At 35.3% G+C, this 288358-nt stretch overlaps 3 long non-coding RNA genes across 3 annotated transcripts; 1 reads left to right on the top strand and 2 right to left on the bottom strand.

The window, feature by feature from the left end:
- Positions 1–50738: 50738 nt before the first annotated feature.
- On the bottom strand, positions 50739–79654 carry LOC309636909. The gene is made up of 2 exons (XR_014250307.1): positions 72210–79654; positions 50739–71907 (listed from the first exon to the last, which is right to left on the bottom strand). It is a non-coding gene; the product is annotated as an uncharacterized lncRNA (long non-coding RNA).
- A 15311-nt stretch (positions 79655–94965) lies between these two features.
- On the top strand, positions 94966–273485 carry LOC309636907. Its single transcript, XR_014250305.1, has 3 exons — positions 94966–96373; positions 260270–265700; positions 265996–273485. It is a non-coding gene; the product is annotated as an uncharacterized lncRNA (long non-coding RNA).
- Positions 168935–199349, bottom strand: LOC309636912. Its single transcript, XR_014250310.1, has 2 exons — positions 171393–199349; positions 168935–171079 (listed from the first exon to the last, which is right to left on the bottom strand). It is a non-coding gene; the product is annotated as an uncharacterized lncRNA (long non-coding RNA).
- Positions 273486–288358: the final 14873 nt, after the last annotated feature.

Raw genomic sequence — 288358 nt, 5'->3', positions numbered from 1 at the left:
CAAACCTAGCTTCTCAGTGTATGAGGTAAAATTTATTCTGTATTGCCCTTAATCTAGGGCATAATCTTTACTTTGAAATTATGTTATTTCTGGATTGTCAGTTCAGTATCCATGGATCACAGTGAGATCTTTACATCCTTCCTAGGATAGCTCCCTAAACTTCCCAAGCTTTAGTGACCTCTGATACTTCTCTTGAGCTCTTAACCTCACAATACCTGCTCTCTACTTGGCCTTTCATGAGAGTCTTGCTCATGTGCAGCTCTCTTCTCAAACTCTACCTCTTTATGTTGCTATTTAGAAAGTGCCACCAAGCAGAAATCCAGAGTAAGTGTGGATTTCCTTTTGCTCAAGTGTCACATTTCAGTGTTAACTATGGTCCTATCCCTGAGAGCAATGGCATCATATCTGTTGGTAGTTTTATAGTTGGTTACAGTGGAATAATACCTTTTACTTCATCACTACAGGAAGCAAAAGTTCCATGAAAACTGCTTGCCTTGTAACTTTTGCCATTAAAAAAATTTTATTCTTACATAGCCCATTTTAATTCTTTTTTATTTAAGGCTTTCCATTTTGCATTATTTACAAAACAGATCTTTCTGCCCCCAAAGTGGGGATACAGTAAGCATAAAAATATGTATTCTTATGTAGCTCATTTTAATTCTTTTCATTTAAGGCTTTCCATTTTGTGTTATTTATAATGGAGATCTTTCTGCACCAGGGTGGGGATACAGTAAGTACTTGTTCTAGTGTTTAGTTCATACTAAGTTTTCCTTGGTATTTCTTTTTAGTTTTTAGTTATTTAAATGTGATACAAGGTATAATGTAGGTAAAATATTCCTATTATTACAGGATGTTTGGACGTGAGAGAAACTTATCTAAAAATCGAAATTCCCCAATTACACTTTTAAAATATACAATATGACAACTGTGACAAATGTGCCCCAAAAGCAGTCTTTCTGGTGTTGTTTCACTCCTCATTATGCCTCTTCTGCAATACAATAGATTCCCCAAAAGAACCTTTACTCCCTTCTCATCTCTTTATATTCTCCCACCTTTATGCTGTGTAGAATATCGCTCACAACTCCTCCTATAATATTTCCATAGAATTATATTATTTCTTTTAAATATGTGCCTCAGAATTAGGCCTCTCTCCAGTCTGCACATCCCAAACATTTCTTACTTGGAGTCTCTCTGCCCTTTCTGTGCACATTCAAAATTCTTGATTGCTGAAAATGCCATGAGAGCAGGGAAGCTTTGTCTTATTTACCATTGATAACCATTCCAGCAAGGAGAAATACTTCTAATATATCTTATGCTAATTAACAAACCCTATACTATATATATGTTCCTTTTTAAAAATACTGAAAACTATTTTATATACAGTAACTTTCATGTTTTTAAATTACACAGTTCTATACATTTTGAAAGTTATATACACCCAGGAAATCACTACCACAATGGTGACACAGAACATTTTCATCAACTCTAATATTCTTGTACTCCTTTGTAGCCCAGATATCCCTCTGCCTTTGATCTTTAAGCAACTGTGAATCTGCTTTATATCATAAAAATTTAGTTTGAATTTTATATAAAAGAAATTATACATCTATTTTCTAATTGTGTCTGTATGATTTCTTCCACCAACTTAATGATTTAAAAAATCAAATATCATAGTGCAAGTATCAGCAGGTTTTTTTTTTCTTTTCATTATCCAATAGTATTTCATGTTTGATATTATAGAGAAATCGATAATTAACACTTAGTGAGTACTTCCTATGTATTGAGAGACAATACTGCACAGGTCACTTACATTTCTGCATGTCTGGTGATCAGAGACACTGACAGCCTTTTGCTCTGGACTCTCTTTTCAGGAATGTTTATACAGCAAACAACCTTGGAAGATAAAATTAGTGTCTCTGTTTGGAAAGATATTTTCTCCATCTGTTAAAGTTTGGGCAGGTGGGTAGTTTTACCTGCAGGCAATTAGGAAAGATTGTGGATCCTAAGCTCAGGATTAGGAAGTTAACCCACTCTGGAATCATGTGTACAACACTGGAATTGTTTCTTGAATGTTTATTAGTGCTCATTTGTGTAAGATTTATTGCTTACGGATAATATACAAAATCAGAACAGTAATTTTTTCTGTAAATTGTATTGTTCCATTTCTTATGTGGATCAGTAAGTATAAATTATTTTATATTATTGCTATTTTTATAAGCATCACTTATTTAAACTATTTTTATAAGTACTTAATAATTAACAAAAATTATTGTAAAGAAAAGATTTCCATTTACTCCCTGAACTTAACTCACTTCTAAGGAGATGTTAACATATTGTAGTTTTGAGGCAATATGCAGTTTCTCCTTTAGTTTTATTTAGTAAAAAATGAATCTTTTTTTAAAAAATTGCTGTCTTGCAAATATCCTAATGCCTGAGCTATGTAATTCTTAGTTAAAAGGATAATGACTTAGAATCAATTTTTATTGCCTGCAATATAATTTAAGGAAGTCTAACAATCTCAATTACAAAAAAGTAGAAAAGCAGCAACTGATTCTGTAGGGCGTATGTGTTTAAGCAACTCACTCAGTGGGCAGCCAGTTCCCTGAAAACTATTTCTTCAGCATTCTATAGGTGGTTACAGTTTCATGAATGTACAAAATTGTCATTATTTCTTTAATGTCATCCATTGTCCTACCCATCTGGTATTTCATTCAGACATGTGTTAGATGGCTTAACACAGTGACCAGGTTGTTGAAGTTCTCAATATTTTCAATCTATAATTTGTGAATCAATTTGGACAATTTCTATTTCCCTGTCCGTGAGTTTATAGCGCTTTTATTCTGCATTGTCCAATCAATCTCAGGTTAAGCCCATTCACTGAAATGTTGATTCTGAGTATTGCATTTTTTGGGTTTAGAATTTCCATGTTATGTATTTTTTTAGAGTTTCCATTACTCTCCTGACATTTTACTCCATGTGGAAACTCTGACCTCTGAGTCCTCAGCTCATTAAGTCTGCCACTTTCTATTTGAGCTCTATTCCTCATTAGCCCTGTGAACGGTGGAGTTCCTTCAGGGGAAAAGTGAGATAAACGTAGATCCTGCCCCCTGTCCTTCCTTCATTTCAAGAGCTGTTCCACTTCTATTTTCTGCCAGCTTTTGTTTGCTTTCCAGTGCCTTCAAACAGCTGTTTATTTGATTCTTTCCCAAAGTTTATGCTTGTTGCAGGCAAGAGGGTGCTTGTTGGAAGCTAGAAGTTCAGACACATATATATAATTTTTCCCAATTTTTGAATATTAATTGCTTGCATTTGATGAATATAAATAAATCTTATAAGAAGATGTTTACCATTTATGTACATGCAACCTCTTTTTTTTCCCCCATAGAATATACAGTAGTCCTAGAAGGGGAACTGCTGGATTAAAGATATAGCTATGTAAAAGCTTGTTGATACACATTGATACTTATTGCTAAATTGTTTCTATAAAGAGTTCATGAATTTACATTCTCTAACAGCAGCTTAAGGACAGTGTCACCGATATCCTCATTACATTAGATATTATAATTGCATTACTCTTTCCAAATATTACAGGTAAATTATAATTGTTAATAAAAGTTGGCTTCATATTAAATTTCACTTACTTTATTATTAATAAGATGAGGCTGCACTTGCCTGTCTTGTTCTATGGACTGCCATTTGACTAGTAGGTTTTCTAAGGCAGTAAGAACTGATTGGCCATACAAGACATTTTATTCACCCTTTCTTTGGATATGTTGTTTTTATCTTGTCAAAATTGTAAAATTTTCATAATCAACCCAGCTGACAGCATTTCAACTAGGGTTTCTAAGAAGGTATTTCACGGTGGGGGGAACTGTTCAGAAATTCTAACCCAAGAGCTGCCACTAGGTCAGAGGATTAAAACAAAAAAAGTGACAGTATGATAAAGCAAGGCCAAGTTGCTAAAATAGTTACTATATTTCCAGATCTGGTTAAATACAGTAAAACAAAGCAAAATTTTTGATAGGAGGTGTGTAAAAAAAGAGGATACAATGTGACATTTTTTACTATCATATAAGGTTGAATCTACAGAGGACAATATTTTGTCTCATGAATTATATGTCCTGCTTAATAGGTTGCCAGTAGGTTGCAGGATGCCTTAAATTGTAGAGTACAGGGAAATGAGTGTTGTTCTAGGTGAAAGAAACTGAACTAATATTAAAGTAACACTTTATCTTCAGTACCATTAAGATTAAATTTATAGCCAGATAGTGAACACCAGCTATGTGTCAAGCCTTTTTGCCCCATAGTTTTCTTTGTATGATTTTAGTTAATTATCACAGTGAAGTAATTGTCAGTATTATTTGTACCTATATACAGAAAAGAAAGTGAGACCCTAAAGTGCACACTTACTGCAGTCACGCAGATAGCATAAATTCAAGATTCCACCTCAGATTATTAGCCTTTAAATTACAACCTAATAGCAACTTTATTATATGACACATGAAAAGTATAAGATATAGAAATAGAACTTTATTGATATAGACTTAAGCTGTTCCCCACATTAATATGAAACAGACCTTGACTTTTTCCCATATGTATATATGTATAGCAATTATATAAGTATATATATATTCATATATTTTTTATGTATATGTGTGTGTATGTGTAATATATACTTAGTATTAAATATTTATCTGAAATTTTTCTCGATCTACAAATCTATCAGCTCATGGATACAGATGAGATCACATTTGGGATCGTAATTCGATTTTGGGTGACTTGTAAACCCTCATCTGCATGACTCCAAACTACAGCCGTTTCTCCCAGAAACGTCTGAGGGCAGCAGCGGAAGCCTCACTTGTCCTCAGAAATGACTTTGTGCCGGCCACGTGCTGTTATTTCCCAGTCAACACCCCGAGCACCTTCAAGCTCCTGAGGGCACTCTGCCATATCTGCCCTCTATGATCCCTGCTTAGTATCATCATCTAGCTCTTAAAGCTGACAGTTCCTAAAGTAACACACAGTGCTATATTTTCCTTAATCCTCTCTACTTTACCAGAGTTATTTAATTTTGTGCTTAACATCATAAAATGTTCTCCTCTTCCTCTTTCTTTAGACAATTTACAATTTATATTTTCCCTACCGCGTATCCAAATATAATTACTTTTATGCTTTTTTCCCTCCTTTTCCACTTTATCCCCCATTTAATTAAAAAAAATTATTGTTTACCTTAGTTTTTACCTTTGTACTAATTCGATATTCAAAACCTTTCCTAGAGTTTTTTTTCTTTCTTTCAGCTTAGACTAGTCTTTTTTTAAAGTTAATTAATTAATTTATTTATTTTTGGCTGTGTTGGGTCTTTGTTTCTGTGCGAGGGCTTTCTCTAGTTGCGGCGAGCGGGGGCCACTCTTCATCGCGGTGCGCGGGCCTCTCACTATCGCGGCCTCTCGTTGCGGAGCACAGGCTCCAGACACGCAGGCTCAGCAATTGTGGCTCACGGGCCCAGTTGCTCCGCGGCATGTGGGATCTTCCCAGAGCAGGGCTCGAACCCGTGTCCCCTGTATTGGCAGGCAGACTCTCAACCACTGCGCCACCAGGGAAGCCCTAGACTAGTCTTTATTTTAGTTATTATAGAAGAGGCAATTTGTGAGCTATTTTACTTCCCACCATCTCTCTCTCTTCTCTTCTAATACTTTGTAAGTTATTTCTCCACTGTAGACCATATAACATTTGTATTCTATGCTGTCAACCTTATACTCATTTTTGTTGGTTTGTTTTTTGCCTTACATTTACATTTAAATATATCCGTTGTTTATTACTAGTACTTTTTAAAAAGTTTCCCTTGTCACATTTTATTTAGTTCAAATTTGTCCTCTAGTAGTTTCATTAACAATGACTCCTGAGAATGATATTCCCCAAGCTCTTCTATTTTAAAAATGGTTTGTCAGTAGTCTTTTTACTTGAAGGTTAATTTTGTTTGATATAAAATCCCTGGCTCACATGGTCTTTTTTTGTTCATCTTTCTGGTGTTTCAGTACTGTGGGGGGGAGTGTGAAGCTGATTTTCTTACCCTTAAAAATCAAGATGCCATACATTCTATTTTTTGCCTGGTATTCACTATGATTATTAATAACATGAAATTTTACTACCAAAGTTTCCCAATTAGATAATAAATAATATGGTCATACACTGTATAGGTAATTTACTTATTTTGTCAAAAAGATTTTTCTTTTTTGACCTGGATGATGTTTATCTTAATTTTAGGGTTAAATAATATTACATGGCTGTTTCTCACTGCTTACTATCCTGGATCTTTTTTAGTAAAGCTAGGCTAAGTTATGCTGCATTTTAAAGATTTATCCTATGGGTTTTGTACATCTTGTATTGAGTCTATTACTAAAATTTTTATAAATTTACTATTGAAAATATTTTTCCAATTCATTATATAACTGGTTATTGTTTGTAGAAACAAAAAAAAATTATTTTTGTTTATTAATTTCATGTTCTTCTGCCTTACTGAAGGTCTGTATTATTTGTGTTACTTTTATCATTTATTCTTTTGAGTTTTCCAAATATACGTACTTATGATAGGCAAATAGAGATAGTTTTATTCATTTATCAGTTATTACATCTCTGTTTTTTTCTCTTACACGATCACGTAGGATAATATGCAATATGGTATTAAGTAATAGTGGACATAGTGGAATCCTTGCTTTGTTCCTGATTTAGTGGGACTGTGAGGTTATTTTTATGTGTCAAATTGGCTAGGTCTTGGTACCCAGATATTTGATCAAACACTAGTCTAGACGTTGCTGTGAAGATATATTTTGGATGAGATTAAATGGGTAGACTTTGAGTAAAGTAGGTTAGTCTCCATAATGTAGGTGGGCCTTGTCCAATCAGTAGAAGGCCTTAAAAGAAAAAAAGTTTGAAGAAGAGGAAATTCAGCATGAAGTCGGCCTTTGGACTCAAACTGCAACATCAGCTTTTCCCTAGGTCTCTAGGCCACTGATCCACCCTGCAGATTTTCAACTTTGCAGCTTCTCTGCAATCACTTCAACTAATTTCTCAAAATAAATCTCTCTTTTCCTCTCTCAATCTTTCTGCGCCCCCCTCCACATTTCTCCCTGTATCTCTCTGTCTTTCTGCCTCTCTGCCTCTTTTATAATGGCACTATGGTCTGAATGTGTCCTCCCAAATTCATATGTGGAAATCCTAATCCCCAATGTGATGGTATTTGAGGTGGCCCATTGGGAGATTATTAGGCCATGAGGGCAGAGCCCTTATGAATGGTATTAGTTCCCCTATGAAAGAGGACTAAGAGAGCTCCCTCATCCTCCCACCATGTGAAAACACAGAGAGAGGGCACCTTCTATGAGGAAATGAACCATCACCATACACTGAATTTGGCAGTGCCATAATCCTGGACTTCCTAATCTCCAAAACTGTGAGCAATAAATGTTTTGTTGTTTACAAGCCATCCAGATTAAGGTATTTTTTTAATAACAGCCTGAATGGACTAAGGCAAATGTTTAATATACCTTTATTTTATACTTCCTTCTGATTTTTTGTGTTTCTTCTAATGTTTGTAATTGTGATTTAATTCATTTTGTTTATATTCACTTATTTTTATTTATGTGAATTAATGCTATGGATTTTTCTACTATCACTACTTCAATTGTATTTCATAGATTTTAATTTATTTTCATTTTTATTATATTTATATATTACATAATTTCTGTTTTTATTTACTTTTTTGAACAAGTATAGTAAATAAGGAGTTTTTGTTTATTCATTTATGTTTAGATTTCAAGTAAAAAGACCTATTTTTTGTAGGGAGGTGGACTTTTTTGTTCCTTTGTTCTGCTTTTAATTCATTGACTATTAGATCATGAGATGATATATTCAAACCTAATGAGAAGAATTCTGCATTCTCTGGAGAGTCTGAACTTTATCTGGGGTTCAGTGATTAAACAAGGCTTTGACTTTTCTCCCTTGGGGAGAGAGTGAATGTATCCTGATGTGAGAGAAAGAATTTAGCTCTTTGGTACCCAGGTGCTATAGACTAAATATTTGTGTTCTCCCAAAATTCGTATGTTGAAACATAATCCCCAATGTGATAATATTTCGAGGTGGAACTTTTGGGAGGCAATGAGATCATGAAGGTGGAGCTCTTATAAAAGAGACCCAGGAAACTTCCCTCATCTCTTCCACCAGGTGAGAACACAGAGAGAAGGCACCATCTACGAGGAAACAGGCCACCATTGTCTACCGAGTCTACTAGCACCTTGATCTTGGACATCCCAACCTCCAGAACTGTGAGAAATAAATGTCTGTTGCTTAAGCCCCCAGTCTATGGTATTTTTGTTACAATGGTCTGAATGGACTAAGACACCAAGACAGTGAATATTGCAGAGATTAAGTATTCACCAAAATACTTTCCTTTTCCTTCTGAGCACAGAGTCTCTCTACCATTCCCAGCTTTGCTTGCAATTAGATGTGGCCACGTGTCTGTTTACTAGAAGGTAGATATTAAGTGTTAGGTACCAGGCCTGACTCATGTAAAACTTTTGACACAATATTCTTTTCAATATCTGCTTCCCTAAGAGCTGAATGTATATAAACAAGATGAGTTTGGAAGCCATGTGTTTAAGACAGCAGAGGGTCCATGATCCTGGACCCTTAAGAGACTTGGTGGGGCTGATCTACTCCCCTCCTTTGTTTTTTTTTTTTAATTGGAGTATAATTGCTTTACAATGTTGTGTTAGTTTCTTCTGTACAATGAAGTGAGTCAGCTATATGTATACCTATATCCCCTCCCTCTTGGACCTCCCTCCCCACCCCCATCCCCCCCATCTAGGTCATCACAGAGCACCAAGCTGAACTTTCTATGCTTTATAGCATGTTCCCGCTAGCTCTCTATTTTACACGTGGTAGGTATATATGTCAATCCTAATCTCCCAATTCGTCCCACCCTCCCCTTCCCCCCTGTTGCCGCATGTCCGTTCTCTATGTCTACATCTCTAGTCCTGCCCTGCAAATAGTTTCATCTGTACCATTTTTCTAGATTCCACATATATGCATTAATATACAATATTTGTTTTTCTCTTTTTGGCTTACTTCACTCTGTATGACAGACTCTAGGTCCATCCACATCTCATTCAGACCTGATTGTAGTTTGATATGAATATAGATGCTGCTTAAATTAGACGGCTGCCATATTATATTTCTATTTACAGGTGGCCTTGCTGTTTAGTGTTAAAAAATATCCCCTGTGGGTAGAAATTTGAGCCTTATATCTGGTTATCATCTTTACCTGGAAGAAAAGATGGCAAGAGGTATGGATCTTCAACGATCAATGTGCTTTGGCGGACGGTTTATCTTTATACATAGCTGGGAAAGAAAATAAGACTGAAGAATCAGTGAAAAGTAAGTGTATCTAAGGTAGCTCTGGGAATTGACACAGAGTGTAAGTGGACCCACTGCAGGAGAGGCTCTCATTTGTCAGGGAGACATATATGACTCAATTAGTGGAATCCAGCCAGTGTCTTTCCTCAGCAACCCAATACTTTCAATATACTCATAAAATCTTGGAAGGAGGAAAAGAAGTGAAACCCGTAAATAGTATCTGGCTACAGCAGGCAGATGGATGGGTTTCAACATACATGACACCTTGCAGGACCAAATTTTTACAAATTACATGACTTGGTGATAGAATCTATTATGATCATCACCTGTGGTTCTTTAAAATGCACCAGTAAATCACAGGTATTTATTTCTACAGCCTTGAAATCAGATAAATCCCTCTAATAAACCCTTTCCTGTTTGGAACACATAGAGCAGATTCTGTTTTCTTAAATGATCCATGACTGATATAGCATATCTTGTCATCCACATAGCACTTTTCCTATGCAGAGGTATATATCTTCTTTTTTAGGTTTTATTATATTTTTCCCACTTTATTTTACCCTCCCTCTACACAAATACACACACACACATGCAGGTACACAAATAAGTAACCCCTTTGAGGACAGGGACATTGTGCATCTAATTCATAACTTGATTGGTGACATTTAGAACAATGCTGGATACATAGTAGATACTCAAAATTATTGTTTGGCCAACTCATCATACACACACGAAAATGCCCCAAACAATAAAACAAACAACACACTACGTATCTGTTAGATACCATTCAGTGGTAAGTCAAAATTTTTCAAACTCCATTTTAAAGCAAAGAAGTGGTTTACTTCTGAGACACATTTGATTTATTATAGTTTTCAAACTATATTTTAAATAAATGAGATGTTCGAAGTTGAAATCTGCAGGTCACTGTAATGATAAGCTCATTAAGGGGGTGGTATTTTCTTCTTTAATATTTATATTTTACTTATCTGTATTAAATAAATTGATTCTTGATATGGAATAATTCTTCCTTCAACTGAAAAATAATTCTGGAACCCTACTACAACTCTCAGTTTTTTTTAGTTAATGGTGTTATGAGAATTTTATTATTAAAGATTGCAAGCTCCTCTTCACACTGTTTACTGATACTAAAATATACTAGCTATTCCTTGGGGAAAAAAAGTCCTAAAAGATAAAGTGTGCATGTCCTGTGAGAAGAATAATAATATCCTATTACATGGCATTTAAATATCTACCAACATCTGGATAGTCTACAGTTTCTCAATTCTCTTTATCCTGGGGAGTTTTAATACAATGATACACCTGTAACTCAGGCCAAAATACTTTTGTTTCTTAACCTACATGTTTGGCAGGGTATAAGTGTAAAAGGAGTGAGATAGGAATCAAGCCACCCATGTTTCTATTAGGACTTCTGGTTTTGAAACCGTGAAACTCAGATTGCACGAACTCAGATTACTCCGGGACTCGAATCCAGCCAAAACCCAGATTGGGACTTGAACCCAAGTTCTTTTAACTGAGATCACACACCTGGTATTAGGACTTAATGAAGCTCAGGTTCTTGATGTCTCATCGCAGGAAGAATTCACTGAGAGACAAAAGTGATAGGTAAAAAGTGGATTTATTTAGAGAGAAACACACTCCAGAGACAGAGAGTGTGGGCCATCTCAGAAGGCGAGAGTGGCACCAGGGTATGGTGTTGTCAGTTTTTATAGGGGTGGGTAATTTCATAGGCTAATGAGTGGGAGAAGTATTCCAGCTATTTTGGGGAAGTGGTGCGTATTTCCAGGAATTGGGCCACCACCCACTTTTTGACCTCTATGATCAGCCTTGGAACTGTCATGGCACCTGCGGGTGTGTCATTTAGCTTGCTGATGTGTTACAATGAGCGTATACTGAGGCTCAAGTTCTAGTGGAAGTCAACAGTCCACTTTCTTGGACCTATTTTGTTCTAATCAGTTTATGTTGTGTCCTCGGATATGTCATTCTTTTAAAGGTTGTGCCCTGCCTCCTTCCCTTCTGTTTCAGTTTGACCTTGTAAATGTTGCCTGACCTCAGAAATACTTTTGTGTGTGAAAAGAAAGGTTAGATAAGATACTCATGGCCAGCTCTAGGCTTTAATATTTTCTGATAGTTTCTTTTTTTTCTGATTCATTTACTTTATCTGTGTAAGATTTAATAAAACAACAGCCCAAGACAATGATTTGGGATATCACTCTATATTTTCCAAAACCATGAGATTGAAATGTTTCCTGACAGTGCCCCTTTCACCAATGCATAATTTAGTCTCAATTCAGGTGGGTTTGGGTCAGTTAATGTTTTCACACACAAGGAACCAAATGATTAGTAGTCCCAGGAGGACAGTCAAATGGGCCATTTGACCAGTAATTTTAGACTGATAAGAAGAACTTCCATTGCAGACGTGTTTTTTTCTTAGCAGATGACTCATGAAGAATGGGTGCTATATACATTACCTTTTCTTTATAAAAAGATAGAGTTATTAAGTGAAAATAATACATTCTTTAGTGTGAAAAATCTGATACAGATTCATTTGGTGAGGTTGGAGAAGTCCTGTGACTTTTCTGAATCCTAATTTCCCGTTCAGCAAAACTGGATGCTCACAATATCAGTGATGGGGTGGGGTGACTGGTTCATTGCCTGGCATATAACAAAAAAGAAATTTTCTGGAAGTTGCTATTATTTGATGCAAAGGAAAAAATAGGAAGACATAAATAAAAGAAAATAAAGGAAGAAAAAGAAACATTTTTAAAGTGGAATGCTTATCTTGGATATCTTGTGACCCATTCTGGAATAGACAACAGTGGACCCACTAAAGCATGGAGTGAGAGAAGGATAACTGCTCACTCTTCTTTTTCTAAAATTTTCACTAGTTAGCTTATGCCTAGTTTAAGCTAAGAACCAGCCTCCACTACACTTTCTTTTTTTTTTTAATGTCAGACAAAGTACAGAAGGGATTGTTGGTAGTGGCAAGAGGTCAAAATAATGTAATCTAATATGAGCTAGAACTTAGACTTCCTCCTGCGGAAGTGTAGCTTTCCTTTGCTAATGTTCTTTGACTTGATGAAAAATGCGAAACATACAACTTCAGGAAAGGTGGAGAAGACAGTGATGTGACTTCAAAGGGAACTCAAAAAAGGCATTTGTGATTGCGGCAGGCAATCGAGGAAACTCCCAACAAGGCCAGAATAAAAAAGAATTTGGGAAATGTACATGGGTTTTGATGTTGCACTCACTTTCCAGAAAGCCATTAAATGTTGGCTTTGTCAAAGGCAGAAATGAGAACAAATAAATATTTTATGTCAGACACCTTCAATTCCCAAAGCCAAAGCCAGTATTTTTACATTGGCTTATAACATAAACCAAGGAAAAGATGAGTCGGAAAAACGTTTTGTTGTTGTTCTGACTTGGGTGTGCCTCTTTAATGAATTGCATCTGAAAGGAAGAACAATATAAATGTCCACCCACCAGGCTCAGAAGACAGAGAATGAAACTCATTTATCTCAATTGCTGGATAAGCCGGAGATATTTTAGGCAGAAGTTATAAACTGATGGGATTTTTGTTTATCTGATGTGAATAATAAAAGGGAAAATACTGGATGTCAGATTTGCATACAGAAAGAAAACTACATTTGGTCATTGAAAAGATAGACAGGCAGGTTGATGGCAGATTTTTAAACAAAGATTTAAGGAAACATGACTCTTTTTTGTGAAATGAAGTAAACACTACTATTGCAGGTAAACAGTTTTTGAAACTAGCGGGGTGCTTCTTTTTCATTGTATGACAAGGATAGATGAAATAATTAGTTTAATTCAGGACAAGCTGCAATGATATAGCTTTTGAGCATTTGTTAGAGTTCAGACAGAAAATATTATGTAAAACTTACTGGTCCTTCAAATGTCACGTCCAATCACACTTACTCCTGAAACAACAATCTCTGTTAAAGAGGATGTTTCTCTCAAGGTGAGAAAGGACCTTTTTTGTTCAATGGTAAACAAGTACTGTTTTCTTTTAGAAACACCATGCCATTGATATAGTCCTTCGTTTGTAAAAGAAGATCCAGGGAGTGACTTTCTGCAAGATTTTCTATAAATAATATGACACCATGGTCAAATTATTTCAGAAAATATTGCATGTTGTACATCCTATTTGGAGAATCTCTAAGAGGTTTCATAGTATGCCTATTTAAGAGGCCATGTGAGTTATTTACCCAAAGAAGCTAGTTTAAAATATGTTTTTCTTATGTTCTGTTCATAGAACAATTTTAGCATAAACCCCTTTTATTTCAAAAAGTGTGATTAGGTGGAATTCAAAAGAATGCCTAAATAAACCTTGAATGGATTTGAACACAGAATGGAAAATCTCTTTCTTTAAAGCTACAAGAGTGAGTCAAGAACTGACACATGTATGATATGATGATGAAAGATACTGGAGATCAAAATAAGGAACTGAGATGATGAAATAAATGTCTTACCAACATTTTTTATTTATCTTTCTTGTCAGAAAGTCATTAGTGATTTCTATTTCTTTAGGGAATCTTTTTATTATAGCTAGGAAATATGACTGTTTGGAATATAGTAATTTTTCTAGAAGGATCATCCCTCAAAAGAGAGATTGGGATTAAATGTATAGAAAAAGTCTTTTTAAAAAGAGAAGCAAAATGGTTTGTAGGGGTTACAAAATGTGCGGGAGGGTTAAGATGAATTAAATTTTATATCTTTTAAGGAAATAATTAAATTTGAATTTATTTTGCAATGTAAGGTTGCCAAATCTTTATAGCCAGAAAATAAAACATCAAAGAACAAAATGATCCTTTTAAAAACAGAATTTATAGTTTTTGAAGAGGCACAGAAATTTTCAATAAATAAGATAAAAAATAAAAAGTGTATAATGAATACTTAATCATTCAATGTATTTTATGGTTGAACACTGATAGGTATTTGGAGGAAATTTTTGAAAGAAAAAATTGCTTTAAAAATTTAAGGCACTTACTAAGTGGAAATTATAGTCCATTAAACTGCAAGGTCTTTTTAAACTTATATTCTCATAAGGTTAATGACATAGATTAAAACGCTAAAACTGAGGACTAAATATGAATATGGGTGAGGATGAGTTCTTCATATTTATGCAGTATCCATACTTAGCAATTGTTCTTGAACCTAAACATGAACTAAATTATCACAATAATACTTTACATAATATATCGTAGATAGCATTTAAAATTTACAATTGATGAATCTGAGATTAAAGAATTTATTACGTTGATTAAATTTGCATGATGTATCAGATAAGAGGCTAGATTATGTTGCAGTAACTAATGGTCACAAAATGTGAGTGCTTAAAATAACTAACGCTTATTTCTTCTTTGAGTTACATACACATCTTGAGTTAGCTGAGATTCCGTACCGTCTTTACCTGGGATCCTACTCTAACAGAGCAACTTCTACATGGAAAAGGAAAAACACAAGATAGATACGTGCTACTCTTAAAGCTCCTGTCCAGAAATAACACCTGGCATCCCTGCCCATATTCCCCTAACTGTATCAATCTCATGACCGCTTTTGAGTTCTCTAGAGTCAAACTTTTAATCTCCTCTCAGACAGGGGCACTTCAGAAAGGAACCAAAGTACCTGGTGTTGTGAACCATGAGTGTTGCCCACCATTCCAGTTCTAGCCACTGCAGTCCCTGACCTACAAGTTCACCCTGAGAGGAATTCAGGATGATGCATTCTGTGCTTTGGATATATGGACCACTAGATGGTTAACACGCATATCTAAGGAAGAATTTCAAGGACCCCAGATTCTTACATCTTCCCAGACATAGAAAAGCACTAAAATCATTAACGGAGCTGTCTGATCCTCTTGTGTAGCAGTAACCTTTCACCTAGATCTTTTATTTTTGCCCCACATGCTTATTGGAGTACAATTGCTTTAAAATATTGTGTTAGTTTCTGCTGTACAACAAAGTGAATCAGCTATATGTATACATATATCCCCATATCCCCTCCCTCTTGAGCCTCCCTCCCATCCTCCTTATCCCACCCCTCCAGGTCGTCACAAAGCATCGAGTTGATCTCCCTGTGCTATGTAGCAGCTTCCCACTAGCTATCTATTTTACATTTGGTAGTGTATATATGTCAATGCTACTCTCTCACTTTGTCCCAGCGTGCCCTTGCCCCAATGTGTCCTCAAGTCTGTTCTCTACGTCTGCATCTTTATTCCTGCCCTGCCACTAGGTTCATCGGTACTGTTTTTTTAGATTCCATATATGTGTGTTAGCATACAGTATTTGTTTTTCTCTTTCTGACATTCTTCACTATGTATGACAGACTCTAGGTCCATCCAGCTCACTACAAATAACTCAATTTTGTTCCTTTTTATGGCTGAGTAATATTCCATTGTATATATGTGCCACATCTTTATCCATTCATCTGTCAATGGACACTTAGGTTGATTCCATGTCTTGGCTATTTTAAATAGTGCTGCAATGAACATTGTGGTACATGTATCCTTTTGAATTATGGTTTTCTCAGGGTATATGCCCAGTAGTGGGATTGCTGGGTCATATGGTAGTTCTATTTTTAGTTTTTTAAGGAACCTCCGTACTGTTTCCATAGTGGCTGTATCAATTTACATTCCCACCAACAGTGCAAGAGGGTTCCCTTTTCTTCACACCCTCTCCAGCATTTGTTGTTTCTAGATTTTTTGATGATGGCCATTGTGACCAGTATTCACCTAGATCTTGTCTGCATGTATTCCCCAACCAAAATTCATATATATCCTGGCTCCTCCCCTCTCTCTTCAGAGCAGTTCCTCAGAGCTATCTGAGAGGCTGTCTCCTGGTCTACAGTCCTCAGTAATACACTGAATAAACTCAACTCAAAAATCTTACGTTGTGTGTGTTTTTTCCCCCCCTGGTGGACAGTTAAACAAAAATCTAGCCAATATTTAGTAGTAGAAATAAGGTTAGAACAAAGGATAGTTGACAATTCAGAGTGTTTTGCTTCATTATACATCTATCTTACTGTTTAAAGTATATTATTGTATATTATTTGGTTTTAATAAAATACATTGGATATGTGCTATATGAATTAGAAACATACTGGTAAAGTGCACATCAATTTCATCCTACCAATTTCTTGCATTTAAAATGAAATGAGGAGGTTTCCATTTCCATTCACAAAAAATTATCTATAATGATAAGTGCCCTCCTGCTTTAACAAATAGAAAATTGGCAAAATATATTAAATAACTGTTTTTGGACATTAGATAACAGCCACAGTGTAAAAATAATCCATAAAGGAAAAGAAACAAACAAGGTGAGACTTTTCTCTAGTTTACTTCCTGAAAGCATTTTCCAGCTTCAGTAACACATGGGAAAGCCAAGCAAAGACCAGCAGTCTCACTGAGATAAGGAGACATAGGTAGGTCAGGGAGAACAAGCCAGGTAAAATATTTCAGAGAGGAGACTTTAATTGAAAATCAATACACACATGTGTGTCAGAAAGCACACAACCTGGATTAAAAAAAAAAATCAAGAAATCACAAGCACAATCACAGAAGAGCTAAAAGATGAATAAATTCCAGAACTTAACACAACCCTGGGATCATTCAAGTTTCCTCTAGCAATACAGAACTAGAAAAATTGGACTTTAAAATTATACATACACAAATATATTCCAGTGTTTAAGGAAAATGTGAACACAAGAAGGAGCTAAATGGAATTTATTAAAACAGACCCAAACAGGATATCGAGAGATGAAAAATACCAAATTTAAAATAAAACATATGACAACTGAGATTAACAACTGATTAGAAACAACACAAGAAAAGATTAGTGAACTTGAATACATAGCAATAGAATTATTTAAAATGACGTACAAAGACTGTGAAAAATTAAACTAAGTATCAATGAACTGTGAACCAATATCAATGGGACTAAAATATATGTAATTGGAGTGCCAGAAGTAAGAGGAAAAAAAATATGAAATAATGGCAAAAAGACCTTTAAAAAATTTAATGCAGGAAAGAAGAAAGAAATAGAGCATATAGTATAATTAAATAAACAAATTAACTTTGATTTAAAGTGGTAAACTTCAACCAAAGCATATTGATAACAATGCACAATCTACCTATATGCTGTCTACAAGAAACTTTAAATAAAAATACACATGTAGGATAAGAGTAAAGTTGGAAGACATACCCTGCAAACATTACTTTAAAAAAAAACTGGAGAGTCTATATTAATATTGAAGTAGACTTCAGAATAAGAGCACTTGCGAGTGGTAAAGAGGGACATTTTATAATGATAAAAAGAGTCAATTAATCAAAGAACATTATAATTCTATAGGTGCATGCATGTAATAACAGAGCTTGAGTATATAAGAAATAAAAATAATGAAACCGAAAGAAGAAATGAGAAGCTAGGTAGAAAGGCAAAGAATTTAAAATAAAGATCATTAAAATACCCCCTGCAGGCACCAACTCTAGGATTATTTCTCTATTTTGATCCCCAGCCCTTCCATTGATAAAATCTTCTGGAAGCACCCCATCTAGTCCTCATATATATAATAGGGAATTAAATGATAAAGCATTGTCCTTATTGGGATAGTTCTTTAAAGTATTAAGAGAGGGAGTTATAATTTCAGAAGTGTTAGAATTAGTAGTTAACAGAAGAGTTCCAAAGGATGAGAAATGTACGGGGTGGAAAGGAATTTGGTATCTACAACCCAGCTATGCCACCCCTACTATATATATTCTTTTTTCTATGGACAGCACTGTGGACTTGTGCATGATTTATTAAAATAGTAGTTTTCTTGGACATTTTAATTTTCTATAGCCCTTAATTCACATCTTGTTTACTGCCTCTGTTTTTCACGCTTCTCTTTCCCATTGGCTGTCTGAATGCAGACAATCCAGCAGAGGACTCCAAGACTCAAGGAGATAATGATGAAGTCAGAAGAAAGGAAAATGCAGGATCCCCGAATCACCACTTAAAATAAGGTGCCCAGGAGGTCCAATGGAATGGGCACACCAAATCGTTTGAGTGTGTGAGTGAAAAAACAGGTTTCTATTGTGTTAAATTACAGAAATTTTGGCACATTTGTTGCAGCTCTCTAGATAACTGATTAATAAAAACGATTTGAAGTTAGGCAAGATATTTTACTGTGTTCTGGGTGCACAGTTCCTTAGTGCTACATATGAAACACTTCCGTATGAATTGGCTTTCTGTGATGGAAATCCTGATCCCTGGTGTTTTGTTTTGTTTTATTTTGCTTTTGTGACACTAGACTGTTAAACTGGATTCTTGCTCCTGTTTACATTGGTTTTATGACTTATTCGGGGGAATAGTACCATCAAACTTTTTCATGACTTTGCATAACTGCAAAGTGACAACTTAATGGAAAATTGAAACCACAACTACCATTGCTAAGATTCCTCCACAACTTGGTAAAGAACAATGGATTTTCTTTCCAACTAGTTTTACAAGTTTATATTCAAACATTTTCTAATACAGTGTTCACTTAGCTGGTTATACAGCCAATACTGCACATCTATTCACATTATGAAATGAAATAGAGATCAGGAAAATTATTTATTGATAAACTCATTAACCCTTTTTTGATGCAATTTAATATAGACTGGTATTCCACATAAGGTAACTATGGTTATTAAATCAAATACAGCATTACAAGTCTCCAGTGTAATTAAAAAATGAACCTGAGCTATTTTTTGTGTTTTCATCCTTCATATAGCTATCAAATATAATGCTAGCCTGTTGGATTCAATTTAACTATAGAACTGTCATCACAAAAATGGCTATACTTACATTAAAACGATACTGTACTTTTGAAATAAACTGAAAATAAATTTACAAATGTGACTGAGGTAAAATTTTTTTAACCAAGAAGATTTTGTTTTTTAATTTTTGAGAGACTGTGATACGCTGTTGTTAATCATGATTTGTTTCTTATACTGAAGCCAAATCTTCAGATACATGGTTGCAGATTTAATTGCATTTAAAAATTTAGTTGTCTTCAGTATTTCATTAGAACAAATGTTTATTGAGCATTTACTACCAGTAGATCAGACAAAATATATGGTTACAGTAAAGAGAAAAATGATAATACTAATATGCTAGATTATTAATAATTGATATCTCCCTGGTTCTCTTTCTATGACTCTTTTTTGTCTCTATTTGTTAGATATAAAATGGAATATGATGTGTGTGTTAGTATCTTGTACATAGTAATTTAAAGGATTGAGTAATTTCATTTTGAGGCATTCATATGTGTATGAATAGTAAATATCACATATAAGGAAAAAAGCCCTTTTTTCAGTATATTAGAAGAATGATTCAAAAGAGAATTTTTTCATACATGCTCTAGAATGTGTTCATGCTCATTAAAAATAATATTTACATTTAACGTTTAAAAATCATTTTAGTTTTCAAAGAATTCTAGCAAGCAATTATAATTTTTCTGAAACATGAAACTGCTCATCTTTCTCTAGATTTTTTCAATAGAAAATGATAAGATAAATGCCATTTTTTAAATTTTAAATAATTTTAAGGTATAAATTTGAACAGTTCTTTTAAGTGAAAACCAAACTTTTATTTTTCTCATACTAGAGTTCAGATAATCACTATTTAACACCTAAAGTTCTTGTTTTATTTGTTTTTTCTTTCTTCAGACAGTCTTGAGAACTTAATTCATTATTTGTTTGGTTTACTAGATAAAGTAAATTACATTTTATCCAGGTTGATAAAATTTTGTGTTTTCATGTCTATTTTATTTCTTCATCACTACTATGAGTCCGTAAGTATGCACCATCACTGCTTAATAGAAGCAAGAACAAGTCACAAGTCAAGGCAAGGAGACTGCCCAATGACAGACAGCTAGGGTGTCTGAAGGTCTAGAGCAGACTGGCAAAATCATATCCAACTTCTTAGATGAAGAGACTTTGGTGTCATATTATTTTTATAAAACCAAGGAAAATTCTTCTTTAGCATAAATACACACACACACACACACACACACACACACACACACACACAAATATTCAGACCAAGTCTAATCATGTGCTCTCCTAAACTTCCTGGTTCCAGCCATTAGCTTCTCTTAATAGGGTTTCAGCAGGAGCCTCTTCCCTGATCTCGCTGCTTCTCCTGTGTTCACCTTTGCATTCCTGCAATAATTATCTACAGAGCAGCCATGAAGATCACCTTAAAATATAAGTGAAAACATCTCATGCTTATGCTCAAAATCTTCCATATTGTCATTTCACAGAAGATGAAGTCAAATTCCTTATAATGATCTACAGAGGCCCACTCGTTCTGTGCACCACCCTTTACCACCCTTATTTTTCATCTTCTCACTTCATTCTACTTCTGTCACACTAGCTACCTTGCTATATGTGCAACATACCACATACTCACCTTGCCTCAGAGACATTTCACAGGATTTTGTTTCAGGTTGGAATCCATATCCCCTATGTATCTGAACTTTGATCACTTCCATAAAGTCTTTGATCAAATATCTCCTTCTTAATGACATCCAACCTGCATACCTTACTGAAAATTACACCTGCACACAGTCAACCCTCCAGATCACTCTTACTTTACTATAGTTCTTTTTCTTTCCTTTTTAATTAACAGGTTTATTGAAACATAATTAAAAACCATAAAATTCATCTGCTTTAAATTTACAATTCAATGATTTTTAACATATCTACAGATTTTTGCAACCATAACCACAATCTAATTTTTTAAAATCTCTATAACTCCCTGTCCATTTACAATCATTTCCTATTCCCCTAGGCAACTTTTATACTTACCTATTTCTGTCTGTAGAGATTTGTCTTTTTGGACATTTCTTATAAGTGGTATCATAAAATACATGTTATTTTGTGTCTGGCTTCTTTTATCTAGCATGATGCTCTTACGTTTCATCCATGTTGTAGCATGTATCAGTAATTATTTCCTTTCTATTGGTGAATAGTATTCCATTGTATGTATATATTTCCTTTTGTTTATCCATTCAGTAGTTGATGGACATTTGGGTCGTTTCTAATGTATTGGCTATTGTGAACAATGCTGCCATAAACATTCATGTGCAAGTTTTTGTGTGGACATATGTGTTCATTTTTCCCATACTCTAGTTTTACAGTATCCATGACCTTCTTACATGTCATAAATGTACTATTTATTCTGTTAATTACTTGCTGACATTCACCAACAACTAGAATATAAATTCAAGGATTTCTGTTGTTTTTGTTGAGAGTGCCTAAAACAGCTCTTGGTAGATGGTAAGAATTCAAAATGTTTGTTGCATGAATGAAGCAATGTTTACATGTAGAGTGTATATTTCTGTTTCTAGACATATATTTTTAAGCAGTGTATTTCTTCATGCTTCCACTTTTTCATCAAATATGTATTTAGCCTCTTCTATGCTGTAGGAATATGTTAGGATTAATATGTATAAAAATGGGTGGGAAGGGAATGAAATAACTTTCAAATGATAAAAAAGAACTGAAGTAGTAGAACAGACCCCCAAAGACATCAACACACTAATTCCCAGAACTTGTGAATACGTTAGGTTACATGGCAAGGGTGAATTAAGGTTACAGATGGAGTTAAGGTTGCTAATCAACTGACCTGAAAATAAGGAAGATATATTGGGTTATCCAGATGGGGTCAAAAACATAATCACAAAAGTACTGAGTGAGAGTAGGAAATGGAGGGTAGAAACAGAGTGTTGGAGTGATGTGATATGAGAAAAATTCAATCTACCATTGCTGGCTTTGAAGATGAAAGGATCCAGGGAATATGGGCAGCCTAGAAGCTGGTAAAGGCAAGAACATAGATTCTCCCCTAGAGCTACCAGAAAGGAGTGAAGCCCAGCTGATCCCTTCATTTTAGCCTGACCCATTTCAGACTTCTGATCTCTAGAACTGTAAGATAATATATTTGCATTGTATTAAGCTACTAAGTTTGTGGTAGAGCAGCAAAAGAAAGCTAATAGAGGAACCATATGTACTAACTACACAGGCAGGTAAGAGAAGGGGCCTAAATCCCCATTATGTTAATAAATGGTTGCTCTTGTGTGTACTATACTCAGCCCAAAGTAAATTTTCAAAGAAGTAGGAGTCGTGGTCTCTGCTCTTGAGGAAAAAAAGTTTACAAACTAGTCAGATTTTCCAATGGGAAAACACGACCATATGGCAAAGATGTTAGCAGCACAAAATTGTGCCAACAGGATAATCAACTATCATTTACATGGCCAGCCATCCGGAGACCTGGCAAGCAAGGAGCCTCACTGCAGCAGCTGTTTCCACGGCCCCAAATCCTACGATAGTGACTGAAAAAGAAACAAAACAAACAAGCAAATAGAAACCCTCTGACATGTTGAACTTGTGAAACTGAGAGGCAGCATGGTGTAATCAAAGGGAGTATGGAGCTACCTTAGACCATCTAGATACCGATCTCAATTCTACCCCACAATAGGCTTGTGACCTTGGGTGATTTACCTACGCATCATCTCCTTCCTTATCTCTAAAATGGAGTTGGACCCTTCCAGCTATTCTCTGGGAACTGGTGGGATCACTTCCAAAATAAGCCAGATATTCTTTCTTTATTCATTTTTTAAAATAAAACAGATATAATCAAGGACAATGTTAGTACCAGGAAAAAGTTTGTATAAAATTTACTTAGCAATATTCAAAAAATAATTATCATCTACCCATTTTTTGCCAGACTGTCTCACACCCTTATAAATACATTAACACCTTCTCATTTATACACAAAGCACATAATATAATTTATTTAGAAAATATGTAAATTTATATAGAGTACATATAGAGAAAGAACATATTTAATGAAGCATAAAAGTTTTATAACTAAGCCAGAGTATTTTGGAGGTTCTGAATACATAACTGAAAGAATAAAATAAATTTTGATGTTGCCACGTGATATATGTATATATATATATATATATCTCTTATAGGAAATTATATCAAATGATTATGGAGGCTGAGAAATCCCAAGGTCTACAGTAAGTAAGCTGGACACCCAGGAAAGCTGATGGTGTATTTCCAGTCTGAGTCCAAAAGAAGGAAAAGAATAGTGCTCCAGATCAAGGCAGTCAGGCAGGAAAATTCTCTCTTACTTGGGGATCCATTAGTGACCAAAAGCTGTTAATTTCATGGAATTCCCTAGAGGTCTCAGGAATACCTAGGAGAGAACTATCCATGCCACAATTATCCACTTGCAATATTAACCCGAACTCTGGGGGCAGTTATCCACAGTTATGAAAAACATTTTGCCTTATCAGGTAAACCAGAGAGTGGGATGGGGGGAAGGTTTGATAAGACATATAGTACCTAAACAGTCTATGTAAAAATCATATGTAGCTTGAAAAATATAAAAGTATATAAATGATGTACTTCTAAAGGAGAAGAAATGAGACTATGCCATAATAAGCAACTTCAGGTCATCAAAAACTATAACAACTTTTACAAGTAGCAATAAAATATTTTTAAGAAGAAATACTTTTTAAAATAAATAAGCATTTACTCTTATGTATCTCTATAAATATATGCACATATTTAAGCAAAAATATGAGTCTCTTATTCAGATATTATTTTGGTTACTTTTAATTATTATTCTCAAATATTTCTTAAGACTTTATGATCTTTCCTGGTAAAGTCAATCTTTTTCAAAATTATAAAAAGTAGTTTTGACAACATGAATGAATTAAAACTAACCATTGTTGCTTTCCTTTCAATAGAGTTTTAAAATACCAGTCAGTTACAGAACATGTTCTCTTATCTTCTGAATAGATTTTTAGAAATGTAAGTCTGCAGTAGTATGTATAATTTAGCTACAGCAACTAGGGAAAAAATGAAGATATATTTATGCAAATTAAATAAAATAATAGTAAGTACCCCAAATATCCATGTTTCAAAGGCTCCTCAGTAACAGTTTTTATTCTAATAAGTATGAAAGATTATTATCTTAAATAAATAACATTTATTAAAAACTGTCATGTACTCTACCTCATTATTTGTATATTATTTCATTTAATTATCGCAGAAACCCTATTGTTTAAATACATGATCATATTTGTAAAGTTATACACTTATAAGAGCTTAAGTATCTGGTGACAGAAACAGGAGTGCAAACTCAGAGCTGTCTTACTACTAATCTATAGTCTTAAAAATTCACTCTAAATTTTCAAGTGATGTAATTTAAAAGTCTCATTTTCTCATCAGTAAAACTGGAGTAATGATAATGGACTCAGGCATGTGTATGTGTAGGTATATGTGTGAGGTGAACAAGTATGTAATTAGATAAAATATTATATGAAACTCCTTAATTCAATTTCAGGCACAGACAAGGTACCACCATTGGCATCTCACTAGAAGATATTAGACAAACACTACCCATCTGGGTCTCAAGTTTATTATCTCCAGAATGAGAGAAATACACACTTCACTATGTTGAAATAAGGAGTCTTGTCATAATGTATATGAAAGCTCCTCATGATGTATAATGTGTATATGTATATATACATACAATATATGTATAATCAATGTGACAGCCCTTTATTGAAGTCTTTTATAGTTTTCAGTTTATACAGCACTCTAAATGTGTTTACTAGTAGTATAAATAATCCTTCATGTTCCATATTATATCTCCTAAATAGACATCAAACATTGAGTTCCTATACATTAAACTAGCTTTCCTGTTTTTTTTTTTTTTAATGGTACTTCTAGAATAATTTTTTTTTAAATGAAGGAGATGATAGTATCACTCCTTTCTAGCTGTGAACTGTAGCTCAATGACTCTAGTGTGTATTATTTCCAACTACTTTCCACGACTTCTTTTAAAAATATATTTTTTTAAGTAAGAAGTACTCTGCTGCTATAAGACTATAAAGTAAAGCTATCTATCCCAGCAATACTTAGGCATTTTTTGTTTTGGTTTTCAAATTGATGGTTTGAATTTTTTAATCTTTATTATCGAAGACTGTAACTTCAGGGTTACGAAAATATTATTGACCTGATTCCAATCCAATTAGGTACCACTCAACATTGAATCTTTAAAAACATGTAATATCTTTTGACTAATATTGGGTACTGGGTTCACACAGACAAATCAGGCTTCCCTCAAGACAAATAGGAGATCAAATATTATGGTCAGGGATTAGATAAGAGAGAATATGAAGTAGTAAGTGCTACAAATAAATATACAAGATGAATAGTCATTAAGGTAAAATAATCAATATGTTTAGATTAAGGATTTTGGATCTTCAGCAAAGACAAAAAAAGTTAGTACTTTTTGAGATACAGTTGGGATAAACATTAGAATAATTCCTATCTAAAGATTAAGTTTAAATTTTTTTAGCAAAAACTGCTGAGGAAAAACATTACAAAGCTGCTTTATGCTTTAAGTAGAATAACCCTCTTAGATATCAAGCAGGACTCTTGCTCTTAACTTATGAGTGAATTGTTAAAGCTCCAAACTAAAACAACTCCATGTCCATGAGAATCCAGGGAAATTGGCATTTAAAAATGTTTGCTATCATTCTCCAAGTAACGACGACACCTTAAATACCAAGCACTGTTTATTTGTACTTCTTGACATTTCATGTACATTGCACACTTATTAAATGCACTTTAAGCTAAGTCGCTTTTCCCAAGCATATTTTATTAAAGTATACCACGCATAAAAAGAACACTAAACTTAAATGTACGTACCCATAAATTATCGAAACATGGATGCTTATGAAAGAAGAGGACAATAAATAAAACACCTGATGCCCCTGGTTCTCCCTTAATCACACTCCCCTCCTTCTCCCCATAGGTACAAAATACCATATATTTTAACACTGTAGATTAATTGGTATTTAATAAACACTTATATAGAAGGATCCATATATAAATATATTTGTATATATTTAATTTTATTTATGTTTCTTTTTTCCTTATTTGTCTTTTTAGAAATAGTGTTTTGCTGTACAATTCTCTAATTCTCTTCTCTGTTAGGCTTTTCTCTCAGGTACACACAAAGAGTAAAACTGCTAAAATGTAAGATATGCATGTATTCAAATACAATGGATGATTCCAAAATGTTCTGCAAAGTGTTGGTAGTAATGCTTTGAGCATTTTTACTAGTCAACACTTTATATAGACAAATAATCAGCTATAGCATATTAAGATACGTTTTTAAACTTTTAAAAAATTATTGAAATATAATTGGAGTTAGTTTCAGGTATACTACATAATGATTTGACATTTGCATACAATATGAAATGATAACCACAATTAGTCTAGTAACCATCTGTCCCCATACAAAGTTATTATAATATTATTGACTACATTCCTTATGCTGTATATTACATCCCTATGGCTTATTTATTTTATAACTGCAGGTCTGTACCTTTTAATCCCCTTCGCCTCCTTTTCCCATTCCCCTATCCCCTCCCTTTTGGCAACCACCCACTTTGTTCCCTCTACCTATGAGTCTGTCTTCATTCTGTTTGTTCTGTTTTGTTTTTTGTATTCCACATGTAAGTGAGATCATGCAGTATTCGTCCCTGCCCCGCCAACTGCTTGGCCTGAGGCATCCCAGTACTTGTGGAGACAGGCTGGTGGGCGAGGCCATTTTCCAGCACTAATAAGCTAGAGGGAGGATTCCCAAATGGAGCTTGCCAACACCAGTGCCTTCATGATAGAATGAGCTCCCCTAAATGGTTGCTGCCAGTATCTATGTCCCCAGGGGGAGCCCCAGTCGCCGCCTCCTTCTCTAGGATACTCTCCAAGATCAGCAAGTGAGTCTGACCCAGGGTCCTTTCGCATTGCTGCCTCTGCCCTGGGACTTGGAGCCTGTGAGATTCTGAGCATGCCCTTTAAGAGAGGGGTCTATTTTTCCTGTAGCCCTCTGTCTCCCCTGTACTGAAACCCCACTGGCCTCCAAAGCCTGACATTCTTGTAGCTCATCTTTCCAGTGCAGGACACCTGGATTAAGGAGCCTAATGTGGGGCTCAGAACCCTCACTCCTTGGGGAGAACCTCTGCAGTTGTGATTATCCTCCAGTTTTGGGGTCACCTACCTGGGGGTATGGATCTTGACTATACTGCATCTTTGCCCTTCCTACCCTTCTCCTTGTGGTTCCTTCTTTATATCATTATTTTGGAAAATATTTTCTGCTAATCTTCAGGTTATTTTCATAAATATTTGCTCTCTAAGTACTTGTGATTTTGGTGTGCCTGTGGGAGGAGGTGAGCTCATGGTCTTCCTAATTTGCCATCGTTGCCACGCTCCCCAAGGGACACATCTTGATTTTAAACTAGTTTAAGTAGTACTATACAAAGTTAGGAGTTAAAACATTATATTAGTAATATTGATAAATAGCTCTGTTAACCCATAAATGTTATGCATATACTCTTTGCATTGAGTAAAACTGAGCCTCATGGGTCACAGTCAATGACCATGCAGCCTAATGTTTCACATCAATGGAGGCACCCATGGTTAACAACAAAGCGTTGATCTTCATTACTTGGTATAATTTTGGTTCAGATCCAACGCTTTTGGGAGTGTGTTTTTCCTCTTGAACTGCATTAGCTACATCAGGAAATACATGCATGTTAGAATCTACTACTAGTTTCTCAATTTGCTTGCTTCTTTCATTTGTTTGTTCTCTGCCTATGTCCAAGGTAGTTTTCAAAGACCTGGATGTTTTCTACTACCTGTAGTTACTTTTTCTATTTTGGGCATGCAGATTACTAAAGATTTCCTAGCAGAGTTGCTGTGAAGTTTGAGCACTTCAGGAGATATAAGCTGATGTGAGTTTCCCTTAAGCATTCCTCTCACATACACTGACTGGGCATCGACATCAATTACCTATACCTATAGACAGCAAGATCCAGGATGATCTGGTTCTGTCTTCCATCATCTTCCAAGAGAAATCAAGTTTGGGCTCATTTAATTTTAGGGCTTTTCCAACTTTAGTGATCAAAGTTCTCGGTGGTTTACCTTTCTTCTTTGTAATACTTATTTGTCTTGGTCTTTCCATCATTTTTCCATGTCTAAGAGTTTCCCATCTAAAATCAGGAGTAAACTGAATAAAGCTTATGCCAGAATGCTGCTATTCTTTGCTTTCATCTGATTTATTTTGGTTGGGACCCTTTTTTCATGCTTCTAGTGTCTGAAGTTCTTTGTTCACTAAAGAAAACAGGATAGTGGTGACGATATCTGTGTGCCAATGTCTGTCAAAGCCAGGGTTACTTTTCTTCTCGTCTATTTTTATGCTGTTCTTAAAGTTTCCTCTGAACCACTTTTCTGTATTTGCCCATTTGAAACAATAAGCTCTTCCTCCCCAATTACTGGATAAATTCTGCAATTCTTGAATTCATTCTGAACTCTCTTTATCATCCCACACTTTAATTGTTGAGGAGTTGCCACCACCAACTTCCAGTAACATTCAAAGTCAGCATGTGGGTTACCCATGCAAAAGAACTCCAGATGGAGACTGTGCTGCAGGGTTTTACTGTTGCTCAGGTCTCCAGCGAAATTTATCAAGTTAATTTTCTTTAGCCCTTCAGATCCTTCCAAATTTTCAATCTTTTCAGTGTTATTTAAAGCAAAATCAAAACATTTAAGTTTCTTGAGGTTGGTAACATTTTAAAATTTTTCCACTGGGATTATTTTAAAGGTAGAAAATTCTGGTACCATTTATCAATATGATCTCTTTCTGTTTATTGCTGATATAAGGAGAGTTCCTCCAGGGGAAAAATTACACAGTTACTGTGTTTGGCATTCTATCTAATGAAGTATTCTGTTATCCCCTCCATAGCACCTTTCTGGTTTGGGGGCCCGGGAAGCCTGCCTGGGATCCCAAGGACTGTCAGTAATAATTTATACTTCAATCATTAATATATGAATGTTCTGTTTGGGCCACATGCTTGTCAGCACTTTGTATGTCAATGTTTTTAAAAACTTTAGCCATTCTGGTGGCTGTGCCAGAATGTGTCTGTCACTGTAATTTTAATTTACATTTCCTTTATGACTATTGATGTTGATCTTCTTTCCTATGTCTATTGGAAATCTGAATGTCTTCTTTTGTGAAGTGTTTGCTCAAGTCTCTTAGTCATTTTTCTACGTGTTTTTCATCTTTTTGTCTTACTGATTTATAGGGCTTCTTTACCAATTTTGGATATGAGCCCATTGTCTATTATATGTGTGGTAAGTGATTTTTCCTACTCTGTTGATTTAAATATGTTATTGTGAAAACTTTCAAACATTCGAGGGATAATTTGTGGGAAAAGTATAATGAATCTATATCTATCATCATCCAGCTTCAAGAATTATTACTCCATGGACAATCTAGTTTCACTTTTACCCTATCCATTTTTACCCACAATTGGATTATTTTAAAGTCAAGGTTCCAAGATATCATATCTCTTTTTATTTGTAAAAATGTCACCATGAACCTCTAAAGGATAAGAACAAATTTCCACAATGTAACTAAAATGTCCTTATTAGATATAATGTGTCTAGTGAATGACAGGTTTTCTTATATTTAATACAGCTTGATTTATCAATCTTTTCCTTTATAAACAGTGCTTTCATTGTCTTGTTAAATTCTTTCCATACTTTAAGATGTTAAAAAATTTCCTATACAATTGTTTAGAAATTTTATTATTTTTCCTTTAGTATTTGGATTTAAAATCAATCTGGACTTGATTTTTATGTGTGGTTGGGGTCAGGTTGTTTTCTTTTTTTAAAATATAGGTATCTACACAACATCTTAATTGAGTATTTTTTGGTATGTTGCTCTGTGCTCTGTATTGCCACATTACTGTATATTAAATGCCTATGTATGCGTTAGTCTATTCACGAACTTTCTATTCTGTTCTATCGGTGTATTTGTCTAACCTAGCAGCAATATTACACTCTTTTAATTATGACAGCTTTTAAATAATTCCTGCTAACTAGTACAACAGATACTCCAATGATGTTCTTCTTGAAAGATTTCTTGGCTATTCTTGGCCCTCTATACATTTCAGTGTATATTTTAGAATCAACTCAACTTTTACAAATGAAAAACTAAAGTGTTGGAAATTATCAGATTTGCATTTACTCTATAAAGCAATTTGGAAAGAAGTAAAATGCTTATAATAATCTTCCAACCCATGGGCTTGGACTATCTGTTAGCTATCTACTACTATCTATCTATCATCTTTCTATTCATCTATCTATCATCTCTATATTCTTTATTCTCAATAATAGTTTTTATTTGCCTATCCAGAAGTCTTGTACTGTGTTTATTAGATTTATTCCTACTTATATGATATGTTTTGGTGCTTTTTTTAAAATGGTATTTTATATAATATTATTTTTATTTGTTGTTATTATATAGAAATTCTCTTGATTTTTTCACTGCTTTTGTATTCAGCTACCTTGTGTAACTACTTATAAATATATATATGCAAATCCTTTTGGGTTTTCTACATATTCTACGTGTTCAGTTACATAATCTGAGAATAACCTATTTTTTTTTCTGATTATTCTAGCTTACATTTCATTTTCCTGGATAAGGAATTATTAAAATGTAGGGTAATTTACCTTATTAGAAGCAGATATGAAAAATTATGAGTTTCTTTTTTTATAAAAACACCTCAAACATCTAATCCAACTTGATATCAAAGAGAAGCATCTAAAAAACTTTTTTTCTTTTACTTAATTTTAAAAAACTCATTTATATTATAGAATAGGTTCATTACCCTTTCCCCAATGATGTTCACTTAATATAGTGTTCTGTAATGAAGTACGAAGTATATACATTTTTATTTTCTCATTTTCTGACTTTCTCTCTTCTATCCAGCTATCGACCATCCATTCTGTAAATGGCTGAATCAAAAACAATCACAGGACATGGTCAGGAAATATTCAGGGAATACTTTTTATATACTAAGAAGTATGCCTATTCCCAAAATGTTTAATACATATACACATGCATATATCTAAACTCATGAAATATTTATTTTGAAAAATCAATATGGTAGCTCTCCTACTCTAATTTTAAAAATAAAACTGAATCTTAGAGAAATTAAGGAACATGTCCAAGGAAACTCATTAATAAGTAGTGTATCCCATATAGAAAACATGATATAGCTAGACCTCTAGTCTTTGTCAGTTTATATATTCATTACTTGTTTGTTGTTGTTTTTAAAAAGGTAGAAAAAATTTATCCAGTATTTATTTTTTCAAATTGTAGGAGAATATGGCTTTCCCCCAAGATATGAAGACTCAAATCCTACTCTTTAAAAGTCTTTAAGAGTAATAATTTTTTTAGAAACGCAGAAATTGTTAATTATGTTTACCTTTTGAAGATAGAAACATTGACACAATGACCTGTATATTCAAAAGGTCTTTTAAATCTATTTTTGTTAGGACTTTATCAATAATTTTATGGTGGTATAGTGTATTAAAGAGAACAACAATAAAAAAAGACAAATGATAAGATCTATTATCTTTTCAACAGATGATTTTCTTTAAAAATAAGATTTTAATTCATATAAAAAAAACCTTTTATTTCAACATTTTACCTTAGCATCTCTCTTCCTGATTGTATCCCATACATTAGTATGGATATAAAACTTTATAAATCCCCTATCATTTAATTCAGCTTGGCTGAAATGCAGAACTTGAAGCCAGAGAGTACGAGTCATAATTAGAAAATTAATTAGGAAAATAGTGGCTATGATAACACACTATTACTTTGAGAAGACAAAGCATTCAACTAGCTATTATCTCTTAAAATATAGATAAGTTTAAGAAAAGCAACTAATAGGTAAGCTACATTTTAAGTTAAATCTATACAAATTCAAAAGCTTCTCCATATAGAGTTTTTTCTCAGAATCTTTTTATAATGAAGAGCAAAATATAATTCTGAAATACTTATAAATTTTTGCTTTAGTGGTTCCAAGAACTTTGATGTATAAATGTGAGACTAAGAATAATTGTTAGAAGAAATTATTTTAGAACTTTTTCATATTGAGTTCATTTGTTCACATTTGAAAACAAAGGCACAAAAGCCAGAGGGAAAATATCTTATCCTTCTTTTTTTAACAAGCAGAAATAGAAAAAGCGACGGCTTTTACCTGTTGCCTGATTTTGTATTTTTATCCAAATGGCTAACCCACATGGATAAGGACTGATACATGTTCATTTCTTTTCTTTCAGGTGTATATAGCACAGTGCTATAAAGAGTATATTATAATGTCCAAAATACATTTTTTTAAAAAAATTTTTATTTATGTATTTATTTATTTATGGCTGTGTTGGGTCTTCGTTTCTGTGCGAGGGCTTTCTCTAGTTGCGGCAAGTGGGGGCCACTCTTCATCGCGGTGCGCGGGCCTCTCACTGTCGTGGCCTCTCTCGTTGCGGAGCACAGGCTCCAGACGCGCAGGCTCAGTAATTGTGGCTCACGGGCCTAGTCGCTCCGTGGCATGTGGGATCTTCCCAGACCAGGGCTTGAACCCGTGTCCCCTTCATTGACAGGCAGATTCTCAACCACTGCGCCACCAGGGAAGCCCTATATTTTTAAGTTATTACCTGAGAGAATATATAAAACCATCACTAAATATATTTAATGTAAAAAAATAAGCTCTATATTATTATAGCATTCTAACTGGAGGACTAGCCTGGGGAACTGAAGGTGCACATGTTTGGGATAACATAGACTCCTTAAAGTGACTTCTTCCTTATAAAGGTTGCCTAAACCAAATTCCAGTAGGAATGCACTCTTCCCATGTGTTTTTATAGCATACACATTTGTTTGATTCAACAAATCCAAACCCTTTCCTGTGGATGGTAAATCCACGTTGCACAACAGGTTGTACTACTGAGAATAACATGCTGCAGATGCCAGAACCTAAGATGAAGAAGCAGCATGACAGAGCTGATCTGGGTTTGGTTCACGAAGTGCTGTCCCAATAGTTTTGGTGACTTGAACAATCGATTTTTTTTTCTCTTTGTGCTTCAGAATTTTGTATCTAGAAACGAACGAATAATTTAAATCAAGAACTAGCAAACTATGGCCCAGGGGCCAAATCTGGCCCACAAACGAAGAATGTTTTTTACATTGTTAAATCGTTCATTTGAAATGGCTACACAAATACCTAAGTAATATTCTTAATTTTTTCTCTTGGCCCATAAAACTTAAAAGATTTACTATCTAACCCTTTGAGAAATGTTTGCCAACAGTCTTCTAGATAGTTTCTAGAGTGTTTTCTTGATTGAGTCCTTGATTCATAATAAAAATGTATTTGATTCTTTATCAGCCAAAGTTAAGCCAAAAACCAATCTAAGTGTTTCAAATAGAATCATGTTATGTTAATAGAAGGAAGAGAGGTTTACAAAAGTGTGAAAAGGCTTGGGTAAAGCCTCTGGTAGCATTTTGATGATCAGAAACCCAAAGTTACTGGCTGAGTTGTACCCACCCAAAATCATAGATTGAAGCTCTCACCTACAGTACCCAAGAATGTGATTGTATTTGGAGAGAGGGCCAATAAAGAGGTGATTAAGTTAAAATTAGACTGTTAGGGTGGACCCTAATATGACTTGACTGGTGTCCTTATAAGAGAAAATCTAGACAAGCAGAGAGACCCACCAGGGATATGCATGCACAGAGGAAAAATCATGTGAAGACACGACAAGAAGGTAGCCATCTGCAAGCCAAGGGGAGAAGCCTCAATAGAAACCAACCTTGCCAACACCTTGATTTTGGACTTCTAGCCTCCAGAACTGTGAGAAAATAAATAAAGTCATTCTGCTTGTGGTACTTTATAATGGAAGCCCTAGCAAACTAATACAAGGAATTCAAGGAACTGCCACCAATGATCTCTGGTCCTATGGGACCAAATGGTGTGATTTTCAAGAGGACACCCAAATGCCTACATCAAAACATATCAACCATCCCATGAAGTGCATACATATGCATAATAACCATTTTTGCCTCTCTTCTACTTATCTCATTCTGTGAGTATCTCTCTTTAGTATAACCTAAATTTGAATCTGCTGACTGCAGAGTCTGGGAAAAACAGTTTCTAAGTTTCAAGCACTTGCGATTCTTATAAGTGCAGAAAAGTAAGTTCAACAAGCACGAGCAAATTAATTGTTATGGAGGGTAAAATAAGCAGAGGTGTCCCTTCCTACAATCATCTGTACTGGTTCTTCTAACTGTGAGTAATTCTTCAACAAAATAAGAACCATATCATGCTTTAATCAAACATGATGTAACTGTCTCTTATACTTAGATGTGCTCACCTTCTCCTTCTCTTTATGCTAAAAGAAGCATAAAGTATGATTAAGATAAAGATGACTATATTCATCTTTTTGATGCTAATTTATTTTTAATTCACTTACAATTCCCTTTGGATATACTGAAATTAAATAAATGTCTTCAAATTCTGTTTTCAGTTAGAAAATGTTAGCCAGCAGACCAATGTTTCCTCATAGAGCAAGAAGAAAATTTATTTTTAAAAATACACAAGTTATCTACTTGAAGGCAGTGGAAAACTCTAGAGATAAGTAAATGGTTTAAGACACTGGCATTGGGAGAAGCTCAGAACCTCAGAGTCTCAGACGGGTGAGCAGACTGCAACACCTTCTACCCTGAGGAAACTTGCCAGTTTGGGGCTTGGATAAAATTCTGAGAACCAGTTGCAAAACCTGACGAAAACCCCACTAAAGGGAATGTATGAGGAGGGAAATTGGAGAATTTTTCAAGTCGAGTGGGAGCAGTTTCAAGTATATGATGTTTCCAGTTTAGAATATTTATCAAATGTAAATGAAATTGACTGATTTAGAGTTTAGGATCCGTTAGGGAGAAGAGCCCCACAGAATACATCGGGCGGCTAGTTGAAAACCCCAGACTTCTGGGGTGATGTAGAGACAGGCTGAGTAAACTGAGTCTTACCAGAGCTGTACCCTAACCTGACTCAGCGTAGCACCTGCTTGAATTTTCTACCACTCCATTTTGCTAGTGGCCAGTAAGGTGGATTCTTCTTGGAGGAAGTAAAATCATCTGGAGTCACTACAATTTTCATACCTAACATCTGGAATTCCTTAAAAATTATTAAGTATGATTTTTTTAAAAAAACCCTTAACTGAAAAAGGAAAAACAAATCAAAACAAATGGGAAAATAGAAATTGCTCTCTAGGTGGTCCAGATACTGAAATTGACTGACAAGGGCTTTAAACATTTATGATTATTATGTTCAAGAAATAGAGAAAAATATGGAGAAAATTGATGTTAACTGAAGAATTTCACAAGAGAATTGGAGTCTATAAAAATCAAATAAAACAGAAATTCAAGAAATGGAAAAGTACAATCTTTGAATACAGGAACTCATCAGATAGGTTTAATAGCAGATTAGAAACAGCAGATTTATTATAGACTGCCACTAAGTCCAGTTTATAGTCAACCAACAAGTAAATTACTAAAGCCATTGACAGCTCTCAAGCTAACCTATTGAATCCAGATCATCTGATAAGTGCACCCACATTGATTAATTTGGTCCAATCCAATGTGATGCCCCTTACTACTTGATTTAAATCCTTAAAATTAATTCAATCAATTCCTAAAAATATTCCCCAGATTTCTGTTGAGACATAGATAGACAGATAGATAGACTGATGATAGATTCTTTCAATTCTTCCAGTGTCCATGCTATATTCTCCTAATCCAGATTTTGTTCTCATCTGCATGGAGAATGCTGATTGCTGATGTCTGATTCTAGCTATGTGTCTGGATTTGACTGTGGATCTTGTGAAGAACAGTATCCTCTTGAAGGGTTTCTGCATCAGATTAAAACATTATAGTCTCTACAACCATACAGGCTCAAAGATATGTGAAAGGGCTGCCCAGCTAGTAAGGGAGTCTTAAAGAATTTGTGGATTTATGATTTTTTGTTCATCTTAATTCATTCAGATATTCCCATTACAATGTCCTGGATTCCACTCTTTCTTGTTGAATTTCTTAACTCACATATCATTCTTAATGAAATTATGAATTTACATCCTGCTTTAATTTAAGCAAAGGAGCTCTTTGTTTCAGGTAAAGATTATTGATACTTTTTCTATAAGATAAGCAGTTCTTTTAGAGTAGTTTTATAAGTTTGCTGGTTCTCTAATGGGGATGGAGCTAAGATTTTTAAGCTCTGAAATTATTTTATATCTGTAACATCTTTGGTGAAGTCAGAGGAAGCCATTTAGTCTACTATCATTTAGCCTTATTTCTAACCTAAAATTCTGCTGGATCAGCACCTTGGTCTCCTAAACCTTGTCTTCAATAGACATGCCATTCTAAACAACCATATATTACAAGTTACTGTCTATCCACTGCATACCAGTGACCACTGGTATCCCATGTTCCCACTGAACATAAAACTAATCTCGGATTTCCATTATTGAGAACCTATTTTCTGAAATCATTTCTAATAGGAAATATAATACTAGTCTTTGATCAGTCAGGAATACAGAAACAATTCTAGATATTATAGCAAGTGCTTAAATAGAGTGAATTAGAGATTAAAAAAAAAAAAAAACCTTTGGAAAGTCTGATTGAGCAAAGGTTATGAAAGCTTTTACCAGACCTTAAGAAATTAGGAAATGCAGGAAACACAGGATATTGCCTTTTAAAAATGTAATGTAATTACTATTTTTTGGTAATTACTATTAATGTTTAAAATAAATTAAGAAAGAAAAAATTAACAATGGATAAAATAGGAAAAAAAAATAGCTTTGTTTCAAAGTGAACTAGTGGTAATGCCTAAAATGCTTACCAAAATAATTATTCTAACAACCAACTAAAAATGAAAACCTTAAATATCACCATGTAGTTGTTGACAGAACATGTATCAGACACCAATAAAGGACATAAGTTCCTTTAAAAAAAGATACAATAATTTTAACTGTTTCTAGACAGTTGCATACATCAGGAAACAATGATACTTTCAAATCAGAGGTGCATGCTTTCTTGGCCATCAGACATCCGCAAAGGTGCTTAGCTGACAATAATACTACTTGATTTAATTAAAATCCCATTTAAACTTTCATGTAGCTATCTGTGACAACAAATAAAAAGAATAAAAGAGCATGTGAAGTAAAGAATATATATATATATGTATTATATATATATACCATAAAATAATGATAAAAAGAAATGATAATGATAAGGAGGGATCATAACGATAAAGAGAAACACTTTATAATGATAAAATAATCAATTTGCAAAGAATATTAGCAATTTTAAATGTGCATGCGCCTAAAAACAAAGCTTCACAATATATGAAGCAAAATTGACAAAATTAAAAGGAGAAATAACATAACTACAGTTGGCAGTTTTAACAGGTTGGGTTCAGCGATTGATAGAATGAATAGCAAGTACAAATAACATCTGTAAGACTATACAATACTTGAAAAGCTCTACCAACTAACTTGACTTAATTGATAGCTTTAAATGGCATAATAAATTACCTTTTCAAGTGCATATAGAACATTTAACAGAGTAGATCATATTGTGAGCCATAAAAATAGTTTCAAAAAATTCAAATGCTTGAAAGAACAAAGAATATTCTACAACTACAACCTTGATATCAAAACCCCTGAAAGAATACAAAAGAAACCCGAAGACCAATATTTTTCAAGAAACAGATACAAAATTCTGTTGTAAAATTAATCATCTGTTTCTAAAAATTAACACTTCATGACCAAGAAGGGGTGTATTCCTGATACGCAGAATTGACTTTAAATTCAAATATCAATCAATGTAGTTTACCATATCAAAAATATAAAGGAGAAACAGTACATGATCTCCTTAACAGATGTAGAAAATGTTTTCGACAAAATGATGACTCATTCTTAAGATGTTATTCTTCCTAAATTGATCTATAGACATAATGTAACCCACATTAATACTTATGACATAATAAGACGTATATATTGTCTCTGTTCCTGACGGTGCTCCTAAAACCCTTGTAATTTCATGAGTGATAGGGGTGCTAAGAGTATCTTTTGTTCTAACTTTGATCTTTTGCCTGGATTCCTGAAATAAAGCTCCTAAAACCCTTGTAATTTGCTGAGTGATGGGAATGTCTTACACAGAGCTCCCAAACCCTTTGGAATTTCCTGGGTAACAGAAGCATCTTTTGTTCTAATAAAGCAACTCTGGGTGGGCTCTTGGGTAGGAGCTGGTCATGAGAAAGACCAAGCCATGATTAGAAGCTTGGAACTTTCAACCCCACCTCTTATCCTCTGGGAGGGTGAAAGGGGCTGGAGATAGAGTTAATCATCAATCATGCCTGTGTGATAAAGCCTCCATTAAAATCCATAAATCACAAAGTTTGGAGAGTTTCTGGGTTGATGCTGGGAGAGTGGCACACCCCAAATGCACAGGGACCAAAGATTCTGTGCTTGAAATCCTTCCAGACGTCTCCCTGTGTACCTCTTCATTTGGCTGTTCATCGGTATCCTTCATTATCCTTTATAATAAAGTGGTAAACATAAGTGTTTCCCTGAATTCTGTGAGGCCTTATAGCAAATCATAGAAACTGAGGAAGGGCTTGTGGGAACCTCCAATTTATAGTCTGGTTACAACTCCAGGACTTACAACCAGCATCTGAAGTGGGGAGTAGTCTTGCAGGATTAAGTCTTTTACCAGTGGGATCTGTGGTCACTCCAGGTAGTTAGTATCATAACTGAATTGTAGGACACATGGTTGGTGTCCAGAGAGTTGGAGGATTGGTTGGTGTGGGAAAAATGCACAACCATTTGGTGTCAGAAGTATTGTGGGTAGAGTAAAAGAAATAGTGTTTTTCTCTTAATACTCCAGCATGCTTGTTTGTAGAAATGGGAAAACTGTTTCTCAGATATTACATATGGATGTGAAAAAACTCTGTAACAGTGGGGCAGGGAGTATACAGGAAATCTCTGTACCTTGCTCTCAGTTTTGTTGTAAGCCTATAACTGCTCCAAAAAATATAAACTCTTAAAACAAAAAACTCTGTAATAGCCAAAACATTTTTCAAAAAGAACAGAGATGAATAGGTTAAACTCCTGGATTTCAGGATTTTCTAGAAAGCTACACTAATAATGATAGTGGACAGAAATAGAAATAGTGCATAGAAATGGGCATATAGGCCAGTAGAACAGATTAAATTGTCCCGAAGTTAATCCACACAGGGAGTGGATTCCTCACAAAATTTCAAGGAATTCAATGGGGATAGAATGCTTTGTTTTTTTTATTTGTTTGTAAACAAGAGGTGTTGTAAAAATAATAGTGAAGAAAATGTTGCTTGAGGTAAAGGTACATGTATTGATTAATAGAAAATAATTCATTGTCCAGAAAGAGTCTACACATAGATTGTCAGTGAACAATGGTGCAAAGATAATTCAAACCAAAAATGATTTTACTTGCAACAAGGGTTCTGAAACAACATTTTTTTAAAAATTCACTTTTAAATTATATACCCAGAAATGAACACAAAATGGGCCATGGCCCTAAAAGTAAAAAGTAAAGTGATATGATTTTTGCAATAAAATATAAGAGAAAAGCTTTATAACTTTGGGATAGCAAAGGATTGCTTAAAGAACATAAAACAACAAGCATAAAAATAATCAAAATAATAATGATTTGGACTACATTAAAATAAAACTCTGGTCTTTACAAGATGCAATGAATAATATGTGATTAATAAAATTAAAAGGCAAACCACAAAAATACACACGCATATATACATGATAGAACTATAACAAAGACTTATATCCGTAATATATAAGTAAAGCACTCTTAAAGCATAAGAAGAAGAAGAAGAAGAAAAATGGTTACAGGATTTAAAAATATATGAATATCTAAGAGGTCATGAAAAGATGTTCAACATCATTAATCATCAGGAAATGTTGATTAAAACCCCAAAGAGATAAGACTACTTACCTAAAAGGAAAGATAAAAATAAAAAATTGTTAATATTAAATTTAGGCAAGAACATTGAGCAACTAGAATTTTTATTCATTGCTGGTGGGAGTGTGAAACTGTACAATCATTTTGATTCAAAGTTTACCAGTTACCTTTAAGTTATATACTTTTCATGAGACCTCGCAATTTCACTCCTAGGTACATGACCAAGGTGTATATATATATACACACACATACATATATATATGTGTAAAAGGACCTGTTCATGAATATTCACAGCAGCTTTATTCTTAGTAGATCCAAATTGGAAATACTCAATTTTCTACCAAAAAGTAAATGGATAAACAAATCACTGTACATTCATATAATGGTATGCTACTCAGCAACAAAAAGGATAAAAACTACTAATACACAAAAGAATTTTATGAACAAAAAAGTGAGGCAGAAAATAGTATATATTTGTTCCATGCTGGTCTCAGCCTATCAATAACCAATGCTGTGGTTGGATCAGCTCTTGTGATTTTTGTTATGGTTGCAAGATGCCCTTCAGCAAAAACCATCAGGAAACTTTGAAAGAAATAGGGGTTTCTTACTTACAAGACCTGGAGATTACACAGCACACCTGGAGCCACACAGCAAGTTCATGGGGAGAGAGAGAACCCATGGACCTAGAATTCTGCTTTTATTGGGGTTGAGGGTGGGGACCCACCCAGGGTTTTTCAAGTTCATTCTTTGTCAGGGAATTAAAAACCTAAGGGTGGGAATTTAAAGCGTGGGAAGAGAATAAAACAGGTTGCCCAAATGGCCTCTTATTGAAATCAATGAAGATTTCTAAAACAAAGAAGCCTCAGCGGGGGCAAGTGGCCTGGCTCTTCATCTAGTGGAGAGGCTGGCCCTGTGTCCATCTACCATAGCCATCTTTGAAGGAAATTCCTCTTTGTAATGGATTCCTCGGCAATTAAACCTGAAGCCATGCCCTTGTATTGCAAAAAATAAAAAATAACTGTCAGGGCTTACACTATAATATTGTATGACTCTATTTATGTAAAATTCAGTATAAGGCAAAACTAATCTATGATGTCAAAAGAAATCAGAATACTGGTTTTCTATGTGTTAGGGATTGAGAGTGGTTTATACGTAAAGGATTATTCTGAGATAATGGATATGTTCTATTTCAAGATTGGTGGGATGGTTGTATCTGGGAGTAATGATCAAAAACTTATCAAACAGATACGAAAAATGAATGGGTTTATTTTATGTAAATAATCTCTCAGTGAAGTTGACTTAAATAGCAAAGAATTAAATTTATATGTTATGGCATATTAATTACAAGAACCATTATGGAGGATTATTGAATTCTGTGAACTGTAACAAAACTAAAAGCTCAATACAAGTATTAGCATGATGAGTATTTGGTCAATTAATTTCAAAATTGGTCAAAATCTGGTGTCATTAAAAACAATGCATAACTACTTTGAATACCTTGTTTGTTAGTTAAAATACATAGGCTGATCAATAGCCAGTTTTTTTTATTGTAGGGAAAGATCTTTCCAGCGCACGTTTCTAGTAGTGTGGTTCTGCTGACTCCGGTTTCACTTCATATTCTTACATAACATAAATTGTTATGTATAAGAAGATTATTAATTTGAATTTTTTGAAGAGGTAGTAAGAATTTGAAGGCATTACAAACTGAGGACAGAATCCTTCCAGATTTTTACACTATTTCCCCTCAGTATTTTACACTTCCTTCAACCATATCTAATTTATAAGCTTTTCTTTAAAAAAATCTATTTACTTTGAACTTAGTTTTCATAGAAACAACAGAAATTAAAACGCTTGACACATAATTCAACATTGTGAATAACGTTTTATTAATTATCTAATTATAACAAGTACAACAGACATTAAGTGGTTTAGAAATTCATGTCCTCTCTTTTGGAGGGAACAAAAGTACATAATGTACTTGAATCACAGTTTTCATATATTTTGGTCTCAAGATCCATTACAGTCTTAAAATCTATTGAGGATCCCAAGGAGCATTTTTTTAAATGTGGTGATATCTACCAACACTATCTGTATTTGACATTACAACTGAGAATTTTTTAAATACTTTATTTATTTAAAATAAAAAACCTATTAATGGTTGACATAAATAACATAATTATGAAAGATAGTTGCATGTTTCAAAACAAAAATAACTAGTGAGAAGAGAAACATTCTTTTATTTCTTTTTCTTTTTTTGCAAATCTCAAGTCTTGAAGGACTTGTTTAATAGAAGACAGCTGGATGTTCAATCTGCTGTGATATGCTATTTAGGTTGAGGTATGTTTAAAAAAAAACCAGCCACACATACAGATATATATTTAGAAATGGAAGTAGTACTTGTAAAGTCTGTTAATATTATTTTGGATATCATTGTTCATGTTATGAGAAAAAACACCAAGGGATAGTTTCTTAAAGGTTAGTTTTAATGTAGAATCTGAGTCCCTATCAATGAACTTTTCTTGCTATATTACATTAAAATCCACTGAATAGATCTTTTACTCCTGCAAGGATCTGTACCAACATGAATTCGTCAATTAGAAAATATTGGTTCGCTGAGTTACATAGAACTTCCAAATGTTGATTCAATTCATTGTATCAAAAATTGCATTTGTTTAAAACCCCACAGATATTATCAGATACACCTTTAAGTACTGAGAAGTTGTCAATCTCATATGGCAGATATAGGTCTTCCATAATTCTAATTCTCACTTGAAATGTCAAATTGTATCTTTGGTTTAAAAAGTCTACTGTTTTCCTTATGGGAATAGGCTGACTTTTTGTTCCTTTTTGGAGAAAAGTCCACAAATACTTGTCAATATGCATAGTTCCCCTCTCAGACGCTTTTTCAGGTAAAAACGGTGTTGTGTGAAAAAAGCAGCTAATTCAGCACGACTCAAACAACTATACAAACGTTTTTCCTATAAACAACCATCTACTACAGTTTTCAACAAAGTGCTCCTCATTTTGTAACACAAAATACTAAATAAAATAGAATAAAAAATAAAATGTACTAAAGTGTTGAGATTTCATAAAGTTAATATTATTCACTTTCATCAAGGACATTCTTGTGTATTACTGGCATAGCATTCTGTTAGTTTGTGGTGACAGAGAACACGGTGATTACTTGGCAGAGTCTGGTGTGGCTGCAGTGATTCTTTCTATGGCATTGTTTTACCACTTTTGCTTCTGTAACATCAGGATAAGTGTCAACACAGTGAAAAAAGCCCACTAATGTCTTAGTGTTATTATGAAAATAACTATAATGTTTATGCTTATAAGCTCATTATCTCTTACTGATCAACACTGATGCCAGTAAAATATCCAGGAGACCTTAGTTCAAACAAAGAAGTAACTGTACTTAATTGAAGGAGGTCATTGTTAATCCTAGTCAATAAAATGGCTAATAGATAAATCCCTTTATAAAGATACCAGCTCAAATTCAGTCTTTAAAATGACATCTTCTCCTGAATATCTGTAAAGACAAAAGACAAAAACTTTAAAAAAAAATATTTCATTTTTTACTCTAAAACTTAAAGTGACCAATTCTGTCATTCGAAGTTTCTTTAATGCAGTTTCCTCCAATACAATGCATTACTTCATTAATCTCATTGGTATTCTAAACCAAAATTCTATTATTATATTTGTTTGTTCTGGTACCTGCTCTAGGTAGAAAATTAGTTTTTGAACAAATTCAATATATCTAGAAAAAAATTAAATGTCCTGAATTTCCATTATGTTATTCGAGCAGAATTTTATTTTTTTGCAGGTGAACTTTGCAAGTGTCAATGTCTTGAACTTCTGGGGCTGAATCACAGCCTCTTCTTCCACAAAGTGAGAGTTTATAGAGATGTAAGCACTTAGTTGGTTAGAATTTTGGCCTTTTGTTCTGTCCTGTGCTATATTCTGAGATATAAATATAGGATGGGAAAATAAAAGTTTGGTTCTAAAGAGAAGAAACTTTGCATTATGCTCATGATACCTAAACTATTGCCCCCCAGACATCAGTCAAATGCGCTGATACAGCATCCTGTGCAAAAAATAGCCAACCTGCTCATTGGAAATTCTCACTTCATAATTGCCGTGGCAGTGACTGTAACAGCCCTCATACTTTATATGTAGATCCACCCTTGATGTAAGTGTAATCAGAACCCAAGCATTCATGTGAACTTGAAGTTGGTCTAAAATTCAAAATTCCCCCACAACTTTAGTGACAATACACCATTCTTTAATGTATCTTCAGTTGTATAAACAACTGTAGATGACTTAAAGGTACTTTCTGTTGATAGTCTTGGTTATCTTGCACGGCCATTTCCAGCATCCTTCAACTCCCATTTAGGTTTACTCTTTCTTCCCATTGCTTTTTATCTAAGAGTCAGGGTTTTGGGTTTTGGTTTTTTTGTTTGTTTGTTTTGGAAGGAACTTTCCCTCATTTTTCTCTATATATCTCTCAATATGAACATTACAAATTTCTCCTTCACTGAAGCATTGAAAACCACACCCTCCAGGCAGCTGGGATAAAGTCTTCAGATCTCACCATGGACTCAATCTATAATTCTGACCTATGAACTGAGAGAGGCCAAGTGACAAAATGGCAGCCACCAATTACACCAGAGAAGTGGCAATTGGCTTGATCATGCACTGTGTGCTTTGCTAATGTGCGATAACCTTTGCAGATACATTAACCAGCCCCAAACTAAAAAGTTACAATTGACAGAAGCTTGACTGCTATCGATTTCAGTGCTTTTCATCTGCAATAACATCCTTATCAAAATTCAGCGGCAATTCTTAGCATTTTACTAGGAAACTAAACTGAAGACCATGTGAGTTGTTTCAATAAATTGGAAATTGTAACAGTGCATCAATTTCCTTCCATTTCTCTTGGATCTATACTGCTTTGTTATTTTGAAGTTAAAATCCTTTGTTCCTTTAACAATTGTTTCCTTCACTTATTCATTACTTCAAAAATGTCTCAGACACTAAAACCTATGGAAACTAGTAAGATGAGGCACATGCCTTCAAAGAGTTTTAAGCTAATTGGATAATCAGTAGATAGTGTAAGTGCTATATGAAAATAGCACCTGCAATTGTGCCAAATAGCATCTTTTGGATGACTTTTGACAGATGTGACCCTTGTAACATCATATCTATAAATTTACCTAATTAGCTTGTGTGGGATGAAAAAAAGAAACAATTTAAAAGCATCATTGTCAATATATTCACAATACTGGATTTAGCACCCCGAAAGTGCCCTGTTTTTAAAAACCTGAAATAAGTCACTTTTAGTGTCACTCAATCCTCCTAGCCCTGCCCGAAAAAATACAGGGAACAAATTATTGAACAATCTCCCTGACAGTTCCGTAGATTTCTGACAAATGGATGCTTCGGAGTCCCCATTGTTTACCATCTCCACAGACAGAACTCAGTTAATGAAATGGCTAATTAGATTTCTGTAATCCTATAGTCATTGTGTGTGAGGTGACATTTTGTAGGCATTTCTCTTGTGGCTCCTTCAATGTGATATGGAACATTTTCCCTTAGCCAACTTGGCTTTTGTTGTTTTGTTGGAAAGGCAGTTCCCTCTGTCGGTGTAATGAAATCATTGCCTTCCCAAATACAGCTCCGCCACTCAGCATTTAAATAGAAAAGAATAGGAAAATGGGGCTTCCCTGGTGGCGCAGTGGTTGAGAGTCTGCCTGCTAATGCAGGGGACACGGGTTCGAGCCCTCGTCTGGGAAGATCCCACATGCCGCGGAGCAACTAGGCCCCTGAGCCACAACTACTGAGCCTGCGCGTCTGGAGCCTGTGCTCCGCAACAAGAGAGGCCGTGATAGTGAGAGGCCCGCACACCGCGATGAAGAGTGGCCCCCGCTTGCCACAACTAGAGAAAGCCCTCGCACAGAAACGAAGACCCAACACAGCCAAAAATAAATAAATAAATTAATTAAAAAAAAAAAAAAGAATAGGAAAATGATCATCTGATTAGTCAAAGAGGCCATGTTCAAAATCCACTTCCAAAATCTAATATTAGAATTGGATTGAGTTCAGAGTGGAGGAGGGACTTAGGTATTATTACATACTGCAGTACCTATTCATTGACCAGCAGAATGTGGAAGATGAAGTCTTAAATTCTTATTCTTATAATCCATAAGTAAATTCTTTAAAAAAGCAGGGGCAGGGGGACTATTTTAGACAGATTTTTTTAGACTCTAACACCCATATTATAGCCAAGAAGTGAAAGATCAGGACCAAAGAGACATTCCAAGTACCAAATAAAAATTATTTAAAATACTGGGGTGATAAGTAGTACTACCATTTAGAATTTAATAATTATTAAGTATGAAAAATCATAGAGATTTTATGTTAGAATTTTAATTAATATAAGTTTATTTTCTAGAAATTCTACTAACTTTTACTTTGAGCTACCTTTCTATCAGGGTGGCAGAAATTTGGTATTAATCATGTTGAAGGTCCACACTTTTCCAGGAGATTGTGTCAAAGTTTATACTTTTTAACTTGACTTGGGGGGTGGATATTGGGTACAGTTCTCAAAGCCAGCAATCCACTCAAGCTTCCACTAAGATATCTTCAATCTATTCAGACTCCAGGTCTAAGCCCAACACAAATTACACTTGAGATATTCCTTCAGGTCCAAGAATGCCACCTGCTACTTCTGTACTGTTCAGATGCATGGGAGCCATCTACTTACCTTCAGACCAGGCATAGGAAATATCTTTGATTCTAAGAAACTATACCTACCTAGATACAAGATGGAGTGCGTACATAACGTCCGTTCCTGCCACCATAGCCACTTTGTTCATAAGCCCATTGAGCAATGACAGGGGTAGCTGAGGAAAGACAGGTAGCTACAGAACAGCTCAGCCTATCCACTTGATTATTAAAATCCTCCTCTGCTGAGGCCATCCTTTGGTGAGTTCTGACATAGGACATAAATATCTTCAAGTTTTTTGCCCATTCAGAGGGGTCTATTCACATATCTCTTCCCCAAATTTCTTCTATCACCAGTTTTCCAATCATGTTCCTTTTAAGTCCCTGACCTTCAGCTAAACCACTGGCCACAGCTCATGAATCAGTGTATAATTCCATGTCTGACCATTTCTCCTTCTAAGTGAACAACCGCTTCGTTCCTGAAGTTCTATCCACTGTGAGAATTTCCCTTTATCCCTATACTTCAGGGTTGTCCCAGAGAGGGACTTACAGTGTTGCAGCTATCTACTTTGGAGTGGTGCCTGACTAGTCTGCAGAACCAGCTATAAACTAGGCCCTCTCTTCCTCTACCAAGTGATTGTAGGGAATTTCCCACAAGACCAGAGGTGCAGGCTGAGGGAACTAGAGAGAGATAGCAATCTAGCAGGAGTGGGGACCATGGGCATTTGGACCGCTTCTTCATGTAACTAACATGTGCCTTCAGGTCCTCTCAGGCCATTCATTATGGAGGCGAAGAAGTCCCATGATGTGCTGTCTAGAAGCTGGAGAACCAGTGGAAAGACAGAGGTATAATTCATTCTGAGTCCAAAGGCCTGAAGACCAGGGGAGCCCAACAGTGTAAATCCAGGTCCAAGGTGAAGGCCTAAGAACCAGGAGTGCCGGTGTCCTAGACAAGAGAAGATGGACACCCCAGCTCACACAGAAAGCAAATATGTTCTTCCTCCACTTTTCTATTCTGTTCAGTCTACCAATTCAAATGTTAATCTCTTCCAGAAACATCCTCACAGACATACCCAGAAATAATGTTTTACCAGCTATCTGGGCATCGCTGATCACAACACAAAAAAATATATATTTCAAAATCCAGGCAGTTCTCATCATCTGCATTGGGTAGTCCAAGACACTCCACATTGCCTAGAATACATCCTACTTCAAGGTCATTATTTGCCCAGGAATGTTTTATGTGGTCTTTTTCAACATTACTGAATTTTTAATTTTATCCACCTGTTTCAAGACTTTAAAAGAATTGTATTTGGGAAAAAAATCTAGTGTACATTTAATTAAGTGGATTCTCAGAAAAATATTTAGACATTACTGTTCCTTATATAGCCACTGACATAAGTATATTCTTGGTAAGATGACTTAGAAAATTGTGGAACAAAGCAATGAAGGAAATAATCCATGTAAAGGGGCTTAGTAAAACGTCAAAAACAAAGTAATCACCCCTCCAAATTATTATTATTATTACTATTTTATTATCACTATTTTGTTTCATAAGAAACATTTTAATGAAGAAGACTACTGAACATTTTGACAGAGAAAACTCATTGAGAATTTTCCCCTTTACATTAACAAGGGGGAAGTAAGAAAGGATTTTTTTTTTAAATGAATGTTTATTTATTTTAAGTGGGCCATCATTATTGCTTTAAATTCCAAATGGAATTTTCAATATTGGCAATGAAGGAAAAGTATCCTTTTATTTTGGAGGGAATAAATATAACATGGGAGATACTTGAGAAAATCACCTCAAAATTCTAGTACACAATTTTACAATCAGTTTTCAAACTACAATCACACTTAAGGAGAATAAAATTTGAAGAAAGTAAAGAACTCCAATTAAGAGTCATTAATATTCAAGTTGAGTAGTCAACAATCACTTTTATTTTGATGTATTTAGTTCTTGGTTCACTTGTAATATTTCTGAATATGCTGAAATGGACCTGTGAATAGTACAGAAGAGAAGCTAATTTAGTATCTGTTGAAGGAAGAACATTTTTTTAAATGCCCAATTAAGTGATTATTAAATGTTTTAATTTCCCTGAATCATAATAGTCTCCAATTCACATACAAAAATGTGAATAATAAAGCCATCTTACCATTTGACATTCTTTCTAAGCCATTAACACCATTTTTTTTCCTGTTCAGATTACTCCCATAACATTGGGGAAAACACTATTTGCAAATAAATAGCATGTCCTTTAAAGCTCTACTGCTGTGCAATTTAGGATAAGGAAATAAAGAATTTATCTCAAAAAATATTAATGGGTCTCTACTAGATCTTATTTCAGATAAATTCCCATTACTTGCAAAGAGTTTTCTGATTTCTCTTAGGATAGTTTTAAAAAACATGATTATCTTTTTTCTTAGTGACAGAGTCATCTGTCAAGCAACATCTCCAGCGATGGCATGTACACTGAATACCTTAAAAATAGATCAGAAGTAAAAGCACATGCAATGTAATGCCTTTTTGCAAATTGGTTTCCTTTTAACTAACTTATCTTCCTACCTTGATGCTGTGGCTTTTAAAGAGCTTTATAAAAGCAAATAAGTGGTTTTATATTATTTGAGATGTCTTAAGAGCATTTGTATCTTCTTTATTTGGGCTCTTGCATAAGAACGGAGTTGGGAAAACGTGCTAATGTGCAAGTAAGTCAAGTTATCCATACAATTTTTTTGCGCTAAATAGAAAGTAATTTCAGGTGTGGCCACTTTTATGATTTAAATACTCACGATGTGCATTAAAATCCATAACCTTCTTTTGGATTGATCCAGACACAGATAAAATTTTAAAATAAGAGTGCATAAAAGAAAGAAGAAATGAACAACTGAACTTCATATTAAATAATGTTGAACTCATTCTAATCATCCTTTTTTGTGTACTCTATCCAAGCTCTGTTGTGCAACTGTTATATTTGGTTTAGTGGAATGAGCAGAAACTATGAAGCAACACAGAGCTGAATTGAACAGAATTTAGCCAGATGCTGGGCAAAATAATTATCCTTTAAAAACCTAAGTTAAAAAAAAAAAAAAAAAAAAAACCTAAGTTTTGTCACCTACAAAATAAGTGTAATAATGGCTGTCTTATATATTCACTATTTGCATTGCATGAGATAATCATAAAATTACTGGGAAAAGATTAATGTAACAAGATTAAGAGCCAGAAATCAACCCACATAATATAGTCAACTGTTCATAAGGATATGAAAAGATACTCCATGTCATATGTCATTAAGGAATTGAAAATTAAGACAACAATATGATACCACTACACACCTAGTAAAATGCTTTACATTAAACGGAGTGCTGATGTGGAGCAACAGGAACTCTCACTCATTGCTGGTTGTAATACAAGATAGTACGGCTATTTTGGAAGACAGTTTGACAGTTTCCTAAAAAACTAAACATTTTCTTCCCAAAAGATACAGCAATCACACTCCTTGGTATTTACCCAATGAGCTGAAAACATGTCCACAAAAAATCCCTGCACATGATTATTTATGATACCTTTATCCATAATTGCCAAACTCAGAATCCACAAAGATATTCTTCAGTAGGTAAATGGATAAATAAACAGTAGTACATCCAGACAGTGAAATATTATTATTCATGGAAAAAAGCAATGAGCTGTCAAGCCATAAAAAGACATGAGGAACCTTTAACGCACATCACTAAGTGAAAGAAGCCAATCTGAAGAAAACTCTATACTGAATGCTTCCAACTACGTAATATTCTAGAAAAGGCAAAACTATGGAGACAGCAGAAGATCAGTGGATGCCAGGGGTTAAGGGCGAGGGAGGGAGGAACAGAGGATTTTTAGGGCAGTGAAACTATTCTGTAGGACATTATAACGGCAGAACATTTGTCAAAACTCGTAGAATTGCAGCACCAAAGGTGAATGTTAATGTAAGCTATGGACTTGAGTGATGATGATGAGTTCATTGATTGCAGTGCATGTGGCACTCTGGTGCAGGAGGTTGACAGTAGAGGAGGCTGTGTGGAGGGGACAGGTGATAATGGAAACTGTCTGGACTTTCCACTCAACTTTACTCTGAACCTAAAACTGCTCAAAAAATAAAGTCTGTTTAAAAAGAATAGTTCTCTAAATCGGTAGTTATAACTAACTTCATAAGATAAGAATATTAAACTATCAGAAAAAATTTAATTTTTTTTTTCACTTGCTGTATTAGAAGGTGTCATTTGGCCCATTTATTGGTAGGAAGAAAGGGATTTTAGTCTTCTGTGAAAAAGACCACAGACATAAATCTTCTTTCTGAGTTTAGAAAGGCTTTGCAATCTCTAACCTGAAAACGGGGTTCTGAATTTTCTATTGCTTATTATTTGTACGCCGGTTTTAATGGGCAATTGGCCTTTTGTTGATATAGCTTGAAGTGTTACTCTGACAAAAAATTTTAAAGAGTTCAATAAATCTTAAGAAGCCAAGGGAGGACAGGGAAAAAGGTAGCAGAAGGAAATAAAAGCTATGATTTCTGAGCAAGGAGATTGCCCAAGCAAAAGATCTTTGCCTAAGTGGGGCTGAGCAGGAATGGTAAAACATCCGCACGCACAGCAATGTATAAAATCCAAAGAGGTAGTAAAATCAAAGGCCCACTTGCCAAGTGTCCAAGATGTAAACCAAAGGAATCCCATTGCACTCAGAGTTCTCACTCAATTATCAGTCTCCCTAGGAGTGGGACTTATGTCACAAAGCCTTACTTTGCAACTATCTGCCAACCCCCAAGAGAGTATGTCCCTTAGTATCTTCCTGGCAAGTGTAAGTTCAAGGACATCCATCAATAATAAGTGACAAGGCCCGTACCTGTTGGTGGGAGTTTACCTGAGGATGTTAGAACACTTCACACTATCAGTGTAAATACAGATACCAGGCAAAGAAGGAGCACGGGACATAAATGAAGTTCACATAACATAATCAACTTTGTATAGGGCAGAAACTAATTCTAAAAACTGGTAATGTAAAGAAGGGCAAGAAAATGTGCTCTTTAGAAAAGGAGCACTGCACTTGGATTGGAATTTCAGCTCCAAGACTTATTAATTGATGTCTCCATTCATACATTCATTCATTCAAAAAAGTATGTTCGATTTTCCAGACACTGGATTATATGACTTGAAGCTAACATTAGCCATTTTTCTAATCCTCATGTTTCATCATTTATAAGAAAGTGTTAATAATAATTGCCTGCCTAAATCAGTACAGTGATTTTTTTAATTGAGTGATATAATATGTTGTCAATACTTGAAGACTATACACTATGAATATGGTGGTTATTGTTGGATAATAAGTCATGTCTTCATCAATTTTGATACAAACACAATTCACATTTAATCTTTATTTTTCCTAACTTGTGTTATTGATATACAAGTCACATTTTTCCCTAGTCTTGGAAGCTCACACTTTTTTCTACGATTACCTGGAATTGAAGAATCTTACTACATTTGATAACTCAAAGTTCAGCAAAGGTTCTTTTAATTTTTTGTGAGAGTGAGGTAGGGTCAGGTGTTTATTTGTATTCAAGAGCACCAAATTCCACACAACAAATGACACAGTTGGAAACTGAAGGCCTAATTCTAGGCTACTGGGAAACACAAAAGAAGTGAAATTAAGGATTAAGGGCTGCCTGCTACTAAACTGCAGAACACTCCTTGTTCTAGAGATGAAATGATTTAATTCAATTCCACTGCAGAATGATGTGAAAATAAAACTGATGGGAGAGCAAATGGAAACAGCTGTGTTTTACTGCAACACAGGCAGTCTGCACATTTTGCTGCTTATTTATAATGAAAACGGAAATTGTAAGTGACAGGCTGAGGATAGTTCATAAAGCAAACATTTTGAAGCCTTGGAGGTACTATTGCTTTATGAAAGACAAGCAGCTTTTTTTCTTTTTTTTTTAAATTATGCATGGTCACTGAATTCTCTTAAAATGATGGAAAACCTTTCATATCGAAAGGAAAATGCTTGGGATTAGAGTAAAACAAAGTTTCATTGAGCCCAAAATGTATGTTATAATTTTCTAAATTCTAAGCTAGAATAATTTATTGATCAGAATTTACCTGGTTTAGAGAACTTGGGCACTAGACCCTTGGAGTGTAGGGTCTCTTCTGCCCACGTGATGAGAAGTTCAAAAGTAGGCAGAACAATGCTGATGCCATGGTTCAATGATCTGGATAGTGATCTAGGAGGGAATTTGGCTCAGAGGTTGGTCAACTACAACCTTGCACTATGATTGCCAACCATTTTCTCTAATGGTCAGGCTTGCAGCTGAGTCTGGATGCATTCTTACATACTTTTATTATTCTGCAAGATTTGTTTTCCAAAGGCCTATTTATTCCCTCCTGCTTTGTCAAGACAGGTAGGAGGTTCTTCTGAAGCCACCCCTGCCTGCCCTGCCACACACACTAGATCTAAGTGATGTCTACTTGGTGATAAAAAAGGACTACACTCAGAAGATTTTAAAACAATCTTAAAATCTTAATAATAATAATAATGTGAGATAATATCATCCAACTTGGATTTTTAAATGCCATCTCCTTCAAAGCAAAGTGGAGGATGGCTTAGAAAAGGCCTAGTATTTGAAGGTTGGAATATTTGTTAGGCGATTATTCACAATGAATCTTTTTTGAAGATTAATTGTTCTAGAAAGAAAGCATTTAAAACAAGTGGTATAAAACTTTCATTTTTATGTCATTTTTAACATAGTCCATGTTATTAGGAATATCATTCTCTAAGAGTGGTTACTAAAAGGGAAAATTTTTTAATTCTAGTTTTCAACCCACTGTGTCTAATGCCTTCTGTACACTCAAAAGGATATTGTGTGGATATTTGTGTTACTATCTTTTCTTATATTCAGTGTGTAATTATCTTATCAATATTTCTTTGCCAAATAAAGTGTCTACATCTTGTAAGTTTTATTGCCGGTCCATATAATTTTTTTCTTGTAAATTAAAATTCCTTTTTATTTTGATCTCCATATTTCTTTGGAACTAAATTATGAGGATTCAAATTGAAAGTGTGAAGCAGTCATCCAGAGGAGAAAGATTTCAAATGAATCCATTTTATTTCATTAATATAGGGAAAATAATGTTGTATAATAAAATAAATGATATTATTCAGGTAATTAGGGGAGCAGAATTTCACAGAAGGACTGTTTCCAACTGCTTATGAGACTAAGGATGACTCATTTAACCCTGATGGACCTCAGCATTTGAAACGTCAGCGCTCACAAATGTAGAAGTTCAGCCAGACTTCAGAAGGTTTTCCTCTGAGGCCAGAGATTGTCTTACAATGTTTCCAAATGCTCTGCTCCTAGTATTCACCACAAATCCATTAAATGTGTTAGACCTAAAAACTCTCATTTCTTTTCCTAGGCTGGATAGGATCTCAGGAATCTTCTAATTTAAAATATACATCTAATTCTAGTCATCTTGCTTCATTCTAGTAATCCTTGTTCATTTAGTCAACATTTATTTAAGCCTACCATTGATACAAAATATGCAGGGCACTAAGATGAAGAAGGAAGAAGAAGAGGAGGAGAAGAATTGGTCATGGTCCCTTGTTTCAAAGAACTTATAGACTAATGGTGGCAGAAGCAAGAGAGACAGGTAAAGAATGACCACATGGCTTCCAAAGAAATAGCTAAATATTTTTTTCAAATATCTGTATTTTTCCTTTCCTCAAAGATTTATCTTGTTTTGTTTTCTTTTGACTTCTAAATTAGAAACAATTGTGTGCACCAATTTGCCATACCATGGTGGTTTTCCTTCCAACATATGGTGCACTATTTAACAATAATCAAAACCATGAGACTGAAGAATGCTTACAAGATGGGTACTAGAATTCACAGCAGTTGCCATGATAGCGGGAATCTCTATGACTTGTTTACTGTTGATGAAACCTGTTTCAAGTGTTAAGCCATCTATCATATAGATAAATCATTTCCACCATGTCTATCAACACAAAACATGAAGGAGTGAAAAGAAAGGGTAGGGGAGCCTGAAGAGTATGGTGTTTGTGGCAGAGAAAGAAGCATATTTCTGAGCCAATTAAATCAGTGTTGGAGCCATAAGTAAGTTAATTCACTGCCTGAAACTAACTATATATTAAAATACAGAGCAATAACTGGTTGAGAAACTGGGGTTCAAACTTTAAAACACTAAGAATATAAACCAGAAGTTCTCAGTGGAGAGGTAATATAAAAATTACCTAGGTAATGTTTTAATATATTTAAAACCATGTCTTAATGTAATAGGGAAGAATAAATCTTACTCCATGCTGGATCTGTTTCTTTTACTTTAACCTTTGTATTCTATTGCTTTTGCTACAAGTTAAGAATGTTGCCTCTAGCCTGAAATGTACAGGATAGCCCATTCTCAAGGCTCTGACATTTAAAGGTATAACATTTTCCCATTAATATAAAGATAAAAAGTTGCAGAACAGAGAATAACATTTGTCTTGTTGGAGGTTTACAGGAACATTATGACCTGACCTATGTGGACAGATGTAAGAACAAAGGATTCTGACACCAAGAAGTTTGCAACAACCAACAACACCCCCTCCCCTTTTAGTATAAGAGAGCCTGAATTTTAACTCAGGTAAGATGGTTCTTTGGGATAATAGCCCACCATCTTCTCAGTCTGCTGGCTTTCAGAATAAAGTCACTATTCCTTGACCCAGCAACTCATCTCAATTTATTGGCCTGTTGTGTGGTGAGAAGTACAAGCTTGGACTTGGTAACATTAATAATGCTCAAAATTAATTGTGACAAATGGTGATGGATTGGGCTAGGGTAGAGATAGCCACATTTTTTATCTATGTCAGTTTTAGATCTCTGTGTCAAAACGTATTCCCACATTGAACTGACAAAGCAATAGGATTAAAATCATCATGATAACTGCGTTCTTCTTAAAGTATAGTTTATTTATTGAATTGTTGTTGTTGTTTGGGGTGATTGAACTTTCTATTTTATAATCACCTGGACATACCATGTCCTGTCTTTGCAATCTGGATACATTTTCCTTAAGGAAATGCTGGTGAAAATAAATGATATTGAGTAAGTTATCATGATCTGTTGAGCTAGTGACTATCTTAAATTGCTGCAAAAAGACAAGAGAAGAAAAGAAAAGGAATAATCATTGAGATACACAATAGTAGGGTATGTATTAAATAGAAGTCCAAGTTCTGAAGTTAGATATATGTAGGTTCTAACCTCCATTCTATCACTTATCACTAGTATGATTGACCTAGTTACTCAAGCACTCCAAACTTTAACTTTCTCATGTGGAAATGGAGAGAAGTATAAACCCCATTAATTTTTTGTGAAGTTTACATGTATACTATGTATAAAGTATTAATTCAGTGCACGTTCTCAAGAGTGGTGACTGTAATTTACTCTCCAATAATACACCTCCCAATAGTGAAAATTTGGAGACAACACAAATAGCCTTTGACTCATCCTCTACAGTTACTCAAAATAATCATTTCATCAACCTTAACAGTGCATGATATGTGACTGAATGTTTCAATAAGAATTACAACACTTTGGGAGGGTTTTACTCTATGCTATATCCATTAAATTTAGGAGAAGAGTCTGTGTTTTTGTCGTCAGGACAGTAAATTCCCTTATCTTGCACAATGTATTTTTGGACAAAATATCTCATAATCCCGATATAGTTTCCTTTTTTTAATAGATTTTTTAAAAATTTATTTATTTTATTTATTTATTTTGGCTGCATTGGGTCTTTGTTGCTGCGCGCGGGCTTTCTCTATTTGTGGCAGTTGCGGGCTACTCTTCGTTGCGGTGCGTGAGCTTCTCATTGCGGTGGCTTCTCTTGTTGCAGACCATGAGCTCTAGGCTTGCGGTCTTCAGTAGTTGTGGCTCGTGGGCTCTAGAGCGCAGGCTCAGTAGTTGTGGCACACGGGCTTAGTTGCTCCGCGGCATGTGTGATCTTCCGGGACCAGGGCTCGAACCTGTGTCCCCTGCATTGGCAGGTGGATTCTTTTTTTTTAAATATTTATTTATTTATTTATTTATGGCTGTGTTGGGTCTTCGTCTCTGTGCGAGGGCTTTCTCCAGTTGTGGCAAGCGGGGGCCACTCTTCATCACGGTGCGCGGGCCTCTCACCATTGCGGCCTCTCTTGTTGTGGAGCACAGGCTCCAGACGCGCAGGCTCAGCAATTGTGGCTCACGGGCCTAGTTGCTCCGTGGCACGCGGGATCCTCCCAGACCAGGGCTCAAACCCGTGTCCCCTGCATTGGCAGGCAGATTCTCAATCACTGCGCCACCAGGGAAGCCCCGGCAGGTGGATTCTTAATCACTGTGTCACCAGGGAAGCCCCCCGATATAGTTTCTTAATCTTCAAAATGGGAATAAGCACACCTAATAAACTTAGATGAGCTATACAACAACTGATATAATTCTTTTCCACCAACAACTCCACTTCAGAGCAAATGGACTGTAGCTTTCTGATATCATTTTTCACTGTGAAAGGATTTTTTGTGGATTTGTGGATTTACAACAACACTAATTATTCATTTTAGCACATAGGAAGTGTTAACAAGTTAAAGGACAGTATTAGCACTGTACTTTAGCAGCTGGTTCCTTGCTGCTCTACAAAAATATATATACAATTTATATATATTATATATAATACATATATATAATATATATATATATGCTTTAGCTTTGCTAGACTCTTCAGAGAATTTTGTCAGTACAGTCGATTTAACTTTTACTGAAGTTTCCTCTCCAAATGAATGAAAGATGAAATTCAAATTACCTATTGAGTATAGCTGCATGATTTATGAAGGAATCACATTAAAATAAACAAAATCAGTTAATGTAAGGCTGAAACAACTAACAAACATGGCAAAAAAAACCAACAAAGCACAGTTGATTAGGAAGTTATTCAGTCTTTTAACAATATATGTTTTTCTATTAATATAATTTAGGGCCAGACATGTATTTTGACAGATTTTTTTCAGTCTGTCTATATATTTTTTGCATATTCACTAAAGAATTAACATCCCCCATTATTTTTCTTATTGATCTAGTCCATTGATACCACATCCACAGTGGATATGTCAGGTTGATGAGAGCAGCTGTGGCAAACCACTATTTCTTCCTCATTTTAAATGTACTGATTCAGCCAACTGCACTGTATGATTTAGGAAAGAAAAATACCCTCTGATGGGCCTAAGACTGCTTAACAAACATCACTGCAATTCTGAAAATGTGTTTACTGTCTGTTTTATATCAGCCTCTGCCAAGAATACCTATAGAGTAGATTTAATACATTTATAGTATAATCTTAAACCTCAACACAATGGGAGAAACACTACAGCTTAATATCAAATGAAGCAATCTTGGATACTTTGTGTCTATTACGGTACACTTTTCTACTGATGCATGCCTCACAAGTTTTATTTCACTTTTTGGCCTTTAACAAAAAGAGATTTTGATTGTTTTCCCCTTCAGATACAGCTGCATTTTTACTTCTACTCTTCTTGCAAGCGATTCAAAATGCTCCTCAAAAGAACTGAAACTTTCAGAGGAAGAAATGGGAAATTCAAGAAAAGGGTAATAATAATTGAGGTGAAGCACACCCTCACACACACACAAAACATAAATATATACATATATATACACGCAATTATTTGCTTTATTAACAAGCTCTACTCTTCAACATCATTAGGTGTTGAATTTTCTACAGATATATTCATGGATTTAGAAGATTTACTCTTTATGCAAATTATGATATTAAGAAAGTAATATTACTATGATACCAATATGAAAGTTACTGGTGATTTATATTATTGTTGTATCTGTGTGAATTTCCCCATGAAATATCTCTTCACTTTTTCACTCATTTGTTCATTTAACAGTTATTTATTAAATGCCTAATGTGTTCTACTAGGCGCTACACAGATCCTGGATAGATAATAAGCAATATAGGATATATTCCTCTTATTCTCCTGGGGTCTTATTCTTTGGCAGGGTACGCAAATATTCATCCAATAATCACAGATATATGTAAGTACAGATGGCAGAAAATGCTATGAAGGAAGAGTAGTCATTTTCATAGGAGCTTTTGACAAAGGAGCCTGATCAGGACATGAGAAAGTTTATCCCAAAAATAAATAAATAAAGGACATCAAAGGATATAAGTGGTTACTAATCAGAAAGACAGGAGAAGTTCATTTTATGTGCAGAAATTCTATAGACTTATATTTTTAAATGCCCTGTAGAATGGTATTGGTGGATTTGAGAGAATAAAAGATAACTGGCATGGGGCTTGAAAGAGAGGAAAACTACCCATAATGCAATTTGAGAAGGTGGCAGGAGGCCAATCATGTAGGAACTCATAGGCCATGGTAAGGATATTGTGTTTTTCCTATAAGCAAGCAGAAGGCACTGAGAGGTTTGAATCAGAGAGTTCAGTTGAGGTGATTTATATGCATGTGTATTTGTGTGTGTTCATAATATTCGTTTTTTGTTTGTTTTTTTTTTTCAAAGGACATTTGTGTTTCAGTAGGGGGAATGTATTTCTTTCTTATAAATTCATAAATAATGACTTTTTGTTTCTCTTTACATTTTAAAATTCCATTATAATTGCTTTCCTATTGGAAAAGGTTTTGAAAGTATAATATCATATCTTTAAAAAATATGAATATATAACAATATGAGTCAATACATAATAACCTGCCAAAACACAAAGCACCAGTCCCATATGGTTTCAAGGTGAATTTTAGCAAACATTTAAGGAAGACTGTATAAAATTTTCCAGAAAATAGAAGCAAAGGGAACACTTCCAACTCGTTCTATGAAGCCAGTGTTACACTAATACCCAAACAAGGTAAAAACACTACACACCAATATTTCACATGGATATAGATGCAAAAATCCTCCAAAACTATTAGCAAATTGAATCCAACAATGTACGAAAAGAATTATACTAAAAGATCATGTGGGATTTATTGTAAGTATGCAAGTCTGGTTACATTTGAAAATCAATTAATGCAATCAATCACATCAGCAAACTCAAGGAGAAAAGTCATATAATCATATTAATGGATGCAGGAAAAGGATTTATAAAATCTAACACCCATTCATGTTAAAAACTCTCAGCAAATTAAGAACAGAGGCAAACTTTCTCAACTTCATCTAGAATATCTGCAAAAAAGCCTCATGCTAACAAGATAGTTAATGATGAGAAACTAGATGTTCTTCCCCAAGATTGAGAACAAAGTAGGGTTCTTCCGTCTCACCATTCCTGTGCAACATTGTACCTGGAAATCCTAACTCAATCAATAAGAGAAGAAAAACAAAAAAAAAAAAAAAAGAAAGAAAAGGTATACTGAATGAGGAAGGAAGAAATAACACTGTCTTGTTTGCAGATAATATGATTGTCTATGTAGAAAATCCTAAGGAATCAAAAACAAAAAGCAAAACTCCTGGAACTAACAAGCAATATGAGCAAGGCTAGAGGGTATAAGTTTAATATACAAAAGTCAGTTGTTTTCCTATATACCAGCAATGGATGATTGGAATTTCAAATAGACCCAGCACCATTGACATTAGCACCCTAAAAGTGAAATACTTAGATAAAAATCTAGCAAAATATGTACAATATCTAATATGAGGAAAAATACAAAACTCTGATGAAAGAAATCAAAGAAGAACCAAATAAATGAATGGTATTTCATGTTTATGGATTAAAAAATCTTGATATTGTCAACATGTCCGTTCTTGATTAAAAGCATTCCTAATAAAAAATTCAGTATGTTACTTTGTGGATATCAACAAACTGATTCTAAAATTTATATAGAAAAGCAAAAGACTCACAATAGCCAATACAATACTGAAGAAGAGCAAAGCCAGAAGACTGACATTACCCAGTTTCCAGACTTACTATAAAGCTACAGTAATCAAGACAGAATGGCATTGGTGAAAGAATAGACAAGTCAATGGGACAGAATAGAGAGCCCAGAAGCAGACCCACACGAGTATAATCAACTGATCTTTGACAAAGGAGCAAAAGCAATACAATTCAGCAAGGATAATCTTCTCAATAAATGGTGCTGGAATAACTGGACATTCCCACCAAAATAAAAAACAAAAAATGAATCTAGACACTGACCTCACACCCTTCACAAAATTAACTCCAAATGGATTGTAGACCAAAGGTAAAATGCAAAATTATAAAATTTCTAGAGGATAACATAGGAGAAAATCTAGGTGACCTTGAGCTTGGTAATGAATTTTTAGGTACAACAAGAAAAGCATGATCCATGAGAGAAAAAAATGATAAGTTTTAGACTTCATTATAATTAGAAACTCCTGCTCTGTAAAAGTTACTGTTAAGAGAATGAAAAGACAAGCCATAGACTGGGAGAAATCTTTGCAAAACCCATATCTGATAAAGGACAGGTATTCAAAATATATAAGGTACTCTTAGAATTCAAAAATAAGAAAACAAAATACCTAATTAAAAATGAAGCAAAATATCTGAACAAACACTTCACCAATGAAGATATACAGATGGCAAATAAGTATATGAAAATATGCTTGATATCATATGTCATTAGGGGATTGAAAATAAAAACAATAATGAGGTACCACTACACACCTATTTACCTATTTCAATGGCTAAAATCCAAAATACTGACAACAATTATTCAATTGCTGGTGGGAATGCCAAATGGTACAGTCACTTTGGAAGACACTTTGGCAGTTTCTTACAAGACTAAACCTACTCTTACCATATGATCCAGTAATTACAGTCTTTGATATTTACCCACATTAGTTGAAAACTTATGTCCACATGAAAACCTGTGCATGAATATTGATAGTAGGTTTATTTATAATTGCCCAACATTGGAAACAACCAATGTATCTTTTAATAGGTAATTAAAAAAGAAAAACTGTCATTTATTTTTTCCGTAAAGAGCAAAGTGAAAAAAATCACTTGGATTTTGAAAGAGGTGAGCAAATATCTTAAATCCTATCAGTCCAATGAAAGCAATTAATATGCAAGAGGTTTCCTAGGATATGAACATTCAGACTTGAATTGTTTATAGAGATTATTACTTTATTTCTGAAAGGTAAAAAAGGCAGCACCTTTTATAATTATTATAATTATCATTATTTCTTATTTTATATTGAAGTATAGTTGATTTACAATGTTGTGTTAGTTTCAGATGTACAGCAAAGTGATTCAGTCATACATATACATATTTTTTTTCAGATTCTGAGACTATTACTTTGTTTAAAACATATAAAGATTTTTTTATTATGTAAATGTACAATATACTTTATACCTCAGTTTCCTGAGAAGATAGTAATGCCCATTCTTAGAGTCACCTTCATGAGTAAAAGGGAAGCAGTATACCTAATTAGAACTTGTTGTCTTGGTTTCTTTCACTGCTCCTGTGTATATTCGAACACAATGCAGAAGCACACTTACGTACCCAAACACAATCTTATATTCCTTATAGTTTCAGAATTGTGGTTAGGGGAAGAAGCACAGCCCTCAGCTGAGGTAGGGGTCAGCTTAATATGAATGCAGTGGTAATTAGACTGAAAGCGCTCAGATCTCGGACAATCAGCTGTAGAGAGAGGTTGTAAGCCAGATGCTTGGAGAATGCAAAACACTTCACAGTTCCATACCACATGTAAACTCTATGAAACAGGCCCCTGACATTCTTCTATTCACAGAGGCTCCAGAGAATTGGAGGGGGTGAGCGCTGTGGATGACTGAAAAGGAGAGGCGAAAATCTCCAACAGGGGGTGGTGGTCAAGCACTTTCATTTCCTGGGAACAGTATAAAAGATTTTGCAATCTAGATGAGCCTCTTTTCATAGATTGAATCCTCTCCAAAGGGCATGTGAACTGTGGATAGCCATTAACTCCCCCGAGCCAGTTTATTTTCTAAATCCCAATGCCTTGTGTGTCAAATACCCACTTTCATTTTCTCCTCTTCGTGGGAATAATGTTCACATTGTTCTGCTGCCAGTAAAATGTGTAAATGGAAACTGAGGAGGAAATTTGTTCTGACACCATAAACAGTAAATAATGTCGGTCGGTTTATACTGATGAGGAAGCTGATGTGTCTTCTTTGTCATTTCCCTCTCGGCTGTTATCACTGCCATCTAACTTTGAAAGAATGGTCTGTGATAAATGATAGTGGTTGCTGGCATGCTTTAGAGGAGAGAGGAGTTTCTCATTTTAGGCATGGACACCAGATTTGCAGATAGCCTGAGGGTGTTGCAAAGTACCATCCAGCCCTCTGTCTTCTAGTATGTTAAATAGCAGCCCTGGCATTCATAATTCCAGTTGTTTATTTCACACTCTGCTGCAGAACCATTCCCTCACTGTCCCCTAACTCCACATATTAAGATAAAAACATCACAGGATGAATACTCCACAACCTTTGTGAGGTCCAGTAATTTATTCAACACTCAAAAAAAAAAAAAATGTTTTTTATGCACCTACTACCAAACAGGCAATGGGTTTAGCATAGGAGCTACAACAATAAAAGATAAGTACAGGACTTCCCTGGTGGCGCAGTGGTTGAGAATCTGCCTGCCAATGCAGGGGACACGGGTTCAAGTCCTAGTCTGGGAAGATCCCACACACCGCGGAGCAACTGGGCCCGTGAGCCACAGCTACTGAGCCTGCGCGTCTGGAGCCTGTGCTCGGCAACAAGAGAGGCCGCGATAGTGAGAGGCCCACACACCGCGATGAAGGGTGGGCCCCGCTCGCCGCAACTAGAGAAAGCCCTCGCACAGAAGCGAAGACCCAACACAGTTAAAAATAAATAAATAAATTTATTTAAAAAAAAAAAAAAGATAAGTACAATCTAACCATATGAAGTTTACATTCTAGAGACAACAATAGATGATAACTGAGTAGATTATGGATATAATGGTTATATATGTTATAAAGAAGAAAACAAAGAGCTAGAATAGACAATAATGACATAAATTGGGCAAGATTTAATGCAGGTGAGGGCTCACTAAAATTCAGTTAAAGGGAACGTTAAAGCTGAAAAAGAAGAAAGCAAAACAGACAAACAGGGAGTAAAAACCTTCCAAGCAGGGGTAACATCAGGTAAACCATTGCTGAGCCAGGAAAGAGCTTAGTATACCTCATATCTGAAAGGTCAGTAAGGATGTAGTCCATGAGTGAAGGTGGACATTATACAGCATGAGCTTGGAAACGCAGAGGATCATGTCAGGAAGGACCAGCCAAATTGAAGGTTTAGGGATGAAATTTCATGATTATTTTCCGGTAGACCATGGAAATATTTAAGCAGGAAGTGATTGACATACGTTTAGATTTTTTAAAATGAGTTCTTGCTACTAAGTGGTAAATAGATTAGGATGAGATCTGGATAAGAGTAGTTCATGAGAGTAGTTCATTATAAGAAATGAACATTCTAAGAAAATGCTGGTTTGGATTAAAATAGTAGATGATGGGAGATAACAGAGAGGAGGACCCATTCAAGACCTACTTTGGAAGTTGAATTCATAAGATTTGCTGATGGACTGTATGTAAACATGAGGAAAATAAAATAATTAAATAAATGAAATTGACAAACTTTCCCCCAAAATCCAGAAATAGCAAAATTAAAACCACCAACTCAATAAATAGTACTTTGTAAGAGTTTATTGTGCATATAAGAACAGTTCACAAACTGTTGCGCGCTTTCCAATTTAAAACCAATATGAAGCTCAGGGGTCTGATGTTACAGGATGGCTTATAAAGCAAAAATTAAAAAGTTGTTTAATCTTTAGAGTGATTGGCTATTGCAGTGGCAGTTGCCAGATGGCGGGGGATTGGTTAAAAGTGAGTACCTTATACCAGTTTTAGGAAGATGACTTAAGTTTCTTTTATGATTATCAGAGGCATGACAAGAAATAACCTAAGTTAAGTTTCACTTCTGTCCTAGCTTATTAAGCTAGATTTAGTTTTGCTTATGTGGCTTAAACAGTTTTGTCTCCTCAGAGAATTCTCAAGTCCAGTCTCAATTTGTATTTTTAATTTTAACAATTCCTAGATTTCTGGCATGAGTAGTTGGGATATGGTGGTGTCACTTCCTAAGGTAGGAAAGCTTAAAACAGAGGCAGTGGGAATCAAAGTCATTTTTTTTTAAATTTATTTATTTAATTTATTTATTTTTGCTTGTGTTGGGTCTTCGTTGCTGTGTGCATGGCCTTTCTCTAGTTGCGGAGAGCGGGAGCTACTCTTCGTTGCAGTGCGCGGGCTTCTCATTGCAGTGGCTTCTCTCGTTGTGGAGCAGGGGCTGTAGGTGCGTGGGCTTCCATAGTTGCATCACATGGGCTCAGTAGTTGTGGCTCACGGGCTCTAGAGCGCAGGCTCAGTAGTTGTGGCGCACAGGCTTAGTTGCTCCGTGGCATGTGGGATCTTCCCAGACCAGGGCTCGAACCCGTGTCCCCTGCATTGGCAGGCGGATTCTCAACCACTGTGCCACCAGGGAAGCCCCCAAAGTCATTTTATAGTCAATTTAATTTTGAGGTAGCCCAGAAACATCAACTAGTATAACCAGTACAGTTGCATATCTTTGTAACTCAGATGTAAAGTTGAATAATGTAAAAAAGATTATTTATTCAGAAATGAAGGGGATCACCTTGAGATGGAGTAGTAAAAGAAAAGCACATGATGACATTCTGAGCAACTCAATGTTAAGTGTTTGAAAATAGTTTAAATTCTATGCTTTCTTGATTCATGCAAGTACACATGACAAAGAATGTTTTTGTATCTGTGTTTATGATAAAGCACAGCTTATGTTTATGTTGTTGAAATGCTACAGATACTGTCTTAAGTTTAAACTCATATTTCTTTAAGTCTATAAAAAAGTTGTATTTTATGAAATCATGGCACTATCCAGGTTTTTCTATTCAACCCTTGTCTTTTCACTGAATAATTGTACCATGCTTAGTTTTCTTTGGCTAGTGGAGGCAAAAATTGAAATTTTAAAAGCTAGGACACAGGGGAAGAGAGGTGTTCTTTCTCCAGAAAATATATGCACAAACGGAATTTTGCTTCGCAGTTTCTATTCCCCTCTACCAAAGGCACACTTCTCAGGAATAACACTGTATATAAATCCCTTTATAATGCTGGTGCTTGAGGTAAGGATGTTCCAGCCAGATAAGTAGCAGCCGCCAACCGTGTTAGATCAATGTGTTATAATAGATCTTGACTGAATATGGTAGTTGCATTTGGAGAAGAAATAGCATCTGAGTGTTTTTTGAGATACTAGGAAATTTACAGTCCATCTAGTCTCAATTTTACAGAAGAAGAAACTGAAGTTCACGAAGGTTATGTCAGTTTCTCAAAGTTATACAGATAATTAGGGGCAGATGTGGAACTTGAACTCACGTCTCCAGACTGGAGGCCCCATAGTGAACACACTGATTGACCCAGCATGCATTTGTATCTGATGAAGCAGCCATCTCATCAGTGAGCTCCTACTGAGCCCGGCTGACTTTTGGTGATACAGTTGTTTAATTAGAGTTATAATCCTTGGTACAAGCAAAAAAAAAAAATCTCTGAGGTCCTAAGGGAGGTCTCGTCAGACTAAGAATATAGGATCTGTATATCTTCTTTGGAGAGATGTCTATTTAGGTCTTCTGCCCATTTTTGTATTGGGTTGTTTGTTTTTTTGATATTGAGCTGCTTGTAAATTTTGGAGATTAATCCTTTGTCAGTTGCTTCATTTGCAAATATTTTCTCCCATTCTGAGGGTTGTCTTTTCATCTTCTTTTACATTTTCCTTTGCTGTGCTAAAGCTTTTAAGTTTCATTAGGTCCCATTTGTTTATTTTTGTTTTTATTTCCATTTCTCTAGGAGGTGGGTCAAAAAGGATCTTGCTGTGATTTATGTCAGAGAGTGTTCTGCCTATGTTTTCCTCTAAGAGTTTGATGGTGTCTGGCCTTACATTTAGGTCTTTAATCCATTTTGAGTTTATTTTTGTGTATGGTGTTAGGGAGTGTTCTAATTTCATTCTTTGTGGCACATATATACAATAGAATATCACTCAGCCATAAAAAGAAATGAAATTGAGTTATTTGTAGTGAGGTGGATGGACATAGAGTCTGTCATACACAGTGAAGTAAGTCAGAAAGAGAAAAACAAATACCGTATGCTAACATATATATATGGAATCTAAAAAAAAGAAAAGAAAATGGTTCTGAAGAACCTAGGGGCAGGACAGGAGTAAAGACGCAGATGGAGAGAACAGACTTGAGGACACGGGGAGGGAGAAGGGTAAGCTGGGATGAAGTGAGAGAGTGGCATGGACTTATATACACTACCAAATGTAAAATAGATAGCTAGTGGGAAGCAGCTGCATAGCACAAGGAGATCAGCTCAGTGCTTTGTGACCACCTAGAGGGGTGGGATAGGGAGGGTGGGAGGGAGACGCAAGAGGGAGGGGATATGGGGATATATGTATATGTATAGCTGATTCACTTTGTTATAAAGCAGAAACTAGCACACCATTATAAAGCAATTATAGTCCAATAAAGATGTTAAAAAATAAAAGAAATAAAAAATAAAAAAAGAATATAGGATCATCTTTGGGGCTGAGGCAGATCCAAAAACATTTTTACTTCCTTCCACTTCACTAGTTGCCATTCCTTCCAGGTTTTGAACAACAGCTTCTTTGCCATTGTGACTCTGAGGTTAAGAATATCAGGGTTTAGAAAAGCACAAAAATCAATCATCTCCACCTCACACGTTGCTGAGGGTTTTTGAAAATTTCAGATGTTGGGAAGAGCTTTGGATACAAATCATAGTACATGAATTTAGACATGCAAGAACTATGATTTATTTATTATAATTGATGACAATTTTTGTTAAGAACCTCAATTCTGACACGTAGTGAAAATCCAATCTTGGTCACTTGAATACTTCTACCCATTCTCTGAATAAAGTACAGGGTACAGTAGCTGACTCATGGTACTGGGGAGGGGCAGGAGTGGAAGTTGCGGAGGAGTAGAAGTTGCGGAGGTGTGAGGTCGAAGGTGTGGTGAATTGGAAGAAGGGACATTCTTTTTCCATCTTGTCTTCACTAATTGGTCCATGAAGATTTCTCCTGAATCTTCCTGCTCCTCACCTGATGCTGAGTATCTCAATGTTATTTGAATTGCATTAATCAGACGACAAAGCTGGGTCTCTCAATGGTGAATGTGATCTGGTGGCAACACTCCCAATAACTCCTAAACTGTTCACCAGACAGCCATTTCTACTATGGGATCACGTGTTTTTTTCAGGTTATATGATGCAATCCTATGGTGGCCCAGTTCTGTTCTTAAGCTTCCAAACCTATTTGTGTGTGTGTGTGTGTGTGTTTGTGTGTGTGTGTGTTTCTCACCACCGTCCCTAGGGCTTTCTAGAAAGAAGAGCCTGGTGAACAACCAGCATCTAAGTTCTTTAATTCTCCTCCCACTTCACTGATATCAACTGAAATTGTCACCGAGCCTGAGGCCGGCATAACCTGGCACCTCATCTCTTCTTCCAAATCTGTTTTATAAGCTCAAAATTCATCAGGATATGAAGTTTGGCAACCCAAAAACCATTTCCTTATTTTTCAGCAAAAGCAAACCATTTGAAGAGCAAAAGACTACCTAAAAGCTGAGTTTTTGTTTCATTTTTGTTTGTTTTTCCACATGTTCTCAAACTTCTACTTGTTTAGAAATATTCAATGGAATATCTTCATTTGTGGTCTAAGTATGTTAATTTATGGGAAGATGATTCTTTCCCCAGAAGTGTCACTTTGGTGACCTGCTGTGCTACAAAGAACTTAAACTATTTTTTTAATTTTAGAAAATTTGTAAAGAGAGTACAGAGGTTTCCTATGTACTCTAGACCCAACTTCTCCTCTTGTTAACGTCTTATATCATTATGGTGTATCTGTCACAACCAGTGAACTGAAATTGGTACATGGTTATTAACTAAACTCCATACTTTGTACGTATTTCCTTAGTTTTTCCCTAATATCTTTTCATTTTAATTGTTCCTGGATCCCATAGTACTTTCAGCTGCTGTATCTCCTCTGGCTCCTCTTGGATGTAATAGTTGCTCAGACTTCCCTTGTCTTTCATGACCTTGACAGTCTTGAGAAAAACTTTTTGTCTTCCTGAAAAAGGAATTTTGTAGCTCAAAACCTAGATTTGTCTGGTACTTTTTTCATGGCTAAGCCTAGGATTATGACTTTTGGGGAGGTCAAATGTCATTCTCAGAACAATACAGCAAGGATTCCTTTATCAGCTCGACTTGTCACCGATGATGTTAGCCTTGATCACCTGGCAAAGACACTGTTTGTCAGGTTCCTTTACTGTAATGTTGCTCATTTCCCCACTCTTTCTGTACTGTATACTTCGAAAGAAAGTCACTACGTGTAGTTCACACTTAAAGAGTAGGAGATCATGCTCAACCTCACTGAGAACAGAGTAGCTACACAAATTATCTGAAAATTTTCTATGTGGAAGATTTGCTTCCCCTGTCTCCATTTATTAATTGAATATTTTTATAAAGTATGTACTTATGCATATTTATTTTATACTCTATAATTCAATATTACACTCATTATTTTTTTGCTCAAAAAGTTCTAAATTTGAGCATTGGGAGTCCTTTCAGTTGGCTCCTGTGTCCCTTTGTCATTTCCACATTGTTTTACTTTTGGAGCACTTTCATATCTTCTGAAACTACAAGATGCTTCAGGCTCTTCCTGCATAGTTCCCTTCATCCATTTCTGAAATTGGCCATTTCTTTAAGGAGCCTTTGTTCCCTTCATTGGTTCTAATATCATTGCAGAATGATATTAGAAACTAAGCTCTGGGTTCTGGGTATGCTCATTGCTAAAGGAATGTCATCTCATTGGCCCTCTTAGCATTCAGAGCTAGGAAATATATGCACGCATACTAACCTACGTATATACAAATATTTAAGGTTATATCTGTATATTTTCTATATATTTCTATCAGTGTCTCTATTAAGAGCTAAATATGAGTTTATACTGATGTCTCTAATTCTAATCCAATATCACATAGTTCATTCAATAATGGCTTAGTGTCAAGACGTAAAGGAACACTATGTAACAACAAGTAATGGGAAACACAGTACTTAATATTATGTGTGGAGGACACCACATTACCTGTATCTGAGCCAGCTTCACCTAGTAGCTAAGAGCAGAGATTTTGGAACTGCTATGTCTATATTTGGATACTAGCTCTGCCAATTACTGGCTGTGTGTCCTTGTGTTTAATTGTTGAATCTTTCTGTTTTTCAGTTGCCTTGCTTGATAAATGAGGATGATAATAATACTTGATTCACAAGGGTATGTGGGAGGATACATATCACTCTGTCATATGTAAAACTGCTTAAAATATGACTTTCTGATCTATTGTTCATAATTCATATCGTATTAAAATTTTATTATTGTGTCAGAATATGATAGTATTCTGTTATTATATCAAAACTTGTTTGAGATGCACAAACATGAAAGTGAGCTCCATGCATTGTGATATATAAGCCACTGTTCTATTTTTATGGTCTTGGCCTCATCTTAGCGATCAGTGAAGGTTAAGGAAAGAGAACTGATATGATGTATACAATTATACTGATACAGTTAAATATGCACAAGCCTTTAAGTGATACAGTTTTAGGGCTTTTCCAAATAAGGCTCAACTAGAGTCCTCAAACAGTCTTGGTACAAATGGAACTAGGAACATGTTAAGTATTCTAGCAATTAATTTAAAAAAAATACTTTGAGAAAAACATGGAACGTTCATTATTAAAGGGAATCATATTGTAGAATGACATGAAGAAATGCAGGTTTTATGATCTGGATAATTTTTAACATTATTTTATAAACACATGTCATCAAATTACAAACTTCCTGCACCCACATACACTTAACACATTGTTAGTCCTTCTCTTATAATGCACATTTGGCTGAAATATTAATGAGTTTCTGATTCCACAGCACAATTCTGTTCACTGTTGCAAATAGATATATTTTCACATAATTTCAATTGTCAAAATTTGGAGGATGTTTCTGGTTTTTCTTAATCTACATATATTCTGCTTCTTGAGTTATGAATAGGTGACTTTCCTAGATGCATGGGCTGTTGAATTAGAGAGAAACAAGTACAAACCCTACTTGAATTCTGATTACCTGTGTGATTTGGCAGGATATTTAACCTCTTTCAGCCTAAGTATCCTTACATTTATAACGGGAAATTTTGCATCCATTTTATAGGGCTGTTCAGAGGATGATATAATGCATAAAACAAGAGCATGGAAACCAGCACATCATAAGCACAAAATATGTAACTAATATCACATCACCTCTACTAAAGAACTTAACACATAGCATTGTAATTGTTCACTTATTTTTCTCCTCAACTGGTCTGTGCTCAACTGGTCTGTGAACTATTTGAGGACTAGAGCAACTTTTACAGCAGGCATTTATAAAATCAAGGATCACAAATTTAAAAGTCGTTAACCATTTTAAAGCTGCTAAGGGGTATTAAGCATTCTCCTGCTTTCTTATAGGCAGTACATTGAACTTAATGAATCCCCTTCGCAATTTCTCTAGTCTTTTGTGAAAGTCTATTTCTTAAAAAATATGTTGGCTACTTCCATGCTCAAGAGATCTTCGATTCTTTTGCCTGCTTTTTTTTTTTTTTTTTTTTTTTAAAGAATTATTTATTTATTTATTTATGGCGTGTTGGGTCTTCGTTTCTGTGCGAGGGCTTTCTCTAATTGTGGCAAGCGGGAGACACTCTTCATCGCGGTGCGCGGGCCTCTCTTGTTGCAGAGCACAGGCTCCAGACGCGCAGGCTCAGTAGTTGTGGCTCACGGGCCCAGTTGCTCCGCAGCATGTGGGATCTTCCCAGACCAGTGCTCGAACCCGTGTCCCCTGCATTGGCAGGCAGATTCTCAACCACTGCGCCACCAGGAAAGCCCTTGCCTGCTTTTTGTTTTGCTCTGGTCTTTTCTCTCACTATATGCTATTACAGCACTTCTCTTTGTCGTACTGATGTGCCTGCATATTTTAGTCTTTGCTCTTTGTGATCATTTGTTTCTTTTAATCTGTTCTACACATAGAGAGCAGATTATCAATCTTGAAAGTATTGCCTATAATATATGATATTGATTCTGGATTTAAATATTCACATATAAATATGCCACTTGTTGCCATCTAATTTTGCAACAAGTATGCCTTTGATGCTGTTTTCTTTATGGTTCTCAGTTGTTACAGAGGTACTATTTGGTTTGAAAGGTTGGCACAGTAAAGGTGAGATATTTATTACTTATGCCATAACTGTAGTAAAATGGACTTATTTTTACCCATTATGTCATGTGTTGACACTAGGAGATATATCAAGTATCATCTCATTCAACTTCATTATTTTAGACATGAAGAAGTAGATAAGTTAATTGACTCATGCAAATTTATACAACTAGTTATGAGAATATATGAAAATTGTGCTAATAGATTTTAACTAATTCCAGGTAATTTTGTACTATCTTATATCTAATAACATTTTCTAGTGCCAGAAACCCTATTTAATGACAATTTATAATGGTATATCATGGTGATTAAAACATATTTCTAAAATTCCAAGGAAATACATTTGCAGTAACATGTAGCATTGATCAAGATAGCTATCAAAATAAATATGAAAGATGCGTTCTTTAAGTTTCTTTTATGGTTTTGTGGTCTTGGAAGGTTTTTTCTTGAGATTCTAGCATCAGGTCAGCCATGCTTTTCTATAGTAAATTGGTCATTCTCATTTCAAAGTCTATAAACACTTTCCAGGTGTTGGTTGTTCCGATGCATAAAAACTATGGGAAATGGAAAAAGAAGAAAGGCCCTTAAAAAGTTCATATTATATTTTTGACCCATGGGCTTAGCTCTTCAAAGCTTGAGTCCCTAAGAATATTTAAAGTATATTCCCTCAACTTATTGAGATTTCCGGTGGCTTCACTGCACTTTATATTTTTCCCGGATGTGTGTAGATCATAACAAAGTCAGGAAATGGAGATTGATTTCCTGCTCACTTTTCTTCATAGTATCCAAGCTGTGCTATTCTATTCTGTGGCAATTGTATGATTTGTAGTTAGTAATGTGTAAACTTTGGATTTAATACTTATCGGAACACTACTTCCATGTAAGTTCTGATAGGTGAGGGATATGAGCTAGGCAAGCAAACTTGGATTTGCAAACCAAATCATGGATTAGCAAATCACATTTTCTACAAAGGCAGCTGATCGCTTCATTGGCAGAGGAGAGTTTTTTTTTTTGAAAGGTAAAGTGTAGTGTGCCATTTTGAACCTTTTATGGGATTTTGAAACAATGTTGGCTTTTAAACATTTAAGGAAAAAGATACTCTATATTTTGGTTCACTATCATGGAGAAATTTTCCAGAAATCAAAGATAGCAGGACTCATTTGTAAGTTACAAGAGACTGACCAAAATGTTTCAGCATATATATAATAATTACTATCTAAAGAAAACCAGAGGTAAGCATATATTTGAGCTATTACCATATTATTCTGAAAATTAAGTAGTATAGAATTTATGGTTTTATTCAAAGAAAGGACAATTCAGACATCAGTCATATAGGCAGCATGAATGAACTCAGCAAGAGAGAGGAATGTAATGACTTCCAGCAATGGCCGTCATCATAACTTAACATTTGCATAACTTTAAAAATTCTATAGAGTGTGGGCTAGAATGATAATTCATAGTAGCTCTTACACTTTCCAAAATAAAGACCTGCATTATCACATTTGATCCACACAAGGATGCTGTATTGTCAAGCGACAGCTTTGTAGCTTCTTTTTTTTTTTTTTTTTAATTAATTAATTAATTTATGGCTGTGTTGGGTCTTCGTTTCTGTGCGAGGGCTTTCTCTAGTTGCGGCAAGTGGGGGCCGCTCTTCATCGCGGTGCGCGGCCTCCCCCATTATCGCGGCCTCTCTTGCTGCGGAACACAGGCTCCAGACGCGCAGGCTCAGTAATTGTGGCTCAAGGGCCTAGTTGCTCCGCGGCATGTGGGATCTTCCCAGACCAGGGCTCGAACCCATGTCCCCTGCATTGGCAGGCAGATTCTCAACCACTGCGCCGCCAGGGAAGCCCCTGTAGCTTCTTATTATCACCATTTTCAGGTAAAGAATACTCATCTGGAGCTAGTTAATGATAGAATTTGAACTTGAACCTGGGTCCAATAGCTCATGCTATTGTATTCTATTTCTCTATCTCAAGGGAGAATGGTAATTCTCTTCCAATAGTTCACATTAAATAATCAAGTTTAGTTCCATATATTTTTAATATTAGATATACATGCAAACATAAATACAAATTGATTTTTTTCAATAAACTAAATTTTAAAATAGCAGATATTTTCAAGGTCAAGGTTAAAAAGTATCAAATAGCACCAATAAGTCTTAACATTGAAAATCACAGTCCCTTGAAGCCCCACATGCTAGTTTTGTTCCTCAGAGGCAAATATTTTTAGCCATTTTAGTTTACCTTTCTATTCTCTCCCATTCCTTGCAAGGTGCATTTTCATCCAGATCATCTTCACTTACATTTGATTTGGATTGCTGCTTTTTAAATTTTTCTCTTAGCTCCACCCATTTCAGCATATGGGCCAGTAACACCCTAAGTCCTTAATCTAACTCAGGTTTCCAGCAAGCCAAATTCTAGCCTGTAGTATCCTCAGTACTTCAGGTTTCTACTTTGGTTAAAGAAAACATTTAGTCTTGTAAATGTTTTCATCATTTGTTAATCTGACTGTATAAGTAAGATTTATAACTCATGCTAAGTTCTTATGTACAAATTCTTTAAAGTCAACTTGAATAAACTTGTACTTATCATTGGAAGCAAGTGGGTCTAGAAATTCTGGTACTGAGTTCAGAAGTAAGGACTATACTTATGGTTCTTAGATGAAGTAGAATTCAAGGTGCTAAGAAACTTTTAAAAGAATTACAGCGTCCATAGGACAAATAACCCTGTGCTGGTCCCTTGTCCCTCTACTCTTTTTTCACACTCTTGCAAATCCCCACTGCAGAGAGCCACAGATATATCAGTACAAAGGCAAAAGGCTGCAAATACAGTAACCCCAACACACATTAAATCACACATTTTATCATATACTCTTATCACAAAAATCACCTATTTCAGTTATTTCAAAATCATTAAATTGCTTTGCATCTTAAAGGCATTTCTTCCTTCATCCCCCTTTTGATCATGAAAGTTCTCAAGATCCAGTCAAGACAGTTTTTCATTTTTTTCTCATTTCAGTCTCTAGTAGCAGTTAGAAACGCTTGGTCATACTTTGGAAGGTGTAGGCTAATATTGGAATAGGTTTATCAGTAGACATTAAAAGTGAAAAATGCAGGTGTGTTCAAAGTGAAAGCCAATTTCATTAAGATCATTATTAGCTAACATAGCTGGATATCCAGATATAGAGATGGAGAGACTAGGACAAAAGATAGGTGGCTTGTTCTAGGACACATATATAGCAATGTGCCGTGGAACCCTCTGATGTGTCTGTGAATCACTTGAAGGTGATTCATTTCTAGTAGTGAGTCCAGTGGGATTCACACCCTAAAAATGCAGGCTGGTCTAAAAATAAAAACACCAGTGTTTTGAACTCACAGTAGGTAAAGTTAGGAATATATGGATTGTATATGTTGGGAAGGGGTAATTTCCTCCTCTTTCCCTCTTGAAATCTTGTGGCTGAACTAGTAATAACATTGACACAAGACAGATTAATAGGAGAAAAAAAAACAGATTTTGATTCATGTGCATTGGGGGTGTCTCATGGAAGCAGGACCTAAGAAGTGGTCAAAGCAGGAAGCTTTTATAGTTTTTTAGAGAAAGAAAAAAAAACTTTTGTGACAAATTGACAGGACAAACTCAGGTTTTGGGTGCCCAATTAATGAAGAATCTAAACAGAGTTTGGCCTTGGGGTAGTAAATGAAAAAAGTAACAAGGCTTGTTAATACAGGCTCCTTGACCTGAATTCCCTATCTGGTGATAAGGATGTCTCTTTATGTCCTGGTACAGCTCACATGGAAGATTTAGTTCCTGTTTTCAGGGAGACAGAAGGGAGAGTGGGTGTCCATCTTGGGCTGACCATTTCTTAAGTAACTTTAATTTAAAATAATCAATATTACATTGAGGCACATTTTCAGGCAGCCCATCCTGAACCCCAACAGCTATCTCCATGGGAAAAAAATACACACATATTTCTCATATTTTTCATCTCATTTTTAGAAACCTCATAAAAATAATGGATATACAAAATCACCATTAGAAAAACACTACAGTAATAATTGTTGCAGGCAAGATTGATCTGGCAAGATCAATGCAGGAAAGATCTGTGAAAGCTCAAATCTACGGGTGAACATTCCAATAGAAAAGCACACTTGCGTGCTCTCATAGTATCTCCTCCAAGATATGTATTAATCACAAAGAAAACAAAATGGCAGCTTTATAGTAGCGAAAGCCAGCAATCATCATTTTTACCAAGTGATCGAGGTTAATATCAACAGTAGTAAGACATAGAGACGTTATGTGTCCCGTGATATGAGGCACTGAAAAGGGCGTTAACAAACACTTCCATGATATTCAATCTAATCATGAGAGTACCAGACACACTCACATTCTGTACAATACCTGACCAGAACTATTCAAAATGTGACAGTCTTGAAAGATATAAAGAACTGAGAATCTGTCATACAGTAGAGGAGACAGAGGAGACATGACAATTAAAAGCAATGTAGGATTCTCGGAAACAAAAAAGGACATTAGTAGATAAAACATAAATGTGAGTCTGACATTTGTAGAAAAGAACATTAGTAGAAAAGCTAGTAAAATGTGAATTGGAGCTGTAGTTTAATTAATATGATTGTACAAATATTGCTTTTATGGTTTCAATAACCACATTATAGTTATATATATTAATGTCAGGGATACTGGGAAAATGGTATATGGGAACTCTCGGTATGACCTTGTAGTGATCTGTAAGATTCAACAAATATAAAATTATTTCAAAATAAAAAGTGAAAAAGTCATATCCTAAATATTCATAAATAACACATAATGTTATGTTTTAATATATTCTTATACACTTTTCTATGGAGGGATATTTAAGGAAATATGGGAATTATAAATATACATCTCAATAAGTCACCACAAAGTGAGCACATCCATTCAACTACCATACACATCAAAAAATAGAACAATATCAGCCACCTATAAGTATGCCTTACAGCTCCTTCAAAAACTACTCCATCCCTTCTCCCCAGAGTAACCCCTATACTGTCTTCTAATAGCATAAAATAGTTTTGGCTTTAAATTTTATATAAGATAATATAACAAATTACAACCTGTTCAGTAATGAATGAGAGTTTTATTTGTCCTATATTCTCATCAACACTTGGTTTTGTCTTTTTAATTTTACCCCCCCCCCCTTTTTTTTTTTAAATCTCAGTGTTCCACATGGATTTATGATGTCTGTATAAAAACTTCAATGAAAAAAGGGAATTCATGTAAACACTTTTAAATGATTCAGCACATGGAGTGACTTTTATGTTAATCACATTCTAAAATCTCATTTACAGATCCCAGAGGAAGCCAGATCTTTCCCCAGAAGATTGATGTTACAAGATAAAGTGAAGCAATAACATTAAACACAACATGACTTGGAATTATTTAGGTGTTGCATGCTTTTACTTGATGGTAAAATTCTCTCACCCATTTATGTTCTGAACATGATACAAAACGCACAGAGAAAAGCAGAATATTCTACCATGATAGAAAGCATTAATAAGTCTTTTAAAGATACAAATATTTTGCACCCATTTTATTTTGATACTTGATTACCTTGATTGTTCCATGTATTATATTTTTCCAAATAGAAATAGAGAGAAATAGCCCTATTTATCAATGCCATGTATTGATAGTTCTGAAAAACTTTTATAAAACATTTAAAAATATTTATACATGACTTTAACATTCCTTTAATAACCCAATAAAGACTTCATGGATATATTACAAAGATTTGCTGTAAAACAGAACTATTCTTTTTGTAAACAAATTTGTCTGAGTTAGAGCAAGAACGACTGATAAAGAACAAGAAAAATGATATGGCACATTTAAGTAAATCTTCTCATACAATTTATATGTGTATTTTTAATTATTTTGCAACAATCTTATGAGATTATTTATTACATTCTCAGCTGTATATTCAGCCCCAGAGAGAGTTATACATGTCAATGTGTAATTTGATTCAATTATGTTTTATGAGTTCTTATAGCTCTATAATCAGAGTATATGGTCTATCATAGTGTATTTTATTGCCCACAAAAATAAAAGAGAAGGAAAGAAATCAAGTTGTTGTTGGGTCACCGTATAATTATGCACATTTTATAGCTGAGAAAACTGAAATTACAGGCAAAAGGCTATATGGCTATCATACAGCAAAGTTTCAGCTTGAAGTAAGCTCTTTTAATGAAAACGCATTAACATAGTATTTCCAATTGCTCATCACTACATTCATTCTGCAGAATACATTCTTATAGTTATATTCCCCTGGAAGTAATGAGAAATCACAGAATTGTGAACTTCATCAGACTTCTAAAACTGTGTTTCTTACTGTCTACTGTCTTCTCCTCCTTTTTCCTTCCCCCCATACTCCTCACCTTCCTTCCACCTCCCAGTTTTTCCTCTTCTTCCTCCTCAAGTCACTAGAGATAAGCATTTGAGGTAAGGTTGGCAGTCAGCAATTGTTTCAAGTATTTTCAGGATATGACTCTATTAGGGCTACCAAACCAGAAAAAAACTGGTATTTCTCTGCTCAGTCCCACAAGAAGATGCACAGAAATTTTGGTCCTATTCTAATCCTATTGCTGGTACAAGAGCCAACTCTATAGTGGTCTATGAGACAGGCGAGAGTTAAAATTGAACATGGTAAATCTGGCAGGGTTGTACTTGACCCTTCTATACGTACCTAGCTATTGGAATAAGATTTGGCTATTATTTGCCAACCCAAAACCAATGGTGGTATACCATCTTCTTGTTACTGCTGCTCCTGCCAATATTTCAGGTTTTTATCTCTGAAAATTTGACACCAAGAATTCACTTCCCTTCTCACCTGAACCATTTTATTCCCATGTATATGTGTGTTTGGTTTAATTTAATTTTAGTTTGACTTGTTTTTGAGAAAGGGGTTTTATGTATTTATTCGTTTTGTCAGTGAATGCCAGTATGTAAATAAAGATTAGGTTTGCCTGCATGTATTAGAAAACTCCAAAATAAACAAAATGAAATTTTATTTCTCTCTCATAGGTGATTGGCAATCAGGGATTGGCCTAGCAGCTCAACAATATCAACATTGACATTCCTTTTTAATATCATGCACTGCTACCCTGGAAGCTACCATGTGGCTAAATATGGCTTTGGAACTGATAGATAGCAAAAAGAATAAAGATGAGGAATCATGTGCTCTCTCTCTTTAAGGACTCATGTTGGAAATCACAAACAAACAAAACAACCTTCTGCTTATTTCATCTGCCAGAACATAATCACTAAGCCAAACTGAGCTCCAAGAGAGTATAGTAAAATAATCTCATAATTGATTCTACAATAGTCTATCAATTCAAATAGTAGCTGTAGTGGACAAAGTTTGTAATTATTTGTCTGTGTGTGTATAATTATAAATATATGTATATATACACGTATGTGTGTGTGTGTATATATATATATATATTCCAAAATGGAAATAAGTTGGATTAAGTATATCTTACAATATGCAGATTTTGGGGTAAGGGTATCAAGCATTTCAGTATCTGTTAAAGGAATATTTCCTAAGTCAAAATATTATTGTCCATAGAGGAGATGCATTTGAAAATATCAAGCATTTTAAATTGGCTAACTAAAAAAAAGTGCAACTTTTTACAGCAAATTAAACTTTTAATAATAAAAGGAACAAAAAAATGCATTCTTGAGAAAAATACCAGTGATTCAGTATCAGATGACACAGCTTTAAAAAAATGTGGAAATAATAATTAAACCTATTTTCAATCATTAAAAAAACATAAGAATAATATTTCGCCTGTTTTAAACATTCAAGTTATCAATAAATCTTGGCATTTAATATATGTGGTTATATGTTTTATTTTAAGTGTGTATATTATTTGGAAAATAATTTTTGAAAATAACTATTCTAGGGAGCCATCACATAACAAAAATATTTTATTGGTCGATAAATAGTTTTTTTTTCTAAAATTATATTCTTTTATTTATTTTAAGAATAAGCTTTCATTCTAAATGTAATAGTTTGCATCTACCAACTCCAAGCTCCCAGCCCATTCCTCTCCCTCTCCCCTCCCCCTTGGCAACCACAAGTCGGTTCTCTATGTCTATGAGTCTGTTTCTGTTTTGTAGATAGGTTCATTTGTGCCATAGTTTAGATTCCACATAGGACAAGGAACTATGTTCAATAACCTGTGATAACCATAGTGGAAAAGAATATTAAAAAAAAGAATGTTAAAAAAAAAAAAGAATAAGCTTTCACTCTCAAAAATATACTGGAGAATAGATTGTGCAGTGTTAGATATTGTTCAGTGACAGTGTTTTGAGTCAAATTTTGTGTTATACCTATTTTGAATTATTTTTATATATTTAGATAAAATATCACTTGTTTAACCATATAAAATGAGGCCATTAGTCACAAAAATGGACTTTTATGAAAGGTCTGCTTGAACCCTCAATGTTGGCCATTTACCGAGGAGAACAAATAAGCCTCTTATAAACTAAGACAGAATACAAGTTCCTACATTCCACCAATATGTCCTATTCAAATTTATATATTTGTGCATCTGCTTTTAAAATATCAATAAATAAGTGATGTGTTATTTCCCAAAATGTGCTAAGTACTCTACTTTGTAAAATTTTTTTTTTTTTTAAAAAGGAAAAAACAAATGTCAGACACAGGAGCAAGTTTCTTCTAAAATAAAAGATCTGTGTACATGTACTGCCAATAATTAATGATTACTTATCAAATGAAAATGTGTTAGATTAAAAGGGGGGACAGATTTCGGAGGAAGTTAATCAGGTTAGATATGAAACAGGAGTGTGTGTGTGTGTGTGTGTATGTGTGTGTGTGTATGTGTGTGTGTGTGTGTGTGTGTGTGTGTGTGTGTAGGATAAGTAAAATAGAATTGAGGGCTAGTTGACTTTCTTATAACTTACATCTATTTAGTTTGTACTTCATCAGTTGCCTGACTTAAAGTCTATAGTATCGATGAAAAATTAATCAATCAATCTAAGAAAGAAATGGAAAATTTTATTGCAATTGCAAATTGAGGATTATAATCCAGGAACAGCCTCTCAGAAAGCTCTGAGAACTGTTATACCAGTTACAGCTCAAAGTTATATAAGTTTTTGAGACAGAGGGATGTACATTAAATAACGTGTTATTGCATATATGTGGAATCTAGAAAAATGGTACAGATGAACAGGTTTGCAAGGCAGAAATAGAGACACAGATGTAGAGAACAAATGTATGGACACCAAGGGGGGAAAGTGGTGTGGGGGGGGATGAATTAGGAGATTGGGATTGACATAGATACATTAATTTGTATAAAATAGATAACTAAGAAGAACCTGCTGTATAAAATAAAAATAAAATTTAATTTAACTTAATTTAATTTTTAAAAAGTGATGTGTTTTTGACAGTTTGCACAATCCATATCTATAAGTACAAAGTGGTGGGCCATTGTGACCCCGTACAAGATCAAGAAGAAATGTTATCTTTCAAGGAGTTGTCTTGTTGATACTAGGAGAATGTTGCTTTTTATGGCTGAGCAGTTATTTTTGCCAGCGGGAGAGGTTTGGTTGATGCATAAGGCAGATACACAATGCTCAGTAGAGGGGAAAGAGGAGGCCAAAGGTCAGAAAAGATTTTTTATGTTTAAATTTTTCTTGTCTTGCCATAAAATAGAAATTTTATTTCACAATATCATAGTGAAATAGTCCTTTGTATACAAAACTGAAAAGACCCACTAATGAAAAAAGAAAAATAACTAGAGAAATAGTAAGAGAGCCCATATTTTTGAAGTTTGCCAATTTCCTGTGGTAATAGCTACAGATTTTAACCACAGCTACTGATGTATCACACATAATGTTTGATATAATTTCTTTTTCTTCTCAGTGATGCCATAATCCTGAAATGCCCCAAATAAAAATTTTTAGGTTAAATCTAATTGTATTAAGATATTTAAAATTTTCTTTTCCTAAATGAAATTTAGGGCCTGGAATTTTCTTTCTCAATAGAACAAACAAAATGCAACTATATTTTCACTTGATACCACTATTTTATAATATTTGGCACAGCTGTTACTGAACTGAACTCAACGCGCAGCAAAGCCAATCTACTGACATCAGATTGTGGTGAAGGAAAGTACAACATTTATTGCAGGGAACCAAGCAAGGAGAATGGGCAGCTAGTGCTCAAAAGACCCAAACTCCCCTATGGCTTTCAGGCAAGGGTTTTTAAAGGCATCATTAAGGGTGAGAGTTGCCGGGTGCATGATCAGCTTCTGGACATTTTTCTGATTGGTTGGTGGTGAGGTAACAGGGTGATGTTTCCAGAATCTTAATCATCAATCTTCTGGTTCCAACCAGTCTGAGACCTATGTTCTTGCAGTCAGCATGTTGTCACCATCCTCCACTGGATAGGAGTGTCTTAGTTTCTGCAGAACAACTCAAAGATATACCTCAGATTGAGGTCCTGTGACTCTAATGATCTAATCATTAACTGCTTGAGTCTGCTCTTTGGGACTTGGGGAAGGCCAAACAAGAAGCAGAAGGCATGGAGGGGCTTGCACCTGCCAGGTCCTGCTGAGTTTCAGTCACCCCTTTTCTTTGATACACCTCCATCCAGAGGGAAACAGGGGTGGGACAAGAAAGGGAACAAAGTTTTGGCTAGAGAGGTTTATTATAACTCTGCAGGGGAATTCGGTTTTAGGGTGACTTGGTTTCACAACAACGTAACTGTATAAAATTAAAAGTAAATATGGCAAAGCAAAAAAGAACACTGACTTATTAGGTTCAGAAAATTGAAGCAAAAGGCTAGCTTTACCACCTAGTTTATAATCTAGGTCTACATACTTCACCTCTTCTAAGCCTGACATTTTCCCACAACTCAGAGAAAATAATCACCTTTTAATATTGTTTTGCAAACTCAGTCAAATTATTGTGTGTGCATTTGTGCAATTTGCGCAGCATAAACACTATAAAACTAAAACATTACAAATGTCCTAATAATTTAAAGAATATGGTGGAAATAGAAATTTCAAATTTTCAAAAAAGGAAATTCTATTAAAAATATATATCATTTTCCCCCAATTGAAGTAGTAGTATTTTTAGCAACTGTTAGTTTTAGGGAAAATATATATAAAACAACATCATTAGGAATTTTTTTTTTTTTTTGGTACATCTCAAAGATACTATCTAGGAATATCCCCCAAACTAATGTTCTCTTTAATTTGATATTTTAGATGTGGTACTAGATTAAAAGTAAGAGATATCCCAGAGTTATCTAACTACATGTGCAATTGTGAATTTTTCAGAAGTTTCAGGAGTAATGGTGATTTCTTAAAAAAAAAAGAGCAATAATTCCTCCAGACAGAATGCAGTTTAAAATGCAACTTCCCCTACTACCTTCCTGGTCACTCAGTCTTATAAGGAAAGGTTGTAATTGGATTTATGTGAAGATGTTGCTGATGATGAGAGAAGAGAAAAGGCCCCATCTGTACCATCTCTGCCATGCCAACTGCAAGGGGAAAAAAGCACAACAACTAGTTTTTGTTGGTAAAGTCAGCAGATGTGACCTGAAGACAAATAGGGAGCAGATGTGATGAGTTAGTTTGCTTTTCCGTTGACAAATGTGGCCATAGCCATCATAATTGGGAAAATGCTTCAGCTGCAAAATCCGCTCTGTCTCCTAAGTGCCAAGCTTATGTTATTTACTCTCTTCGCAGTTCTCAGCGAAGCATAGAGAGCATACCAAAACACTCTCTGAACTATTATCTGGGAATGTAAATTTAAACAAAATTCATTAAAAAAAAAAAAGATTGAAAAGGCATATGTTGCCTGTTACACGGATTATAATGAAATGCATTCTGTTGGAGTTTCTGTCATTAAAAAAAGAGAAGGAAAAAAGAAGAAAAACAAAGAAAAGATAAACATGTTTGGCAGAACTGGCATGGGAAAAATTAGGAAGGTAAGAGTTATTTTGATGGAGTTGGGAGATAAGGAGTGTCGAAAAGGAAAGCAAAAAAAACAAACCCTGTCATTAGACTTGGTGGGCCATTTCTGAAGGTGATATTTATTTCCTTGGAAAGTTCAATATGTTCAGTTTTTGAGCTTCTGACCCTTCCTTCTAAATATTGTAGGAAGCTACTGATTAACTATGCCTCTGCTGTTGTGGATGCCTGGTTGCAGCCTTTTAAGGTGGAGAAAAGGGAGCTATATCTCCCTTGCTTTTGGAGAAATCTCTCAACTCAAACCACAGAATTAAGGGAAAAAAATGGTAACAATTCTGAAAGCCAGGTCTGGCTAACTCTCACCCCAATTCCTTATTTTGTCTGAGTGATACACTAGACAGGCAGGTAATGCAGTTAATAGCATGACACTGAATTATTTCTCACCTGTTCTTTTTCTTTTTTTAAAGCATGCACCATGTACACCATATAAACCTAAACAATAAAACACCAAGTTTCACTTTTTCTACATTGAGCCCATTTTTTTTTTTTAATTCTGGATGCAATGAGTAAGATTCCTGCTGTTTGATAATCCAAATTATCCTGGCATCCATTTTACTTTTATATGCTCCATAATAAAGTAATCCCTTCCAGTCATTTATCTTACTATTACCTACCATGCATACTGTCAGCAGATGTGACAGCAGCCAAAACGCTGTCCAGAGACCTAACTAGAAGTGACAAGGGAATTTTCTAATGCAAATTGCATCTGCATGTAAGAAGGATGTGATAGAACAATCTCCTGATATAAGATTATGTTTAATTTCTGTAAATGAAGCTAAAATTTAAATGAATCATGACATCTATTATCCCTAAAAAGGGGCAACAATGACACTTGCTGTCAAGCTTAAATTATGACTTGTTATTAGTTTTGTGGACCTCTGTTTTTCTAAATATAAAAAGAACGTTGTAATACCTAACCTGTCGGGGGTTGAAGAAGATGAAATCATGTCATATTTGTGTAAAGCATCTAGTCCAGAGGAGTACTTGGTGTACAGTAGTGCCCACATGGAGTCTGATGGCCTGATTCTGACCTTTACTAACTGTGTGACTGGAAAAGCTCCTTAACTTTCCAAGCTTCGGTTTCTTCATCTGTGGGATATTAACTACATCTTATAATGGTTGAACATTAAATAAGATAATCGATAAAGTGGTTAGAGTGGTGCCTGACACATTGAAGAGGCTCAATAAATATTAGTTAATCTCATTCTCTTTTTCTTTAACTCAATCTCTATTAATATCCTGGAGAATTTAGAGTGAATGATAATACGTAATTGACCCACTACACCCTGAGAACTTTCTGACATTGATTTCTAGATCCCAAAGCCTGAGGCTGCCCCTGAGTGTTTGCATATGTGGATTTTGTGCTAATGCATTGCGACCATGTTTCATAAACTCTTTCTCTGCTCCTCTCTACTCCTCTACAAGGTAGGCACGTTTATTCAAAGTCCTTGTTTTATCCTCCTATCCTCCAGAGCCCTGCTATTTGTTCTGAACTACAGAGAAATTATATTGTAATATTAAGCAGCTCTTACTTAATACAATTAAAATTCATTGCTTTATAAAGTTAACTTCGAATTCATGATTATATATTATGGGGGAAGGGACTTAAAGAGCCAAAGAGAGGAGAATATGCTGTATTTGTTCTCCAAGTCCATCCAACACCCTGAATCACTCTATGTGAGCGATAGCCAATGATAATTTACATGTATAATTAACTTTTTAAATATATAAAGAACTTTTCACATAATAATAGGTCTTAGTATAAAGAAATACTGAAATTCTATGTTTCCTGGATATGTGAGACAGAAGAAATTAGAACCTGAGGGTTAGCGAGTTACCAGCTAAGTTACTCAGAATAAGTTACATGTCTCCAGGGTTAGCGAGTTACCAGATAAGTTACTCAAAATAAGTTACATGTCTCCTTGGAACCTCAACTTGTTTATCTACAAATTAGAGATGGTCTAATTTCTAACGTCTTCTCTAATGTCTTCTAAGTGCTCTTTCATTGAACATATCAGCGCCTGTTCAGTTTTCCCTCCACTCGAAGTCCTCCCATCATCCTTAGTGACTTCAACTTTGATATAGAAATCTCAAACTGCATTCTTGCCCCTCATTCCCAATGTCAGTAATTACCTTCTTTGTCACTACAGATCAGCTACATTTCATTCTGTCCTCATCTGGATCTTGTCATCACCTGAATTTTTTTTAACCTGCATAATAACTAAGTCATGCGAGTTTCTGACCACAAGCTATATTTCTTCTTCTAATTATCATTCCACAACTATTTTGACTGTTCATCCATATCTACAGGGTTCATAGTTTTGGGAAATCAATTTTTCCTTGTATTCTATGATTCCTCACATTTCTTAAATTCCTTATTTTTTCAGCCCAGATCACATGGCCTATACATTATTAAGACCTTTGCCAATACTATAAATTATCTTGATATATATTTTTTATTTTTATACCCATCTAGCAAAATGCCAAAATAATATTCAACTCTTCTATACTTTATGTATGCGTTTAAATAACAGGAGCTATTAGGAAAGCCACAAATTTAGTGTTACTATAAATTCACAATCATTAACCTCAAATATACCCACAGATTATGTGCAAATACTTCTTTATGCTACATAAAAACCCAGTCTTGAAAATGAACATAATTAATATTTGTTAGTAATCACCTCCCTATTGGTATAAAATAGATAAACAGAGAGATGATATATAGATGAATATATACATAAATTTATACCAGGGAAATAATTTTAGAAAAGTACAATCATACTACACATTACATTTTAGAAAATATTATTGAATTTAAATACACATGAGTTTAACCAAAGATGAAGAAAATTTAATGAATTTGAAAGACATCTGAGACTCTAAGAAGTTTTACTAAAGATATGGCTGTCGTCATGGATTTTAAACTGTTTTAAATTTTAGGTACTACAAATCTGCCTTCCCCTTCTTCACAAACCACTCATTTCCTGTCAGTTATATTAGTGTGTCCTGTTTGAACGTGCTTTTGTAACCATAATTCCCCAGTTGTTTAACTTCAGCTCTACACTTATATGAATAAAACACTCAACAGCTGTCTTCTTACCTTGATGACTTTATTACTGAGATCTTTGTTATTTATATCCTTTTGCCCAGATTGTTTTGTTAGAGCTGTTTTTGTTTAGTTCGGTTTGGATTTTTTTTTTTTCTGCATCTTAAAAAGTGTTAATGAGTGCTACAATATCAATATTCTTGCATTTTCAAAAGTTTCTTTCATTAATCCTCATACATTATCCATATCCTCACTTAGGATAAAAGTTACAAGACGGCAGGGAATTTTCTGGTTCACTGTTCAGTTTCTAAGACCCATAACAACACTTGGACATATTAGAAGCCCCATAAATATTTATCAAATGAATGAATGAATAAAATAAAACCACAGTCAGGACTTGGGACCATATCAGAGGCATTTTCCAAAATGTTCAGAATGACTAAAGTCACATAGGATAGGGAATTGGTTATTTCATTAAGATATTAAGTGACTTAAACCTTAGTAGTATTTGTTTAAAGTTTAAACGGTTCATAGTTAAGAAAAAAAAAGATGATATTTTAAACAACTGTGGCAGAACACTCTTTGACATAAATTCAAGCAAAATCGTTTTGGATCCGTCTCCTAGAGTAATGGAAATAAAAACAAAAATAAACAAATGGGACATAATTTAACTTAAAAGCTTCTGCACAGCAAAGAAAACCATAAACAAAACAAAAAAACAATGCACAGAATGGGAGAAAATATTTGCAAATGATGTGACTGACAAGGGATTAATCTCCAAAATATGCAAACAGCTCATATAGCTCAATACCAAACAAAAAAAAAACCAAATCAAAAAAATAGGCAGAAAACCTAAAAAAGACATTTCTCCAAAGAAGACATACAAATGGCCAAAAGGCACATGAAAAGATGCTCAACTTCACTAATTATTAGAGAAATGCAAATCAAAACTATAATGAGGTATCACCTCACACTGGTCAGAATGGCTATTATCAAAAAGTTTACAAATAATAAATGCTGGAGAGGATGTGGAGAAAAGGGAACCCTCCTACACTATTGGTGAGAATGTAAATTGGTACAGCCACTATGGAGAACAGTATGGAGGTTCCTTAAAAAACGAAAAATAGAGCTACCATATTATCCTGCAGTTCCGCTCCTGGGCATATATCTAGAGAAAACATAATTTGAATGGATATATGCCCGCCAGTGTTCAGAGAAGCACTATTTAAAATAGCCAAGACATGAAAACGACCTAAGTGTCAATGGACAGATAAACGGATAAAGAAGATATGAGATAGATAGATAGATGATAGATAGATAGATAGATCGGTCTCTATATATATAATGGAATGTTACTCAGCCATAAAAGAGAATGAAATAATGCCATTTTCAGCAACATGGATGGACCTAGGGATTATCATACTAAGTGAAATAAGCCATACAGAGATAGGTAAATATCATATGATATTGCTTACATGTGGAATCTTAAAAAATTATACAAATAAACTTATTTACAAAACAGAAATAGACTCACGGACATAGAAAACAAACTTATGTTTACCAAAGTGGAAGGGGGAAAGATAAATTAGGAGTTTGGGATTAAAATATACACACTGAGGAGGAGCTTCAAGATGGCGGAAGAGTAAGATGCGGAGATCACCTTCCTCCTCACAAATACATCAGAAATACATCTACATGTGGAACAACCTCACAGAACACCTACTGACACTGGCAGAAGACCTCAGACCTCCCAAAAGGCAAGAAACTCCCCACCTACCTCGGTAGGGCAAAAGAAAAAAGAAATAACAGAGACAAAAGAATAGGGACGGGACCTGCACCAGTAGGAGGGAGCTGGAAGGAGGAAAGGTTTCCACACACTAGGAAGCCCCTTCGCGGGGGGAGACTGTGGGTGGCGGAGGGGGGAAGCTTCGGAGCCACGGAGGAGAGTGCAGCCACAGGGGTGCGGAGGGCAAAGCGGAGAGATTCCCACACAGAGGATCGGTGCCGAGCAGCACTCACCAGCCCGAGAGGCTTGTCTGCTCCCCCGCCGGGGCGGGCGGGGCTGGGAGCTGAGGCTCGGGCTTCGGAGGTCGGATCCCAGGGAGAGGACTGGGGTTGGCGGCGTGAACACAGCCTGAAGGGGTTAGTGCGCCACAGCTGGCCGGGAGGGAGTCTGGGAAAGGCTGGAGCTGCCGAACAGGCAAGAGACTTTTTCTTACCTCTTTGTTTCCTGGTGCTCGAGGAGAGGGGATTCAGAGCGCCGCTTAAAGGAGCTCCAGAGACGGGCGCGAGCCGCGCTGTCAGCGCGGACCCCAGAGACGGGCAGGAGACGCTAAGGCTACTGCTGCCGCCACCAAGAAGCCTGTGTGCGAGCACAGGTCACTCTCCACACCTCCCCTCCTGGGAGCCTGTGCAGCCCGTCACTGCCAGGGTCCCGTGATCCGGGGACAACTTCCCTGGGAGAACACACGGCGCGCCTCAGGCTGCTGCAACGTCACGCCGGCCTCTGCCGCCGCAGGCTCGCCCCGCATCCGTATCCCTCCCTCCCCGCAGCCTGGGTGAGCCAGAGCCCCCGAAGCAGCTGCTCCTTTAACCCCGTTCTGTCTGGGCGGGGAACAGACGCCCTCAGGCGACCTACACGCAGAGGCGGGTCCAAATCCAAAGCTGAACCCCGGGAGCTGTGCAAACAAAGAAGAGAAAGGGAAATTTCTCCCTGTAACCTCAGGAGCAGCGGATTAAATCTCCACAATCAACTTGATGTACCTGCATCTGTGGAATACCTGAATAGACAACGAATCATCCCAAATTGAGGAGGTGGACTTTGGGACCAACAATATATTTTTTTTTCCCACTTTGTCTTTGTGTGAGTGTGTATCTGTATGCTTCTGTGTATGATTTTGTCTGTATAGCTTTGCTTTTACCATTTGTCCTAGGGTTCTCTCTGTCCGGGTTTTTGGTTTTTTTTTTAATTAAAAAATTTTTCTTCTCAATAATTGTTTTAATAAATTTATTTTATTTTATTTTATCTTCCTCTCTTTCTTTCTTTCTTTCTTTCTTTGTCTCTCTCTCTTTCTCTCTTTCTTTCTTTTCTCCCTTTTATTCTGAGCCATGTGGAGGATAGGCTCTTGGTGATCCAGCCAGGTGTCAGGGCTGTGCCACTGAGGTGGGAGAGTGAAGTTCAGGACACTGGTTCACAAGAGACCTCCCAGCTCCACGTAATATCAAACAGCAAAAATCTCCCAGAGATCTCCATCTCAACACCAAGAGGCAGCTCCACTCAACGACCAGCAAGCTCCAGTGCGGGACACCCTATGCCAAACAATGAGCAAGACAGGAAAACAACCCCATCCATTAGCAGAGAGGCTGCCTAAAATCATAATAAGGCCACAGACACCCCAAAACACACCACCAGACGTGGACCTGCCCACCAGAAAGACAAGATCCAGCCTCATCCACCAGAACTCAGGCACTAGTTCCCTCCACCAGGAAGCCTACACAACCCACTGAACCAACCTTAGCCACTGGGGACAGATACCAAAAACAACAGGAACTACGAATCTGCAGCCTGTGAAAAGGAGACCACAAACACAGTAAGTTAAGCAAAATGAGAAGACAGAGAAACACACAGCAGATGAAGGAGCAAGGCAAAAACCCACCAGACCGAACAAATGAAGAGGCAATAGGCAGTCTCCCTGAAAAAGAATTAAGAATAATGATAGTAAAGGTGATCCAAAATCTTGGAAATAGAATGGAGAAAATACAAGAAACGTTTAACAAGGACGTAGAAGAACAAAAGAGCAAACAAATAGTGATGAACAACACAATAAATGAAATTAAAAATTCTCTAGAACGGATCAATAGCAGAATAACTGAGGCGGAAGAACAGATAAGTGACCTGGAAGATACAATAGTGGAAATAACTACTGCAGAGCAGAATAAAGAATGAAAAGAATTGAGGAAGGTCTCAGAGACCTCTGGGACAACGTTAAGTGCACCAACATTCGAATTATAGGGGTCCCAGAAGAAGAGAAAAAGAAAGGGACTGAGAAAATACTTGAAGAGATTATAGTTGAAAACTTCCCTAATATGGGAAAGGAAATAGTTAATCAAGTCCATGAAGCACAGAGAGTCCCATACAGGATAAATCCAAGGAGAAACATGCCAAGACACATATTAATCAAACTATCAAAAATTAAATACAAAGAACAAATATTAAAAGCAGCAAGGGAAAAACAACAAATAGCACATAAGGGAATCCCCATAAGGTTAACAGGTGATCTTTTAGCAGAAACTCTGCAACCCAGAAGGGAGTGGCAGGACATATTTAAAGTGATGAAGGAGAAAAACCTACAACCAAGATTACTCTACCCAGCAGTGATCTCATTCAGATTCAACGGAGAAATTAAAACCTTTACAGACAAGCAAAAGCTAAGAGAATTCAGCACCACCGAACCATCTTTACAACAAATGCTAAAAGAACTTCTCTAGGTAGGGAACACAAGATAAGGAAAAGACCTACAATAATAAACCGGAAACAATTAAGAAAATGGTAATAGGAACATACATATCGATAATTACCTTAAATGTAAATGGATTAAATGCTCCAACCAAAAGACATAGATTGGCTGAATGGATACAAAAACAAGACCCGTATATATGCTGTCTACAAGAGACCCACTTCAGACCTAGGGACACATACAGACTGAAAGTGAGGGGATGGAATAAGATATTCCATGCAAATGGAAATCAAAAGAAAGCTGGAGTAGCAATTCTCATATCAGGCAAAATAGACTTTAAAACAAAGACTATTACAAGAGACAAAGAAGGACACTACATAATGATCAAGGGATCAGCCCACGAAGAAGATATAACAATTGTAAATATTTATGCACCCAACATAGGAGCACCTCAATACATAAGGCAAATACTAACAGCCATAAAAGGACAAATTGACAGTAACACAGTCATATTAGGGGACTTTAACACCCCACTTTCACTAATGGACAGATCATCCAAAATGAAAATAAATAAGGAAACACAAGCTGTAAATGATACATTAAACAAGATGGACTTAATTGATATTTATAGGACATTTCATCCAAAAACAACAGAATACACATTCTTCTCAAGTGCCATGGAACATTCTCCAGGATAGATCATATCATGGGTCACAAACCAACCCTTGGTAGATTTAAGAAAATTGAAATCGTATCAAGTATCTTTTCTGACCACAATGCTATGAGACTAGATGTCAATTACAGGAAAAAATCTGTAAGAAATACAAACACATGGAGGCTAAACAACACACTATGTAATAACCAAGACATCACTGAAGAAATCAAAGAGTAAGTCAAAAAATACCTAGAAACAAATGACAATGAAAACACGATGACCCAAAACCTATGTGATGCAGCAAAGGCAGTTCTAAGAGGGAAGTTTATAGCAATACAATCCAACCTTAAGAAACAAGAAACATCTCAAATAAACAACCTAAACTTACACCTAAAGCAATTAGAGAAAGAAGAACAAAAACACCCCATACTTAGCAGAAGGAAAGAAATCATAAAAATCAGATCAGAAATAAATGAAAAAGAAATGAAGGAAATGATAGCAAAGATCAATAAAACTAAAAGCTGGTTCTTTGAGAAGACAAACAAAATTGATAAACCATTACCCAAATTTATCAAGAAAAAAAGGGAGAAGACTCAAATCAATAGAATTAGAAATGAAAAAGGAGAACAACTGACACTACAGAAATACAAAGGATCATGAGAGATTACTACAAGCAACTCTATGCCAATAAAATGGACAACCTGGAAGAAATGGAAAAATTCTTAGAAATGCACAACCTTCTGAGGCTGAACCAAGAAGAAACAGAAAATATGAACAGACCAATCACAAGCACTGAAATTGAAACTGTGATTAAAAACCTTCCAACAAACAAAAGCCCAGGACCAGACGGCTTCACAGGTGAATTCTATCAAACATTTAGAGAAGAGCTAACACCTATCCTTCTCAAACTCTTCCAAAATATAGCAGAGGGAGGAACACTCCCAAACTCATTCTACGAGGCCACCATCACTCTAATACCAAAACCAGACAAAGACCTCACAAAAAAAGGAAACTACAGGCCAATATCACTGATGAACATAGATGCAAAAATCCTAAACAAAATACTAGCAAACAGAATCCAACAGCACAATAAAAGGATCATACACTATGATCAAGTGTGGTTTATCCCAAGAATGCAAGGATTCTTCAATATACACAAATAAATCAACATGATACACCATATTAACAAATCGAAGGAGAAAAACCATATGATCATCTCAATAGATGCAGAGAAAGCTTTCGACAAAATTCAACACCCATTTATGGTAAAAACCCTGCAGAAAGTAGGCATAGAGGGAACTTTCCTCAACATAATAAAGGCTATATATGACAAACCCACAGCCAACATTGTTCTCAATGGTGAAAAACTGAAACCATTTCCACTAAGATCAGGAACAAGACAAAGTTGCCCATTCTCACCACTATTATTCAACATAGTTTTGGAAGTTTTAGCCACAGCAGTCAGAGAAGAAAAAGAAATAAAAGAATCCAAATTGGAAAAGCAGAAGTAAAGCTGTCACTGTTTGCAGATGACATGATACTATACATAGAGAATCCTAAAGATGCTACCAGAAAACTCCTAGAGCTAATCAATGAATTTGGTAAAGTAGCAGGATACAAAATTAATGCACAGAAATCTCTTGCATTCCTATACACTTATGATGAAAAATCTGAAAGTGAAATTAAGAAAACACTCCCATTTACCATTGCAACAAAAAGAATAAAATATCTAGGAATAAACCTACCTAAGGAGACAAAAGACCTGTATGCAGAAAATTATAAGACACTGATGAAAGAAATTAAAGATGATACAAATAGATGGAGAGCTATACCATGTTCTTGGATTGGAAGAATCAACATTGTGAAAATGACTGTACTACCCAAAGCAATTTACAGATTCAATGCAATCCCTATCAAACTACCACTGGCATTTTTCACAGAACTAGAACAAAAAATTTCACAATTTGTATGGAAACACAAAAGACCCTGAAAAGCCAAACCAATCTGGAGAAAGAAAAACGGAGCTGGAGGAATCAGGCTCCCTGACTTCAGACTATACTACAAAGCTACAGTCATCAAGACAGTATGGTACTGGCACAAAAACAGAAATATAGATCAATGCAACAGAATAGAAAGCCCAGAGATAAACCCACGCACATATGGTCACCTTATCTTTGATAAAGGAGGCAAGCATATACAGTGGAGAAAAGACAGACTCTTCAATAAGTGGTGCAGGGAAAACTGGACAGGTACATGTAAAAGTATGAAATTAGAACACTTCCTAACACCATACACAAAAATAAACTCAAAATGGATTAAAGACCTAAATGTAAGGCCAGACACTATCAAACTCTTAGAGGAAAACAGAGGCAGAACACTCTATTACATAAATCACAGCAAAATCCTTTTTGACCCAGCTCCTAGAGAAATGGAAATAAAAACAAAAATAAACAAATGGGACCTAATGAAACTTAAAAGCTTTTGCACAGCAAAGGAAACCATAAATGAGACCAAAAGACAACCCTCAGAATGGGAGAAAATATTTGCAAATGAAGCAACTGACAAAGGATTAATCTCCAAAATTTACAAGCAGCTCATGCAGCTCCATAACAAAAAAACAAACAACCCAATCCAAAAATGGGCAGAAGACCTAAATAGACATTTCTCCAAAGAAGATATACAGATTGCCAACAGACACATGAAAGGATGCTCAACATCATTAATCATTAGAGAAATGCAAATCAAAAGTACAATGAGATATCATCTCACACCGGTCAGAATGGCCATCATCAAAAAATCTAGAAACAATAAATGCTGGAGAGGGTGTGGAGAAAAGGGAACACTGTTGCACTGTTGGTGGGAATGTAAATTGATACAGCCACTATGGAGAACATTATGGAGGTTCCTTAAAAAACTAAAAATAGAACTACCATACGACCCAGCAATCCCACTACTGGGCATATACCCTGAGAAAACCATAATTCAAAAAGAGTCATGTACCAAAATGTTCATTGCCGCTCTATTTACAATAGCCAGGACATGGAAGCAACCTAAGTGTCCATCATCGAAAGAATGGATAAAGAAGATGTGGCACATATATACAATGGAATATTACTCAGCCATAAAAAGAAACGAAATGGAGTTATTTGTAGTGAGGTGGATGGAGTTAGAGTCTGTCATACAGAGTGAAGTAACTCAGAAAGAGAAAAACAAATACAGTATGTGCTAACACATACATATGGAATCTAAGGGGAAAAAAAGGTCATGAAGAATCTAGTGGCAAGACGGGAATAAAGACACAGACCTACTAGAGAATGGACTTGAGGATATGGGGAGGGGGAAGGGTAAGATGTGACAAAGTGAGAGAGTGGCATGGACATATATACACTACCAAACATAAAATAGATAGCTAGTGGGAAGCAACGCATAGCACAGGGAGATCAGCTCTGTGCTTTGTGACCACCTAGAGGGGTGGGATAGGGAGGGTGGGAGGGAGGGAGATGCAAGAGGGAAGAGATATGGGAACATATGTATATGTATAACTGATTCACTTTGTTATAAAGCAGAAACTAACACACCATTGTAAAGCAATTATACTCCAATAAAGATGTTTAAAAAAAAAAAGATGTAAAATAAATTAAGTAAAATAAAATATACACACTACTATATATAAAATAGATAAGCAACATGTACTTACTGTATAGCACAGGGAAGTATACTCAATATCTTGCAATAACCTATAATGAAGAGAATGTAAAAATAAATACATATATGTATATAAAAAAACTGAATCACTTCGCTGTACACCTGAAGCTAATACAACATTGTAAATCAACTATATTTCAATAAAATGTTTTAAAAAACGGAAATAAAAAGAGAAATGGCTCCTGTTTAGAGACAATTGCTGATAGTAAATTTACCACAGAATTTATAGAAATATCAAGAGTATAAGAAAATAAGAAGCAGAGTCTAAGGAGATCTTAGAAACAGGAGGTGATTGAAGCGGTCCCACACTTAACGTCATATGTTTTCTCTGATTTTACAAAAGTTAATAGAGGTTACATCAAACACATCTCAGATGGTATTTTTCTGTACAATTAAAAGACACTATAGGGACACCTTGCAGTAGTGATCACTTGTTCTAAAAAGGAAAGCACTTAGAGATAGGTCTAGTATACTCTCCACCCATGAAATAAGGGAGAATATCCTCAGCATTTGTTCTATAAGAGCACTTACATTTTGTGGCATTTTTTATGAGTTAAATACATATTTATAGACATTGTCTTTATCACAAACATGTCAGGTAGAGTAGGTAATGACATTTCACAAGTAGGGTTATTGAAGCTAAAATAACTTTATATTTTTAGCCAAGAAAATGTACCAATTAAGTATGAGAGGTGGATTTTATATTCTAGTCTTCTAACTACATGTCAGTTCTTATACTTCTGTGAACTTTCTCTTCTAGTTTACAAGTAATTGATGCCAGTATCATGTTTTTATGATCACCCAGGTTATCAAGTCAAACCTGTCCTTGAATGTATATTTCAGATGTTCTTAATAAACATCAAGGACACTAAAACAAAAGAAATAGCAGTTAATATTAGACAAAGTTGGGAATGTAGAATCACTTGAAAATAACTAGGAAATACTCCATTGTAAATAGATGCTTGAAATGATTTATTTTATTGTGATTTTTCTACACAGCACATATTTATTGGATCGGACTTAATTACATATAGATATATACATATACACACATATATATGATGCATATTTGAAAACAACAAGCAAAGATCTATTTTTGAGTGTTTATCTTGGTCCTCTTATCCACCAGTGTCTACACCAAGAGATCTACCCACCTAGAGAATCTGGAAATCCATCTTCTGGCAGATACTCTAATTGCAGGCACGTGCAGCTAGACGAAAGTTCCAAATCCAAGAGTCGTTAAACCAAAGGGGACTTCTAGGAACATTTTGTCAAAGTAGTGTGTGTGTGTGTGTGTGTGTGTGTGTGTGTGTGTGTGTGTGTGTGTGTGTAAACATATTTGAAATTAAATGAATTACTTCTTACTTGGCCACATTTAATTAGAAATTGTGCAAAGCAACAGAGTTAATAGTATATTGAAATGGAACTCCCCAAGTACTGTTATTAGAGGATTATTTAATCTGTTGCAAAAGGAAAAGAGAAACAAAATTTACCTGGGTAAGGTACCATCTTATGAGAGTCAGGAAATTCTTTGAGATTATTAAAACAAGTAATAGAGTGATCATTTTAATTGATTGTTTTTCATCATATATCCACATTTTCAATCTTCTGTTAAAGACACAGACATAGAGAATGGACTTCAGGACACGGGGAGGAGGACAGGTAAGCTGGGATGAAGTGAGAAAGTGGCATGGACATATATACACTACTAAATGTAAAATAGATAGCTAGTGGGAAGCAGCCACATAGCGCAGGGAGATCAGCTCGGTGCTTTGTGACCACCTAGAGGGGTGGGATAGGGAGGGTGGGAGGGAGATGCAAGAGGGAAGAGATATGGGGTATATGTATATGTATAGCTGATTCACTTTGTTATAAAGCAGAAACTAACACACCATTGTAAAACAATTATACTCCAATAAAGATGTTAAAAAAAATCTTCTGTTAATAAGTGCAAAAGAGATTAGCGAATGGTTTAAGTAGCCCCCATCATACGATAAAACAGGCTGTAACAACATTGTCCCAGATTTTTGTTACTGTTTTCATTTTTCTTTTGCAGCACTTTTTTTGTTAAGAGTATCAGTAAAGCCTGGAACTGAAGGTTTCATTTTATTGCAGTCCACAGCAGGTGGAATGACCCGAGTAGAGTGGGAAAAGAGACATCCATGTCAACAACTTCATCAAGGTTTCTTTTTCATTCCTTCCACAATCATGCTGCTGAAATATGGTCTGACTGCTTTGCCATAACATGGGGGAAAGCGACAGCAGAACATGATTCAAAGCAAAGTTTCACAGTCTCATTGACATAAAGAGTAGAAAAATTTGTCTTTTGGATTGTTTACTGTTCTGAATAGCAATCAATCATTTGCACTTGTAGGTAAAAACTATCTGGTAAATATATCATAGATGTGTTCCTGTAACTATTTACTGGAAAAAAAAAATAGATCTTGGGGTCAGACTTTAGTCTCTAGCAAAGTTCTTAATTCAATCTACACTTTGCTTTCCTTAAATATAAAAAGTGGGAGCCCAATCCTTAAGATTTCCTCTAGTTCTAATAGGCTAAGGCTCTATATAGTTTTCATTTTACTCAAATACTAAATTCTAATGATTGAATCCATCAGAATTTGATGTTATTCTTATTTCTACACTATTATTTTCTCAGATTAAGTAATATCAAATCCCTCTTCTGAACTTATTATTTTTAAAATTGTGGTAAAATATACATAACATCAAATTTACCATTTTAACCATTTTTAAGTGTATAGTTCAGAAGTGTCAAGTATATTCACATTGATGTGCAACCAACCTCCAGAACCTTTTCATCTGGCAAAACTGAAACTCTATGTCCATTAAACAACAACTCCCCACTCCTCCCTCCCTTGAAGCCACCTTCTACTTCTATGATTATGATTATGGTAATAGCACTTAACATGAGATCCACTTTCTTAACAAATTTTTAAGTGCACAGTACAGTATTGTTAACTACAGGCACAATGTTGTACAGCAGATCATTAGAACTTATTCATCTTGTACAACTGAAAATTTATATCCCTTGAACAGCAACTCCGCATTTCTGTCTCCCTCCCAATCCCTGGCAACCAGTATTCTACTGTCTGTTTCTTTGAGTTTGACTACTTTAGATACCTCATATAAGTGTAGTCTTGCAGTATTTGTCCTTCTGTGACTGGCTTATTTCACTTAATATAATGTCTTTCATGGGCATCCATATTGTTGCCTATGGCGTGGTTTCCTTCTTTTTAAAAAAAAACTGAATAATATTCCATTGTATGTATATAACACATTTTCTCTATCCATTCACCTGTTGATGGATGTTTAAGTTGTTTCTATATCTTGACTATTGTGAATAATACTGCAATGAACATGGGAGTATGTATACCATTCTACTTTCTATTTCTATGAGTTTGACTACTCTACATATATCGTATAAGTGGATTCATACAGCATTTGTCTTTTTGTGACTGTTTTATTTCACTTAACATTTGATATTCACCCTGCATTTTATATCTCCTGAACAGTAGCCAGGTTTTAACAAGTTGAAAAGAAAACACTGCAACCCTTAACTTAGTGGCATACAACAACAGTGGCTTTTTATTATTATCTCTCAAGGTTTTGAGGGTGTACCGGACCCAGCTGGTCAGTTTCTGCTTGAGAGTCTTTCATGTGATTACAGTCAGACAGTAACTGGGGCTGGATAATCTCAAAGTCTTCCGTGCTTACACAAGGCTTCCGATGCCGGCTCTCAGCTGGGGCTTCTGACTTATCTGTTGGCTAAGAAATCTGTATTCAGACTTTACTGGTGAAATAAGTTTTGTCATAGCATAGCAGCTGGGTCCCCAAAACAAGTGTTCCAGTAGAGTGAGATGGAAGAGTTATGACCATGTATCGTTTTACCCTGGAAATCACAAAGCATCACTTCCGGCACACCTATTAGAAGTTAGGCAGTAGACGGTCAAGAGGAGAATAATTAGACTACCATATGCAAGAGGAGAGGAATTCGACTCTAACTCTCAAAGGGAAAAATGGCAAAGAATGTGAAAACACATTTTAAAATCACAGTAAACAATGTCAAGTGATAACATGTATTCATTTTACTGTCTTCTTATATATTTCTATTTCTCCTAATTATGTTGTGAGATGTATACAAATTATAAACATTTGCCTGACCTTTTGATAACGGTCATTAGAAAATACCAAAATAGAATAATGTCATATAGGATGTTTCTAGGCAGCAAAAGTTGAAAACAGGGTTAAAGTACAAGGATAATATTGAAATTCTCAAATACACATCTCTGACTTGAGACAAGAGGACCCTTCATAGGAAGATCCCTATGAAGGGTCAAGGCTGACCCTTCCCTGATCACCCCTGATCATCAAGGTAGCAGGACGGATCATGATATACTGCAATGGTAGAAAGTACATGAAAGCAAGGTGGCAGGTAGCTGCGCCTTCCTGCATGGTGTCCAGGTACTGGGACATCAAACAAATATCCTAAGAAAATGTCGCTTTGAACATATTTTGGTCCATTTGTACCTTTAAAGCTCATGGATGTTGAAAGAGCTTCCAGATATCTGTAAATTTTTTATCATTCATTAAATATTATCATTTATATTTTTCAGGAAAATAAAAATCTATGTTAATGAAATGTTCAAGTATAGAAGTGCAGATGTATTGCATTGCTTACGATATAAAGTAATTTCAAGCAAGATAAGGACCTGCCCAATAAGGGAATTTGCAAACTGTTAATCTGAATAAATAGATTATTTATTCTGCTTTAATAATTTATTTTTTCTAAAATACTAATAATTAAAGAAGCATATTTTCTTTGCAAATAGATAATTCCTTTCATTATTGGGTTTATACAATTTAATCAAGAATTGCTTTACTCATAAATAATACACACATAAAAATTAGTCCAAATTCTCTATTATTGGTCTCATTTATAGAGTGAAACATTTATTTACATAAATACTTGTGTGTGTATTAATATAGATATGTATACTCACCATATAACTTAGAAGAACAAGGGATTTTTATGTTAATAAATTACTTACATTTTTATAGCTAATTCATAAAAAGTTCTAAATTATAAAAGTAATTTAAGAAATCATTTCCATCTAAACAAGTTTTATAATGTTACATAAATATTTAGGGGACTTGAAATTGTTATTGCTGAGGTCCCGTATATATTTTGGATAGTATAAACTTGGTATTCTGAACTTAAAGGCAATTCTTTAATGAAATTTGAATCATAAAGTCATAATTATGGCATCTAATTGAAAGAAATCAAGGTATAAAAATAAAGAGATAAATAACATCTAGTAGCATGTACTGGGTGTTTACATGGTGCTGAGGACAAACATATATTACCTACATTTTTCAGTTGGAGAAACTAGGTTTGGCCTTTAGAAAGCTTAAGTCATTTCTTCAATGACTCACGATTTAAACACGATTGTCCAAAACTGATACTCCATTAAATTTATCTCTCCAGAAAAAACCTGTAAAGCCTATTTTTTAAAAGAAAGCTGTGTGTAAGCTCCTCATTTTGCTTTTTATTTTAGAGCTGGAGCCATATCCTGTGGTTATCCTAAAGCTTCTGTGATGACCATTGGTCTGATATGACATGATATTCACCTCCCTGCAGCAAAATTTATATTACCTTTCCACTGATATTAACGGGACCCACTACTCACAACTCCTCTTCCAATCCTGGCCAAATTTAAGGTTGCTTCTGGTGATATGAGTCACTTTGAGAAGCTCCTTGGAATTATTTGGCTTAGTTAACAGAGAGGAGGAGTGATAGAGGCAGTGATACAGGGAAAACAACATGGGCTGTGCCTGTCACATCACATCACTCAATCAGCAGTAATGCATCTTATCATCAATATTATACTTACACCTTATTTAGCAATAACTTCAAGAAATGGCAAGGTAGTTTTCCAAAGTAATCCTCTTCCTTTCTTGCAAGTCCGCCTTTTTTTTTTTTTTTTTTAACTGTGAGACTATTACCATGAGATTTCTAAGTGCTCTTTCAATCCAGAGAGTCTGAGATTAAAGGCAGATTCAAAATTGAAGAATAAATACATGATCAATATTCCATTACTCAATATGCAAACTTAACATCAGGTTATTTCTGGTAACTGACTGTACTGCTGAACTGAATGAATAAGCATTTTCAGAACTCTAATGAAAAACTGAAGAACTCATAAAAGTGCTAACAAAAGATCAAGATGAAAAAAAAATTAATTACATAGGACTGAGTGAACTGATGAGGATGAGTATAATTTTTGTGACTCTCTGTTTGAATTAAAAAAAAAAAAATCCCACAAGGACTCAGAGGCAAAGAATATACAAATCAATTTTCACTGCAAAGTAAAGGAGCTGTTACAGTGGAGGATTACTGGACTGAATGTCAATATTATGACATAGTATGAGTGTGTTTCATGTTTGGTAATTGCAATCATTGTTGCTTTTGATGTGGTCATCCATGTACAATGCTTGGTGTCAGTCTATTTATCTCTTGTAAAAATAAAATACAGTGTGTGTGTATGAAAAAACAAACAAACAAACAAAAAACATCAGGTTAGTTCATGAGTGCAAAACTTATAGAGGATTTGATATTTCTAAAAGTAAGCATTAAAAACGTCAAAAATTATTTCCTGTATAGACACACTCAGGAAAGAATTGGAGGATGTTCTCCAGAGAGAGAGAGAGAGATGGACAACTAAAAGATGAATTACTGTGGTCCAGAAAAAAGACATCCAATACAGAAGAAGAAAAGCAAAGGAGAGTCTCAATGTAGCCAGGTGAAAAGTCTAGAAATGGGTTGGAAGAATCCAAGAGAGATATCTTGGGGGAGGGGGGAGGGGGAGCATGTATATATATATATATATATATATATATATATATATATATATATATACATATATATATATAATATACATTATATATATATAATATACATTATATATATATAATATACATATATATATATAATATAATATTCTGACAGTTTTGACGGTTTGGAAACTGAATTGAGATACATTTAACAAAGCTCTTGGAAGGAAGATTCACACAGCTGAACTCCATGGATACATTTTACTTTAAGAAAAAAAAAAGTCTCTTCTCCCTTCCTTTCTTCCTTCCTTTTTTTACCCCTCTCTCTCTCCCTCTCATTTTCACACTCCTTCCCCCTTTCTCTTTATTTCTTTTTCTGTATTTTGGTTTACACTGGAAAGGGAATGTAGAAATACTGTGAATTCAAAGCTAATCTAGATCAACAAGCAAAAACACATGTATCTGCTTAGCTAACAGAACAGAATTTATACTAGCAGCTGTATAATATCACTATAGAATATTGAAACATTACTCTCTGTGATTTACCACAATTTTCCTTGTTTTACTAAATTGCTCATGTTGATATTTTAATCCAATAATTCATATTTTCCCAAGGTAATTTATTATATTCAATTCAAGTGAGGCTTTGTGTCAGCATAAATAATTTTAGGTTGAATGCTCTTCTTTCCTGTATTTGGTTAATCAGATTTTATACTTAGCAATATAATTGTGAGAATGGTTTATTTCAGTGTAAATAGTATTTTACTCTAGTTTTATTGCCATCAGACACACTTTTAGCATAACATTTTCATTATTTAGATATAATACTCTATCCATAGGTGTAATTTTCAAAATATATCATCCATTTCTGTTATTTCAATGTAGATTCATCTTTGTGCCTTCTGTTCAAACCCATTCACCCTTTCTTATGAAGCTTCCTGCATTACTTCATTCCTCAATTTACTTCATTTCTGTGTTTTGATCTCACTACAACATCATGTTACGTCATCTTTCACTTCATTTTGGTCATTATGGGTTACATTTCCATCATCTCAAATTCAATTCATATCATTCTGAAGCAGGCACCTGTCATTGTGCGTCCAATTATAATTGTTTTCTTTTATTTCCTGTTATCTTGAATTCAATTACCCTTGTTTATTTCTCATCTATTTATATTACTTTCAATTTGATTTTCTAAGGCTCTGATTCTGGTAATATTACTGTACAATATAGTGTTTTCCTGATTTCATATACCTGATTTTCATTTATGTTTGTTCAGTTCAGTGTATACACAAATGCACACACATACACACACACACACAAACTTTCTTCTAGAGAAAACTGCTTAACATCATTTTATGCCTTTTGACATTTACTTATCAATGCTTTGATTGAAACAATATTTTTAGAGTTTTACTCTTAAAGTCATCTTTTTAACAGTGATTTGAGTGAATTATCCTTGCTAAATTCGTCTCATGTTATTTTAGTCAGAAATTCTGTTATTACAGGATTTGTATAAATATACTTATTTTTCATTCAAATCTTTGAGTTGATATTACTCTATTCCATCTTCTGTTTGAACTAGTACATCTGGTTAAATTTCACAACAGTTAATCATTGGTGAAGATATTCTATTTTCAATTTAATTCTAAATTTTCCTTTCATATTATTAAATAAAAGTCTAATGGTGATTTTAGATTGCAGTCTCTCAGTTTGAATCAGGTGAGTAAAATTATAGTTTTTCACATTATTATTTACAGTAGAAAGTTTTAATCATACTTGATCTTTGAAGCCATTTACTCAATGTTATTATGTACCTCAAAAAATAAGGGCAAGGTGTTAGGTTTGTGCAATTATGCTTAATAATAAGCATGATCTCTTAAATTCTGATGCCAGAAAAATTAATTGAAAACTTAAGGCACTTGCATAGAACCTTACCTTTGCTCACGTTGATATTTTTGAGAGCTTCTTAAAATTTCCTAGAAAAAGTGGTAGATTCATACACTATGTAAAATAACTTTGTCTTATGGTTATAACACATTATGCTCCATTTATTGGAATTTGTCAAGTAGAAGAGACTTATTTTGTCCACGTTTTCTCCCTCTTTTCAAATGGAAATTCTAATGCTACATTTTCCAGAAAATGGGCCTGAGTTCCTCATGTAAATTATAAAACCCTAGCTTAGTTGACATTATGTCATCTCTATATCAACTGGTTCATCTAGAGCAGTGCTGTTCAATAGAACTTTCTGTGATGATGGAAATGTTCCCTAGACTGTCCAAGATGGTAGCCTCTAGTGACATAAGCACTTAGGATGTATTTAGTAAAAATGGGAATTCATTTATTATGTTATTTAATTTTAATTAATTTAAAATTTAAATATACATATATGGCTAGTGACTTCTATAATAGAACTGTAATAAAGGAACACACTTTATTTTACAGCATTTGGGATCTTAGATATTTTTCAATATGTGTTATTGTCAAGATATCCAACAGGGTCAAATTACATGAAACCAGATGAAATATCATAATATGAATTTTCAATAAAAATGGCAAATTAAAAAAAAAGCTTTACATATGTAATTCAGAGACTTGAAAAGAGTTGTTTACTTTTGTTTACTCTGAAAATTTGATAGCTGAGAATATTTGTTGATTAACTACAAGGTAGGGCATTTTCTCTGAAACAAGAAAATTGGAATGAGACAAGGACAAGAACAAATTGTAGTCCTGGAGGGACAAACAAATTAAACCAATGTTTTATTACTGGACTGAACTGAGAATCGACTAAAAACATAGGGAGAAGAATTAGGGGAAGGGATATTTCAGAAAACATTCAGAGTACCTTCAACTTGTCTTTACCAATAAGTTACTTTCATCAGTAAATGAATAGTAGAGAGTAAATGTATTAAGCCACAGCTGAGTCTTGGAAATTAACTAACTGAATGTTACTTTAAAAAAAATTATTATTATTTACTTTCATAGTTCCATAACATATATGTGGTACAAAAAGGTCTATTTCTGAACAGAAATATCAAAATATATATAAAGGCAAAATTGACTTCTAACAAAAACTACTACATTTCATGTTTCACAATTAATATGAAGCTAATTTTACTTCAAAAATTTGGTGTTCCAATATGATCCTTACAAATGCAAGACAAACTAACACAGGGCAGGTTTATTATAAATATGTATCCAATGACCTACTGAAAATTTGGTAAGAGTCTCAAACAGGAAAAAATAACAAACATTCTCATCCAATAATCAGGCAAAATATCACCTTGAAGAAAACTTTTTATTAGTTCCAAATGGCCATTTAAAACACCTGAGAAAAATTTAGAACTTCAAAAGTTTAGGGACAGGGCTTCCCTGGTGGCGCAGTGATTAAGAATCTGCCTGCCAATGCAGGGGACACAGGTTCGAGCCCTGGCCGGGAAGATCCCACAGGCCATGGAGAAACTAAGCCCACGAGCCACAACTACTGAGCCCACAAGCCACAACTACTGAAGCCCATGTGCCTGGAGCCCGTGCTCCGCAACAAGAGAAGCCACCACAATGAGAAGCCCACGCACTGCAGCAAAGAGTAGCCCCTGCTCGCCACAACTAGAAAAAGCCCGTGCATGGCAATGAAAACCCAATGCAGCCAAAAAAAAAAGTTTAGGGACAGACTTCTGGTTTAAGCTACACCGTGTAAAGAACTTAGAAGTCATCATTACATCCTTACAAGAAAAAAGATGAAGAAACTGGAAACCAATGACTTTTCTTGGACTCATCAAAGAACGAAGGCTACAAGGCAAACTGTCACCATAAAATCTGGGGATTTGGGAAAGTCTAGTGTCAGAGCCAGGATTTGCTTAACTGGACAGAAAGTGAGGGAGTCATAAACTAGTAGGAACACGTTTATGGTAATGATATAAACTGCTGGTGACTGAAGGCTGACTGCCCTGAGAGTGAGAAACTTCTGGGGCAACAGCATTAGGAGGACCCCACCTTTCCACGGTCTTTACCTCCAAGAAATCTTAAACCAGGGTCTCAAGATGAAGATCAAAGAATGATCCCCTGTAGCCCTAGCAGGAGGAAGGAAAGAGCCATCTTTGTGAAATATGCCTAAAGTCTTTTTCCTAACAAAGGCCTGTCTTCCAGGGTAAAAGTCTTTATAGAGCCTTATTCCTGCTGGAGAGATGGCATTGCTCTCATCTCAGCCCCCTGTAGCCTTTATGTCTCGCAGGAGTGGAGAAAGAAAAGCTCTACAACTGAAGAAACACTCATGCAGTCACAAGTCAGAGACAAGGCGCACTGAAAACAATGATATAGTCATAATATTATAGGATACTTCCTCTCTCCAATATCTGCACACCACACAAACAGTGATTCAGTCTAATGACATGAATTATAAATAAAAGAGCTGTAAGACCCAGACTCTCTCCCTGCAGGAGTCTGTAGGAAGACCCAAAGTCAAGAGTGGAAACAGAAACAAGGACACTGGAGGAATTTGAAGCCTCTGGGACCTACAGCTACCACAAACATTTGAACATAACTAGTATTCAGATTAACATAAATTCTCGCGCTAAAGGCCTATGTACCGCAGTTCCTATCATCTAATATTGTAACCAAAAGCGGGGTCTGGCTGCTCACCGCTCAAACGCCATTAAAGAGGCAAGGTTGGTGGAAAGGACAGTTTGCTTTATTTTGGATGCCGGCAACTGGGAGTGGCGATGGGGCAGACTCCTGCCCAGAGGCCGACTCCCCACCACTGACATATCAGGGGGCAAGAGCTTTTATAGACGTTGTGGGGGTGGGGGGAGACTACAGGCAGAAACATCACAGTCAGCTCTGACAGGCATCTTGAACTTGGTCATGAGGTGGTCTGACCAGTGTCACCTTGATTGTTTTAGGTACAGTTAATCTTCAGTTCCAGGGTCGGTTTGTTCCTATTTCCTTGAGGCCAATTCTCGGAACTGTGGCAGCTTAAGTCATAGCTACAATTTGGTCACTATGTAGTTAACTTCTTCCACCTGGTGAGGTTTCAGTATCTACAAAACAGCTCACATGATATGGCTCAGAATATCATCTATAGCCCATGAAAAGGAACTAAAGATCCTTAAATATGCTCAGTGACTAAACTATTATTATTTAGTCTTGTTGGACTGTTTTCCTTTGTTTCTGCATTTTCTCCCTTCTCTGATTAAACTTATTCTTTGCCTAAAGTTTTTTCACAGACAAAAAGCAGGCTGAGGACATGGGGGCAAGGACCATAGGGTCCTGCTCCATTTCAATACAATATGTCTGCTTCCAATAAAAAATAAAGAGGCATACCAAATGGTAAGAAAAAACATTCACAAGACAAGTATGATGTAGATCCAAACCCGGAGATATGACACAGATGTCAGAATGATCTGACAGGGAATTTAAAATGCCTATAATTAATATGTTAAGGGCCCAATGGAAAGCGTAGACAACTCACAGCAACAGATGGGTAATGTAAGCAGAAATGTGAAAACTCAAAAGGTTAGTGAAGTCTAATATCTCTGCTTGTATAACTCTTTATCTCTAAATTAGTTGTGAAAATTTGCATAATGATGCTTTGAGAATGAAATATGTGGAAAAAGATGTTGCCTAACTTTTTAATAATATTTTAGAGCTTACAATGTGTTGTTGCTTATCATATTTCAACAGGCCACAGACCTGGGAAGTAGAAAATCAGGCATTAGTATTGCCATTGCACAGAGTAGGGTTTAGAGGCTGTATCAGTCTGCTTAAAGCAAAGTTGTACTGTAATAACAAACAGCATACAAACCTTATTGGCAACATCAGTACAGGTTTATTTTTCTCTTAGGTTACAGATTAATCAAGTGTGTGACTTTAACTCTTTATTCTAAGAAACTAGTTGAAAGAATACCCAGGACATTGTTTTTACCATGGCAGAGGAAAAAAAAAAAGCACTGACCAAACGATGGCATGGTTCTTAATATGCCACTTCCTCTCACTTTGCCTTGGCAAAATCCAATTGTATGACCAAATCTATTGTCTATGTTGGAGGACTTTTAATCCACCCAAAGGGCAGGGTTCAATAGGGAAGAGCAATTATTTAGACAGTAATACAATCTACCACACATACTAGGGCTTATCCAAGATTGTTTGGTAGCACTGCTTAGTTATAAATTCTCTGCTTCCACCTCTAGTGCTGTTATAATTCACCATTTAAAAATTAGAACAAAGAACCTTAGAAAATAAAATCAAATAATTATAATTTTAGTATCATTAATTCAGTATGGAAAGGCCTTCATCTGTATATCAATTGGAAGTAGTAGCAGCTGCATATTTTTCTGCTGAATAAATGGGAGTTTTATTATCTTGCATAGTAAGAGTTTCTAGGTAGAGAGTGCCATGTCTGCCACAGTGGCTCTATGATGCCATCAAAGACACGGACTTTTAAGCTTTTCTTAAAATGTGACTTTTGTCTTTATGCCTATTTCCCCGTAATCATGTCAGTATTCAATTTAGCAAGAAGGCTAAACTCAGGGGAATCAAATTAAAACTTATTGTCCTTGACTCTATTTTAACAAACTTTATACTTCTCAATAAATGCAAAATTGTTTTATATTCTACTTAGGAATTTTATTTTGTAAAAATTATTGATTTTAAACTAGAAAATAAAACTGAAATAACAAACATATATAATCAATATTTTTAAGTGAAGGGCAGAAAGGAGATAAAAGAAACATAACAAGACAGTCAAATAGCACAAAATAAGTTGACAGATATAAAATTGAAATGCAATAACTTATTATTTTGAATATAAATGGACAAATGATCTTATGAAAGAAAAATATTATGTGGTAAATTTAAAAAGAAAGGAAAAGAGAGTGAATAAATTTTAATTCTACAGTGTTCCCAGGTGACTCATTAAAAGCATAAGGACATAGTAAGGGTAAAATAAAAAGAATAAAAACAAAAAAATACTAGGCAAATTCCAACTAAAAATAATAGATGTAACTATAATAAAACCAGACAAAATAGACTTTCATATAAAAGCAATTATAATGAGGGTCACTTCAACATGGTTAATTAAACCAGAATATATAATAATTTCAGATTTGTGTGCACCTGATAAATATTTCCAGGATTGGTACTGTAAAAATTAATTGAATTACTTAGAGAAATAGAGACAAACAAAATGATATTGGAAGGTTTTTATATAACTTTCTCAGTAATTGATAGAACAAGCCTATAAAATAAACAATAAACACAGAAAATTTGATCAATTGGTTAACAAAATTGACAAATGGAAGTTTACGGAATATTACAAACAAAAATTTCAGAATATATGATTTAGCTCACATGCACAGAAAATTTATATATGTTGACCCACAAAATTTTAAACCCATGATAACAAATTTCAAAGGATGAAATTTTACAGTTCATATTCTGACCAAAATGCAAAAAAACTAGAAACAAATATGAAGTATATGTAGAAAGTCCCCATGTTTAGTAAATAAAAAATAACTCATTTGTCAAAGAAGCAATTATAATGGAAACCAAAAAGCAATTTTTTCAAACCTAAGGATAAAAATGTTAAACATCAAAGTCCTGTGGAAAGGAAATAAAGCAATAGAAGTAAATCCATAGCTTTAAATTATTATAGAAATTACATAGAAAAAGAAAATGATAAAAACTACAGAGTTAAATATATCTGGAGGTTAGTAAAAGTATGCAGAGAAACTTAGGGAGAGTAGAAGACAGGGAAAATAAATACAAGAGCAGAAATTAACAAAAATAAGCATATATATAGCACAAGGGATTCTCAAGGCCAATTTTTTACTCTAAAATTTGAAAAGCTCTGATGGGACAGATTCAAGGGAAAAAGAAGGAAAGAAAAACAATATTGAACAATATGTAGAATATTTAAAAGATAAAACTATAGACTCTACATTATTAGAGAAATAAAAAGAAGGCTGTCTTAGTCAGCTTGGACTGCTATATAGCAAATTACCATAACATGGGCAGCTAAAACAAAAGACATTTATTTCTCACATTTTTATAGGCTGGGAAGTCCAACATCAAGGTGTTAGCTGCCTGGTGAGGGCCCTCTTCCTGGTTTGTGGATGACTGTCTTCTTGTTTTATCCTCATATGGTAGAGAGAAGGAGCCCGAGTCCCTTTTTCTTCATATAGGGACATTAATCCCACTATGGGGGCTCCACCCTCATTACCTAATTATCTCCCTAAGGTCCAACCTCCAAATATTATTACATTGGTGATCACGGTTTCAACATATGAATTCTAGGGGAACATAAATATTTAGTCCATAGCAAGGGGCTTTAGAAACCCCTCTGCCAACACATTTTAAAAATTAAAAGATAAGGACAGTATCCTAGAAAGTTAAAACTTATTAGAACTTACTCAAAAAGAAATAAAAATCTTCATGATTGTAAAACCTTTAAAAATATTGAATTGGTAGGCAAAATCTTTCATTAAAAACATCTGCATGCCCAGAGATCTTCACCACTGAGTACCATTAAGTAATTCAAGAATTAGTAATTCTAATAGTACACAGATTTTTCAGGACAATAGGGAAAAGAGAAAACACTCTTGAAATCAACTTATGAGACTAATATAACGCTGATAATAAACATGAAAAAGAGCATGAAAAAGAAGAATTTTATGTGGTCACACATAAAATTTTAAAAAAATTAAAACACAACTGACCATCTATTCAACATTCTAAATTAAATACTAGAAGAGGCTCCATCTATATATAAAATCATAATCTATCATGGCCAAGTTATGTTCATACCAGGAATATAAGATTAGTTTAACACTACAAAATCAAATGAGTAATTCACAGCAACATACACTGTATAACATCTCAACAGTTACAGATCAATTCTGAAAACATTTAATGTTGATTAATGGTAATAGATATACAGATTGATACTATCTTTAACCAGATAAAACTATCATCATGTTTAACATATTATTATGTATTTAGAAAACCAAACTAACATAAAGATAGATTATTAGAGTTATAAGGTAGTTTAATAAGGACTTTTGAAATATCAAAAAAGTAATAATTTACAGGAGCCAACAGTTTAAAAGTTAAACTTTATAAAGACACTGATGAAAAATATTCATAAACAAGAATGTTATAGTTGGGCTCATGATGATTCTGAGACTACGTTTCTCAGTCTGTTTTGCAGCCAGGCACAGCAATGTGACTTATGCAAGAAATATGAGAAGAAATAATGTGTGCCTGAAGACACTGGACAAACACCTTTGAGGTAATTGTTTTCCTTCTCATGAGTTAGAACCATGTTATGTTGGAAAATCTACTTCAACCAAGCAGATAAAATGCTCTAGGAAAAAAGAAGTGCAAAAAATATATAAAACATTAATCTTCAAGAGTTGTGTGGAACAGAACCACCTACACACGTGGTCCAATCAGCACAGGGCTGTCATAAGAGAGAAAAATAAACATCTATTATCTCAAATAATTGCACATGGCTGCGTTTTTGTAAAGAAGTTTACCTATTACTCAAGCTCATACAAACACCATTGAAAATAGCATAGATATAAGAAGGACCAGGGGGCTTCCCTGGTGGGGCAGTGGTTAAGAATCCGCCTGCCAATGCAGGGAACACGGGTTTGAGCCCTGGTCTGGGAAGATCCCACATGCTGCGGAGCAGCTGGGCCCGTGAGCCATGGTTACTGAGCCTGCGCGTCTGTAGCCTGTGCTCCGCAACAAGAGAGGCCGCCATAGTGAGAGGCCCGTGCACCGCGATGAAGAGTGGCCCCCGCTTGCCACAACTAGAGAAAGCCCTTGCACAGAAATGGAGACCCAACACAGCCAAAAATAAATGAATAAATAAATAATTTTTTTGTTTTTTAAAAAGAAGGACCAGGGACTGAATTGAAAAGGTGTGCAAGAATTATAGAGAAAATGATAAACTTTTGTTGGATGATATTAAAGAAGACTGAAGTAAACAGGGAGATATACTATGACCATGAACTCAAAGAATCCCATGTTGAGAATATTCCAGATCTTACCAAACTCTTACTTCATCAATTGCTTCTAATATATGGAAAGGCAAAAACAAAGAATAGTAAGATACTGTGAAAGAAGCACAAAGTGGAGAAACTTGCACTCCAGATGTAAGGTATATTATTATGATGCCTTAATAATTAAGATAATGATGGACAAAAGAGCCAAATATTCAAATGTACAGAATTAGAGAGGTCAGAAAGTGACCTCCAAATACAGAAATAAGATATGAAAGAGGGAGAATTGTAGATCAGCGTGAAAAGTTGTAGTTTTCAATAAATGCTGCTAGGAAATTGCTTATTCATGTGGAAAAAAATGACTGACTTTATGCAAAATTGGATTCCTTCTGCATACTATAACATTTCAGTTGGATTCAAGACCAAAATGTAAATGAAAATGTTAAAATCTTTGACAAAATAACAGAATATCTTCTTTTTCTCCAATAAGGAATTCTTAAATTAGATACTTTAAGAAAAACACTACTAAAAAGGAAGTGATTGATAAATTTAACCATATTGAAATTAAGAAATTCTGTCCAGTTGAATGTAACACAAAAATTTTCAAAAAGATAAGCCATGAAGTGGGAGACAATATTTGCAAAATGCATAACAAATTGGTATCTAAAATATCCAAACTACTATAAATCAGTAAGAAAAGACAAATAATAGAAAAGAGTAAAAAGTTCAAAAAAAGGAAAGAAATTAAACATATTAAAAGTTGTACCAAATACAAACAGATGGAGAGATATACCATGTTCTTGGATTGGAAGAATCAACATTGTGAAAATGACTAGACTACCCGAAGCAATCTACAGATTCAGTGCAATCCCTGTCAAACTACCAATGGTATTTTTCACAGAACTAGAACAAAAAATTTCACAATTGGTACAGAAACACAAAAGACCCCGAATAGCCAAAACAATCTTGAGAAAGAAAAATGGAACCAGAGGAATCAGGCTCCCTGACTTCAGACTATACTACAAAGCTACAGTCATCAAGACAGTATGGTACTGGCACAAAAACAGAAATATCAATCAATGGAACAGAATAGAAAGCCCAGAGATAAACCCACACACATAGGGTCACCTTATCTTTGATAAAGGAGGCAAGAATATACAATGGAGAAAAGACAGCCTCTTCAATAAGTGGTGCTGGGAAAAATGGACAGCTACATGTAAAACAATGAAATGAGAACACTCCCTAACACCATACACAAAAATAAACTCAAAATGGATTAAAGACCTACATGTAAGGCCAGACACTATAAAACTCTTAGAGGAAAACAGAGGCAGAACGCTCTATGGCATAAATCACAGCAAGATCCTTTTTGACCCACCCCTCAGAGAAACAGAAATAAAAACAAAAATAAACAAATGGAACCTAATGAAACTTAAAAGCTTTTGCACAGTAAAGGAAACCATAAACAAGATGAAAAGACAACCCTCAGAATGGGAGAAAATATCTGCAAACGAAGAAACTGACAAAGGATTAATCTCCAAAATTTACAAGCAGCTCATGCAGCTCAATATCAAAAAAACAAACAACCCAATCCAAAAATGGGCAGGAGATCTAAATAGACATTTCTCCAAAGAAGATATGCAGATCACCAACAAACACATGAAAGGATGCTCAACATCACTGATCATTAGAGAAATGCAAATCAAAACTACAATGAGGTATCACGTCACACCAGCCATCATCAAAAAATCTTCAAACAATAAATGCTGGAGAGGGTGTGGAGTAAAGGGAACCCTCTTGCACTGTTCGTGGGAATGTAAATTGATACAGCCGCTATGGAGAACAGTATGGTGGTTTCTAAAAAACTAAAAATAAAACTACCATACGACCCAGCAATCCCACTTTTGGGCATATACCCTGAGAAAACCATAATTCAAAAAGAGTCATGTACCACAATGTTCTTTGCAGCTCTTTTACAATAGCCAGGACATAGAAGCAACCTAAGTGTCCATTCACAGATGAATGGATAAAGAAGATGTGGCACATATATACAATGGAATATTACTCAGCCATAAAAGGAAATGAAATTGAGTTATTCGTAGTGAGGTGGATGGACCTAGAGTCTGTCATACAGAGTGAAGTAAGTCAGAAAGAGAAAAACAAATACTGTATGCTAACACATATATATGGAATAAAAAAAAAAAAAAAAATGTTCTGAAGACCCTAGGGGCAGGAACAGGAGTAAAGATGCAGACGTAGAGAATGGACTTGAGGACACAGGGAGGGGGAAGGGTAACCTGGGATGAAATGAGAGAGTGGTATGGACATATATACACTAGCAAATGTAAAATTGATAGCTAGTGGGAAGCAGCCACATAGCACAGGGAGATCAGCTCGGTGCCTTGTGACGACCTAGAGGGGTGGGATAGGGAGGGTGGGAGAAAGACGCAAGAAGGAGGGGATATGGGGATATATGTATACGTACAGCTGATTCACTTTGTTATACAGCAGAAACTAACACACCATTGTAGAGCAATTATTCTCCAATAAAGATGTAAAAAAAAAAAAAAGTTCCTTTATTAAAATAGAAGAAAAAAGAAAAGTTGTGCCAATATATTAATAATCAGGTATACAAAAAATAAAATCCAAATGAGATAGTATTGCACAATTTAGCCAAAATAAAATTTTAAAACATAAAATAAGAACTGCTGGTGATATTGTTTTGTTTTCATTTCTTGTCATCAAAAGCATACTAACTGAAATATTCTGTGACTTTAGGAAAGTTTCTTTACTTCTCTGTGCTTCATTTGCCTCTTTTGTAAAAGTTAAATAAGTTAATTAAACCTCATAGGATTCTTATGACAATTAAATAAAATGATATGCGTAAAACACTGAAAAAAAAAAGGAAGTGCTGGTGAGATTATAGATCCACAAGAACTTCCTTGACAGCTGTTAGGGTTGTAAATCTGTACACCACTGTGGAAAACACTAAGACAACATTTCATGAAGTTAAATATGCATATCATTCAGTATCCTATCATTCAGTAATTTCATTCTTAACTGTGCACACTTAGGGATATCTTGCATATTTGTGCCACAAGAAATGTACAAGGCATCCACAGCAATCCAAGTATAAATCAGTAGTAGAATGTTGGTTATATTCAAAACATAGGATTTCATAAAACAACATCATGAATCTTACAAGTATAAGAATAAATGAAATAATCAGGCATGATTTTATATGTATAAAGTTCAAAACAGGCAGTAATAAATAACGTAATTTTAGAAATACCATTATCACAAAATCATCAGGAAGATGATTATTTTACTTTGGATGGGGGCCAAGTAATTTGGAAGAGGTAGACAGAGGGCTTCTAAGGTACTGGCAATATTCTTTTACAAACCCGGCTAATTATTATCTGAGTGTTTACTATGTAATAGCTCCTTCCACTCTACCTACAGGTTTTATACACTATGTGATATTTATGATAAATTTTTGTAACAAACATACAGTTACAAATTATGGAGGAATTCTAAATTATAAAAAAGGGAATTATCTCTTCCACATACATTATAAGAGACACTAGGAAAAGAAAATGGATGTGGAGTTAGATCAAACAGGCTTCAAATCATTTATCTATTACTGTTTAAGTTTTGACCATGAGGGCATTAGACTCCTCATTTATAAAAGAAACATAGGTTATTTTAAATGAAATCATCTAAAATGTTTACGTTTTCCTATCTTCCCAAACATACCTGTTTTTATTCTTAATGTTTGTTAATAGCACCAGTATTTCTTCCTCAATTTCTCAAGTCAGAAATAGGTTAGTCATTTCCCCTCATTCTTCACTTCACTTCAATTTGATCTCCAATTCCAAAGCATGTTACCGTCTAAAGTTTCTGTAGATGTCTTCTCTGTTTCCTTCATGTCACTCTATGTTTAGGCTTCTGTAATCTCTAAACTGAAATTATTTTGATGGCTTTAATTTTGGTGTTCCTGGCTCAGGTCTCATCTTCTTCCTTTTTTTTTTTCATCACTGATAAACAGAATGACCATTTTCAAAATAGCATGTCTATTCATCTATTTGCCCTCCTTAAATACTTTCAGTGACTGATCATCACCTAATTTATAAAATCATATTTCTACTCCATTTATTTATGTATAAATATCTATGTATCCATCTAGTCATCCTTCCTTTCATCCACCCATGTATCCATCCATCTAAAACAAGAATGGCTCTTTACTCTGTCTAACCAAGCATATTAGATTTTTTTAATCCAACTATTGAGGTTGCCATAGTCTAATAAAGAATACCTTCGGGGCTTCCCTGGTGGCGCAGTGGTTGAGAATCTGCCTGCCAAGGCAGGAGACACGGGTTCGTGCCCTGGTCTGGGAAGATCCCACATGCCGCGGAGCAGCTGGGCCCGTGAGCCACAACTACTGAGCCTGCGCGTCTGGAGCCTGTGCTCCGCAACAAGAGAGGCCGCGATAATGAGAGGCCCGCGCACCGCGATGAAGAGTGGCCCCCGCTTGCCACAACTAGAGAAAGCCCTCGCACAGAAACGAAGACCCAACACAGCCATAAATAAATAAAAATAAATTAAAAAAAAAAAAGAATACCTTCATTAGTCTATAACATTATCTCTGAAATCTTATAAATATCCATTTTATCTCTGTAGTGCTTTTTCCTGCAGAATATTGAAATATTAATAACTCTGTCCATGCCTTTGTATATACCCTCTGTCTCTATAGTCTCTCATATTGGTAAACACCTTTTCAAAAATTAGTTCTCATCTGCTATAGGATGCCTACTTTGATTGCCTGGGATAACGTTAGCCATACTCAGTTCCATATTCCTGTAGAGATTTCTACCAATAAATCCATTTTATTATGTTTACCTATTTGTTTGACTAGAATATCACAAGCTTTTGAGAACAGAAACTGGGAAACTTATCTTCATATTTCCACAAACTATACAGCGAGCTAGAATATCGGAGGCATTCAATAGATGGTATGCAACCTAGCAGAATGGCTAAGAGCTCTGGATGGGTCAAATTACATGGATAATTCTACACATGACTAAGATAGAACTAGATGCCTAATAATTTGGATGATTATTTTAATTTCCTTTTTTTTCTCATTTACTAATCTATACTGTTGACTAGTGAATGCTTATTTTCAAGCCTTATACATTTTTCTATTCCTCTCTTTGGAAGATTGCATGGCCTACTCTCTTTCCTGTACAGTTTGGTACATCTGGGAAACTCAATAAATATTGGAAGAATCACCATATGTAATGAGCCATAATCCCTGTTATTTTTCTTTCTCTCCCCAAGACAAGTTTGTAAGCAGAATCTTCAAGGGACATAATTTCATTAGCAATGACAGTTAAGCTTACACTTTATAAAACTTTTCTATTTTCCCTGTCTGTGAAATTTATGAGATACCAAATGTGTTTAGGAAAGTAATTTGATGTAACACTCTGGCTTTAATATCAGAAGTGCTAAAACCTCTAATTGTATTTCAGGTAGTAGATCGACCTGACCTTCTATAATAGAAACCTGAAAGATAAGAGGTATTTGTGTACTGTTAATGTTCACATTTTTATACATTCCCAATATTATCTTTATTTAAAGTGCCTATGCAATGCTACACTGTGGTAAGATAGAGCCTTAATTCTGACTGTAACAAATTCATACTGTTATATCTTAACTACAGCAACCAATAAGGTTACATTACCTGATTTGGATACACTCTGAGCTATGGATTACTTTTACCAAAAGCAAAGATCTCTGAACATAGTCTATTTGTCACCCACGGATGAAATTTCAGAGTTGAACAGACTGGAGAATATCACCATTTTCTTCTGCCTATTGCATCTTCTTATGAGTACTTACAAAATTAACTAGGAGAAGAGCAAAATTTTAAAAATATCTATTTTCTATATTGGCATGGTTCTCTTTCATACAGGAAAATCATATCATTATCCACTCTGCAGCAAGTGGATTTTCCTCTGATTTTTACTGTGCCTTTCTAAAAAAGTTCTACTTAGAAAATTGAAATAGATTTCTATTAATACCCCACCCACAGGACAGCCATCAGCCATCGAGTGATGCTTTATTTCAACAGCGTATTTGGACAGAAAAGACAGCTTGTCTTTCCATCATATGCCTTAGAAGATTAAAACACTGGATGATTTAGATAACCTGTATTGAGATGTTGAAAAAAAATGAGTAATGCAACCTACTTTGCATTCACAATCCACCTGAAACATATTTATTTTCTCTATGAATGAAGTTAGGAATCATTTCCTCATTTCACTGTGATGATTATGAGCTTTTTACACAACCAAATTTTCTACTGATTATAATTTGATGAAGAAAATGTCAGAAAAATTAAATCAAATCAAATGGCATTCCTCAAGAAAGATATACATATACATAAAGCACCATTCCCCTGCCTTGGCTATGTTGCTAAGTCAAGTTCCTGGAATAGAAAATAATGTTACTGAGACCATGGCTTATGGGTATGGAGAAGATAACCTACTCTCTGTGTCTTTTCAAAGCCTTTGCAAAGGCATTTGTCACTGTCAAATCTATGAATATGCAAGTTTTGGTTGAGGATGAGCTACAGCACAGCTATTCACCATAGTTATAAATCAGCTGCTCCTTGGAACATCATTTCTTGTTGCTACATAGAAGGTTAGCAGAAAGGGAAGGTGTTCTCCCTGCCATTTCTTACTTCTTCCAGAAATCTGTTCCTTTAGGTGACAATTAGGAAAGAAACTGCTGTCCTGTTAATGCTTTGTGAAAAGTATTAACTGTCAGCATATCTGTACTCAGTTCCTCCATCTGTTTCTTTTAATTCAATTTGTCTTTAATGTCCCAGTCCTCTAATTATCACCTGTGCCATCTAAAATTTAATAAATGAAATCATGGGTTATGGTTTTGATCTTTAATTGGGGTCTTTATTAAGAGTAGAGGTAAAAGTCTAAATAATTTTCATGGTTTTTCCTTGATTTCCTCAGTGGATGAAATCCCAAAAAGGAATGTACAGACTCTTGTTTAGATGGTACAATTTCATGAATTCTGCTGCATTTCTGGATCCCAAAAATGTATGTGACAAATAAAAGGTGCATTATGTTTTTTAAAAAATATGTAGGGAAAAGCAGTCTAACTAATTGCATCCATCATTTGAAGAAAATTCATGTATTTGCCAAATTCAGTGTTTTGGTACTCACATTGCAAGAACGGAAGTTAAGAGCTCCTCATCTAAATTCTACATGATAATAATGCTTTAAAGCATTTATTATAAATGCACATGGCCTTTCTTTCTGTTATTTGGGGATGTATAGGAAATTAGAATATTGTACTTAGTCAGGTAAGATTTAGCACATGAAATACAAACTTCTACCTCAGCTGAGAGTATAGGCTGAGGAATGTATGTACATTACTGTATTTAAACTTCATATAAACCGGGATCTTCTGATCCAATTCTTTAAGGAATGCTGCTTACACTTTATGGACACTATTTTGGCAGACAGTGATATTAGGTTAGCTGAATTCACTTGCTTTAGGTCTCTTTTCTTATTAGGATTCAGTTATTCTGCTATTGATCCTTTCTAGAGTATTTGTAATTTCAGTTATTGTGTCGTTCATCACTGTTTGTTTGCTCTTTAGTTCTTCTAGGTCCTTGTTAAACGTTTCTTATATTTTCTCCATTCTGTTTCTGAGATTTTGGATCATCTTTACTGTCATTACTCTGAATTCTTTTTCAGGGAGGTTGTCTATTTCCTCTTCATTTATCTGGTCTTGCAGGTTTTTACCTTGTTCCTTCATCTGTAACATAATTTTTTGTCATCTCATTTTTTTTGATGGATGGGGCTGTATTGCTGTCTTACTTGTTGTTTGGCCTGAGGTGTCAAGCACTGGAGTTTGCAGGCAGTTGGACAGAGCCGGGTGCCGAGATGAGGACCTCTGGGAGGCCTCACTCTGATTAATATTCCCTGGGGTCTGAGGTTCTCTGTTAGTCCAGTGGTTTGGGCTCGGAGCTCCCACCACAGGAGCTCAGGCCCGACCCTCAGCCTGGGAACCAAGATCCCGCAAGCCACGTGGCGCAGCAAAAAAAAAAGGAAAAAAAAAATGGAGCAGTACAATAACAAAGAATAAAAAATAAAATAAAATTAGAAAGATAAAAAATATATTAGGAAAAATAAAAATATAATTGCAACAACTACAACAAGGTAAAACAGATCCACAACAGAAAAAAGAAAGAAAAAAAAGAGAAAGAAAAAAAAAAAGAAACAAAAGTGCTATTTTGTACTGTAATGCAATTACTTTTCTAATCATGGTCTAGTCTACAGGGTATTCACCTTTTCTACTATAATATTTTTAATTACATGACATCAAATGCTCACCAGTGCAGCAACTGTAATCATCAATGCACTTTTGTCATCAGATGCAGTCACGTGGAGTTATGTGATACAACGACTTAATGGACATGGAGTTAGGAAGTACGTTTTTTTTTGGAGTAAAATTGCTTTACAATATTGTGTTAGTTTCTGCTGTATAATGAAGTGAATCAGCTATATGTGTACCTATGTCCCCTCCCTCTTGGGTCTCCCTCCCCCCCATCTAGGTCATCACAGAGCACCTCCACAGTACTCCTCTATACCATATATACCAAATTTATTCCTGTGTTTGTTTTATAATCATTTCTTTTATGTAAACTATGAGTTTCCTTTGCTATGCAGAACAAATATTGGTACTTCTGTGAGGATTTTCCTGACTTCAATTTACAGAGAATTTTCATTTTGTACATACCTATAGGGTGCCTTTGCTTTCCCAGCTAGAAAATATACTTTTCAAAGATTATTTTATTTTCCTTTTATAACACTCACAGTATAATAAATAAATATTAGTTGATATGTCAGGAATAAAAGAAACTGTAAAAATGACCTTTTTTAATAGTAGCAATTATTTCTCATTCACATCATAGAAAAGTAGACATTGAATTTATAGAGACTAGAAAGATTTACTAACTCACATGGAAACACCAAACGAATTTTTGTTTCTTACCTCAACAGCCACTGTGTTTGCTGAATACTGATGACCTTGAAATATAGCTCTCTAGTTTTAATAAGACAGGTAATTAAGTCAACTTCAAATGTGGCTTTGCACAAAAAAGACAAAGTGTCAGATTAGGAGAAACATCCTTACTTGCACATTAAACGCATTTTTTAAAACCAATTAGCCAAAACATGTTTCATCTATTCGCTTAATATTTTTAATAAATCGTAAGCAATCAACTTTAAGTCAGAGCAGAGCATATACGGAAGTGAGTTATCTGCTTCTTTGCTAATGAGATACTTAATGTGGACTGGGCAAAGTGCAAAGACTTGGTCTCTGTAAAGCAAAGTACAGATGAAGGATAAAGAGAGTTCATTTCCTAATTAGCAAGAAAATTCTGCCTGACTGATACTTTAGTTTGATCTGAAGTTTCTCCTACAAATTCATAGCACCCCCTCCCTAATTTACATCCTAAATGTAAGAGCAAAGTGCATTTTTCTTTGGTCACCATCTTCTCCTACCTGTCACCCTTTATATTTCCTTTCAAAGAAGACCACCTAAAAGCCAATGAGTATTTGCATTTTTAAAGACCAATGAACTTCTTTATCTTTAGAAATGATACAAGTGCTTTTCTTTTTCTAGATACTGAAGCTTCTGAGACAAAGCTTTATTTCTAGGTCTCTTCATCACAGTGTTCCATTCTCTCTCTCTCTCCCCTCCCCTCCTTCTCTGCACTCCTCCCTCTCTCCCATCTCCCCCTCTCTCCCTCCTCCTCTGTTCTTCCCTTCTTATCTTTCTTTCCAAACGATAAAGAAAAAAATTATGAATAAACTTTCAGTGGAAATTTTGTTTCAAAATACATCAAAATCATATTTAATGGTGAGAAAACATGTCTTGTCACATGTAAAAGGGAAAAGCAATTCATTTAAAATAATAGTTATGTTGAAAATATGCTTCAATGTAAGAGACTAAAACAATTCTCTACCTTAAACAACTATTTTTATCCCAAAATTCAAATGAGAGATAAATGTACAATGGAAAGATTAATATTTTACTCTTTTAATATTTAATTTAATCTTGGTGAGCCAGAGTAATAACATCTTTTACTTAAATATGTTCTATTTATCTGTTAAAATATTTCCTTATCTTTATATATGTTAATTTTCATATAATTTAGTTTCCAAGTTGATTAAATGTTTGTTCAACAATGAATATATAGCTCTCCTTCCATCGAAGCTAAAGCTAATAATAAGCTGTCACAAAGGATCATTCATTTGGGAGTGACATCTGTACCTTGCACAGTTAAACTTTATAATTCACTTTGCCTTTCATTAGTTATTTCTGATTCCATATTTTATTAACTTTCCAAGATATATCTTTGCACTCCATAGAGAACATGACCTACACATGATCCACTAACAAAAGAAATCTGACTGTTAGAGGTTAATGGAACAGTAGAGATCCAGCTTCACTTCCAACTTTTACAGACAAGGATGATTCTTAGAGAGTTAATGGTTTTCCCCAAGGTCAAGACAAAAGAGCAGTCAAGCCAGGTTGAAATTCAGGGGAAAAAAATGGGAACATGGGGAAGAGGTGCTCCAAAATGTCAGCCATGTTTGAAAATCATTTTAATGCTAGTTATGATCTGAATACAAGATAATCTAGATGGCAAATAGGAAGTTTTAAAGAAACACTAAAGAATAAAGTGGATTGTGATGATCATTTCACAATGTATATGTATATCAAATCATCAAGTCCTACACCTTAAATATATATAATTGTTATTTGTCAATCTCAATAAAGGTGAAATAAAAGAGAATAAAATGGATATGATTAACATTATATCATATGAAAAGTTGGGAATAATAAAATATACAAATTAAAATATACAAATTAATAACAAAATATACAAAAGTAAATTTAATCATGCAAACATACCTCTTACTGAACATATTCAATGATGATTGTTCACTCTAGAAAAGAATAAGTTAAATAAGGATTTTTGTCCAGTGGTTTCCAATCTAATTTTTGGCTTCACTGTCTTTATGTAAATGTTAATTGAGTTATAATAAAAAAATAATAATGACAATAATAAAATACTGGTACAAAACTCTGGTCATGGCAGAGGTGAAGGCTTGCTAATAATAAACTACTATTTAAGCACATTGCATTCATTCCCTTGCTTAATTCTTACAACACTTACATGAGAGAAGTACTATTTCTGTCCCCATTTGATTGTTCAGAAAATGGAGGCTGCACAAGAAGTTAAGTGATTTCCTCATTCAGACCCCCTGTAAGCAGCAGAACCAGGATTGGAATTTAAGTAGCTTCACCTATGATCTCAACACAACAGCAGATGATGAGATGGATTTTAGTGTATCAGCAATTTTGAGAGCACACACAGTGTGCAATGCACAGGGGCTGAGAACTGCTGATTTCTACTAATTTTAATTGATATAAAAATTACATATACACAACACTGTATAAATATGTGCATATATATATATTTAATTATAACATTCAATTTGGGGAATGTCTTTACTCAGTGTTAGATGATAAAATAACATTTTTTTAAAAAAGCTTTAATATAAAGGAGTAAATATAAAGGAAAAGAATTTACTGTCAGTGAGACCTGTTCATGAGAACCAGTTATAAACTTACTCTAAGTTTAATATTGACCTTTAAAATAATCTCTAAAGGTTACAAGACAACCATTAAGAATAATATTTCTAAGACTAGATTATAATATTAACTGTGTTTAAGGCTTTGGTTTCAAACTTAATTATCCCTGAGAGTGGTAGCGTATTCATCCTGAAGCACACAATGCCCGATGCCAGATATTCGGTAGAAAGTAGCAGGCCAAGTACTTTTCAAAATTTCAACTAACACTGTCTATGCATATTAGATACCAAGCTATTTGAATTCAAAATTGAATAGGGAACTAACCATACTCTACAAAGTTAATTGCTTAAAAAAGACAGACCTGCAAGGAAATTATTGCATTGTATTGTGAAAGCATTATTAATAGACCAATGTAGAAACGGTAGTGGAAAAGCCGTGAGCGTAGGACTGAAACTCTAGGACAAATTCACAAACGAGTCAACATTTATGTCAGGACACTAAAAATGAGTAGAAACAATCTGGAACATGAGATTTGAAGAAGGATACTCTTGGCAGAGGAGAGAAGAGATCCAAACATTCTACATATGCTCTATTCGTCTTGGAACGAGATGATGAACAGTCAAACTGGAAAGTTCTGCTGGGTTCAGAGTTTATGACAAATCTAATGTGAATATAGGATCACTCAGCATCTAAAAGTAGACAACTTGTATTAAAGCAAGGGCAAGAGAGCCCAGGAGCAAAAGTATAGGGGACCAGTGAATTCTTTATTATGAAACTTAGGGATAGTCATGATACTTGAAAGTTTGCATTTAGACTACAGCATGTATGCTATATATTTACACATTTTGTTTTAGCAAAAATGTTTGAGAGGCATATGATGGGAGCTTAATTCTTAGGCAGAACAAGTAATCACAGGCAGGAGGCTATAGTTGTAAGAATAAAAGAAAACACAATTTTCTCAAATGTAGTTCACCATCTACCTTCCCCAGCAGAATCACAGCATGTGAAAAGATGAGTGCATAAAGATGTAATACAGCAAATTACTATGGATCAAGCTTCAATTCACATATATAAAGAAGTTTAGAACATTGATCTTTTATTCCAAACAACAAAAAAATGAATTTAAAGAGCAATGCTTTTGCATAAAAAAAATAATAATAATGAATAATAGCTTTCAATTGTAGGAATTAATCTCTACTGAATGCCATCAGTATCAAAATATGGTCTCTCAAGGACATCAGGGGAAAAAAAAAGAAACAGTAAAGCAATTAATTTGACTTTCTTCTCATTAAGTTCTCATAATTACATTTTCAGAATTAAGTGCATTTATGTGATGGTCGTGCAGTTTTATTTGGATAGTAAAAGTGACTTTGTTCTGTCTTAAAAAAAAAAAATTGGACTCTTCATATAGAACATTAAAGTCAAATAAAATTTCCCTGAAAATGATTAAGGAAAATATAGTCCCCAACACTGCATATTTTAATAATTTGTGAATATTTTATATTTTCTAATATACTAAATTTCATTTATTTACAAAACAAATAAAAATAAATAAGTCTGGCGACTTTTTTTTTTTTTCTATTGGGCATCCTGGGATTAGGGAGAGTGGTTGATATAAATAAAGTTTTTCAGTCATGTGATTAATTCAGAGACTGATATTTTTTGAGCGTTTGTGAATGAAGATAAAGTCAATTATTTGAAAACTTAACATCCAACAAAATTCTACCTTGGGTTTTATTGGAAAGTATTATTTGGAGGTGTTTAAAAGACACCATCTGAGTTTTGAAACAAGTATATATAAATGATCAGGGTTAAAAACCTAGAGAAATAATGCAAAAGGGAGATGAAAATGCCACCTTCATCTCTACTGAAACTGGTGGTTGAGAATTTGGATTAAATCTGAGGAAAATGTGCTCTCTAGCACAGAAGTCCAGAATTTGACCCCCTTTACATTCATAGTAGGGAGCATAGCACAACATGTGAGGCAGGAAATGGGCCAGAAGTCATATACGGTGGAGCGTCCCACGTATGGGAAGAAACAGCAGGTGTGGGGAAAAAGACCTCACACGTCTGCAAACACTATGCTGTTAAAATTAAGTCCTTTAAAAAGATAATCCACAACATGACTAAAATTGGTAGAAAATGAATTGTGTCAACCTTGGTCATTATGGTATGATTTGCAAAAATGGGAACTCCATGCAAGAAGATTTTTGGAATTGCTCTATAATGAGAAATATTAAAACAGTATTTTTAGTGGTTTTCCTGCCTTCAGTTTTATAAGCTCCACAATCCACTGTCAAAAAAAAAAAAAAAAAAAGAGCTATAATTCTAAAATGCCCTTTCCCCATTTCAGTTAAATGGTTCACTGGCCTCCCCAAGATAAAATCCAAATTCTCCTACATAAAATATAAAGTGCCCATAATTTGGTGGTTTACCGTTTCCATGCCCTTCTTAAATTTTCTTCAATACATTTTAAGCTCTAGTCTCACTGAACTTCTTTCATTTTTGAAAATGTGTCATGCCCTTTATAATTTTCAAGACTTTAGGTATGCTATCCCTTGGGGCTAGAATGATGTTCTGTGGTTTCTTTATTTGGCTACACTCTATTTATCCTTCTTTCCAAGTTTAGACGTCAGTTTTCTTTTGAAACAAGTAAGATATAAAAAAAAAACGGGGCAGGGAGAAAAAGAAGTATTCTTCTCTCCCCAGGTTTTGTTTATTCTGTCCTCACCCGTCTTTCTCTGACACTTTACATCCCCACTACTAGCTTACATGTCATCCTGTACTGTAATGCATATTTACTTGTATCTTCCGCTAAATACTTCACAGTATTCAGCAAAGTGTCTGAAATATATTCGGATCTCAATAATAAGTTTGAAATGAGTGAGAGACTGATGGAATGTGTATGTAAATAAATGAGGGAGGGAAGACTTAGACATTATTGCAGCAGAGAGTTGATTTCATAATTTAACTAGAATAGCATTTTCCAAAACACTTAACTTTCATATGTTATGTTTTAGAACACAGGCATCCATGAGTAAAGTAAGTACATGGAGATGTGATGGATTGCTGAAAGCTGAAATCTGGCATCAGACTTGTCCAGAGAAATGGGACAATCTTGTGTGAGGCATATTCTCCACGGGTTTTACAAAGAACATTCATATAGTCAATGTTAGGGCTCAGGGCAGGCCAACCAACACGCCACAATGGAGACATACTGATTATTTTGAATTCAAATTACCTAGGAAATAACCAAGGCAAAGAAGGAAACTCTGACCCTCCTCTGTCCACCTGAAAACAGGATATAAATCTCCCATGAAAAAGGTACCCTCCTTGTACCAGGAGGTAAAAAGGCATCCTTATGGCCAGAGGAAAGGAATCCAGGGCCAAGAAAACTATATAAACAAACCCTTATTACTTTACTAATTTACTACCTCAAGCCCAAACTGCTCGGTTTCTTCATTAATTAAGCACCCAAGCCTAAGTTTCATTGTCCTGGCAATTGCTCACAAATTTATTACTTCTCTGTCTAAAAAGTATAAAAGCTGCCTGCTTTGGCTATTTCTTAGGTCCTATTTCTCTGAGCCCTCCATATGTACAAATCAAAAATTTTTTTTTCTCTTGTTAATCTGTCCTGTGTCAATGTAATTATTAAACCTGCCAAAAGAATTCAAGAAGGGTAGGGGGGAAATTTCCCTCTCCCTGACTCAGGGACAAGTTTCATTAGGTAATGAATTCTTGGTTTGAGTGTATCAATTGCTTGCAACAAAGAGTGCTGTGGCCCTTGAAAAGTTTTTATATAAAACTTCATATAAGATTGGAAAAACATCAGCTGGTTAGCAAATACAACTGGCATTTTTAAGAGGCATTCAGGGAAATTCTGGTGGCAGTTTCTAGGAATTCAGTGACTTGAGGCACACAGTGGCAGATTCTTCAGCTATAGATGGACTGAAGTGGGAAGCATATTATAAAAACAGAGTCATTCAGAGAAGATAAAGGAGAAATTGAATTAGCCCCACCAAGACACATGGTGGAGACTGGCACTCCTGAGCTAGGCAGAAGCTATTTAAATGAATGAATATGGGCACAAGAAGTGTGGAATAAAACAGATAGGAGAAAAAGAAGCTGGTCCTCAAAAGGAATATTGAATGCATATACAAACATTTACCTTTAAGTCTCATGGACAGAATAACTGTAACCATAACAGAGAAGAACAAACCTGAAATATACCTGATAGCCCGTTCTCAAGGCTCTGCCTTCCAGGCTTGACCTTTAAAGGTATAACACTTTTCATTCACATGGAGATTAAACGTTGGGAAACAGAGAATAACACGTCTTGTTGGAGGTTTATAGGAACATTGTGACCAGACCTACCAGGACAGCTGCAAGAACAAAGGATTCCAACACCAAGAAGTTTGCAACAACCAGCCACACCCCCTCCCCGTTTAGTACAAAAGAAGCCCGAATTCTAACTTGGGGAAGATGGTTCTTTGGGCACAAGTCCACCATCTTCTCTTTCTGCTGGCTTTCCAAAGAAAGTCGCTATTCCTTATCCCAACACCTTGTCTCTCGATTTATTGACCTGTTGTGTGGTAAGCAGTGTGAGCTTGGACTCAGTAACATTACTAGTTATCTGCAGCAATAATTCTCAGTGTATTTTCATTTTTACACTCATGTATACCCATACAACCTCTCTGTCTTCCTTCGATGTTCCTCTACTTCTTTCCCATTTAATATTACCTTTGACAATCATTTAAACCAGCTCTCAACCCTTTCTATCACCTCACACCAGGGTGATTTTGTCCCTCTGACAAAAGGTAATTGGCAATATCTCAGACATTTTTGTTTATCACACTGGGTTGTTGGTGTCTCTGGCATGCAGTGGATAGAAGTCAAGCATGATTCTAAAACATTCTACTATGCATAGGACAAATGTCACTGTGACAAAAATTTTCCAGCTCCAAATTTCAATATTTCCAAGGTTGAGAAACTCTGCTATAGATGATGAAGAGTGAATGGCCTAGCAATAATTTTTTTTTTTTGGTTCCAACCCTTTCCCCATGGAATAAATGGCTATATATTGAAAATAATTAGAGAAGAAAAGAGAATAGTTGACATTTGAGAACAGCGTTTATTAGTAATGCTTATAAAGCTCTGAATCAATTGAATTATTGAGTTTATCATGAAAATAGCAAGATTCAAAGCTATTGGAAAAGAGAGTTTAAGTCAGAGACTTTTTTTTCCCCACACCTTTATTAGTCCATCAAAATAGTGAGTTTCTATCTAGGGGAATAGCTAATAATTTCACAAGATAAAAGGTTTTGTCCTATTATGGCATTATCAAAAAGAGAGAGAACGGAGTACAATGGTAATAAAGCAATAAAATATAGAGGAAAAGCATAAATAAGTATAATAAAAAGAGGATTACATTCATCTATGTGGATCAAAAATCATCTGCCTTGTACTGATGTGTGCATTATGCCAGCAGGAATTTCCAGACAAATTGCTGCATCTTTCACAGATTAAACTAATGCTCCTGACTGACTGAATGCAGTTTATTGCCAGGGCATATGATGTAGAAATACTTAGACTATGGAAATCAGACAGATGGCTTGGCAAATTAATCCATAAGCAGCATGCCATAAGGTTAGTCAATGACAGTGACAGAAAAGTGTGGTCATTGATAGAGATAATCATAGGAAATGTGAAGGTGAAAAAGATCATGAAGAAGGGATGGGGAAGCCAGTTTTTAATTTTTATTATAAAACAACTTGATATGTCTGTTCTAAATGTACTTTATTTTTTTAAGTGGCTGAAAGAGAAGAATTTTACTATCCAATAACAAACAGGTAAAAACTAAGATATTTGAAACTTTGTGACAATAGAGACTTGTCATTGCTCCAAGCACTGAACCAGGGTTTAGAACAAAGGGCCATTGTAGGGATCAAAATAAATTATCATTTCCATTGTAAGTATTAGAGTAACTTTATTTGGGACTTTGTATAATTTTAAATTGTCACTTGTAATCCATGGCTTTTTTCCCCCAAATTCAAAGAGTTTATTATTTGTGTGATTAAAAATTTTACTTAAAAATTAAAACAACAGACACATAAATATTAATACATGAACACAATCATTATTATTAACTTTTTCTAAAAATCTTATCTATGCTCATAAACATGATCATGCAATATATGCTATGTAACCTAAGGTTCTCACCTAATGATACGTGGAAAAGATGAAAAGTACAAAGGCATTTTTAATTAAGTATACTGAAACAAGTTCAAGTGAGATATTTTCTATTTTATCAGTGAAATATGAAGCGAGTTCATGTCCTGGGTATAAGAAGAAAAGTAATAGCTTTGGAGATTAACAAGAATCTTATTTGTAGAGTAAAATGACTCTTTTTTCCAAAGGAAAGATGTCTCCAATAAGACAAAAACCCAACATATATGAATATTTTCTGATGCTATGTGCACATTGCATACGTCTGAAGCTGGCAACTGCCTGTTAAGAACATTGTGTCAGTTTTTGATACAGAGGGACTAGAACTGAGTGATAGAACCCCAGAACTGAGTGACTATAAACAAAACAAACAAATAAAAAAACATTTATAATTGCCCACTAGGCTGGAAATTCTTTTCATCTAGGCCAGCTTGGCTGGGCCTGCGTCTTTCATATTAGCACATGCAATGTCTCATGACTTGCTCCATGGCAGCTAAGTGAAGAGATGACTTGACCATGTATGTCCCATTATTCTTTAGGCTAGTTCTGGCTTGTTCATGTGGAGTTCTCTAAAGCTGCAAGAGAGCAAGCCCCAGTGCGCAAGTACTTTTAATGGCTCTGCTTGAATCATGTTTGCTAACTGTCTATGGCCAATTCAGATTCAAGATTCAAGGCATGTCTCTCTAAAGAAAATCATGTAAAAGTAGATATTTTATCCTGAATTAGGTCTAAGCTGCTTTAACTATGAAGAGGCTGCCTTAATATACACTGATGTTGCCTTAAATAAACACTTACATTTCTGAGTGAGTTTAAAAAAAAAAGTCAAAATACAAAATCTAGATCTAAAATATTGCCTCAGTGTAGAGATGCACTTCCTTGAAATTTATCTCTGATTGACATTATTTTCAATGTACCCCCCTGTCGATTATTTATAGGGAAACTGATGATCAGAAACTGCCAGATTCCATTCCCAAGTAGTAAATGGGTAAGGAATATTTCAGAAAGATCAGAATTGGTGGATGCTTTTTCTTGATTAACCTTATTTCATGGGAGCATCAAGTGTTAAACTGATATAGGGAAATGTGACTTCTATGACATCTTTGGACCATATTCTTCTTTGCAATGATGTACATGGATTTCACTTGATCCCATTAAATAGAAATGGAAAATTTCATGCATAGATTCAAATCTCTAAACCAAAAATAAATAAATAAAAATAACAAAAACATTTCGTCTCAATTAATATTGCTTTTGTGCTAGATCCATGTAATATCCATGAAATATTGATCACATCTACACATAATTCTCTACTTTAGAAGTCATTGTGTAGTAGGTGAAAATATGTAATGCAGCTCACAGTAACAAAATATTACTGATGAATTAAGGGACATAAACACTTCAAGCTATAACTGGGAAAAATTGGCAGATTTTAAAACACAGAAATTAAATTTTCTGAATAAAGGGACACCACTAACAAATTCAAAATCCAAAGAGAGAGCAGGAAGCTACCTGAAATAAAAATAAATGAACAATATAGAAAACTGTTAACATATGTAATATATAAAGAAAACTCCTATACATTGATATTAAAAAGCAAAAATTACATACCTAATTAAAACAAACCCAAAACAAAAGAAACAAACCAACAAACAAAATGGAGAAGACTTTTTGGCAAACAGCATAATCTTTCAAAGGAAAGGCATGGAAAGAAGGAAAGGAGGAAAGAAAAGAAAGAAAGAAAGAAAGAAAAGAAAAGAAAAGAAAGAAAGAAAGAAAGAGAGAGAGAGAAAGGGAAGGTAAAAAGGAGGGATTTATAAAAGAAGGGAGGGAAAGAAAAAAGGGAGGAAGAAAAAAATTAAAAGATAAATATTAAAAGATGTTCAACTTCACTTGGAGGCATAAATAGACAAATGAAAACTATTGTAAGACAATATTCCATTTTTTTGTTTGGCAAATAGTAGAAAATAGTATTTTAATAATATATAGTTCTGACTATTTTGGGGGAAAATGGGTACTTTCATGTAATGCTAGGGTGATATAAATATAGACCCTACTTGGGAAAAATGTGCTGAAAGTATTGATCAAAAGTCAAAGATGAATATAAGGCTTGGCTATTTGCTGGTGCAGTTTGTAGTAGGTAAATACTCCTCACAAAAAAGTAAATTTGAAAAGCTATACTGAAACAAGTTAACAATAAAAATTTATACAAAGCCATCAGAGAGCTGCTAAAGCAATGGGTTAGACAGACCAAGATTTCAGAAAGGGATAACCATCTGGAAATGACATATATTTCTGGAGCTTCATTTTCCCTGGAGACTTTGATTCTGGGCATCACACAAGATGGGAGATTCTGGCTCTGGCCCCAGAAGAAAACTACTTCAGGTGCACAGGAAAAACCACCTGAAATTTGGATGCTATAATCAGGATAAAAAGAGAAAAAAAAAAATGCGAATGTCAGTGGTCAACATCCAAGAGAAAAGGGAAGATTAGATAACTGAGCCTGACATGTGGCCAATTATCCCCTTGAGGCATTGACATAACTCTGCAGTTGTCTAGGAAAGGAGATGAGATGCTAATGTGAAAGCATACTAAAAAGCAGAGTAGAGATTTTGATAGTCTCGCCATGCTAGGAAGGTAAGAGATAAAAGTTCAGGACGTGCCAGAAGGAGAGGGTGATGAATAAACTTGATGCTTGGTAACCATGGAGGTTTATGCTCTAAGAACAGGTAAAAAACAGAATTAGACTAAGCCTTACCAAATCCACTACTCATACTCAACTGTTGTTCTGTCCCTTTTTAATTTAAAATGATTAGTCACCTTTCCATCTCTATAGCAAAGGATGAGCTCTCTCTGGAGGATTGTCACGCTGTTTGGAACCTCTACAAGTTATTCTTCAAAAAATAAGTGTTAGGCATGCCAAGAGACAGAGCATATGACAAACACTAAGAGAAAAAATAGACTACAGACAATCCAGATACAGGCAGGAAAAACAAACAACTAATTACTATCCACTACCATTTTATTAATTGCTATATTACTTATACATTTTATGCTTTGCTTTGACATCATTGGTATATACTGACCAATTATTTTTCTCTTCCCCTGACTCTAATGTCTGTTATTCGATGTTTAATCAGTATTTAAATTATAGGGTATCAAAGGAGGAGCATGACTTAGCTGGAAAAAGAATGAATATCATCTGGAGATTCTATGGGTCTTTATATCTCCATTTTTGGGAAGAGTATTGGCATGTCTTTAGTCTTATGTGAGATAGTTCCATTTAGTTAACCAAAGAATTATTTTATTAGTGTTTTTATTCAGAAATGAAATATGTTTACAAGGGGCAGGTAGGAATGCTTCATTGACAAAGGGATGGACTGTGAGAAATTATTTGCTTCAACTTTTATGATTCTAAGCTGTTTGTAGCTGTCAGATGTTTTTGGGTAAGAAGTGGTGATTGACAGGGCAACTTCCAAAGACACAGGAATGTCTACAAACATTGCCAGCTATTCAGAACTAGCCATCACCTCCCTTTGTGCTTGTAGTAGTAGATTCTCATTTCCTCATGACTGTTTCTTTGTATTCTTCAGTGCTTAAGATCTTCATCATAGTAAATTGTTTCTGATCTTTTGGCCACAGCCATCCAGACATTCTCTAACTCAACTCCAAACATATTTGTGTAACCTCCAGTTCCTACACGCAATCCTTATTTCCATCATACTTGCAGTGGCTCTTAATTTCTTACTGAATCCAAACAGACATAATAATCAACTAGTTGGATAAATGAACAAAAGTAGGTCCTATGTGAACCAAAGAAGGGAGTATGTTATGAATCAATGATTATGATTGACTCATGTAGGACCTGACTGAGGTTCAGAGAGGAAAAATTACATCAGCCAGATATGATTATAAGTCACCTTCAAATGATTTCCTTAATTGAATTAACAGTGTTTACACAAAGATTATAGGAAATAAACATCTCAAAAGAGACACATCAGATGCAGTCATTTTAAATTAGGAGCAAGACAAGGGTAACCGCTGTCATCATTTCTCTGTTCACCATTGTGCCTGAATCCCTTGTCAGTACAAAACAACAAGAAAAAATGTGATATAGAAAAATTATGTGTGTAGAAAATCTGGTGAGTAATTAGATTTAGGTAATGGGAAGATGAGAAGACAGTCTTTGAATTGTTCATCAAGTAAGTAAGAAACAAATACACAAACTGGCTTAGAATGGATTATGGGGTGTTGTATTTTTGAGTGGAGAGAAGGTTTGGGAAAGTTCTTTGGGAGAATGGGAAAGTGAGTAAACTAGCAAATTGTAGTTGGATTTCAGACAGTACTGAGAGACCACTTGAGGTCTGTGGTTAAATAAAGAGATATCAATCACTGGGTTTTCTTTTTTCTCTTTTTTTCTTCTCCAGTTATATTCAACTGCTTGGATACACATGTGGATATATGCATGGATTTGACAGGTATCTAGTTAGGTACTGCAACAATAGGGTAGGGCCAGGACATTGAAGAAGTGAGCGGAGTAATGGATATTGGATTCTAAATTAGGTAAGGAGAGAAGTGAGGATGAGAGGGAAGATATATTACAGAGGGGAAAAGGAAAGGAGAGGAGTCAAAATATAAGATTGATGTATTTGAGGAAGTAAGCTTGAAGGACAGGTAGCCATCAAAGAATAAGTTAAAAAATTGAAAATAAGCAATTGGTGCAGCTGTTAGTAATGGCAATATTTGGAGTAATGGCAATACTATTGTGGAGGTACTTGCTAGAGCAAAAACGAAAGTCAGATTATTGGAGGTAAAATATTAATGAAAACTGATAAAAAGTGGAGATTATATGGATCATGAATTCAACAAGAATGATGACAAAAGTAGTGATTGAGGTAAAGACAGTGAAATGTATTAAATTCTTCAATGAATAAAGGAGAGTGACTGGGAGGTCAGTTGATGATAATTTTATGTTGTAGGGTTGAAAGAAATCATTATTTATTTATTTGAGGAATGGAAGAGATGGCAATAAATTGGAAATGAAAATGAGGATCAAGGACATACCCCCTACCCCATGCCCTTATAGTACACGGGGTATGGAAGGAAACAAGCTTATCAGGAATAAAATATCTTACAACATATTACATAAACTGTAACTATAATTAAATCTGTAATAAATACAGTGTTTTACATTCCATATGAAAAACTTTTCAGTGTCAGATTTATCTGGAAAGTAAAAAGTATATATTCATAATTCCTTTATCAAAACCACTAAAATAATTTTTATACTGTACTCTTTTAATGTGTTAAAGGCCAGTAATATCCAAAAGTTTTATTGCTCAAATTTTAATCTTTCTGTGATTTAATTCAAAATTTTATAAATTTTAAAAATGCAAATCTCTTTATCTAGATATATATATAACAAATAAAAATTAATTTAATCATTAAGAATCTTTGATCACATGTAATTCTTTTGTATTAGAGAATTATTTTCAAGCATTTTTTTCCTTGAAAAGTTGTTTCATACCACTTTATTTTACCTTGCGTCTTACTTCCACAAGTATAACATGAAACAAATACAATGTGTCTAAAGATAGGTATTCTAGAAGAGAATTATAGGCCTTGAATAATATTTCAGCTGTGTCTTAAAAACAAAATTTGAAGCTGATAATTTACACAATGCAGGTGTGAAATAAAATTCATATTTTATGGCAAGACAAGGAAAATATAAACATAAAAACTCTTCTCTGCCCTTTGGCCTCCTCTCCCCCCACTACCGTTCATTGTGTATCTGCATTATGCACCGACCAAACCTCCCTGTTGGCAGGAATACCAGCTCAACTGTAAACAACAGCATTCTCCTAGCACCAAAAAAAGATAACATTCCTTCTTGATCTTGTAAGGGTCCATGATGACCCACCACTTTGTACTTATAGATCTGGATGGTGTAAACTGTCAATAATATGTCATTTGATGTATACCCCTCTGTCTCAAAAAACTCTTATAACTGTCCTTTGACTTCCAACTGGTGGACCTCTTCTCCGAGCTTTCTGAGATGCTGTTCCGGGGTTATAATCCTCAATTTGGCTCCAATAAAATTTTCCATTTCATTCTTAGCTTAACTAATTAATTTTTCATTGACACAGGAAAGAAGATTTAGCAAATACTTGATACTTTTCTTATTTTCAGCTCATTTCCTTTAACATGATAGAAGTATGAACAGTATGTATTTATTTTAAAAACTGGATGGATATCATAGGGCTATTGTTATCCAAAATAAACCTCTTTTCTTTCAGAATTATTCTGAAATTTACTTGGGAGCATTCTGTGGAGAGGGTGAGGATGGAATCAAGGGATGTGAACAATACAATCTGTGTTCCCCACTGTTATATACTGGTCTCAGCCTAACCATAACCGGTGTTATGGCTGGACCAGACCTTGTGGTTCTTGTGACTGCAAGATGCTCTTCAGCAGTTACCATCATGAAATTCTGAAAAACAAAGGTTTATTACTCTCAGGTTCTGAAAAGCACAGGGCACACCTGGGGCCACACAGTGAGGTCCCCAGGAGAGAAAGAGAGGGAGAGGAAAGAGGGAGAAGGGGAGAGGGCGAGAGCGCACTCAGGCCTGGGGGTCCTGCTTTTGCTGAGGTTGAGGGTGGGGCTCTAGAGTTTTGTGGTCTCACTCTTTATTGGTGAATTTAAAGCACAAGAGCAGGGAATTTAAAGAGCTGGAAGAGAAAAAACAAGTGGCCCAAATGGACAGCTATTGAAATCAACCAAGATCTCTAAAACCAAGGAGCTTCAGTGTAGGGAGATGGCATGGCTCTTTATCTAATCTTGTGGCTGGCAAGGTATTGCTGGAGATTGATGGGATGCCTCTCTGAAATGAATGCTTCTGCAAACAGAGCCGAAGTCAGACTTTGCTTTACAAAACAGAAAACCAGTCGCCAGGGCTGACACTACATCTACTGGAGTTGAAACTTTGTAGTTAATGGCAGTTAAGCAAATTGGTTTTGTGGTCTAACCAGAATAATTACCATTGTTTTTAGCAGTAAATATATGAAAGCTTTGTTTAGCTTTGTGACTGCAGAAATGCCCTGAATGCCTTTATTTTGGATATACTTTCTTTGTTAGAGTTGCCTAAATGCTGTTGGAAAGCTGTACCAAATAAACTATTAAAACAACAAAAACAACTAATGAGAGTAGTGCTGATAAATCAGACCCATGGGTTGAAAGAAATTGGACATCGTTTACATCATTGCTGAAAAAAGGAGACACATAAATCTGTGCAACTTTATGACAAGGCTATACCTTCAGATAAAAAGGTGCCATTCCCTATCTGTCTTCCATCATACTTCAAAAAACTTAAAATCTTAAAGATGGACTTGAGGGTCTTATATAAATGGAAGAAGAAATACACAAGTACATCTATAATTACTTTCCTATCTCATAAATTGTCTTCCAAAATCTAATCTAACATGGATACTCATACACGCAAATCTAATTTATCAGCCCTTAATGTTTTGGAAAATATGCTGAGTACATGTTCCAAGAGTCAAAAGATTTTGGATTTGATTATTGTTTTACTAACCTTTTTCTTTTTTAATTAAAAAAATTTTTTTTATATAGCAGGTTCTTATTAGTTACCAATTTTATACATATTAGTGTATATATGTCAATCCCAATCTCCCAATTCATCACTTTCTAGCTTTTAATGAAAATATGTATGTAACCCCAGGAAATCAATCATATAGTATAAAAATGATAATATGAGGAGAAGATGAAAAGAAAGAAGGCTGGGGATTCAAAATCAAGTCAGAACATCACCTTCAAAGTCTGCATGCAGCAGTCCATATTGGTATTCTAGGAAGAAATTTCAAACTATTAGATGTTTTACAAATAATTGTGTCCGGTATTACTAAGAATTTGTATCTAGTTGGTTAGCTTCTTTTGGTGGTTGGAGATGAACTGAGACAATGCCAATTCAAAATCTTGCCACTTCAAATTCTTAACCATATTAACACTAGCCCCAGGGCCCTAGATTTTGTAATATGTGCTTCTGTGTTCAAAGATGCAACAGCTGAGGTGACCCTTAGTGAAAAAGCAGGGGTGAGTAGTGAAGCGTATGGATAATGTAACCAGACAAAGTAGATCGAGTAGGCGTGGAGTGGGGTGGTGGTGGTTGTACCCCCATTTAGCTGTCTAATTGGTGGCATAAACAGCTTTAAGGAAGCTCCTTCAGGATGGCACAATGCCATAGACAAGTTCTACTCCAGAGTTCTTCATACCCTCGTCAACAATTTTCTACCTTACCTGTTTTCTTGACTATTCTGACACATTAGCTTATGTGTCTGCCTAGCATCAGGGGAAGACTACATGCTACTTTGCAGAAATCATTTAGTCATATATCAAAAAGTGAAGTCCGATAAGATTCAGAATAATGGTCAGTAAAACTAAACTTTCTAAATTATAGAAAACTATTGTGGTTGTCCACTTCTTAGCATTTATATACATGATTGTTAAACCATCTACGTTTTATGGTGAACAAACAGAAAAATGTATTTTATTGAAACCAAGAATATTATGCTAGGGACTTCCCTGGTGGCGCGGCAGTTAAGAATCCACCTGCCAATGCAGGGGACACAGGTTTGAGCCCTGGTCAAGGAAGATCCCACATGCTGCGGAGGAACTAAGCCTGTGCGTCACAACTAATGAGCCTGCGCTCTAGAGCCCATGAGCCACAACTACTGAGCCCAAGAGCCACAACTACTGAAGCCCACGTGCCTAGAGCCCATGCTCTGCAACAAGAGAAGCCACTGCAATGAGGAGGAGAGTAGCCCCCACTCTCTGCAACTAAAAGAAAGTCTGAGTGCAGCAACGAAGCCCCAAAGCAGCCAACAATAAAATATAAATAAATAAATTTTTTAAAAAAGAGTGTTATGCTAGGTTATAGTAATTCCTCATAGTAGCAATTGATTCTGCTCTACATCATCTTTAATAAGAAATTAAATTATTTTGTTAAGAATCACTCTGTAATCATTACACACAATCACAATCACTCAATCACAAGGTGCAGAAATTAGGTTAAGCAATATCTCCTGATATTCACTGATTTTGCCACCACCAGAACAATTCATGACTAAGCAGTTGGAATGATTCATGGATTAATGTGGTGTTATGAGTGATACAGTCAGAAACACAAACATTAATGGGTTTGGCTCTTCAGTTTTTCACTGTCTACACTAAGTCTTACAGGACTGCAGGTCTCCACTGTTGAGAAGACTGGGAAACCTTGGGTTAGGAGAGTATGTAGATTCGCCTGATGTGATGGAATACTGTTTAGAAAATATTTAATGTTATCCCTCTTTCTTAACCACCAGCAATTTACACACCTGTGCTTACAAACACACACACACAGGCATGGATACTCATACACACAAACATGCACACACATACACAAACACATACCTACACAGCCTTTCACTTTTGTTGGTACTCTTGAATTTCCTCCCATTGGAAAAGCTTTTAGTTCCTATGCATTGACTCGTGGAAGAACTGTTTTAACAGAAGTGCAGCAGAAGGGCTTTTGAATTTGAGGCCATGAGTAGAATAAAATTCAGAGAAAAACATAAAAAGAGTCTATAAAATATTACCCAGACTAATAAAAAATAAATAAATGAAGTCCTAGACAAGGTGGGAGACAAGTAAAAAGAAACATGGAGTGAATAAATGCTGACAGGTTCCTGAAAAGGGACTCTGTTTCCCAAGCTACATCTACTCTCCCCACACTTCTCTTCATCCTGACTCAAGCTTGGAGGAAAGTAGTGGTAGAAAGTACTTGCTTTTGAAATCCAAGGAGAGGAGATCTTTGCTCTCTCTCTCTCCAATAAAGCCCGGGAAGGAGGGAAGACCTCACAGTGGAAATGGCTGCATGGCTAGTTCAATCTCACTGATGTTTCCCTATGGCTCTAGCAAGGTGTGGAGAAAGTAGGATTACTTCTATGTATTCAAAAGCAGCATGAAAATGGTGAAGGATTATCATAATACCAGGTGACAAGATAGTAGAATAGATTCCAGCTACCTAGGAGAACACAAGAAATCCTGAAAACTAGGCTGCTTCCTAGAGTCACTCAACCACATGCAAGGCTTGACTTTTTCATAACAAGAATATAACATCTCAGCAGATATCAGTGGAAAATGCATTGTGTCATTTAATTGTTACAGAACCACTAGCACAATTCATAGATGGCAGAGCTAGAATTCAAACTTAGAACTCTCTAATCATCATCATATGATGATGTCTTAATAATCCTGCTATTTGAACTCTGTTCTGTTTGTTGATTGAATACATGAATGAATGAATGAGTATAATTTAATAAATTTCTCTATAGAGCAAAGATACTAAATTAATTAAAGATTAAAGATACTAAGTAATTAAAGATTACAAAGTAACTTCAACTCAGTTTGCAAGTGATTTGATAGAAATTTGATTCTGGATGTAATGCAATAGTCTAGTCCTTATTGGAATTTGTGTCAGGTAAATGTTGCTTTTTGGCTGTGTTAGGAGGTATGTACTTTCTCTGACCCAGTGTAAGGTTATGTGTCAAGAAATTATGGCCACATTCTGGCACCCATGACTCTATCGAAATTTTCATTTTATGTTCAAGTTAGTAATGCATATACCCAATTAGGTTCCATTATCCAAATTGAACTGTTCTTAAAAGCTTTCTATAATATAACCAAGTTCAACTCATATCTGCAAGTCAGTTTCATCAAGGTTATATGTTTGTTGCTTTGTTAAAGGAAAAATTTCTTACGTTTTTGAATTATAAGAGACTGGTAACACAGGATTATTTATAACAAAGCCAGAAGCAATTGTCTCCATGGAATGAAGAGAGCACATATTTTTATCTGAGGGAGGCAAGCTGTTTTTCCTTTGATGAAACATACATAATCATGTAATAAACACTGCCGCTGACTGATGATTTAAGTGTATTTGAAAATGTTACTCTTGGATACCTTTTATATTTTTAATATTATTATTTTTAAGATGTTACTATGACAGGTTTAGATTTAAGTGAAAATACTCATCTTTCCAAAATTTCATTATAAGTCTATTTCTAATATGCTCTTCCTCTTTCCTCCCAGGCATCCACTCCTTTTTATAGCAACATTTAATAAACATTATTCCTATTATACAGAAAGTGAAAATAAGGCTTTAGAGACTTTTCTTTTTAAAGACAATAAATTTTTTAAAAAATATTTATTTATTTATGATTTATTTATTTATTTTGGCTGCACCAGGTCTTAGTTTCGGCACGCAGGATCTTCCTTGCGGCACGTGGGTTTCTTAGCTGCGGCGTGCGAACGGCATGCGTGCAGGATCTAGTTCTCCGACCATGGATCGAACCCGGGCCCACTACAATGGGAGTGTGCAGTCTTACCCACTGGACCACCAGGGAAGTCCCAAAAATAATAAATTTTATTCATTGACATAAATTTTAAAAAGCGTCCTCATTCTAGTTCAAACGATGAATATAAATTTATATTAATTATAGTTTTTAAAAAAAACCATATGCCAATTAAGTTAATTTCACATACATAAGAAAGTTCTACTCAAACACAATGGAAATCTCATCCATACAATGAATAGTTATAACCTTAGAAAGTATATTTGTTCTTCAAGTGCCTTTTCTTATATTCTGCACAATGTGTAACCAGTTTGAGACAATCACAAGTTTTTGTTTCACTTTCAGGCACTATACTTTTAAGCATGTATGCTTATAGCCAAGAGGAAGATACAGGAACAAGTTGGTTCCTGTTAAAGAGAAAAGCACAACAGCCATGCAAGAAGCATGACAAGAAAACTTGGGACATGAACTGACAAAGTGTGAAATGTAACAGTGACAAAGATGAAGAGTTTTGACATAAATGACAGCTCATTTCTCACTTATATCTGATGTCTCAGGCTTCAAATCAGAGGAAAGTTATTTTATCATGGAAAATTTGTAGGAGCTAACATCCAGAATGGCTATCATCCAACAGAAGTGATGGAACAGAATAAAGTAAATCAAAGATTAAAGGATTAGTACTTAAAACCAGCTAATTAAGGACAGAGGCGTACTACAGGCACTACGCTTCCTATTTTATTAAATAAAACAAAAGTGATTTGTTATTTAATACTTATATTTTAATTCTTGCTAAATGCATGTAATGATATTCTTGTATTTGAACTTCCAAGAATATTCATACAACAGAAATAGTGACCAATTCTGTGTACATGGGGAGAAGAAGTAGTTTTACCTTGTTATTAATTTCTATTAAATTAAGAAGATTCATGTGACAAAGAGGACCTTAACATTCTCCTCAGCTGGACTAAACTCTAGATAATCTTCTTCCTGTCTACAGGTCCCCAACTTCCCTTTTCTTAGAGCATTTACTTTAGAAAACTTACGATTGTAAATTCTTTCTCTGCCTCTTTGATATGTTCATTTTTGTTTCTTTGATATATATGCAAATCTTTTAAAAAATCTTCTTGCCAGTTTTATGACCAGGAATGTCTTTCTTAAGGACCTAGGACCAATTTCTTTGAAACGTAATCATCAAGAAAGATTAGTGCCTGTATCTCCCAGTCTCTGTTAAACAATCTGATTTCAATGGGTGCAAATTAGCAAACACAGAAGGCCCTAATCATAGCAAAAAGCATTTGCAAATTCAGGAATAACTCAATGTGCTCCACACATCCCATTGCTCAACCTCACCCTAAGCATTCTACTAGCTCACCCACCCACCTTAAAAAAAACAAAAAATGGGAAAGGGAGAGAGAGGGAAAAAAAAAAGAAAAGAAAAGAAAAGAAAAACAAAGGAAGTGTAAATCTCTCACTTTTCCTCTCAGTGGAGTTGAGCTCAGAGTTCTGGCCTCTCTCCCCTATTGCAATATTCTTGAATAAAGTCTTCCTTGCCTAAAACTTTGTCCAGTGCAATGTTTGTTTTGACACATGTGTAAGCAGCTCCTTTGCCCTTTTTCTCTTTGTTCATCTTTGTTTTCCTTAGACCTTAATCATAAAGATGAGATCATTAGGCAACGTGTAACTTAGCTCCTGATTTCTGCTCTTCTAAGTATACTCAACACCTTACCTAACCTGTTGAATCCTTTGCTGTATTAGAAGGAATAAGAATGAAGAATTAAGTAGTTAAAGAATGACTGACTCTCTACCCCTAGTGGCCCCTTAGTAAATTTTTTTTTTTTTTGGCTGCACCACTGAGTTCCCCAACCGGGGATTGAACCTGTGCCCCCTGCATTGGAAGCCCAGATTCTTAACCACTGGACTGCCAGGGAAGTCCCCCCTTAGTAAATTTGCAGGCAGACCACGTGGGCAAGAGAATATCCAATTACAGGTGGACGATGACAGCAAGACAGCGTCCCAGGGAGAGATGGGGAGAAGTCAGCAGGCCTACATGCAACTGAAAAATGACGAAGAATCTGACCTCCTGCCTTAATAATTAACTGAGATTGTTTCCCCTTTTTCTCTTTAAAAATTGTCATGGCTGAGCAGAATCTTTGGAGTTGGTCTCTGGACATAAGTCCACCATCTCCTCAGATTGCCTGCTTTTCTGAATAAACTACCTGTCTTCTCTACTAAAGCTTGCCCCTCGATTTATTGGCTGTTGAGTGGCAAGTTACAGAACCTGCATTTGGTTACATACGCATGCATCCACATTCTGCATCTTCATAAAAAAATGCAGCCATCATTCACTCATCATTCTTGATTCAGAACACGAATTTATTCATTAATCCTGTAAATATGTTTTTAATATTAAGTGCTGGTCTTTGGGATAGAAACAAGAAATATTTTTGCTCTTTGTAGTTTAATGATCAAAAATCTTTTGATTCTATTAGCAAAGTACAAGTGAGAAGTAAAGATTTCTTTGGAAGAGAAAGATTTTTACCCAATCTACAGACTCAAGATCTACCCAGGAGTTTTCTGTTTATTTTTGTTTATTTCTCTTGTTTGCTCATTTGTTTTGCTTGGTTGTCTTCTCTAATTTGGAATCCTGAAAAGAACCAAAACCCTCTTAACAAAGCTGCAAACAGAAATTTGAGAACACTGTTTTTTTGCTTGTTTTAAAAATGATTTTGGCACCAGTAGAAGAGCTTTTATTCATTTCTTTTTGTGGTTATTTAATCATTTGCTTCATTTATATTCCTTCAGGTTATTAGCATGCAAACACACAAAGCTGAATAGGTGCTTTGTCCTTCTGCTCATCACTTCTTAGAGAGGGAGATCTAATTTAAGTTTTATGTGTAAATGATCTCGGAGAGGGAGCAGTGAGCGGTGGCTTGAAGCGAGATCTTAGTTCCCTGCCCAGGAATTGAACCTGGGTAGCTGGATGGAAACCAGGAATACTAGCCACTAGACCAGCAAGGGCTAGAGGCTAGAAGCAAATTTTCCCTGGCTCTTGCCTCCGTTTGAAAGCAAGAATGTTTCAAGGAGGCAAAAACTGTAAAAACAGGTGCGAGGTTTATTATTAGAAACACAGCATAACAAGTGAGGGAGCACACAGAGAAACAGTTTATTTAAGGCAGAAGGCAGGCAGAGATACACACTGGGAGAGAAAGGGTGTGGGCGTCCCCCCAATAAGTAGGAGTGCAGTAAAGAGGCGGTTAAGTCATCTATATAGGACAGTTCTTCCAGGTCTTTGTTTACCTTTGGCCAATTACCTGGTTTCTTTTTCCACACCTGACCCGCCCTAGGGCCCTCCTCAGCATGTGTGTACAACTCTTTTCCAAGATGGATTCCAGCCCAGAGGCCTATGGGGGCCTTGGCATCACCTATTATGGGGTGGCACCTCCTCCTTTTTGACCCCCAAGGAACCTTTCTGCGCATGTGCAGTGTCTCCCTTGCCCCAAGGATGGGAAATATGTGACCTCTTGATCTTTTACTCAGACAGGGTCTAGCCCCTCTCTGTCCCTGCCATAACTGTTATATTAAAGTGTCCACAGGAGGCAAAGTCCAGCTATTTACTCTGTTCTTTTTGTTATTTCCATCTCGAAGTGCAAACAGGAGGCTGGTTGTAAATATCTAGCCAGGAGACCGCCTGCCTCCTTCCTCAGGAAATTTAAACAGGAGGCTATTGCAAATGCCTAGCCTGGAAGCCCTCTACTCCTGCCTCATAGGTTGTTAATGGACCAGCAGTCTGCTACCCCAAAACATCGGCCACCTGACCCTGTGGCCATTCATACTGACTTGGGAAGAAGCAAAGTGACTGATATGTTGAGTTTGATACAACCATAACATTAGATATTTTAGATATGTATATTAGAACCTAGACCTTATCTCTGGGGTATATAACCTGAGTTATCACAATATCCCATCAGTTATCAGAATGCCAGGTAAACTTTCTTAGAGAAGTAATGGACATTACTGTAGAGGATGTGGCAGACATCAAAGAGGTGTACAAAATGAGAGCACTCCCCAGGTAAGCTTTTGGTGGAGAGTAAATAAATATTTAATTTGGTAAAGCACATTCACCATGACATTAATTCTGGGATAATAAACAAATCCATTGCAAAACCACTGACAAATAAAATATTTCCTTCCGTATCAGTAGACAAAGGATGTCACAGTCATCAGCCATTGCAGCCTCCATCTCCCGACCCCGATGGTGCGTCCTGAGGGGACTCAGGAAGGAAACAAAGGATCCCTGCCATCTAGCAGCCATCAGACTGCAGCCACCACACAGGGGCAGCTTGAGGAAACTCTGGATGTGAAAACATAGGATACTGGCCCCAGATAGCTGAGATGCATGTCAAAGGAATGATTTCAGTGAGCCCAGACTCTTGCATCTTCCCATACATAGAAAAGTGCTCAATTCCTTAACTCGAGATATTTGGTTTTCTTTTATTAACAGTAATCCTTTGTTCTGACTCCCAGGTGTTGTTGCAAAATCTCCTAGACATCCTGGCTTCCCCCCTTCCTCTCTGGAGCATTTTTCTCAGGATTACTTGAGATGCTGCCTCCTGAGCTTGAAGTCTTAAGAATGTCTGCCGAATAAAATATAACTCTCAACTTTTAGTTGGTACTTTTCTTTTTTTTTTTACACTCGACACCATAATGAGACAAACTGCTACAGTCAACCTATTAATGACAGCTATTTAAAAATGTTAACAAAGACTCAAGGAATTAAAGAGTAGATTTTGATAGGGCCCTAAAGTAAATCTACTACCCCATGTACATTTGATGGTGATTCCCTAAATGAAGGGTGAAAAGAACAACTTCAGTGGAATCTGTGAAACAGGTCAACACCTCTGGACCAACCAATCAGGAAGAATTAAAACACAAAGGCCATTCATGCAGATAAAGAGTCTAAAGAAATTAAGGATTACAGAAATTGTCTCCTGTGCAGATTCTGATTATGTGGAACATCTGGCTCAACAGTGAGAGAACCGAAGCACACATAGAAAAAAAGAAAAGTTGTTGAGACCTAGCAGTTCCATCTTGTGGATTTTTTTTCTTTTACATGTAAATAAGAGAAGCACAATAAGAGTATGAAAACATGATCATTGTAGGATAATTTTTAATAGTTAAAAGCTCTAAATTACCTAAATGTTCAACAATAGAAGAATAATTATGTAAATAAAGGTTTAGTTATAATAAAAGAGAATACTAAGCAGATAGTCAAGATCATGTTTAAAAAATTAATGACACAAAAATATTCATCATATAATTTTAGGGGACAAAAGCAGTAGGCAAAATGCAATTTATGCCATTAGCATGAGTATATAATATCATGTATATATACATGTAGAGCAGTATTGAAATTTGTGCTACAATCAAAATATTACCCTTCTCTGTGTGCAGGGATTATAGATTTTTTTTTCCTCATGTCTCCTCTACTTTTCAAACTCCCTCCACTAAGAAAATAATTTTTATTCTTAGAAAAAAAAAGACCTAAAAAAATAAATAACTACAAAATGTCAAAATTAAGATTTTGTTCTACTTGTAAAATTAGCCTGTTATCCTGTCACAGCTTCATAGATGCTATAGGAAGACAGGATTCTGGGTCAGAAGCAAAGGACTTTATTACTCATGACACAGCAGGCAATGAGTTTCACATTCACATTGGTTCCCTTGCCCCCAATGTTCCACAGTGGTGAGGCAGAAAATGATGTTTTTAGACGGGAGCTTAGGGATCCAGTTTAAGAATATGGAAGCTTTGGAGCATCTAGAAAACCTTCCCAACCTTTGCCCTGAAGGGAGACATTATCATAACCTTCAGGAACACATCTGCTCTCTGCTGCAGAGGGAGATACTATCTCTTATCTTCCAAAGCTCTTTGCTATAAAAGCATCGTTGAAAAGATAGTTTGGAGCAAAGCTAGCAATGTCTTTTGCTAAGATTATGTGCAGAAATGTTGCAGGAAGGGGGGACCCTTTCCAGGGCCCAAGAGTGGGCTCTTGTCTAACACTCAGAAATGAATTGTCCTAGGAGACACATGTGCTGACAAAGCAAGAGATTTTATTCGAAAGGGGTGCCCAGGCAGAGAGCAGCAGGATAAGGGAACCCAGGAGAACTTCTCTGCCATGTGGCTTGCATTCTCAGTATTTATGGTAATGGTGTTAGTTTCCAGGTTGTCTCTGGCCAGTCATCTTGCTTGTCCCATAGTCTGACTCAGGATCTTTCCAGATGGCGTGTGCATCTCTCAGCCAAGATGGATTCCGGAGAGAAGGACTCTGGGAGGTTGGTTGTCTTCTCCCTCTTTTGGCCCCTCCAAGTTCTCCCGGTTAGTTTTCAGTGGCAGCACCATGGTCCTTATTGGGATCTCCTGTTGTGAGACAACTCAGGCAAGCAGACCTAGCCAGGGTGGGTGGTTTCAGCCCATAATTCCCTAAGAGAAACATAAGAGACCCATGGGAAGTACTGACTCTCATCACAAGAGAAATTTCCAAACTCAGCCTGTGCTATTTCCTTTCATTCTAAACTTGTTGGCAAAGGCAACAGTGCCTCTTAGACATTATTTTTTTTTAATTGGAGTGTAATTGCTTTACAATGTTGTGTTAGTTTCTGCCACACAGCGAAGTGAATCAGCCATACAGATACACACATGGCCTCCCTCTTGGACCTCCCTCCCCCCGCCATCCCACCCCACTAGGCCATCACAGAGCATGGAGCTGAGGTCCATGTGCTACACAGCATGTTCCCACTAGCTATCTATTTTACACATGGTAGTGTATTTCTGTCAAACCTAACCTCCCAATTCATCCCACCCTCCCCTTCCCCACCATGTCCACATGTCTCTTCTCTACATCTTCCTTTCTATTCCTGCCCTGCGAATAGGATCATCTGTACCATTTTTCTAGATTCCACATATAAGCGTTAATATATGATATTTGTTTTTCTCTTTCTGAGTTACTTCACTCTGTATGATAGACTCTAGGTCCACCCACAACTCTACAAATGACCCAATTTCATTTCTTTTTATATAGGAGTAATATTCCATTATATATATGTACCTCATCTTCTTTATCCATTCATCTGTCGATGGACATTTAGGTTGTTTCCATGTCCTGGCTATTGTAAAAAGTGCTGCAATGAACATTGGGGTACCTGACTCTTTTTGAATTATGGTTTTCTCAGGGTATATGCCCAGTAGTGGGATTGCTGTGTCATATGGTAGTTCTATTTTTAGTTTTTTAAGGAACCTCCATACTGTTCTCCACAGTGGGTGTATCAATTTACATTCCCACCAACAGTGGAAGAGGGTTCCCTTTTCTCCTCACCCTCTCCAGCATTTATTATTTGTAGATTTTCTGATGATGGCCATTCTGACTGCTGTGAGGTGATACCTCATTGTCATTTTGATTTGCATTTCTCTAATAATTAGTGATGTTGAGCATCTTTTCTTGTGCCTCTTGGCCATCTGTATGTCTTCTTTGCTGAAATGTCTATTTAGGTCTTCTGCCCATTTTTTGACTGAGTTGTTTGTTTTTTTTATATTGAGCTGCATGAGCTGTTTGTATATTTTGGAGATTAATCCTTTGTTTGTTGCTTCGTTTGAAAATATTTTCTCCCATTCTGTGGGTTGTCTTTTTATCTTATTTATGGTTTCCTTTGCTGTGCAAAAGCTTTTACGTTTAATTAAATCCCATTAGCTTATTTTTGTTTTTATTTTCATTACTCTAGGAGGTGGGTCATAAAAGACCTTGTTGTGATCTATGTCAAAGAGTGTTTTTCCTATGTTTTTCTCTAAGAATTTTATAGTGTCTGGTCTGACATTTAGGTCTTTAATCCATTTTGAGTATATTTTTGTGTATGGTGTTAGGTAGTGTTCTAATTTCATTCTTTACATGTAGTTGTCCAGTTTTCAAGCACCATCTATTGAAGAGGCTGTCTTGTCTCCATTGTATATTCTTGTCTCCTTTGTCATAGATTAGGTGGCCATAGGTGTGTGGGTTTATCTCTGGGCTTTCTATCCTGTTCCATTGATCTAGATTTCTGTTTCTGTGCCAGTACCATACTGTCTTGATTACTGTAGCTTTGTAGTATAGTGTAAAGTCAGGGAGCCTGATTCCTCCAGCTCCGTTTTTCTTTCTCACGATTGCTTTGGAAATTCGGGGTCTTTTGTGTTTCCATACAAATTGTATAATTTTTTGTTCTAATTCTGTGAAAAAATGCCATTGGTAATTTGATAGGAATTACATTGAACCTGTAGATTGCTTTGGGTAATATAGTCATTTTCACAGTATTGAGTCTTCACATCCAGGAGCATGGTATATCTCTCCATCTGCTTGTGTCATCTTTGATTTCTTTCATCAGTATTTTATAGTATTCTGAGTACATGTCTTTTGCATCCTTAGGTAGGTTTATTCCTAGGTATTTTATTCTTTTTGTTGCAATGGTAAATGGGATTGTTTCCTTAATTTCTCTTTCTGATCTTTCATTGTTAGTGTATAGGAATGCCAGAGATTTCTGTGCATTAATTTTGTATCCTGCAACCTTACCAAATTCATTGATTAGCTCTCGTAATTTTCTGGTGGTATCTTTAGGATTTTCTATATATAGTATCACGTCATCTGCAAACAGTGACAGTTTTACTTCTTCTTTTCCAATTTGTATTCCTTTTATTTCTTTTTTTTCTCTGATTGCCGTGGCTACAACTTCCAAAAGTATGTTGAATAATAGTGGCGAGAGTGGACATCCTTGTCTTGTTCCTGATCTTAGAGGAAATGCTTTCAGGTTTTCACCATTGAGAATGATGTTTGTTGTGGGTTTGTCATATATTGGCTTTATTATGTTGAGGTAGATTCCCTCTATGCCCACTTTCTGGAGAGTTTTTATCTTAAATGGGTGTTGAATTTTGTCAGAAGCTTTTCCTGCATCTATTGAGATGATCATATGGTTTTTATTCTTCAGTTTGTTAATATGGTGTATCACATTGATTGATTTGCGTATATTGAAGAATCCTTGCATACCTGGGATAAATCCCACTTGATCATGGTGTTTGATCTTTTTAATGTGTCTTCTTTCTGTTTGCGAGTATTTTGTTGAGGATTTTTGGGTCTATGTTCATCAGTGATATTGGTCTGTAGTTTTCTTTTTTTGTGATATCTTTGTGTGGTTTTGGTATCAGGGTGATGGTGGCCTCATAGAACGAGTTCGGGTGTGTTCTTCTCCCTGCAATTTTTTGGAAGACTTTGAGAAGGATAGGTATTAACTCTTCTCTAAATGTTTGATAGAATTCGCCTGTGAAGCCATCTGGTCCTGGACTTTTGTTTGTTGGAAAATTTTTAATTTCAGTTTCAATTTTATTACTTGGTAATTGGTTTGTTTATATTTTCTAATTCTTCCTGGTTCAGTCTTGGAAAGTTGAACTTTTCCAAGAATTTGACCATTTCTTCCAGGTGGTCCATTTTATTGGCATATAGTTGCTTGTAATAGTCTCTTATGATCTTTTGTCTTTTTGTGGTGTCAGTTGTAATCTCTCCTTTTTCATTTCATTTTTTTTGATTTAAGTCCTCTCCCTTTTTTTCTTGATGATTCTGGCTAAAGGTTTTTCAATTTTGTTTATCTTCTCAAAGAACCAACTTTTAGTTTTATTGATCTTTGCTATTGTTTTCCTCATTTCTATTTCATTTATTTCTGCTCTGATCTTTATGATTTCTTTCCTTCCACTAACTTTGGGTTTTCTTTATTATTTTTTTTCTAGTTGCTTTTGGTGTAAGGTTAGATTGTTTATTTGAGATTTTTCTTGTTTCTTGAGGTGAGCTTGAATTGCTATAAACTTCCTTCTTAGAACTGCTTTTGCTGCATCCCATAGGTTTTGGATCATTGTGTTTTCATTGTCATTTGTTTCTAGGTATTTTTTTAATTTCTTCTTTGATTTTTTCAGTGATCTCTTGGTTATTTAGCAGCACACTGTTTAGCCTCCATGTGTTTGTGTTTTTTACAGTTTATTTCCTGTAATTGATTTCTAATCTCATAGTGTTGTGGTCGGAAAAAATGCTCTATATGATATCAATTTTCTTACATTTTCCAAGGCTTGATTTGTGATCCAAGTTGTGATCTATTCTGGAGAACGTTCCATGTGTACTTGATAAGAAAGTGTATTCTTCCACTTTCAGGTGGAATTTCCTATAAATATCAATTAAGTCTCTCTGGTCCATTGTGTCATTTAAAGCTTGTGTTTCCTTATTTATTTTCTGTCTGGATGATCTGTCTATTGGTGTAAGTGAGGTGTTAAAGTCTCCCACTATTTTTGTGTTAATGTCGATATCCCCTTTTATGGCTGTTAGCATTTGGCTTATGTATTGAGGTGCTCCTATGTTGGGTGCATAAATATTTATAAATATTATGTTTTCTTCTTGGATTGATCCCTTGATCATTACGTAGTGTCCTTCCTTATTTCTTGTAACAGTCTTTATTGTAACGTCTATTTTATCTGATATGAGTATTGCTACCTCAGCTTTCTTGTGATTTCCATTTACATGGAATATCTTTTTCCTCCCCCTCACTTTAAGTCTGTATGTGTCCCTAGGTCTGAAGTGGGTTTCTTGTTAACAGCGTATATACTGGTCTTGTTTTTGTATCCATTCAGCCAGTCTGTGTTTTTTAGTTGGAGCATTTAATCCATTTACATTCAAGGTGTTTATCAATATGTATGTTCCTTGTCCTTTGCTTTTCATGGGTAGTTTCCTGCATCTCTTACTCTTCAGAGGAATCCCTATAGCAGAGGGTCGATTTGATGCATCACAGAACACAGACTGGAAGTCTCTACCTACCATGAGATGTGATGAAGTTGCCCTGGGTAAACAGCCCATTTCAGTGAGTCAGAATACAAAGATGCAACATTTCCATTTCCAACATCACTAAGATATATTCTGAGAGGACTGTCCATGTCCATAAAATAAATAACAATACGCAATTAGACAAAGTGAAATTCTCTGCTCTGATGCTGGCTCACAAAGGTATACCATCTCCTTCACCTACAAATGAGAATCTCATGTTGCTCAAAAGGAATCCATCTGATAACTGAGTTTATTACTAAATCTCATTTCTCTCTGATATTCAAGTTGAATTTTTGCATTTCTTGAATCTGTGCTTCTTTATTTCTTCTTTATTCTAGCTAAAGATCAAAGTTAAGGTACCAGGAGTAACACAGATAAAAGTCACACCATTTACTTACCTTAATGAAGTCTAGTCTTTCTGAAACTGAGCTCCTCTGCTGAGTTTATGATTAATGTCTCTTTCCAAAACTTTATTCCCTTTCTTGTCCCACATCTGTTTCCTTCAAGATTAAGTAGTATCAAAGAAAAGGGGCATTGAAACCTGGCAGGACCCTGCAGGTCCCTCCCAGATACAAAAGCCTTTCCATGTCCCCCATTTCTTATTTGTAGGAAAAAGGATTCGGTCTCCTATACCTTCCCTGAGTTTAAAAGGGCAGATTCAAACAGTTATAATTAGGGAAGGAAGGGAATGCAGAAACAAAGGAAAAGCAGTCAGAAACAATAGTGCAAGGAAAAAGCAGAGTCCTAGTTCCTCCTTAAGGGTTATACAAAACAATTTGACACATATCTTTAAGTTTTTCTATGGAACTAAGGCCCCCACCCAGTGGGAGGATGGTAACTTTAGACTGAGCATGAGATTCCTGGAGCACCACCCTATTACCTCACCACCAACCAATCAGAAGAACGTTACACACCCTGCAGCCCTTACCCAAATTTTGCCTTTAAAAATTCTTGCCTGGAAACCATCATCAGTTTGGGGTCATTTGAGCATGAGCTGCCCATTCTCCTTGCTTGGTCCTTGCAATAAACATTTCTCTGCTACAAATTATTGACACAATGTTTCATTTGTCTGTCCTCACTGTGTATCATACACATAAACTTCGGTTTGACAACATAACTGTAACCAAAATGCTACTTGGCCCAGTGATTTTTCTTCCCCTATTACTATCTCTAACTTCACCAGCATTCTCTTTGAAAAGAAATCATATCTACAAAAGTAGTTAGGCTAAGACAAAAGAGGATGTTGCAGGTAGTGGTTTGGGACTTCAAAGAGTAAGAAGGCAATTGACATGGAGATGGAAAAGCAAATGTTTGGTGAATAAATGTTTGCTGGACCTTGCAGAGACAATGGGACACAGAGTGGAATTTTAAGAATGGATTTTGCTAGGTACGTTTCTGTCTATACACCTGGCTCATACTATAGTTATCTATGGTGATAGCTCCCTTCCTGGAACAGGTGCTCTATCTACATTCTTTAGGCAGTTAGAGGAAACGTCAAAGTTTCTTCTCAGTCTTTTGAGCCTTGCAGTTTTTGGCCCTAAATAATCCACATGGCAAAGAGACATTTGGGAGTGGCAAATTTTGTCCCCCTCCAATATCAAATCATCACATTATACACTTTAAATACCTTACCATTCTATTTGTCAATTATACTTCAATAAAGCTGACAAAAAAGAGAAAATTATCTCTAAGTTTCCTAGAAAAGCCCATAAACAGAATTAAAATACTAAAATCACATAGCTTTTCTAAAGTAGTCATTGAACTTAGTGATTTAATGGAAAAAAAGTAACAACTTACTATCATGGTAACTTTCAGGATTTGCAAACATTAATTCATGAGAAAAGTAAAAGAGAATTAACGCAGTCTATGGTGATTATGTACTAGCTCTTTTTCACATCTCTGTTTAAATCTCCTATTAAATAAATTGTTTGCTTTAAATCCAGTTAACAATTTCATTTGTACACAAAGCTTTCCTTTCCCCTAATCTATTCGCCTCTCAATGTTTAAATAAATGAAATAAAATACACCTCCATGCTAAGAATACACCACCATGATGGTGGTGTTGACTTAAAGAAAAAGGCACAATGTAAGAGTTGTGGGTTTAAGTTTTATCCAGGGTTGTACTGAGGATTATCACCCAGGACACAGCCACTCAGTAGCTCTGAGTAAACTGCTCCACAGAGGCAGGGAAGGAGCCAGTATATATATGAATGTTTTTTTTGGCCGGGAAATACATGTAGCCAAGCATACATCTTACTGCTAATCATAAAGGACAGATATCTCAAGTCAATGATTTTAGTGCTTTTCTATGTATGGGAAGATGCAAGAATCTGGAGTCGCTGAACTCTTCCTGAGATATGCATCTTAACTATCTATGAATCCTTTTATCCAAAGCACAGAATGACTCATCCTGTTTTTTCATCCTAAATTCTTCTCAGGCCACACTATAAGTGGGCAGTTGTAGTGGGTTATGACTTAACCTTTGTTTCAATGGATGATGAGTGACACTGTTCTTTTTTGGTCTACAGGGGGCACATAGGCAGGATTTTCAAAAAAGTTATTCTTTTTGATTTTGACATTATAAAAAAGTCAACAAAAGTATTATAGAACAAAAGTAGACAATAATATTCTTTCAGACTGAAGTAAGAAAGTGTTTCTCCCTTTGCAAGGGAGAGCTTATCCCTACATTTTAAAGAATAGTGTGATCTAAATATTTTTTATTAATAAAGCATGGTTTAATATAATATAATAGCAATTTAGTGGCAACAAGAGGAAAATATGTAGCTTATGTTACTCCAATTTTTAGTCCCTTTATTCAATCAATTCACAAATATTGAGCAAATGCCTATAACTTAACAGACACTCAAATTTACATACTTATTATAAGCTATTTAACTTTAGGCAAAGCAGTGTAAGTTTTATGCTTTAGATTCCTCCTCTGTAAAAATGTGGTTAAAATAGTATCTACCTCATATGGTTGATGTTAGAATAAACAAAGTCAATATACGTATAAATATTAGAGCAGCAACTAGATAATATAAAAAACTCAATAGTATTTGGCTACTGTTATTTTTATTATTACTGCTTCTCTCTGGAGTGCTGTTATAGACTACGCACTAAATAAGCCATGCTATTTCCTCTTCCTCTCCACTTTTTTCTCTATAGCTTGTTTTACCCAAGTAATCCTTCTAAAGTACAACTCAGAATTTTTTAGCTCAAAACCCTTCAATGACTCTCAGCCAAATTCCAATGTCTACCACTTAATCTCTATTCTTTCCATAGTTATTTCACACAACTACCCTTGCCTACTATTTTATGAGCCATAAACAAAACAAAACAAAACAACAACAAACAATAAAGTCAGAGTCCTCAGCTTTTCTGAGGCCAGGCAGTTCCCAGAGCTCTCTGGGCATGTCACTGGAATGTTCACCTCTACTCAAGGGTTGGTGGAAATCTTCCATCCTTCAAGTCTCATTCTAATCAACACTTTCCCCTGGAACTATTACTGATCTCCACCGCTAAATACAATCTAACCCTCTTTTGAGCCTTCTAAATGCTCGGCTGATACCTCTCCTGAATTACTTACTTTATATTATCTCAATCATTGGTTTATTTATTTAATTTCATCCACCTGACTGTAAATTTGAAATAGGAGACATGATTTTTTTTATCCCTAAAAATGCCTAACGTCAGTTCTGACATAACAGATTTCTCAATACATATTTGTTAAATTTCTTGGAATGGTCTTAAAATACCTTAAGGAATAAAAGTACATACTATACTATTTCTATATACCACCTCTTTTGACTGAACAATAAAGAAATGTGTCATATATATAAAATATACTATATATAATAGTGTAATACTATTTTATATATATATACACACACACACATATATATATGTAGAGAGAGAGAGAGAGAGAAAGAGAAAGAGGAAATGTAAAATATGCCAGAACTACTGATGTTAGGTATTTTTAGGAACTAATAATATTGTGTTTCTTCTTTTAAATGTGCAGTTAAGTAGATGCTTTTAGATAAATACACCAATGATTTTATATAGATATACACACACACATATTATATCTAACATATATTATACATATATACATATATATTACACATTTTATATATACAAATGTGTAAATATATACCTCCAAATACATACACATGCCTCTAATATTTGCCTACTAGCCTCTGACTGCATTCTACAGAATGCCAAAGGAGCAATTCTCAAAATACTGAAAATCAGTCCTGTGAAGCAATGGGATCATTTAACTCTGTTAAATTAAGCTTTCAGAGTGATTTATCTCTAGCATCAAGTCACTTTCAGATACTTTTACTTGATTGTCATTTGATTTGTCTTTTAATGTTCTTGTCCATTACTAAATATGCAGCATTTATAAATTTCCTAAAAAAATTTTTCCTATAACATTATTTTAGTTTTCCAGCCCTTTGCAGAACCCATAGTGGTCTTCAGAAGGATTCAGAAGCAGTCATATGTATGACTTAGAAGCACTTCTAAAGGAGGCAGGTGGATGACCACAGGAGTCAAGTTCACCTTGGAATGGACTCTCAAGAGTTATAACTCTCCATCACAAAGAAAATAACCCCAGGGCATCATTGCAGCTGCCCCCAAACTGTGTGGTACGCTTATAAGATGCAGTGCCACAAGGTGAGAATGGAAGCTTTCAGAAGTGTGAGATTGCTGATAAAAGAGAGTTGATGGCACTGGGGAAAGGATGTACTTTCAAAGTATAAGTAAAAGTGAACAGTGCAAATTATACCTTAGAGGATCTAGAGTTCAAAAAGAGTCCTAACCTAACTGTAAGTGAGGACAGAGAGTAGCTCTAGGAGCTATTTTTTTAAACATATTCATTTAATACCTTTAAATTAATGTAAAAATCAGAAAATAACTATTTATAATAAATAGCATTTCTATTATTTCTGGAGCCCAGACAATAAAACTTCAACATTCTTTCATTTAGAAGACATCTTTTCAGCCTTCAAGTATGGTTGAGAATACATTAGGATACAATTATGTGATTCTTCTTCTAAATCATTCTTTGTATTTGGTACTGCAAAAGTAAGACTTGCAGAGGGATATATGATACTATTGTAGTGCATTGAATATGCTCTAACTTTAGCATACTTCATAGCTATTTTGACACCTATAGAAAGCCCATCATTAATATTTGCACAGAAATCTAGAACAGTGTTCAGCAACCTTTTTTCTGTAAAGGGCCAGATAGTAAATATTTTAAGCTTTGCAGGCCATATTGTCTCCATTGCAACCACTGGATTCTGCTATTATAGTGTCCAACCCGCCATGAACAATGTGTAAATTAATAGGCTGAGCTGTGTTTCAATAAAACTTTATTTACAAAAACAGGTAGTGGGCTAGATTTGGCAGGGCCATACTTTATCAACCCCTAGTGTAAAACAGTCTTTTAAAATTCTAGTTACAAACTGAAGAGTGTTCTTAGGATGAAATTACATCTGTTTATCTGCATTATTTTTCCTTCTTTAAAAAATTTTTTTTTGATGTGGACCATTTTTAAAGTCTTCTATTGAATTTGTTACAATATTGCTACTGTTTTATGTTCTAGTTTTTGACCCAGAGGCATGTGGGATCTTAGCTTCCCAACCAGGGATCGAACCTGCACCCCCTGCATTGGAAGGCAAAGTCTTAACCACTGGACGGCCAGGGAAGTCCCTATTTTTCTTTCTTGTTCTCCTTCCTATGACCTTATACTCTAGTCACAGGATGTACTTGATGTCATCCTTGTATTGACTGCATTTTCTTGTATTTGAACATTGAGCCTTCCAAGAATTCCTGTCTTAACATGCTCCTGCCTGGAAACCTCTTTCATACTCAAAGACTAATTCTAACATGCCTTTATCTCCCCTCAGCTGCACAGTCTTCTGGCCTCTTAAAACCAGGCATCTGCAGATTCCTTAGAACAATCTCAGTTTAGTCTCTGCATTATAAATGTTTATGAATATGCATTCAGATAAGTGGATTCAGTTCAGATTTATTTTCCTCTGAAATTGACCAGCACAGTGCTTTGTATGAAATGTTCAGTAAACAGATATTCAGTCGATAAATGACTAAACAAGCACTTATAGTTGGAATGGAAAGGAAAAAGATTTAAGGTAAATGTCATGGGATCAATTTGGCTAGAAAACTCCAAATAAGTCACAGGTCATTTAGTCTTTACTTCCATATTAATTTAACATGTCCTACTTGTATTGGAAACTTCCAAACTTGGCTGAGAATCTTGGGCAACTGAAACCATATGTTTGAATAAGAAATCTTGTCATTTATTCAAATTGACCCATCAGTTTTATTTAATCATTTAATTTCTCTTATAAAGTCAAACAAAATATATAAACAGTTTTTAAAACAAACACGGGTGATTGCTTTCTAATGATATCTAAGTTACTAAATTGATATTTTATTAGCATTTCAATATTATCATAGATGTATTCTTCTTTGGGAATATGAAACCAGACCATAGAAAATTTCAAATTATCAAATAAATATTAGTTTACTCTTTCCAGTGCCATATGTTTATTCACCAACAATCTAATCAGTCCTTTCTCAATTTTTAACTCAATGACAGAGACTCAATTTTCAAAAAATTAAATTAAAAAATCACGAAAGTCAAAGATGTATAATCCGTTGGTGGGAAAGGCTAATTCCCAACTCTTTCTTTCAGGAATTCTGTCATTTAACTTTTTTTCTCCATGATTTTCTATCTTTTCCTAAGAATAATCCTAATGCAGCAATTTTTTATTATGAAAACTCAACTGTATTTACATAAATACAGTTTATGTAAATAAACTTTGTTTTTGCCAGTCACGTGAAAATGAAATCTTTTTCTGTCTAGTGTGTTTTAGATACAGATGTTTGTTATGAAAAGGAGCCACTGAGTGCAACGAAGAACAAGGCAGGGTCAGTTGGAGGCTGCAACTATAGAGAATCAGACAAAGCTCTTCATCCTGGATTAAAAATCAGGTCTTAAAATACCAGATGAGTACAGAGTAGTATTCAGAAGGCAGAATTTTGAACACAAGCTAATATGTCTCGGGTTATTTATAAGGGTCTAGAATCTACAAATTTATCATAGGTAAAGGGGAAATAGTTGTCTGCATTAAATGGGATTCTCTGGATGCAAGTAACTGAACCAACTTGATGAAGTGGAAGCAGAAAAGAGGAATGTATTTTAAGGGTACAGGGGCTGACTCCTAGTGGTCAACAATAGGATGGCAACAGAATCCCAGCAAAGGCCTAAAAATGAGAGCTGGAATTGGAGGAATCTTTAGCTCTGACTTTGCCTCTCTTTGCAATGCTTCCAAAGTTTCTTCCAGAATATGTATTTTCCTTGTTTTTCTTCTTATACAGAGTTGGTAAAAGAAGCCTACCCATCTTTCCTCAAGAAACTATACCAAACTGAATTAGAATTTCCTCATCTTAATTCCAGCTATCCAAAGTGATAATTCACTTGTCCAGTTTAAGTCAGGTGGCAATACCAGGCTTACTCAATCACGCCTGACAGGAGACCATCAAGGTGAGGAAAAGGGAAGGTGGGGCATTGCAAGCTGGAATGAAACCCCTCAAATGTGTTTACTCTGAAGTCTTAGAGTTCAGAGGAGTGCATAATTCAGTGTGGAGGACATTATCAAGCAATGTGACAGGAATAAAAGCTTGTGGTTGAAAATTTGGAAATGGTGACCATAAGCATAAATAAACTTATGACCAAGATATTACATTTTCAGAAATTCTGAAATGAATTTTGTATAAAATTCATTTGCATAAAATGTAAGTCCAATGATGTTAATCACATCTTGTTTATAAGAGGAAAAAACAAGGTGAGCCAAACAACTGGGCTTTTAAAAATTATTGTTTATCCTGAGAGTGCTGTTGGTTAAAATGATACTGAAAATTCAATATGATGTGAGGATTATTATTTATTTCAGAAAGAAAAGTAAAGTAAGTTTAGAGAATATTTATATTCTATGACCCCAGACTGGAAAAGGTCTCGTTTAAGGCTCTATAAACGTTCTATTTCCTGGATATAAACAATTGTTAATTACAATGTTTCTATTATTATCCTAGGAATGCCTATATACACACCAGAGCATTTTAAAACCACAAATTATACCCCTCATTTAGTCGTTGATATGCAATTGTTTTAGGAACATTTGTATTTGCTTAAGTTATATGTGAATTCCTTAGCCTTTTATGAATTTATTCATTGCCATATAAATCAGTTAGTCAGAAAGGTCCGAACTTTTTCAGGGCTACATACCTTACTGCAAGAGTATGAGAATAAAACTTTTGATTCTAAAATTTTGAAATGCAAATTCATTTTAAAGCTTAGGCTCTTTAGCAATCCTGTGATCCAGAAAATGCCTCCCTGAGGAGATGAAAACTAAGGTCAGAGAGTTCAACATTGTATGTTTATTAAGCAGGATACTGAGGCAAAAGCAAGAGCCTATGCAAAGTTCCAGGGACAGGAAGAAAAAAAAAAAAATATATATATATATATATATAAATATATTATATTATATATATATTTAGTAAATATATATAAATATGTTTATTTATTTATTAAATTGACATTTAAATGCAAATTATAACAAATCCATTAGTCCTTTCCAATACAAATAAAGGATTGAATGAATGAATAAATGAAAGAATGAAGGAAAGACAAAGAAAGGAGGAAGGAAAGAAAGAAAGAAAGAAAGAAAGAAAGAAAGAAAGAAAGAAAGAAAGAAAGAAAGAAAGAAAGAAAGAGAGAAAGAAAGAAAGAGAGAAAGAAAGAAAGACTAATCTCCCATGCATAGAAATGTAATCTCCCTACATTGTCGGTGAAAATGCAAATTGGTGCAGCCACTATGGAAAACAGTATGGAGGTTCCTCAAAAAACTAAAAATAGAGTTGCTATATAATCCAGTAATCCCACTCCAGGGCATATACCTGGACAAAACTATAATTCAAAAAGATTCATGCACCCCAATGTTCATGCCAGCACTATTCACAATAGTCAAGATATGGAAACAACCTAAATATCCATCAACAGATGAATGGTACATCATGTATTGGATGTGTACATATATACAATGGAATACTACTCAGCCATAAAAAAAGAATGGAATAATGCCATTTGCAGCAACATGGATGGACCTAGAGACTATCATACTAAATGAAGTAAGTCAGAAAGAAAAAGACAAATACCATATGATATCACTTATATGTGGAATCTAAAATATGACACAAATGAACTTATCTAGGAAAGAGAAACAGGCTCATAGACATAGAGAACAGACTTGTGGTTGCCCAGGGGGAGGAGAGGTGAGGGAGGGATGGATTGGGAGTTTGGGATTAGCAGATGCAAGCTAGTATATATATAAGATGGATAAACAACAAGGTCCTACTGTATAGCACAGGGAACTATTTTCAATATCCTGTGATAAACCATAATGGAAAAGAATATGAAAAAGAACATATATGTATAACTGAATCACTTTGCTGTACAGCAGAAATTAACACAACATTACAAATCAACTACACTTCAATAAAATAAATTTAAAAAAAGAGAGACTAATCTCCCATGCAGAAGAATTCCAAATAATTTATGGAGATACTTTGCTTTTAAGGAGGTGAAGCATAACTCTCCATTCCCTGAGTGCAGGTGACCTCCTTCTGTTACCAGGTTGGCGTGCCTTGTATCAAAATAGCTTCAACCAAGGAGGACAACAGAAGCCAGGAGCCAGCAATCTCAGTCTTCGTGATAGCAAGCAAAGAATTGCAGACGACTGCTTTTGGTTTAAATGCAAAGCAAAATTTATTTAAAGCATAGTTACACTCTCAGAGACAGACAGTGGGCTGTTTCTGCGAAGTGAAAGCTTAAGGGCATTTTTAAGGCGCATTCTGCGGGGGGGCGGGGTGAGTCACAGGGGATCATTATTTGATTGACAGTGCCGAGCTGTATAACAAGTTCACTATTGTACGTGCTCTCACCCTTGATTCGCTAAGAAACGCCCACCCGGGGGGGCAAAACCACATGTAGATTTTATTATAATGATGGTATGATGAGTTTGGGTTTACTAGCCTGTCTGGTCTGGGCATGTGCAGCCCGGGGAAGTTCCCTCATGTTATTGTGCCCCCTCTTTATCAGGATAAGTTTGCCCACCACACAACCCTAGTTTCTCCCATTCTGGGTGGGGTCAGGGGAGGGTCCCCAGATGGTTGGAGTGTAACTGGACTACTCCCCCCTTGTCTTTTCACCACTGTCACCTTCTTGCTGCTATTGTCAGGGGAGGGTCCTCAGTTGGTTGGGGTGTGACTTGATTATTCTCCTTTCGTGTTTTTTGCCTCTATCACCTCCTTGCTGCTAATGTCTGACTAACTACCTAACACTTCCAAAGACTACAGCATGGAAAGGGAAGAAAATAAAATTAGAGACTAACTTTCTTCAGTAAAGAAACAAGGCACACACTATCTCAAGCCAGGTGAACAAGTTTAACATCAGCAAGGATACGTTAAATTGACAGTATGTACTCGGTATGATGTCAAGAAAATGGTACTTACCTCCGTGGTTTTGCTCCCAAACACCCAGAGCCTCAGACTAACCATGAGAAAAACATCAAACAAATGCAGACTGACATTCTACACAATACCTGACTAGTACTCCTCAGAACTTTCAAGGAAAGTCTGACAAATTGTCTCAGCCAAGAGGAACCTAGAGAGACGTGACTATTAATGAAATATAAAATCCTGGGTTGGATCGTGACAACAGAAAAGGGGCATTAGAGGAAAACAGGGGAAATCTTAATAAAATACAGACCTTAGTTGATAATAATGTACCAGTAGTGGTTCATTAATTGTAACACATGCACCATAGTAATGTTAAGATGTTAATAATAGAAGAAACTGGGTGCGGGGTACATGAGAATTCTCTATACTTTCTTCATAAAAATTCTGTAAATCTAAAACTGTTCTAAAATCTTTTAAAATGTTGTGTTTAAAATGGCATTTAAGACAAACTAAAAGAAGGAAACTGTGGGAGTGCAACATATAAGAGAGAGACATTTATTCCCAAACTATTTATTGAATGCCTACCTTTGTGGCCAGTGAGGATTACAATTCTTACTCTCCTGGAGCTTAAACATTTTTAGTGTGAAATGGGACAATAAGTAACTAAGCCAACAAACAAAGTAATCATACACTGTGGTCATTCCTGTTGAAGGAAATAGGAAAAACCCCTACACTTAAACATTATAGTGACCCAAATGTTATTCCTGTTTTAGTACTACACCCCACCGGCAGTCCATCCCTCCTCAGTAATTTCTGGTCAATGCTGACAGCTCAAGAGGTTTTCAACCAGCCAGTGTTTACAGATGCTGTTCCCTGGTGGTGTAAAGAAATTTCTAATTGTCTGTAGGTATGTTTCCATGTATTTTAAAGGGGGTGTGGAGGGGGTGGTATTCTATTTGGGAAAACAAGCACAGAAAAGAAATGGTGAGAAACCTTGAAACAATACAAACATGAATGCTAATTTTTTCCTCTATAGAGAAAAAAACTGTGAAATGTGTTTTTATTTTTTTCATTCTTATAGCTTCTCTAACAAATGTTTAGGATGTATTTTGCTCTTCCATGTTTCCTTATATATTTTAACAATATATATTTTGGAAGCATAGCCACATATATCCTAAAACATGTTCACGGTTTTTTTTAGAAGGAGGATTTTTCTTGTCACTTAAGAGCACCATTTGAGGACCATGGATCAAGAATGTAGGAATAATGAGAAGCTATCTAAACTGGCTAAATTGGGAAAATCAACCCTAGCTTTCAGTTCAGTATTAGATATCACAACTGCAAGACCCTCATCTCTATCTGTTTTTAAGATCCTTGAGTTTATTTATTGAGATAAAAATATGATTTCATTTTCATTTGTCTTAAACTTAGCTTTCGTTTGAAACTGACTTTACCAACTCAACTTTTGTGCTTACCTGAAATATCTGTGATTTGCAACTTAGTTTCACATAATCAACAATATAAAGCAAAATTAGTCGACTGGCTGTATTTTTTCCATGATTGTTCTCCCATTTGGTACTGTATTACACTTCTCTTTAAAATTCTCATGTCAAAATTCTCATGCTTAAAATAAAGTAATAGGTAAAAATAACCATAAATAAAATGATCATCCAGTTTCAGAGATATACCAATCCAATCAATTCTTGTGTCAACTTATGTCTGGATTTTAACTGATCTAAGGTTTAAAGTTTTGTTGTTGTCATTTCATTTCTTTTGCATTTTTTCTTAAGCTTATGAGGTCAAAGGTAATACCAAAGAGACTGTTCGAAGCTTTTGGGTCCCATAACGTTCTGGTCTTCATCGAGACCAGGGAGCTTCTAGAGCCTTTGGATGGAGGAAAACTAGCTAGAAGGCACTGCAGCATCTTAGAAAGCTCTTGATTGACTAATTTCAGAGTTATAATGGGAGTTGGGCACGTTTTTCAAGGTGACTGAGAATAAGCAAACATCTTGGTGAGGAAATTTTTATGACTGCTAAATCCCAAGTGAGAGAGTAACATTGGTTCAATGATTGAGAGCAATGAAAACAGAGAACAAATAAGATCATGATTTAAACTATTTTGGAAAATATGTTTTTAATAGATATTCAATCAATTTGAAAGAATAAATGAATGAGTTAGAATGGGAATGAGAGAGGCTTGTGGATAGTGCTATTTCAAGATGGTTTTATACAAAGAATAATCCTTAGTATTCTTATTCATCCAATTTAATTTCTGTAGTAGAAAATGAAAAGCCCCAAGTGGACATCTGAGGACTATCTTACCAGCATTCACCCCTACTTCTCTTCTTCTGAGAACTTCTCTCTTATTTTTTATGTCTGATTAACTTAGAGGCCACCCTGTACATAAAACCTGGGCCACAGTCATCAGGAGTAATTATTAGAACCTTACCAGTGCAATCAGACTTAATTTTTCAAACTAGAAAATAGAAAGAGGGAGTTATTTTCTTTGTGGTGTGTGACTCATGGATGGGAAAAAAATCAGGAATACAAGTTCCCTGAAAAGTACAAAATAGTCTATCATTTATTTATTTATTTATTTATTTATTTATTTATTTATTTTTGGCCATGCCGTGTATCTTGTGGGATCTTAGTTCCCTGACCAAGGTTTGAACCTGGGCCCTCGGCAGCGAAAGCACAGATTCCTAACCACTGGAGCACCAGAGAATTCCCCCAAATAGTCTGTCTTTTACAAAAATAATTTAATATAATATGAGAAGGGTTAAAAATAAGAAAATGAAGATAAAATATACTGGTGACAGTTGAATCCCTGTTCCTGGATATTCTCAAAGATCTTACCGCATCAATGGCCTTCCAGTGGCTTTGTGGTTCCTTGTTCAGTGACTCAATAAATCATCTTTATTTTACATTATTTGAGTGTTCTTCCTACTCAACCACCTCTTTCTTCTTCTCCTTTCTCTCTTCTTCATTTCTGGTGTCTAATGTATTTGAAGTATTTATTATACAGATTTGTTTAACTTTATTAATCTTCTCGATTTTTCAGGGGTGGGAGGTTCTTTATTTCATTGATAATATAAATATTACAGATAATACCAATGCTGTTCCTTCTCATTTCTTTGTTTTTGTTCTATTGCTTTTTTCCTAGCTTCTTTATTTCAGTGCATAGGTTATGAAAAAATAAACAACTAAAAAAAGACTATTCGTGTTTCTGATGAATATCATAAACCATTAATTTCTGTCTAACTCTGCTTTAGCTGTATCCCACAATATTGTGACATCAATGTTTTCATTATCATTTAGTTCTATGTATTTTTAATTTTTAAAAATATTTTTCTGTATAATTAAGCTACATCACTGTATAACGTTGGTTTCTAATACAGGCAACTTTTAGATCTCTTTTGATTTACAATTTATAACTGTTATTTTATCAGAGACTAATTAAGATCTTCTTTTAACATGCCCCACGGGTATTCAAAAGTATGCCTATTATCAGGTATAGAATTCTAAAAAAACCCCTAAATTCTCAATGTTGTATTACTATTCAGATCTTTAACCTCTCTACTTTTTTTTTCCTTCTCCATCCATCCACTAGTTTCTTACAATGGGGTGTTAAAAATTTCAAACTACAGTTGACCCTTGAACAAAATGGGTTGGAACTGTGCTGGTCCACCTATACTTGGATTTGTTTTAAATAGTAAATATTACAGTACTAAACAACCTTCAGTTGGTTAAATCCACGGATTCAGGACCATGGATACGGAGGAACTGCATGTATGGAGGGCCAACTATAGGCAGATTTTCAACTGCTTGGAAGATCGGCATCCCAACCCACACATTGTTCAACTATATTTCAGAACTCTTGATTTATCTGTATTTTCATGGAGCTCTGCCAGTTGACACTTTAGGTAAGTAATGAAATTTTGTAATGTGCATTTACTTTTATAATGGCTTTATATGCTCGTTCAGTTGTTGCTTTCTTTAGTTTCATTTCCTTTTGCTGATTTCCCCCCTTTTTTATCTAAATGGAATATTATCACATGATACAATTAGAAACCTCGTTTTGTTTTGTTTCATATTTTCCATCTTTATCCTATGTCCAAATTTTCAGTTTTTTCTAATTTTATTCTGTGAATTTATTTTTTCATCTTTTGACAACATATTGTTGAATCTTTGAAAATTAATCTGAGAGCATTTTAATTTTGATTTCATGAACTTGCCTATTCTATCTTTCTGTAAGTAATGGTATATCGAGACTTATGTTTGAACATTATTTTTGTTTCCATTCCTTACTTTGCTTTTCTCCCCTTGTCTATTGATTAATGCTAGTTTTTTCCTGTCTTAAGATTCATATTATTTTTTTCTCTGTTATTTTCTGAAATGAATTCTTATAGTCATTTTACCCACTGATTTGTTTATACTTAATATCTGTATTGTGCAACCATGTACTTACTAGAATACATTCTCATTTCACTTGTAACTATCATACTGAAAAATCATTCATTTTATTTTCTGAGTTGTTATGGATGTAATTTCTTGTTTTGAAATAAGAGCCTTTTGGACAATAATCAACTTTTATAAGCTCTTTGATCAACGTTTAATCCCATACCTCTTTTCACATTTCCTGAATTTAATCATCTATTTAAAAAACTTCATTGAAGAGTATTTTCAAAATGGATTTCTGTTTGCTAAACATTCAGAAGTTTAGGATGCCTGAGAATATTTTTATTACACTCTCACATTTAAACGAAAATTTTGTTGGTTATAAAATTACAGGTTAAAAATTATTTTTCATCTATTAACTAGAGTAGGTTACAGTAAATTTTTATAATAAACTACCCTGAAATATCACAGTAAAGTTTATTTCCTGGTCATGTCACAGTCTGAGGCAGATTAGGCTGCACCCCCAAGCATCCCTCTCCATGCAGGATCTAGGACAGAGAGGGGAGAAATCTTCACTTTGTACTAAAGTACTGCAGGAGCCTAGAAGAGTGCCAAGCACTTAGTGAATGTTTAATAAATACTCATTATATTAATTAACTAGTGAATAAAAAGTAAAGGAAACTATAGATAGATTAAGTTTGTACAGTTGTGGCTACTACTGAGGGAGTTAATATTTATAAAATAATATGTGGTTTGTTTAATGTGTCAACATATGCTAAGAGGAATCGCTGTAGGACTTTCTTCTAATTTAGAGCACAATTAGTTTGCATCTTTAAATGAGAGTGAAAAGATGCCTAGACACATAAATATGGTGGTGTTTTTCTTAAGAATGTGAAAACACTTCTTAAAATACTAGTTAATTGTTAGATGAGAAAAGTTGGGGAATATAGAGCATAGACAAGTCTTATGAGTTCTCAATTTCTCCATCTCCTTTTAATTTCATCTAATTAAAAGCACATCTCTCTGTGCTCCATAGTTTACTATCCAATACATTTTCTATAGAATTATTGTGTAATATTTATTTTGGGTTTGTTAAAAATCCAAAATAAGGTGTAGTTAGTCATTTTTATTGTTGAATCAGGTTTATACACTTTTATTTCTAATTGTTTTAAACTTAAGTATAACTCATAAAGAAATATGCCAGTTTATAAAATATATATTCACATAAATAAATTTGTTTAGCTATAGAAATTTACTACCTAACAAAAAAATCACAATCTTAACCATCAGACCTTTTATTTTCTACACATAGTTGTACATTAGAAAGCTCAAAATGTGGAGTTAAGAGAAAAAAATACAGTTATATTTTCAAAGAACTTTATAAGAATTATTTTCTCTCCACATCCTATTAATACCTGAACACTTTATCAATAAGTCATTGCCCAAGGAAGCACTGGAATGCCCTACAGAGGCAACTTTCCTCTTTTATGCTTCTGACCCTAATCCACAAACTGGTGCTCCTTTAGCAAGGTGAATTTTCTGACATTTCATATATCATTAATTCTTTTTCCATCTTGCTTAATCTTACCACCCTTGGTAATTTGTCAGATCTTTTAAATTCAGACACATGCGGTTGCATGCTAAACGGACTAAAACACATCAGGAATCTAATTTTTCCTGACAATTACATTATGTCACCTCTAGCATTGGAATATTTTACATTTCCATGCTTTGTCCTGATTTGATTGACACACAACGTACTAAATTGCCTTAGCTCTTGAATATATTTTCTTGATTATAGCCCCAAGAACTCCACCACCTGATAAGTGCATATGCTCTGATTTTTTAGAAGCAAATATTCTGGTAATTAAAGAAAACCTCTCTGTTATCCTTACTTAGCAGTGGCAAGGAATAGTTTTTAATTTAGGATTGGAGCCTTAAAACTTATTGGCTTATAAATACTATAATTCAGTTTAATGTTTGGAGTAACAAAATGTCCTTATTCTACAGCATTTAGCTTTTAGTTTAGCTAAAATCCTATAGTATTTCGTGTCTATAAGAATTACTGACTAGAAGTTTTCTATTTAAATGTACGTTCCCATAGTTTTATGTTTCTGATATATGCTATTGATGATTATTACATTTTTTCCCGCCAACCTGGATATCATTGCTGAGGGCTCCAGACTCAGACATCCAATTATTTACCTATCATCTATTTTTGGAAGTCTAACACACGTCCCAAATTGAACATAGCCAGGAAATCTTTTGTAGGCGCCTTCAAAGTTTTTTTGTTCTTCACCAATCTTCTATTAATCAATAAATATCACCATCATTCACCTGGTTACTCAGTCTAAATGTTTAGGAATCATTCACATTTTTTCTTTCCTTCTTATGTCACATCCGATTTATTAAAACAAGCTTACCTTAGAGATATTGTGGGTTTGGTTCCAGACCACGACAATAAAGCAAAAATCACAATAAAGTGAGTCACGCAAATTTTTTTGTTTCCCAATGCATATACAATTTATATTTACACTATTCTGTAGTTTATTAAGTATGCAACATCATGTCTAAAATACAATGTACATACCTTAATCAAAAAATTCTTTCGCTGAAAAATTCTAACCATCGGGCTTCCCTGGTGGCGCAGTGGTTGAGAATCTGCCTGCTAATGCAGGGGACATGGGTTCAAGCCCTGGTCTGGGAGGATCCCACATGCCACGGAGCAACTGGGCCCATGAGCCACGGCTGCTGAGCCTGCGCGTCTGGAGCCTGTGCTCCGCAACAAGAGAGGCCGCGATAGCGTGAGGCCCGCGCACCGTGATGAGGAGTGGACCCCGCTTGCCGCAACTGGGGAAGGCCCTCGCACAGAAACAAAGACCCAACACAGCCTTAAAAATAAATAAATAAATTAATTAAAAAAAAAAAAAAATTCTAACCATCAACTTAGCATTCAGTGAGTCGTAGCAGTAACATCAAAGATCACTGATCACAGATCATCATACCAAATATAATAATAAGGAAAAATTAGAACTATTGGGAGAATCACCAAAATGGGACACAAAGTGAGCAAATGCTGTTAGAAAATGGCACTGTAGACTTGCTCAATGCAGGGTTGCCACCAACCTTCAATTTGTAAAAAAAAAAGTGCAATATCTGCAAAGCATAATAAAGTGAAGCCCAATACAACAAGGTATGCTTGTATTGTTGCCTCTTATTCCAAAATACACTACCCATCAGACCACCTCTTTCCATTTGTTACCGCCCTAGTCTAAGACACAATCACCATGCTTGTGAAATACAAACATAGTCTCCTTAGGGGTCTTCTTCTTCCACTATTCTTCTTTGAAAACTATTTTCAGCACAGCATTCTCAGTGACTGTTTTCAAAGGCAAGTAACATCTAATCCCTCCCTTGCTCTATCCTCTCTATCGCACTTAGAAAATGTCAATTCTTCCTCTTGGCATACTGCGGCTGACTCCGTCTACCTGCTACTTACCTCTCTAAACCCACCTCCTACCACTTTTTTTTATGTCTTACACCTCTTCAGACTGACTCTCTTGATGTCTCCTCAAATGCACCTAACTTTTTCTGTTTTAAAGTCTTTCCTCATTTTCCCCTCTTCCTTGAATGTTCTTTCCCTAGAAATTCGCAGTCACACCCATGTCTTTCAAATCCTTGCTCAGCTATATCTTCAGTGCATCCCTTCCTCCCTCCAGTACCCTTTTTTTCAAAGGTAAAATCAAGACTCTTACAGAAATAGAACATATAAAAGAATAACATGTCAAAGGTTATATTTAGTTCATTAATTAAGGGGGAGACTAGTAAAATGTTACAAGTAGTTCAAAGGAGAATTCAAAGACTCATACATATATTTAGGCAATAGGGAATTCTGAAGTGAATTTATAAATGGATTCCAAACTAGTCTATCCACAGGGCAAGAATCAATAACATTCCACCAGACACATTCTCTTTGAATTTTTATGAATGCAATTTTTGTTATTATCAGTTTTCTCCATTTTAGAGTTGTAAATTAGCTTAAAGGCAATGAAAGGAAGAGATTCCTTGGAAGAGTGCACTGGACAGGAAACTCAGTAATCCTTTTTCCACTTCAAAGTCTTCAATGATGTTTACTGACACTTGCCATACTCCTATTCCTTTACTTTTTCTCACTGAATTTATTACTCCATGAAAATGTGGTATACATTCACATTTTTATTGTCTGTCTCTCCTTTAGAAAATAAGCTCCATGAGAGCATAAAATTGTAAAAGTTTCTGGCACAGAGTGGTTGTTCATAATTTGTTGAAGGTTGAGGGAATGCAGGTATTTCAAAACAGATCGTAGAAACTATCTGTTAATGGATATATTTTTTAAAAAGGTAAATCATGACTCTCATCAATATCAATTGAATATATGTCAAAGATTTTATTTAAATCTTTAGTTAGCCAATAAGATGCTAAAACTAGTCAAAGGAAAATTCAGAGCAACCACCATACATGGGAAATCAGGAATGCTGAAATAAATTGGTCATGGATATAAAACTGGCTGGAGGGGGACCAATCATACCTCAATTGGACACATCATTTGCATTTCTATGAAAAATAATCACTGGCATTACTATCAATTTTCTACAAGTCTAGAGGGTTTTAAAATAGCTCAAATATAATGAAATACACAGATAACCTGGAATACTAGATGGGACACCTGGTAATCTTTTACCCCATTTCAAAACCTTTCACAATTTTTTCTAATGTAATATGGACCATAAACATGTAAGGATAACATTAGTATAAGTATTATCCCTAATTAGGAAACATACCTAAACTCTGAATGCTAGCCCTTAACCTAATTTTTTGTATTTCCATTATTGTATATCAATTATCAGTCAAAATCTAACCACGTGATAAGCAAAAGAAATGTGCTTTTTTACCATTAATCTTGCATTTTTAACATACGTTTTGCTAATTATCTTAGCTGTCTTAGTTTATAGAGCAGGTAAATCAAGTGTTGTAGTTTAGATCTCCATAGAGACTAATCAGCTTTTCTCTCTTCCTTAGTCATATTAAACCTTAAGTCAGTTTTCTCCCTTATTTATAGTAGATTTCTTAGCCACAAGGGAAAAGATTCCCATCTTTAGCATGAATCCATGTTCTTTGCTTTAATTGCAACTAATGGTATAATGTGAAGTACTGAGCCAGAATTCTGGAAGTGGTTCCCCTTACCTGTCTACATGAGCACCAGAATCTCAATTCTAATAAGAAAGTGGGAACCATCTACTGCAAAAATTTATATGTGAGATAATAAATAAGAGGTTTGGTTAAACCTTCATGCATTTGATACAAAATAAATTTATTATACATTTGACTGTCCATAGGTATAGATAATTACCAATAGAGAATTTCTTGTCAATTCTGCTATTTCTCTCTGGTGTATATTTCCACTGTCTGGTGATAACTGTGGTCCACCCTGGATATTAATCTGTTTCTCATGCTGTTTTTGCTTCATGTGGCCTGACTAAAATGTCAGCATATTCGTTCAGGCCCTTCTTGCTGTGTCTTAGATTTCATTTTTACATTGACTCAAAGTAGAGCCTTAGATCACTGAATATTTAAGATGCCTGTAATGGCTGCTTGATGGTATAAATCTGCCTCTTAATGTGGTCACTGTACAGCTCTCTCTTTAAAGAATTCCATTCTTCAGCAAGGCCGCCTCTGTTCTCTTAGCAAGTATCACAGTGCTAAGGGGCTAAAACACTTTGTGAGAAGAAAGTTATCCTGACAGGAGCCCAAAGTGAAAATAGAGATATGTGAGCTGTGTCAAACCATTTCCTTTATAATGCCATTAAGCGTGTCCCAACTGACATCAGTGGCTCAGAACACTACAATTAAAAATTTTACACTCCATATAGTATAGTTTACACTAGCACATCTTACAAAGTATTGGTCATTAACACAATTTACAAATATAGCACAAGGTATCTTACAGAACACACTCAATAAATCCTGAAAATCTTTTTCCATAACCACATAAATTTGTATAATATTTCAGTAATCTTTCGATATTATTTTAGCTTGCTTTTCACTTCTCTTAGATATTGGAGAGAACATCAATAAGAGATTTTCCTTGCCCTTGGACCTGTTTAATATTGACTTTAATCAATAAGATGATACAAAGTTAAACTGTACCAATAACATGTTATGATTAAATTATTATTGGATAATAACAGACGAAGGCCAAGGGCAATCAGAGCATTTTAGCATTGGAATATGATCTCTATCAATCAGTAACAAAATTGATGCATGGTAATAATTATAGAAATGCAAAGCAAAATCACAGTAAGTTTCCACTTCACACCCATTAGGATGGTCATTATGAAAAATCCAGAAAATAACAAACATCAATGGGGCTGTGGGGAAATTGGAAGCCTTGCGTATTGCTGTTGGGAACATAAAATGTTGCAGCCACTGTGGAAAACAATATGGCAGCTTCTCAAAAAATTAAAAATAGAATTACCACATGATCCAGCAACTTCACTTCTTGGTATTTACCCCAAAGACTTGCAGCAGGGACTTGAACAGATATGTGTACATCCTTGTTCATAGCAGCAATATAGCCAAAAGGTGGAAGCAATCCAAGTGTCCATTGACAGATGAATAGATTTTTTAAAATGTGGCTTATACATACAAAGGAATGCTGTTATCCTTACAAAGGGAGCAAATTCTGACATATGCTATAATATGAATGAACCTTGAGGACATCTTGCTAAGTGAGATAAGCCCATCACAAAAGGGCAAATATTGTATGATTCCACTGATATGAAGTACCTCAAGTAGTCAGATTTATAGGGACAGAAAATAAAATGTTGGTTACCAGAGAGAGGGAGGATAGGAGAATGGGGAGTTATTGTTTAATAGGTATGAAGTTTCCGTTGGGAACATAAAATATTCTGGAGATGGATAGTGTGATGGTAACACAACAATGTGAATGTACTTAATGTTACTGAACTGTACACTTAAAATGGTTAAAATGATAAATTTTATGTTATATATATTTTACCACAATAAACAAAGAAAAATAGGCAAAAAAAAAAAAAAAATTGATGCATGGCCAGGGCTAGAAATAAAACGTACCCAGGTATTGACTGTATGTATGTGTATGTATGTATACGTGTGTATGTGTACGTGTGTGTGTGTGTGTGCTATTCTTTGACTCCTCTTCTACCCTTTGGTCTTCATTAGAAAAAATGCGTAACAATGCCAACACATTTACCTAAGTACATGTTGATTTAGTTTTCTATTTTATAATCAATAACACTTTGCATAATTATGTATCTGTGCATAAGTTTATATGTATATACATGTGTATAGATATTGTTTTCTATTATATAGATACAATGGGTTAATCAGAGTTTCTAAAGGTGGTTTTTCAATAACAATTTATCTAGAACTCTTGGAAGTTACCTGGAGGATCTTTATGTAAAAAAGCCATATACTAAATGCATCAAAGAGCATCTGATTTTAATGGTATAGTTCTCAGCATTTTAGCTTTTTTTCATTGTTCCACTGACTTTTTTTGTCCTTCATGATGTATGTATGAGTGTAACAGTAAGTATGGGAAAGAATATCATGTAATAAATACAAGATGCTCTGTAAGTAAAAACACTATTATGATGAAATATTAATTCCTCTAGGAAGTCTTGACTGACATTCTCTCTGAAGTGGCATAATACTTTTTACATACAACCATTTACCAGTGGGCCTGTGACCCTCAGAAGAGAAAGCTCTTCGGAGTGTAGGAACTGGGCTAGTACATCTATTTCCTTATTTCCTAGCATGCTGCCTATACCGGACTAGGTACTCAATCTATATCCTCTGATAAAGAGGAAAAGACCACATAAGCAAGTAGCTGAGAACAATTTTCCTAAAGAATCAACCTTACAATCAAGATGAGAACAACTATTAGAAATGATAAATTTATATCCCCATTGAAATAATTCTGCCTCACCATCATTTGAACAAAGGTAGATAAAACATCAATTATTAAAATTAATATAAATGGACTAGGTACTACACAGGAGTAAGGGTCAGAGGTATTTTTCCTAATTCAGAATGAAATATGACACATTCCAGGTTAATTTTACAGTATGTATTCTGTGTAAGGTGTACACCTGATGGGATAGATGAAGAGTCCTGATAGATACTAAAAGCAAAGGAAATAGGATAAAGGCATCTCAAGGGAGCAGAGCATACAACCAAATGTAAAATAATCAGTGAGCTATAGAATAAGTGGAATTTGGAAAGAAATCATGGATCAGTAGTAATTGAGTTGGCTCTTTCTTTGTCATACTCTCTACTGATTTCATTACTAAGGAGATTGTTAGACACGTGTTTTTATGGCAGAGAAGTTAATGAAAAGATGGTGGTAACAAACTGTAGTACCAGCACTTGAGGAAATATATGTTTGGGGTAGAAAACCAAGTGTTTAGTTCCTTGATTTGATGTAAAAAAATTTAATTTTCTAAGAAATAGAATACCAACCTGATGCTGCAAAATTTCTGAACTATATAGCATTCTGCTCTGAGTTGTGATAGATGTTTACAAGGTAGAGTTAAGCAATTATTATGTACCTAAAATTATTCATATGTGTTTCTTTTGTCCTTATCTCTCTAGATATAAAGACACTTTTGTATTTTAATATCTCTATCTCAGCATCTTCCTTTTATGGGTGCATGTAAGTGTGTGTGCGTATACATATAAAAGGTCACGTGACATGTCTGAATATTCATATCTATAAGTATATATCTTTCAGATGTATAATATGTGCTAAACATCCTATGAAGGAATAAAGGAAAATATGATATAGTCTGGTCTCATGGAACTTGGTGTCAGTGTGGGGAGTTGAATACATTCGAAAGTATTACAGTGTGCAGTAAATGAGTTTGATAGAGATTAATGTAACAATCTATGGAAGTCCAGGAAAAGGAGTGCTGCAGGATATTTATTGAAGGGAGGCAAGGAAGGCTTCACAGATGTTAAAATACATGAATGCAGTCTCCAAGAAAAAGAAAGTACACACAGGGCACACAATGAAAAGAGGCAATGTCAAAAAAAAAAAAAAAAAAAGAGGCAATGTCAAGTAAGAGAGTAGCACCTGCAAAGACACGGAGGGGCCTGAGAGTGAGACATGCTTGGAAAACCACATGCAGGTTGATATGACGACCTAGTCACAGATATGTAAGATTTAAGTAAATGCATGCATATTGTTTTTTTCTCCATGTTTGGATACACACTCTTCTCTATTTCCCCCCCACCTTTCAGTAATTGTAAAGGAAAAAAACACTTATTTTCAAGGACATGCATAAGAAACATGACTTCTGTTTCCTCAAAGCAGTAAAGCAACAGAGCAATGTAATTCAATCCAACAGCTACAGGAGACTCTACTCCCCTTCATTACTCCATAAAACATTTTGCCTATTTGTGAGGAAGACATTTCACTTTCAAATTGAGATTCCAAACTGCTCTCACAAAATAAAGGTGCTTCATGCTTGAATTTTATTTATTTATTTATTAATGATAGTCACAGTTGTCACTTCTCACTTGTCCTAGGAGTGGGCTATTTCCTCCCTCCTTCCCCAAGTTAGAAAAAATCACAACAGGAAAATGAAAAAAATAAAATAAAATCATGATTTACCGGTTTCAGCTCTAGTCACAGAAGCATTTTATCATTCTTTTCTAAACACCCTAAAAAGCATTTACAACTTCAATGATACCCAAGGTCATGTGAATCTCTGCAAGCTATTTTTGACAGAAGTTTTTTTGTTTTGTTTTTTTGTTTTTTAACCAGGTCTGACAACAGAGAACATAGCACTGAAGCTCACACCTCACAAATGTAATTTGGAGTGTTAATTGGAAAGAACCTAGCTGACCCTGTGATTTCTGCTCTCTAAGAATTGGTGACAAGATGTCTCATCCTTCCTTCTGAAGTCTGGTGGACAGAAACGATGAGGATAATAGGGGATTTAGCTGGGAAGGAAAGAGATACAGAATATGGGAGATAGGAGAAAAGAAATGTAATGAATAAGTCTCGATTGTTTGGTTGAAAAGAAATGAAAACAAATTATATCACCATTGAAATGGTCTAAGAATGGTTGGGACTAATCCAGTTTCTGCTCGAGATGTCTTGAAGATAGTTAAGAAGGAAACCCAGAAGTTTTGTGGCAGACAAGTGAAGCAAAACAAAAAGAAATGGACTTGTAACTTCTCAGTAGGAGTAAAGTAGGGAATAAAGGAGGCATCTAATTTCTGATTGCAAAATGCTTGGTCTGTAGTCTAAAAATAATAGTTAACACTTATTAACGACAAATGTCAGTCACCAGTCTAAGCACTTTGCAAGTATTAAAAATTTAAATCTCTCAAAACCCTACGGAGTAGATTACAGATATCACCCCCACTTTCCAGAAAAAGAAACAAAAGCACAGATGGGGAAAGTATTGGGTTGTCCAAAAAGTTCACTTGGTTTTAAGGAAAAGACACATTTTTCATTTTCACTAGGAATTTTATTGCACAATGTGTTCACTAACCGAACAAACTTTTTGGCCAGCCCAATACATTTAATTTCGGGTGGCGCCACAAGCTGGTAGGTGGTGAAACCTGAAACCAATCACAGACAGCTTGGCTTGAGCAGCTGCCCGAGGTTGATCTCAATGAAGAATCACTACTACTTCTTAATATTCTAAAACAAGGACAGAAAAACTCTTTATGAAACAAATATATTTTAATGACCTCTTTTATATTTTCATGACCTCTTCCTCTAGTAAGACTGGCAAGGAATTGGAACTGAGTGGTATGAAAATAGCTATTTGAATACTGACTAAGCTTTTGACACTGTTAGACACAGTTGGGGGTCAGAGGTTGATCAGTTAGAGCTGTTGAGGATTTGAGTTCAGAAGACTGAAAATTACCTTTGATGCCTCCGTGGTAGAGTTTAGAACCTTAGCATAAATGAAAAGCATCTTCATAAACCAGCTAGTTGGATGATTAGTCAAGTTGTTAATATTGTCATAAACTCCTAGCATCAATATAGTTGATGGTTTGAATCCTCATGACAAAAGTCCCTTCCAAATAGATACCTAGTCTAGCCCGAATATCTTCAGTGATTGAGATTTGCTATCTTCCAGAGCAATACTTTCCATCTTTGGAAAGATCTGTTTCAAATTCTTTATTAATTTGAACTGAAACCAGTTCTCCTGTAGCATTTAAAACTGGCCCCAGTTCTAATTGCTGTGAATGATTCTTCCAGGAGGATCAACATATTCACCTTATCATTGTAATAAAATATTGGAAATTTTTGTCTTATAAAATTCTCGTTAATTAGTAGTTGATACTGTTGAGAAAAATCACCATTTGTAGAGCAGAAAATGGTGAATTATTTAAAGCGTTGAATAGTATTTTTCAATTAAAGTAGCCACATTCTCTTCTCTTTCCTTGGTTGCAGATTTTGAAATGCACTTATTTTACATTTCAGCCTATAAATGAGGGAAAGAATGTTTTTAAGGAAACAACAGAAAATATTTCTAAACAGGGTTGTTTTATTTTCTGGGGCCATGTCCTCCAAATGACACTCTGTTAGGGAGGCTGTCTTTCTTTCTTATCCCACAAAGTTAGATATGCTGTACCATCCAGACCAGGCAAGCATGAAGAGCTTAATTTCCAAAATTCTATAAAATATGATACAAGGCAGAGCTAAACAGAAATTTCCAGGGCCCAGAAAAGGACCTTCTAAGCAAACTAAAAGTGCATGAGTGCATTGGGGTGCTGAGCAAGGGGGTGGGGGTAGAGTGGAAGACGTCATGAATAAGGAGAAGAAAAGTAACCCAAAGACAGAGACAGAAACACGCCATTTTTCTCCCCAGGTGAACACTTTTCTCACTCATAAAAGTAACCTGTTGAACGAAAGAAAATTTACTCTGTGTAAAAGTCATGGCCTATGCAAAGGGAAGTATACTTGTTTAGATCATATGCTCTGCAAAAGGAAATAAGAAATTGACAAAATTTCTCCCAAAAGACTTCTATCAGTACTGACTACTAAATAGATTGAGAAAATCATTCCTGTTCTTGGTCTTAAATTTTTATAGATGTTTCTAAAATGTTCATTTAGCTCACCTCTGGTAACAGATTGAGCAGAATGATTTATGAGCAGGGTTGATTTCCATACCACTGATGGATGATTTTTTCACTTAATGATCACTGGCAAGCAGCAGCTGCTGTAAAACTTCACATGTCACTAATAGGACTCTTTAGCTATTATACTGTAAAACACAATTTGTGAGTTTTTAAAGACATAAAGCCTTAAAAAAAAAAAGAACTTTACTTTTTCCATGTACTAAGCATTTTAACCTCAGATCATGTACCTAAATACTTCACTGCTGTGTTTTCAGATAGTATGAATACAGGTCAGGATGCGTAATATATTAAGGATGGCTAAAATACTAAGCTATATATAATTAAGAAAGAAAATCTGTGATGAAAACAAATAGAAACATCTCCTTTAAAAAAAAATCACCTACATAAATGAATGTTATACCCAAGGAACTGATGTTTAATAATAATAATAAATGCAAGTTTCTTTCACCAAACACCACATACTATATGTTATTTTCAGGTGTTGTTTCATTTATTTTAAATATGTAATTTTTGGAATTTGGATTTAGAAATATTTTTAAAATATTCTCTTAATATATTTGGCTGTTTTTTTATACAGAGGATTTAAATCTGCGTGACTTTAAAAATCCAGGGAGGGCTTCCCTGGTGGCGCAGTGGTTGAGAATCTGCCTGCCAATGCAGGGGACAAAGGTTCGAGCCCTGGTCTGGGAAGATCCCACATGCCGCGGAGTAACTGGGCCTGTGCGCCACAACTACTGAGCCTGCGCGTCTGGAGCCTGTGCTCCGCAACAAGAGAGGCCGCGATAGTGAGAGGCCCGCGCACCACGATGAAGAGTGGCCCCCGCTTGCCGCAACTAGAGGAAGCCCTCGCACAGAAACGAAGATACAACACAGCCAAAATAAATAAATAAATAAATAATAATTAAAAATCCAGGGAGCCTGCTAGATATCATTCTCTAAATCAGTAATTCAGAGGCCTTTGCCAGATTTACTCCTAAGTCAGTGATTTATGGTGGGTATGGTGAGGAGGGTTTGTGCTTGACATTGTTTTCCATTTGATAGAGGGCATCATGACACCACCATTGGTTATATGGCTGTGATGTCTCAATATTCTCATCTGGGTATGGAGGAGGTTGGACTAGCTGATCTCAAAGGACTCTGACATCTCATACATTATACAATTCTATAAAATCAGAACATAAAATGAAACACGACACAAATTTAAAACAGAAAAGTGTGCGATGACTGGCATTCCCTCAAAAACCTATTACATCCATTTTAAAACTGCACCTTTTAGTGAGTGTATAGGGATTTGGAATGAAATTTGTGAGTATTAGGACCCAAAATACAAGGCCAAGGGGAGGCCACTTCCTGCTTTCAGTGTACATCTACTTAACTACGGCAGAGCATGGTTATATATCAAAGCAAGATGGTCATTTAAAATTTTACTAATAGAAAAAAGATCAATTTCTTTATGCTGTGTCCATTTCCAAGGTGAGGGGAAATGATTGGGAGATGCTGATTTTGCACATAGTAAAGACTGACATACCCCTCAAGAAATGGGAAGATTAAGGTTTCCACTCATGCATGGTACCATTCATCTTACAATCATTTTAAACTTCCAGATATCAGAGGATGTCTTTCGGGGGAGAAATAACTTTGAGCTGAATAATTTGCTGTTAAGACTCCATCTATTTCTTTGTGGTTGTCCATTTTATTGGCATATAGTTGCTTGTAGTAGTCTTTTATAATCCTTTGTATTTCTATGGTATCAGTTGTGATTTCTCCTTTTTCATTTCTAATTTTATTGATTTGCATCCTCTCCTTTTTTTTCTTGATGAGTCTGTCTGTTTATCAATTTTGTTTATCTTCTCATAGCACCAGCTTTTAGTTTTATTGATCTTTGCTATTGTTTGCTTAGTTTCTATTTTATTTATTTCTGCTCTGATTTTTATTTCTTTCCTACTACTGACTTTGGGTTTTCTTTGTTCTTTATTCTCTAGTTGTTTTAAGTGTAGGGTTAGATTGTTTATTTGAGATTTTCTTGTTTCTTGAGGTGAGATTAAATTTCTATAAACTTCCCTCTTAGAACTGCTTTTGCTGCATCTCATAGGTTTTGAGTCGTCATGTTTTCATTGTCATATGTTTCTATGTAATTTTTTATTTCTTCTTTGACTTCTTCAGTGATCTCTTGGTTATTTAGCAGCACACTGTTTAGCCTCCAGGTATTTGTTTTTTACAGTTTTTTTTCCCGGTAATTGATTTCCAATCTCATAGCATTGTGGTCAGAAAAGATGCTTAATACGATTTCAATTTTCTTAATTTTTCCGAGGCCTGATTTGTAACCCAAGGTGTGATCTATCCTGGAGAATGCTCCCTGTGCACTTGAGAAGAAAGTGTATTCTGCCACTTTTGGGTGGAATGTTTTATAAATATCAATTAAATCTATCTGGTCTATTGTGTCGTTTAAAGCTTGTGTATTTTCTGTTTGGATGATCTGCCCACTGGTGAAAGTGGGGCGTTAAAGCCCCCTACTATTACTGTGTTACTATCAATTTCTCCTTTCATGGTTGTTAGCATTTGACTTATGTATTGAGATGCTCCTATGTTGGGTGCATAAACATTTATAATTGCTATATCTTCTTCTTGGATTGATCCTTTGATCATTATATAGTGTCCCTCCTTATCTCTCATAACAGTCTTTATTTTAAAGTCTATTTTATCAGATACAAGGATTGCTACTCCAGCTTTCTTTTGATTTCCATTTGTATGTAATATTTTTTCCAGCCCTTCACCTTCAGTCTGTATGTGTCCCTAGGTCTGAACTGGGTCTCTTGTAGACAGCATATATATGGTCTTGTTTTTGTATCCATTCAGCCAGTCTGTGTCTTTTGGTTGGGGCATTTGATCCATTTACATTCAAGGTTATTATGGATAGGTATGTTCCTATTACCATTTGCTTAATTGTTTTGGGTTTGTTTTTGTGGGTTTTTTCTTCTCTGTGTTTCCCGCCTAGAGAATTTTCTTTAGCATTTATTGTAAAGCTGGTTTGGTGGTACTGAATTCTCTTAGCTTTTACTTGTCTGAAACTTTTGATTTCTCCATCGAATCTGAATGAGATCCTTGCTGGGTAGAGTAATCTTGCTTGTAGGTTTTTCTCTTTCATCACCTTAAGTATATCCTGCCACTCCCTTCTGGCCTGCAGTTTCTGCTGAAAGATCAGCTGATAACCTTACGGGGATTCCTTTGTATGTTATTTTTTGTTTTTCCCTTGCTGCTTTTAATATTTTTTTCTTTGAATTTTATTTTTGTTAGTTTGATTAATATGTGTCTTGGTGTGTTTTTCCTAGAGTTTATCCTGTATGGGACTCTCTGTGCTTCCTGGACTTGAGTGACTATTTCCTTTCCCATGTTAGGGAAGTTTTTGACTCTAATCTCTTCAAATATTTTCTCAGACCCTTTCTTTTTTTCTTCTTCTGGGACTCCTATAATTCGAATGTTGGTGTGTTTAATGTTATCCCAGAGGTCTCTGAGATTGTCTTCAATTCTTTTCATTCTTTTTTCTTTATTCTACTCCTTAGCAGTTATTTCCACCATTTTGTCTTCCAGCTCACTTATTCTTTCTTTTGCCTCAGTTATTCTGTTATTGATTCCTTCTAGTGTATTTTTCATTTCAGTTATTGTGTTGTTCATCTCTGTTTGTTTGTTCTTTAGTTCTTCTAGATCTTTGTTAAACATTTCTTGTAGTTTCTCAATCTGTGCCTCCATTCTATTTCTGTGATTCTGAATCATCTTTATTATCATTACTCTGGATTCTTTTTCAGGTAGATTGGCCATCTCCTCTTCATTTATTTGGTCTTGCAGGTTTTTACCTTGCTCCTTCATCTGTGACATATTTTTTTGCCATCTCACTTTTTTTTTTTTTTTTAATGAGTGAGATTGTATTCCTGTCTTACTGGTTGTTTGGCCTGAGGCTTCCAACACTGGAGTTTGTAGGCTCTTGGGTAGAGCTGGGTCTTGGTGCTGAGATGAGGACCTCCATGAGACCTCACTCTGATGAATATTCCCTGGGGTCTGAGGTTCTCTGTTAGTCCAGTGGTTCTGACATGGAGCTCCCACCGCAGGAGCTTTGGCCCAACCCCCAGCTCATGACCAAGATCCCACAAGCTGCGTGGGGTGGCAAAAAAAAAAAAAAAAGAGAGAGAGAACAATAACAAAGTAAAAAATAAAATTAGACTAGGAAACTAACAGATATGTTAGAAGGAATATAAAAATAAAAATATAGATGAATCAACAACCAGAAGGTACAACTGTATCACAGTAGTAAAAAAGAGGAGGAGGGAAAAGAGAAAAAAAAGAGGGGGGGTAAGGCCTTGGCCGTGGAGGGCGGGGCCTAAGCAAGGGCGGGTTTGGGCAGTGGGTGGTGCCTATGCTTAGGACCCACAGGGCTGGAAAAGGCCCTGGGGGCTGTGGGAGGTGAGGCTTAGGTTCCAAGAACAGAAGTGGACCAGGGGTGCCCCCACCCCTGGTCTCAGAGGGTCAGGGACCTCACCTGGGAGCCCAGCAGGCTTCCTGGGCTCGAGTGGGTGGGGCAAATGCCCTCCTCTCCTCTCCTGCTCCTCCTGTCTGGGGATTGGGAGGGCCCCTACTGGAGGGCCCCTCCTGCCTGCCTCTCCTGATCTCCCCGGCCTCACTCCTGTGCCCCCAGGACCCACAAAGCCTGAATGGGGTTTTGGGGGGGGTACCGGCCTGTGAGCTCAACAGGCTCTCCAGGCCGAGTGGGCCAGGCAATCGCCCTCCACTCCTCTCCCACTCCTCCCAGAGGGCCCCTCCCTGATCTCCCCGGGCTCAGGGGCACCAATCCTGTCTGGCCTCCACTTCTCCTCCCCCCTCTGTCCTCCCACGTCCTACCAGTTCACTTGGGGTTTCCTCCCATCTCCTTGGGCATCAGGGTCCCCCACCAGTGGCTGGCAGGTGCCCTAGTTGTGGGGAGAAAGGTACAATTTTCCAACACTGAACCAGGAAGAATTAGAAAATATAAACAGACCAATCACAAGTAATGAAATGGAAACCGTAATTAAAAATCTTCCAACACTAAACATCCAAGACCAGATGGCTTCACAGGCGAATTCTATCAAACATTTAGAGAAGAGGTAACACCGATCCTTCTCAAATTCTTCCAGAAAACTGCAGAGGGAAAAACACTCCCAATTTCATTCTACGAAGCCGCCATCACCCTGATACCAAAACCAGAAAAAGTTATCACAAAAAAAGAAAATTATAGACCAATATCACTGATGAACATAGATGCAAAAATCCTGAACAAAATACTAGCAAAAAGAAACCAACAACACATTAAAAGTATCATGCACCATGATCAAGTGGGATTTATCCCAGGTATGCAAGGATCCTTCAATATACGCAAATCAATCAGTGTGATACACCACATTAACAAATTAAGGAATAGAAACCATATGATCATCTCAATAGATGCAGAAAAAGCTATTGACAAAATTCAACACCCATTTATGATAAAAACTCTCCAGAAAATGGGCATAGAGGGAACCTACCTCAGCATAACAAAGGCCATATATGACAAACCCACAGCAAGCATCATACTCAGTGATGAAAAACTGAAAATATTTCCACTACGATTAGGAACAAGACAAGGATGTCCACTCTCGTCACTCCTATTCAACATAGTTTTGAAAGTCCTAGCAATTGCAATCGGAGAACAAAAAGAAATAAAATGAATACAAATTGGAAAAGAAGTAAAACTGTCATTGTTTGTGGATGACATGATACTATACATAAAAAATCCTAAAGATGCCACCAGAAAACTATTAAAACTAATCAATGAATTTGGTAAGGTCGCAGGATACAAAATTAGTGCACAGAAATATCTGGCATTCCTATACACAACAACAAAAAATCAGAAAGAGAAATTAAGGAAACACTCCCATTTACCATTGCAACAAAAAGAATAAAATACCTAGGAATAAACCTGCCTAGGGAGGCGAAAGACTTGTACTCAGAAAACTATAAAACACTGATGAAAGAAATCAAAGATGACATAAACAGGTGGAGAAATATACCATGTTTTTGGATTGGAAGAATCAATATTGTGAAAATGACTATACTACCCAAAGCAATCTACAGATTCAATGCAATGCCTATCAAACTACAAATAGCATTCTTCACAGAATTAGAACAAAAAATTGTACAATTCGTATGGAGACACAAAATACCCTGAATAGCCAAAGCAATCTTGAGAAAGAAAAATGGAGTTGGAGGAATCAGCTTCCCAGACTTCAAACTATACCACAAAGCTATAGTAATCAAGGTAGTATGGTACTGGCACAAAAAGAGAAATATAGATCAGTGGAACAGGATAGAATGCCCAGAGATAAACCCAAGCACATATGGTCACCTAATTTATGGCAAAGGAGGCAAGAGCATACAATGGAGAAAAGACAGCCTCTTCAGTAAGTGGTTCTAGGAAAACTGAACAGCTACATGTAAAAGAATGAATTTAGAACACTACCTAACACCATACACAAAAATAAACTCCAAATGGATTAAAGACCTAAATGTAAGACCAGACACTGTAAAACCCTTAGAGAAAAACATAGGAAAAACACTATTTGACATAAACCACAGCAAGATCTTTTTTGACCCACCTCCTAGAGTAATGGAAATAAAAACAAAAATACACAAATAGGACTTAATTAAACTTAAAAGCTTTTGCATAGCAAAGGAAACCATAAACAAAACGAAAAGACAACCCTCAGAATGGAGAAAATATTTGCAAATGAACCAACAAAGGATTAATCTCCAAAATATACAAACAGCTCATGGAGCTCAATAGCAAAAAAACAAACAATCCAATTTAAAAATGGGCAGAAGACCTAAAAAGACATTCCACCACGGAAGACATACAGATGGCCAAGAGGCACATGAAAAGCTGCTCAACATCACTAATTATTAGAGAAATGCATATCAAAACTACAATGAGATATCACCTCACGCCGGTCAGAATGGCTATTATCAAAAAATCTAGAAACAATAAATGCTGGAAAGGGTGTGGTGAAAAGGGAACCCTCCTGCACTGTTGGTGGGAATGTAAATTGATAAAACCACTATGGAAAACAGTATGGAGGTTCCTTTAAGAACTAAAAATAGAACTACTATATGACCCAGAAATTCCACTACTGGGCATATATCCTGAGAAAACCATAATTCAAAAAGACACATGCACCACAATGTTCATTGCAGCACTATTTACAATAGTCAGGACATGGAACCAATCTAAATGTTCATCGACAGATGAATGGATAAAACAATGTGGCACATATGGCGACATATGTATGCATATGGCTGATTCACTTTGGTGTACAACAGAAACTAACACAGTATTATGAAGCAATTATACTCCAATAAAGAGCTATAAAAAAAAAAAAACTCCATCTATAAACTAGCATTTTATATTTTACCTGAATGAAATTGTTCTTTGACACCCAAAATAAAATATGATGATGGAAAAAACAGAATCCAACATCAACTGGACAGAAAGATTAGAAATCATTTTCATTTATACATTTCTTCATTTTCTCTCCACTTCCCCAAACTGCAAGAGTTACACATAAGGACTGTATTTATTCAGAGAGAGGAGCTAAGACAGAAGTCCATCTCAGGAGCCTGAAGGGCATGGACAAAGCCATTTATTACATAGGTTCAAGGGTAGGTAGGGCCTTCTTGAAACAAAAGAATATCGCCATAGTGGGCTTGATGAGACAGAAGAAACTGAAAATGGGGAACTGAAAGAGGTCATGGTCCTGAAAGGATTGCATTACGGATACCTTCAATCACATCCCACTCCATGGACACTGTAACTCCTGCCTTGCCATGTAATAGTCTCCCTACAGGAACCACTGTTCTAAAGCAAGCTATACCAAGTCACTGCTTGCAGTGATTTTTTCCCCCAAAGGCATGGCTAAGGACAAAGTTCCACATCTCTGTGTTCTTCCCAACTCCAAACAAGGCACTCTATCCTAAGGTCCAAGATACTTGTGTTTATCAAAGGACTATATAGAGCAAGTGGGAATTACTGAGGTATTATTTGAATGTTTTCTAGCACTTATTCCTCAGCATTTCCAAATTAAGAAATACAAGGAAAAGCTAACCCTTTTGACTAAACATGGAAATATAGGGTCCTGAAATTTCCTTCTCATCTTACTAAAAAGAATAAAAGTGAGACTTTTTTTTTAAGGTTATCATTCTTTGGAAGATACAGTCCTTGCATTCTTTGGAAAGTGAAAAACCGTCCATTATTCTAGAGTAGGAAGATAAAGAAGTATCAAAAACTATAAAAAGAAACTTGCAAGATTGCTATACCAGAGTTCAAAGCCAACTTGAAGAATCACATTAAATACAAGGCAGTCTTTTAAGCCAGAGATAGCATTCTACAGCAGCACATGAGAAGGAAACAAATCTCAACCTGGGAGACTGTAGAAAGATTTTGTTTTGTTAAAGACACTAAGAACTCCACGAAAATGCAAAAATATTTACTAGCGACACTCTAAATTAATGTGAATAAAACCTAACAAAGAAGGGAATACAATTTTTTAAAAAAGAAACAAAACAAATGTGGAAAACTATGATTAGGCAAAAAAAAATCTATGAAGAGGAATCTAGCAAAATTGCCTTAATTAAATTACATATAATGGCTTTACATTACCAAATAAGTGGTATGAAGAATTCTGGTCTCACTAAATTTGTTTCAGCACAAGACATTTAAATTATAAAATCCAAATCTCTTTATAGTAGATGCTCTTTAAATTGTTCCCAGTTTGTTTTATATAATAATTTAGGTATAACCTTGTGTTTTAATATCTCTATATAATGATCACAATGTTGAGAATAACAGGATCATCTTAAGTCGAGAACAAACCCTCAACTTACTGTTCAAAACAAGATAGGCACAATTAGGTAAAATACTTGTTTTATTTCTTCATCAACTTTAATGAGCAACCACAGCATGTCAACACAACGTTAGGTAGGAGAGATACAAAGATAAATATGTTATGGCTTATTGCCCTTATGGAGCTATGAAATAACCAAATAAACCAAAAGTTATGTCTGGTGTTTTATTGTTTTTAAATAAATTTAAATCCTCTAATTTACATGTAATAGATAATTTCACAGGTTCCCATACAAACAAGAAATTGAAATAGCCAGAAAAGCAAGCAGAGAACACTGGTGCTCTGAAACTTGATTTTATTGTTCTTTGCCAGATCTCTTTTTATTTTTTTATTATCTTTTAAAATTTATTTTATTGAAGTGTAGTTGATTTACAATGCTATGTTAATTTCTGCTGTATAGCAAAGTGATTTAGTTATACATATATATATATATATATACCTTCTTTTTCATATTCTTTTCCATTATGGTTTATCACAGGATATTGAATATAGTTCCCTGTGCTATACAGTGGGACCTTGTTGTTTATCACTTTTACATATAATAATTTGCATCTGCTAATCCCAAACTCCCAATCCATCCCTTCCCCACCCCTCCTCCCCCTTGGCAACCACAAGTCTGTTCTCTATGTCTGTGAGTCTGTTTCTGTTTCGTGGATAAGTTCTTTTGTGTCATATTTTAGATTCCACACATAAGTGATATCGTATGGTATTTGTCTTTCTCTTCAGATCTCTTTTTAAATACTTGAAACAGGAAAGAAGGAAGAGAAGGGAAAAGTGGGAAAGGAGTGGGAGGAAGAGAGAAGAGGATGACACTGAGGGATGGTAAGAAGGAGAAGCAAAGAGGGTAAAATAAAGGGAAAAAAAGCTGAAAGAGATTGAGGAGAGGAGAGAGAAGGGGAGAATAAAGGAGAGAGAGTCACTGCATTCGGACATGATTCATTGCAGAACTCATTCAAAAAGCTCTGGGCTTGGGCTGCCAAGGAGCCAACAACATGGACACATGACTAGATATGCTGGCGCAGCTATCCTAACTGGTAATGGCCCCTAACATGTCTGTCTCCCTTCTCCCACATTTACAGCCCTGCAGTCTGTCCTCAGCAAAGCAGCCAGAGTGAACCTTACAGACTGTAAGTCACATCATGTTTCTCTGCTCAATAACTTCCAATGGCATCCCACTTTGAGGGTAAAAGCCAGTAGTATCTTTTTAATGACCAACAAGACCATATATATATTTTTTTCCATTTTTTAATTCTCTGATCTCATCTCCTACTATTCTGCTCCAGCTCACTGGCCTCTTCCTCTCCCTCAAACATTCCAGGAGGGCTCCTGGCCCAGAGCTCTGCACTGGTTATTTTCTCTTCTAAAAATGGCTCCTCCCAGCTACTTTCTGGTTCCTTCAAGTCTTTGCTCACATGTCAACTTCTCGAAGATGCCTGTTCTTACCACAGATATAGTAAATGATTAAATGATTTGCAGTTCCTTTCTGACAACAGTCCCAATCCTCCCTACTTTGCTCTGTTGTTTCTCCTTATCAGAGCCCTTGTTATGTCAATAGAATGTATTTATCACAATTATTTTTTAATATCTATCTCCTACAGTAGGATATAAATTCTTTGAAAAATACAGGATTTTGTTTTTTCTCTTTTTGTTCACTTATATACCCTTAATTTACACTGCGAACAGTGGATAGCTCATAGTAGTTAATATAAATACATATACTTTAATAAATAAATGACATTAGTACTATACCTAATTTTCTTGGGAATATAGCAGAGCACCAATTTGCACCAATTTATTCTTAAACTTCAAAATTTAAATATTTTCTCTCTATAGATAGTTAACAAACATTAACGTGATTCCTAAAAATACATTATTAATGCATTTTGATTGATAAAAATATTTTTAGCTTATTCTTGTTCATAATAATCCATGTAAATAATCATCACTTGCTTTGGAAGCCACTATCAAATTTGTGTGTGTGTGTTTGTCAAACTTTCTACTCTAATCATCACATGTATGTGGAAAAAGCCTTGTAAATTTACTAGAGGGGTTTCCAAAGAAGCTGTATTAAACGAACTAATGTTACAAGGGGCATTCTGGATGATTTCATGAGTAGATAATGCTTGGTTAGAAATTTATAGTCATTCTGAAATTATTTAGGCTATCTAGACAGAGAAAACAGCATGCTGTGAGATTAAAAAGTAAGAAGTTATAGGAAAGCATATCTTGTATGGATTTCCTACATGTATTTTCATGGAGCTGTCTTTAAAAAGGCAACATGTGAAAAGTAGTGGGAAGTATATTTAGAAAATGACCAAAATACCCATCGACTTCATTCAAAATCCAGCTCAAATGATGCTTTCACCTTTCTGCCTTGTCCACTAGCCCCTCCTGCAATCCCTCTCCTGACCATTCAAATGTGCTACCTCCCTTCTGTACTCTTCCATCCTTTAAAAAAGTTTTCACTTTTCTTAAATTTTAATCAATTCCTGTCTTTTCTATTAGTTTGCTATTCACTTGCTTGATCCCTCTATTAGAAATTATGTTTTTCCAGGTTACATGTAGCCTATTATTTACCTTTGCAAGTTCCATAGTTACTTAGATACAATAGGGCACTCAGTAAATACTTCTGACGAATTACTGAATTGCATAGGGTGGCCTTGGCAGGACAGTCCTAGTTTATGCTATTGCAACAGTGTAGTTAACATTACACTGTTAACATTAACATTACATTAACATAACCACCTTTCCTTCTTAAAAATACTCCCACTTGGATGAACACTTTTATGAACTTCCTCCTTCTAACCCTTACCAGATAGCACAAACCCTGTAAGGCAATACCACTGTTACACTGCAAATTGTATTCTCTGCATCACCATTCACATGTGCAATGAAACACTCTAAACTGTTCCAGTATCTGGTAGCACTTGCTTGGAGTCAAAATCAACTTCTTTTATTCCATTCTTACTTCAACTCCATCATGGGTCTTTTTCTGACACCTAAGAACTTACAGCTATAATCAGAGCTCCTAGTTGATTTCTTCTTTTTTCCTCCTTCCTTGCCCTGTATGGGGCTTAGTTAAATTCTGACTTCATTTCTTTGTATTTCCAATGTGCAAAAAAAGTAGGATTGGGATTCTTGCCAAGGATTCACTATCCAATGCATAATGTTGTCTGTACAGGTTAGATTTTATGGTTGCAAATTACTAAGACTAATTTTTAAGTAGTTTAGCATAAAAATGCATTAGAATGACATCCAGTATATTATTGAAAGGCCATAAACACCGTAGAACCAGGAGGAGGCAGGGATAAGTGATCAGAGATATTGGCCAATTGGGATAATGTTACTGGTGCTCCTGAACATTTGCCACTATGTGACTTTGCCCCCCAGGCATTCTCAACTGTGCCTCCTCTCTCTCAGAGACCTGCTGTACCGAATCTGTAAGTGACCCTTGGCTTTTACCTCACTCCCTTATGATTCAAATTCTGGGGGAGGGAGGCACTATTTGACATGCTTGGAACACGTGTCACCCCTTTAGCTGCACAGAGATAACATCTGTCTTCCAAATCCTCCACAACCACACATTTGGCTTTAGTGGTTAGAAGGATTCCTCTGCTTTCCACCGAAATAGGAAAGATCTGATGACCTAAAAAAACCCATACATTAGAGTCTATACAATGACTTCCCCAACAAATCTGTCCTTCCTCCCATATTTCCATTAAAATATCCCCTCTAAACATAATTTGACTATTCTTTGTACAACCAAAACCTCACTCAAATCACTTCCTAAGGGATATAATCTAATGTTCAAAAATAACTGAATTCAATTTCAAGCTCAGATTTCTGAATAACTGTCATTCTGTTATAATCCTGCCTCAATGTTATCTAATGTATACTAGAAATTATAAGTATAATACAATGAAATACATGTGTAAAGGAATACAGATGAAAAAATTGAAAGAAAAGTTAAACACTTCTGAGATTTGATAAAAGGAAAAAGAAGTGGATGGTATGCTCTTCATTTCTGCAATGGTTCATGGATTTTCAATAGTATTTGTTACTTAGGATTTTCTTCCTAAGTAGGTTTTTTTTTTTTTTTTTTTCATGAACTTTGTTAGGTGAATAACCCAATTGTAATTCCTAGGGAAATGAGCTCTTGGTGATCCTGTCTGGAATGGTAAGGTATTTTTCATTAGCTTCTTCCTCAGGTGATTTTTTGTTTTCTTCCATTTTCTTCCATGTCTCCATAGTGTAGCAAAAACCTTTTTCCCTTTAGTTATCAGGATAATTGTCCAAACCAATATTGGAATCCTACTTTTGGTCTCTTCAGTGGAATGGGGAAACAGGAAAGCCTGTTGCAGTTTCAGTTACCAATTCAGGGTAGGCTGATTGTCATCTCTTTTAGAAATATTTTTCAAAGTTTTTTAAGCATGGGGCTCAGTGTTGCAGAGGCATAAAATAAATATATTTCAAGTGGGCCAGTAGGTCTAATATCAGAAGATGCCACCCAACTTCCCCAAATTTGTTTTAGAAACCATGACCACATTCCAAACCTAGAAATCTGTGAATGTGTTATTTTACAGGACAAAAAAGACTTTGCAGATGTAAGATTAAGGATGTTGCAATGGGAAGAGTATACGGTATTATCCAGGTGGGCCCAATCTAGTCATATGAGTCCTTAAATATGAAGAACATCTTCAGGCACAGAGAACCAGGGAGATGGCAATCTGAGAAGGAACCACCTTGACTCTCCTCCCTGTTGCTGGCTTGAAAGATGGAGGAAGGGCCCACATGGGAATGAGTATGGGTGTTCTCTAGAAGCAGGGAAAATAAGGAAACAGATTCTCTCTCCCCTTGAGCCTCTAGAAAGACATGAAGACCAACTGATAGCTTGATTTTAGCCCAGAGAGATGTGTGTTAAACTTCTGATAAACAGAAGTGTAAGATAACATGTTTGTGTTGTTTTAATTCACTAATTTTGTGGTAATCTGTTATAGAGGTAATAAAAAAACCTAATACATTGGCTATAGGGAAAACTGCACATTTACAATTGCTAGTGAAGAGCATGAAAAGAATGGTCTTCAGACTTGACTGCACATTAAAATCACCTGGAAAGCTTTTAATATTTGCAGTGCCCAGAAACCAATGTCCAGCCCAATTAAATCAGAATTGCCAGGGCTGGGATCCAGGCAACAGTACTTTCAGAGCTCCCCTGATGATTCCAATGTGTAACCAGGTTTGGAAAAACACTCATACCTGGCATTTTGCAGAAGAGTATTTTAGCTGTTGATGCTATAACTGAAATATTAACAGATTGTTCCACAATTCTCTAAGTGTTGGCTACTTCTGGATGAGGCGGTATATCGTAAAACAAGTGAATCCCTCCTGTCAACAACTCGTGGTCTTATTTCAAAGATGCAGGCACCGTTTTTTAGAATCAGTGTTTGTTTGCAGAGCATTTGATAATATAGTATTTTCTCAGAAACTTTCATTCTAAGCTAGAGTTCTTGAGTACGTGTTACGTGTTTCACATTTTTGACATGGGATTAAAATAATTTGATGGAGGGATCATTTTAACAAAAAGGGAAAGGACAAGTATTTGAAAAGTGAATGACCTCAAAATGGTAATGTATTTCGTGTATTTTAAAGGTTAAAATTCAGCCATCAAAATGGGCTACTCTTTGGAAAGAAAATATACTAGGTTTATAGGTTTATTCTTGATGAAAATAAATTTATATAGATGAAAATAAATATATTTTTAAAATATCTGTATTTTTTTCAAAAAGTACATTTATATTGTGCTTTATGCCTTTCAATTAACACAACAAAGAATTTAAATAGTGAAAACTGTGCCTTTTCTATTTGTATATTTATTTAATGTGAATTGAAAGTCCAATTGCCATAAATGTGATTTCATTGTATTACCACAAGATATCAGAGCTAGTACTATGGGAAAAAGGTAAATAACTCTTTAATAAACTGGTAGTATGGCAAGAATTATTCTGATGAACACTGGGCTGGAGGTTAAGTCACCTGGGTACTTATCCTGGTTCTATACTTGATTCACTCACTCGTAACTCTGAGAAAAAGAATCTGCCAGGTAAATGAGATATATTAGAACATATTCATAGGCTAAGTTTAAAATTCTATTATTTGAGGACTCAACATAACGTTAAAAGTAAAATACAGTGTTGTAAGAAAAAGCCACTAACGTAGAATTCCATATCCATCGAAATTATCCTTCAAAAGTGAGAGAGAAATGGAGACTTTCTCAGACAAATGAGAGACTAAGGGAACTTATTGCTAGTAGACCTGCTCTGAAGGAAATGTTAAAAGTTCTTTAGGGAGCAGGAAATTATATAGTTCAGAAATTCAGATCTATATAAAGAAAGAATGTCAGAGAAGAAATAAATGGAGATAAATGAAAATCATTTTTCTTATTAATTGATCTAATTGATAACTAATTCATCAATCTAATTCATCAAAGTAATAATAGAAACAATGTATTGGGTGATTATACTATATCGGTAAGTAATAAAATGAATGACAGCAATGTTATAAGTGATGGGAGAGAAGAATTGGGGCTACTCTGTTATAAGGGACTTGCACAAACTGTGAAGCACAATAATACTATTGATAGTGGATTTAGATTAGTTGTGAATTCATATAGCAAAGTCTAGAGCAACTACTAATTTTTTTAAAAAAGAATAATTGATATACTGAAAGAGAACAGAGAATGGAATCATGCAAAATGCTCAATTAAAGCCAGAGAAGGCAAAAAATGAGAGAAAAAAAAAGTGCAACTAAGAGAAAACAGGTGCTAATATGGTGATTATTAAACAAAATATATCAGTAATCACTTTAGATGTGAATGGTCTAAATACACCAATGTAAAGACAGAGGTTGTCAGAATGAATAGTAAAAATTTTAAAACCCACAAGCTAGAGCTATATACTGTCTCCTAGGAACTCACTTTAAATATAAAGGTGTAGATAGGTTAAAAGTAAAGAAATGGAGAAGATAAAACATGATAACAATAATAAAAAGACAGCTGAGTAGCTATATTAATTTAAGATAAAGCAGACTTCAGAGCAAGGAACATTATCAGGGACAAGGAGAGACATCTCATAATGTTAAAGAGATCAATTATCCAACAAGACATAACATCTTTAACATTTATGCATCTAAAGACAGGGTCTCAAAATCTGTGAGACAAAAACTGATAGAACTGCAAACAGAAGAGACAAATCCATAATATAGTTGGAGGCTTCAATACCCCTAATAAATAACTGATAAATCAAGCAGGCAGAAAATCAGTAAGAATATAGACCTGCATAGAACCATCAATAGGTTTTATCTAATTGACATGACAGAATATTTCATTCAACAAGTGCAAAATACACATTTTTCTCAAGCTTACATAGAACATTAACCAAGAAAAACCACATTCTGTGCCAAAAAAACACACCTGAACGATTTTTAAAAGAATATAAATCATAAAAACTATTTCCTCAGATCAAAATGGAGATAGACTAGAAATCAATAACAGAAAGATAACTCAAAAATCCCCCAAATATTTGGAAATTAACCAATACACATCTAATAACACATTGATCAAATAGGATTCAAGGTAAATTTTTAAAATATTTTGAACTAAATGAAAATACTAATGCAACTTATCAAAACTTGTGAAATATGGTGAAAGCAGGACTTAGAGGAAAATTTACAACATTAAATGTATAAATTAGAAAAATAGAAAAATCTAAACTCAAAATCTAAACCTCTACTTTAGGAAAGTAGAGAAAGAACAGTAATTTAAGCCTAAAGCAGGGAGAAGATAAGAAAAAGTAAAAATTACAGCAGATATCAAAGAAATTGAAAACAAGAAAACAATAAAAGAAGCCAATTATATCAAAAAAGTTTAAAATAAAATGGCTAAATCTCTAGTCAGGCTAACAAAGACAAAAAGAAAAAAATACACATTATTAATATTGAAAAGGAAAACTGGATCATCACTTTTGATCCAATGGAAATCTAAAGGAATATTAAGAGAAACTCTATGACCACAATCTGATAACAAATAAAATGGAACAATTCTTTGAAAGACACAAATTACCAATACTCACATAAGGAGATACATATGATCTGAATAGGCCTATATCTATTAAAGAAATTGAATCATTAATTTTTATAACTTTGCAAGAAGGAAAACATCAGGCCCAGATGGTTTCAATAATGAATTCTACCAAAAATTTGAAGAAGAAACAATGTAATTGCTATACAATCTTTTGCAGAAGATAGATAGAAGCAGAGGAAATACTTCCTAACTCATTCTGTGAAGCCAGCATTACTCTAATATTAGAATCAGATAAAGACATTACAGCAAAGGAAAACTACAAATCAATAACTGTCATACACAGAGTCACAAAATCCCTGAACAAAATATTAGCAAATCAAATCCAACAATGTATAAAATAATTAAATACCATGACCAAGTGAGATTTATTCCAGGAATGTAATCTACCATATGAATAAGCTAAAAAAGACAAATCGTGATCATATAAATTGATGGAGAAAAATATTTTATTCTTGATGAAACTCTCAGCAAAATAGAAATACAGGGAAACATCTTCAACTCGATAAAGAACATCTACAAAAAACCTTAAGAACATTTTGCTTAATGGTGAGAAACTGGCTACTTTTTTGCTAAAATCAAGAATAAAGCAAGGATATCTCCTCTCACCACTCTTATTCTGGAAGTACTACCTAGTGCAGTAACCAATAAAATGAAATAATGTCTCAAGAAAATAAAACAATTAATAAATTTAATGATTCCAAAAATGGTTAATAACCGAGCATAACAAGGTCCTGTTTTATTAATACATAAGTCAATTGTTTTCCTATATATCAGCAATTAAAATTGGAATTTGAAATTAAAAACACCACACCGTTTATCATGGCCCTCAAAAATGAAATACTTAGGTATAAATCTAACAAAATGTGTAAAGGGTCTACATGTAGAAAACTATAAAACTCTAATGAAAGAAATTTTTAAAAATAAATAAATGGAGAGATGTTCTGTTTATGGATTGGAAAACTCAATATTTGTTAAGATGTCAATTATTCCCAATATGATCTACATATTCAGTTTAATCCTAATCTGATTCCTAGCAAGCTATATTTTGGATGTCAACAAACTGGTAACATCAAAGGAGAAAAGACTGAAAATAGCCAAAACAATGCTGAAGAAGAAAGTTGAAGTACAGACACTACCTGACATCAAGACTCACTATTGGAGGAGCTTCAATATGGTGGAAGAGTAAGACGTGGAGACCACCTTCCTCCCCACAAATACATCAGAAATACATCTACATGTGGAACAACTCCTACAGAACACCTACTGAACGCTGGCAGAAGACCTCAGACTTCCCAAAAGGCAAGAAACTCCCCACGTACCTGGGTAGGGCAAAAGAAAAAAGAAAAAACAGAGACAAAAGAATAGGGACGGGACCTGCACCAGTGGGAGGGAGCTGTGAAGGAGGAAAGGTTTCAACACACTAGGAGCCCCTTCGCGGGCGGAGACTGCGGGTGGCGGAAGGGGGAAGCTTCGGAGCCACGGAGGAGAGCGCAGCCACAGGGGTGCGGAGGGCAAAGCGGAGAGGTTCCCGCATGGAGGCTCGGCGCCGAGCAGCACTCACCAGCCTGAGAGGCTTGTCTGCTCACCCGCTGGGGCGGGCGGGGCTGGGAGCTGAGGCTCGGGCTTCGGAGGTCAGATCCCAGGGAGAGGGGAATCTCTCTCATCCTTCTTCCTAAGATGGAAGAAGAAGTCTATACTTCAGAAGAAAAACTAAAGAAGGAAGTCTTACCAAAAGACTGCCAAGAAGCCAGTGAAAGTACAGTTACTAATTAATATTATCATAATTAGAATTTTATAAATCCATTTTGACTGATTTCCTGGCAGTTTGACCATTTCACACATGACATTATAAAAAGAACAAATTAATTAAGACTTTAGGCAAGAAGAGGGTAGTGTTTTTTTCAAAAAGTTAATTGGAAAAACTTAATTAATAAGCATCAAGAGCACTGTACATGGATAACTGATGCTTAAATTGTGATATTTTAAATACTTTTCTCAAAAAAGCCTAGTGATCTTTTTTCTGGGAAATGCGGAGATCCAGCTGTAAGCATTAATGAAGCCATTCTAGGTTAAGACAGTTTAGTTAATGTTAATAGCTAAACAGGTGTTCATATTTCATCTACATAAGGTGGACGGTGGACTTCATGTATTTCAGAATTTCAGCAAAAATTCCATGAGATAATTTAAAGGAATGTCACATTTTTTGAAGGCAAACTCATAAAACTCTACATGGGGATCGCTTTTTTTGCTTCACGTGTATCTGACTTGAAAATATAGACAATTTCTCTTTCCTAATTCCTTGGGAAAAAATTTCTGCAATAAGTCACGTGTCTTCTTTCCTACGAGTGTGTTGTTTTTAAGAAATAACAACCATGTGGTTACTTTCCCAAAGTTGATAAATGTCTATCAAAAACATCATAATTTGCAAGGAAAAAGTTGTTTTTCAAAGGCTGCCAAAACAGGAGAGAAATCCCTTAAAAAAACAATTCATCAATATATGTGACATTTCCCAAAGAATAGAAAATTAAAACTCACAATTTAATTTTTAATATAAATATGACTCAGTCTGCACTGAAGTCATCATGGAAGTTTTATTAATATTTTTAAACAACAGCAGCAGCAGCAAACAAAAACCTAGAAGGCACTGTAACCTAATAAATTCTGTGAGGATCCAAATAGAATTCTAGCCATAAAAAAGAACTGATTCACATACTAACATGTATTAGATGTCCATGAAAATATATGGGTAAATAAATAAAGTGGCTGAAGAAGTTTAAGCAGTTGCTCTTGATAAAAAGACTTATAAGCTGCAGACCTAAATTAGAATCTGATGTTTTCCAGCTAATCCCCTCTATACTCCCCTATATTTAGAGGCAGTACAGCTTTATATCTATAGAAAAAAAAAAATCTACCCTTAAATTAACCCTGAATTTAAAAAAAAATTTTTTTTTTCATTTAAGGAGGTTAACTATCATGTCAATGCTTTACTCTGAAAGTAATAATTAAAAGAGAAGATCTGACCTTTTTTTTTTCTGTCTTTTTAACAAAAGTCTGTAATTCATTACTGGTTGTTGAGAGAAAACTCTTTTTCACAAATTAATGATGCATAATAAATATGCAAAATAAATATAAAATAAATGATACAATTAGAAGTGTCATCTTTTTGGAAAACCCAATGATATAATTGATAGCAGCATAGACAATCAATGGACAATAAAACTGTTAGTCAGAGGAGACCTTCAAGAAGGCAGAGGAATAAGACCTGGAGATCACCTTCCTCCCCACAAATATATCAGAAATACATCTACATGTGGAACAACTCCTACAGAACACCTACTGAACGCTGGCAGAAAACCTCAGGCTTCCCAAAAGGCAAGAAACTCCCCACGTACCTGGGTAGGGCAAAACAACAAAGAAAAAACAGAGACAAAAGAATAGGGACAGGACCTGCGCCTCTGGGAGGGAGCTGTGAAGGAGGAAAAGTTCCCACACAATAGGAAGTCCCTTCACTGGCAGAGACAGGGGTGGCGGGGGGGAAGCTTCGGAGCCACGGAGGAGAGCACAGCCACAGGGGTGCGGAGGGCAAAGTGGAGAGATTCCTGCACAGAGGATCGGTGCCGACCAGCACTCACCAGACCGAGAAGCTTGTCTGTTCACCAGCTGAGATGGGTGGGGGCTGGGAGCTGAGGCTCAGGCTTCAGATGTCAGATCCCTGGGAGAGAACTGGGGTTGGCTGCGTGAACACAGCCTGAAGGGGCTAGTGCACCACAGTTAGCTGGGAGGGAGTCCGGGAAAAAGTCTGGACCTACCTAAAAGGCAAGAGACCATTGTTTTGGGGTGTGCGAGGAGAGGGGATTCAGAGCACCGCTTAAACGAGCTCCAGAGACTGGCGTGAGCCACGGCTATCAGCATGGACTCCAGAGACGGCATGAAACACTAAGGCTGCTGCTGCAGCCACCAAGAAGCCTGTGTGCAAGCACAGGTCACTATCGACAACACCGCTCCCAGGAGCCTGTGCAGCCCGCCACTTGCCAGGGTCCCGTGATCCAGGGACAACTTCCCAGAGAGAACACACGGTGCACCTCAGGCTGTTGCAACGTCACGCTGGCCTCTGGCACTGCAGTCTCGCCCCACATCCTGTACCCCTCCCTCCGCCTGGCCTGAGTGAGCCAGAGCCCCCTAATAAGCTGCTACTTTAACCCTGTCCTGTCTGAGCTAAGAACAGACGCCCTCAGGTGACCTATATGCAGAGGCAGGGCCAAATCCAAAGCTGAACCGCAGGAGCTGTGTGAACAAAGAAGAGAAAGGGAAATTTATCCCAGCAGCCTCAAGAGCAGCAGATTAAAGCTCCACAATCAACTTGATGTACCCTGCATCTCTGGAATACTTGAATAGACAACAAATCATCCCAAAATTGAGGTGGTGGACATTGGGAGCAAGTGTAGACTTGGGGTTTGCTTTCTGCATCTAATTTGTTTCTGGTTTTATCTTTATCTTAATTTAGTATTTAGAGTTTACTATCATTCGTAGATTTGTTTATTGATTTGGTTGCTCTCTTCCTTTTTTAAATATATACATATATTTTTTTTTTCCTTTTTCTCTTTTTGTGAGTGTGCATGTGTATGCTTCTTTGTGGGATTTTGCCTGTATAGCTTTGCTTTTACCATTTGTCATAGGGTTCTGTCTGTCCTTTTTTTTTTTCTTTTTTTCTTTATTAATTTTTAAGTTTTAAATTTTTAATAATTGTTCTTTATTTTTTATTCTAATAACTTTATTTTATTTTATTTGTTTCTTTCTTTTTTTCTCCCTTTTCTTCTGAGCCTCGTGGATAACAGGGTCTTGATGCTCTGGCCGGGTGTCAGGCCTGTGCTTCTGAGGTGGTAGAGCCAAGTTCAGGACATTGGTCCACAGAGACCCCCCAGGCTCCACGTAATATCAAATGGTGAAAGCTCTCCGAGAGATCTCCATCTCAACGCTAAGACCCAGCTCCACTCAATGACCAGCAAGCTCCAGTGATGGACACTCTATGCCAAACAACTAGTAAGACAGGAATGCAACTCCACCCATTAGCAGAGAGGCTGCTTAAAATCATGACAAGGTCACAGACACCCCAAAACACACCACTGGATGTGGTCATGCCCACCAGAAAGACAAGAGCCAGCCTCATACACCAGAATACAGGCATCAGTCCCCTCCACCAGGAAGCCCACACAACCCACTGAACCAACCTTAGCCACTGGGGGCAGAAACCAAAAACAATGGGAACTACAAACCTGCAGCCAGTGAAAAGGAGTCCCAAAACACAGTAAGTTAAGCAAAATGAGAAGACAGAGAAAAACACAGCAGATAGGAGCAAGAAGGAGCAAGGCAAAAACCCACCAGACCTAACAAATGAAGAGGAAATAGGCAGTCTACCTGAAAAAGAATTCAGAATAATGATAGTAAAGATGATCCAAAATCTTGGAAATAGAATGGAGAAAATGCAAGAAACATTTAACAAGGACCTAGAAGAACTAAAGAGCAAACAAACAATGATGAACAACACAATAAATGAAATTAAAAATACTCTAGAAGGAATCAATAGCAAAATAACTGAGGCAGAAGAATGGATAAGTGACCTGGAGGATAAAATAGTGTAAATAACTACCACAGAGCAGAATAATGAAAAAAGAATGAAAAGAATTGAGAACAGTCTCAGAGACCTCTAGGACAACATTAAATGCACCAACATTCAAATTATAGGGGTCCCAGAAGAAAAAGAGAAAAAAAAAAGAGACTGAGAAAATATTTGAAGAGATTATAGTTGAAACCTTCCCTAATATGGGAAAGGAAATAGTCAATAAAGCCCAGGAAGTGCAGAGAGACCCATACAGGATAAATCCAAGGAGAAAGACACCAAGACACATATTAATCAAACTTTCAAAAATTAAATACGAAGAAAAAATATTAAAAGCAGCAAGGGAAAAACAACAAATAACACACAGGGGAATCCCCATAAGGTTAACAGCTGATCTTTCAGCAGAAACTCTGCAAGCCAGAAGGGAGTGGCAGGACATATTTAAAGTGATGAAGGGGAAAAACCTACAACCAAGATTACTCTACCCAGCAAGGATCTCATTCAGATTTGACAGAGAAATTAAAAGATTTACAGACAAGCAAAAGCTAAAAGAATACAGCACCACAAAACCAGCTTTACAACAAATGCAAAAGGAACTTCTCTAGGCAGGGAAAACAAAAGAAGGAAAAGACCTACAATAACAAACCAAAAACAATTAGGAAAATGGTAATAGGAACATACATATTGATAACTACCTTAAATGTAAATGGGTTGAATGCTACAACCAAAAGATATAGACGGGCTGAATGGATACTAAACCAAGACTCATATATATGCTGTCTACAAGAGACCCACTTCAGCCCTGGGACACATACAGACTGAAAGTGAGGGGGTGGAAAAAGATATTCCATGCAAATGGAAATCAAAAGAAAGCTGGAGCAGCAATTCTCACATCAGACAAAATAGACTTTAAAATAAAGACTATTACAAGAGACAAAGAAGGACACTACATAATAATCAAGGGATCATTCCAAGAAGAAGATATAACAATTGTAAATATTTATGCACCCAACATAGGAGCACCTCAATACATAAGGCAAATGCTAACAGCCATAAAACGGGAAATCGACAGTAACACAATCATATTAGAAGATTTTAACACCCCACTTTCACCAATGGACAGGTTATACAAAATGAAAATAAATAAGGAAACACAAGCTTTAAATGATACATTAAACAAGATGGACTTAATTGATATTTATAGGACAGTCCATCCAAAAACAACAGAATATACTTTCTTCCCACGTGCTCATGGAACATTCTCCACGATGGTTCACAAATTTAAAAATATTGAAATTGTATCAAGTATTGTTTCCGACCACAACACTATGAGACGAGATATCAATTACAGGAAAAAAATCTGTAAAAAATACAAACAAATGGAGGCTAAACAATACACTACTAAATAACCAAGAGATCACTGAAGAAATCAAAGACAAAATCGAAAAATAGCTAGAAACAAATGACAATGAAAATATGATGACCAAAACCTACGGGATTCAGCAAAAGCAGTTCTAAGAGGAAAGTTTATAGCAATAAAATCCTACCTCAAGAAACAAGAAACAACTCAAATAAACAGCCTAACCTTACACCTAAAGCAATTAGAGAAAGAAGAATAAAAACACCCCCAAAGTTAGCAGAAGGAAAGAAATCATAAAGATCAGATCAGAAATAAATGAAAAAGAAATGAAGCAAACAATAGCAAAGATCAATAAAACTAAAAGTATGTTCTTTGAGAAGATAAACAAAATGATAAACCATTAGCCAGACTCATAAAGAAAAAAAGGGAAAAGACTCAAATTAATAGAATTAGAAATGAAAAAGGAGAAGTAACAACTGACACCGCAGAAATTCAAAGGATCATGAGATATTACTGCAAGCAACTGTATGCCAGTAAAATGGACAACCTGGAAGAAATGGACAAATTCTTAGAAATGCACAACCTTTTGAGACTAAACCAGGAAGAAATACAAACTATAAACAAACCAATCACAAACACTGAAATTGAGACTGTGATTAAAAATCTCCCAATAAACAAAAGCCCAGGACCAGATGGCTTCACAGGTGAATTCTTTCAAACATTTAGAGAAGAGCTAACACCTATCCTTCTCAAACTCTTCCAAAATACAGCAGAGGGAGGAACACTCCCAAACTCATTCTGAGGCCACCAACACCCTGATACCCAAACCAGACAAAGATGTTGCAAAGAAAGAAAACTACAGGCCACTATCACTAATGAACATAGATGCAAAAATCCTCAACAAAATACTAGCAAACAGAATCCAACAGCACATTAAAAGGATCATACAACCTGATCAAGTGGGGTTTATCCCAGGAATGCAGGTATTCTTCAATATATGCAAATCAATTAATGTGATAAAATATATGAACAAATTAAGGAATAAAAACCATATGATCATCAATAGATGCAGAAAAAGTTTTCAGCAAAATTCAACACTCATTTATGATAAAAAACATACAGAAAGCAGGCATAGAGGGAACTTACCTCAACATAATAGAGGCCATATATGACAAACCCACAGCCAACATTGTTCTCAATGGTGAAAAATTAAAACCATTTCCTCTAAGATCAGGAACAAGACAAGGTTGTCCACACTCACCACTATTATTCAACATAGTTTTGGAAGTTTTAACCATAGCAATCAGAGAAGAAAAAGAAATAAAAGGAATCTAATTCAAAAAAGAAGAATTAAAGCTGTCACTGTTTGCAGATGACATGATACTATACATAGAGAACCCTAAAGATGCTACCAGAAAACTACTAGAGCTAATCAATGAATTTGGTAGAGTAGCAGGACACAAAATTAATTCACAGAAATCTCTTGCATTCCTATACACTAATGATGAAAAATCTGAAAGAGAAATTAAGGAAACACTCCCATTTACCATGTGACAAAAGAATAAAATACCTAGGAATAAACTTACCTAAGGAGACAAAAGATCTGTATGCAGAAAACTATAGACACTGATGAAAGAAATTCAAGATGATTCAAATGGATGGAGAGATACACAATGTCCTTGGATTGGAAGAATCAAAATTGTGAAAATGACTATACTACCCAAAGCAATCTACAGATTCATGCAATCCCTATCAAACTACCAATGGCATTCTTCACAGAACTAGAACATAAAATTTCACAATTTGTATGGAAACACAAAAGACCCCGAATAGCCAAAGCAATCTTGAGAAAGAAAAACGGAGCTGGAGGAATTAGGTTCCTGGACTTCAGACTCTACTACAAAGTTACAGTAATCAAGACAGTATGGTACTGGCACAAAAGCAGAAATATAGATCAATGGAACAGGATAGAAAGCCAAGAGATAAACCCACGAACACAGGGTCACCTTATTTTTGATAAAGGAGGTAAGAATATACAATGTAGAAAAGACAGACTCTTCAATAAGTGGTGATGGGTAAACTGGACAGCTACATGTAAAAGAATGAAATTAGGACACTCCTTAACACCATACACAAAAATAAACTCAAAATGGATTAAAGACCTATATGTAAGGCCAGACACTATAAAACTCTTCAAGGAAAACACAGGCAGAACACTCTTTGATGTAAATCACAGAAAGATCCTTTTGACCCACCTCCTAGAGGAATGGAAATAAAAACAAAAATAAACAAATGGTACCTAATAAAACTTAAAAGCTTTTGCACAGCAAAGGAAAACATAAAAGAAGAAGAAAAGACAACCCTCAGAATGGGAGAAAATATTTGCAGATGAAGCAACTGACAAAGGATTAATCTCCAAAATTTACAAGCAGCTCATGCAGCTCAATATCAAAAAGACAAAGAACCCAATCCAAAAATGGGCGGAAGACCTAAATAGACTTTTCTCCAAAGAAGATATACAGGTTGCCAACAAACACATGAAAGGATGCTCAACATCACTAATCATTAGAGAAATGCAAATCAAAACTACAATGAGGTATCACCTCACACTTGTCAGAATGGCCAGCATCAAAAAATCTACAAACAATAAATGCTGGAGAGGGTGTGGAGAAAAGGGAACACTCTTGCACTGTTGGTGGGAATGTAAATTGATACAGCCACTATGGAGAACAGTATGGAGGTTCCTTAAAAAACTACAAATAGAACTACCATACGACCCAGCAATCCCAATACTGGGCATATACCCTGAGAAAACCATAATTCAAAAAGAGTCATGTACCACAATGTTCATTGTAGCTCTCTTTACAATAGCCAGGACATGGAAGCAACCTAAGTGTCCATCGACAGATGAATGGATAAAGAAGATGTGGCACATATATACAATGGAATATTACTCAGCCATAAAAAGAAACGAAATTGAGTTATTTGTAGTGAGGTGGATGGACCTAGAGACTGTCATAGAGAGCGAAGTAAAAGTCAGAAAGAGAAAAACAAATACTGTATGCTAACACATATATATTAAATCTAAAAAAAAAAAAAAGTTTCTTAAGAACCCAGGGGCAGGACCAGAATAAAGACGTAGACGTGGAGAATGGACTTGAGGACATGGGGAGGGTGAAGTGTAAGCTGGGATGAAATGAGAGAGAGGTATGGACATATATACACTACCAAATGTAAAATAGATAGCTAGTGGGAAGCAGCTGTATAGCACAGGGAGGTTACCTCCTTGCTTGTGACCACTTAGAGGGGTGGGATAGGGAGGGTGGGATGGAGACACAAGAGGGAGGGGATATGGGGATATATGTATACGTATAGCTGATTCACTTTGTTATGCAGCAGAAACCCAATATTGTAAAGCAATTATACTCCAATAAAGGTGTTAAAAAATAATAATTAAGAATATAATAAATAAATAAATAAATAAAACAAAACTGTTGGGCAAAAAGCATTAGGTAAATTCAAATTTGGAGGATTATGTTCATATGCTAAATTATGACACACACACACACACCCCCAACTACTGTTTGCTAAATTCAAAGAGGAAACTAATCTTTATACTGAAGATACCTATTGGTCAAAATCTTAACCAAGTAGCCAAACCCAGTCTCTGCTAAGGAGACCAATTGATATTATGTGCTTCTTTGTGTGCTGCAATGTGAAGTACATTGTCTCACCTGTGATGTGTTCTGTCAAAAACATTTAACCTGCATCTAATTCAGGCATTACTTCCAAATCCTTGTTTATGAAAAAACATGGGGATTGAGGAACAATTAAATGACACTACAAGAAAACAATGACATGGCAAATATTGGGAATATTCTATAAAATAACTGACCCAGATTCTTAAAAATTTCAATGTTATGAAAAATAAAGAAATAAAGTAGAACTGTTAGAGATGAAAATAGGCTAAAGAGAGATGAGAATCAGATATAATTAATAAACTTTAAGAGAATCCAAGTCTGAAAAAGCAATTGCAACGTGCTTATTGTAGGCAACTCAGGAAACTGGAACATAAACTGTATATCTTAGATGAAGTTAGGGTGTTATGGTTAGTTTTCTTAGGTGGGATAAAAACACTGGAGTTACATAAAGACAATGCTTTTGTTTTTAGGAGACAATGCTGGAATATTTAGGAGTGAAGTATCATGAGACACACATGGAAAATGTTAACAAGCACCACATTTATGTGAAATCTAAGTGGTAAATTCTTTTAACTTTTCTGTATGTTTGAAATTTTAATAATGAAGAGCTGGAAAAATATTTGGTGATAAGTGTAAGCCAATGAGATATTGCCTAAGCTCTTATTAGTTAAGGGCCTTTAATATGTCCTAGACAAAACTGAAGTAAAATTGCTTTTAAAAGGAGAAGAAAACAGCTCAAATAAAATTTATTTCAAATGTGGAAAGTCACATGGATGGCAAATGACCCTATCCAAAGTCACCTGTGACTTAAGCTGCTTTATTTCTTTTAAAGATTAAAAAAAAGAAGAACTTTAAAGGACTCTGTGAAAAAGATACAGTAGACAAACTTATTTTCTAATCTGCAAAGTGTCCAGGACCAATCTCATGTTTTTGGAAGCAGCAACAACAACAAAATGATGGAATTTGATCAAAATATGTACTGCCACTCTTATTCCTTTGAGGAAATGACTTGTCATTTCATTTATTAAAAATTCATTTTTAGGGGCATCCCACTTCCCAAACCCCTTCACTTGCATTTCTCCTGAGAACAAGCTATGTGTTGGTAGACCATCATGAACCATAAAATTCACCTCTCTTTCCCCTGTTGGTGCTTCTGTAGTCCTGATATTTCTCCCCATCATTGATCTTGTTCAGCATGATAAAAAGGCATTCCAGTGGAAAACAGCATGAAATTTAGTCAGAAAAGTGAATTTGCTTTACCTTCTGATTCTTGGTTTGGGATAAGATCTTTAATGTTTCTTCAACTATAAGTTGGAGAGAGTAATACGATCACCTACCTCTTAGGGTTATTTATTTAATAATTTAATCTTACATGAAAATTTACTTGAGCATGTACTGGCCAGACACTGGACAGGTTGATTGAAAGAATTTTATGGTCTAGAATGGTAAATAGATGGTAACATTCTACAGTAGATAAAAGAACTATTTCCTATATGGATACAATAATGGACCACCAATCCTAGACATTAGAATGGGTCCTAAAAAAGCTGGATAGCTCAGTTGGTACTTGAAGACCTAGTAGGTTCTAACAAAGTGAAGAAAGTCAGTAAAGCCACTTTGGCAAGATGGAATAATATGTAAGGACAATGAAATTTAAGAGTATGGTCCATCTACTGAAGTCAAACTTGGAGTGGGATGCAGAGATTTCAGTAGAATCCAGGTATAAGAGTAGGTAAAGACACAGGTGGGACAAAAAAAAGTAAGCAGTAACCATATAGTGAAGGGCCTTCTATGTCTGGATTCTATTCTCAGCAATGAGAGCTGATGAAGAAAGTTCAGTGCAGAGTGATTTATGTTTTAGAAAACCCGTGACTCAGACAGCAATGTTGGAGACAGAGATGTGACACAGGATCCAGGACTGTATCTTTCATATTTGTATCCTCGTTACCAAATACAGTTCATAACTTGTAGTAGGTGTTCAACCCTACAATTGGAGGCAATAATTAACTGAGAAATCAAGATCAGTGAAGCACTCTGGAGATGTTAAATGTGATTCTTCAAATTTAATGTAAGTGGGACAGATTTGTTTATAGCTCCCCTTGGAATTCTTATTTGCCTCCTATTCATTTCCTTCCTCCCCATTGGGCTGAAACTGGCATTGCCTCACTGCTCTCTTCCCCTTCAGTAAAATTCTAAATTCAGAGCAAGCTTTGAGGAAAATAAAACCTCCCTATAACATTCATAACCTCTTGCTCAGTTAGATGCCTTGGGATTGGGAATGTCAATTCCAAAAATCAATTGTACTCTCAGAAACAGAGTCTATGAGTGAGAACTAGCTGGGGGCCTAATAAAGCACTGAACAGTCTGCTGCTGTGAAGAGGCAAGGATGATTAATTTATGGAAGTATTGCATTTGAGCATTAGTTACTGTGCCCCTGCAAATGTTTATTGGTACAGATCAAACTTTCTCAGCAAATGGGATAGACATTTTAACTGTTATTATTTTTTCATGATTGTATACTGTGTAAAACAAGGTTATTTTTTCTGATTTAGTATCATAAGCAAGAGGATTTAAATTAGATTTATCAGCAGCTTTATGAAAATGAGGCTGATATGATGTCATGGAATCATGAATGTGAAGGTTCCAGAGACTGTCTATGTCAGCACTGACATTTCTGAGAAGAACAATCTGAGCTCAGAGACACTGATCACTTGCTTAGGGTCATATGTCCAGTGATTGCAAGGTTGGCATTAGGACATGTGTTCCTTAATCATTTCTAGTCCAAAGATCATTCAATATACCAAACTACAAAAAATACATGAAAATTATCGTACATTAAAACATAGAAAGAGTATAGCACAGAGCACTATATACAGTATCCTATCATCAACCATAATGGAAAAGAATAGAAAAAAAGAATCTATATACATATATAGGTATAACTGAATCACTTTGCTGTACAGCAGAAATTAACACAACATTGTAAATCAACTATACTTCAATAAAAAAGAGAGAAAACATAAATCCACATTTAAAAAAACACAGAAAGGGAAAACATGAAAGGAATTCATAATTAATTGTGTTTTGATATACCGATTTTAAGAATATCTGGTCAACTGATTATGTTTCTTTGCTGCAGCACAACTTTTACATTAAGGGTCTGAATGAAGAATGAAGGCAACCAGAATTTTAAAAAGAAACAAAGAAAAAAGAAAAAGAAGTCTGAGAGTTATGGCTCTCTAAATATTTGATTTTGTCCTACTTTTGTTTTACCCTCCTTTAGAACCAAGAATATGGAGGACATTGTTGTATCAATAGAAGAAACAAGGCAATAAATAGAGAAAAACACTTGGGCTTCAAGAAAAATTCTCCATGACTCTAGACAGAATGCAGGTGGCCTTTTGCTTGGCCATCAGATGAGCAGACAGGAGAAGTACATTTCAAATTCCCTGGAAAGGTTATGAAGCTCCACATCATAGAAATCATGGCTACCAAGATTGTTAGCAGGATGGTGCCTTTCTCCACTGGCCTACACAGATGATTTGTATTTGTCACAACAGGTTCACTTTCTAGAAGCTCTGTTAGCTCATGCATAAACAAATGTTTTAATGTTAAAGTATATTTCTTGGGAGTATGAACTAGGCAGAAAACACTCTGAGGGGACACGTAAATCCCCACCCCAGCCAATTTTTTGAAACACAAAATCAAGCAAAGAAGAAGTTAGAATACAGGGTATGTTAGTGTTTGTCAAATTTAAGTGAAGATTCTGGTTTAGTATGCCTACAGTGGGCTCTGAGTTTCTGCAGTTATAACAAACACTCAGCTGATACCACTGATGTTGATGTGCAGAGCACAATTTGAGTAGCAAGGCTATTGGTCAAGAAATGATTTTGCAGGTATTTCAAGGGGATCTCTCTAAAAATGGATATTTTACTCTCCTATTCCTTTTCAAATTACTTAAAATATATTCCTGAATTTTGGAGATACCTTTCAAACCATTTATTTTTATGGGAAAAGAAGAGGAGAGAAATAAGAATGAAAAAAAATTTTTAACTTCTATATTTTCTTGAAAGAGAATAAATTTGATTTCATATTATAGTTTACCAATTATGTTTCATTGAATAATGAAGCCAGTAAAATATCAAATAATAATTTAGATTGCATTTAGAAGGAAAACTGTATATATTTATTAGACAACTTATGATGTACCCAGATCTACGTTAGTAGTAGTAGTAGATACAAAAAGATAAAAGGATATTCTCTGTTCTCCAGGAATTTATAATTTTATTAAGGATAGGCATATAGACATACATGTGCACATAGTCATAGATTCACTCAGTAAATACTTATTCAATGATTTCTTTTTCCAAGCATGGCATGAAGACATGACCACACCCCTTTATGGTGCTTAAAGACACCTAATCTGCAACCCATATATTTCAAGTCTATTATGTAGTATGTGAAGATACAGATATAATGGGTACAATAAAAGATCAGATTAACCTTTATCCTTTACATTTGAGTCGATTTAAACATCTATTTCAATCGAAACTTTGTAGCTTATCAAACTCTTCTGTTGATACTTCTAATATATAGTTTCTCAAAATTGACTGTATATAAACTTAATTCCAATAATTAACAAAAGAAATCAAACAAATCAATTAAACATGTGGCTTTCTTCCTTTTCCTAATGAGCACATCGAATGAGCTAACGTATGATTTGTGAGAGCCTTTGTATATTGCAATGACTGTACAAGTAAAGGAATTAAAGGATTAACACTGCTGTGACCCACAATAAGAAATCAATTGTATAGTCATAGGAAAGTTTTCTTATTTTGCTAGGAAAGCTTCTTTTCAGCATAGAGACCCACAAGGAGAGACATATCATCTTTTGAGTCCCCTTCCATCACTAAGGAATATATTAGTGATATGTTTCATGCTGGTTAAGTGGAATATATTATAATTTCTATCATAGAAATTAAGGGCATGTTAAAACATGCATTTTCTGAAAGTCTCAATAGACTTGTCAGATCTCAAGTCTCTCTTAAAGAATAGGTTTTAGTACATTAGACTCTCCTAGAGAGATTAAATTACTACCCCACCCTCAGAGATTCTGACTTAATTGGTTTGGTGAGGTACCTAACTATTATTACTCTTTTTCAAAGTGATTTTAATGGGCTGCCTGGATTGATAACCACTGTTTTAATCTATTCAAAGAAGAACAGTCCCTATGATATTACACGTAGCGTGATGTAGCCCCACAAGTCACAAGCTGTATAACCTTGCAAACCTTATTTAAACTCTCTGAGTCTTAGTTTCCTCATCTGTAAAATGTAGTAATAGGTAACTTGCAGGGAGTTTTGCAGGTTATTGTTAATTTATGTAAAGTGCCTGGTGCATAGTTGATTTAAATTTCTTGAAGCTATTAATCATAACCGTGGTACTGGTGGTTGTGAATGATGTAGTTCTGGAAGTACTGGTAAAAGCAGTGGTAAGACTCTAGGGACCGTTGGCTAACAACACCTGGAGAGCTTTGCAGATGTCATGGTACAAAGCCCAAACACCAACACAGCCAAAGAGGAATTGGTGCAAGAATCAGGTAAAATTATTTTTATTGCTTCTGGAAATGAACCATAGGTACCAATGGATCAATGGAACTGATTTCTTGCATTTACATCCAGAGAGTAAACTCATCATGTTCAAAACAGAAATCTTAATTTCTTTATAAAAATTAAGATATAAATAATATACCATAAAATTTATCCTTTCAAAGTATATGATTTAATTTGTTAGCATATTCACAAGATTGTGCATCCATAACCATTCTCTAATTCTAGAATGTTTTCATCAAACCAAAAAGAAAAAACATAACCATCAATATTCATTTCACTTTCCTTCCTCCTCCGCTTTCCCCCCAGCTCCAGGCAAACACTAATCTGCTTTCTGTCTCTATGGGTTTGCCTGAGACATTTCATATAAATGGAATCATACAGTATGTCTTTAGATTTAGGCTTCTTTCACTTAGCATGTCTTCAAGACTCATGCATGTTGTAGGGTGTATTAGTACTTCATTCCTTTTTATGACCAAATAGTATTCCATTGTATAAATATATGCCACTTTATCCATTCATTAACTGTTGAGCACTTACTGGCTACTATAAATAATGCTGCTGTGAACATCTGTGTGCAAGTTTTTGTGTGGGTATCTTTTCAGTTCCCTTGGAAATCTGTATGTGCATTTATGTATGTTCAACTTTTTACATTTCCATGAATGTTTATTGAAAAAATTTATCAGAAATGGGCTATATACCTAGGAGTGTAAGTGCTAAGCCATATGATAACTCTGTGTTTAACTGTTTTCTAAAGCATGATTTTACATTCCTGTCAGCAAAGTACAAATGTTTCAATTTTTTCATATCTTCAGTTCTTACTGTCTGTCTTTTCGATATAGCTATCCTAGTGGGTGTAAAGTGGTGTCTCATTATCGTTTAGATTTGTATTTACCTAATGGTTAACGATGTTGAATATCTTTTTATTGCAGCACTGTTAATAATATCAAATATAATTCATGAGTCATTTTTCGAAGTAGAGATAATGGAAACAAATCTCCAGGATATAATGTTAAGTGAAAAATAGCAAGTTGCAGAAAAATGTATGTAGTATACTCTCTATTGAAAATAAAGGGGAATAAAAAACACACACACACGTATGCACTTAGTACCATCCTATGAAATAATCACTTGATAGGGCAACAAGGACTAAAATACACTGAGCATCTCATAGTCCAATATATGGTAGGCTCCTCTGTAATTCTGTCTTAGTCTTTACAATAATCTTAAAGGAAGGGCATTAATATCCCATTTTACTTGGAACATATCGTGTGAATCTGTGAACTCATTTGCCCACAACCTCACCCTTTTCTGTCTCCAACTTCTCTACCTTTATCCACTTGGCTACAGCAGAAGCTGATTTGTTGAATAACATCCTAACTCTCACATGCAGTTCTAGGTTTAGAGGTAAAGACCTGACTCAATTGGGCCATGGCATCACAAATCTGGGGTTTGGGGATGCAGAGCTGAAAAAAGCCTCACTCTAGGTAGCCAGATATATGTTAGAAATACTAGAACCCAGTGACAATTTAATGGCATCAAGTCTGGATTCTATACACTTCTTTGACTTTAAAGGCTTTCTTTCCAGAACATCACGCTTATTCTATGTGTGGCACTATTTTAGGCACTTTGTGAAATGTAAAAATAATGAGATGATAAAAATTAATAAATATGTGGTGAGGTGAATAATGATTAAACATTGAGGGAGTAAAGAAAAATTGTATAAAAAAGTTCTTAGCTTATGAGTATTTATATGAATTATCAAAAGTTGCAATTTGAGTTGATTTGCAAAATAGTTGATTTTGTTGTTAATTGTATAATACAAAATCTATTTCTATAGAAAAAACTCAGCATGTCCTCCAAGAGTCATGTAGAAGGATATGGATTTAAACATTTTAAATAAGAGAGAAGAAGTAGAAAAAACCTAAAGGTCTATTAGCAAGGGAAAGAAAACAAACATACTGAATAGCCATGACATACAATACCACGTGCAAATGTACAAGAATAGGGTATATCTATATGTAGTGACAAGAATGATTTCTAAGACATACTGTTAAGTCAAAATAATCATGTTAAAGAAACAAGCATAACTGATAGCATCTAAGTTAGAAAACAAAAGGAAAAATAGAGATTAAATACTACAAAAGTGGGGGAAAGAGAGGGAGAAAAGGAGAGACAGAGATAGAGAAGACAAAATCTGTAAAAATACATACCAAACATATAAGTAATAAACATGCAGAGCACATTCTTTCGGGGGTGGGTTAAAATAAGATTTTTATTCTTTAAACTACATATTTATATATTATATTACTTCTGCATCAACAAATATGTGGGTTTTTTTAAAGGTAAATAGTAGGTCTGTCAATGTCAAATTGGATTACTGATCATATACCCTCTTTGTATATGCATCAACTATACTATCTTAGGTATTTAGAGCCACAAGAACATTTCTATATATATTACAATAATCAATATACTATATTTCTTTACATCTACTTTTAAACAGCCCAAAGATAATATTCATCCCTAAGTCCACTAAGCATTGTTGTATATATTTTTGGTTGGTCTTTGTTGCAGCATTTGGCTTTCTGAGCAGCCCCCTGAATTAAATCATGTTCCTATGTTTTGTGTGGCCACTGCAGCAGCTATATTCATGGAAGTCAATTTCTTAGGAAAGAGAAAGCATGATTTAATGATGATTGTGACATACATGGAATCTAAAGAGATACTGACCTTTACATATGCCCAGTTTGGCTTTACATTTACTTCTGTTTGGTGTCTAAAAAGATTAAGCAAAATAGTTTGGAGAAGATAACATAATAAAAAATGTGATATTATTTATTTCCAAGTTTCATGACTCAAATAGCTTTAAGATCCTCTGGTGGTCAAAATCTGGGCTGTCTGAGGTTTTAAGTCTGAAAGCTGGATAGATTAATTTAATTTATATATAATGGTTTTCTGGATTTTCAGGGATAAACATACAAATCTTTAATAGATTTACCGAAATCTATATCCTACATAATTGGCTTTCATTGTTATCAAATGGATCATTTTACCATTTGCAGGAAGAAGGAGAGAAGCTTCAAATGATAATTCAATTATGTTATATATTTCTTTAGAATAATCATTTTAAACTAAGGGAAAAGGAGTTGGTATGAGTCAACTTTTTTTTTTTCAATCCATAGATATAATGCATCTTGGAGGGCAGAGGAAAATGTAAGGACAGTTTTTAAAGTTTGCTTCAAGTAATTTCATTACACAGTCATCTGCTGATGGATTAAATAGTGTTCAAAGGCATATCATCCCATAATGGACTGTAAGTAATTTATTAGAAATGCATACCACATTGCATCTGTTTCTGAAAGATGTTCTCTTGTAATTATTTTTGGCTTTCTATTACAGGCGTGACATTAATATTCTAGGAGTCTATGTGGTTTTATTTATAAATTCATCCAATGTTAATGTATTCATCAGAAGCTTTCACTATACTAAAAAGCTCACTATAAACTGTAACAGTGAGAGAGCAAATTAATCATATTTTTGCTTAAATCTCAATGCTTAATCATAGTTTGATTAAATAATATGTTGATGACGTAATAAAAGAATTCTGATGAGTTGAATTGCTCCCAATGCTAAAAGCAAGAATTGTTTAATATGATTGTGTTTGTATACAATTTAAACCTTTTTCCCATATTCTAAGGTCTTGGACCTTCAACCCATTTTACTTTTACTGTAACAATATCCTATCTTTGATGATGAGCAGACGAATAACTGTTCATAATAATTTTCTCTTACTTTGCAGATGGGATCGACTCCTGGTGAGATGGTGCCTGGGTCCAAACAACACATCTCTCTTGCCTCAGTGACCTGATTTGGGGACTACCATACCCATTCACAGGAGACTTCTCAAGGGCAGGAGCAACTTCTAAAGTATAAACAATGTCTCTCAAATGTCCCATTCATTACACTAGGCACTCCACAAGCATAGGCATCATGCTTATCTTTGTATCCCCTTTGCTTAAAAATTGTTCTGTCTCCGAGAAGAGATTTGAGAGAAAAAAATGTTGAAACAAATATTATATCCAAGCAACTTCTTAGAAGCGTGTATATATTTTCACTCCAATTAGAGGAAAGCACTTAAAATATGTGCTTTTTTACAGAGTTCTTTACCTTAATACACTGTATTAGTTTGGGTCCTCTGGGAAACACATAGCAAAACAGAGTTAGAAGACCAAGAGCTTTATTGGGGTTAATGGCTATGACAGGTAAAGGAGAGCAGGAATAGGAAGGGAAATTCTTCACGCTATGATGCCATGAAAGAAGAGGAAATGGCAGGATTTTGGAAGAATGCCCCAGACTATTGTACAACTTGGGGAAAGGGAGAAAGTCTCATCTAGTTCACAACTTGCCTGAAGAAGAGACCTATGTTGAGCAAAATTGACTAGCTCCTAGTACCTTGCCCATATGCAATCCTTGGCTGCAGCTGTCTTGGAAGAGCATGTCCTCAGCTCAGACACTACAGCAGAGATCATGTGAAATGCATGTGGAAGCTCTACTAACAGCTTCACTTGTTACAGGTTCTCTAGGGAAGAGAATTCTGAGTGGCACACCTCTATGGCTACCATGTATATCTACTCCAGTCCTTAACTGCAATATCAGAAATTCCCTTTCCTGAATTCTCTGCCTGGCAAACATCTACTCTGCCTTCAAACTTATTTTCAATGTCCCTTGCATCTATGTTTCTTTCCCTAACTTCACTAGCATAATACGTCTTCTACGCTTATCTTTTTCCATATCAATTTGTACTCACCATTAATAGACCTTAGTTTATATTGCACAGTACTTGTATTTTAGAACAGGAAGCCAATGCCAAATATCATCATATTGCAGAGAATGAGTTTAAGACAAGGAAACTATTTAGAAACTAATTTTTGCTACCCAAGTAAGGGTTGAATGACCTGAATGATAAGAACGGTAATCATAGAAACGCTTGAGAAAAATATTAAAATGTCAAATCAGTAGACTGCAAATTCCACTAACAGCAAAGAATGTTTCCTCTTGATCATTGTATTCCTAGGAGCATCTGCACAGTAATTTTCACAAATGTATACTCATTAAGTATTGGTTAGATAGAAAGTATCATTTAAATAACGTATTATGTTTCTATGTACTTGATCTCAAAGCAACAGGCTTTGTGGAATGACTGCATACAGCACCTTGAGTTCTTCGGAGTCAGGGGTTAGGCTGTTCCATCTTTCATTTTCCCTATGGCTAAGAACACTTCAAAGAAATGGTATTTTTGTTTGTTTTTGTTTTGTTTTGTTTTGCTAACATAATGTATGAAAGAAAACAACTTCATGAAGAAAAAGATATTATAATTAAAATGTGCTGAATTATGCTATATGGAAAGCACTAAAATGTGCTGAAATATGATGTCATATGGAAAGTATATAGGAAATTATAGAAAGTTTCTAGAAGTTCATAGAAAAACCTTCAGTTTGTATCCTCTCTCAAACATATGGATCTGAAACTATTTCATTGCTCTGAATATTAGTTTCCTTATCTACAAATCAAAAATAAGTATAACACAGGCATTGAATTCTTAACCCAGTGAGTATGGATCTAAAAGGAAATACATATGCAGGCATTATATTGTTACACTAGGTGAGAAAAATGATCTGAACCTTTAATATAAAACAGAGTGGTGGGCAGCATATCCTTTCAATATCATATTGAGGGAAAATCCAACCAAGGATCATCCTGACTAATGTTCTTACTTCAACTGTTTACTACTAATTAAAGATCACAGATTTAGTGAAGTCATGTGTTAACTTGATTTTGTCTGAAAATATGCAAATAATTTCAGTTCATTTGAATTGGACTTTATCCAAACATTATATACAAATATATTATATAAAATGTTATATATACATACATAATATATATGTGTGTATACACACACACGCTCACAGATACATACACAAAATAATCTTTGAACAAGTCATAACATCTTATTGGTCCTCTCACTAATTAATGAGTTGAATTTAAACTTTGACCTGTGTTCAGTTTACAGATGCATGAGAATCATGTTTGTTTGTTTTTTTTTTAATTAATTAATTTATTTATTTATTGGCTGTGTTGGGTCTTCGTTTCTGTGCGAGGGCTTTCTCCAGTTGCGGCAAGCGGGGGCCACTCTTCATCGCGGTGCGCGGGCCTCTCACCATCGCGGCCTCTCTTGTTGCCGAGCACAGGCTCCAGACGCGCAGGCTCAGTAGTTGTGGCTCACGGGCCCAGTTGCTCCGCGGCATGTGGGATCTTCCCAGACTGGGACTCGAACCCGTGTCCCCTGCATTGGCAGGCAGACTCTCAATCACTGCGCCACCAGGGAAGCCCGAGAATCATGTTTTTTAACCTTTTGGAAATTTATATTTTTACAATAGACTGGGGTCAGCCTGTTTGAATTCAAATCCCTGTTCTACCATTTAATAACTGTCTGACTTTGAGCAGATTACTTAAACTCTTTGGATCACTTTTCTTATATGTAAAGTCAGAACGATAATACTTTGTTCATATGACTTTTTATAGGATTATTAAAATGCACATAATATTCTTAGAACATAACCTGGCAAATGAGCAGCCTTTAGTGTTTCTTCTTCTTTGATTCTTTCTTCTCCTTCATCTTCCTATACAGTTTATCTAAAACAATTTGAAAATTGTTCATTTAACTATATTGTATATTTTCAGAATACCTTTCCACAGATTTTAATAACAATCCATTCATGTTTTTATTTAGTAATTATTTTTTGTGTCCTACCAAGAGTATTTATTAAGTACCTCCTGCTCAGCTATTAAGACAAGATTGTTCATTCGAAATTCTTTTTTTCTTGTCTGTTTACTCTGATGCCTCAGGCACCATAATTGCTTTCTCTCTAGAGTATGACATTTTGACCAATCCACAATCCCTTTGACCTCCTGGAATCAGCCGCAAATCCACACATATCTCAAATCATAGGCAATCAAGAGATATCATTCATATCTTTAATTATTTCTATGACCAGCATGCTGCTTCTAGATCTTTCTCACTGACGTCCAGTCATAGGAGATATGATAGTATCTAATCAGGGTTGTTTAGGATTTTTTTGGTCTTTTTTGTGTGTGTCAACTGAAGAAAAATGCACAACCTAAAAGCTGCGAGTTATGTTTTATTCAGGAACCTTATTGAGGACTATAGCCCAGGAGACTGCCTCTGAGACAGCTCTGAGGAACTTGTCTAAAGATGTAAGGAAGGAGCCAGGACATGTAGGAGTTTTGTTAGGAAAAAAAAACAGGTTGTGGAACATCAAAAGATTACTGCTAATCACAAAAACCAGACATCTCAAGTTAATGATTTTCTATATGTGGGAAGATGCAAGATTCTGGGTTCACTGAAATTATTCCTTAGATGTGCATCTTAACTACCTAAGGGCCAATATCCAGGTTTCCTCCATCCTGAATTCCTTTGAGGCACTCCTTGGGGGGGCGGGGGGAGAGTGGGGACAAAGTGGCTGAGTGGCTGCTGGTTTGATGGAGGACAACATTCCTTGTTTACTGGAATGCAGGCAATATATATATATTTTTTGGTCTGCATTTGTAAAGAAACAAATGGAAATAATGAAATTAAGGTGCTCAGTCATATAGTCATGTGTCAGACACTGTATTTTTTAAAATTAAGATTTGGGGGATCTTACAGATTTACTTTGGTAAAAGTAGTGGTAGGATATTAATAATGATAAAAATTTAACAATATATGACACACCTCACAGTTTTCACATGTCCTCTTCCCTGTAGTCTCACTAAATCATCTACAATTTCTGTGATTTATATTATCTTCATTTTACAGATGCAGGAATTGAAGACCAGAGACTAACTGCATAGCCCCAGCTCACAGAGGAGCAAGAAACAGAGCTAGGACTCAAATTAGCCACAGGCTGTTTGATTTCAGTCCCTTTGCTCTTCCCATTATTCCATTCTTTCCCCTCTCTTATCAGTAAAATTAACAATAACCATCCCTCAGGAAAAAAATGTCAGCACAAGTGAACTATTACATTTAATGACTACTCCATGATAGTTATAGCAATACTAATGTCAGAAAATAAATTCTAAAAGACATATCTAAAATAAATCACCTGTTTCTTTCTCAGAAGATCACTTTTATGAATGTGGGACACATTTATAATGTTTTTATTTTTTTGTAATGATCCAGCATCTAGTTTAAATGTCAGTATGATTTGAAACTATGATTTATTTCACTTTGGTGTTGTTAAAATATGATCCCTAGTTGAAGAAACTTCTGTGTAAATCTTATTACCATTTGATCTAACACCCAGGTTTTCCTAACATGATCTCATTCAAATTTGATTTGCCTGATTGGCAAATGCTTAGAGATTAGTGGGTAGAATTATATGGTTGAACAGCAAGTGATGCTAGAGAAAAATCTATGACTCCACTGGCTCTGGAACAGGGCTTGTGAGTTATAAACAACTCCAAATAATAGTCTTGCAAGCTGTCAGTGCTCTAAATCTTTGTTTTCTATCACAGCACCAATGTTATCTCTAAGAAAAGCATGGTTTTACTTACCATTTGTGAGCTTCATAGCCAAAGGGATAAACAGACTAGACAAAAAAGTATGAGACATAAGCTTGGCTGGATTTTAATGGGGTATATGCATTATAATAAGTAAATTACAGGAATAACCAGGGGTCATAAAAATGAATGCCAAAATATTCTAAATCTGAAGATTATTGGCCCTGAAAATGTATATTTATTTTCCCTGATTAGTAATCAGAAGCTTTCCAAAAAACTTATCTAACAGGCAAGATTATATTTATTCTACCTTATACCTGTAGTAACATGGAAAAACTGCTTAAATCAAGTTTTTGTCTGTAGAAGTTAAACTTTTTTCAAAACTTCACCTTACAGACAGCAAGGCCTTTTGCTTGTGCTTGAAGTCACTATAACATTGATACATTCTGGTGGACCCGTTTAATAGGTTTTTTTTAAAAAAATTATTTTCTTCAAAGCAGCATTAGTGTATTTTTTAAAGCAACTATCTATCAATTGAATGTCATACTTGTAATAAGTAATAGTCTGAGTTTTCTTGTACACACAACATAAATTTTAGTCACTTCCCCTATGAAGAGTAAATTCATAGCAATTATTTTCTGCCTAATTAAATTGTGGCTTTCCCTAATAAATTCCTTCAGAAAGCAATCTTGTAAGATAGCTAAAGGGATTGACTTTTTTATGGTTCACTCATGTCTCTCAGGACAGAAACAAAGTTATAGCCCTGAAACCAACACACAAAAAACTTCATGATGGTCTTTTTCTTCGAAACTCAATCTGAACATCCAGAAAATCTGAAAATTTGAGGTAAATTGCGTAGTACATTCTTTGAATTAAATTAAAATTCATAGTACATTCTTTTGCAAAGAGGTTCAAAGTAGACCAACTACCTTTGTTTTCAGTGTGTTGTGAAGCATTTTATCCTCATGTTTGTAAATCTTATAGTCAATAAACCTAGAAGTGGACAACTCGATTGTCCTTGCCTTGAAACGGTTTTCAGAATCACACCTCTCTGTGCATGTTCCTTTGTTTTGTGGTCCTTTTCCATTTGGTTTTATACATTAAAAAGTTATTAATTAGAAACATGCAGTCCTCAGATATAATCAGAAGCAGTATTACATCTACAGCCTAATGCTCACACTGGTAAATAAGTTTTTGCCTAAATCTGTGAATATAATGCCACACTGGGTTTTTGTTGGAAAAAAAAAATAAATCTGTCCATACTTTGACCTTTGGTCTTTATATAATATCACTATTTCCTGGGGAGAGATGAAACCAATATATTTTGAAATTGCTAAGCTAAATAATAATGAGACTAGGCATACTTTCATATCCCCACGTTAAACAATATGAGACCAGGCATATTTCCCCATACCTATGTTAAATAATACTCAGAACAAACAAAAATAATTGACCTAGTTGCTCAAGAAAATACTTGCTTCTGGAAAATTAAAGTATAAATCAACTAAAAAGTCTAACATCCTGCTAACATTTAGCATCAAGACTAGACCTTTGCTTTACTGTACAGTGGTCCTCCCTTATCCATGTTTCTTTTCTTTCCACGGTTGCAGTTACCCATGGTCAACTGCAATCTGAAAATGTTAAATAGAAAATTCCAGAAATAAAAAATTTGTAAGTTTTAAATTGCTCCCTCCTGTGTAGCATGATGAAATCTCTCACTGTCCTGCTCCATCCTGCTCAGGACATGAATCATCTCTTTGTCCAGGGTACCTCCCATTAGTCACTTAGTAGCTGTGACTCAGTTATCAGATCTACTGTCACTGTATCTTAGTGATTGTGTTCAAGTCACCCTTACTTCACTTAGTAATAGCCCCAAAGCACAAAACTAGTGATATGTCAAAGAGAAGCCATAAAGTGCTTCCTTTAAGTGAAAAGGTAAAAGTTCTCGGCTTAATAAGGAAAGAAAAAAAGAACTGTGCAGAGGTTGCTAAGATCTATGGCAAGAACAAATCTTCTATGTGTGAAATTGTGAAGGGTGAAAAAGAAATCTGTGCTAGTTATGCTGCTGCACCTCAAACTGCAAAAGTTACAGACACTGTGCATGATAAGTGCTTAGTTAAGATGGAAAAGGCATTAAATTTGTACAGTAAGACATTTTGAGAGAGACCACATTCACATAACTTTTATTACAGTATATTGTTATAATTGTTCTATTTTATTATTTATTCTTGTTCATCTCTTACTGTGCCTAATTTATAAATTAAACTTTATCATAGGTTATGTAAGTACAGGAAGAAAACTTAGTATATATAGGGTTCAGTTCTATGCACGTTTTCAGGCATCTACTGGGGGTCTTGAAACGAGCTCCTTGTTGATAAGGGGGGACTATTATAAGGACTAAACCACACTTACGTCATAAACTTTCCTCAGAATCAATCAGTCCCCCACCTTGTAAGACATACCTTAAAATCACCCAGTGTAGACCTAAAACTCCATAAATAACTTCCCCTTACTCTCCTCCCTGAAGCCACTAAGACTCTCAAGATGATGTTCTCCATTACTATAGCAAGTCTAATAAATGTAACTTCACCTGATCTGAAGAATTTTCTGATAATTTATTTGAAGATTAGACTATTTACCAAAGTAAGTCATTTATGAAAAAGTCAAATGTCTCTTTAATAAAATATAGAGTTAGAGAAGATCTTTTATCTGGTGGCATGCCTCTAGTAATCGGCAAGGGGTAGCCACTACTTAGAAGATTCCTGATATTAAAAACCCATGAAATTTCCCATTCTTTCATTTATTTATCAAGCACCAAATATAAATTAGACATCATGGTAGGGGTTATTAATAAAATAGGGACTAAAACTGATTCCATCCTTCCTTGTGAAATTTGTAGACAGCTTGTGTTCAATTCTGCAATCAGTTATTTATTAGCTATGAGATTTTGAGCAGGTGCTGTCTAAACTTATTTTCCTTATCTTCAAAGAAGGGTTAATAATAATTTCTTTATAAAGCTTTTATGCAAGGATTGAATGTGCATAGTTATATAAACAATTTACAGTGTTGGATACATAGTAGGCACTCAACAAAATGCCGTATTTTTATATAAAGAGCAAAAAATAGACATAATTCTAAATAAATAATTACAAATCATATTGATTGCTATGAAAGAAATAAACGAGAGGAAGTAAGAAAAGAATATAGGTGCTAGGGGTGTGTTCAAAGGACATTTTATCTGAGAATATGATACTGTAGCTGCTACTCAAGGACTGAGTAGGAACAAACCATGAGAGAAGGGCTCACATTTTAGGAAGATGAAAAATCAGGGATGTGCAAAGGCCCTAAAATGGGGAGTAGAGTCGGCAGGGTTTGAAGCAAGTGCAGTATGGCTAGAGCTTAGTGACCAAAGTGAGAGAACTAACTACTAGTACTATAGTAAGCCCCAAGGGTTGGATACATCAGGAAGCAAAGTGGTAGGATAGGGTGAGCAGAGGTATTGCTTAGCCTAGATAGTCCTTAGTGTTTAATTTCACCAAACACAAATGTGTCACCAAGTGGACTGTTCTATATACCCTGAGACTACATCAGAGATTGATGAAGGTGGGAAGACTCCATTAAAACAGAAAGATTCCATGCAATTTGGTCAACCTGGAGGAGCTTTCAGCAAAGGCTGGAGAAGAAGAAATCATAATGCGTATCATTTTGTATTGCTAACCACTCTGATTCTAACCGACTTCACATGAAGCAAGGTGAAGGCAGGTGTATTGGTTGGACCTTTATAGACATTACCTATTTTTACATTATTGATTGAGAAACTGAACTCAAATGCACTATCTTGATTTACAAGTGTAAATAGGTAAGGTTTCTGAGACTGAATACCTTTTTTTGTATACACAAATGACTAGAAATATGTAATATAAGGCAGGGAGTGAACTCTACATAGACATTTTATTTTACTTTATTTTCTTTCTCTAGAAGTAAAGGTTTAGATTTATTTTTGAGGCAGTTTTGATACCAAAACTCCCAAACAAATCTGTGCAATAGTTCATGAAAGTGCTCAATGTTTTCCTACCTAGTTTTTATCAAAGTATTTATATTTAGTAATTATTAAAGTGTTTATGCTTGGTGTTATAAGAGTCTCTGGACCATAAATTGGAATGTAAGTCAATGAAATAATCCATTCATTTTAGAATATTATGGCTCTATTCAATCCCATGAATGTTGAGCGGATTCTATTACTCCATAGGCATTCCAGTCCATAATTACTGCTCAGTTAAATTCCCATCATCCAGGACAGAAAGCCTTTATAAAAACTTGGATGAAAATAAATGCCCATCTTATAAGCCAAAAAAAAAAAAAAAAAATACATACACACGACTAGTTTTATTTTATGGAATGAAGAAAGTGAGAATATAAGACACATTTCTGAAATCAGAAAATAGAAGTGTGAAATATATTTACTTGGGTTTTGCTGGTGTATGAAATAATTCATACAGTTATTTATTTCTTTTTGAAATGCAAGAATTCTTAAAGGGAGCAGTGGTGCAGACAGCGGAGCTCAGCAGGGGTAATACGGTTTAGCACGGGGGCAGTTTATATCAGGCTACGTTCCCTGGGAATTGGTGTTAGTTTTTTGAGAGCACTAAGTTTAGAGTTTCTCTTTTTCCACTTATTATTTTGGGGGTTCTCACCTGAACGTTATAATGTTCCTTTGATTAAAGAAAAGTAGTACATGTTTGTGGAAAACTGAAAGTTAATTTCCTTCTTTCTGTTGAGAGAGCATAAAATTTGCTAAATTATATAAAAATTGTTCCTATGACTTTCATTTAACTTTATTATACATTAAATTTTAAAATATCGATTCTCAGTATTTAAGTTGCCTTCAATATAAAAACCTAGGGAGATTCTTATGGCTCAAATAACATTCAGAACCTCAGCTGGAATGGCTTCAAATTAAACATCTGCTTCAAATTGTGAAAGTATTTAATTTAGATTCTGATATTATTAGAATTAGATTGCTGGCGTATTTTTTAAATTTCCATTACAGATTACTTCTTGCTAATTTTAAGGTAAAGATGTCTAAACAATCTTAACTATAAAATTATGAAAATTAGCGAGTGAACAATTTATCATTTATGTGTAGGATTAGAGTCTCTCTCGATACGTCCCCTTGTAACTAAGTATTTATCTACAAAACATACAACATGCAAAAAAAAAAACTCGGATGACATTCACATCCATATCAAAATAATAGAAGACTGTGGAATATTTCTTTTGGAATAGTTCACTTCTTACCTCCTACATATTACTTGCCTGTATACATAGCTGTACAACTTTATAATTTAATCAACCCAATATACTTCCCCATCTTCACTTATTAGTTGTGTTTTATGCTCAAGCCTAGATTATCAAAAGTCTTACACATCTCCCATACAGGATCCATCAGGAAATCCTAACATATCCAAGCCAAGAAAGTGAGATACAAATTCTTTAGCCCCATAATTACAAGATGATGTGATCTCCAGTACGGTTTTACTGATAGGTTAAAAGTCTGTGCATGACAGGAGACTGAACAACAACAAAATTAGCCAAAAAAGAAAGAGTACTGCAAGAATGATAATGTAAAAAAAAAAAAAAAAAAGATAAAAATGAGGACCGTTTTTTCTTCCATTATTTACCAGTAATAAAATAACAAGAAGTACTTGGAAAAAAAGAAAAAAAGTCTGTGCACGTCAAGGGGAAATGAGTTTATTAAAACTGTAACACCAATTAAAAATATCAGGAGAAAATTATATGTTTGAAATGTCTATATCTATATCCATGTCTACGTCTACATCTACATCTACATCTATATCTATGTCTATATCTATATCTATATCTAAATCTCTTGCTTGAACATAAATGTCAAATCTTCATTATGCCAAGTCTCTCTTTCTCTCAGAGAGTCAGTGTTTCTAATTTAACAAATTGAAAAATCTGTCTCTGGTTCCTTTTTTCTCTTTGTGGTCTTCTCTTCCTTATTATGGATGATTTCTCTACAGTGGTGAAATTTTACATTTTATTGTTACATATACTGCCAGGGATAGACCCACAGAAATTATTGTGACAACAATGGGAAAAAAATCAGTCTCCCCTTGTTTATAATCTCTCTCTTTCCCTCTCTCTCTGTCTATGGGAAGTGATATAGGGTAGGCTATTACAGTTATAAACAACCCCCAAATTCAGATAACTTCAAAATTCCAATGGTTTAGCAGAAAGAAAACACTCCTGGCCCATTTCAGTGCAAGAGGGGGAAGGGACTCCAAGCCTGCAGTTACACAAGGGCTCAGATCTTTCCTTCTAGGCATCTTCCAGAACCCAGTAGACCTGACTTCACCTGCTGAATCCAGCCAGGAATCAAGGGAAGACAGACGGATTGTGTGGGATTTTTTAAAAATTAAGATATAATTAACATATAATGTTATATTAGTTTCAGGTGTACAACATAATGTTTCAATGTTTGTATATATTGTGAAATAATTAGTGTGGTGGGTTTTTTTCTATGTTCCAGGTCTAGAGGTAGCATACATCACTTCTGCTACATGGTACTGGTGTCAGAACCCAGTTGCATGGCCCTACTTAAGTGCCAGGAAGATAAGACAGCTTGCCTGTGTGTCAAGAAGAAAGAGAGGGAGGATTTGGTCAACTTAGACCATTCTCCAGCATAATGTGGATTATCCAACCCATTGATGCATGTATTACTATACATGAAATGAATTGGTTGAGATAACACAAATTGACCCGAAAAAAATTATGTCACCGAAGCTGTGGAAAAGTGATTCCAACCAACTTGCTTTCATAAACTACCACAAAGAAGCATTTGAAAAGGTTAATAATGGAGTGATATTCTTGAAGGAAAATGGGTTAGTACATGGCACAGATGTGCTAACAAAAATATTAGTCACCCCTATAATATAATAAATATTCACAGTTAATTTTATTATACGCCAAATGAGCAAAACTTTATTTCATGTAATTATCAGAATTACTTTTATCAAACCCATGTTACAGATGAGGAAAGTGGGTTTTAGAGAGGTTAAGGACATAATGTAAAGAAACCCGGCAAGTCTCTTAGAATTAATATTCATATCAGAGTCCATGATCAAAGACTTTAACTAGAGTGCTACTCTGGCTTGCATAATATGCCCCACCAGCACACACACACACACACACACACACACACACACACACAAGTTTGGGGGGGGAAATACTGCATGTATCCTTATAAGAACATATTTAATAATTTTCATTAAATAATTTGGAATTCTGAATCCTGTGTCAAGTATATCCTATAGTCTGCTCTCTTGATAGAATCATTCAGAGAATATGGGCTTTAATGTTATTTGTCATTGTTCTAATGCTCATTTTATGATGAATTTAGCATAAGCAAAACCTCCAACTCTTAGAATATTAGCACATATTTTATTCATTTTAAACTTGTAAATATCTTTATTAAAAATCTATTATTCCTACTTGAATATTAGAACCATGACGGAAGGTATTTTGTTTCTTTTCTTTTAAGGTATATCTACAACACCTAATATTTTACTTGGTAAGAACTGAGTGAATAATCACATAGCTAAATGAATGAATCACTAGAGGCTGAGAATACAGTGCTGTGTGATATAGACAATATCCATGATTGCTACCACAGAGAATTCATGTTCTATCCCCAAAATCAGTTAAATAAGCAATATCTATCTATATAGGACATACGAGCTACGGCAGAGGAAATAGATGCAAATGTGATAGTAGAGCACAATAATATGCAAATCACCTTGCAAACAAGAGTCATTACTTTTATGTCATTACTAAAAATAAATATACATAACCCCTATGCTCATTTAGCTCAGCCCGGAGGAAAGGTTTCAGTGGGCAGCAGGTGATAGTTCTATCTGAAAGAAAGATTACCCTAGCCAAAAGTGGTCTTCAGAAAGAATAGGTTGTGCTGCCATTGATGACCAAAAAAAATGCAAAGGAGAAGATAGCCACCATCTCCCCTGCAAACAGGCTCTTGTGCATAATGGTGACAAGCAAGTGTAACCATGCAGAAGGAAGGAACAGCATTTTGTTATTTGTGGATCTTGCACAGAATCCAAATTTACTTTTAAAAATTGAAAAGAAATGACATAAAAATTTTTTTCCCTGAAGTCAGTAAAAAATGAACTTCTTGGAGAAAATTTTGACATTTATAATATTAACTATTGCTTAGCTATTGCATTTTTTCCTTCAAGGATTGTCCAGAATTGTTGTCATTGCTGTCATTCATACTGCCTTTGTTTCTGAACTATTGTTTCAGAAACATTACTCCTTGTTTTTGGTCATTCTTTGACAAGAAGGAAGTACTAATAAAATTGTAAACTGAAGGACTAACTAATACCACTTTCCTCTCTCCTATCTCTGGTTATATAATTTATGAGTTGCTAAAACTTGTTGACTTAAGAAAATTTGCACAACCTGAGAGTTGCAAGTTAAGTTTTATTTGGGGCAAAACGAAGACTGCAGCCAGGGAGACAGCACCGCAGATAGCTCCGAGAAACTGCTCCAAAGAGGTAGGGGGGAAGGTCAGTATATATGTGATTTTGGTGAAGGGGGAAAACTTACAAACAAGCGCATATTTTTTGTAGAAGGTTTCTGCTAGTCTCATGAAGGTTACTGCTAGTCACGAGGAGCAGACGTCACCATGAAGGATTTTAGTGTTTTTCTAGGTATGAGGAGACACAAGAATTGGGCTCATATAATTGGCTCCTGAAAATATCTAACTATCTGAAGACCTGTTCTGCCAGTTTTCTTCCAGAGCCCGGAGCGCCTCATTTCAGCTCTCTACACTGAACTCCTTTCTGGGGGGTGTTGAAAATCAGCAGCTGCAGCACACATGATTTAATCCTTGTACAGGTAGATGGCAAGTGTCAATGGTGAGTGCCAAGTGTAGTATAGGGACTGTATATAGGAACTGTGCCTCTGGATTTTGTTAATAGCATGGACCCTGGCAAAATAAAACAGTGCAACAGGAAATCAAATAAGATAATAAACATTGTCCTTCTGGGTTATTGTCTTAATTTATATAGTAAAATTGATGCTGAACCTAAGACTTTTATATATTGTCAATTCCAGACAAGTAGTTTATAAACTTGTTATATGATTTTACATAGGTTTAATTTAATTGAAAAATAAAATTTGATAAGTATACATTTATCTATCCATTTCAATCACCATTTTACTAGAACTAATCACTTTGAATTTGCAAAGTTTTTAACAATCTGACCCTACTTGACAAAAAATTTTCAGGTAGATTAGATAGATAGATGATAGATAGATAATGCACCAAATGCATTTACTCTTTCTTGATATGTTCAAAAGATATAATTATAATATTATTGTACTACCTGATCATGCAATACTTCTACTGTCACCTCTCATGCCAGGATATTAATTATTATTATTATAATGTGATAACAGGTTCTTGCCACTACTCTCCCTTATTTTTTTTCCAATTTACTATCTTCTTGAAAAATTAAACAAATGCTGCACACTATGGATCATGGCTTCTAGGAGCAGACCACTTGTTTTTGAACTCATTAAGTAATTGGGTGAATTTGGGAAAACCACTTTTTTTTTTATAACTTTTTAAAAAGTTTGTTTCACTACTTCTTAGAAGAGTTACAGTTGAAATGTGCCATGCCAGTATGTGATTTTTTTTTTTTTTAAAATAATTAATTAACTAATTTATTTATTTATTTTTGGCTGTGTTGGGTCTTCGTTTCTGTGCGAGGGCTTTCCCTAGTTGTGGCAAGCGGCGGCAACTCTTCATCGCGGTGCGCGGGCCTCTCACTATCGCGGCCTCTCTTGTTGCGGAGCACAGGCTCCAGACACGCAGGCTCAGTAGCTGTGGCTCACGGGCCTAGTTGCTCCGTGGCATGTGGGATCTTCCCAGACCAGGGCTCGAACCCGTGTCCCCTGCATTGGCAGGCAGATTCTCAACCACTGCGCCACCAGGGAAGCCCCAGTATGTGATTTGTTAATATACATGTAACTTGCTTTTCCTTAGTTTTAAAATTATTTGGTGATAATTTTATTTTGTGAGTAATATTATTAAATAGTAATTAAAATTTTTTCTTATATGAAACTTGCTTTTATATGTATAATATTCTTGCTAATTTGTATAAAGATACTATTTGCAGTTAATTTTAAAACATTTTATGCTTTCTTTACAGGTATTAACTGTTTCCTCAAGGCATGTTGTTTCTCTTTTTTAAGGAATTTCTTGCATGGTCTTTTCCCCTAAAATATTTTATCATTCTTGTTCCTAATTCATTAGTATTTGTGATGGTTAATTTTATCTGCCAGCTTGATTGGCCACAGGGTACCCAGATTAAACATTATTTCTTAGTGTGTCTGTGAGGGTGTTTTGGATGGGATTAGCATTTGAATCAGTAGACTCAGTAAAATAAATTTCCCTCCCTAATGTGGGGAGGTATCATCCAATCTGTTCAGAGCCTGAATAGAATTAAAGGCAGAGAAGGAAGAATTTTCCCCCTTTTCTACCTCACCACTTGAGCTGGAATATCTCATCTCTTCTGCTTGTGGACTGGAATTTATCCCATCAGCTCCCCTGGTTCTCAGGCCCTTGAACTCAGACTGCATTACACCACTGGCTTTCCTGCGTCTCCAGCTTGTAGATGGCAGATCATGGGACTTCTCAGCGTCCATAGTTGAGTGAGCTAGTTCCTCATAATTAATAAATACACACACACACACACACACACATATACAACTGACCCTTGAACAATGGGGAGGTTAGGAGTGCCAAGCCTCCGCACAGTGGAAAATCCTCATGTAATTTATAGTTGGCATTCCATATACATGTTTCCTTTGTATCCAGGATTCCTCCATATCCATGGTTCTGCATCCCAACCAAGTGTGGACCGTGCAGTACTATAGTATTTACTACTGAAATCCTCATATAAGTGGACCTGCACAGTTCAAACCTGGCTTGTTCAAGGGTCAACCATACACACACATATTCTATTGGGGGTTCTGTTTCTCTGTAGAACCCTAACACAGTACTGATAGCTGGATTGTATTTCTTTAGTCCAACAGTTAACTACTAACCTTCTTGTAGTGACTTTAGGTTCTGACTCGAGGAGTCTGGCACCAGAGGTGGTGGCAAGGATTTGGGGTGAAAAAGAGAAATACGGAAACAGGCTCTTCCTGGAGTGTAGTTGCTTATACCCTAATACGGTTTTCTCTTGGTTCTTCTGGAGTGTCTCTGGGTTATTTTATGTAACTTAATTCCTGGCATCCACTCTATGAATCTCCCACATCAACAGTCCAAATTTTATTTGGACAATCACTTTGCTTGGTTGCCTGTGGTAATCTGGCAGGACATTGCTACCTTCTATGCTTTAGAACGGTATTTCAGAGAACCCCCATTCCTATGTGCTTCCCACTCAGAGTTTGCCAATGAGAGGAACTTGCACAAGACTGAAAAGGCAGCTGGAATGATACAAATTCCATTATTCTCCAGAGGTGGTGGCAGTCAGACACCTGGAGGACAGGCCCAGCAGCATCCCAGTAAGCCCTTGACAATCACTCAGTCATGCGGCAGAGTAAGATCTGGGAGCTTCTCAGAGATTCTTGAGAATTGCTATAAGTCCCAGGCAAGCTTTATAAGAACCATTCACTGTGATGGTGCAAGTTGAAATCTTCAGTATCAGATACTAACTTTTGGAGGCACCTTTCATGACCTTCACGCCCCTAGCTCTTCCAAAATCTTGTAAGCCCCTTCCTCTATTTTAAAGCCTTTATACACATAGTACATAGAGTGGTTTCTGTTTTTCTGACTGAGCCCTGATAAATTCTATCACAGTTTTAGCTTGAAGGTAAATACTTTATGTTGTTTTAATTGCTTTAGAAACAGGAGACTTTTAATTAATTCTTAATTGACTACCTTAATGTCCACACCATGCCTTGTACATATAAACCTGATCTTTCAACTATTTTGACTACCTACTGGGAAAATAGATATATAAATTTTCAAAAATGGCCCTTTCTTTGACCTCCATAAGATATCTACTTTCTAGCTCCTTTGGAAATTTTCTTTAATGTGACCTTAACATATCTTATATTATCTAGAAAAATCCTGACTATCATTCTCTTCTGTTCATGATGTCCTTCCAAAATTTGCAGCACAGTATCTGATATATATTATGTTTATTAGATCATTTCAAATTATAACATTTCGATAAAAGGGAGGAACAATGAATACATGTGTTTAGTAAGCCATCTTGAACGAGACAACAATCTTCTAGGGATAATCTTGCTTATCCCACAACTATTCAGAATATCAAAATATATAAAGGTAATTTAGTCAAATAAAGTCAGTAAATTTTCCATACTATTTCCTTTACTCTGAGAACTCAGGATCTACATTGGTATATTACAGACTATGAGAAATCTTGCAATAAAAAAAAAATCTATAAAACTTTATTTAATCCTTATTTGACCACCTTATTTACCACAGATATGGCATCCTACAATATAGTACAGTTTGAAACATGTATTTTTAAGTTAGTACAACATGAAGATTATTTATGAGTTGCTTTTGTAAGAAGCCTGTGTATAATGGTGTTGACAGGTTTTTTTTTTGCATTAGTAATTTTAATAACATTTGGAAAGAACACTGGTGTAACAAGACAATATAGCTGATGTATATCCGTGTATATATAAGTAGCACCTAAACAAGCTTTCACATACTGTATATTTTTATTCTCTGATTCTTAAAGAAACTGACATATTGGTTACTAACGAAAAAAGAAATAGATATAGAAAGACACCAAAGAATCCTAAAAAAAAAAGGAAGGTTATTAAAGCACATCATGAGATTCTCAGATTCTAGTAATTATTCTTTTTTTGTTCTGATTGCTTTTAACTGCATCTTTAGCTTTAACAATCCCAGGGCACCAGTGCAGTTAATTATTAACTAAATTATTTACAACAAACAGCTGCAGCAGTTAATAAAACATCAGAAGAGAACAACATGGAAACAGCAATAACATCTCAATATTCTTAAAAGGTTGTGCAATACCTTAACAAAGTGATGATTTACCAGTGTGACTGATTATGCTAAGTTTTGACATCCATACATGTAAAATAAACTACCAACATGTACACTGATGTTTCCTATTAACTGCACTCCTACATTTGACACTAAAACTACATGTTTGCTTATAACTGACTCACCAAGTAATATATCTGTTCTCTTTCTGTCCAATAGCACCTCCTTAAGGTTCTGAAACTGGAGAATTATTTCATTTGTCCTTTCACTTGAAGAAAGTATAACTTGTATATTCCTAGTGCATGACCCTCCCATCACAAGCAACAATTATTGACTGAAGATTCTCTTATTTTTTTCCTTTTTCTGTAGCAAACAAATTATTACCATCTCTTTCATAATTCTATCAGATACGTCCTATATTCCCATTTGCTCTGTTGCCTAGTTTGTGGATCCATTTCTCTCTCATAAATACAACATCTTCTCAGTGGTTCTTCCTAGAGGTCATCTCTCATTATTAATGAGTGCTCCATACTGCTAACAAGATTTTTTTCTCCAAAAAAACACTTCCTAAAATTATCATTTGACCTAAAAATACTTTCAGGTTTGCATTTGCTTATAGGCTATGTTTCAAAGTCCTCTTCAAGGCTTATGGGATGCCACATAGGATGATAGTTGTGTATTTCTCTATTAATTTCACAAATACTTTTGAGTTTCTGCTACAGCCCAGGGAATGTTATAGGTGGTGGGGATTGAGTCATATGCTTAACAGAGAAAATAAGCAATTAGGCACTGTGATGGTCTTTTGATGGGTGAGTTTGGCTAGGCTACAGTCTTCAGTTATTCAATCAAATACTAATCTAGGTGTCTATTTGAATGTATTTTGTAGATATGATTAAGGTCACACCATTACAAAACTTTACTTAAGTAAGGGAGATTGTCCTAGATAATCTGGGTGGCTCTGATTCACAGTTCAAAGTCCATAGGAGCAGAGCTAATGCTCCCTGTGTAAGAGCTCTGCATGTCTTTCTCTGACTGATTTATCTCACTTAGCATAATGTGCTCAAGTCCATCCATGTTGTGGCAAATGGCAGGATGTTATCCTTTCTCATGGCCGAATAACATTCCCCTGTGTGTGTGTGTGTGTGTGTGTGTGTGTGTGTGTGTGTAAAACACACATCTTCTCTATCCATTCAACTGTTATTGGGCACTTAGGTTGTTTTCATATCTTGGCTATTGTGAATAATGGTGCTACTTATGGCTATATAGCAATCATATTACAATATATGTCTATCATGTTAACATGTTGTACATCTTAAATTTATGCAGTGTTATATGTCAAGTATATTTCAAGTGTATTTCACTTAAAAAAATCGGGAATAAAAAGAACTCTGACTGTAGATAGCCACTTTAGCCCTGCTGAAAATTCCAAGTTCTTCCTGAAGGCCTGTCTTACCAGCAGGAATTCAGACTTGACTACCTGCCCCTAATTATAGCCAATATTTGTAACACGTTTCTTAATATATATCTCTTACTGGTTCTGCTTCTCTGGTTGAAACCTCATTGTTAGAAATCTTGCTGCATACAGAAATCTTAAATAAAGAAGCAATAAAAATGGACAACACAATATTTATTGTGCTAAGTACTCTGAGTGAGAGTGAAGCACAGCAAGTCAAAGTGGTCGATTTTGTTGTTCTCATTCCATTTGTATTTTAATGATGATGATATCTGAAATGACTACTTCTTTAGCTTAACTACTGCTAAACAAGCTTAGTTCTGATAAACTACACAAAATATCCTCCCACCTATACAATAATATTAATAATGAAAATAGTGTTGGTACTATTGGCAGATGTTTCTTGAATCCTTAAGGCATTAGACCCTATCATAATCATTTCACAAATACTATTTCCTTTAATCCTCATGACAGTATTATGATGTAGGAGTTGCTATTTTTCAGGCATAAAACCTGCAGCATAGAAAAGTTCAGTAATTTACCCAAGGTCCAATGTCACCCATGGTACAGCCAGAATTTGAACCTGACTCTTAACCAATATGAGAATTAACCCATTCCTACGTCTAACTTGGTAGTTTTATTTCAACTCTGACATGCTCTATGAATACTATACTTCCATCAGACTGAGGTAACAACCTACAATCATTGTATAAAATAATATCATTAGGAACATATCAAGATGCAATTTGAAAAGCAGCTCTTCTGCAGAGCCTTTACCAACCCATCAGTCACAACCAGTCACCTTTTTCAATCCCAGGGCACCCTGCCCCCCTGCAGGGGCAGCTATTTTGTTTTGTTTGGCTAAATATCCACTCAAGTGCATAGAATAATGCCCGGAGTTGAATAAGCAGTCAATTAATGTAAACTGCATAAAAATTAATTAATTAATTTAACATTTGGAACTCTTCCCATTGCCCAGTTATGTGAAGTACACCATTTAAAAAAAGAAGAAAAATAAAGATTCCAGGTTTATTCTGACCACCGTATATCAGTATTTCCTAAGACTTGAGATTCTATGATACTTATCAGATTCCTCCTACTCCCTAAGTTTAAACTGTTTTCCTCTCTGTCTTCTACATTAATGGCCATGAATTTTGATGGAGTTTCCTTCAATGTAAGTCTCGCCATGTCTCATAAAATATTCAACATCTACTATCCCGAAGGCTGTTACCAAGGACCAAGTAATTTTCAATTTTTTTGACTATAACACTGTGGCAGGAAATTTTATTTTCCAACCATGGCCATACAAATATATATTCTGATCCTGATGCCCTTTTTTTTTTTTAATTAAGTTATTTATTTATTTATTTTTGGCTGCGTTGGGTCTTCGTTTCTGTGCGAGGGCTTTCTCCAGTTGCGGCGAGTGGGGGCCCCTCTTCATCGCGGTGCGTGGGCCTCTCACTATCGCGGCCTCTCTTGTTGCGGAGCACAGGCTCCAGACGTGCAGGCTCAGTAGTTGTGGCTCACGGGCCCAGTTGCTCCGCGGCATGTGGGATCTTCCCAGACCAGGGCTCGAACCCGTGTCCCCTGCATTGGCAGGCGGATTCTCAACCACTGCACCACCAGGGAAGCCCCTGATGCCCTTTTTATAGAGTGACACTGACAATCTTCGATGGAGAGGTGGAGTCCGTGTTCAGTCCCCTCGAATCTCAGTGGAACTTTATTACTGTGTTCACTAATAGAATGTAATGGAAGTGACACTGCATTACTTTGTGATTTCTGAGGTTAGACCAGTGAAAGCAATGTTGCTTCTGTTTCTCACTCTACTGCAATGGTTGCCACTGGAACCCAGTTACCAGCTTGTGAGGAAACCTCTGTCACATGGAGAGGACACATACAGGTGTTCTGGCTGATAGCCCAAACTAGGCTGTCAGGACATTGAAGCATCAAGTAGTGCCAGACACGACAGTGAATGAGCCTTTAAGTGAGAGCTGACTTCAGCCTTCAAGTCTTCCAGCTGAGGTCACAGACATTGTAGGGCAGAGATAATTTATATTCTATTTGAATTCCTGACCACAGTAATTCTGAGAGATAATAAGATTACTGTTGCATTAAGCTAGTTAGTTTGGGTAATGTATTAAACAGACTGGGATAGAAACATAGTAAGAAATATATTTTGCATCATGACCCAACATACACAGACACAGACACACACACACACACACACACACACACACACAGAGAAAGCAAAACTACTGTAACAACACTTACTATCACTGTATGTAATGAATACTTTAATAGTGTTCTATTATATTGTACCTATTGTGTATTTACTGTATTTTAACTTATTATTATTATTTTGGATACTTAGTCCACTGAATACATTGATTTCATGATATAATTCTGAGCTGCAACCTGTAGCTTGAAAAATATAGTTTTTATGGAAAAAAAGGTAAGATAACTTTCCTTTAAGGAAAATTATAAATCAAGCAGTCTCAGGAAGGTGGAAAAATGGAGACTGTTCCTATACTTCTAGACTTTTCCCAAGAGAGAAAATGTGTCTAAACTAGGACCATGATCAAAATATTCCTTCAAAAACATAAAAATAAATAGCTCGAGGTTTATGAACTCCTGGATTTTAAAGATAAGCTTGGGCAGGTTGGCTTTGAACTTTGGATCATCTATTCTAGCTTTGAATAAATTTATCTGAAGCAAGTGTGAAAAAAAATTGCCTTGTCTAATTCATTTTCAAGTGCAAACTCCGGTGCAAAATAAGGAATGGCTTATAAGGATGTTTATAAGACTAAGACCTTTTGCTCTCTTAAGATTGACTCTTGTTATTGGTCAGGGACATCACAGCGAAAACATCACTAAATAGAATCAAGTCTCCAAGAACATTTTCAGCTTAGGGCCATTTATGGCTCTTTCTACCAAGGAGAAAAAGAAAAGCAATTGAATTTTTAATATAAGGTCTTATTACACTACTGAATAAAATGCCTTGAAAGAATGGAAGAGGAAAAAAGAGCAGTAAAAGTTCCTCTGTTTTGCAAACTTCTGGAGACTCTTGAAAAGTTGGAATAATTCCACTTAAACCATAAAGTCATGCAAGGTCTTCTTATCTTGCCTTAAAAGGAAGCTATTTTAGCTTTCTTACTTTCCTTAAATTATCAGTGTTTGGTAAAAGTAAAAGGCAGAGACAATCAGCAGTAAATGTGCTATCTATCTGTTGGGTATTACACAAATGGGAGAACTATTTGCATTGCAAATGAATGACTAATAATCTCATTCCTGACCAAAACCCTGTTTTCATTTCAACATTTTCCTTTAGCTCTTATAAAGTTCTAGATATTTTTAATAAAGTCCTATCATCAAGATGGTAATCATATACTTTTCCAGATATTTTTAGATATGCTAATGAGGAAAGCTGAGCTCAGTAAAACAGCAAGAATCATTAAAATTAGATTTGGCAATATCCACGGTGTTTATTTAGATTTTTCATTTCATCAGTTTGGAAAAATTTTTTTTAATGTTAATCAGTTTGCTTTGAGGATATCTGCACTCTCCTCCCCCAAACATATACATGTACCCTTACACTTCTCCCAGCCTAATGCCAAAGTAGCTGAGATCCCAGGATTTGCGGTGAGCATAAAACAGCTTTAAATAAGTAAGAACTTAATCATGGAAACACCAAGTTGAATTAATTGCCTCAGAAAAGTATTGACTTCTTATCCCTATAAAGATGTAAGCTAATGGGGAGGGGGGGCGGGGCGGTGGAAGGAGTGATGGAGGCTAACACTTCTGGGCATGTTTTAGGGAAGCAAATAGAGAAAATAATTTATGACATGAGAGATTATTTAAATGCATAAAATAGATACCATCGAAGCTAGCTCAAGAAAAAGGGTAAACTTGAGTATCAAAAGATACAGAATTGATGAAGGCGATGACAAGAAGTGACAGAGTGAACTAGAAAAATCTCAGTAATCAGGCATCAAGGCAGGTAGTGTATTATTAAGGTCTGTTCCTATATCCCAGGGCTGCTTTTGTAAGTTCTTTGTTTTTCTTTTTCTGGGGAGGGAATTGGGGGTTTGTTTTCCTGTTTTCTGTTCCTTTTTTTTCTCTGAATAGCAGATTCAGGGTAAATTGTTTTTACTCAGAGTTTGGGCTCAAATGTAATTTAGCTTTATATGTTGCTTTGGATTTATTACAATTCTAAAACAAAAACAAAACCCCAAACAAACAAAAAACCAATTGTATCTCTTGGTTCACATACAGTGTTGAGGTGAGAGGAGGGGGAGCAGAGAGAGACTGAGTTATCCATCAGTCTGATGCCCAACTCAATCCACCCACTAATGCTTCAGGGTGCCTCTGGGGGACAGGGAATCACATAGTACCAATACGGCTGTCCAGGCCACATTTACAGCAAAAACTCTGAGATATACCTGGTACAGAAACAACAATACTTATGACTCTATTATTGCCAAGTGCAGTGGTTAGGACATTTTGCATTTTCTGTGCTCGTAAGATTCCCAGCAAGACAAGAAGGGAAATATCATCTTCATTTTTGGTAGGTGAGGAAACTGAGTTTAAATAAGCTTGAGTAACTTATCAATGATTTTATGGCTAACAGATAACAGGGCCAAGATTTACTTTCATTTTTACATGGTAACAAGTTCATAATTTTTTTAATATATTTTAGGTTAGAACCAAAAAAGGATTTACTGAGTTTGGTAAGAAAGTATACTAAATCAATTCTAAGATACTCTTCCACTCAGGTTCTATGGATTCTCCGAACTCCTCTTGCATTAAAGGTTTTTAATTTCTTTCCTCAAACCAGATATCTATAAAAGGTTTTAATAGCTGTCTTCCAGAGGATCTGTAAGAACTGGATAATCTATACCTCTCTGCTTCATGTCTTCTGTATTTTTAATATCTGAGGTTTATACACCCATAACATTTATTTTACACCAGTATCGTTGTTTATTCCTTCAGAAAGTTCACAGACCTCCTCAAGTCAATATACTGACTCTAAGGTCCTGTTATTTAACTCAAAAACCTTATTTGCAGAATTTTTTGGATCTGTTTTTGTCTCTACATTTTCAATTCCATGGAAGAATCCTCGCTTCTTCTCTGGCACCTGATTGATGTCTGATAACTGTCTTCCACACCTGGATCCAGCTGATCTTTCTAAACCATACTTGCCACCAGACTCTGGCACAAACAAATGCTTAATAGATAGGGATTCAATAGAGATTCAAAATTTTTATTTCAAAATATTTTTGTTAAAGAATAAATGGTCCACAAGTTTCATAAGATGAGTAGCTTCAAAAAAACTATGATGCAGACTTTGTTTGTTGTTCTTTAATCACTTGAAAGTGAAATGTAGGGTGAGCAGGCCTCATAGTACCAGAAGAAAAAGTGTGAACAAAGTCTGTTTGTGTTTGATAATGGCTTCATACAGCTATTTAGTGGCTTCATTCAAAATTGTCCTCGGAGAGGAAATATGACCTAGGATTCTAGGATGGTGAGTTGGGCATGAATTAATTCTTACATAATAAGAAATAATTGTATAAATAAAGTAAAATTGAAAGCTGTGAATATATATGAGGAAAATGCAAAGAACCCTCAGCACATCTGGGAGTGGGATTATCCACCACCAGATAAGCACCGTGGCCTGAAGGAATCTGGATTTGCCATCATCACAGAGTGGACACACATTTAAGAAATCATATAGGATGTCATTAAACAGTGGCATAAGGTGCAGCAATTAAAAAAGAAAGATCATCTATCTCTAAATTAGAATTGGGGTGATATCTATTTTAGAATGAATAAGCAGGTACATGGATAATTCTAGAGATGATTATAGATGACAGATTATAGTCTTTTTGTTAATATGAATATAAGAGAATTTTTTAGAAAACTAAAAGATTGCCACCTTTTATTTAACTTCTGTTCTCAGTTTATGGAATTGTCCATACAGAAGACATGTCTCTTATTTATAAGAGTTGTTTTGTTAGTATTTTTCTTTTTTTGTAGAAGAGTCAGATATTATAGGTTTACAGTTTTTAAAAACTTTCACTGTATAAACTGATTTCTTTGTTTAGTGTATACTTCTCTTGATAAATATGAAGCTTTACACTTCAACTTCTAATATTACTTCTACAAATAACTTGATAAAATGAATCTAATATTTTATTACTTTCAGCAGTGCCTATTGATCCTCTAATACTACAGTGATTCATTAATGTACTTCCTATTTCTCACACTTCTACCCAGTACAAGACTCAATGTAAAACAATTTTAATTTTATATTATTTTTTAAACTTTTATTTTTAGATATGAAAATACCTCAGTTATTTTTATACAGCTTTATATTGTCTCCTTTTATACCAAGCTAATAAAAGTAATCAGAAAATTTTCTCTGTATTCTATCTTTTAACTCCCTTTTAATTACATAATTTCTGATTGTTACATAGATAATATTCACATTCTTCTTTTGTCATATTTAAGCACATTTGTTTTAACATTTTTACATTTTAACATTAACATTTAATGCTTATTTCTAAGATGAATGGATTTATTACTGACAGGTTAAACTTTAGCATTTATTTTTGTTTTATATCTGGGTTGGCCACATTTAGTAAGTTCCTAAGACAGTACCCGTGTGAACAATTTTCCATGACTCCTTGAATATCAACTTTATTGTTTTTTTTTATATATTCTGTTTTTCCCAATGAAAAATTTGTAAGTACTGTTCTACTGTCTTATACACTGTATGACATTGTAAACAAGTATGAGGCTAGCCTAATTTTTTCCCCCTATTTAACAGTTTTGAAATTTGGAGATATATCTCAATGTCGTCCACTCTGAATCAATATTTCCTCAGACAAACTGTACCTTTTCAATTTATGTATTGAAGTCCTCTTTTATTTTTTTCTTGTGATATTTCTTAAAACATTTGTTCTATTTCTTTTTTTATTTCCTCCAGAGGTCTCATTTATATAAGAAGATGCTACCTTTGCTTGCCTTATACTTGTTCTGCCTTGTGCTTGTTCCAATTTCAACCTTTTTTCCCTCCAGAGGTCTCATTTATATAAGATGCTACCTTTGCTTGCCTTATACTTGTTCTGCCTTGTGCTTGTTCCAATTTCAACCTATTTTTCTATTAGTCTTATTTTTTTCTCCCAGGTATTTCTTGTGCTTTGACAGCTCATGTTTCATCTCTTTATATTGACTTCATCTTTTCCTTGAGCTCCCTTATCTCCTCGTTGAGCTTGTCTATTTTGTGCAGTTAATTTATTATATATTTCTTTATTTGTTCATTGATTATATGCCCAACTACTCAGCCACAATCTTCCTCTGTTCCATTACAGATCTTTCCTACTCATCCTGCTTTTCTCCCTTTTGTTTGAACCATAACTATTAAATACTCTGTATTACTCATTTTTTCTCAAACAATTATATGCTTATTTTTAAGCATTATTGGCAGATTATTACTAAAGTCCATAGATTCCATTAGGGTTCACTCTTAATGTTGTACACCTCTATGGGTTTTGATCATTGTATAATGTCATGTATCCACCATCACAGTATTCAACAAAATAACTGTACTGACCTAAACATCCTCTGTGCTTTATACATCCTCTGCCCTCTAACCCCTGGAAACTAGTGATCTTTTCACTGTCTTTATAGTTTTGCCTTTTATAGAATGTTATACAGTTAGAATCATTTGATACGGAGCCTATGCACCCCAATGTTCATTGCAGCACTATTTACAATAGCCAGGTCATGGAAGCAACCTAAATGCCCATCAACAGACGAATGGATAAACGAGGTGTGGTACATATATACAATGGAATATTACTCAGCCATAAAAAGGAATGAAATTGGGTCATTTGTAGAGACATGGATGGATCTAGAGACTGTCATACAGAGTGAAGTAAGTCAGAAAGAGAAAGACAAATATTGTATATTAACGCATGTATGTGGAACCTAGAAAAATGGTACAGATGAACCAGTTTTCAGGGCAGAAGTTGAGACACAGATGTAGAGAACAAACGTATGGACACCAAGGGGGGAAAGCTGCGGGGGGGTGGGGATGGTGGAATTGGGCGATTGGGATTGACATGTATACACTGATGTGTATAAAACTGATGACTAATAAGAACCTGCTGTATAAAAAAATAAATAAAATTAAATTAAAAAATAAAAAAAAAAAAGACTGGCTTCTTTCATTTAGCAATATTCATTTAATGTTCCTGCATGCCTTCTCATTGTCTGATAGCTCATTTCTTTTCATTGCTGAATGGTATTCCATTGTGCGAATCTGTATGTGTCCATGAGTCTGAAGCCTGTCTAATTTTTCCCCCTATTTAATTGTTTTTGAAAAATTTCAAACTGTTTGATTATCCATTCACCTATTAAAATACAACTTGTCTGTTTCCAATCCAATTTTTTGGCAATTTTGAATAAAGCTGGCATATATGATTTCATATAGATTAGCTTTTTGAACAGAGAATAATAGTCTTCTACCAAGGAAACGCTATTAACTGAGATAATCCATGTAAAGTGGAATTGCAAGGATGAAACAGATACATATTTTAATATTGCTAAATTAATTCTTCACATATTTGAACTCATTTATACTCCCACGGATATTACATGAGTTATTTGCACAAACATTTGCAACCTGTAGAATTATATTTTCATGTGTATGTGAATGGCCAATGTGCTCAGTAAAAATATATCTTATTCCTATTTTAATTTGCATTTATCCACCTACTAATGAGATCAGGAATCTTTTAATTTGTTTATTATCCATATATAATTTTAAAAATTGAAGCCTAGGTACAGAGGATTGAGTTAACAATTCTAATTCACGCTAAGTTATCATGATTGATCTGTTTAAGGTCTTTCTATTTATTTATCTACTAATTTACTCTTTTCTTTAATTCAGATTCCTACTACAATTACTTTTTCTGAACATAGGCAATCATTCAATGTGTTTAGTGTATCCTTCTATTTGTATTGTTTTAAAACTTATATTGCTGCATTAAAAGCAACTGAATTTTAATTTTATATAAAGATTATTATGTCATATACCTAATTCTGTTTCTTAATTGTCTCATTTAGCAGTATGGTTTTTATAACATGCATACATATTATGAGCTATAAATCTTATGATTTTATACTGAATCTGGTTGAGAAGGCTTTGATAATGATTTATTTAATACTTCAGGATTATTTAATTTTCATCTATTTAAATTCTTTATTTCTTCTTGCATTAACATTGGAGTTTTACACTTTTCTATGAATTCATCAATTTCATCCAATATTTAAGAATTCATGTTTTGTCTTGGTTTTGTTTTTTATGGCCATACCACATGGTATGTGGGACCTTAGTTCCCCAATCAGGGATCGAATCCACACCCCCTGCAGTGGAAGCGCGGAGTCTTAACCACTGGACCGCCAGAGAAGTCCCAAGAATTCTTGTTTTTGTATTTATTAAAAAATACCTTCCCTAATCCAGGATTTAAAAGATACTTCTTGGGACTTCCCTGGTAGTGCAGTGGTTAAGAATCCACCTGCCAATGCAGGGGACACAGGTTCAATCCCTGGTCTGGGAAGATCCCATATGCCGCGGAGCAGCTAAGCCCGTGCGCCACAACTACTGAGCCGGTGCTCTAGAGCCTGAGACCACAACTACTGAGCCCATGTGCCACAACTACTGAGCCCACGCACTGCAACTACTGAAGCCCGTGCGCTCTAGGGCCCATGCTCCACAACAAGAGAAACCACCTCAGTGAGAAACCTGCGCACACCACAACAGAGAGTGGTCCTCACTTGCCACAACTAGAGAAAGCCCACACACAGCAACAAAGACCAAACACAAGCAAAAAAAAATTTTTTAATAAAATTTTTAAAAAGATACTTCTTTATATTTTATAACACTTTTAAGGCCCTCCATCCCAACCCCATAGCAGATGGGCATGGGTGACCCCCAAGAGGTTTCATTTTCCATCTGGACATGCTAAGGGCCTGGATAGGGTAGTGGTGGGGGAGAGAGCCAGAGTCCCCCATTAATTGTCTGCCACCCCAGAACAGGGAAGGCTGCAGCCTTACCCCACCCAGACACACCGTGGGGTTTGTGTCTGACCCCATCTTCCCTGTACCATGCCCCAGTCCCCCAAGAGACATAGAATGAAAGCAGAGTGGGGGCTTCCCTTCACCAGCACTACCAGGTCACTAGCCCTGCAGAGGTCAGTATCAGTCCCCTGTTGGGCAGAGTGGGGGAGGCTGGGCAAGCCCTGCAGTGCCAGGGGCCAGAGAAGGGAGCTTAAAACCCATCCTGGGGACCTGGGGAGGGGACAAGAGGTGGGATTCTGAGTGAATTGAAGCTCGAAGCACCCCATCCCTGAAGTATCCTCCATTGTCCCATAGGATGTCACTTACAGAACACAAATTCAAAACTAAAATTATTATAAGTTCAGAAGAGTGACCACATTAAAACCTAGTATAGAGTGCTTCTGAGCGTGGGGCTTTGTGTGACTACCCTGGTCACACACCCATGAAGCCATCTCCACTTAAAATCTTAAGATTTCACTCAGAGTAAAAGCAGAGTCTTCACAAGGCGGTACAGGGCTGCCACCCCACTTCCTGACACTACTCTCCTCTCCCTCCTCTGCAGCCACAGGAGCCACCGTGGCACCACTGGAACACGTCTGGCACACTCACTCCTCAAGGCCCACGCACGGGTTATTCTCTCCCTGAATTACTCTTCCACTTTTCCCTGGGCTCACTTTCTCACCTCCACCAAGTCTCTCAAATCTCACTTTCTCAAGGAGGCATGGCCTGCCAAGGCTGTTTAAAAAGTTTAAAATCCAACTCTCTCTTTCCAGTTTTTTTCTTTATGATTTTCATAGACCTAATTATCTTTTTAAGTATATAACTTAATCAACTTATTTATTTTATTTATTTATATTCTTTATTGCCTATTTTCTGCTTCTAAGAAAACAAGCTCCATGAGAGCAGGGATCTTTATCTTCTTTTGTGGGTGGTATTGTCAGGTGTCTGTCTTTTGTCTCACTGATGTAGTCCAGTGATCTATAAATGTGTCTAGTATATAATGGTTATGGAAAAAAAAAACTTTTTGAATTACTTAACTAACATTATTATTTTCAAATATATTTTAAAAATGGTCACAGTATACTAAGTGAAAAGACATAAAACTGTAGATACCAAGTGATCAATATGATACAAATGATGTTTGTATGTGTGCAAGAATAAATTTACACCTGTATATATGTGCTTGATTAGATGCATGTGCATGTGTGTGTATGTATATAAAAAACTGAAAGAGAACAATTATAATATTTTTCTTTCTATAGATGGTGAATTGATGGGTGTCTTTAATTTTCTTTTTAATTTTTTGAATTTTAATAATCCACACTAATATTAATGACTATAAAAAATAAACATTTTAAGTAAGCATCACTTTCCAGAAATGTTGATAGTCTCTCCACTCTAATATTCATAGAATATGAGATCTTAACTTGTACCTGTAACTTTCTGAAATTACTGAGAGTCAGTACAAGGAAACTTAAATCACTTTCTGATAGGTAAGACATAGGTCACCTTATCTTCCCCCAATCACCATAACATGTCTGTCATACATTTTATCATGACACAAGATAGTAACACATTATCTTTGCCCTCTGTGGAGCTACTGATTCTCTTTTCTCATTTATTAATAAGAAATCTATTTTTTAATGATTTTTTGTTTTCCCAGTGACTACATATGGCACAACCAAGAAATGACATTAAAGAAAAAAATTAGCTGATTTTACGGTGTTAAAATTTCTAAAGTACACATGGCAAACATGTGCATAAAGAATAAGAATGGGACTTCCCTGGTGGAACGGTGGTTAAGAATCTGCCTGCCAATCCAGGAGACATGGGTTCGAGCCCTGGTCCAGGAAGATCCCACATGCCACGGACTAACTAAGCCCATATGCCACAACTACTGAGCTTGCACTCTGGATCCCTCGAACCACAACTACTGAGCCTGCATGCCACAACTACTGAAGCCTGTGCACCTAGAGCTCATGTGCACAGGCTCTAGGCACACAAGAGAAGCCACAGCAATAAGAAGCCCGTGCACCGCAACGAAGAGTAGCTCCCCCTCACCACAACTAGAGAAAGCCCGTGCACAGCAAGGAAGACCCAACGCACCCAAAAATTAATTAATTAATTAATTAATTAATTAATTTAAAAAAGAATAAGAATGAACACAAATGGTGCTTCCTGTAATTGTCATATGAGGGTAGGCATTGGGTGTTCCTTTTGGCCACCACCACTATTTTTATCTGGAAAAAGTCAGGTTAAGATGAAGAATATCATGGGAAGCCTTGATGAGGGAACCAAGGCACAGAATCAGTAAACATGTGCCTTAATGATGGTAAAAGGGAATCTGATAGTTTGGTTATTTTGAGTTTATTAAGGTCAAGTTTTTGTTTTTGCTTTTGTTTTAGCTATCAGCTGGCAAGTCCTTTTACTCACTCTTTTCCTATCAGCATATATTATGCCATATAAATTTTAAAACACATTTTAATAAACTCGTTTTTATATGAAGAAAAATGACACCAATTTGATTTTTCTTTTATTCCCACTCAACTTTTTTGAGTAAATTTTTCAGATCTTGTAATGTCAGAGGAAAATATAGCCCACAGTGCATTATATTGAATTTAACTTCAAACACATGGAACAATATTCAGTGCAATTCTCATTTAATCTCAATTGCACTTATTCCCATTGGATTTAAATTTCATTTACTTAGTAGGCCTTTCTCTTTTGTCTGAAACTAGGACTCTATTAAGAATATAATAGTAGCACTTTATAATAAAACTAAAAGGAATAAGATATTTATTGAGGTCAAACAAAATTGGACAGGAATTGCATATAAATCCATCTTCTCTCATATTTTCAGCACTGCAAATGCATTTAATATTTATTTAGTTCAAATTAAAACTTCATAGATTTCTATAATTTAATTAACCTCTCCTCACTCTGTGCTTCTATATTTCTTTGCAACTCCTTGATAACACCACGTATTTCTTGCTCTATGAGAATAGGGAAGTCATATTGATTGAGTTGCTATGTGCCAATCACTGTGCTGCTTTCTTTTCACATACAATCTCCATTTTCTCCTTGAACTCCAGCAGTGACAATTTAGTGTTGATGCTAATCATCTCCAGGTTATGCTAAATTTCAGAGAAGTTAGGGAAGTTGTTTCTAAATCATAGTCCAATGTGTAGCAGGACTGACATTCAAACCAGGTCTATCTAAATCCAAAATTCAGTTCACAGGGTCCATAATTATCCATGCCAGGCCTTATCACTAGACTGTAAACTACTTAAACTCAACAATATAGTCTTCTGTTTCTTGCTAAACACAGTATTGTCTTAGCAAGTTGCAAACTCTGATATAGTATTTTAAAAATACATCTGACTGCATATTATCTCTGGTAAAATGTATCTTAATGATACGTAGGTTTAAACAATATTCCACTTTTGTAATAAAAAAAAATGTTGATCCCCAAGGTGATTTCACAGAAGTAGAAAAATCAGTATATTTTCAGATCTAACCTGTGAGACAAATAATGAAAAAATAAGTAAAAATAACAAACAACTAAACTGAAACCACTTCCAATTTCTTAGGCAGAAATTTGACCCACAACAAAGAACATTGCTTCTTAGTTTATGGTTTTTTTCCTCAAGTAAAATAACCGTATATATTAGGGAAAATCAATCAAAACAAATAAAGTTTGCTTCTTCTTCTTTTTTTTTTTTTTACAGATACTATATACAAAGGAAAAGTCAAAATTCAACGTGAGTTCTGGAAAAAAAGTGATTTACTGAGACAAAGTCCATTTAATTACATTCAAGTATTTAGAAGTTCACTTTTCATAAGGTTAGACAAAGATTCAGAATATAATGCTTATATCTTTTGTTATAATTCTTTCAAAGTATTCTTTCCTTACTGCATTCATCTCATAAACAATGTTTTTCATGGCAAAACCAAACAAAAGTGAAATAAAACTTTAGATTGAGGCAAAATTTCTTCCCTCTTAACCACGTTGCAAACTTTTTAAAAAAGATAAAGGTATTTTATATAATTTTCATTAGAAAGGAAAAGAAATCATTCTGTTTATAAATCTACAAATATATTCTCCAGCAAATTAAGAAACATATTTTCTAATTTACAAATACTCATTTAGAATTGATCATTAATTTCATATATTTTATATAGGCACACATTATTGATAAAACAGAGATGTATTTTAACCTCAAATAAGCCAATTAAATGTAAGCTATTTCTTCATACAATCGACTTTAAATCTGTGAATAAAAGTGAAACCAACTCGAGTTGATATTAATTTAATAACCTAGTGACAGTAGGGAAAAATTGGCATGGATTTGTTTTTGACTGAGATAAATTTTAAAGTTAAGTTTTTCTCTCTACTTAGCTTTGGAGTTACCCTTAAGGCATTAATCTATTGAAAGGGATAAGTTATCTTTCAGAGGAAACATGTCATAAATATTTTGATAAAGTATTTGTAATCCTCAAAAACAGATGGCTGTTCTATAAAGATTGTCAGCTGAGAAGGTTTTGCTGACAGAATCATACTAAACAACTGCAACTGGGTTTTGCACTGCAAAATCAGATACATTCTTCTATTAATCAATCACAGCTGGCTGATTTTTCTGACACCTGGAACTTGCAAGACCTAATTTGTACCCTTTGCTCTATTTCTGACTAATAAACCTTAAGTGAAGCAAAATAGGCTCTTGGCAGGGTGGTGTGTGAGGGGTATAATAATAGATTAACATGTCAAGAGGAGAAACGTGAAGGATGTTGATTTAACCGTATAAATATTGGGAAAAGGAACTATTACTAAGGATCTTAGGCAGAAACATCCTCCAGGAAATTTATATCAGGGAAAAGGAGGGCCCATATTGATAATGATAACACAATAAGAAGAATGTTTATTTTCCTCTGTGGCTTCCACTTAATTGGCATAACATCCCCTAATTGATTTTAGGATATAGTTTTCTTTACTGACATTTGGATGATATATTTGGGAGAGGATGCATCACTTTATATTATTAAAATTCAAACTATCCTTTGTAATTTTAGCATAATTTGTATATAACATTAATCTATTATTTATTATTTGTAACTTTTTACTAATGAGAAGATAAGGAAGAGGTATCTTTTCTAACCAATTTCCCTAAAAATCAAAGGACCCAAGGTACAGAATGTGTGATTCCACATGATAGGCAATAGGTTGGTATAAGTCACACTCTAACCTATTACTGTGTGATAAATTTCTTCCAGTATTTATCATTATGTGAGTTTTCATTTATTTTTTGACTCTTTGATTATTATCTCTCTTCCAGTGCAATGTAAAATTAATGAAAGCAAGGATTTGAGTTTGCGTTGATCATCACTCCATTGTAACCTCAGTGTAAAAAACAGTGCCTGTTACACAGTGTGTCCTCCATAAATATATGTTGGAGAAATCTATAAATGTCATCCACTGTAACCATGAAGTTGTATTCACAACATACATTCTGTGTTCTGGATTAATTTGCTTTTCATTAATTTACTTTTTTATTAATTTGCTTTTTTTTACAAAAATGATTCATTTATCAAACATACATTCTTTACCACAAAGTCCAAGGTATTATACTAGGTGCTTCAGAATGAATATGGATAGAACATCACTCCTGTCTATAAGGGTTCACAGACAGGTGGAAAAGAAAAATAAGACAACAAAACATATGATAAAACTTTAGAAATCTCTAGAACCCTCATTTCCAAAATTCTGTTAATAGTTTGTTAAAAACACCTTATGCTGAATTTGATGTTCTATTTTCAATTATAACCCTGTCTTATAAAGAATAAATTAATATTAATCTGATTTTTTTGGCCTCCTTGAGGTTCCAAAAATTAAGGTCATTGATGTTCAGAAGATTCTAGACTGTCCTCTCCAAACTTTACAAAAGTGAGCACATTTTCACCATTTTTTCCCACTGAAAATATTGCAGGTTCTTTACTGTAGGTTCCCTATAGTACTGTACTGGCGAAGCACATGAGTTTGGGGTGCAAAGTCGTCTTGAGTTCTTATTTAAGGTTTTACTGTAAATTACTGTTGACAAGAACCAATGTCTCTTCATTTTCAAATGAGTGGATTGAAATAAATAAAATTATAAAGAGCTTTTCATACTCACACATTTTGGAATGTATACAATTAATAAAAGAGGTAACTAACAAGACCATGGTTAAAAAACAAAAACAAACAAACAAAAACAGGGAGACCTTCAAGATGGCGGAGGAGTAAGACGTGGATATCACCTTCCTCCCCACAAATACATCAGAAATACATCTACATGTGGAACAACTCCTACAGAACACCTACTGAACGCTGGCAGAAGACCTTAGACTTCCCAAAAGGCAAGAAACAACCCACGTACCTGGGTAGGGCAAAAGAAAAAGGAAAAAACAGAGACAAAAGAATAGGAATGGGACTTGCACCTTTGGGAGGGAGCTGTGAAGGAGGAAAGGTTTCCACACACTAGGAAGCCCCTTCGCGGGCGGAGACTGCTGATGGTGGAGACGGGGAAGCTTCAGAGCCACGGGGGAGAGCGCAGCAACAGGGGTGCAGAGGGCAAAGCAGAGAGATTCCCGCACAGAGGATCAGTGCCGACCAGCACTAACCAGCCTGAGAGGCTTGTCTGCTCACCTGCCTGGGCGAGTGGGGGCTGGGAGCTAAGGCTCGGGCATCAGAGGTCAAACCCCAGGAAGAGGACTGGGGTTGGCTGCGTGAACACAGCCTGAAGGGGGCTAGTGTGCCACAGCTAGCTGGAAGGGAGTCCAGGAAAAAGTCTGGAGCTGCCTAAGTGGCAAGAGACCATTGTTTCAGGGTGCATGAGGAGAAGGGATTCAGAGCACCGCTGCATGAGCTCCAGAGATGGGCACGAGCAGCAGCTATAGTGCGGACACAAGAGACAGGCATGAAATGCTAAGGCTGCTGCTGCAGCCACCAAAAAGCCTGTGTGCAAGCACAGATCACTATCCAAACCTCCCCTCCCTGGAGCCTGTGCAGCCCGCCACTGCCAGGGTCCCGTGATCCAGGGACAACTTCCTGGGAGAACACACGGCACTCTTCGGGCTGTAGCAACATCGTGCCGGCCTCTGCCTCCATAGGCTCGCTCCGCATTCTGTACCCCTCCCTCCCCGGCCTCCAGCCTGAGTGAGCCAGAGCCCCCTAATCAGCTGCTGCTTTAACCCTATCCTGTCTCAGCGAAGACCAGATGGCCTCAGGTGACCTACACGCAGAGGCAGAGACAAATCCCAACCAGAACCCCAGGAGCTGTGGGAACAAAAAGAGAAAGGGAAATTTCTCCCAGCAGCATCAGGAGCACCTGATTACATCTCTACAATCAACTTGATGTACCCTGCATCTGTGGAATACCTGAATAGACAATGAATCATCCCAAAATTGAGGCGGTGGACTCTGAGAGCAACTGTAGACTTGGGGTTTGCTTTCTGCATCTAATTTCTTTCTGGTTTTATGTTTATCTTAGTTTAGTAATTAGAGTTTATTATCATTGCTAGATATGTTTATTGATTTGGTTGCTCTCTTCCTCCTTTTTTTTTTATATAGAGATATATAATTTTTTTCCTTTTTCTCTTTTGGTGAGTGTGTATGTGTATGCTTCTTTGTGTGATTTTGTCTGTATAGTTTTGCTTTTACCATTTGTCCTAAGGTCTGGTCTGTCCATTTTTAGTTTTTTTGGTTTTATCAAGTATAGTTTTTAGAGCTTGTTATCATTGGTGGATTTGTTTTTTGGTTTGGTTGCTCTCTTCTATCTTTTTTCTTTTTTTTTCTTTTTTTATAAATTAAAAATTTTTTTTTAATAACTTTATTTTGTTTTATTTTTTTCTTTCTTTCTTTTTTCTCCCTATTCTTCTGAGCCATATGGCTGACACGGTCTTGGTGCTCCAACCAGGTGTCAGACCTGTGCTGCTGAGGTGGGAGAGCAAAGTTCAGGACATTGGTCCACCAGAGACCTGCCGGCTCCATGTAATATCAAATGGCAAAAGCTCTCCCAGAGATCTCCATCTCAAGGCTAAGACACAGCTCCACTCAATGACCAGCAAGCTACAGTGCTGGACACCTTATGCCAAACAACTAGCAAGACAGGAACACAACCCCACCTATTATCAGAGAGGCTACCTAAAATTATAATAAGGTCACAGACACACCAAAAACACACCACCGGACGTTGTCCTGCCCACCAGAAAGACAAGAACCAGCCTCATACACCAGAACACAGGCACCAGTCCCCTCCACCAGGATGCCTACACAACCCACTGAAGCAAACTTAGCGACTGGGGGCATATACCAAAAACACCAGGAACTATGAACCTGCAGCCTGCAAAAAGGAAACCCCAAACACAGTAAGTTAAGCAAAATGGGAAGACAGAGAAAAAGACAGCAGCTGAAGGAGCAAGGTAAAAACCCACCAAACCAAACAAATGAAGAAGAAATAGGCAGTCTACCTGAACAAGAATTCAGAGTAATGATAGTAAAGATGATCCAAAATCTTGGAAATAGAATGAAGAAAATAAAAGAAACGTTTAACAAGGACATAGAAGAACTAAAGAGCAAACAAACAATGATGAACAACACAATAAATAAAATTAAAAATACTCTAGAAGGAATCCATAGCAGAATAATTGAGGCAAAAAAACGGATAAGTGACATGGAAGATAAAAGAGTGGAAATAACTACTGCAGAGCAGAATAAAGAAAACGGAATGAAAAGAATTGAGGACAGTCTCAGAGACCTCTGGGACAATATTAAATGCACCAACATTCGAATTATAGGGGTCTCAGAAGAAGAAGAGGAAAAGAAAGGGACTGAGAAAATATTTGAAGAGGTTATAATTGAAAACTTTCCTAATATGGGAAAGGAAATAGTTAATCAAGTCCAGGAAGCACAGAGAGTCCCATATAGGATAAATCCAAGGAGAAACACACCAAGACACATATTAATCAAACTTTCAAAAATTAAATACACGGAAAAAATATTAAAAGTAGCAAGGGAAAAACAACAAATAACATACAAGGGAATCCCCATAAGGTTAACAGCTGGTCTTTCAGCAGAAACTCTGCAAGCAGAAGGGAGTGGCAGGAAATATTTAAAGTGATGAAAGAGAAAAACCTACAATCAAGATTACTCTATTCAGCAAGGATCTCATTCAGATTCGACGGAGATATTAAAACCTTTACAGACAAGCAAAATCTAAGAGAATTCAGCAACACGGAACCAGCTTTACAACAAATGCTAAAGGAACTTCTCTAGGCAGGAAAAACAAGAAAAGGAAAAGACCTACAATCACAAACCCAAAACAATTAAGAAAATGGTAATATGAACATACAAATCGATAATTACCTTAAATGTAAATGGATTAAATGCTCCAGCCAAAAGACAAAGACTGGCTGAATGGAAACAAAAACAAGACCCATATATATGCTGTATACAAGAGACCCACTTCAGACATAGGGACACATACAGACTGAAAGTGTAGGGATAGAAGAAGATATTCCATGCAAATGGAAATCAAAAGAAAGCTGGAGTAGCAATTCTCATATCAGACAAAGTAGACTTTAAAATAAAGACTATTACAAGAGACAAAGAAGGACACTACATAATGATCAAGGGATCAATCCAAGAAGAAGATAGAAAAATGGTAAATATTTATGCACCCAACATAGGAGCATGTCAATACATAGGGCAAATGCTAACAGCAATAAAAGGGGAAAGCGACAGTAACACAATCATAGTAGGGGACTTTAATACCTCATTATTGATAATGGACAGATCATCTAAAATGAAAATAAATAAAGAAACACAAGCCTTAAATGATACATTAAACAAGATGGACTTAATTGATATTTATAGGACATTCCATCAAAAAACAACAGAATACACTTTCTTCTCAAGTGTTCATGGAACATTCTCCAGGATAGATCATATCTTGGGTCACAAATCAAGCCATGGTAAATTTAAGAAAATTGAAATCGTATCAGATATCCTTTCCAACCACAATGCTATGAGACTAGATATCAATTATAGAAAAAATCTGTAAAAAATACAAACACATGGAGGCTAAACAATACACTACTTAATAACCAAGAGATCACTGAAGAAATCAAAGAGGAAATCAAAATATACCTAGAAACAAATGACAATGAAAACACAACAACCCAAAACCTATGGGATGCAGCAAAAGCAGTTCTATGAGGGAAGTTTATAGCAATAAGCAATACACTCCTACCTCAAGAAACAAGAAATATCTCAAATAAAAAACCTAACCTTACACTTAAAGCAATTAGAGAAAGAGGAACAAAAAAACCCCAAAGTTAGCAGAAGGAAAGAAATCATAAAGATCAGATCAGAAATAAATGAAAAAGAAATGAAAGAAACAATAGCAAAGATCAATAAAACTAAAACCTGGTTCTTCGAGAAGATAAACAAAATTGATCAACCATTAGCCAGACTCATCAAGAAAAAAAAGGGGAAGACTCAAATCAATAGAATTAGAAATGAAAAAGGAGAAGTAACAACTGACACTGCAGAAATACAAAGGATCATGAGAGATTACTACAAGCAACTATATGTCAATAAAAGGGACAACCTGGAAAAAATGGACAAATTCTTAGAAAAGCACAACATTCCAAGACTGAACCAGGAAGAAATAGAAAATATAAACAGACCAATCACAAGCACTGAAATTGAGACTGTGATTAAAAATCTTTCAACAAACAAAAGCCCAGGACCAGATGGCTTCATAAGCAAATTCTATCAAACATTTAGAGTAGAGCTTACACCTATCCTTCTCAAACTCTTCCAAAATATAGCAGAGGGAGGAACACTCCCAAACTCATTCTACGAGGCTACCATCACCCTGATACCAAAACCAGACAAAGATGTCACAAAGAAACAAAACTAAAGGCCAATATCACTGATGAACATAGATGAAAAAATCCTCAACAAAATACCAGCAAACAGAATCCAACAGCACGTTAAAAGGATCATACAGCATGATCAAGTGGAGTTTATCCCAGGAATGCAAGTATTCTTCAGTTTAAGTGACTCAATCACTGTGATAAACCATATTAACAAATTGAATTATAAAATGCATATGATCATCTCAATAGATGCAGAAAAAGCTTTTGACAAAATTCAACACCCATTTATGATAAAAAACCTCCAGAAAGTAGGCATAGAGGGAACTTACCTCAACATAATAAAGGCCATATATGACAAACCCACAGCCAACCTCATCCTCAATGGTGAAAAACAGAAACCATTTCCACTAAGATCAGGAACAAGACAAGGTTGTCCACACTCACCACTATTATTCAACATAGTTTTGGAAGTTTTAGCCATAGCAATCAGAGAATAAAAAGAAATAAAAGGAATCAAAATCAGAAAGGCAGAAGTAAAGTTGTCACTGTTTGCAGATGACATGATACTATACATAGAGAACCCTAAAGATGCTACCAGAAAACTACTAGAGCTAATCAATGAATCTGGTAAAGCAGCAGGTTACAAAACTAATCCACAGAAATCTCTTGCATTCTTATACACCAATGATGAAATATCTGAAAGAGAAATTAAGGAAACTCTCCCATTTAGCTTTGCAACAAAAAGAATAAAATACCTAGGAATAAACCTACCTGAGGAGACAAAAGACCTGTATGCAGAAAACTATAAGACACTGATGAAAGAAATTAAAGATGATACAAAGAGATGGAGAGATATACCATGTTGTTGGATTGGAAGAATCAACATTGTGAAAATGACTATCCTACCCAAAGCAAACTACAGATTCAATGCAATCCCTATCAAACTACCAATGCCATTTTCCACAGAACTAGAAGAAAATTTCACAATTTGTATGGAAACACAAAAGACCCCGAATAGCCAAAGCAATCTTGAGAAAGAAAAATGAAGCTGGAGGAATCAGGCTCCCTGACTTCAGACTATACTACAAAGCTTCAGTAATCAAGACAGTATGGTACTGGCACAAAAACAGAAATATAGGTCAGTGGAACAGGACAGAAAGCCTAGACATAAACCCAAGGACATATGGTCACGTTATTTTTGATAAATGGAGCAAGAATATACAAGGGTGAAAAGACAGCCTCTTCAATAAGTGGTGATGGGTAAACTGGACAGCTACCTGTAAAAGAATGAAAGTAGAACACTCCCTAACACCATACACAAAAATAAACTCAAAGTGGATGAAAGACCTAAATGTAAGGCCAGACACTATCAAACTCTTAGAGGAAACATAGGCAGAACACTCTATGACATAAATCACAGCAAGATCCTTTTGAACCACCTCCTAGAGAAATGGAAATAAAACCAAAAATAAACAAATGGGACCTAATGAAACTTAAAAGCTTTTGCACAGCAAAAGAAACCATAAATAAGATGACAAGACAACCCTCAGAATGGGAGAAAATATTTGCAAATGAAGCAACTGACAAAGGATTAATCTCCAAAATTTACAAGCAGCTCATGCAGCTCAATGTCAAAAAAACAAACAACCCAATCCAAAAATGGGCAGAAGACCTAAATAGACATTTCTCCAGAGAAGATATACAGATTGCCAACAAACACATGAAAGGATGCTCAATACCACTAATTATTAGAGAAATGCAAATAAAACTACAATGAGGTATCACCTCACACCATTCAGAATGGCCATCATAAAATAATCTACAAACAATAAATGCTGGAGAGGGGTTGCAGAAAATGGAATCCTCTTGTTCTGTTGGTGGGAATGTAAATTGATACAGCCACTATGGAGAACAGTATGGAGGTTCCTTAAAAAACTATAAGTCAAATTACCATACGACCCAGCAATCCCACTACTGGGCATATACCCTGAGAAAACCATAATTCAAAAAGAGTCATGTACCACAATGTTCATTGCAGCTCTATTTACAATAGCCAGGACATGGAAGCAACCTAAGTGTCCATTGACAGATGAAAGGATAAAGAAGATGTGGCACATATATACAGTGGAATATTACTCAACCATAAAAAGAAATGAAATTGAGTTATTTGTAGTGAGGTGGATGGACCTAGAGACTGCCATACAGAGTGAAGTAAGTCAGAAAGAGAAAAACAAATACTGTATGCTAACGTATATATATGGAATCTAAAATAAAAGGTTCTGAAGAACCTAGAGGCAGGACAGGAATAAAGATGCAGACATAGAGAATGGACTTGAGGACACGGGGAGGGGGAAGGGTAAGCTGGGATGAAGTGAGAGAGTGGCACGGACATAGATACACTACCAAATGTGAAATAGATAGCTAGTGGAAAGCAGCCACATAGCACAGGGAGATCAGCTCAGTGCTTTGTGACCACCTAGAGCGGTGGGATGGAGAGGGTGGGGGGGAGATGCAAGAGGGAGGAAATATGGGGATATATACTCCAATAAAGATGTTTAAAAAAATAAACACAAATAAAACCAACACAGATATGTTGAGGAATTGTTCTTATATAATAACTCTAATATTTTATTGTGAACTATATAAAATAAATGCAATATCCTCAAGATATTCTTCAATCACTGTATTTTTTGTACTTGAGAAAAGAACCCACAATAAGACTAATACCTATGAGTTCTATGCCTGTGTACTCGGCAGAGTTTCCTCATATAAGGCCAAAGGGTAATTGAAAAGAACTGACTTAGTAGAGAAAAATCGAAATGAACAAGGAGATTAGAATCATATACATAAGATTAATTATTTTCATTTTCATGATATCACAGCAAATTCAAAACAATAGGAAACCTCTGAGATAGTCTGAGCTTCAATTTCCATGCCTTATTACTATAAAACATTGATCGGAAAATTTAAAAAAATACCCATTAAATAGAAACTGAAATATTAGTTTTTCTCCATCTTCCTGTTTTTATGTGCATGAAGGATTTCTTTTCATATGAAAGTTTAAGTGGTTCAAGGGGGTTAAAACTAGCAACCTCTACATATGCAGTGGATGTTTCAATAATTAAACCTTGAATATTATTGACAAGGTTAGTAAAATTTAGAGTGAAAACATACTTTTGTGTGTGACATGACCAGAAAGTTGCATATTGCTTCCATCAAGAAAGTTACTCTCCTATTATAGAAATGTCATTTGAATTTATTTGTCATTTCTGCTTTTAATCACCAGTTTATAACTCTGGAATCAAATCTTCCCTGTAGGTTCCTTGGCAAAACTCCCATTCACACCAGTATTAAGTACTTATGCCCCTATCAGCAAAGTTTGACCCATCCCCTTGTGTTTTCATTCAATTTCGGTTTTCAGGTATCCCTGTAATTAATCAGTTTCTTTAGATGATTCCGGCAGAGATGCCCTGGGGTTGAATAATTATACAAAATGATTAGCTTTTCAGCTGTGAGGTCTGTTGCTAGAGACATGAAAACTATAACATGATCTATAGTACAATGCCATATTACTGAATCGTTGTACATAAATGTCCCCAGTGAACACAATTCTGTTAAAAAACAAGAAATGTAATTTGTTTTGCAATGTACAAAGTGTAAACAAGTCGTACTAAGGCATATATACAAGAAACAAAAAGTCTGAACTTCAAAAGATTCCACCCGATAATAATCAGGACCTCTGCATTCCAGTCCTGCCCCCTCTACTCATCAGCTATAGAACCTTGTGTAAATAACTTCATGGGAGCGTACTGGTCACTGATAATCATTTCTTTATCTGCAAATTTCAGGGGCAGACTAGGAAAAAAAGGAATTAACAGAGGAAGTTCTTTCCCACTGCATAAGTAACCCATATTCTAAGTTAACTCATTTCCTTACAAGTAGAAAAGTAGCCTCCAGTTGACAGTTGGACTTCACTGTCCTCTATTTGTTTTCTGATTGCTTCTCTTTGATCTTACTCTTTATTTGGGAAAATCACAGCGTGGTGTGATATATACTAGTTTAGGTATATTTTATCTTTTAATTCTTTCATGTGGTTTCTAGACCAATTTTGCTCAAATGGATTCCCTTAGGCACCCAAAAACGTGACCTGGAGATCAGTGAGTTTGATATATCTAAGATTAGATCTATGTATATCTACAGATGTAACTATCTATAACTATATCTGTACCTATATCTATATCATCTGTATCTGTACCTACCTTTACCCATAGCTATAGCTATCTCACCCAGCTCTCTGATTACAGTGTTTAAACTCAAGGGGCAAAAAGTAATATTGTATCTTAGAAGGATTATGGGGTTAGAGAAGAGAAACTAAAGTTTTGTGATACCTGAGCCAAACTCATTTCAAGAGACTGTCGCAATTTACACTGCCACCAAAAGCTTATGAAAGTCTATTTCACTGCATCCTCATTGGCAATGAGTCTGCTTTAATTAAAATCTTTGTCATTTTGGTAGTTCAAAAAAAAAAAAGGAATACTTTAATTATATTAGGTTAATGAGAACTGAATCATTATTCAGTCTATTCAGACTTATGCAATGACAGAAAAAGGAAAATAATGGCACTATGCCACACTAATATTAATTTTACTACCTAAAAGTAAGAGGAGACTTCAAAATATTTTAACAGAGATTATTAAAATGAGATTTGAGTAGTCTCAAGGGATTCAGTAGAACAGATATGCCAAACTCAGATAAAAGTAAATAATCCTGATATACAAGCCAGAAAGCCAACTTATACACTGACAATAAACAATACAAATGGCAAAGTGAACGTGTATTATATACCACCTTAAGTGACTCATCATATTGGAGAGAAACTACCATTTGATATAAATTACGTTTTATATATGAAGAAAAATGTTATAATCAGAAGACTGTAGTTTTCTTGTGTTAGTTATATCACTGAAAAGGCTAAAATAAACTAGTAACTTATTCCTATATCTCCTATGAATATTTCCTGTATTTCGATTTGGAAGGCTAGTGGACTTTTCCCTGAATGTTTTGAAATAGGCACAAAGTTCATCTTTGTGACTTTTTTTTTCTGTGTTTCTGTCTTAATCTGTTGGGGCTGCTACCACAGCCCAAATACCATAGACTGGGTGGCTTATAAACAACAGAAATTTATTTCTTAGAGTTCTGGAGGCTGAGAAATACAAGATCAAGACATCAGCAAATCTGGTGTATGGTGAAGGCCCACTTCGTAGTTCATAGATATCCATATGTTTTCTGTGTCCATGCATGGCTGAAGGGATAAGGGAGTTCTCTGTGTCTCTTTTATAAAAGCACTGGTCTCATTCACAAAGGCTCCACCCTATAACCCAGCTCCCAAAGGCCTGTCCATGAAAAAATGTTGCCTGCCATATCAGTAAACAAAGGATGTTGCAGCCATCAAACCATCACATTGCAGTCACCCCAACAGTGAAACCTGAGTCAACTCAGTATGATAAAGCACAGGATACTGGCCCCAGATAGCTGAGTTGTATGTATATCAAAGGAGTGATTTCAGTGAGCGCAGACTTTTGCATCTTCCCATGTACAGAAAAGGACTACATTTATTTACTTGAGATGTCTGGTTTTCTTTAATTAACAGTAATATTTTGATGTTCTGACTACCTGGTCTTTTTGTTGCCAAAACTCCTATATATCCTAGCTCCTCCCTTACCTCTTCAGAGCAGTCCCTCAGAGTTATCTGAGAGGCTGCATCTTGGGCTTGTCTGCCAAATAAAATATAATTCTCAACTTTTACGTTGTGCATTTTTTTCAGCCAACAGGCCCCACCTCCAAATTCTATCATGCTGGGCATTAGAATTTAACAAAATTTGGGAGAAATACACATTCAGTCTATAACAGTTTCTTTAGCTGGAAAAAAAAAAATCCCCATTATTATTATTATTCTTTTATTATACTAGTACTTCTACCCAAGCTCCACTCTTGCCAGATTTGAAGTCATTTTTCTTTTTTTTTTTTTTTTTGCTTTGCTTTTAAAGGTGTCTTTGTACATTGGTTTATTTTGTATTTAATTTTCAGAGAGTAATACACTTTCTAAATTACTTCAAAGGCAGGGTTTCTCAATATAATCCTAAAGTATGGAAGACAGTCTCCTCTTGAGAGGTTCTGGAGTAAGAAAACTATTTAGATCTCAACTTTCTGAAACCACTATAATTATGTGACTTTGAGGAAGCCTCTCTCCTCTGACCTTTGTTTTCCTCATCTGAAAAGTGGGTATAATAAGAATACCCTCTTAAGGTTACCAGGGGTAAGGGGGAGTGGGGAGGGATAAACTGGAAGATTGGGATTGACATATACACACTACTGTATCTAAAATACATAACAAATAAGGACTTACTGTATAGCACAGGGAACTCTATACAATACTCTGTAATGGCCTATATGGGAAAAGAATCTAAAAAAGAGTGAATATATGTATATGTATAACAGATTTACTTTGCTGTACACCTGAAACCAACACAACATTGTAAATCAACTATACCCCAATACAAAATTAAAAAATAAAATAAAAAACAACAAAAAAGAATGCCCTCACTGAATTTTGCTGATAATAAATGATATACTGTATGTCAGTGGTTTTCAAATCTGGAAGCATATTACAGTAACTGGATATTGGTATTTTTATAACACCTTAGGCTATTTAATGTGTGCCTAAGTTCCTCTTGAAGGACAATCTTGCAAATGCTAGCAAAAATTCTGGCTCTGCCAGCAAGTCTGTGGTCAGATTAGCTATAACTAACTTCGGAATATTATATGCATATACCTTTGAGTGCTGGGTCATTCATTTCAGGGGTGATTTGCATTTGGGGATCTTAATCAAGGCATTCTTCACTTATGTCAAGATATGGATCCTCTAATCAGAGCCGTTTGGCACGAAATGTGAAGCTTTACTCCTGGGTGAGAGGAAATGGTTTTCATCCCCCGGCAGGCTTGGTATACCCTGCTTAGCACTGCACCCTAAATAGAGAAGGTTGTTTTCTATCTCAGGCTGAAATCAGGACTGAAATGCAGTAGAGGAAAGCTTGGGCTATTCAGTTAGAATGGGCTACCTGACAGAGATGGCTGGATTTACAAAGGAGACAGTGTCTAAATTTTATTGTGTCTAATGTATACAATGTAGCTCCCACACCTATAGAGTGATATTATTATCATGATTTTATAAGATTGGGAAACTAAGTTTCAGAGAAGTAGTTTACCTACATATGTGATAGATTTTTCAGTTCTATCTAACTAGTTCTCTTTCCAATACCACATCATCCTGCATTGAGTAATGGGACAGAATTAGAGAGGCCAAAGGTAAGTACAAAATAAAATACAGCACATGTTAACATTCCCAAAGGAAACATTCAAACTACTTTAGCACTCATTAGCATTTATAAGACGAGTGATTCAAACAATGAACTGATAGCTGGGAACCACAATAAAATGAACAATTTTGCATTGGTTCTCAGTAGATAAAAATGAGGTTTTTTTTTTTAATTAATTAATTTATTTTTGGCTGTGTTGGGTCTTCGTTTCTGTGCGAGGGCTTTCTCTAGTTGCGGCAAGCGGGGGCCACTCTTCATCGCGGTGCGCGGGCCTCTCACTATCGCGGCCTCTCTGATTGCGGAGCACAGGCTCCAGACGCGCAGGCTCAGTAGTTGTGGCTCACGGGCTTAGTTGCTCCGCGGAATGTGGGATCTTCCCAGACCAGGGCTCGAACCGTGTCCCCTGCATTGGCAGGCAGACTCCCAACCACTGCGCCACCAGGGAAGCCCGAGTATTTTTATTAACCAATTCCTGTGATGAATAGAAGACACTACTTGCAATAAATTTATTCCAATCTATAGAGTAGCAGAATTCTATCTAACTTAAGTAATTTAGTAATGGGTATTACAAACATCAGTTCTCATGATAATTTAAGTAATAGTCCAGTCCCTCCCTTACTTTAGGTAAAGGGTAATCTGTGCTACAAACAGTTGATTATAATCCAACATTTAGGTTAATCAAATTGGATTAGAATTTGAGCATGATGATTAGAAAACACAAGCAACCATAATGAGCAAATGTATTTCACAGACTAACAGTTACTATAAATCCCTTTGAAAGAGAAACAGGAGACTTGGGTGTAGAAATTTGCAATTTGAGGAAGGTGGTACAAAATAGGAATAGAAACCATGAAATTTACCATAAGGCATTTATCTCCTCCTTGAGCAACTTAATTCTGAGCCTTGATCTCTCTATTTGTAGGTGAGGATAAAAATACCTATTTCATGGAACTACTGTTCACATCATATAAGATCATGTAACTAAAGACCTTTATACAAAGTTTTCTATTACAGTAAAAATGATTAGTATACATAAAATTCTGTTTTGAAAACAGAGGATATATCTTCTTTTCAAGTATCGAAAGAATAATCCTCAAACTCATTTTGCTTTGTGCTTTAAAGAGAACCCCAATGATTCCCATACTGAAGAAACAGTATAGAGAAAAATATAATAAAACTAGAGGTTAATACAAAATAACAACAAGAACAACAACAACAACATGCTTTTACCGGGAAACAAATAAACAAAACTCTGTTTTAAAATCTTGAATATGTTAAACAACTATCATATCAAAATGAAATCCAAACTAGACTAAACTAAGGATAATGAAAAGCTACATGTCAAAACAAATTACATAGACATAAGAGTTGTAAAAGAAAGTATGAATTGTATATTTTCATATTATTAAAATAATGAATATCAAATTTAAGATGTTAGAAATAGAACAAAAATAAACCTTACAGAATTAGAAGCTGATTTTAATAAATATAAAAGTGAAAAGTTATGAATAAAGAAACAAAAAGTAAAAGAGTTAATAACCTTAAATACTTGTTTAGAGAAAAGGAAAATAAAATAACTAAATCATTAGATAACTGACATAAAAGAAATAGGAGAAACAAAAATACATATATACCTTCAAAGATAATGGGTAAACTAACCATAGACAGAAAGGAAGATATTGTGTGAGACTGTTATGCTCAGATCTAAACAATAAATTCTCAGTGCAACAACTAATCACCACGAAAAAATAAAGCAACAAAATGAATCTCCAAATATAAATTTGGAGATATAAAATTTATATAGAACAATTGTTAAAGACAAATAATGTTATCAACAATATATTTCACAGGAGATTTTTACTAATTATTAAGAAAATAATTTCAAAGTCACTTAAAGTGTTTCAGAGCAAATAAAAAGAAGAAATGTCTCCAATTATTTTATTCTAATATTACTTCAGTACCAAAATCCAACTAGGATTGTGCATTCTCATATATACACAAACATTCACACAATACACACAAACATTCACACAATACACAAACACACACACACCTATTTCAGTTTCCAATTTCTAATTAGAGAATGGTTATATCATATAGAACAAAAATATAGAAAGACTCTATCACAATGGAACATCATTCCTTGCTCAGTAAAAGTTCATTTCTTACACTCATAAAAAGTATTTTACTCAGCTGGTAGTAAGAGTGTGTTAGCAGGTTACCAAGAATGTTTTCCCCCATGCAGCCATTCAGAAATACAGGATGTTGGTGGCTTTGCATTTCCAAAATTGATTTCTAAGGTCAGCCACCCAGAAATGTAAAAGGTCATGGGACAGTATCATGGGGAAGGTTTGTGTAGGTCAGTCCTGGAAAGGTCCCACATCCATTCCATTCACATTGAGTTGATTCACATGCACACATCACAAGCCCTGCCTACAAGGGATCCTGGGAAATGTAGCTCCTCTAATGTCAGCCATTTTCCAACAGTAACTTAATGCCAAAGAAAATAAAGCATGCTTTTTTGGAGGAAATTTAGCTTATTTCTAAGGGTGGCTGTGAGGATTAAATGAATTAATAACTGCCAAATGCTCAAAATAATGTCTGGTAGATAGAAACTTTCCAGTAAATTTAAGTTATCTTACTGCTTATGTCCATTTTTCCTCACTCCTACTCTACGTTATGGTCTTATTACTTTCCTTATGTTTCAGTTAGATTTTAAGCTGTAAGGCAAAGATTTCAAATCCAGTGGTTTTAACAGTAAGAAAGTATTATAATGTCATTTAAGTGAAGTCCTGAACTCTGGCAATTCTAGGGTTGTTGAATTCAACATCTCAGGAACATCAACAAATGTGTAGTTTCTTATAGTTTTTATTTTCACAATTCAACACGTATTAAAATTTTGTCCCTATGGTTTGCTCCCATCATAAATGGAAAATGGCCTGCTGTCCCAAGATACAAGACTATTCAGAAAAAGATTAAAGGCAAGGGAACTTCTTTCTGTATCTTTTATCAGTGCAGAAACATGAACCTGAAATCCTCAGGAAATTTTTCTTAATCACATTTGCCAGAACTAGTTCACATTTCTATTACTAAAGTGGTTACTCGCAGAAGGCTTAACCAATCAGAATTTAAGCCTTAAGTTAGGGATAGGACATCTTTTCTTCAATTACGGGATGGAGAGAGGGAAACCCCCTAAGAAGTTGGTTATCCCAGGAGAAAAAAAGGGAGTAGACCTCCTTAGCACTCACAGTGTCTGCTACAACTTATCATCTATTGCCTAGATTGCCATAAAGTCCTATTACTGTTTTTTGTTTTTTAATTCTACCTTTTCTACTTTGACAACATTCCCTATGGTACTGCCAGATACATTTTCCAAATGAATAGCTTTTATTTATTCCATCTCAAAGAGCTTCAATACATTTTATACCATTTAGGTCTACGAGTACCTGCTGATTTTCTACTGGCATCTCACTGTCTAGCATATTTAATTTTGCATCCACTGGAGCCTCTGCATTGCATGCTCTGCTGTTAGATATCTAATAGCTTCCTCCGGCACCTCATTCAGGTCTTTACTCAAATGTCATATATATCAGTAAGTCCTTCTCTGTCTATCCTTATGTAAAATTCCAGCTACCTCCAACCTTCTCTATCTCTCTTCATTTCTTAGTTTCTTTTGTCAATTAACATTACCTGACATTTTGTATGGAACACTTACTGTCATTTACCACTAAATTTTAAGCTATAAAAATTAATCAAGCAGATTATAAATTGTGAATGTGTGAAGGTCCTCAAGACCTAAAAATTACAAATGAAATCATTGACTAAACCTTGCTTTTAAACCTATTCTTTACATTTTAAAGTTTTGTTATTGTCCTTCACAATCGAACGCCCACCCAGCCAGCATAAGTCTAAGGTTAATTGTATTCAGCATTTCCAGTTAAATCAATTTTTGTTTTGATTGTACAAAATTTACCAAAATTGCATTGATCTCTTTATATTAATTTTACATAATACTCTAAAAAAATAACAAATATGAAAATGATTGCGTAGTTGAATGCTATTAAACAAAGAAGGCAATGCCACTGAAGACTTGCTATTGGTCCAGTAGGCAGCACTTTCATCCAAAAAATTGAAAGTGTCTTCATCAGTAGGTGTATTCTTTTTTTAATTTAGTGTTGGAAAGGGGGTTGGGGAGAGTCAGTTATAATGTAAGAATGTAAAAATGGTAAAAATGCAAAGACTCAAAATGACAATTTAAAATATATACTTACAGATTTCTTCCAAATGGAAACGTTCAGATCTTTTATATATGCCCCATGGATTACCAATTCTATGGCTGTCCTGAAACCTCCCCCAATATCTTCATTTCAAAGTTTAGTAGATTGTTCTATGGTTTCAAATAGTTGTTCCTCCCTCTACTGTCAAGAGTATTGTATGTCCCTTCCTATTGTCATGGGATGTTTTCTGATGAATGGTATGTGAGTGGGCTTATATATGACATCTGAGCAGTTGTTTCAAAGAGGAATCAAACGTTTCTATCAGGTATCTCACTCTTTTCTTTCCACTGTACAAATGGTATCTTCCAAAGAAGGGCTGCCCATTAGCCTGGGTCCTGGGATATTGAGACATTTCAATAGCATCAAAACAGCTGTGGCAGCTACCAACACGAAACACAAGCAAGACTAAATATTTGTAAGTTAGTGAAATTGGGGGTGAGGGGGCGTTTGTTACTGTGATAAATAGATACTAATGTGGCCCACAATTTCCCACTTCCTGGTGCCTATACCTCTGTGCAATCCCCTGCCTTTAGTGGAGGCTGGACCTAGTGACTTGCTTCTAATGAATAGAATATGGCAAAAGAGATGGGATGTCATCCCTGTGATTATGTTATGTTGTACAAGATGTGCTTTAGTAGACAAGTAGATTTAATGTGAGCAGCTGTGATGTAGAACTCTACATAGCAAGGAGCTACAGGTAGTCTCCAGGAATTTTAGGCAGCCCCTAAGATCTGAGAGCAGTCTCTATCCAACAGCCAGGAAAAACTTGGGCCCTCAGGCATTCAACCACAAGGATATGAATTCTTCCAACAGCCTAAATGAGCTTGGAACTAGATCCTTTCCCAGTCGAGCCTCCAGAGGAGAATGCAGCCAGCCAACATCCTGATTGTATGCAAGTGAGACAATGCACAGAGGGCTCAGATACACCTTGCCCAAATTCCTGACCCATTAAAAATATGTGTGTGGTTTTAAGTTACTGTGTTTGGGAAAATTTTTTATAAAGCAATAGAAAACTAAAACAGTTATTAGAGATAATTCCTATCAATATCATACATCTAATCTCAAACGCCACCTTCAGCAGGCAACCAGAAATGACCCCTCCCTCTATTTACTTCCTTAGCATTTTGTACCATAATATGGCACTTAGCACTTTTTATCTATTCACTGCTTACTGGGACTGTGCTGTTTATTTTTATTTTCCCAGTCCTAACACATTACTTTGAAATGAAATGTGTTCAAAATAAATAATTCAGTCAGTTTAAAAACTATATTAAATATGTTGACAATCATAATTTTTGGCAGTCATTAACATTAAATAAGTATATCTTAAAGAAAGAAAAATAAACCTTTTTAGAAAGATAATCCATATTCCTTTTCATTATTTTAGGCTAGTCCTCTTTTAGGCTGAATTTGTAGAGATTTCTTATAGATAAAATGAGACCACTTACTTTAGGTTATATTGCATTTGAGTAAAAGATTAATTGTGTAGCTTCCTTAAGGTGATTATGGATCAATTTGTGAGTCTTTTCCACTTGGTTATAATTTCTCATTATACTCACATGTCACTATTACTGTATGTTTTTCACATTGCACATACTAGTATTTTTGATTATGCCCCAAATAATTGTGGAATAGTAACCCAATCAGGAACATAGAAATATATACTCATGGGGTATCCGTAGATACTGGCATTAAGCAACTGATTTCCAAAATTAATGAATCATCCAATGTACTTGAGAGTAGATACTTGCCACGGCACAGAAGTCCTTAGAGACATGTTAGCTGACATCAGAGCTTTGGGCTTGCATCCATTTCAAAAAATATATTTAAGAATAGGCTAGAAGATGGAAGTTTACAAATATTTTGTGAGGTCCATAGAGCATGATAGATCTGATATACTCCATATATTTAAACATTAATTTGCTTATCATTCATCTCTCCTCACTAGAAAGTAAGTTCCACATGGACAGGAGATTTCATCTCTCATTTATTCACTGATGGAAATCACAAGAACTTAGAATAGCACCTCATACTCAGTACTTAATAAATGTTAGTTGAATGAATGAATAATTTTATATTATCTTGGCAATGAAAAAATAAGCTTATATTACAGTAAATTATAACAGACATGGCTTCAAGAAAAGATACTGTAATATGATTCTGGTCCTCTTGTCCACTCATCTTACATATAGGAATTTTTTTACCCACAAGTAGCATCAATTGGTATAATCTGTATCAATATGGACAACATCTAAATAAGTATACACAAGTGAAGTTATTTTTTGCATAAGCTGATTGGGCATGTTTTTATGATTTTATGTTTTTCTCTATTCTAAGAGGTTTTTTTTTCTTTGTCATGACAATCAGGGGAGCTGAGGACTGAATGGACTCTTGTCTCTAGGAAATACAAATGATAACTTTCCACTTTTTCATGTGTCCTTTCATGCCATGTCAAAGGCAAAGTCTTCCTCCATGAGGGAAGCAGAAGAAAAAATTCACTGATATCCATGCAGCCCTGCCATCATCACAGATATAGAAGGACCTCAGCAGGACAACTGTGCTTTTCTTATTAGTGAAAGTCTCTAAAGATTTGAGGGAATAAGGGTGTCTCTTAGATCAAGTGCTTTGGTGTGGGAAATTGCAGTTCACTATCCTTAAGTGTACTTAATAGCCTCTAAAGGTTTCAAGGAGCTAAAATGCCAGGAGTTTGTGACTTATAATCAATAGACCATCACTGCAGTTCCTGGCAGGTTTAATAATGATAAGCGGGTAGTACTTTTCTATAGTTTAACAAAATGTAAGGCAGATCGTTGTTGGATATGTAAATTACACTCAGAAAATGTTATTTTCCTCTTAAAATAAATGGCTACTTGAGTAATGAGCCCAGGAGAATGAGTGATGACCATTAGTTTTTGCTTTCCCCATCTAGTAGAGCTCTTCTTGAAGAAAAACACACTATCTATAGTTATTGAAGTAATTATGACTGATGTCTGAGTAACAACAACAAAAAAAATCCAAGTGACAAAACCAGAGCTCCCAGGAAAAATGGAAATACATAGGGATCATGATAGAAAATATTAAGAAGAATAAAAACTGAATACCAACTTAAGATTTATCATTGAATATAGAGGAAGTCACCATATAAAATATGTCTGTTGATATGTCTCTTCTCTTTTTATTCCAGCAAGCAGAAAGATTAAATTAAAATTGTTTTTAAAGTACAGTAGGTATTCTAAGCAATTCTAGTCCAGGCTATGCCATTTCAATATTTATTGATGTGAAATTAACAACAGCACCACAACAAACATCTAAAGATCATGTGAAAATGTGACCACATTTGTAGGTGGACCCTGACCTTATTTACCTCTCCTCAGTTTATATAAGTGAAGAATTAACAAGGAAATGGAGTGAGTTTGACAGACCTTAACTTGAGCTCAACACATGGTGGTACATAGTATCTAGTATTATCTCATGCCCTATGCTTTGGGTTACATACTGATGACGGATACTGCATAGGCTTCCTTGGAACCATAGCGCTAGATCACAGTTCTGAGAAGATGTAATGTTTCCTTACAAGAATGTCAGTAATCAGTAGATGAGGTTACTTATAAAGTAAAAACTTGAAGCTTGGTAGACATGTCTTAGACAGGAGGGAAAAAATAAAATGCTTCCTCTTTGCCTGGGCATAGCCTTCCTTTTTACTTGATGCCCTAAGAATAAAAGTGTGTAGGTATGTGCCTGTGTGTATGTGCCTGGGGGTAGAGAGGTGATTTGTCTGTGGCTGTGGAGGTGTTTCGAAATTATTTTCTTCAGTTTTTCTTATTATATTCTTCAATATTCCACGGAGAGAGGATTTGTAATACTCAACTTTGAGGCAGCCAAGTTTGAATCCTGACCCCTGGTCGGAACTAGAATGAAATGAGGACAACTGAGAAACTTCATGTGTTTTGCTGAATGACGAAAAGCATAAAAGTTTGAAGGCATGATGAATAATTCACTGTAGAGCTATTACTGAGCACTGCGTCTACCTAGAGTGCAAATCAGCTGTATTTCCTACATATGCCCTCAGCTAACCATACCTATATATGGGCTATATTATGCTATATTAGCATATATAAAGCATAATTTATATATTAGGCTATATTAGAAACCTAAAGGCAAGAAAATATGGACTATTAAAGCTAGAAGGAAACTTAGAAATCATTTATTTTTAGCCTGGGTTCACTGAACTGCTTAGAGTCCAAAAGGTTGTAATGGGGATTCAGGAGTTACTTTCAATATTTCAGGAAGTCTAATGGATATAATAAATTACCATAATCAAAAGGCCTAACAGGATAAATATAACCATAAATGTCTTTGCAGGATGTTATGACTGGTTATTCCCTTCTTATCCCAAGTTCTGAATGTGTCAACAATTAGTAAAATACATTTGTAAGTAATTAAAATGAAAACTATCTCCTAATCAATGTAATGTAACATCTATATCTTTCAAATCATAAGCACAATAATGAAGAGGGCATTTGGCTTGAAAAACACTGGCAGCCCTTAATCTGGTTGAACCATATCCTCCTTCCACCTTGTTTTCCCCACCAGGTAACAGATGAGAAATTTGAGGCTAGGAATAGTTAGTTGACTTACCCAAAGTAATAGATTCATTAGTGTTAGAGGAGAGACTGGAAATTGTCTGCATCACATTAATTTCAATATTTAGTCTACAATACAATATGGGATATATGTGCACATCTGAGTTATGAAAATCTAGATTCAAAAAATAATACAAATTCTCATATTGTTATATGGTTATATCTGTTCTCTCCTCATTATTTCAAAATTTAGCTCTATGATACATGCCTTCTCTATTTTAAACAAAGTAAAACTTATTGAAGAAAAAAATACATACACACATTACTGCTAATGGATAATGAAATGGATAAATGAGAAACTGGTAAAAAGAAATAAGTAAATACGAGGAAAATAAACCATGTTATCAATTAAATATGCATATATATACATATAAATATATATACATACACATATATGGCCACATATATATATATATATATACACACACACACATACATAAATACATGGTTTACACAGGTGTCCATTGTTCATTGCAGTATAACATATTGTTTGATGCTGGATTTATGATAGTAATTAGCTGCAGATTGTGCTATTTTATACAGATATTTTACACAACATTTCCCTCCCCTAACCCACTCACAGATCACTTTTTTCATGACACGTTTTTCAGCTCTTTATTAAAGTTTTTAAATTTTAAAGTTGTCTGTAAATGTAAAAATATGTCTCAATAATTATACTGTTTTTCTATTATTGCATTTAGCTCTCCTGAGAGAAATATTTTTGAATAAAATTTACCTTCATCATGTACTTATTCAACCACCATTTTTCCTAATGCAGAAGAGGATATCAACTTTTACTGGCAAAGCACTTAGCGTATATGTTTACTAGAAGTCTTGAAAAGTCTAAAGGGAGCTGGCTACTTTCACATTTTACGGCATCGATTGGATGGCCCCTTAACAGTCCACCAGCCAAGAATTAAACAACCATAACTAGAATGGCCAGCAAGTACACTGTTCTTGTTTTTATGTTTCCTTATGTTTTGCAATCGAGCAACTGCCTTTGTATCTTATTCACAAACCATTTGGAATAAAAATATGGAAAACTTTGGATTTGCCTTTTCTAAAGTATCCATGTCCTCTGTGATGCTGTTGGATTTCTGTTTCTCACTATCTCCTTATCAAGAGTGGCCTTTCTCTACAGAGTAGACCAGATGGCTTTAAATGACCCCAGCCACATCTAGATCTATATCTTATAGGTTTATCGATTATAAAAAATCCAGTCTTTACTATACATTCAAACAGAAAATTTACAGGGAGATCTGTTTTCAGCCTGGTTTGAGTCACAAGATAACCCATGTGAAATGAAGGAGCCATGGTCAGCTGACCAGCTGACTCCATATTAAATAGATTTCCAAAAGTAGAGGTATTACAGCACTGAGGAAGAAGGGATGTTGGCAGAGGCAGACAAAGACTCAAGGGCTGAGTTCTAAACCACCCAACACAGCAATAGGCACAATTTTGTGTCTCAGTGAATCAGGTGTCTATTGAAATCGTTTGCTTTATAGTTTATATATTATATGCCACTTAGTATACTAGGGTTCTATGAAGCTCTTTTTCAAACAAAAAAACATATATAATTTGGACTTTCTAAATTTTAAACTATCTTTGTTTATTAAATGAATAATTACTTTAGCTACAAAATATTTAAATATATAAGCAAGTAAAATTATATATTCAGCAAAATTAAATTACAATCATTGATGTGTTTCCAGAAAGGTTTATTCTTATAAACTTACCATGCCAAATTACAAGGGTTACTTTTTCTTCTTAAACCATCTTCATAATTTAAAAAAAATTAAATGTTATCTTTCAGATACATTTTTCAAACCACCTTCGGTCTCCCTGAAATGTACCAGCTTCAATTATAATTCTAGTATCTTTTGTTACTTTTAAGATTTTCAATTAATGTTAAATTGTGTTAATTAATAAATCAGAATAGGATACCTGATAATATATAGTTAAGATAGAAATTATAAAACTCTGGAACATAAAAAATGGTGATCTATATATTAGCATATGATCATCAGTCAACAGGTTTAAAAGAAAGTACCTACATTGGCATATATTTGAGTTGAATTATTATACATGTTTCTTTTTGAAAAAACTGAAGAGGCTGTAAATAATGGTGCCAGATGACTAATAAGTTAATGTATATGTTTTGTTGCTATTGTTATCGGGGAAAAAAGAGAGCAATCTTGTAAAGCAAAATTATCTGATATCAGAATGTAAACAAATATAATGAAACACAAATTGTAGGATATTCAGTAAAAGTAGATGTCTGAAAGGAAGTGTGTTTTTTTTTTAACTTTCATGTATAAAGTACCTGAAAAAATGAGTTGGAAAGAATAAATAGAATGTGTTCAACATTCTCAACAAAGCTGGTACAATAGTATGGGGTTATTCATAAAAAGGATGAAGGTTGGTGCTTCCTCTATTTCAAATAATTATAAGGGTAGTATTTGTGGTAGATGCCTTTGGAAGCTCCACATCACATTCTCAATAGAAGCAGAAGCTACAAGAGCCTGTTGTACCTGGACAAAAATACAACCCGGAGCGCTGAAAAATTAGTGCCCCTGAGGACAAACTTACAGCAGTGGAACAGACCTAATGGATGTACATCCTCACTTCTCATCCTGTGAACAGAGCATTCTGGCATTCTGTATGTTTCCCAGAGGCTCTGATGATACTGAGTCCTTACTGTCTACAGCAGCGACCTTGATAATAGGCCCCTATTTTGTTTCCTGGCTTCCCTCTCTGATGCTCCCCAATTCCTTGCTCTTGTATCCTGAGATTTCTTCTCAGAAGAACTATCTGTAACAAGTCCTTGTGTTAGGCTCTACTAGTACAGAAAAAGAATAAAATAATAATTGGGGATTTTTAAAATCACAAAAAGAAATATCAATCTGTTCATACATATAATATATTAATGAAAAACAAAGATGTGTACTTTCTGAGATACTATAGCTTTCTTATATCACCAAACTTCTTGTTAGTATTTGTATTTTGCTATGATCTGGAAATCATGTTTTAATAAACAGTTCTGATTTTAAAAGTAATAAGCTATAGAATCCCTAAGAGTAAGTGCTACTTATCATTGTGTTTATTGTAAAGAGTGTAAATAGTGCTTAGAACCATTCTTATCCCTAGTCATTTTTCTCTGATGTTCGTAGCTTGTCTATGCTAAGTTTTTGATGTAAATTATTTTACATTAAGGACCTAGATTCATAACTGTTAAACTGTTAAAATATTTTTTTACATTTGAACTCTGTGAGTTTTGTGAGAAAGCCACTGGATCACACTGAATATTTGTTCCCTCATCTTATAAAAACAGGGATGCTTGACATGATTTGGTATGTCAGGCGCTTTCCAGATTAATAATTAGCTCAACATTATTATGAGAGCTGCTCTGTTTATCAGGCACATATTGTAGAAGAATATTTTGTCCCTAAAAGAGTAGCTCAACCTTCTTTGGTTGATAATATATTTTAAATGTTATTAGTAAGAATGTGTATATATTTTAGATTAGATAGGAGCACAATCATGTCTCTTTACAAGGTCCTGTACGCAGGATTTTTGCACAATATCTTCTTATATCAAATATACTTTTGCATAATATCTGTCAACAAATCGATTCTATATTGGCATACATACAGATGCTATAGATATATGGAGATAGCTACATAGCTTCAAATTTAAAACACCTTCACATTTGTATAAGTACAGCTGGTCCCAAAATCCCATTAAATTAATAATTCTATTTTTAAAAAAATCTCTAAACAAACGTACTTGGTCAAATCCATGCTTTAGGGGCAGATTCTTGGCCACAGAGAAAAGTCATGGAAACAAAACTGACACTTTGACCTTGTTGCTATGAATGAAGAAGCATGGTCTATGACACATGGAATCCCAGATTACAAATAATAATGTATGTCACTTTATGGCAGTCCAGAAAATGGATAAACAACAGGGATCGCAAAGAGAGAGGATATTCTTACATTATAGGTACTGCAGATGAATTACATTATAGGTACTGCAGATGAATTACATTATAGGTACTGCAGATGAAGTCTGTTAGAAGTGAATTGGATGGTTCTTGGTTCCTGATCACTGCTTCACAGGAAGAAAAAGCTATTTTGCCCCAGTTAAGCCAAAATTACAAGGTCTAATTCTGTCCTAGTTCGGGCTTCCCCAGTAAATGAACCTTAGAATTTTCTTCACGTTTGATGCTTTAGCAAAGTTCTAAAAAAATAGGTCCTCCTTATTAACAAATTTTATTTTGATAAATCAGACTTGTAATTGTTACCATGCTAGAAATATATCATCTCTTAGTATGACAAAATCTCTACTAAGCAAAAGAGTATCCTTTACATGAACTGATAATTACAGTAAAATATTTTTAGCCCATAGAAGTAAAGTATATTCCTTGAAGACAGATCATGGCCTCTAAATAGCATTTCCCATTAAAAGTTGAAGGGCTCCTGGAAGAAATAGCTCATTTGGGCTGTGGGATAGGATAGGATATACACAAGATGAGCCTTGTAACACCAGATAACAGGGCTTTTTCAAAGATAATAAGGGTCAAATCAAGAGGTTTCAGGCAAACTTGAAGAAGCTACCATGGGGAAAACAATTTCCCACAGATGTGACAATTTGAATATCAATAAAAATAATAATTACAGTGAATTAATACAAATCATAGTAACACGTAGAGATTACAGTTTAAATCGTGAGATCAGTGAACGCTGATCTGAATGGACTTATTAGTAGATTTATACTAATTACCTGATTTGAACGTTATTTAGCATTATTAAAACAAAGACTTGGTCTTTCTGCACAAATTTCCTCAAAGTAGTCTTAGAATCTCACATTGCGCATTTGTTTTTTGGTTTTATTATGAGTAACCACTGTGCCCAATATATCTTGCCTCTAAACAGCATTTTCTTTTACCATCCTGCATTCTGGTGGTTGTGGCCTTTCTCTGAGACCAGTACTCTTATCTGAAGAGGAGGCAATGAATAGAGAGTATAAGTCAAAATCTGTCATTTTAATGTTTTTTTACTCTTAAAGAAAATATACCAGTGAGCCTAATCTGAGGAATCGGAGATAAACAGATTAATAAAATAATAAAAGTTTACCTCTCACCATCAATATACAAATATTCATGATTATAATACAAATAATTAACATCAGAAAATAAATATTCCATTTTCTTTCCCAAATTGCTATGACTGTGGGTGTGTTTTTAAGCATTCCTACAGAAGCTGGTATTTCTTATCTACAGTCTTTTCTCATGACATACCTTAGGAAAATAAAAGCTCCTCAAAGAAGGAATGAAATTATACTGAAACACTGCTAGAGAAAAGGCTTTTAAAAGTACTGAAATGTAATCACATTTGACTAAGTCTTTACAGAATCTAAAAGTAGATACTTCAAAGAGAACACACATTTGAGATAAAAATTTATCAAAATCACCAAATTTCTTTTTCTCCATTTTTTTTTTTTTTTGTCACTAGATTTGGATTGTCAAAAGTATCCCAAAACTTTAAATAAATTAGGTAAAATGGATATGCCCTTGTCCCTCTGTTGGGTACTAGTGACTATCATCTCCAGTTTAGTTTCTTCTTTCTTTCTTCTTTTTTCCTCAATTAAACCATTAATCCTGTTTTTCATAATCATTCCTAGATTTTCTCTGAGGAAGGAGCCCTTCTCCATACACTGCTTCCCCATACACTACATATGGGCTGCTGGTAAAACTGATTTTGCTCTCAGAATATAGAAATATAGCAACAAATCACCTAAGCTAGCAAATAACCAGCAACAGAATTCCACACACGCTCTATTCAAAGTGATATGTTTTGAAAGACGAACACATTCTACAAGTCAAGACAAATCCAAGCCAATGCTGGGAATCTTGTCTGCTAGTCAAGTTTATCAGTTCCAACTCCTGTTCCCAATCCTCTGTCTCAGAGAGAACAGGCATTTTTGATATTTGACTCTTCAAAACATTATCAGATTTACCAAAGGCCTAAAGTTCTTGCAAGCCAGATGTTGAGCAGAAGAATGGAACCAATTCAGAGGAAAGAAATTGAGAGATCCTGGTGTCACCATTTGGGTTTCTAAATCAAGCTGTGTTTGAGGCCAGAAGTTCCAAGTACCTCAGAGATTATGGTCTCCAAGTGAGATCACAGTCTTGTCTTGTTGCTGGGGTCGTGAGGGTGTTATGAGTTGGATTGCGTCCCCCCCAAAATTCATATGTTGAAGTCCTAACCCCTGGTAACTCAGAATGTGACCTTATTTGTAGTAAGGCCTTTGCAGAGGTCACCGAGCTAAGATGAGACCGTCAGAGTGGGCCCTAATGCACTATGACCAGGGTCCTCATAAGAAGAGGACATTCTGTACGCAGACACACATAGAGGGGAGATGATACAAAGAGACACAGGAAGAAACCTGGAACAAATACTTTCCTCACAGCTCTCAGAAGGAACCAACCCTGCCAACACCTTGATTTTGGATTTCTAACTTCCAGAACTGTGAGACAATACATTACCTTGTTAAGCCTCCTGATTCATGGTATTTTGTAACAACAGCCCTAGAATATGAAGGAAAAATGTCAAAATCTGTCATCTACAGGTGTCACACCTTCAAATTAAGCATGCCATATTTTTATACAGAGGAATCAAAAACAAACATTAATTATGCATGCCTCCATCACCACCATAGAGAGGCAAAATTCTCATCACTTTAACAATGATGAAATAACCTGAAAAAAATCCACAATCTCCTCCTTCTTTCAATATGCTGTATTTATGGGTGTGTTTCTACAGAACGGAGGCCAATCAATTATTGTGTTTACATAAGGCATTTGAGGCTGGACTTTCTGTCAATGAACAACAACAACAAAAATGTTCTGATCAAGACACACAGGTTCTGAGTACAGTACTTTTGAAATTATTTTCTTCCCCCAATTGTCTAGATTTTCTTTGTTTAGGACAGTATAAAGTAAATTACAACATATTCCGTGACCTGAGCAGGAGACCCTTTATGAATGTGTTTCTCTCTCACTGTGATCACAGGAAAAATCCAGAGCAATGAAGGAAACGTGCAACATGGACAGTATAGATCTTGGCTTAATCACACACAATTGTGTCCTTTGCTTTCAATAACCCAATTTTTCCCACAACTCCCTTGACCATCAAACAGCTAGAACCTTTATGAAATGTTAACACTTAGTGTCTGCTGCTTGAGACTTTCAACCCTCCACTTAGGGAGGTGGAATTCTCTCTCCACACTTTGCTTAAATCCAGTGCAAAGCAAAATTGCTGCTGACTCTGGTGATAAATCACCATATTACAACCATCAGGGCATTTAATTTACGCCTAAAATCAGTTGGGACTTGCTGATGCCAAAGAGTAATATATTGTCAGTTAAAAACAAAATAACCCCGGATACTACACTTCAGTGCAAGGTGGACTGTCCATCACCTTGATGACCAAACAACAATTTACAGTTTGTAAAAACCAAACAGACAAATGGTAAGAAAAACGCACTTTGATTTTAACCCTGACATTTGTGGAATTTGGCTGGGTTAAAAAAATCAAATGGCGGACTTCCCTGGTGGCGCAGTGGTTAAGAATCTGCCTGCCAATGCAGGGCACACGGGTTCGAGCCCTGGTCCGGGAAGATCCCACATGCCGCGGAGCAGCTAAGCCCGTGTGCCACAACTGCTGAGCCTGCGCTCTAGAGCCCGTGAGCCACAACTATGGAGCCCACGTGTCACAACTACTGAAGCCCGGACGCCTAGAGCCCGTGCTCTGCAACAAGAGAAGCCACTGCAATGAGAAGCCCGTGCACCGCAACAAAGAGTAGCCCCCGCTCGCCGCAACTAGAGAAAGCTTGCATGCAGCAACGAAGACCCAACGCAGCCAAAAATAAATAAAATTAAAAAAAAAAAAATCAAAAAAAAAAATCAAATGGCTTTGCAGAAAAACGGAGGGATAGGTGGTGGCACTGAGGCTTGTTACAGAAGGAAGTGTTTCTTGGGTGTCGAAGTGGGGATATGAAGAGGTTGAGGGGTGTAATTCTTTGACTAAAGATAGATAATGAGAAAATAACATTTTACTAATATTGCCAAGTTATAGGTTATTAACTGATCCATCTATTCATTCATCAATTATTAGCACATTAAATACCATGAAGGAAAATGTTTTTACTATTTCCAGAGGCTGTATATTAGCAGATGATGAACTACATCTACTCCTGGTACTCTTGGAGCCTGTGGTAAAGGAGAATGTTGGAAGCATAGCTGCGTGCTGTTGGCTAGAGAGATATTTGTCCAAAGAATGAGGGAAAGTTCTAGGTCTTCATTTCTGCCAGGATTTATAGTAATTTATAATAATTGTATCTATCACAGTTAAGACCAGAAAGAGTGCAAGGAAATGATTTAAATAATAAAAAGAGAGACTTATATCAACCATGATGAGGAAGGCATCAGGCATTTAAATGTTTATTGTGTGGCTGGCATTGTGTGAAGCAAATTACATTTTTCCATTTCATTCTCCCTACCCTATCAGAGAGATATGACTAAAATCAGTTTTATTCCTGAGGAAAATAAGGCTGTAGTCAAAGAATTTGCCTAAGGTTACACAGCTATTAAGAGCAGACCTATCCTTTGAACCTAGGTCTACTTTACTGAAAATTCTGCTCTTAACTTCCCTGATTTAGGAGACAGCATAAAAAGAAGTGGAATGGATAGTGACTGCCAATGAACACATCCAGCAAATGACACTTCTGCCATTAACAATGGAACTGCCACTAACGCTGGAAATGCTTTTCCTGTTAACGTGGTGATGTTTAAAAAGCGGGACTCTTTTTGCAGTCCAGCAGACATGCTTGGAATTATACTTACTATGTATATGATTTTGGACAAGTTACTTAAGCCCTTGAATTCGTGGATTTATGCTGAAAATATTAAGTAATATAAAAATGTTAATGATTATTAAGATATGTATTACCCTCAAGCACAGAAAATACTATGGTATTCAAGACACATGTCTCCTGGTATCAGGGAGCTAACACACTGATTGGGGTGGGGGTTGGGATAAACAAATTAATTAGTTAATTTCAAATTGTATTAAGTGCTATAAAATTATATTACTACTAAATATCATGTAAATAGATAACTAGTGAGTAAGAGAGGAACAAGGCCATTTGAAATAGGGTGATCAGGAAATACCTTGCAAGAGCAAAGATATTTAGTTGAGATCTGAATAATAAGCCAGTCAAATGGTGATCTTAAGGAAATAGGTTATATAGAAAGAATAAGAATAATAAAAGTCTTAAGGTAGGAATAACCTTGGCACATTTGAGAACTGTTACAAAGTCAATGTTACCAGAGTATAGTGAAGCTGAGATTAAGTCAGAAAGGATATTTGAGGCCAAATCACATAGGGCCTTAAAAGTTATGGTATGAAATTTGGAACTTCCTAGGAGTGCTATGAGAAAGCATAAGAATATGTTAAGATAATTATGATTTGATCTAATTTATGTCTTTACTTTAGCAGCCCTCTGACTGCTGTATAAAGAATGGACTAAATTCAGGAAAGTATAAAAGCGAGGAAAGCAATTAGGACTATATTGTACTATTTTCAATGAGAGATCATAGCATCTTGGTTCTAAGAAGATAGTGAATTGTGATGGTAGGACTTGAGGTGTATTTTGGGACAGAGACAACAAGTATTTGATGATAGACTGAATGTGGGTTGTAAAGAAAAGAGGAATTAAGGATTATTTGTAGGATTCTTTTAGCCAGAATAACTGTGTGGTTAGTAGGGCATTAAGCAGAATGAGGGAGACTGGGAGAGGAAGATATTTCTGTTGGAGTAGACGTGGGAGATATTAGCAAATACTTTTATTTTGACCAAATTATCCTTGAAAAACCCATTAGATATTCAAATAAAGATGTAAGAAGGCATGAGAATATATTAACTGTGGATGGACAGAATGAAAGTATGAGTTGAATAAATAGGAAACATCACCATATTTACAATCATGGAGCTGGGTAAAATAAGTAGGAAAATAATGAAGATAAATAAGAGAAAGCCAATGTTTGTGCATTGGCATATAAACATTTAGAGTGCAGATAGAAGAGGAAAAATACTCAGAGGAAACCAAAAACCCAAAGCCTGAAAGTGTGAAAAAAAACTAGAGAAATGTAGTGTTACTGAAGACTGCAGTGGCAGAGAAAGGACAACTGTTGAAAACGCTACTGAGAACTTAAGTAAAATCGGGGCAGGAAATTGGCTATATGTCAAGAGAAATTATTGGTGATATCAATAAATTATGGGCAATAGTAACAATCTAAGAGACTCATGTTCAGATTAAATAAGCTAAAATATAGAAAATGATTACTCTGTTTATCTAATCCTAGATAACGAATTACCCCTGAAATTAGTGGTATAAAACAATCATTTTTTACTCTCATGGAGCCTGTGGGTCAGAAATTCAGGAAAGGGTCAGCTGGGCAATCTTTGCTCATGGTCTCTTATGTGGTTCCACTCAGAATTTGCTCAGACTGTAGTCAGCGAAAAGCTTGATGAGGCTGGGGAAATTCAATTCCAAGATGGCTCAGTCACATTTAAAGCAAGTTGGTTTGGCAACTGGGCAACAAATATAGCTCCTTTCCTTGTGGGTTTCTCCGTGAGGCTGCTTTAGTGTCTCCATGCAATGACAGATGGCTGTGCTCAGAGTAAGTGATTGAAGAGACCAAAAGAGAAGCACAGGTCTCAGAAGTTACACATCTTCACTTCTGTCATCCTCTATTGGACATAAAGGTCAGTCCTAGTGCAATATGAGACAGGGCTATACAAGTGAGGAAGTACTAAGAGGTAAGGATTATTGGGAGCCATCTTGGCGATTGGGTACCACAGTGAATATGTTTTAAATTATTAAATATATCTCCTGGGATATAGCAGACATTCAGTAAGTGGTAATGCTCAGAGTTAGCCAGACTTGAAGTAAAGGGTACAGTCCTTCATTCAGCCAAGTCTGTCCAAGGCTCCAGATATCAGCCACAAGTTCAGGGATCCCCAGGGCCAGCCTCACTTCCAACCAGCTGACTACAAATTCGGAGGTTCCCAGGCCCATCCTTATGTTTGATAATTTGCTAGAAAGACTTAGAGAACTCAGGAAAATATTATACTTATGGTTATAGTTTTATTGTAGTAGAAGGATACAAATCAGAACCAGCCAAAGGAAGAGCTGCATAGGGAAGAATCTGGAACCGGAAGGATTCCAGATCTGAAGCTTCTATGTCCTCTGGGAAGCATTATCCTCCAGGCATGAACATGAGGCAATATGCAGAATATTGTCAACCCAGAAGCTCACCCAAGGTTCAGTGTCTGTTTTGTACTAATAAAAAATCTAGGAATAAACCTACTTAAGGAGACAAAGACCTGTACTCTGAAAACTATAAGATGATGATGAAATCGAAGGTAACAGAAACAGATGGAAAGATATACCATGTTCTTGGATTGGAAGAACCAATACTGTCAAAATGACTATACTATCCAAGGCAGTCTACAGATTCAATGCAATCACTATCAAATTACCCACGGCATTTTTCACAGAACTAGAACGAAAAGAAAATCTTAAAATTTGTATAGAGACACAAAAGACCCCGAATAGCCAAAGCAATCTTGAGAAAGAAACGGAGGTAGAAGAATCAGGCTCCCTGACTTCAGGCATACTACAATGCTACAGTCACCAAAACAGTATGGTACTGGCACAAAAACAGAAATATAGATCAATGCAACAGGACAGAAAGCCCAGAAATAAACCCACACACCTATGGTCCATTAATCTATGACAAAGCTCCCACACTGAGTCATCTCTGTTAGCATTAAGCTAACAGTTGTGATACAAGGGGCCTACCAGGAATAACAAAGACATTCCTATCACTCAGGAAATTCTAAGGGTCGAGAGCTTATCCCCAAGAATATGAACAAAACCAGAGTCAATACACGTAGATATTTTTATTGCCACTCCAGCTATATTCCTAAATAGAATTATTGGGGAAAATGATGCAGCATTTTAGATTCCCTGAAATGGTAGACACTGGGATAGGAATAAAAATGTAGCATCTGCTCTTTATTGTTTCTTACTGCTAATTCCTAGCTTTTTACTGTCTTTGATTTTACTCCATGTCAATAATCTTTGAACAATGAGGCAGAGCAGCTTTTCCCAATCAGGAAGCAAGAGCATAAGTGGGACCTGAGTAACTTTACTTGCAGCCCTGTACTTTAGTCAAGATGACTGTCATCCTGAGTTCAATGACATTAATATGATTATCACCAGAGCAAACATAGATTAGAACCAGTGAACATGAAGGATAAGAACTGGAGATTAAAGACCTGACATTGACACTTAACATGTTTTCTATTTGCTGACCTCTGTGAAACCCACTGTTCAAAGTTTATCACTGTCCTTCCCTTTCTTCATTACATTACCACCTTTGTGTCAGTCAACTGTTAAATTCTTTAATCTATTATGCTATATATACTTCCATTATGATGCCTTTGTCATGAGGCCAGGGTCGTATTTTCAGAAAACATTCTTCTAATTTTAGATCTAAGTACAATTTGTTGGTATAGTAAATCCATTACATATGGTGCTGGAAGAATCATAGGAAAGTCACAAATCACCACTTATAGCTCTTTTATGCCAATTTATGGGTGAGGTGTAGATGAGTCAATAAAAATAAGGCAAGAAGCATGTAGAAGTCAGTAAAAATTAAGGCAGTAGCTTGGGTCATCTTTTTCAGTTGCCTTGTGAATTTAACATACACATGTCACTTCTCACTCTTAATATATTCTGAAACTTCTCATCTCAGCCTCATTATGAAACATTTTATTTAGCACCAGTTACATGTTTACAAAACAATAAGACACACTCTACAAAAGATCAATGTGTATACAACATGGGCCTTGGCCAAGAAAGGGCTGATTGTCTAAGTTGTTCAATCTTCCTCTCTCTAGAATTTTCTCCACCTCTCTTCTCTGTATTTTTATGCTTCTCTCCAGAACCATGTGTCCTCATTCCTGTTATTGAGCTTTAATAACCCTAGACACACTAAGTTTCTAAGAGCTTAATATATTCCAACTCCCTGGATATTTGGATTTAAAGGAGAATACGAAGATAATTTTGAACAAGCCCTTCCCTTGATGGTTTTCAAATTACAATATATAGATATCCAACAAAACGGAAGGCAAACTTGACCAAGTGAATCTCACAGGCATAGAAACAACTTTGAAAATAAATGTAGTTAATAGTAGTAATGTAGAAATAGTAGTAGTCTAGTAATAGTAATAGTATCTTCATCTTTAGCCACTCTTACATAATCCTGTGGGGAGGAGGTGAGGGGGAGAAGTTCTAAATTCTGAGGACTCAGTAGAAGATGATATAGAAAAAATAGAAGAAAATGAGAAAATACAATGAAATCTTCACATTTCTTGATCTTGTGAATTTGGCCCAACTTGATTCAAGCTGAGCAGCTGCTATGGTAAAAGACTAGTTTCATACTTTCTTCAATGTTATAGCAATTCTATTTAAACAATTATGGATATTTTAGGAAGCCACTTTAGTACAAGTTTTTTAAAATCGCCATATTAACTTATAAATATTATTTAATAAAATACTGTGATTCTTCAACTCAGTTTCAGAGCTAATCTACTAACAGGAAATAAAGTATATATCTCACTAGTAATTTACTTTGCCTCTTGGTTCTTTCCTTTTTAATTTGTATAACAAATAGATAAATGTTAAATGGTAGGAGGAAAATGGACTTCTATCCATGGAAATAAGATATGCCTTAGATATATTTTTTTCAAATTATGTTAGGAT

This window comes from Balaenoptera physalus, assembly GCF_965194825.1.
Source record: "Balaenoptera physalus genome assembly, chromosome: 10".
NCBI classification, from domain to species: domain Eukaryota; kingdom Metazoa; phylum Chordata; class Mammalia; order Artiodactyla; family Balaenopteridae; genus Balaenoptera; species Balaenoptera physalus.
Note: the sequence above shows the minus strand (reverse complement) of the source record. Positions and strands in the feature narration are given on the sequence as shown.